This window comes from Hemitrygon akajei, chromosome 18 (genome assembly GCF_048418815.1).
Source record: "Hemitrygon akajei chromosome 18, sHemAka1.3, whole genome shotgun sequence".
Classification (NCBI taxonomy): domain Eukaryota; kingdom Metazoa; phylum Chordata; class Chondrichthyes; order Myliobatiformes; family Dasyatidae; genus Hemitrygon; species Hemitrygon akajei.
In genome coordinates, this window is record NC_133141.1 from 35,623,917 (window position 1) to 35,831,079 (window position 207,163).

Consider the following 207,163-nt stretch of genomic DNA (forward strand, 5'->3'; position numbering starts at 1 on the left):
CGCCTGCGCGGAAAGTGGGTCGCCACACTATATCCCTCTGCAAACTCTCCACATCCTCTATACAATTTGCTTTTCCACTCAGTTTAGTGTCATCAGTAAATTTTGCTATGCTACACTCAGTCCCCTCTTCCAAATCATCAATGTAAATGGTAAACAGCTGCGGGCCCAACACCGACCCTGCGGCACCCCACTCACCACAGACTGCCAACCGGAGAAACACCCATTTATGCCAACTCTCTGCCTTCTATTGGTTAACCAATCCACTATCCATGCCAATACACTTCCTCCGAATCCATGCATCCATATCTTATTTATAAGTCTCTTGTGCGGCACCTTATCGAACGCCTTTTGGAAATCCAAGTATATGACATGCACCTGTTCCCCTCTATCCACTGCACTCATTATGTCCTCAAAGAACTCCAGTAAGTTTGTCAAATAGGACCTGCCCTTTCTGAATCCATGCTGTGTTTGTCTAATGGAACCACTCCTTTCTAAATGTCTTACTTGCTGCAAAGACAGCATAGTGGCTAGAATTTGGATGCCATTTTATTGATGCAATTTGTATATGTTTTTAATTTGTTGAAGTTCAGCCCAAGTCTTTGAGCTTCCTTAGTTAGGAACTAAAATTTCTTAGGACCATGTGTCAATTTTTTTATGATTCTGGTAGTTGATGGAAAACCTCCTGTCTCCATTCATAATCTCTATCTTTATTCTTGTGTGTGTTTCACTCCCATAGCTCCTTTTGGAGGGGCAAGTAATGACATGGCTGCTCGACCCATCACACTGTCCTCATCACATGGTCTCTGTTGATCCATTTTGCAATTCCTTGGAGTTCCCGAGGGGGCGCTGTTTTGGGGGCTATTCACTGAGTGACATCACGGTAACACCATCAACTAGGTTGGCAGAACTGCCCACCAAAGGTCCCTTGCTGTACACAACGGCTTTGACCCACTTTACCCTGCAACTCTGGATAATGCCTCTCACTACAGATTTACTTTTCATGCTGTTTTCTCACTCACTCATTTAACATGGAGATTTGTTCATCATACCCTTTACTGCCTCTATCATACTGTTCTTTAAGCATATTGCATCTTTATTCCTTTTCCCCCAATTGATTAGTTAAATTATTTACTTACTCAGTCATTAAATTAATTATCTACTTGATATAGTTCACACACTTAGGCTTATCTTTGTGGACTGAACAGAGGTCTTCCGCAAAATGGTCACTTGTGCTGGAATGCAGCCAACAGTGAATACTTCCCTGAGATAAGCAGTGTGCCCATTAAAAGATACATGTGCACAGTCACAGCACGTGTCACGTCCCAATGAAGAATGGAATGGGGGTAAACTGTTATGTAGCTGCAATACCGCTTTGCCTCCAGTAGGTGGAGACAAACACCACCGATTGTGAAAATATACCAGTTAAAATGTTAGTAACTACAATTTTAGTCTTGCTATAAACCTTATTAATTCAACTAATACCTTATTAAAAGCAAAAAAAAGCAACTGCCTCCAATAGGTCCTAGACTCCACCACTATAGGAAACATTCTCACTAGGTCGATTCCATCTAGGCCTTTTAATATTTGATAGCTTTCGGTGAGATCCCCCCTCCCCCAGATAGCAGTGAGGTTGCTCTAATTTTCACTGACGGTTCCATTCTTGAACCTGCAGGTGCTGATTTACTTCAACTCTCGCGTGACGACATCATCCAGATCTGCGGCCCAGCAGATGGCATCAGGCTCTACAACGCACTCCGTCTGAGGTAAAACAGCCACCCTTGAGCCAGGAGCTCTCGATGAACCCTCACTTCTGTACATCACCACCAAATTGGTCTTAGGTGCGCTGGAACAGGCCGGGAGCAAGGGTGTGGTGGAAATGTTTCTCAAGTGGAGGAGGCCAGAACTAGAAACAATAGATAACTGTTCAATTTGGGAATGAGATATTCAACTTGGGAACAAAAAGTGTGACTGACATGTGAAACGCTCCCACGGGGGTGATTGGGGTAAATTTCTTTAGGAGTACTTCCAGCAGAACCTGGAGATGGGCGGCACAGAAGCACAGTGAGTAGAGCAGCTAACCCGGGCTGTCTGTGGCATTTTCCCGTTCACTCTGAGAGCACATAGGTTTCCTCTGGGTGTTCCTATTTCCTCCCACATCCCAGACACAGGCGGGTTGGTAAGTTAATCTGCTGCTGTAAGTGAGTGAGTGGGTGAATCCTGGGCAAGTTTACTGGAAGGTAAAAAGAATAAAAGTAAATGAAGGATTGGTGTAAATGGGGGATTGCTGGTCAGCACAGACTCATTGGGCTGAAGGGCCTGTTTCTGTGTTCAATGACTGAACAGACTGATGGGCTGATATAAGGAGGGGGTGAGGAGACATGTTGAATATAAACAATAGCCCTGTCCCGTACTGTTTGTGGACAGCACTGTGGTGAAGTTTCTGGATTAGCATCGATGATGTCTGGGACACTGATGAGTTCAAATCCCACCACAGGAACTGGGAATCGAATAAATCTGAACGTAAAAGGGAGCATCAATAGATATGACCATGATTATTTTAGGAAGGATGTGGAAGCTTTAGAGAGGGAGCAGAAGAGATTTACTAGGATGATGCCTGGATAGGAGAGCATGTCTTCTGAGGATATTATGATTGTGTTAGGGTGGCATAGTGGTTGGCATAAACACTTTACAGCACCAGTGATCCGAAGATCAAGATTCAAGTCCCACCACTGTCTGAGGAGTTTGTACATTCTCTCCGTGACTTCTTGGGTTTCCTCCGGCTGCTCCAGTTTCCTCCCACTTTCCAAAGATGTACAAGTTAGGGTTAGTAAGCTGTAGGCATGCTATTGAACATAGAAATCTACAGCACATTACAGGCCCTTCAGCCCACAAAGTTGTGCCAACCCTGTAACCTACTCTACGTGTAGAGTTTCCCTACCACATGGTATGTTGGTGCTGGAAGCGGGCACTTGCGAGCTTCTCCCAGCACAACTGTCCTGACTGTTGACACGAGCAATGCTTTCCACTCTATATTTTGATGTACATATGACAAATAAAGCTCATCTTTAATCTATCTTCAGGATAGGTTGAGCGAGCTAGGGCTCTTTGGAACAAAGCAGGATGAGAGGTGACTTGATAGAGGTGTACAAGAGACATAGATAGAAAGCCAGAGGCTTTCCCAGGGGGGAAATGACTAATTGTAAGGTGTTTGCAGGAAAGTACAGGGTGGATATCAGAGTTAGGTTACATAGAGAGTGATAGAATGGACTGTCAGGGGTGGCGGTAGAGACAGATACATTAGGAACATTTAGGAGACTCTTAGATAGACACATGGATGAGTGAAAAATGGAGGGCTATGTGGGTTAGAAGAATGGCACCACATTGTGGGCCAAAAGGCCTGTACTATGATGTAATGTTCTATGTTTTTTTTATTGCTTGAGATACAGCATTGAACAGGTCCTTCCAAGCCTTCAAGCTGTGCCACCCAGTAACCCTCGATTTAACCCATGCCTAATTATGGGACAATTTACAATGACCAATTATTTATCGTATGTGACAATTGATCCACCAATTGTTGAAACTTAAACCGTAGGCCAAAAATAAATGATAAATTCTGGCTTTACAACTGAAACACACATTATATTGATGAATAAACGTGTAAAATTTCTACTGAAGAGTCAAAGGCAGTTAACATCTATATCATGGAATATCGGTGGTCCGTAGCTGGTGACAGTAGGTGAAGACATGAATCTTTCAAACGCTACGCCGTCAATTATTCCATGCTGTTAACAAGTATAACAGGTATCATGTTCAGTGTAGGCGTTGAATTGCAGAGGGCTCCTTGCCTCAACAGCACTGACACGCAGAGGAATTCAAGGGAAAGGTGGGAAGTTTGAAAAACAGCCAGCCGTTGCTGGTTTCCCATCCTTTTGAGCTGCAGTCAGTGTTGTAGGAAAGCATTTAATATGTGCATACAAAGATCTCACAAACTGAAAATTTGTAACAGACAGACTTTTTTTTCTTTTAAGTGACATGGACTGTGAGATTGGTTTTGGCTAGACAATTCTGCGAGAGTTTCACTCAATTATTCTAGGGTATCTTGCCCTTAAACACTCAAAGGAAAGAGGAATTAAAGCAGATTTCTATGCATGATTATCAGATATTAACTGAATAAAATCTGAATAAACTGTTTCAGTGATTTAAAACAATATTCCAGTGCTCAGGACTGAACAGTTGATTATGAATATTTGGATAGAGGATGCCATCTGGTGGCGAAACTATTCATTGCTGAAGCTGCTTTCTCCCCAACTCTAGGTTGGCAACCATTTTCTTTTAGCAATTAGTTTTCTTTATTGATTGGATTAAAACACGCAAAACAGTCAACATTTGTAATGCCATTTCGGTCCCTTAAACTGGACACAAATCTTGATGTTCGGTTTAGCCCTTTAAAACCATTTTAGAACATGAAATCTGTGTAGCAGTTAGTGTGATACTATTACAACCCGGGCGTCGTAGTTCAGAGTTCAATTCCAGTGTCCTCTGTTCTTCCTGTGTGCTAGTAGGTTTCCTCTGGGTACTCCAGTTTTCTCCCACAGTCTAAAGACGTGTTAGTTAGTAGGTTAATTGGTGCTGTGATTAGGCTAGGGTTAAATGTGTGCAATTTGGCCGAAAGGTCCTGCTCCGCACTGCGTCAATCAGTGAAGAAATAAATAGATAGATAGATCGATAAATAAATGCTTAGAGGCAGGCCATTTATTGTTAAATTGGGAAATTGGTTTATTATTTTCACAAGGTACAGTGAAATATCTTGTTCTGCATTGTATCCATGCAGATCACTTCAGCGCATCAGGGAAAAGCAATAATAGAATAAAAAAACAAAGTGCAGTAGTGAAACAATGTTCATGGCCTCGTGAATCATCTTCCCCTCTGCCATAGGCTTCTGAATGATTCATGAACCCATGGACACTACCTTATTATTCCTTTATTTGTTTATTCTTGTAAATTATTGTTTTTTTGTCTTTGCACTGTACTGCTGCTACAAAACAACAATTTTCATGTCATATCTCAATGATAATAAACCCGATTCTGAGTGTTACAGTTACAGAGAAACATAGAACAGTACAGGAACAGGCCCTTCAGCCCACAATATTGTGCTGAACCAATTAAATTAGTATTCAAATAGCCAACTAAACTAGTTCCTTCTGCCCACACAATGTCCATATCCTTCCATTTCCCTCACATTGATGTGTCCATTTAAACGTCCCTTACAAGTTCTTAATGTTTCTGCCTCTACCCACCATCCCAGACAGCACATTCCAGGCACCCGCCACCCTCAGTGTCACATCTCCTTTGAACTTACCCCCTCACCTTAAATGAATGTGCAAAGCAGACTCGTAATGAGGAACAAGGTTCAGAGGTAGATTTTGAGATCTGTTCAATAGTCTTATAACAGCGGGATAGGAGTCAGGTGGTATGTGCTTTCAGGCTTTTGTATCATGTCCAATGGGAAAGAGGGAGAAGGGAGAGTGTCGGGTGTGGGCGGGATCTTTGATTACGCGGGTTGGTTTACCGAGGGAGGAAGAAGTGCAGACAGAATCCACAAAGTGGAGTTAGTTTTCATGATGTGTTGAGCTGTGTCCTCACCCCTCTGCAGTCTCCTGCACACTCAACAATCCCCTTCTGCCACTAGCTTCCTCATTAACTATCTTCTCCCAGTCCCTATAAGTTTTCCATCCCATCTGCACTAGGGCAATTTTACAGTGGCCATCTCACCTACTAACTTGGACATCTTTGAGACATGGGAGGAGACCAGAGCACCCAGAAGAACCAGAGAGAATGTGCGAACTTCACCCAGACATTGCCGGAGTTTAGGATTGAACCTGGGGCACTGGAGCTGCAAGACAGCAGGTCAACCAGCTGCCCCACCATTAACTCCGGAGATTGCTATTCCAGCAATGATGTGAAAGGCAAAGGATAGAATGAAACAGTGTCTTTAAGTTAATAAGATATTTTGCATTGATTCAACTGATTCCAAGCAGAAGTTTAAAGAAGGTGAAAGGAAGAGACAAGGGGGGTTATATTTGGTGATTTCAATACTGCAGAATGTCCCAACTCTGCAGTAAATGAAGAGCTTCCAATCCCCTAATGGCCATAAGACACAGGAGCGGGATTAAACCATTCAGCCCAGTGTCTGCTCTGCTATTCCATCATGTCTGATTTATTATCCCTCTCAACCCCATTCTCCTTCTTTCAGCACCCTTACTAATCAAGAAGCTATCTATCAACACCACTTTAAATACGGCCTGGCCTCCACAGCCGTCTGTGGCGATGAATTCCACAGATTCACCACCCTCTGGCTGAAGAAATTCCTCCTCATCTCTGTTCTAAACATCCTTGTACTCTGAGGTTGAGCCCTCTAGTCCTAGACTCCCCCACTACCCACATCCAGTCTATCTAGGCCTTTCAATATTTGATAAGTTTCATAAGACCATAAGGCATTCAAGATTCAAGTGCATTTATTATCAAAGTATGTATAAATTATACAGCCTTGAGATTTATCTGCTTACAGGCAGTCACAAAGCAAGAATCCTGAAAGAACCCAATTTAAAAAAAAGACCAACTCCTAATGTTCACAGAGAAAGAGGAAAAAAACCAAAACAACTCATGCAAACAATAGAAGTGAGCAATAACAACAGCAATCCGAACTAAATTGAGTCCTGAGATCCACATCGCTGGAGCAGTCCGGAGTAGGCCCAAAGCCTTGGTCGCAGTTTATCAAATCTGTGGGGCAAACTGCTGCGAAGCTTGCAGACGTGAAGCACAGCAGCCAGGGCAGTCTTACAGCCTCAGTGCTGCAGAGCAGAATTAGGCCATTCAATCCATCGAGTCTGCTCCGCCATTCAATCATGGCTGATTTATTACCAATGAGACGCACCCTTCATTCTTCTAAACTCCAGCGAGTACAGACCCAGAGCCATCGAGTGCTTCCCATGGGTTAACCCTTCGTTCCCAGGATCATTCTCCTGAACCTCCACTGGACCCTCTCCAATGCCAGCACATCCTTTCTTAGATATGGGGCCCGAAACAGCTCACAATACTACAGATATGGTCTGCCCAATGGCTTATAAAGCCTCAACTCTGTAATGTAGGACTCAGAACAACCAACTTGAACCAAATAGTAATGTCATATCGATCAGGTAATCTGCTTGTTAAAGGTTTAATAGTCTGGCGGATGAAAACCTATTCTCTAGTTAGTACAATGGAATCATCTACACCCAGCCCAAGAGGGCAGATGTATTTCGATTTAATGTCATATCCAGCAGTACCACTCCCTTGGTACTGGAGTCTTGGTTTAAATTATGAACATGAGTCTCTGAAATGGGACTTGGACCCTGGCCTCTGACAGACAGGCCAGATTGGAAAGATTTGCTGAGGGGCTTCTTGTCAGTAGCAGAGGGGACAACCCGTGGCAAGACCAGAAAACAATCCCATGATCCTACTGCTTGTGTCCACAGGTCCGTTCGACCACGGCTCACCATTTATATGTGTCAGGAACCACAGCAAGGGAAAGAGCAGGAGAATTCCCAAGACTCTCCCAATGCTTCTGTGTGTGGTATGTAGCTGCTCCAGTACCAGAAGAGCATGGTCAGGGACATAGCAGTACGGTCAGTAAGTGGCTGATTGTGAGGGTGAGAGTGAGCGGTGGGGCAGGAATGCAAGATCTGTCACAGACCAACACAATCTTACCTTTATTCAACTTATTGCAACCTCCAAGTTTGCCACAGAACTCCAGGGATTTCCCTGTCACTGTAGCCCAGGAGAAATTAACTTGCCTAACAAAATCAAAATCCTACAGATGCTGGCAATTTGAAACAAAAAAAAACAATAAATGCTGAAAATACTCAGCAGGTCAAGCAGCATCTGTGGAGAGGAGAACAGACTTAATATCCCAGGGAAATGAAAGCTAATCAGCCTGAATCTTCAAAGTCCGTTTTTGAACTCTGTTTCTGTCTTCAAAGACAGCTCCTGATTTACTCAGCATTTCCAGACATTTCTCTTTTTATTGGCTGATTGGCAAACCTATTGTGAAGTTCTTGGAGATCAGAGAAAAGGCCTCCTAATGGTCAGAAATTATCCAGCCAGATAATTCCTTCAACCGACTGAATGGATAAGTTGGGCAGCTAAGGGTGGATGAGCCAGAGGGAAAACTTCCACTGTAATGCTCAATTATCACTTGCCCACATTGAGAGGGCACAATTACAGGGTCAAAGTTCAAAGTAAATTTATGATCAAAGTACATATATGTTACCATATACTACCTTGAGATTCATTTTCTTGCCAGCATTTACAGGAAAAACTAAAGAAATACAATAGAATTTACAAAAAATATATATAAGCAACAAGCAATTAACATACACAAAAAAGACAAACTGCAAACAAAACAAAATACTGAGAACATGAGTTGTAAAGAGTCCTTGAAAATGATTCTGTAGGTCATGGAATCAGTTCAATGTTCTGGTGACAGGAGCCTATGGATGTAGGGTAACAACTTGCTGAACCTGGTAGTGTGGGGCCTCCTTCCTGGTGGCAGCAGCAAGAAGAGAGCATGGCCTGGATGGTGGGGTCCCTGATGATGGATGCTGCTTTCTGTGGCAGTGTTCCTTGTAAATGTACTCAATGGTGGTAGGGCTTTGCCTGTGATGGACTGGACTGTGTCCACCACTTTCTGTAGGCATTAGTGTTTCCATACCAGGCTGTGATGCAGCCAGTCAGGATGCTCTCCACTGTACGTCTGTAAATGGTGCATGAAATAAAAATTGAATATTATCAGCTTAAACTCTCTCAGTCGCAAAAAGGCTGAGACTCCACCATTCACATATTGAGCCCACTTACATGAAATTGGTCACAGTGAGTGTGAGGTGAATTGTGAAGAAAAACAGAAAGTGAGGAGGAGTCTGTACCCCTGTAAGTGGTAGAAAACAGACTCCAGTCTACAGACACAAGATATTCTTCAGATGCTAGAAATCTTGGGTAACACACATAAAATGCTGGAGGAACTCAGCAGGTCGGGCAGCATCTACGGAGAGGAAGCTTGAATAAGAAGGAGGGGGAGGGGTAGTACAGGCCAGCAGGCGATAGGAGAGACCAGGTGAGGGGGAGAGAGGGTGGGGTAGGGGAGGGATGATGAACTGAGAAGCTGGGAAGTGATAGGTGGAAAATGTACAGGGTTGATACCTTCCCTTTCCCTATCTTCTTATTCTAGGTTTTTTCCCCTTCCTTTCCAGTCCTGATGAAGAGTCTCGGCCTGAAACATCAGCTGTTTATTTCTCTCCATAGCTGTTATCTGACTGGCTGAGTTCTTCCAGCATTTTGTGTGTGTAATTCAAGTCCAGTAGATTTATGTTTATGTCCGTTGCTAGGCTCGTGGCATTCTTCTGATGGATTCACTCACTCTGTCTTCTTCCCTCCTGGCAGCATACAAGGAAATCTACCTGGAGGACTTAACAAAAGCTGAACTAACTAACAAGCTGGCAGCCCTGTTCAGCATCTCCCCCAACGAGATCCTGCAGATCTACCGACAGGGAGTTGCCGGAATCCACATCCTGGTCGGGGACCAGGTGAGTTGTTGAACACTGACTGAGGAGGAACGAGACATTGTCTCACAAATAAGTCATGGATGCCCATAACCAGACACATAATTCCATTCATTTATAGGGCTTTTTTGGGATACATTTTGAGATATTGGCATTGCTGACAAAGTCAGTATTCATTGCCAATCCCTGACTGCTCCTGAGGGGGTTGTATGAAATGTCACATTGAACCATATGACCATAAAATTTGGGAGCAGGATTAAGCCACTCTGCCCATCAAGTCTGTTCCGCCACTCAATCACAGTAGATTAGCCACTGCAGTCTCTGTAGAACAGGCTGTTATTTCACAGAGTACTACAGTACAGAAATATACCATTCGACTCATCTTGCTCGTGGTAACCCGATACTGGTACGGGAACTGCACCAACCTTGATCGGTGGGCACTGCAGAGAGTGGTACGGACAGCCCAGCACATCTGTGGATGTGAACTTCCCTCCACTGAGGACATTTACAGCAGCAGGTGCAGAAGGAAGACCTGGAAGTTCATCGGGGACACCAGTCACCCACCCAACCATAGAGCGTTTCAGTTGCCTCCTCTGGCAAACGGTACTGCCAGGACCAACAGCCTACTGGACTGCTTCTTTCTACAAGCTATTAGACTTTTAAATTCACATGTCTGTACATTGCAACAGAGTCATAACACAAAGATTTTTACTCCCTCATGTTCTGGGATGGATGTTAGATTTAAATAAATTCTAATTCTAATTCTACTGCCCTGTCCCATCTACCTGCACCTGGAACATATTCTTCCAAAACATTTTCAAGTACCTATCCAAACATTTCTTAACTGTTACGAATGAACCCACATCCACCGCTTCTCCTGGTAGCTCATTCCACACTCTGAGTGAAGAAGTTTGCCCTTAAATATTTCACCTTTCCCCCTTGGCCAATGACCTCTAATTCTTGACTTACCCTACCTGAGGGGGAAAAGTCTGCATGCATTCACCCTAGCTATAGCCTTCATCATTTTGTATACCTCTATAAGATCTCCCCTCATTCTCCAGGGAATAAAATCTTAGCCTATTCAACCTTTCCCTACAACTCAAGTTGTCAAGTCCGGCAACGTCCTTGTAGTTTTTATGTATACTCTTTCGAGCTTATTGATACCGCTCCAGCAGGCTGGTGACCAGAACTGCTCACAATACTCTAAATTCAGCCTCACCATCTTATACAACTTCAATACAACATCCCAAATCCTGTACTCAGTGTCCTAATTAATGAAGGCCAGTGTGCCAGAAGCTCTCTTTATGACCCTATCAACACTTCCACAGAATTACGGATCTGTATTTCCAGATCCCTTTGTTCAACCGCACTCCTCAAAGTAAATTTATATCAATCTGTATAAACTCAGTGGCCTCTTTATTAGGTATCTCCTGTACTCATTAATGCAAATATCTAGTCAGCCAATCATGTGGCAGCAACTCTATGCATAAAAGCATGCTGACATGGTCAAGAGGTTTAATTGTTGTTCAGACCAAAGTTCAAAGTATGTATATGTCACCATATACAACCCTGAGATACATTTTCCTGTGGGCATTCTCAGCAAATCTATAGAAAAATAACTATAACAGGATCAATGAAAGATCCACCAGAGTGCAGAAAACAACAGACTGTGCAAATGCAAAGATAAATAAATAGCAATAAATAATGAAAACATGAGATAACAAGATGAAAAATCAGTAAACTGAGATCATTGATTGTGGGAACATCTCAGTGGATAGGCAAGTAAGTGAGTGTAATTATCCCCTTTTGTTCAAGAGCCTTATGGTTGTGGGGTAATAACTGTTATTGAACTTGGTGGTGTGAGTCCTGCGGAGACCAAACATCAGATTGGGGACGAAATGTGATCTAAGTGACTTTGACTGTGGAATGAAGGTTGGTGCCAGACAGGGTGGTTTCAGGATCTCAGAAACTGGGATTTTCGTGCACAACAGCCTCTAGTGTTTACAGAGAATGGTGTGAAAAACAAAAAAAACATCCAGTGAGGGGCAGTTCTGTGGGTGAAAATGCCTTGTTAATGAGAGAGATCAGAGGAGAATGGCCAGACTGATTCAAGCTGACAGGAAGGCGACAGTAACTGAAATAACCACGTTTAACAAGAGCATCTTGTTAAGAAGAGCCTCTCTGAATGCACAGTACATCAAACCTTGAAATGGATGGGTTACAGGAGCAGAAGACGACTAACATACACTCAGTGGCTACTTTATTAGGTACAGGAGGTACTTAATAAAGTGACCACTGAATGTATGTCACTAGATACTACCTTGAGATTCATTTTCTTGCATGCATTTACAATAGAATTTATGAAAAATTATACTCAGTGCCCTACCAATCACTGTGCAAGTTTTATCCTGGTTTTTCCTTCCAAAATGCAACCCCTCGCATTTGTCTACGTTAAGTAGGGTTTTTTCAGGATTTAGGCCCCACAACAATAAAGGAACAGAGATGACCTTCCATAATGATGTTATGCACGAAATGGGAGGTGAGGACCTGGATAAAATCAATGCCACTAAAGAGATAGTGATGAGCAAACTAGAGGGCCTGAAGGTAGATAAGTTCCTTGGTCCTGATGGGATGCATCCCAGGGTGCTGAGAGATTTGGCGGAGGTTATAGTAGTCGTGTTGGTAATCATTTACCAAAATTCTCTAGACTCTGGGCAGGTCCTGGCAGATTAGAAGACAGCAAATGTCACACCACTTTTTAAAAAAGGATGTAGGCAAAAGACGGGCAACTATAGGCCAGTTAGCTTAACATCTGTAGTCAGGAAAATGCTTGAAGCTGTCATTAAGGAAGAAATAGCAAAACATTTAGAAAGGAGTGGTTCCATTAGACAGATGCAACATGTATTCTGAAAGGGCAGGTCCTGTTTGACAAACTTACTGGAGTTCTTTGAGGACATAATGAGTGCAGTGGCTAGAGGGGAACAGGTGGATGTCATATACTTGGATGTCAATAAGGTGCTGCACAAGAGACTTATAAATAAGATACGGATGCATCAAGTCGGAGGAAGTGTATTGGCATGGATAGTGGATTGGTTAACCAATAGAAGGCAGAGTTGGTATAAGTGGGTGTTTCTCAGGTTGGCAGTCTGTGGTGAGTGAGGTGCCGCAGGGGTCGGTGCTGGGCCCACAGCTGTTGGAAGAGGGGACTGAGTGTAGCGTAGCAAAATTTGCTGATGACACTAAACTGAGTGGAAAAGCAAATTGTACAGAGGATGTGGAGAGTCTGCAGAGGGATATAGATAGGTTAAGTGAGTGGTCCAAGGTCTGGCAGATGTTGGTAAATGTGAGATCATCCACTTTGGAAGGAATAATAGAAGAGCAGATTATTATTTAAATGATGAAGAAATTCAGCATGCTGTTGTGCAGAGGGTCTTGGGAGTGCTTGTTCATGAATCGCAAAAAGTTGGCTTGCAGGTACAATGGGTTATTAAGGCAAACGAAATGTTGGCCTTCATTGCTAGAGGGATTGAATTCAAGAGCAGGGAGGTCATGCTGCAACTATACACGGTACTGGTGGGGCCACACCTGGAGTACTGTGTGCAGTTCTGGTCTCCACACTTGAGGAAGGATATACTGGCTTTAGAGGCAGTGCAGAGGAGGTTCACCAGGTTGATTCCAGAGATGAGGGGGTTAACCTATGAGGAGAGATTGAGTCGCCTGGGACTATACTCTCTAGAATTCAGAAGAATGAGAGGGGAACTTATAGAAACATACAAAATTTTGAAAGGGATAGATAAGATAGATGTAGGAAAGTTGTTTCCATTGGTAGGTGAGACTAGAACTAGGGGACATTGCCTCAAGATTCAGGGGAGAAGATTTAGGACGGAGATGAGGAGAAACTGTTTTTCCCAGAGAGTGGTGAATCTGTGGAATTCTCTGCCCAGGGAAGCAGTTGAGGCTTCTTCACTAAATATATTTAAGAAACAGTTAGATAGATTTTTACATAGTAAGGGAATTAAGGGTTATGGGGAAAAGGCAGGTAGATGGAGATGACTCCATGGTCAGATCAGCCGTGATCTTATTGAATGGCGGAGCAGGCTCGATGGGCCGGATGGCCGACTCCTGCTCCTGTTTCTTATCTTCTTATGTTGATATGATGTCTGATGTGGAAGGGAACCTGCAAGTGAAACGATTCCCTTAGACCTGATGCCTTGTCTAATGTGACCAGAGAACAACATGTGGGGATTTTTTCACATTTTACTTCTCTTTTACAGATGATTCAGAACCTCCCAGATGAATCCAGCTTCATAATTAACTCATTGAAAGGTAAATGATTCAAGGCCTACATTAGATAGATAGATAGATACTTTATTCATCCCCATGGGGAAATTCAACTTTTTTTCCAATGTCCCATACACTTGTTGTAGCAAAACTAATTACATACAATACTTAACTCAGTAAAAAAATATGATATGCATCTAAATCACTATCTCAAAAAGCATTAATAATAGCTTTTAAAAAGTTCTTAAGTCCTGGCGGTTGAATTGTAAAGCCGAATGGCATTGGGGAGTATTGACCTCTTCATCCTGTCTGAGGAGCATTGCATCGATAGTAACCTGTCGCTGAAACTGCTTCTCTGTCTCTGGATGGTGCTATGTAGAGGATGTTCAGAGTTTTCCATAATTGACCGTAGCCTACTCAGCGCCCTTCGCTCAGCTACCGATGTTAAACTCTCCAGTACTTTGCCCACGACAGAGCCCGCCTTTCTTACCAGCTTATTAAGACGTGAGGCGTCCCTCTTCTTAATGCTTCCTCCCCAACACGCCACCACAAAGAAGAGGGCGCTCTCCACAACTGACCTATAGAACATCTTCAGCATCTCACTACAGACATTGAATGACGCCAACCTTCTAAGGAAGTACAGTCGACTCTGTGCCTTCCTGCACAAGGCATCTGTGTTGGCAGTCCAGTCTAGCTTCTCGTCTAACTGTACTCCCAGATACTTGTAGGTCTTAACCTGCTCCACACATTCTCCATTAATGATCACTGGCTCCATATGAGGCCTAGATCTCCTAGATCATTACATTAGTGAGATCAGCTCCCTCAGCCAGAGTACATGAACAAGGTTGTATCCCATAATACTCGAAGTGTGTACTTGAAGGCCTACAATTGCACAGCGGTCAAGTTAATGGATAAGTATTCTCCAGTTTGAGAAGGGAGGGCAAGAGAAGGAAACCAGATTCAGATTTATTCATCACATGTCTATCAAAACATAGAGTGAACTGCGTCGTTAACTACCAGCATAAGCTAAGGATGTATCCCCACACATTCCAGCACCAACATAGCATGACCAGTGTTCAACACAACAACAGAATAAAACAAGGCAACAACAGTAACACAAACCCCCTTCCCACCCACTTACACACACACACGCATGCACACACACACACACACCTCAATCCTAGGACAGGCTGCCTCCAGGCCTCTAGTCCTTGGGCCTGGACTCACAGATATTGGGCCTCAAACCTCCAACCTCTGTCCCTGACTCCTAGATGTGCAAACATCAAGCCGCCAATCTAAAGTCCCTGACCCAGACTCACAGATATCATCTTTGGGCCACTACCTCCAGACTCGCCGACTTCGATCTTCATTTACAATCCTCTAATATACAGTAGAAAGCAAGCTAACATAACCCAGTGGAGTCACAAGGGGCTGCAGATGTTGGAAGGTGGAGCAAGAAACAATCAGCTGGAGGAAGTCAGCGGGTCAAGCAACATCTGCTGGAGGAAACAAATTGTCAACGTTTCAGGTCAGCACCCTGAATCAGGATGAACATCGACAATTTCTTATCCCACAGATGCTGCTCGGCCTGCTGAGTTCCTCTAGGAGATTGTTTCTTGCTCCAGAATAACCCAGTCTCCATGGGGTCATTCTAACTCTCTGAGAGCTTTTTTGTTTCCCTTACAGTGGACAGCCTGGGTGGATACTACATGGTATTAAAATAGGAGCTTTGCCTCTGAAAATGGAACCAATGGAGTGAACATATGGAGCAGCGAACAATTCTTTGAAACTCATAGCACAATCCAATATTGTAAACCAGTGCCTCCTCCTGAACAGAACACTGATTAGTACGGAATGGCTCACCTCAAACAATATTTGGGATACAAGTCTGTGCCTGATGACACCTTGGGTTCTTGCAAAATGCATTTTTAAACCCTTCACTGAATACAAGACCAAACATTTAGATTAACTTCTTAAGATGACTGGCTTTCCTCCAGCTATATTTGTCTATCTTTGTTTCCATGCATTGAGGACATTCTCATGAGTCCTTCCTCTAGATGTTGGAACAAAACATCTCAGCACTCGTGACCCCTTCATTCCTCACTAGATTCCATCCATCCTTTGCCCTTATACCTACATCTGTGATCTGAGTTTAGCAAGACACTAGTAATGAGGCTCAATAATGATGCAAACTTCTTTGAAGGTGGGGAACAAACCCAACAATGCCAAAACGAAAAATAATTAAATAAGAAGATTAGCATCATTGGCCTTGAATACATGCTGGATATAGGTTAAAAGGGTGTGGGAACCAACATTGCTACTGATATCCTCCCATAGGTTTTCCTGTTACACAGGAACTGTGCAAGATCTCAGCTAGTTTCCAACATTAACATCAATGTAGTCCCTTGCAGATATTTCTCTTTTAAGCATTGTATAATGTTTTATACAAGCAATGTGAAATGGCAGGTTTTTATACATGTGCTCAAAAATATGAATAAAGATAGTCCATGTCAAGTGTTCTGAATTTTTGACAACTGGGGTTACTGAGTCTGCACCAGGTTGTTCAGTGTAAAAAAATGCTGAGAGACTCTCATTATGTTTCACTCAGCACACACAAAATGCTGGAGGAACTCAGCAGGTCAGGCAGCATCTATACAGAGGAATAAACAGTCGACTTTTCAGGCCGAGACCCTTCTACAGGACTGGAAAGGCGGGGGAGAAGAAGACAGAACTTTTTTCTGTTCGTTTGTTTTTTGTGTTTATGATTTGCTGTTCCATTGTGTTGTTTCTTCAAGTTATAGCTACTCTGAAGAAGTTTAAAGCTTCCCTTTGATGGCATTTCAGTGAGACCCATTCTAACTGCTTCCCCTAGGATCTTTGCTGCTGTTCTGGCTTCTCCCTTCTTTCTTTCTGGTCTTGATAAAGGATCTTGGCTCAAAACATTGACTTAATTCCTCCCCATAGATGCTGCCTGACTTACTGAGTTCTTACAGTGTTTTGTGTGTGTTAATCTAGATTTACAGCATGTTTATTCTTTGAAATGTAGAAAATTGAGTGGAGATTTGATAGAGGCATACAAAATCATGAGGGGTATAGATAACGTGAATACATGCAGGCTTTTTCCACTGAAGTTGGATGAGACTCCAACTAGCAGTATGTGTAAGGGGTGAAAGGTGAAGTATTTAAGGGGAACATGAGGGGGAACTTCTTCAATCAGAGGAAGTGATAGTTGCAGATTTGATTTCAACATTTCAGAGAAGTTTTGTTAGGTACATGGATGGGAGGGGCATGGAAGGCTATGGTCCCACTGCAGGTCGATGGGACAAGGCAGATTAATAGTTCGGCATGGACTAAATGGGCCAAAAGGCCTGTTTCTGTATTTTAGTGCCCTTTGAATCTATGACTCTACTTTCAGAATGTCTTGTGTTTATCACTTGGGTGTGTTTGTTTTTTCTGTAGTCCACCTCCCTCACTTACCTTCAACTGCCCTTCCTGTTGAACATCTTTATGAAAGAAGACCAGTGTGTAGTGGAACTGTATAAAACTATGGTTAGGCTACATCTAGTGTATTGCATCCATTCCTGGTCACCACACTTTAAGAAGGATGCAAAGATTCTTGCGAGGAATCTCAAGATTTACTTCTGTGCTGTAGTGTTCTACCACTCTAGCAAGCTTACGAGCATTGTCCCAGAGACTTTAACAACACGGTTAGGTTGGAGAAACACACACAAAATGCTGGAGGAACTCAGCAGGCCAGGCAGCATCTATGGAAAAGTGTAAACAGTCGACGTTTTGGGCCGAAACGGATGTCCTGCCGAAGGGTTTTGGCATGAAACGTCGACCGTACTCTTTTCCATAGATGGTGCCTGGCCTGCTGAGTTCCTCCAGCATTTTGTGTGTTGCTCTGGATTTACAGCATCTACAGATTTTCTCTTGTTTCTGATTAGGTTGGAGAAGCTGGGCATGTCCTCCTTACAGTGAAGGCTGAGGAGAAATTTGTTTAAATCCACAAAAAGTTTTACTCATACAGTGGTGGGTGCCTGGAATGCACTGCCTGGGGTGGTGGTACAGATTAGATACATTAGAGATTTTAAAAAATCATTTAGATAGGCAGATGAATGTGAGGGAAATGGAAGCTTATCAACATTGTGTAGGCAGAAGGGAATAGTTAGTTGGCAAACTGAATCAAAATCAGATTTAATATCATAGGCATATGTCATGAAATTTGTTCATTTGTGGCAGCACAATATTGCAATACATAATAAAATTACTGTAAATTAATAACTGTAAATTACAATAAGAAATATACAGTGTGTGTGTTTTATTGTAAAAAGAGAGCAAAAATTTTAGAAAACTAAAATAGCGAGGTAGCATTCCTGGGTTCATTGTCTGTTCAGAAATCTGATGGTGGAGGGGAAGAAGCTGTTCTTGAAAGGTTGAGTGTGTGTCATCAGGCTCCTGTACCTCCTCCTTGATGGTAGCAATGAGAGGAGGGCACGTCCTGGGTGACGGGAGTCCTCGATGCTGCCTTCTTGAAGCATTGCTTTTTGAAGATGTCCTTGATGCTGGGGAGACTGGTGCTCATGATGGAGTTGACTGTTCGCAACTTTCTGCAGCCTTTTCCAACCTTGTGCAGTGGCCCCTCCATACCAGATGGTGATGCAACCAGTTAGAATACTCTCCACAGTTCATCTGTGGGAATTTGCGAGAATCTTTGATGACATACCAAATCTCCTCAAACTCCTAATGAAATATAGCCACTATTGTGCCTTCTTTGTAATTGCATCAATACGTTGGACCCAGGATAGAAATCCAATTGACTCTGATAATATATTTTACTTTGAACTTTGGAAGTTGATGAAAAGAAGCAGTCCCAACACCAAACCCTGTGCAATACTTTTAGTTACCGGCAGCCAATCAGAAAAGACCCTTTATTCCCACCCCTTTTTTTATATTATTGGCCAACTTACCTTCATGTTTAATCTTCTCTCTCCTTGTGGCTTTTTAGTTGCTTTTTGTTGGTCTTTATAAGCTTCCTAATCCTCTAACTTCCCACTAATTTTTGCTATATTACACGCCGTCTCTTTTGCTGTTTTTAACTTCCCTTGTTAACCATGGTTGCATCATCCTCCCTTTAGAATATTTCTTTATTTTTGGGATGTGTCTATCCTGTACCTTCCAAATAGCTTCCAAAAACAAGAGCCATTGCTGTTCTGCCATCATCTCTGTTAGTGTCTCCTTCCAATCAACTTCGGCCAGTTTCTCTCTCATTTCTCTGTAATTACCTTTACTTCACTATAATACTGATATATTTTACTTTAGCTTCTCCCTCTCAAACTGCAGGGCGAATTCTATCATATTATAATCACTGTCTCCTAAGGGTTCCTCTACCATAAGCTTCCTAATCAAATCTGGCTCATTACACAACACTCAATCCAGAGCTGCTTTTCCCCTTATGGGCTCAACCACAAGCTGCTCTAAAAGTCATCTCATAGGCATTCTACAAAGTCCTTCTCTTAGGATCCAGCACCAACCCGATTTTCCCAGTCTACCTGCATATTGAAATCCCCCATGACTAGAAAGATGACCAAAAATTGATCAAAGAAAAACCCCTGAAGAATACAGTAGGAGGTAGCTGTGAAGCACAGCAGTCAACTAATCAACAATTAAAGTTGGAGAGATATAAGAGGCCAGAATTGGAAGAGTCACTGAATTCAAAGATGCCTAGGAGGAAGGAGCTTTCAGATCCAGGGAGGGCCAATAACATGAATGATTTAGGGAATAAAGTTTAAAATTTTAAAAGAAGGCTTAGTTGTATCAGCGCCATGATCGGTGAACATGAGCATGGTTGATGGCCCCCATTCTCTGTGAGGTGGGATATCAGCAGAGTTTAGAACTAAATTATTACAGAGCAGAACACTGCAAATTAGAGATCTGAAATAAAAGCAGAAATATTCAGCCAGTCTGGCAGCTTCTTTAGAAGAGGACACAGGTTTAAGGTGCTTGGAAGTAGTTACAGAGGAGATGTCAGGGGTAGGTTTTTTACTCAGAGAGTGGTGAGTGTGTGGAATGGGCTGCCGGCGACGGTGGTGGAGGCGGATACGATAAGGGTCTTCCAAGAGGCTCCTGGACAGGTTCATGGAGCTCAGAAAAATAGAGGTAATTTCTAAATTAAGTACATGTTCAGCACAGCATTAGAAACTTAGAAAACCTACAGCACAATACAGGCCCTTTGGCCCACAAAACTGTGCCAAACATGCCCTTACCTTAGAAATTACCTAGGGTTACCCATAGCCCTCTATTCTTCTAAGCTCCATGTACCTGTCCAGGAATCTCTTAAAAGACATTATCGTATCTGCCTCCACCACCATCGCTGCCAACCCATTCCACACACTCACCACTCTGCGTAAAAAACTTATCCCTGACATCTCCTCTGTACCTACTTCCAAGCACCATCAAAACTGTGCCCTCTTGTGCTAGCCATTTCAGCCCTGGGAAAAAAGCCTCTGACTATCTACACAATCAATGCCTCTCATCATCTTGTACACCTCTATCAGGTCACCTCTCATCCTCCTTCACTCCAAGGAAAAAATGCTGAGCTCACTCAACCTATTCTCATAAGGCATGCTCCCCAATCCAGGCAACATCCTTGTAAATCTCCTCTGCACCCTTTCTATGGTTTCCACATCCTTCCTGTAGTGAGGCGACCAGAACTGAGCACAGTACTCCAAGTGGGGTCTGACCAGGGTCCTGTATAGGTGTAACATTACCTCTGGGCTCCTAAACTCAATCCCACAATTGATGAATGCCAATGCACTGTATGCTTTCTCAGCCGCAAAGTCAACCTGATGCTCCACACTGCCAAGAGTCTTACCATTAATACTATATTCTGTCATCATATTTGACCTACCAAAATGAACCACCTCACACTTATCTGGGTTGAACTCCATCTGTCACTTCTCAGCCCAGTTTTGCATCCTATCAGTGTCCCGCTGTAACCTCTGACAGCCCTCCACACTATCCACAGCACCTCCAACCTTTGTGTCATCAGCAAATTTACTAATCCATCCCTCCACTTCCTCATCCAGGTCATTTATAAAAATCACAAAGAGTAGGGGTCCCAGAACAGATCCCTGAGGCACACTACTGGTCACTGACCTCCATGCAGAATATGATCCATCTACAACCCAACTTTGTCTTCTGTGGGCAAGACAGGTCTGGATCCACAAAGCAATGTCTCCTTGGATCCCAGGCCTCCTTACTTTCTCAATAAGGATCTACCTTCATCAATGTGTATAGTCACATCCTCAAAAATTTCAATCACACTCGTAAGGCATGACCTGCCTTTCACAAAGCTATGCTGACTATTCCTAATCATATTATGCCTCTCCAAATGTTCATAAATCCTGCCTCTCAGGATCTTTTCCATCAACTTACCAACCACTGAAGTAAGACTCACTGGTCTATAATTTCCTGGGCTATCTCTACTCCCTTTCTTGAATAATGGAACAACATCCGCAACCCTCCAATCCTCGGGAACCTCTTCCGTCCCCATTGATGATGCAAAGCTCATCACCAGAGGCTCAGCAATCTCCTCCCTTGCCTCCCACAGTAGCCTGGGGTATATCTCGCACAGTCCTGGTGATTTATCCAACTTGATGTATTCCAAAAGCTCCTGCACATCCTCTTTCTTAATCTCTATATGCTCAAGCTTTTCAATCCACCATACATCATCCCTACAATCACCAAGATCCTTTTCCATAGTGAATACTGAGGCAAAGTACTCATTAGGTATCTCTGCTATCTCCTCTGGTTCCATACACACTTTTCCACTATCACACTTGATTGGTCCTATTCTCTCACGTCTTATCCTCTTGCTCTTCACATACTTGTAGAATACCTTGGGGTTTTCCTTAATCCTGTCTGCCAAGGCCTTCTCATGGCCCCTTCTGGCTCTTCTAATTTCTTTCTTAAGCTCCTTCCTGCTAGCCTTATAATCTACTAGATCTCTATTGTTACCTCTTTTGAACCTTTCGTAAGCTCTTCTTTTCTTCTTGACTAGATTTACAACAGCCTTTGTACACCATGGTTCCTGTACCCTACCATCCTTTCCCTGTCTCATTGGAACCTACCTATGCAGAACTCCATGCAAATATCCCCTGAACATTTGCCACATTTCTTCTGTACATTTCCCTGGGAATATTTGTTCCCAATTTATGCTTCCCAGTTCCTGCCTGATAGCCTCAAATTTCCCCTTACTCCAATTAAACACCTTTCTAACTTGTCTGTTTCTGTCCCTCTCCAATGCTATGGTAAAGGAGATAGAATTGTGATCACTATCTCCAAAATGCTCTCCCACTGAGAGACCTGACACCTGACCAGGTTCATTTCCCAATACCAGATTGAGTACAGCCTCTCCTCTTGTCGGCTTATCTACATATTGTGTCAAGGAACCTTCCTGAACACACCTAACAAACTCCACCCCATCTAAACCCCTTGCTGTAGGGACTTGCCAATCGATATTTGGGAAATTAAATTCTCCCACCATGACATAGCATTGTGGGCCGAAGGGCCTGTATTGTGCTATAGGTTTTCTATATTTCTATAAAATTAAGGGTTTGGGTCAATAACTCCCATCAGAACTAGGAAATATTAGATCATAGACAGGTTTTAAGCAACAGAGGAGGTGGGGAGAGCAAAAGGTGATCAGGAGGCAGGGAATGCTGCTGGCTGTGTGAATGCTGAGAATGCGTGAACGCATAAGTGAATGGAAATCCCAGGTACAGACTTCCAGATGTAAAAGGAATCAGGGGACATGGGGAAGGTGCAGGAAGACATTGAGGTAGGTCTGCTACGATCTTGTTCACAAGATGAAGTGAAGCTCACTCATAAGCTGGGCGAGGTGAAGACCACAGTGTCCTTTCCTTAAAAATAGACATTAGTGCACAAAGTAGCTTCTGTACAAGAATACCTCTCTCCCGCATTCAGACGCACAGCAGCGTGGCAAAGGCAGAAAATCTGCAAAAGGACAGGATGGGAGAATGGGCAAAATGTCAGATGGAATGCAGTGTAGGGAAATATAGGGTTATGTATTCTGTTAGGAAGAATAAAATTCAAAGTAAATTTATTTACAAAGTACATATATGTCTTACTGTATGTCACCATATACAATCCTGAGATTCGTTTTCTTGTGGGCATTCACAGTAAATCCAATAACAATAATAGAATGAATGAAAGTCAGGGCAGACAACCAGTGTGGAAAAAAAAACAAGAAACTGCAAATACAGAAGAAAAAAAAAGTACAAATAAATAAATAAATATCAAGAACATGAGATGAAGAGTGCTTGAAAGTGAGTCCACAGATAAGGGAATAGCTCAGTGATGGGGCAAGTGAAGTTTTTCCCTTCTATTCAAGAGCCTGATGGTTGAGGGGTAATAACTGCTCCTGAACCTGGTGGTGTGAGTCCTGAGGCTCCTGTCCCTTTTTCCTGATGGCAGCAGCAAGAAGAGAGCATGACCTGGGTGGTGGGGGTCCCTGATAATGGATGTTGCTTTCCTGTGACGACCCTCTATGTAGATGTGCTCAGTGGCTGGGAGAGCCTTACCCATGATGGACTGGGTTGTATCCACTACTTTTTGTCAGTTTTTCCATTCAAAGTCATTGGTGTTTCTATATCAGGCTGTGATACAGCCAGACAATATCTTTTCCACCACACATCTATAGAAGTCTGTCAAAGTTTTAGATGCCATGCTGAATCTTTGCAAGCTTCTAAGGAAGTACAAGCGCTGCTGAGCTTTCTTCATAATTGCACTTACGTGCTGGGCTCAGGACAAGTCCTCTGAAATGAAAACACTAAGGAACTTTAAGTTACTGACCCACTTCACCTCTAATTCCCCTGTGAAGACTGGCTCATGGATTTCCGGTTTCCTCCTCCTGCAGTCAATAATCAGCTCTTCGGTCTTCTTGACGTTGAGTAAGAGGTCGTTGTTATGGCACCACTCAGCCAGATTTTCAATCTCCTTCCTATATACTGATTCATCACCACCTTTGATTCAGCCATCGACAGTGGTATCATCAGCAAACTTGAATATGGCTTTGGAGCTGTGCTTACCCATAGTCATGAGTGTAAAGCAAGTAGAGCAGGGGTGGTGCACCTGTGCTGATGGAGATTGTGGAGGAGATGTTGTTGCCAATTCAAAATAACTGGGATCTGCAAGTGAGGAAATTGAGGATCCAATTGCATAAGGAAGTATTGAGGTCAAGGTCTTGGAGCTTATTGATTAGTCTTGAGGGGATGATAGTATTGAAAGCTGAACTGTAGTCAATAAACAGCATCCTGATGCATGCATCTTTGCTGTCTAGATGTTCCAGGGTTGAGTGAAAAGGTGTACACTATTTTCTAAAAGGGGTGAGAATTCAGAAATCTGTGCAATCCCCTCAAGGTTAGCTTTCAGGTTGAGTTGGTAGTAAGCAAAGTATTCATCCCAAGAGGTCTAGAATACAAAGCAATGGTGTATTGGTGAGGCTTTAGTCTTTCCGCATTTGGAATATTGTAAGCAATTTTGAACCCTCAAGAGGTCCACAACAATGATCCCAGGAATGAAAGGAGAGTTTGATGGCTTTGGGCTGGTACTTGATGGGAGTTCAGAAGGATGATCTCATAAAACCTATCGAATATTGAAAGGACTGGAATAGAGTGGATCCTAGGATCTGAGAGCACAGCTTCAGAATAATGGGACATTCCTTTAGAACTGAGATGAGGAGGAATTTCTTTACCCAGAGGGTGGTGAATTGGTGGAATTTGTTGCCACAGATTACTGTGGAGGTCAAATATTTGCAATTTGTTTTTAAAGACAGAGATTGATAGGTTCTTGATAGGTATGGGGTTAAGGGTTATAGGGTGAAAGAATGGAGTGATTGAATGGTAAAGCAGATTTGATGGGCTGAATGGCCTAATTTTGCTCCTATATCTTATAATCAATCATCTACCATAAAAAACAGGAATTAATGATTCCAATGGTTTTGTCTTCCCTACTTAAAAATATAAGTTGATCATATTTGTTAAGGAAGGCATACGGTGCATTGGCCTTCATCAATCGTGGAATTGAGTTTAAGAGCCGAGAGGTAATGTTGCAGCTATATAGGACCCTGGTCAGACCCCACTTGGAGTACTGTGCTCAGTTCTGGTCGCCTCACTACAGGAAGGACGTGGAAACCATAGAAAGGGTGCAGAGGAGATTTACAAGGATGTTGCCTGGATTGGGGAGCATGCCTTATGAGAATAGGTTGAGTGAACTTGGCCTTTTCTCCTTGGAGTGACAGAGGATGAGAGGTGACCTGATAGAGGTGTACAAGATAATGAGAGGCATTGATCATGTGGAGAGTCAGAGGCCTTTCCCCAGGGCTGAAATGGCTAGCACGAGAGGACATAGTTTTAAGGTGCTTGGAAGTAGATACAGAGGAGATGTCAGGGGTAAGTTGTTTTTTTTTAATGCAGAGAGTGGTGAGTTCGTGGAATGGGCTGCCGGCGGCGGCAGTGGAGGCGAAAACGATAGGGTTTTTTAAGAGACTCCTGGACAGGTACATGGAAAAACAGAGGGCTATAGGTAACCCTAGGTAATTTCTCAGGTAAGGACATGTTTGGCACAGCTTTGTGGGCTGAAGAGCCTGCATTGTGCTGTATGTTTTCTATGTTTCTATGTTAACCTATGGTTATAAGATCCTAAGCTAGTTTATGCAGGTATTTCAAAACCCCAGCCCGTGCAGATTGATGACATTATTTACATTTCCAGCAAGTTAATTGTCTGTGAGTTCTGTCATTCCTAGTTAAGCAAAACCCTTGAATCCAAGGAACATCCTGGTGAATCTCCTCTGTACTCTCTCCAATACAATCTTATATTGTGGCAACCAGAACTTCACACAATGCTGTGTGGTCTAACCATTGTTTTGTCAAGTTACAACATAACCTCACAACTTTTATATTCCTGTCCTCAGACTTATAAAGGCAAGCATATCATATGCCTTCTTCAACACCCTATCAGTGTTACCACTCTGAGTACAATTAATGTGAACTCAAGGTCCTTCCATTCATTAACATTTCTTTGCACCCTTCCACTAAGTATATACCCTAACTGCATTATGCATTACCTTGCACTTGTTGGGATTAAGTTTCATCTTCCAATGCATCACCTAGCTTTCCTTCTTATCTACATCCTCCGCAGCCTTCAGCAACCTTCCTCACTATCCACATCATCATCTTTCATGGCAAAGTTACTAACCACACCTGCCACTCTTATGTCCAAGTCATTCCATGTGGACATCCATCTAACTTGCTTTCTGTATCTCCGTTCTGATGAAAGGTCTTCAGCCCTAAACACCATCGCTGTTTCTGTTTCCACAGATCTTTCCCAACCCACAGCACGTTTCCAGCAATCTCTAATTTTGGATTTGGGGCATCTACATAGAATATTACAACACAGTACAGGTCCTTCAGTTCATTATGTTGTACTAACCTTTTAACTTACTCTGAAGATCAATCTAACTCTTCCCTCCTACATTTTTCTATCACCCATATGCCTACTAATTTCTTAAATGCCCCTAATAGATCTGCCTCTACCACACCACCCCTGGCAGCACGTTCCACAAACCACCACTCTGTAAAAAAAACTTAACTCTGACATCCCCTCTTTTACTTACTGCCAATCATTTTAAAATGATACCCCTTTGTATTAGCCATTTCTACCCCGGGAAAAAGGGACTCTAGCTATCCAGTCAATCTATGCCTCATCATCTTGTAGACCTCTATAAAGTCAGCTTTCACCTTCCTTTGCAGTAAAGAGAAAAACCCAGCACTCTCAACCTATCCTCATAAGACATGCTCGCTAATCCAGGCAGCATCCTGCTAAATCTCCTCAGAAACCTCTCTAAAGCTTCCACATCCTTCCTATAATGAGTTTTTACAGTTTTTTTCCTGCCAAACAATCCCACAAGTTGATACGTGCTAGGAACGAGATGTAAAAGATTAAATATAGGCTAAGAGCTGTGAAAAACATTTGACTTTTTGGAGAAGAGCTGAAGAGGCGACCCTCCTGAAGATAGAGGGGGAAGGAAACCAATGGAGAGAATAGACATTATGGAGGACACGGAATGTTACAATTGTAAGCAAAACTATTGAAAGAGCCACTTAATCTATTTCCTGTCTGTCTGTATTGTATTTTGTGTTCCCTGGTTATTACGGGTAATTTGTCACATGGGTTGGGGTGTGGTAGAGGCGAATGAGTATAGTTATGTATTCATGCTTTGTCTTTAGGCAGTTTAGTCTGGTTAGAGCCAGAAAGGCAGCCAGAATGATATTTTATTGACCACTAATGCTTAGACCTTTATATTGTTATTAGACTGCTTATTTTGTTATATCGCTAGTTTTAGTTCCGTTAGTTTTTAAATCGCTATAAGATTATTTGTCTTTGCTGGTTTCTTGATAAAGGATTGAAAGCATTATTTTGAATTTTGCTATTGTGGATAGTGCTTCATACGGTGTCAATCCTATGCTTAGTCTCTGAGCAGTTTTGACTACAACTGTTAACTACGGCTTCGGACCCAACAGAGATTAGTAAACGCATCTACAAATCACTCAAATTCACCCTGGTTTCCAGTCTCTTTTATGGTGAAGAATACCATAAAAGATACAGTATATTCTTCTCAGCAACACACTCAGAATGCTGGAGGAACTCAGCAGGCTAGAGATGCTGCCTGGCCTGCTGAGTTCTTTCAGCATTTTGTGTATGTTGCCTGGATTTCCAGGATCTGCTTGTTTGTGATATTCTTCCCAGCTTTGTTATTCAACATCAAGGCAATCAATGCCAATTTTTTTCCCATACCAATAGTTCCAAAAGCATCCTGTTATTTTCGTCTATACCACATCCCTATCAGGAACTGTGTTAAAATCATCACAGGTCAGAGCACAGAAAGTCCACTAACTGACCCTTACAACAATGGGAATAGTTAGAATTCTAAATAGAGCTCGCCTCTCTTTAGGCTCTTCATAAAGTCCAAAGGGGTTGAAAGAGAACCAAATAGATCTGAACATAATGAAATAATTGTATCAAGGTTATGTATTTTTCCAGGTCCCTGTATTCTCTGTAACACACACAAACTCAGTGGGTCAGGCAGTGTCTATGGAAGGGAATAAAGAGTCAACATTTCAGGCTGAGACCCAGTCCTGATGAAGGTTCTCGGTCCTAAAAGTTGGTTCGTTATTCCTTTCTATATGTTCTGTCTGACCTGCTGAGTTCCTCTGGGTGTCAGGTGTAGGGTGTGTCGCTGTGCCTGTGTGTGGATTTCTAGCATCTGCCGAATCTCTTAAGTATTCTCTGCTTCAATATTTCATATGTTGTTCAGGATCGTTGTTGTAAGTTTTAAAATACTTTATCTTCAAGCTCTGCAAACTACCAATATCTAGATTGGAAAACCCAATTCTTTAAAGTCAAAGAATTAATTATGCTATATCAAAATTTTCCCCTGAAAAAGAAACAAAGACACAGTGAAGGAAATACTTCACTATTTAATACATTGGCATTATATTATGAACACTCAGTGTTTGAGAATATTAGCACAGATTACAATATAATTGGAATACAGTATGTACAACACAGGTTTATATATAATATATATAGGGATTTAACAAGATTTAAACCTATTTACCAAATGTAACATTTAAATGTAACACATTTTTTGTTTTAAAGCTGAAACACAAATTATCAGATTATTTCTCATTGGTAAGGCCTGAATAGACTCTACTATAGTGACCCAATCCCTCTTGGTATTAAGAAATGAAACAGATAGCTATCTGCCTTGGTTTCACTTTAGTGGTTGAAATTTGATGAAATACAAAAAGACAAAATAAATGCAAAGGGGAATAAAAATTCAAATCCGCTGTTCAAAAAATTACACATGGAAATGATCAGATTTCAAAATTAGCAGACTTTAAATCACCAGTTTACTTTGGCTGCCAGGCACATCCTCACCAACCACACAAAAGTAAAGGCCTTATTATCCCACTCAGCTTAGCATTAGGAAATGACCTTTCAATATCATGTTGCTACAGGCCCCAGTTTAAGCCTGTGCTGGAACTGGTTTTTCTGCGGCTTGTTCAACGTTCATTTCATTGAGGAACAAACACATTAAAACAATTGTGGAGAAAGATAGTTTTACACATTTACATATACTCCAACCACTGACGTCACTGAAGTGCAGCATCCCCTCCTCAAGACAGTGGTACTGGGACTAAAACACATCGGGAATCACATTCTCAATAACTAATGACTTCAATCTCTCACATACTGTAATGTATGAACAGAAAAATCTTGATGACTGACAATTTAAGGCCGCACATCACCCTATAGATATTTTTGGGATTTTTCTTCCTTTTTACAAAATATGTACATTCTTAAAATGATTTTTTTTCAAGTAGCTTTAACCTTGCATAAATAAAATGAACTGCACTGTTTCATTAAACATATTAAAACAATCAATGCTTTAGCTCCTTAGATTATGCTGGAGCTTCAAAAGCATAATGATTTTTCTTCTGATCAAATTAACACTTTCATCCCCTTTGCATCATCAAATTTGCTTGGTACTGCACTCAATACCTCTTGCTAAGGTTGTACCAGAGCTGAGGTTTGCCTATATCTGCATGTCTACTAACACACCTTGCTTAAATTTATAATCTTAAATTTGACTTACATTTGTTCATGCACCCCACCCACCCTGCCTAAAGGTTCAAGTCCTGTTGGATTACCAAGTGGCCAAAACTCTGAAGTTTTGCAGTGATCTCTCACGATCAAAACCAATTCTTTTATGTAACGTAGTTTTGTTTTTTTTGTTATTTATGATGGGGGAGGAAGTAAATGAGTACTGGAGAACAAAACTAGCTTATTCCTCTGAACACAAGGATTGGAAATTAAAGCAACCAAGAACCTAGACAGGGATCACTCATACCTTTAAAATCACAAGCTAAAAAGATTTTTACATGGTTGCGGCATTGACTGCTTATGCACATGATGGCCCAAGTCTACATTACCGTGCCTTTCTTATTATTAATCCTGTTTTAATTTCATTTGCAAACTGAGATGCTTTTGTAACAATTTGTTCACTTCAAATGGCCCAACTGCAAAAATTTGAAGTGGAATTTAAAAAAATCAGCAAATATTTACATCTTCCACTATCTAAAAATATCTTCATTTAAAATCTGCGTACGCGGTTGCAGAGATCATGCAGAATACATTAATACTTCAAGAACTTGCTTTAAGTAGGGTCCAAAACAAATGTACTGGTTATTTGAAAAATGAAAGTGAATTATACTGCATTTTGTGAAGTGGGTTACACTCTCAAATCAGGTCAATCATCTTCCCACTTCCAAACTAAAATGGTCCGATCCTAAAATGTCTACCCCTTAAAATGCTGTAAAGATGAACACCAAGCTATCACCCCAAAGAATACAAGGTATACTGGACAACTGAAATTTAACACAAACATTCAGCTGATTGAAGGCCAGGACTAAAATAAACCCTGGACTAATTTAAGTAAATTCAACAGTGAGCAAATGTGTATTCTGCATAAAGTGCAGTACAGGCAAATCACAATTAAGAATTCCTCCTACATTAACTTATGTTAACTATATGTTATCAGTCCTACCAGCAGACTACTCTGCGGTATAAATGCAACGCTGCAAATTACATTCTGATATAGTGATAATCAGAAAGTTGTCAAATTAACACTGAACTGATCATTCTTTTAAATTGTACTTCAAGTCTTGCAAAGTGTGCAATTCATAATGTTTACACAACTTTGCAAAAAAAAAAGCTTTTATCAGGTGAGAGGGTACATGGAAGCCATTCCATAATACTTTGTAACCCACCACTAGGCTACTTTATCCCAAACTCTCCTGTTCTGAAACTATTTTTACCAACACAACAAAACAAACTGGTACAAAACCTTAGGTTGCCATTTTACAAGAATTCCACTCAATTGTTCACCTTTTCTTTGTTTACCATTGGCTTGTTCTTAAACAAGAGCAGCAGCTCACAATGCCAAAGCCACATTACCACTGGAGGCTAGAAACTTCCTTTACAAGAATGTGGCAGACTATAGGACATTTTAATTAAAAGGTTATACAGAATGCCACTTCACATGTGGAGATATAGGGATGACAAGATAGTGGTCAGGTTTCTACATTAGTAATGCAGAGGTATTGAGAGGAATTCAAATCTCTCACCACAGCAGCTAGGAGATCGAAACCCTGTAGAAGCTGTTGGTAGTGATTGTCATAAAGTTCCAGCTTGGTTAGAAAACAAACGACCCTGCTTGTGACTCCATGACCACACAATGCAGTTGATTCTTAGCTACTTCTGCAATGTCTGAAACAGCCCCACGTGGTGAAATTCAGGGTGATCAATCAATACTGGTCTTTCCAGCACTACCCACATCCCATGTAGATACAGAAACTGGAAATGTCACATCCTAAGGAGCACAGAAATAAAATAACCTTCTTGAATCAAGATCCACTACAGTCTATCAGAGAACACAACTGCACCAATGGGCATGATACTGTTCACAAACACACATCTAAGCCAGGTATTCACAGTTCAGGCTCTGCACTGTATTATATTAATATGCAACTGCATATTAATATGCAACTGGTTTTAAATTGCTAATATCAAAGTCTTTTTTCCGGTCTATTTCACTTTTAAGCCCCGTGTCTGACATATGGAACCATCAACGTCTCTCGTCTTTGGTCCCTTTTTGTGCTGCCTCTTCACAATTATGTTCTGTGCTTCCAGCCAACCTCAGAGAGGTTTTACATACTGAAATGAAGAAAGGAATTCTGTGCTGTTGGTGGCCAGGAGATCTCTGCCACTAATTTTTCAAATACTTTTCTGCTATCTTTGTGGATGTCTTAACTATCTGTTAGAAAGCCAGACTCCACCCCTAGAGATGTATGACAGACCCAAGAGGAAAGACAGAAGGGTTATGTAGGTCAAAAGAGCAACATCATTTCAGTATTGGCCAGTGCCAATTGACTTTCGGGCTGCAGTATTATGGTTTGCTGACCAAGTAGATGGTACATAATAAGCTATTTTTAATATCATAGGATTCTGATGCACTACTAGGCAAGCACTATATGAACCTTTTGCAAAAATAGGAAAAATTAAAGAGAATATATTTTGTTTTCAATTGAAGCTAGATTGGTTCAAGGATGCATTTTCTCTGCTTTAAATATACCGTGCCCAATTCATTAAATATAACGGCCACATTTAAAATCTATCAGACGCCACTAAATTTACCACTGTTATGCCATTTCTCTGGCAGGCTGCTGTTATCTTAGCTAATTATGGGGTAATAGATTTAATTAAGATGTATAAAATTGAGCTTTGCATTGTTAATAGGAAGAGCCTTTTCCTCACAGTTAAGAGGCTAACAGAGAACACAGAATTAAAGCAATAGGTAGATTGAAAGAATTAGAAGGAAGCTGAGGAAAGAAATTTCCATCTAATGAGCAAGGATCTCAAACTTATTGAGTCTGAAACCCCCATCAGAAAAAATCTAGATAAACATTTCATATGCACTAAAGGGTAGAGTTGGAGAAGGATTTAATCTCAATGACATTTTCCAGACAGCACGGACTTGGACACAAGGATCTCTGTCCATGTCATATTGTTCTATGCATCGCCTTTCAGCTCTGAGCCTCCATCTAGAAATAATCTAAATCTGTCTCCCTTTCTCCAGCTAGGTTATTGAGTCAAGACCAAAACAGACCACAGCAAGAAAGCTACAGGGAACACCTATAGCAAAGAGGGCAACAAAACCAATCACAAGATGTCAAAGACAAGGCCATTGAGAAAGACGGAGCACACAGACTCACCAGTGCTAGTTCAGTGACAACAGCCATTGCAAGCTATGGATATCTGCAAATCTGCCTGGCATTTGCCCTTGGATATTACTCAGAAGGCACAAGCAAGCCAACTACTTTAGATGCATGGGCAGAAAAGCTATGGGCTGTGGATATGTGCTGAGATAACAAGGGACGTACAGGATGCATTCACATAGCTCCTTTAGTGCAGCATCCAAAGGCACTGACAAAATATGGACAATTGAATAGACTAAGAAATCAGGTTCCAATAAATCACTGAACAGATCAAGCGAAACTCCAAACCCTGCCTTGTACTCGTACCTTACTCCCATCAAAATTGAAGTCACCAGCCTGAAATACTGAGCATTTCTCCCTCTGCATATGCTGCCCAACCTAAGTACTTCCAGCATTCTCTCCTTTCATTTTCAATTCTGTCTGTAGAAAGTTCTTATATTGGTTACAAAAGTCATGTTTATTTTAAACTAGGTGTTGAGCGATTCTCCTGTACTTATCCACTGGAGGATTGTTGATTAACTGGATGAAAGAGTTGATAACAAGTTGTTGCAAGATGAATCAGACAGACATTTAACATTTTCTGCTGGTATGTTATGAATGTGGCATGCAAGTCAGCTGTTCTTGCAAATCAGCTGTCAATACAAATAGCAGTTGCTTAATAGTCAGCTGAAAGGTATTTGCAATAGGCAATATCCAGAAAAGGGAAGAATAAAGAGGAACTAATACTTTAAGCAGACGAAGAAATCTGGTTGCAAAGGAAGCTGCAAAAAACCCAAAAATAAGTCAAAAAAATTACAAGGAAGCGGTCTATGGTAGAGAAAATGCAGAGCCAGTTGTTATATTAAAAAACTGTACTGCCAGAATTTCCTGACTGCTTCCCTCAATCAGCTGCTATTTCTTTGGTGGATGATTTCAACCTTGTTTTCTTGCCAAAGTTATGGCAGCCAATTGGGTACAGCCTTGAGCAAATTTCCATTGCATTTTTCTTTTAAATAATCAGTGTTAATGAATGGAAAGGACACAAAGGTAATTAGTTTTTTTTAATGAATTTGCTATTAAAAAATGACTAAATAGCAAAATAAGAAAGAAATAAATTAAAAGGGAACCCGTACATCAATAATAACAGACAAGTCAGAAGAAAAACTGATTTTTTTTATCTTCATTTTATCATTACTCCCATCGGGTACATACAACTGTTGGGATATATACAATAATAAATAAGTTAATGACTCAGTTACTAACTTTTTTCTGTATTTGATTTGCAAAATGTTTTTAAGAAAGAGGGACCGGGTTCAATAACTTCCTCACATTCCATGGCATGTCCTAATCCCTAATGTATAGACAATGGGAGAGAGATTCTTCATAAATTGCATGCACCAAACATGCAGTTTTAAATGGTGGTCCTGCATTGTATTCAGTTTCTAAATTTATTTCATTGGCTTCAATGAAAATTAATTCTTGAAGAAGAATCCAACATGCACTCTCTACAAATTGCAAGTTCAGCATGTGACCGGGGCAGATTACCACCCTTTGTCCTTTGCATTCAGAAGCAACTTGAATAAACATGAAAATGATTACAGAGCCACCTGATACAACTGCAGAGCCATAAATACAAAGAAGGCTCCAACATTTAAACCTCCAAAGGCCGGCCCAAATCTCATTTCCTTGTATAACCTCATCTCAAATCAAAATGATCCCTGCAGGTTAAAATATTTATAGATTCAATGGCAAGAGATCAAACTTTAAAAAGATGTTAAGTGCTAAAAATTCATTTATCGGTGAATGTTTTCAAGAATTGTTCAAGAATACTAAGTCAGGAATGCAAAACTGATCTCAGAACTTTAAGCAAGTTCCTACAAGCTCAGTTTAAAATATAAAGAATGAATACATGGATACAATGACAAAACTTGCTTTCGTCCTTATTCCTTCTCACCTCTGAAATGAAAACATTTTTAAAACATTCAAATTAAAAGGGAGACTTTTACAGTTGTTACATTTTAATTTTTAACATTTATCTCCAACCCTCCAACATCTGACATGTTTTAGATCTGAAAACAGAACTTACACACATTGGTAGGTTTGTAGTGTTTTAACTGAAACAAAATTGGGACTGTTTAACACTGCGTTATATAGAATAAGGGAGGCAGATGAGAGAAATGCTACAATTTCATATCAGAATTACTTGGAACTGCAGAAACCAATAACCACTTCTGATAATCTGAACCAAGTGAAGAACTGACACACCAAAACACACAGGGTTAAGATGCATCATCAACTGACTGTATTGCACAATAAGTTAACAGGGCTTAAACAAATATCCACCCATTCTTGTAAACAAGCAAACAGAAAACCCATCAGTTCTCCAATGGTTCAAGCAAGTTTATCCAATAAAGTATGATTCCTCATCTGTACCAAATCTATCAATGCTAGCCAGGGATTATATTATTAGCTTCAGTTAAACAATCATTGAAGGGAATTTCAACTTGGGCTCCTGCTCTACATTTCTATCCATCAGTTCCATCTAACTGTGACAACCGAAGATGGAACTGGGACAGAATGCACCATATTGCACTGCACCCACCCCAATCCTAATCATACTCAAAGCAGTAATGACAACAAACTCACAGCTCACACAGCAACACTGGACAACAGTGCATGGTACTGAAGGCATCTATTACTGCAAGGAACCATACTCTATGTGTTCAGGTAGAGAGACAATTAACCCAAACATTTCACAAGAAACAAAATATTCAAAATATTTCAAGACATGAATAAATCACCTTGTCACTATAGAAACCATGCTACAGTGCAGGACAGTAGCACAGGAGAAGCTGTGCAAGGCTGAAGAAATGGTGAGCTGCAGAACCTAAAACACAATCTGACAGCCTCTTTTCCATGGAAGGAATGACCAATATGCTGTGGTTTTGGACCAATAATAAACTTTCGTGCAAAACTTTTATAGGCCAAAGGAGCCAAGAATTCCATGTTATAATTCCCTTCCTTTTCCATGTAGAGACTAGTGGGAAAAGTTTAATGTGGTTATGTCTCATGGTACTTGTGTGCTGGTGGGTGGCAATCCATCTTTCAGAAATGGGTATGTGGAAATCTTTCCCCACTGAAATGAATGGAATCTAATTTTTTTTTAAATTCAAAAAAATAAATTATCCATGATCTTGGGAAAATCTGAATTGAATCATACAGTGACAAAACTAATATATATCTGCACCAACGGACATGGGCATCACAGGTGCTGCCTGGTAACCATGTGATCGGTCATAGCCACAGTGATTGGACAGCCCTTACTGTACAGTCTCACAATGCACCAGGATTCACCACTGACGACGTGTTCAATCGCCCCCATTGCAATGCTATTTAAATAGATCTGAGCAAAACAAAGTTGGTGTCATAGGACGATGCAGCACTTGCAGAAACGCTGGCGACCACCGCTCACTGATGCAGGAGGTGTCACTGGAGCGAAGTAGGCATGGACTTTGATGTTGGGTAAATGTGTCTGCAATTAAAAAGGAAAGGGACAGATCAAAATTGTGCTGAAATCAGACAAGAACACAATTAGCTGCAGCCTTCTTGCACAACTATCCTTTAACATTCAATGTCTCCAGTTAATTTGGACATAGTGTGTACATTCTCTTCTCATTGCTACCATCAAGTAGGTGGTACAGGAGCCTGAAGACAAACACTAAATGCTTTAGGAACAGCATCTTCCCTTTTGCCATCAGATTTCTGAATCAAGAATGAACCCATGAACACTACCTCACTATCTTGCAAAGAAAAAGGCATCCATCATTAAGGAGCCTCACCATCCAGGCCATGCCCTCTTGTCATTCATTCAGACGGAGGAGCTTCTTCTCCTCCACCATCAGATTTCTGAATGAACAATGAACCAACCCATGAACACTAACCTGCTGAGTTCCACCAACATTTTGTGTGTGTTACTCTAGATTTCCAGCACCTGCAGACTCTACCTAGCCATTTTTTATAATGCACACAAAGTGAGAAAGGCAGCATCTATGTAAAGGAATAAAGAATGTAAAGAATAAGGAATAAACATTTCGGACAGAAACCCTTCATCGGGACCCTTCTTTTTTGCTTTCTTTTTGCACTACTTATTTAATATTTTATATATATTTCCTATTATAATTTATAGGAATTTTTATGTATTGCACTGTTCTGCTGCCACAAGACAACAAATTTTACCACAAATTTCAGATAATAAACCTGATTTTGATTCATTTACATGCTTGCCGTTGCTGTATTGTTAACACTTGCTAACAATAAGGTAGATAGCTTCTTTACTGAATTACTGAGCTCAGAACCAATTTGACAAGCAGTCTTGTAAAAGGGTTGCTAGATTATGGATTTAAAACCCCACTCTAGAAATAAGAGCGCAAAACCCACGCTGATGCTCCAGTGCAGAACTGAGGAAGATTGAGGCAATATCTTACTAGAGAAAAAACTGTTCACTCTCAGGTAGATATAAAATGTCCCATTTTGAAGTTCAAAGTTGATCTTGATTTCCAGGCAAAAATTATTCTTCCCCAAGATCATCAAACATAGATTTGGTCACTTATTACAATGACATTTTTGAAAGTTCGGTGGATCTAAGTTGGCTCCTCTGTTTCACTTATAGTGGTCACTACGAAAAAAATATTTTGGCAGCCAAAGCAAATTTTGTTGGGCTAAAGTCAAGAAATATGATGTAGCAATACACAATTGTTTCTTTCCCTTGCTTTCTATTATCAACATTCGCACATCAATGCTCAAGACACAACTCTACTGTAAATACTAAACCTACTTTTCTTAGTCCCTCCTACAAAATCCATTCCTTTGCCACAGGAATTACCCAAAGCTAAACCAAACTGTTTGCAAACCTGGTAATACATTTGACCGCAAGAGCAGCTTTGGATCACACATTCATCCCATCACTGTGACTATTAATACCTCTGTAACACTGACCAACTTATCTCCCTTCCTTGCTCTTCTGCTGATGAAACCCTCAACACATCTTTGTACTCTTCGGGCTTTCTCATTCTAAAATACTTGAAGCTGGCCTCGCACACTGCATCACCGGTAAATTTGATTAACAGAAACTTTGGTGCCTATGTCTTAATTCATGCTCAGTCCCATTGACTTCTTGGCCTCTACTGTCTACCACTAATGGAATTCTTAAGTTTTCAAATTACTATTGCCAAATATCTTTTGTGTCTCTGCACGTGTATATTTACCAAAATCTTCAGCCCACCTGGTCTATGCTGACCTGGTTTTCTGCCTAGTCCCATCTACCTGCATCTGGACCATAGCCCTCCAAATACTCCTCATCCATGTATCTATTTAAACTTCTCCTAAATATAACAATGAACCCCCACAACTATTATTTCTGCTAGCAGCTCATTCCCTACTTGCAGCACCGAGTGAAGAAGCCTCATGTTCCCCTTAAATATTTCACGTTTCACCTTAAATCTAGTCTCACTCAATCTCAATGGAAAAAGCCTATCTTTATTCTTCATAATTTTGCACACATCTATAAGATCTCGCCTCATTCTCCTGTGCTCCAGTGAATAAAGTCTGAGTCACTGAATATATAGCTAAGGTGCCGATAGGTCTCCAGGTACAAAATGGGATGAGCATAGAAATATGGTAAATTAGAGGATCAGTTACAATTACTTTCAATGGCAAAGCAGGCTTAAAGACTGAATGAGCTACTTTTCATAATTCTATATCTTCCTTAAGAAGCTTTTTAAACCATCCCTGACCAGTCCTGATTTCCATAAAACTCAATATTAAAGGTGTTAATATTATGTCCTAGGGTTAGAGACATGCCCTAGAGACAGCTTTACCCTGCTGTTATAAGACAGCAGGTTCCCTAGTGCATTTAACTAGACATCACCATCTACCTCATTATGATCTTGCACCTTATTGTTTACCTTCACTACACGGTGTAAAGATCTGATCTGTATGAACAGCATGCAAGACAAACTTTGCACTGTATCTTGGTACATATACAATAATAAACCAATTCCAATAAGGTGTTTTGCAATGCTAAAGGTGCTACGTAATTGCAAGCATTTTTTTAAAAATTAAAATACAGTATAATCCCTCTTTCTTGGCTTGCTGCACTACCATCTGGTGTTGGTGATAGGCAACATTTACTTCTATTTAGTTTTGATCAGATGATATATAACAACACCATAATACAAAGGAGGAGAATTAGATCATTTGGCCCATAGAGTCTGCTTCACCATTTGAGCATGGCTGACTTATTATCCCTCTCAACCCCATTCACCTGCCTTCTCCCTGTACCCTTTGACACCCTTCCTAATCAAGAACCCATCAACCTCTGTTTAAATATACCCAATGACTTGGCCTCCAGAGCCATCCATGACAATGAATTCCATAGATTCACCGCCCTCTGGCTGAGAAAACAATCTTCCTGATATCTGTTGTAAAGGGACATTATTATATTCTGATGCTGTACCCTCTAGTGCTGAACTCTCCCACTAAAGGACACATCCACTCCAAGTCCACTTTCAATATTCAATAGGCCTTCCAATACATTTCAATAAGATTCTCCCGTCAATTCTCATCTCTCACCATTTTGCCCTATCCCTTTCATTAACACAGTCAAACAGAAAAGCGATAAAACCTATGCATGAAAAATTATCTGGAGCCACTATACCTGCAGCTTAAGTAACAGCTGTAGACTGGATTGGGATCCATAATGTAATACGGAAATTAGTACAAGTCAAATGCCTTGGAGAGAACAACACACTTACTCGGAGTCTCTTGATCCCAGCACGTGTTATCTGTTGACAATCATATAACTCTATCCTCTCCAGACTGTGACAGTTCTTTAGATGTTCGAGTGAGGCATCTGTGATCAGTGGGCAGTTGTCCAACTCTATCACTTCCAATCGGTCATGAGCACAGGCCCCATTCCCAAGGTGGCGGATACCATCATCAGTGATCAATTCACAGTGAGACAAACTCTGCAAAGGAGAGAATTGCACTGTGAACATTCAGTGCTTTCAACATAAAGTAGTTGTGGCAAACAAAGGAAAGGAGAAAATAGTTTAGACGAGGGACTAAAAGTAAGCTTAGTCAAAAACAGTTGAGAAGAAGAACTGGGGAATAGTGGAGAGGCAGAAGAGATTAAGGAAGGGATTCTGAAGAGTAGGGATAAGGCAGCAAGTGATGGGGTAAGGTACACAGAAATCTACATTCCAGTAGATACGAGCTAGTCTAGAAATCTGGGATGGATGCGAACAGGCATGGCAAGGGAAGGGTCAAATATTTAGGATTTAAATTTGCTTCTGAATCTTATTCCCAACACACAAGTTCCTTTAATGCACAAATAATAATAATACTTTTTTGTTAAAATCTGGAATTTGGTTTTCTACCAAATAGAGGCTTCCTGCAAAGGATGTTTAGTCACTCTCCAAATATTCCATAATGCTTTGCCTTCTGGCCGTCCATGGGAAAGGAGAAAAAGTACATCAAGCAGACAGCATATCCTAAAACCCAGTAGCATAGAAAATCAGGGGCTATTACAGTAGACACCGCCTTGGAAAGGCACATAATTAGGAAGACAGATCATAAGAATGGCAGTAAACAGTGCACTTGACTATCAGAAATACAAGAACAAAACCTAACTGACAAACAAAGCAAAATTAGAGGTTCAGCAAAAATAAAAGCTGAATTACTGATTTTATTTTTAATCACTGAACCCTCAGCTACTGTGAATTTCTCTCCATTTAACCACAGATTTTGGGGGAAGAATTGGAGATGAAGTTTCTGCTGATAGCACACTTCACTAAATGGGACACTAAAGACAGACTTGGTAATTCTCCAGAGTACTTCAATGTATTTGGCTAGCCAGCATAAAACATCAAAGGAATGGGAGGTTAGGCTTGCAAGACAGCAGCCCAATCGGTAGTGTGGTTTTGCCTTGATGAGCAGCTAGAAGCTTCTCATTATTGTCTCCCAAACAGCTACAAGGTAAATTAGCTATCAGGGTGGGAGAACATAGGCAGAGGAAAGGATAAAAGATGAAGAAATAAAACAGAGCTAAACATCGCAAAGTTCTGTCAATATGCAAATAGGAAATAAGACATTATTTTTTCAGAATTATCAAAGGTTTGATAATTCAAAACAAAGAACTTTAAGAACCTAAGAATTCAATTCATTAAAAGATGTTTGGCCTGAGTAAGTGACAACAGATTTCAGAATTCAGAATGCAGAAATTTGCTGGTCAACACCAAATTCACCTCTGATGATTAAAGGAGTTGGATAGCTATTCAGCCCCCTCAGCTATCTTCACATTTTACTGATTCATTTTCTAAATTTAAATTATATTGAAGTAGGATTTTTGAGCTTATCTACAAAACATTCTACATAATGTCAAATCAAAAGAAGAAAGTCCAAAACCTGTCAACAATTTACTAAAAATTAAAACCAAAACTGTGAAGCTGAAAACATATCTATCCCCTTTGTAATTACTACGCTAACATTCCTCAGGTGCGATACTGTATATTAACTTACCAACTCACCCAATTTGTTGATGTAGAAAATTGGAGGATCACCTGTTTTCAATGAATTCATAAGTATAAATAACCCCCCCTCTCTCTCTGCAAGGTTCAACAGTACCAGACCAAGATGAAGACAAAAAAAACCATTCTAGACAAGTCAGTGAAATGATAATAGAGAAGCACTTATCTGGGGAAGGGTACAAGACCGTCTCAAAGGCACTGAACATACCTTAGACTCAGTGCAGTCTATCATGAAAAAATAGAAAAAATATGAAACCACAGCCACATTGCCTAGGTCAGGCAACCCCTCTAAACTTAAGTCACTGGAGTACTTGCAAGAGAGGCTACTGTGATGCCATCAGTCACTCTGAGTGAGCTGCAGAAGTCAGCGGCTGCAACTGTCTCTTAAGGCTTTGCACAAAAAGGGTATTTATGGAAGAGCGGCAAAGCAGCAGTCCTTGCCCATAAAGACTATGCAGAGTGTCACCTAGAAGGTACTGTAAAGACATGAAATAAGATCTTGCGGTCAGATGAGACTAAAGTGGAACGTTTTGGCCTCAGCACTAAGCAGTATGTGCGGTGTAAATCTAATACTGCTCATCAGCCAGGTAACACCATTCCTACTGTAAAGTATGGTGGAGGTAGCATCATACTACGGTGATATTTTTCAGTAGCAGGGACTAGGAATCTGATCAGATTTGATGGGAAAATTAATGCTGCTATATACAGACAGATCCTAGATTAAAACCTGCTTACCTCTGCCAGAAAGCTTAAACCGGGGAGGAAGTTTATCTTTCAGCAAGACAACAGAGGCAGAGCAAAGTTAAGGTGGCGCTAAACAGTGACTCCTTTGCTTGCATCTTCGGAAACAGCTCTATTTCCACCTTTAATATCTTTATTTTTCCCTTTCAGGGTTCATTTGAAGACCCTGACCAGGAGTTATACCCTGACTTCAGTTCTTTGCAGGAATGGGACCCATTCTCGGGATTTTAGGACTGGCCGTTGTTCAGCACGCCAAGGGTTCGGCCTGAGAGTCTGGCTCAAATTTGGAAGCCTAAGATCTTGGGGCTCTGGAGATGGGTGGAACGAGGGGCGGTGTCACAGCAGGAGACCCGTGCGTCATCGGCGGAGTTGGAAAATCTACTGCTGTGTGCCCAAAGACCCGGGATCTTTGAGATCTTTGGGACCAGAGCTCAGAAAAAATGACGTAATGGACTTTTAACATCATAAACCAGCGAGTTTTTTGGCATATCTCCTCGCTCATTGGGAAAAATGGAGACACCTCCTTCTCCCTTATTAGGGAGCGAGAAAGAGAGAGACAAAGAGAGAGAGAGCGCAAGAGAGCCTGTGGTATGTGGAAGGCGGGGTGAAACGTAAAGTCTTTGGGGTAACTGCAAGTCTGTATCTTTGCTATTGCTTTGTTCACACTTGAGTGCTTGGTGGTGGGTGCTGATGCTTTCTTTTTGCTGGTGGGGGAGGGGGATTGTAGCTCGCTGCCACTTACACGTGGGAGGGAGGGGAGCTGGGGGGGGACTTTGGGGTTCTTACGTTTAACTGTCATTCATTCTTTGGGGCACTCCTCTGTTTTCGTGGATATTTGCGAAGAAAAAGTGTTTCAGGATGTATATTGTACACACTTCACTGGCATTAAATTGGATCGTTGAACCTTTGAACAACAACCCAAAGCACACTGCCACAGCAACCATGCAGGGGCTTTAAATGAAGAAAATTGATGTCCTTGAGTGGCCCAGTCAGAGTCCCGACCTTAACCTGATCGAACATCTCTGGCAAGACCTCAAGTTTGCTGCCCACTGCTGCTCCCCAACTAACCTGGCACAGCTTGACCAATCTTGCAAGGAGGAATGGGCAAATTTTACTCCATGTTGTGCAAAGCTAAGAGACTTACCCAAAAAGACTACTGATTGTAATAGCTGTGAGAGGTGGTTCAACTAAGTACTGAACAAAGAGGTGATGAATACTTTTGAAATACTGAAATTTCAGTTTTTGAATTTTTAGTTTTTCATGCTTTACATTTTCCCTATTTTTTGGGGGGGGGGGGCTCTACTGTGAAATAAGGAGCATGTGAAACACAAATAAAAATTCTCAGTTAAATTGATCAAAATCCCTGGTTATAATACTCATCTATGCCAACAGAGGGTTAGGGCTGAATACTTTTATAAGGCACTGTTGGGTAGGTGGTAACTATCTCTTACAACAGGGAACTTAGAACAGAATATAAAATTGGAAGTAGGCTCATTAGGAGTGATGTCAGAAATGTTTTCGTTCAGGATTAATAGAAACATGGAACTCGCCATTTTGCTAAACACCATGAATCCTGGATTCAATTCAAAAGTTCCAAAACAGAGACAAAGCTGTCTGTTAAGTAAGGATATTAACGGTTATTGAACTCTTGTGGACATATGGAACCACAACCTCATCGGTGACTAGACTTGGCAGAGTGAATACTTGTTCTGTTCCTACTCACCAGCACTTGGAGCCGTGGACAGTAAATAGAAAGCTGAATTAGAGTATTGTCTGTAATCTGTCAGAGAGAGAGAAAAAAAAGTAATGACTCAACATGGGTTACTGAGGTCGACTGTATCTGCTGCAGATAACATCAGCTTTTGTAATTGTTAGCTGCTACACCGTGAGGTGCAAAGATTAGGGTTTCTTTTGAAATAATTTGGTTACTATAACCTAGTACATCTATATACTTTCATGCCTCAATGTCATGATAGAAAAATGTTCAATCATTACCTAAAAAGGAATATATAGTATAACTTGCAGATGTATCTGCTTCTAATTGGCATCCATTATTTCAATGGTGTCCGCTTCTTGGCTCCAATTTTCCAACTACTAGGGCCACACTAAACAATAGTTTAGTCTTGATGCCTCAAACAGATGATAAATTAGGCTCCCAAAAAGAGTAATTTGAGTCACAGATCAAAGACATGAACCGAAGTGAGAATGTAGCCAAGAGTCACCATCTTCAGGAAGGGGAAGAATGAAGAAAAGAAACTAATCATTCCGGGGCACACATGAAAAGCTGTAACTTCAGTTAAAGCTTTATCACTCAAATGTATTAAGGGTACAGCTCTCATCACCATTAAGAACAAAAGAGACAATATCCCAGGTGACATCTATATCAAGGATCCTCACCATCTGGGCATGCCCTCTTCTCATTACTGCCATCAGACAGGAGGTACTGAAGCCTGAACACCCACACCTCAAGGTTCAACATCTGCTTCTGCCACTGAATTTTTGAACTGACCTGTAAAACAGACACACCTCTTTTTCCCTTATTAGGGAGAGAGGGGGGCCTGAAGTATGTCGAATTACCCAGTAAACGAGTAGCCTTTGGGGCACTGCAAGTCTGTGTCTTTATTGATGCTTTGCTGCACGCTTGAGTGCTCGGTGGAGGGCTCTGATTTTTTTTGCTGATGGGGATGGGGGGTGGGGGGTCGTTGGCTTTGCTGCTGCTTGTGTGTGGGTGGGGGGAGCTGGAGGGGGCTTTGGGGTGCTAACATTTAACTGTCATTCACTCTTTGGGGCACTCCTCTGTTTTCGCGGATGGTTGCGAAGAAAAAGAATTTCAGGATGTATATATATACATATTTCTCTGACATTAAATATACCTATTGAAACCTTAATTCTACCTCGGACTATACTTCTCACAATTTGTACTAATGTTATGTTTATTTTTGTTTCTTCTGTTGTGTACCTTAAGTATAATATAGGTTAATTTAAGATTATATAATTTATGTTATGTTTGTAATGTACTGTACTGTGCTGCTGCTGCAAAAGCTAATTTTCATAGCATTTGTACCCTGGGTATGAATGCCTATGACAATAAACTTGGAAAAAAATTATTAAGTCTACAGAGTATTCTGTAGTTTTCATTTAAGCATTTTCCACTGATCTACTAGTTAGCCATTTATGCACCTTCCAAGACAATACATTTCACAAACCACTTAATCACCAAAATGTAAAATAAATTCTAAAAGTCAAATTTGTCTGCCTTTCTATGGTAGTTGTATCAAAAATGAACAATATTTTTGTTTGAAAGAGTATCACGCTACAAAATTATACCGAGTTTTGTTTTCAAAAGGCAATAGGTACTGAGTCTATAAACAAATGCTGCATTTAATTATCGCTGGAAATTGAACACAGTAGGCTTGAGAAAATGTGCTTGACCTTGGAACAAAAAAAAGCTGTCCAATTTTCCTTGGATTCATTAGCCACTGTCAGAAAGAACAAATATATCAATACTAATAATTGCCTGAACTGCAAAATAGAAATAATCAGAGAGTGAAAATTCTGTTATGTACAAAATTAAAGAAAGACCACAGCAGTTTAATTCAGCTCTCTACAATCCTCCATTTGGGGCGGGGTGGGTGAGGTCACAATTTTTAGATAGGGTAGACATGATAGTGTAACACAGAAAGGGCTACGTGTTAGCAGGATCAACATACATACAAACCATATCATCAGACCTTGAAGACACTCCGTACTTCTGCACTGTGGCTGATTCTTAGTGTACATGCCAGCCAAAAATGGCTGATTTGCAATGTAACTAGCAACCAATAATGGCTGATACATAGTGTAACCATCAGCCAGTGCCATCAAACATCTAATACACTCTGTATCCCTGCACTGTGGCTGGTTCACAATTCTCAGTGTAACCACCAGCTAGTGCCATCAGCCATCTAGGGCGCTCTGTACTTCTGCACTGTGGCTGATTTTCAATGTACACACAAACCAATAATAACTGCTTCTCAGTGTAACCACCAGCCAATAATAAGTGCACTCTAGCCCACTATCTGTGTTTTTTGGGATATGCTTCATGGTGTCACGGTATCTGATAATAGTATTTGTGTTTAGTTTCCACTTGAAGTTCTGTGGTTAGAATTACAACATCACAACCTCAATTATGTAAGTTGGATCATATACATTGCAATCCCAGTTGAACAGAAACTGAACACGGCTGCTTCTAGTCATAGAACATGAAACAAATTAAAGGACAGGCAGGAAGAACTACTATTGTTTGGTGGAGTACCAAAGGAAAGAGAGCAATGACTTGGCATGAGTTTTGCTAGAGGCCTCTTGGGACAATGAAAAAAAACACTAGCCTTTATTCTTTCATCATGGTAATACCAGATTTATTCCTGATCCTGGAGTTAAAAATCAGCTTGGACTCCAAGTAAACTTGGCTCCAAACAAACAGAAATATCAGTTTCAAGAATATTGGTTCATAGGTCCATCAGAAGAACAAGGCCTTGAATTTGCTCAGCCACTCAATAAGAGTGTTGGTGTTCCAGGTCAAATTCTGTCATGGCCACCTCGTCTTCTTTGGAACCGGCCTGACCTTCTAAAATGGTTGATAAGTACTTCTCGAAGTAAAACTATTTTTTCCCAACTCAGACTTTACTTGAATAATTCAGTCATTATCTATTGAAACTCTAAGGGCTGTAGTCAATCTCTCCCTGGACTTGGTGCGTTTTTTCTAAATAGATAATTTAAGTTTAATGTTTCCCTGTGAACTTTTAGATTTTACCTATTTTATTTTTGCATAACCTTATCTATAGACAACTACAATTGTCTTTAACTTGTTTTGGAGGTTTGGAGTTTTTATTGAAGGCCTCCCTGTTGGTTGATTCATAGTTTAAGTTTTGCTTTTTTTTTTCTGTAAATGGTTGATAAGGACTCTCTTTGAATTTTATAATTTCCCCCTTTTCTCCCTCCTTTTTTTTTCTTTTAATCTTTTATAATTTTTCGCGGGTAGGTTAGTTTTAGTTTTCTTCTGATTTTCTTTGTATTAAGTTTTATACTTCTGTTGAAGTTGTTCCTATTTATAATTCTGTTTTCTAGTGCATAAATTAGTTATTATTTGCTATATTATTTATACGGAACTTTTGTTAACGACACAGAACTGGAAGTCATACTTGGGTTAATTTTTTTGGTAGAGCTAGCTGCTTTTTTAGGTAGCCGTCTAATTTCGGGTTGCGAGGCGGAGGTGGGTTCTCCAGTTCCAACACTACTCACTGTTTCTTTTGTTTTCCTTTGTTATTCAGGACATGTCTCTGTTTTGATTCTACGGATCTATGTCTACATTTTTGCTCCCAGACTGTTATTGTACTGCTTGATTTTTTATATGCCTGCTACCTTCTATGCACTAACAATTGATAATGGTTAATTCACTTAAATTTGTGAGCTGGAATGTAAAGGGATTGAATCATCCTGTTAAAAGAAGGAAGGTCTTCTTGCATATTAAACAACTCAAAGCTGACATTGCTTTCCTTCAAGAAACTCATATTCGTAGTTTTGATAATTCACGGCTTCTGTCAAAGTGGGCGGGTCAGCATTTTCATTCATCCTTTGCTGCCAAAGCTAGGGGGGGGTCTCCATCCTTATTAATTCAAATATTCCTTTTGAACTCCATAATAAGATATCTGATACAAATGACCATTTTATTATTGTTTCTGGTAAATTATACAATACTAAAGTTGTACTAGCAAACCTGTATGCTCCCAATTTTGATGATGTTAATTTTTTTGAACGTTTTTTCTCCTTGCTACCAGATTTAAACGCATACTCTCTTATACTGGGTGGCGATTTCAATTGTTGGTTAGATCTTAATTTGGATCGATCGTCCTCTGTTACTAGACTACTTACTAAATCTGCCTTAGCTATTCACTCTTTTCTCTCTAATTATGGTATCTCTGATATATGGCGTTTCCTTCATCCCACTGAGAGAGACTATTCTTTTTTTTTCACATGTTCACCATACCTTTACTAGAATTGACTACTTTTTACTCGATAATCAACTTATTCCATTTGTCTATTCTTGTGACTATCAGAGTATACTGATTTCTGACCATGCCCCAATTACTTTGTCTTTAAATTTTCCTGGTCTCCCTCAGAGGAATAAACACTGGCGTTTTGACTCAACTTTATTATCGGATGATTTTCTAAAATTTGTTAAGGATCAGATAACCTTTTATTTTAACACCAATACATCATCTGAAATGTCATCCCAGATTGTCTGGGATGCCATGAAAGCATATTTGAGGGGTCAAATAATCTCCTATAAAGCAAATCTTAATAGAAAGTCCTCTGCAGATCGATTAGACCTCATTAATCAGATTAAAGAATTGTATCAACTGTATGCTCAAACTAAGAATCCTGAATTATACAAGAAGCGTGTAGAACTTCAAACTAAATTTAATCTTCTGTCTACTCAACCTGTTGAACGCCAACTTCTTGAAAGTAAGAGTCGCTTCTATATTCATGGTGACAAATCTGGTAAATTTCTAGCCAATCAGCTGAGACGTTCCAAAGCCAAACAACATATTACAAAGATCCGGAAGGAGAATGGAGACTTTACATCAGATCACTTAGAAATCAATGACGCATTTAAAAATTTCTATTCTCGACTTTATTCCTCTGAATCTTTGAATGACAATATCTCTGTTGATCACTTTTTAAATAATCTGAATATTCCTTCGCTTTCATCTGATTTCAAAGCCAAACTTAATGCGCCTATTTCATCAGAAGAAATATCTTTTGCAATTTCTGCATTGTCTTCAGGGAAATCTCCTGGACCTGATGGGTTCCCTGTAGAATTTTATAAATCATTCTCTTCACTTCTTTCCCCTCAGTTATTCTCAGTATTATCTGACTCGTTTAATTACGGTAAATTGCCACCCTCTTTTAATGAGGCATCTATTATTCTTTTATTAAAAAAGGGTAAAGACCCAACAGAGTGTTCCTCGTATAGGCCGATTTCTTTGCTCAATGTTGATGTTAAAATCTTGGCCAAAGTTTTGGCTTATAGATTAGAAACTGTTATTCCCTCTATTATTTCTGATGATCAAACTGGTTTTATTAAAAACCATCTTCCTTTTTTTAACATTCGGCATTTATTTAACATTTTATATTCACCTCCAACTGGGATTCCTGAATGTGTTATTTCCCTCGATGCAGAGAAAGCATTTGATCGTATAGAATGGAACTACCTTTTTGCAGTTTTAGAAAAATTTAACTTCGGTCAAAGTTTTATCTCTTGGATCAAATTGCTGTATTTGTGTCCTACTGCCTCTGTTTTGACCAATTTTCAGAAATCCCAGTTATTTAACTTCAAACGCCAGGGATGCCCTTTAAGTCCCTTTCTCTTTGATTTGGCTATAGAACCTTTGGCGATAGCATTTCGAAATTGTCCTGAATTAACCGGGATTTGGAGAGGGGGTGTTGAGCATAGAGTTTCTCTTTATGCTGATGACTTATTACTTTTTCTTTCAAATCCGTCTACATCCTTACCTCCAATGTTTTCACTTCTTGATCAGTTTAGCCAGTTCTCTGGCTATAAACTTAACTTACATAAGAGCGAACATTTCCCAATTAATAAAGAAGCACAAGAATTAACATTTCGTGATCTCCCTTTTAAAGTAGTTCATAATCAATTTACTTATCTTGGGATTACAGTCACAAGCAAGTTTAAAGATCTCTTTCGTGAAAATTTTGCCAATCTTTCATATACTATAAAACAGAGTCTGTTACAATGGTCACCTCTATCTATGTCTTTGGTAGGTCGTATCAATGTTGTTAAAATGTATGTTCTCCCTAACCTTTTATATTTATTTCAATCAATCCCAATTTTTATTCCCAAATTTTTTTTTGATTCCTTAGACTCTATTATTTTGTCATATCTGTGGAAGAATAAACGCTCTAGAATTAATAAAGTTTATCTCCAAAAATCTAAAGATGGTGGCATGGCTTTACCTAACTTTCGTTTATATTATTGGGCAGCCAATATACGTTGTGCTACCTTTTGGTCTTTTTTCCATGGCCAACCCGAGTGCCCTAATTGGGTGGCAATGGAGTTGAGTTCCACTAAAGATTTATCTATCTCTGCACTTCTTGGCTCTGTACTCCCTAGTAGTTTGTCCAGATTAATTGTTAATCCTCTTGTTAGACACACTTTACGTATATGGGCTCAGTTTAGGAAGTTTTATGGTTTCCATGGTTTTTCCTTTTCTAGCCCTATCTTACATAATCACCTTTTTTTACCTACTACGTATGATTTAGCATTCCATGATTGGTATAGGAAGGACATTAGACATTTTGAAGATCTTTTTATTGATAATCGCTTCGCATCTTTTCAACAGCTCTCTGCCAAGTTCAACCTGCCCAATGCTCATTTTTTTTTAGATATCTCCAAATTAGACACTTTATTAATCCTTTAATTCCTAACTTCCCTGAAATGCCTGAGAAAAATGTTATGGATTTATTTCTTTCTATTAATCCACTAGGTAAAGGTTTAATATCATTTATTCATGATAAATTAGCATCCTTACGGCTTGCCCCTGTGGATAAAATTAGAATGGCTTGGGAGCATGATTTAAATATCTCCTTATCTGATGAGACTTGGGATTCGATTCTCAAATTGGTTAATTCAACCTCTCTTTGTGCTCGCCATTGCCTTTTACAGTTTAAGATTGTTCATAGAGCCCATATGTCTAAATCTAAACTATCTCGATTTTACCCTAACATTAGTCCTCTCTGTGATAAATGCAAAAGGGGCGAGGCCTCTCTCATTCATATGTACTGGTTTTGTCCTAGCTTGGAGAAATTTTGGAAAGACGTCTTCATAACGTTATCTTGTATTCTGAATCACCACCTAGAACCTAACCCTTTAATTGCTTTGTTCGGTTTTTTGGGTGAGACAGATTTACGTCTGAGTTCGACTAAGTGTCGAATATTATCTTTTGCTTCTCTCCTGGCTAGACGTTTAATCCTCCTTAGATGGAGGGATGCTGCCCTGCCCACGCATGCTCAATGGCTTAATGATATTATGTCCTGCTTAGACCTTGAAAAAATTCATCATTCAGTTCTTAATTCGGATACAAAGTTCCATAAGGTCTGGGGACCTTTTATTGAGTATTTTCATAACCTTCCTCTTAACTAAGGTTTTTTTTTCGGTCCCTTGCTTTCAGCTCCTTTGTTGTTGGTAGTAGGCATTAATATCTTCTGTTGCTAAGTGTATTTACAGTTTTGGGGGTTTGAATGTCCTGATGTATACTCTCTAGATTGTGTTGTGGTTGGTCTGGAGTTCTTTTTTGTTGCGGGGCTTGGGGAGGATACTAATTTTACATATCTTCAATTTGGGTGCTTTCTCAATTATCTTCTTTTGTATTATATTATTATTGTATGTTTATTTTTGCACTGTATTAATGTTCTTCATTTCGATCTGGGTTTTTTTTATCTGTAGCAATGTAGAAAATGTATAAAAATTCTGCCATGGACAGTCCCAAGTCTGGCTGCAAAAGGAGAAGGGTCGGGCATGGGGCTAGACACCAACAGAAGCTCTGAAGACCTCATCCCTGGGAGAAGAAGGCAACACCAAGAAGATGGGCTACACCTGGACACAATGCAAAAGACCAGCCTAGGACAGAGGACTCTGGTGAACTAATGTTGGCGGCCTATACCCCAGTAGGGTAGATGTGGCTTAAGTAAGTGTTCCAGATCACTTTCAGCCTCGTCACATAACACTTGATTCACTTCCTGTCTAAAAATCTATCCTTCTCAATGCTGAAAATGTTCAAGACATAAGTTTTCATCTCAAGCCTTAAATGAGTACTTTGTTACTGAAATATCCTCTGACTCTAACTCTCCCCAATGAGGAGAAACATTTACAGTATTTACCCCATCAACCCTCCTAAGAATCATAAGTGTTTCATCAACAGATTTTCATTCTTCTTAACTCTGATGAGTACAAAGCCAACTTGTTCAACCTTTCCTCAAGACAATCCTTCCATATCCAGGATCACATTTGTCAATCTTATCTGAACCACCTACAGATGAGGCCCTTCCATAAATGTGGGTGTTAAAATTATACACAGTATTCCAGATGTTCCAGACTCACCAGTGCCTTGCCCAGTTGTAGCAAGACTTCCTTACTTTTATACACCAAACCTCGTGAAATCAAAGTAATCCATTAGCTTTCCTTAGACCTGCTGCACCTGTATGTTAGATCTGTGTTCCATGCACAAGCACCCCTAAATCCCACTGCAATCTTTCTCAATACAGATAAGAACTGATCTCATTCTTCTCTTATTTTTCCTTCCAAAGTGAACCATTTCATATGCTTCCCTTTAACCAGTCACTTAACATTAATAGTCTATGATCTCCCCTTTGAAAGAGTTTCAGGGATCCGGTCTGATTTTCTATACAAGATGAAAACCTACAATGTATGCTCAGAGTCTAGTCCAGATACCTGGATAAAGGGGCAAGTTTCCTGGTTAGCAGAGAATGAGATTAACTGCCTCATTTCCAATTTGATTATAATTATAACTCAAAACCAGTTTCACTACTCTACTTCCTATGAATACCATGTGGAAAAATCTTGCATTGACGCAACAAAGGTAGAGATATCACATTTGACCTGCTGAGCTATTTTTAGCTGCACATATTCAGTTCCATTCCTGTAGAACGCAGTTAGTATCCTTCCCACAAGGGCTCACCCCAATACCCTACTGAAATCCCTACTGCTTCCGCTGTTCTCACAGACACTGAACTCATTTCCTTACACTTACCCTGTAATTTTTGTTCTTCTCTTTAAATGTTAGTATCTTTAGGTGTTAATATTGAAGTAGTAAAATGGATTCAACAGTAGCTGGATGGGAGATGCCAGAGAATAGTGGTGGATAACTGTTTGTCAGGTTGGAGGCCGGTGACTAGTGGTGTGCCTCAGGGATCTGTACTGGGTCCAATATTGTTTGTCATATACATTAATGAGCTGGATGATGAGGTGGTAAATTGGATTAGTAAGTATGCAGATGATACGAAGATAGGTGGCGTTGTGTATAATGAAGTAGGTTTTCAAAGCTTGCAGAGAGATTTAGGCCAGTTAGAAGAGTGGGCTGAAAGATGGCAGATGGAGTTTAATGCTGATAAGTGTGAGGTGTTACATTTTGGTAGGAATAATCAAAATAGGACATACAGGGTAAATGGTAGGGCATTGAGGAGTGCAGTAGACAGAGTGATCTAGGAATAATGGTGCATAGTTCCCTGAAGGTGAAATCTCATGTGGATAGGGTGCTGAAGAAAGCTTTTGGTATGCTGGCCTTTATAAATCAGAGCATTGAGTATAGGAATTGAGATGTAATGTTAAAATTGTACAAGGCATTGGTAAGGCCAAATTTGGAGTATTGTGTACAGTTCTGGTCACCGAATCATAGGAAAGATATCAACAAAATAGAGAGAGTACAGAGGAGAATTACTAGAATGTTACCTGGGTTTCAGCACCTAAGTTACAGAGAAAGGTTGAATGAGTTAGGTCTTTATTCTTTGGAGTGTAGAAGGTTGAGGGGGGATTTGATAGAGGTATTTAAAATAATGAGGGGGATAGATAGAGTTGATGTTGATAGGCTTTTTCCATTGAGAGTAGGGGAGATTCAAACAAGAGGACATGAGTTGAGAGTTAGGGGGGCAAAAGTTTAGGGGTAACACGAGGGGAACTTCTTCAGAGAGTGGTAGCTGTGTGGAATGAGCTTCCAGTAGAAGTGGTAGAGGCAGGTTTGATATTGTCATTTAAAGTAAAATTGGATGGGTATATGGACAGGAAAGGAATGGAGGGTTATGGGCTGAGTGCGGGTCAGTGGGACTAGGTGAGAGTAAGTGTTCGGCACGGACTAGGAGGGCCGAGATGGCCTGTTTCCGTGCTGTAATTGTTATATGGTTATATACAAATCCATAGCCAATGGTCATTGACAGAAGGTACTTACAAGCTCACTTTATAAACAGTTTTAATAGACGAATAGAGTTGGCTATTAGTAACACTTCTGGTTACACTCAGCTTCCTTTCATGCTAGCAAACTTCAGTTCAGATTTTAAATCATCTTCACATTGGAACTTGGCAAAGAATCGTCAGCACCAAAATTGCTCTAAGTAGAAGGTTCATAACTGAATGTTTTTTTTTAAAAAACTCTGCTCCTCTGTCCATACCACAGATGTTGCCCAACTATTGAGTGCTTCTTGTGAGTTTTTTTTAAATCACAATCACTACAGGAAAAATTAATAAAAACAGTAAAAGCAGTCACCTGAACACATTCTTCCAGGTCCATCTTCTCAAGCTCATGGCAATTCTACAAATGAAAACAAGATGTATTTACATTAAAGAGGTGTACAAGTGGTCTTTTTTCCCTTGATGCTTGTTTTTATAGCAATCTACAGGATCTTTTGTGGATTTTGCATCTGAGTGTTGAATGATTTTTAACAAAACAGAACTTCAGCAAAAATCTAACCTGCAGTTAAGCTTTAGATAAGCTGCAGGATCAGTATCCTGAATTGATTGACATCTTTTCCTCATTCCTCCCTGGAAAAAGTTTGACGCAAACTGTCATCCACAATACCTCACCACAAGACTGATTGATTTCAACAGTAGTCTTGTTATAAACACTTCAAAACAAAAAGTCTCTGTGACCTAAGTTGACTTGATATACTCTACTGGACTGTGTACATCTCATGTGATAGACAATTACCCTCTAGGCTTATAAAATATCAATTCAATGCACAAGGTTACTCTCAGGTTATTGGTGCACTTACCCGGGCTAATGTGGTAAATCCCACATCAGTTAACTGTGAACATCTAGCAATCTCTAATATTCTGAAAAATAATTTCAAAATTTATTAAGGGAGGAAAATTTTTCAATGTTACCATTTTATATAGGCCAGTTTGCATATCATGGTGTCCATTTCTACAAAAAATATTTCATTAGCTATAAAGTTTATCAAATTGTTTATTGAATGCAAGTATTTTTCATTATTTTGACTTTAACTTAACCCATGATAGTTCAAGAAATTATATTTAAATTAATAACAGTAATGCATCCTTTCTCCATCTGTCAGATACAAATCAAACATGCTTATTTCTAGGACTTCCTTTTTCTTGGAATTTGCACTTTAAAACATGAAACTATCACATGGTGCAAGTTCAATCAGGAAAAACAAAGATCCAACTCTCTAAATTCTGTTTTTATAATGCAAGTCATGTTCAATGTATAGAGTTGACAAAGTCAATCACTCACCAGTGAAAATGGTTGCCAGAGAATTAAGGCACAGTATCCAAGAAAGTGTAATATATTATCAATATACAACTCAGCTACATAGACACAGATGTGGTCATCGCTTCTTGCCTACCTAAGTCGAATGCAGTTCTGTCCCAACGCATTCAAAATAGCATCAGTGATGTTACTGCAGCCAGAGACACAGAGTGACTGCAGTTTATGACATCCTCTGCAAATCGTTATCAGCCCCTCATCTGTGATCTGCTGCAAGGGAAAAATCACAACAAAAGTAAAATTTTACAGGGATGTTTGAGGTGGTCACATGACACTGTGCTGTGCCACAGGTGGGTGGGATGCTCTGTTCACCAGCTTCCTGATCATCACTAGGAGCAGCAGCAGGTGTACAAGGCCATTTTCCTTCACTTTTTGTTTGCTGCATTTTACTACAACAGCAGATTTCCAAAGGGGAAAAAAAAAATCACTCTCTCTTGCTCTCTGCCAGTACACGGTGCACAATGTTGACAGTGGGTGAAAAGAGATTCAAAAAGTAGGCTGAACAGAAGGGAGAAGAATCATGGAGCTGTAGAAAAATATTAAATAGACTGCAGGCCCCACTCTTAAAACCACATTTTTAAAGATTTAAGTACGAATGACTTAATTGAAGTTACAGGCTTCCAGGAAAAGGATGAAAGAGAATGGAGGGAAGGGCGTGAAGTGGGTAAAAAATTACAAATAACTACTTGCAAATGTGCAAGGAGGAACAGGTTTTTATTACTCTAAAGAGCTCTGATCTTCCTATGGTAATAAAAACTAAAATATTATGATATCATACAATGACGTTCAGTAATACCAATTACACTGGAGGACTGCTCGCAGAGTAAACTGCAATTATGCATTTATACAACTGAAGAAAAGATTAAACATCAAGATGGGTGTCACAGACCAAGAAACTTAAGAATGCAATGATTCAACATGAAAAGTAGAAGTGGATTTGAAATGATTCAACTTGTGTTTCCTCTGTGAAAAAGTGTCAGAAAGACAGATCTCCCCAACATTCTCAGAGAAAATACAAGAAGCATCCAAAGTTAATAAAGAAGCAAAGGACTGAACTCTGAGAACAACGGTAACTGGTGGCTTGACAAGGAGAAGAGAATGGAGTTTTCTTTCAGAAAAAATGTTGTGGAGAACAAATTGTAGATTGTTCTACTGTAGATTAAGAGTGTGGCATTTGCAACTTTTCAAAAGAAGATTGGGTGATAAAAGAAGGTGATAATAATGTCACAAACAATCTAATGGTAATTGTTAGACTGGATAGTTTTACAGTTCAATAGCACCACTGTTTAAAGCATCTGCGTAATTCTTTAAATAAATCTGTAAGGGCTGTGCTAACTTTTTTATGAAAGATTGTGTACACTGTATCTGCTTTTTTGATGGTGGTAGAATAAAACTAAGCTTGTTAAAAAGACTAATTGAAGCATGTTTATGTCTCAGATGACAGGAATGTACAGAGGAGCCAAAGATCAGATCAGCCGTGATCTTAATGAAATAAAGAAGAGACTTGAGGGGCTGTATGATTTACACTATTTGCAATGTTGTTGAAGCAGAGTAGTTATGATTTGGAACTCACGGCTTATAGAAGTTGTCAAAATGGAGATAATTGGGACTTTCAAAAAGGTACCAGGTAAGCCCCGAGGAAAGATATTTTGCAGGTCTATAGGGAAAAAGCAACGTTTCAGGATTGACCTATTAAAGAACAAATCAAGGGTGGTTTGCGCTGGTGAAACCTGTCACCCCTTTTATGTAACAGCAAATGCCTCAAACCACGCTGGCATTGGAGAGGGTCCGGAGGAGGCGCACGAGAATGACCCCGGCAGTGAAAGAATTAATGTATGAGGAGTGTTTAATGGCTCTGGGCCTGTACTCACTGGAGTTTAGAAGAATGAGGGGGATCTCATTGAAACCTATCGAATATTGAAAGGCCTGGATATGTGGACGTGAAGAAAATGCTTCCTATAGTTGGGATTGGGGGGGGGGAGGAGTCCAGGACCAGAGGGCACAGCCTCAGAATACAAGGATGTCCCTTGAGAACAGAGATAAGGAGGAATTATTTAGCTCGAGGTAGTTGATCTATGGAATTCATTCATAGACGGCTGTGGAGGACAAATCTTTGGGTGTCCTTAAAGCGGAGCTTGATATGTCTTGATAGTAAGGTTATGGTGAGAAGACAGAAGAATGGGGTCGAGAAGGATAATAAATCAGCAATGACAGAATGGTGGAGCAGACTCGATGGGCTGAATGGCCTAATTTTACTCCTATCCCTTATGGTCTTAAACTGAGGTGAGGGAAGGGAGAAAAACAATGAACTGCTTCTGACTGAAATAGCAAGACCCTACTACAGCTGAACAATCATTAAGGTAATTAAAAATATTAAGGTAAATATTGCAGATTTGGCTGGAATTCTGAACAAAATTTTGTGACACAATGTAACCTTTTCATCAGCAAACTAACATTGCTTGCATTTTTGCAAAATATGCTTTGCTCTTCTGCAAACCACGGGGGGGGGGGGAGATGGGTGAGAGGGTTAGCAATGTTTAGCCTCATTTTGGTTTTATTTGTGTTTTATAAGCAAAAAGTTTTTCCTCTTTTTTCATCAGATGCACTTACAGAGCAAGTCTGTAGGTTCAGGGTGACCAACTCAGGACAGTGAGCACCAATATATTTCAAAGCTTCATCTTCAAGCTGCGTAGAAAAGAAGAACAAGAAGTTATTTTAAGATGTACAAGTTACTGACTCAAAAGGTAACAAGGATCAACTATAAATCATTACATAAATAGAACTAATAATTCAGTCATTCCTGGATCCAACCTTCAATGCAATATACCACTGTCCCAACTTCTATTTTATTTTATAGCATGTAAACAGGCCTTTCTGGCCCAATGATTCCATGCTGCCCAATTACACCCATGTGACCAATCAACCTACTAGCCCATACATCGCTGGAACGCGACAGGAAACTGAAGCAATGGGAAGAATGTACTTACAGACAGCAGTGGGAATTGAACCTGGGTCGCTGGCACTGTAATAGCATTACACTAACGGCTACACTACCCTGCCTGCCCACTTTATTTGGAAACGACAGAACACTAAGCATAATTTTGAGATTCCAAGTAAGAACAGCCAGCGTGATGGCACAATGGCAGAGCTATCAGAGATGCTGCCACATAGCTCCAGTGAAATGGGCACAGGGTAGAATTTGCATTTTCTTTTTATGTCATGAGGGTTCCCCTGGGGGGGGGGGTTCCAGTTTCCTCCCACATCCCAAAGACTTGCAGTGTGGTAGGTTAATTAGCCATTGTAAGTTGTCCCAAGTATGTATGTGAGTGGTAGAATTGGGGGGCAATTAATGGGAAAATGAAATGGGATTCAGCATAGGATTAGCTTGATGGTTGGCATGGGTTCAGTGGCTTAAGGACTTATTTCCATGCTGTCTGACTATAATAGGTTTCAGGCAAAATAATTCTGATGAGTCATCAGCCTGAAACAACAACTCTGGTTCTCCCTCTATAAATGAGACCTGGCCCAAATATGTCTGCTAGAATGTTTATTCCTAATATTGGAACTGCAATGTTGTTGGTTTTGATTTTTTAAAAAGGCAACATTTTAAAAAAAGGCAACTCTCAAGATGCATCTATAGCAGGGGTTCCCAACCATCTTTATGCTATGAAGCCTTACCATTAACTAAGTTCTCTGTGCACCACAGGCTGGGGAACCCTGCATCTCTAGCATCTTCTTTCTTTGACTATCTCTCACAATCAAGAACTACTTGCTTTATGAGGCTAATAGGTCAAGAGACACCCGATGAATCAGGTAGGTTGGTAATTGGAGGTGATAGGCTCCTGCCATTTACACTGGACTTTTCTGCATTCTTATTGGCTGAACTCCATATTCTCACGGCCATCCAAAATGTTGCTTCAGCAGTTTGGTGAAACAATCTTAATCTCTTACTGTAAAATTCAAGTCAGATGTCACATCTGTAAAGAACATGGTTTAGCCACAGTAACTGAATGAGTTCAACTGCAGGTGTTAGCAAATAAGAGTGAGATGGTATTGGTTCAGTTATCCTTCCAGTGAATTTGGAAGATTCTGCAGTCACTGCATTAATGGTATCACTCCAGAATCTTAAAAGCATTTGCTGTCGGTAGTACAGCACTCAGGAACTGCACTGCCTACAGTAGGGCAGCCTGATAGCGTAACAGTTAGTCTAACATTTTCCAGTGCCAGCGTTTCAGGTTCAATTCCGCTACTGTCTGTAAGTGAACTCTCCTGTGAACGCATGGGTTTCCGCCTGGTGTCCTGCTTTCCTTCCACATTCCAAGACACATGGGCTAGTAGGTTGATCGGTCACATAGGTATAATCGGGCAATGTGGGCCTGAAAGACCTGTTACCATGTTGCATCTCTAAACAAATAAGCATATAAAAGGACAAGAATTACTGCTGCCCAGTAAGCCAACATCTCTGAGCTCCACTTGATGCCTGTAGCTTTAAATAGCCTTTTCCTCAAACAAGGCGGCCATGCTAGGATAAAGATTGTGGTGAATTTCATCATTGTTGAGGGCCCCTCCCCACCAGATATACAAAGTGTTACATATTTTCCAGGTCTTGCCAAGAATCGTTAGTGTAGGATGTCAGTGTGGTACAGTAGGAAGTCAGTAGGGGACCTCTGCAGGTGTTGAGCACAAGGCCCATCTTCTCACAGGCAAAATGAATAACCTGGAACTCAGTCCCCAATGTTCGGGGTGTCCTTGGCTCTGGAATGGAGGCAATGTGAATTAAGTAGTTTCTCATTAGTTCTGCAGATTTGTACCATTCCAGCAGTGAGATTGTTGAGGTGAGGACCAACTGGCACAACGCCATTTCAGCAGTATATCAACAACAAACATTAAAAACAAGTGTAAACTTGACCTGATTCTAAGGCAAATTAGAAGGCTTTTTTAGCTTGAGGGAGTCATACTTCACTACACTCTAGTGTCAAGGTGGCCATGACCATGGATTAAGTTGCTTACATCTTTCAGTAGTTATTCAGTGCAAAGTAAAACGTTGCACCAATACTGGCAAAACAGAAATTCAACTCAACGATCAATAAACACCTGAGCCAATACCTTAACTACTGGGACAACTGAGGAAACAGGCTTCAATAAGTGACAATAGTAGTCAATGCATAGGTCCATATTTTGCATAAATGACAACTTTAAAAGGCAACATAAGCCATTAAGCCTTAAGCCAGTCTATTTGCCCATCTAGTTATATCAAGCCAGCCTCTACGTTGAGTCAGTTCCATTTGGTTCAATAATCCTCCTGACATCACCACGATGGACTGACTACTGTCAGAGCATGAGGACGGTTAAGTTAAAGATTATAAAAGAACAAAATGTTGACTGGATTCTTTTTAGGATAATGTTAGCTGTGTCCCAAATTATAGCAGTGACAACACCTACCACCTTCAACATTCTTTAAAATTTTTTAACACTATCTACTGTTGAATTGCTTTTAAAAGCTGTTCAATTCAATCATTGTGTTACTATAAATCACAGCAAGCACAATAGCAACAAAGAAAAAGATGAAACCTGAAGGCTGAAGAGCAATTATCCATTATTGTCAGTCTAAATAAAATTTTGCAGTGGTTTTGCCTGGCAGACATACGATGGATCAGTGTGCTGACCTGTGTGCATCCTTTAAGGAACAGAGCCTTCAGACCACCACAACCTCTCACCAGGGCTTGGATTCCGTCCTTCGTCACCTGGTCACACCAGGATATATTCAGCTGTTCCAGAAGTGGACACCCCTCACTGGAAACAAACAATTCTTCAAAAATAACTGCAGACATGTAATAGTGGTGGAAAATAAAATCATATTTGTAACAAATTATACAAGGACAGATTCATGTTGATGAGCACCTAAGCAAGCAACATCATTCACTGGCAGAATGGATTGGCAATTGAATTATAATATATACTCTTATTAGAGCTTCAACTGAATGAGGCTCCTGCTCAAAGTAGATGATCACAATAAACCCTAAATGAGAAAAGCTGACAAGAGTGAAAAATAATTACTTCCCAAAAACATGACTTACTTTGCAACTTTAACAAAGGCAATCAAATAGATGTTGGACATTACATACACCTGTTAGGGTGCATTCTCCAGATACCTTATGAGGTAGCCGTAGCCTTCAGCCAGGAGCAGATGTCATCAGGTGGTTCCCAACCTTCACCGAGTGTTTCGACCCTTAACCACGACACTCTCCAGCTGGCGGGCCAGCAGTGATGGCCAGATCACTGCCCATCTGCTCCTGACTTCCAGCTTCCCTCCTCTCGCCTACTCCAAATCCAACAAGAGGCTCGTTCTGCCTCTTACCCCATCCTACGAGCTGCTTGTTTTTTGCTCCTTTTGTCCAGGCCCAGAGCTGATGACAACCGCCATGTTGATTTGGCTGGGAAACCTCTGCAGCCAATCTCCACGGGGAACAACCATGACTGCCATCCCTTGATAAGTATTGCAAGGTCGTACCACTAGGAGAACTAAGCTCAAATGCTTCAATCACAACTACAGAATATCATCCTAAAATATTACAAACCAAATGCAGTGTCACATTGATTCCTTTCCCCACCAGTATAAAACAGATGCAATTTGACAAGGAAAATCACTATTATTTTATTAATGGATTTACTGAACCAGAAATTAGAGAATATTTGTCAGTACATCGCCCAGCTTGTTCCAGTTATGCAAGCTAGCCATAGATTAAATCTGAGGAACTGTACCATGTAGGCTGCTAGAGATTTTTCCTCTCTAAACTTATTTTCCCCAAATCTTACAGCAGCTTTTAACTTAAGGGTCTAAAACTTCAAGTGCCACTCAGCTGCTCACAATCATCAGTAAGGTGCATTTAACTTGTGCACTCACCCGATTTGCAGAGACTGAACTTTGTGAAAGATTAATCCAGATACAAAAAGTCAAGGTTCTGGAAAGCAGCAGGATCTAGTGTATTCAAACTCTGTCACACAGATAGGTCAGAACAAGCCGCACCAATCAGTTATTTAACTGACAAAACTCAAGACAGGCTGTAAAAACCCAGCTATGCTAGCCATCAAAAATGTTAAAGGTTTCTGTATTTTTCCCCCTGAAATTTTATTAAAGGATTTACATTCAGAGTTGTGATATTAAAGCAAACACAAAATTAATTAAAATGCATTCTATTTTTCTTTCCATTCTTCCTTAGAGTCCCTGTCCATTAAAATAAAAGGGCTTGTGGATCCTCTGCTAGCTCTGTTGGCCCTTTTCCCCAGACTAGGCACTGGGAAATTCTGCAAACCGACACTTCATCACCTGGCTTCTAGCATCAAAGCAAACCTAGGAGCTCACTAGTAGAACTCAAGAGTTTGAGAATTTTGTATTTGCATAAGAATTCCAAACTTTGTTAACAAATTCCACCCCAATGTAATGATCAACTTAACCAAGGAATAGCACTAGAAGTAAAGGCAGAGCAAGTTTAATTTTCCTTGTGGCCCAGTCATGCAAGTATATTACTTTACTAATTGCATTGCTTTGAAATGAGATGGTCTTTTACATTGCATTATTTTAAAAATTCATAATATTTCCTTGATAAAATCTTTGCAAATGACTCTCTAATGACAAAACTACCAAAGAAAGGGACAACACTCTCCAGAGAGAACTGCAATAACCAGAAATTGGCACTTTTCAAATTATGGGAAGACGAAGAAATTTCAGTGAAATACTATAATCAATGCACAGAATCAAAGTAGTGCCCAGTGGAGTATTTAATCTAACCACAGCGTTTGTTTATATGGATACTTCCAAGGCTGTTTACACAGTTCATGGAAGGATATTAAATCCTGCCATTGTGGACTGTCAGCAACAACATCCCTCATTCCTTCAAGTGGGTGTTGTGAGGCTGCATTCATTTTGCACTGCCGTGCTTAGCAGAAGGGCTTACAGGGCCAATTCACATGGAAGTCAAGCTACACTATGGTTAAAACAAGCAACAGTTAATGAGCAACAAAGAACCTTTTTTGTTTTAAAATGGCACTTGAGTAGCTTTATAACTACTTCAAACTGAATTCTCAAAAATGCCAAGACTTGAACAGACGTGACAGGATTTGAACTCTGAGCTCACATATTATCCAGGAAAATATCCATTAAGGTATCACACCTACTATGTTAGGTTTTTGTTGTGCTTTTAGTTGTTGGGAGGTATTTAACCTACAAAACTATTACCATTATGTAACTAATTGTCTTGGGATTCTACATTGCATTAGAGGCAAGCATTGTAAATCTTCTAGTTCAGGAAAACTGGAGATATAAGGTGATTTCTATAGTTCATGTGCTAAGCCTTCCCTTTATACCTTATCTCAATTCTGTATTTCAGCAGAAACCAAAGGTTCTTTAACTTTTAAATCTCTTTTAGACATTTCTTTCTAAATGGACATCAATTCTTTCATACATTTCAGAGCCTGGATGACAAAATGACTGTATCTCTGCATTATGGATTTTATCATCTTCCAGACTTAATTTCTAATCAAACACTACTCATTCCTCCCTACACCCACTTGGTGATATTGATTACATCATTGCAGTTTATATTGTCTCCTGATGCATCATGTTTCTTTTGCTCTATTTTATACTATTATCTGGTGTAATTTTATCTACCCTGCTTGCTATCCTATCACTGACATTTCCTTCTTGCCACCGCTTAACTACCTCAATACTTATTTTTGCATCTATTTTTTCCCCACTGGTGTTGGATAATCTGCTGAGAATTTCCAATGCTTTTTTTCTTGTATTTTGAAAATAAACAACTTTATTATTTCAATTAAAGGCAAATTCCACTATGTGCTTGCAGTCTTAATGTTGACTCCCAACACAAAATCACATTCATGAGATTTTTAATGCCTTATTTGGGTCCTTGTTGGCTATTTTATGATGTTGTGGTAATAGAATTTCTGTTAAATTACTTCTCTTCAGAATAGTTTATCCACTTCACACTAGTACTTTCATTATCCAAATACCATCAGATTATTCAACTGATTACTATTCATTAACTCAGTGGAATGTCTAACTTTGCATTAATTTACTGATTGGCAATGCAAAATGCAAGTACAAACATGGAATTAAAAATCACAACCACTTGAAAATGTTTAATAAAACGAAAATGACCCTGATAACAAAACGGTCTATCATCGAAACTCACCTCAGAGCCTTCAAAGAAAGATTTGTGATAGATGTGCATGAAGCTAAGTCTAAACTTCTTAGCTTGGAACAAAATTTACTGAGACTAGTACAGGTTCTGTAAAACAAGAACAGAAAAAGTGATGAAGAATCCATTTTAACTGTTCAATGTCAATTTTCGCACAAGACTGTCAAAAGGATTACATCCTCCTCTGTTCACTGCTGCTGAGTATTTCAATTGTTTTCTGCTTTTGTCCCTTTTCTCCAATAATAGCAACAACACACTGGGGGGAAAAAAAATCATTGCACAGTTTTGCCTGACTGAAAAATTTACTAAAACTTCACTTGTCAATATAAATTAATACACTGTTTGAAGTGCAAGGTCATTGGAAGGAAAATAAACTTTTTTGCAGTTTTGTTTAGAAGAGTGATCGTAACAGACAACCAGGGTTAGGCAATATGCAGCATCAAAATGCCACGGGGAATAAAATTAACATCACTTAACCACAACTACATTTAATTCAGCATTTTTAGCATAGCAGGCAATTTCCAATGTGAATACTAATTTATCACAATGGCAGCATGGGACGAGATAACTAGTTTGCAAACAAAAAGACCTCTCTACATTATTTAAGGATGCAAGACTGAAAACAGTAACTACAGGCTTGTAATTGCAGATTTGACATCTCGAGGTGGGAGATTACAAGAATCAGTCATTAGAAACAGATGTCTAAGCATTTGGACACATTTGAACTGATTAAAGTCCGGTCTCTGATTGCTAAGTAAAAAGAAAATCAATTAAATCAGTCTGACATGTGGTAAATGGCAGTGTCGATAGACATTGTCATATGACTTCTAGAAGTACATTCCAACAAAGTTCATTAGACTTTAATTGAAACCTCTCTGAATGTCTAGGCTGTTTCAGCCTATATGTGTCCTAGCCCCTCTCATCATCTTCTGTTGGACATGATGGAAACTGCTGTCTGCTCCTTTCTTGGTTTTGTTGCACAGCTCTTCCCCACCCAGAAATTTGTGATTCAAAGGTAGTTGCTAGTCAGGTTGAAGCATGCCATGCAGTAGAGATTTAAGATGAGAGGTGAAAGATCTAAAATGAACTTGAGGGGCAACTTCTTCACACACATATGGAACAAACTACAAGAGGAAGTGGTTGAGGCAAGTACAAAAATACCATTTAGAGTCAGAGTTACTCAGCAGGAAAAAAGGCCCTTCAGCCCAACTGATCTAAGCCAAGCAAGATGTCCTATCCAAGCTAGTCCCATTTACTTGTATTTGGCCCACATCTTTTATACCTTTCCAATCCATGCAATGTTCCATCTGTATTGTAAAACTTGTTATTGTATCTGCCTCAGCCACTTCCTTCAGCAGCTCATTCCACATACAGTACATACCACCTTTTGTTTAAAAAAGGTTGCCCCTCAAGTTCCTATTAAACCTCTCCCCTCTCACATTAAACCTATGACCTCTAGTTCTCATTTCCTCAACCCTGGGAAAAAGAATGAATCCATTCAGCTTATGCCCCTCATGATTTTATACACCTGTATAAGATCACGTCTCAATGTCCTACACACTAAAGAATAATGTGCTAGCTAGTCTACTTCTCCCTATGACTCAGTCTCTTAAGTTTTGGCAACACCCTTGTCAATCTTTTCTGCACTCTTTCCAGTTTAATAACACCTTTCCTATAGCAGGACAACCAAACCTGAATATAATACCCCAAGTGCAGCCTCACTAGCTTCCTGTACAACCACACCATGACCTCCCAACTTTTATACTCAATGCCTTGACTTATGAAGGCCAGTGTGCCAGAAGCTTCCTTCACTACCATCTACCTGTGACTCCACTATCACTGAATCATGTACTTGTACGTTAAGATCTCTCTGTTCTACAACGCTCCCCAGAGCCCAGCTATTCATTGTGAAAGTCTGACCTGGATTTCTTTCCAAACTTCAACACCTCACATTTATCTGAATTAAACTCCATTCCTCTCCTACCTACTAAACTGATCAAGATTCCCCTGTAATGTTTGATAACTTTCTCCTTTTTCCAATATACTACCTTCTTTAGTGTAATTTGCAAACTTACTAACCATGCTTTGTGCATTCTTATCCAAATCATTAGTATAAATGGCAAGTAACAACAGGCCCAGCACTGACACTAGTCACAGGCCTCCAGTCCGAGAAACAACCTTTCACCATCGCCCTCTACTTCAAGTCTTTTCTACTATCAAGCCAATTGCATATCCAATTTGTTAGCTTTCCCCGGATTCTATCTAATCTAATCTTCTGGAGCAGCCTACCACTTAAAAGACATTAGGACAGATACGTGGATTGGAAAGGTTTAGAGCAGGATTTCTCAACCTGGGGTCCACTGACCCCTCGGTTAATGGTTGGGGTCCATGGCATAAAGAAGATTGGGAACCCCTGGCTTAGAGGGATATGGGCCAAATGCAAGCAATAGATGGAAGCTTAGATGGACATCTAGAAGGCATGAACAAGTTGGGCTGAAGGACCCACTTCTGTGCTGTATGATTATTCACTGGCTTAGTGTGGATACCACTGTGACCTTAGCAATGACATCACCTTTTTATTGCTAAAGGAGCATGGAGGAAGAAGTTCGTATAGATTTCTTTGCACTCTATGAACCCACTGTAGACAGGTAACACCAGGTTCCTGGCACTGCCAAGCATCTTTTTTTAAAAATATGATTTAGGGAGCATACATACACATGAATGATTGGACTGCAGGATCAACAGCACCAGTAGACTGAGGAGCAGATGAAAGTATACAGTTAAACTAAAGTATTTTTTTAAATTAAGTATTTGTTCAGGATAAGTGCTTTTAAGGAAAGGGCATTTGCTAACAGCAGCTTCATACGCTATGAAATAGATGTCATTGTAATTTTAGTATGCAGTATATTATGGCTAGAACAGGAGAATGGGATTGAGGAGAAAAATAAATCAACCATGATGGAACAGTGGAGCAGACTTGATTGGCCAAATAGCCTAATTCTGCTACTATGTCTAATGGTGTTATTGACTTATACAACACTGTAAATAGCTGAATTTTTCACCATTTTACTTATTTCTTAAGATCATATTGGAGAAAGCAGCAAATGTCTGAGTAGGACAAGGAAATTACCAACAGTAACTTTTGGATTCCATGGAGTACCTCAGAAGTTTGTATTAATTATGGTTTTGTCTAAAGTATTGCAACTATAAAACCCAAGCTACAAGGACAACTATTTGTGGAGGCAATGCTAAAAACAATGTATTTTTGGTAACAATAGAAACTAGCTTGTAATTCACTGTGTTCATGAATTCATGATCCAGAGTTTTTACAGTAACTTGCCAGAAATTCACACCTCATCAGTTATATTGGTAGACACTGGATTTGGAAAACAAACATAAAAAGCTGCCTTTTTGAAAGTTAGCAGCACATCATTGCATCAAAGGAAGTAGGTTATTTACTGATAGGTACATCATTTCTACTACTCTTTCCAGCTTTGGTCACAGCTTGCACTGTAACCTTTACCATTCATCCAGGCCCACATTAGAAAACAAAGGCTACAAGCTTGTTATTGTAAAATGCTTTACTCACGCATCTGTGATTTTTGTGCATCCATTCAGATTTAACTGTTCGATATTCCTGCAATTCTGAGCAAAGGTTCTGGAACAATAAAATAGAGATGTTACAAAGTGTACTTGCACTTTAAATGTATTGCAAAGTTAGAAACAAAAACTTTCCACCAAATAGATTACACTAGCATTGAATCACTACCACGCTCTGTCCTGAAAAACAATGGCATGCATTCACATAAGTACTATCATATACAATACAATGACCTGTCTGGAATCTTTCACATTTTCACCTTAGAACAAGACTGCACCTGAAAGCTACACTTCTAGTTTCATTTGGTGGCTCTGAAAGCAACTAAGAAATAGAAGTAGAGGTAGTTTGCAAAGACTTGGTATGTCATCTAAAACTCTGACAAACTTCTATAGATGCATAGTGGAGAGTATACTGACTGGTTACCTCATCGCCTGGTTTGGAAATACTAAAGCCTGTGAACAGAAAAACCAACAAACAGTTGTGGATAAGCCCACACCATCACAGGTAAAGTCCTCCACACCATTGAGCACATTTACAAAGAATGCTGTCGCAGGAAAGCAACATCCATCATCAAGGACCCCTACCATACAGACCATGCTGTTCTCATGCTGCTGCCATCAGGAAGGAGGTACAGGAGCTTTAGGTCCCACACCACCAGGTTCAGGAACAGCTATTGCCCCTCAACAATCAGGCTCCTAAAACAGAGAGGGTAACTTCACTTGCCCAACACTGAACTGATTCCACAACATATGGACTCATTTTCAAGGACTCTTTAACTCATATTCTCGGTATTTATTACTTGTTTATTTATTAGTATTAGTTTTTCTTTCTGCATTTGCACAATGTTGTCTTTTGCACACCTTTGTGTGCAGTTTGACTGTGAATGCCCTCAAGAAAATAAATCTCAAGGAAGTATACAGTGACATACATGTACTTTGATAATTAAATTTACTTTGAACTTTGAAATTGACCACTTGGTCCCTCATTGAGCAGCAGAGCAGATAAAATCACAGATGACATTTGCTCTCAGTGCTATATGGCTTGATGATCGCCATATACACCGATTTCCTTAACATCAAAATCTATGCTGAGTGACACGGAAAGAGAATTTCAAAGATTCATCACGTGCTGGACAAAGGAATTACTCTTTGTTAAACAACTGACCTTTTTTTAAAAAAAAATAATCCTTTAATTCTAGACATCCTAGCCAAAGAAAACAAATCTGTATCTGCTTTGTCAAAACCCATTAGAATTTTATACATTTCACCAAGATACTTTGCATTTTTTCCCAATTTAAGAGCATAGCAGCAGTATGTCTAATCCCGTCATATGACAAACCCATCATCCCCTAATGCAGAGACCAAGCCTCCATATTACCCCTAATGCAGAGACCAAGCTGGCATAAAATTCTAGATGTCTCAATAGACCCCGATATAATCGAATAGGGCATAGAGCCTTAGAGCACTACCGCATGGGAAAAGGCCCTTCAGCCCATCTAGTCTGTGCCAATTATTCTGCCAAATCCCATTGACTGGCACATTGAATATAGCCTTTGATACCCTCCCATGCACATACTTATCCAAACTTCTCTTAAATGTTGAAATCGAACCCATATTCACTTCTGCCGACAGCTCATTTCACAATCTCACCACCCTCTGAGTAAAGAAGTTCTCCCTCATGTTTCCCTTTCTACCCAACTCCCGATATTCCTTCTTCAGGACCTCCTCCATTTTCTTGTCTATGTCGCCTGTACCAATACGAATGCTGTTTAATTTCTCTTCCAGTTCTTTAATCCATAATATAACTTCTCTAATCTCTGTCTGCACAGACCTAATCCTTCAGCTACTTCTTTCCTTTCTAAATACTTGTAGAATCTCAGGACCTGTTTTACATTTTTCCCAGATTCTCATTCTGTTCTCCTAATCCTTATCAATGTCTTGGACTCTACTTAATTCTGAAAAACTCCTAAAAGTTCAGTCTTACTCTCTTTCTTGGCAACATTTTCATTTGATCTAATACTATCTTCAACTTCTTCATGGCCACTGCTGGACCACTTTTCCCGGGTTTTAACTTGACCTTAAAATGGGACATATTATTAACTATAAATGAATTCTTCAAATGCTTAATTACTCTCCTACCTTTTGATACTTATCAGATCTACCAAAGCAATTTTATGCTTTATTCAGAATTGAGATTTTAATTTCTTAAACACAAGTCTTTTCAGATTTTGAACATCATCCCTAAAGCTCCAGATCAATTAATCCGCTCATTATGCAACACTGCATTTAAAATATCTAGTACCTTCATTGATTCCCCAATCAACTGATCTACAAAACATTCTACATGAATTCATCCTCTAAATTATTACTTCTAATTTACTTTGTCCTGTCTTATTATAGATTAGAATCTCATTATATTATCCTTGATACGTGCACCTCTAATTTCTCAATCAATTTGCAAGGACATTAATCCAGATAGTTTCAAGTCAATCTTAGTCCAATGGAACAGCTCTCTCTTTCTCAAGGCTTGTCAGCCCAAAGAATTGAAACCCACTTAGAACAAAGAACAGTACATCATGGTACAGGACTTCAGCCCATGATATTATGCTGACCTATATAAAGCTACTCTGTGGTTAATTGACAGTTGAAACTCTTCATCAGGAATGTAAAGAAAGAGAGAAGCCAGCCTTTTATACTGCTGTCCATAGATGCTGCCTGACTTCCTGAGCTCCTCCAGTATTTTGTGTGCCAACCCTATTGATGCTAGACTTACTACAGTGTTCATAATTGGCCTATGGATATATTTTCCCAGTACCAGTACTTTTGAGTCATTGGTCCCCACCATTTACTCCACTACCTTAAATCTTTTAGGCTACTTGCTTTCCACATTACAACACTGCAATTTAAAACTGCAAGGAAAGAGAATTTAACTGTGAAACTAATAATTTATTGAATCAACTGGAGGCCCAGAGGCCTGACCTGGATTTGGAGTTTGGTCTGGTGTGTGTGGGAGGTAGGAAAGGGGCTTGTTTTGCTGCTATTACTTTGTTACTTATTATGTTCTGTTTTGTTGTGACCTGTATTGTTCTGCCGAGATTGTGAGCATCCAACGTTGGTGCCTAAATTTGTGGCAACACTTGTGGGCTGCCCCCAGCACATATTTAAGTTGTGTTGGTTGTTAATGCAAAAGACACATTTCACTGTATGTTTCCATGTAAATGTGATAAATAAATTAATCTGAATCTGAAACCAGCAAGACATCATTTGGACATTTGCCTAGCAGACAACTATGCAAAGCTGCAATAATGAAATAGACAAGGTCTTTCACTAAATCGGAAAATGTATCCATCACAAACATGATCAAGCTGCAAAGATCTTTCACCTTAATGAAAGGAAGAAAATATGTATGGCCAGAAACCAACCTCCTGTTCAATCTAGGGTTAAATATGATCAAGCTGAATGTGTATTGTGGACTGAAAGTAATAATTAGCCCTGACTGGCTGGCTTTCATTTCCCTAATTAAGCAGTATTTTTCTGAATTTACCATGAACAGTTGTTAATATTCTATGATCAAAGTCAGCAGTGGTCTTTGGATCTCTGTTCCATTACAATTACACAGTAATTTCTCATTTCACTACTTTTAATTTTGGCAGATTTATACTTTTTTTTAAAAATCAAGATTGTTGAATTATACTTGTAAATTGTGAGTGATAATGCCAGATGTAAAAATCCTTCTCCCTCAAGAGAGCACTTTTGCTATATGTAGGTTGTGAACTTTAGTCCAAAGTTCAAAGAACACAGCACAGCATTAATCACAGAGTATCAGATGGTTGAAGTATTTTCTATTTCCAATTTTCTTTTGATTTAAATTCTCAAAATGGTTTCTAAATTATGAAGTTACAGAACACCAAATTTATGGAGCTTGTAGATAAAGTACATTGATAAATTCATGCTTCTTGACAAGGCTACTCATCCAAAAGAAATAATTATTTGTTAATACAGTTTCATTGTTCCTGGTTTCGGAAGATCAGTGATATTAGCATCTGGGGTGGGAGAACAGAAAGAGGAGAAAATTGCCTTCCAAAATTCACATTTATCAAGCACATTTAGTAGATCATTAGGAAGCAATCTGAAATTTATCAGGAGGCCAGATGTCAATGGGTCTGCATGTCCAGTGGAGGATGAAGACCTGGGAGGCGGCCTGTCCTGGGGTTGGAGGACATCTGTGTGACTGGGTGGGTAAGTGGTAGGAAGGAAAAAGGCTTCTTTGCTGTTGCTCTGATGAACACTCTAGTCTATGTTGGCACTGAAATGTATGGTGACACTTGCGGACTGTCCTCAGCACATCCTTCGGTTGTGCTGGCGTTAACACAAATGATGCATTTCACTGTATGTTTCCATGTATATGTGTTAAATATTTGAATCTGAATTTAATCAACATTTAGTTAACCTCCCAAACATCAAACAGGACTGCCAGGAATTTCACATCCAAAAATCTCACATCCAATTTCCATGCTGAGCTCACTCCTCTCATCCTTAGAAGGCATCAATGAAGATTAAGTATTACAAGCCTCTCAGTCTGAAGTGGGTCTGACAATCTGAGCCATTTCCCCCAGTCTATTATAGGGCAATTTAAAATTCTAGAATGGATTCACAAATTAAGGTAACTGTTTTATGAATGCAGTATAATGTCCTTTAACCTCCAAGTTCATAAATTTCATCTTGAATCGATGAAGGATGCTTGACAGATGTGGCAGGGCTTGAATGCTATCATTACCTCTTACAAAATTAAATCAAGAGACACAGGTGACAAAGCTTTGCTTCCAGATGAGCTCAATGCTATCTATGCTTATTTTGACTGTCAAAACATTGAGGAATCATCACGAACTCCCACAGCTATCACAAAAAAGCAGCATCCATCATCAGGACCCCCACCACCCAGGTAATGCTCTCCTCTCACTGCTGCTATCAGGAAGGTGGTACAGGAGCCTCAGGACTCACACCACCACCAGGTTCAATAGTTATTACCCCTCAACCATCAGGCACTTGAACCAGAGGAGATAACCTTATTCAACTTCATTTGCTATCACTGAAATGCACTAGATTAAACTAGAACTGCTGGGTGGTGGACACCAAACTGAAGAGACGGAGGAAGAGGTGGTTGGCTCACAGATAGAGAAAGCTTGCAGACAGTGCGAGAGGGAAGATAGGCAGATGATAGAGAAGGGATGCACTCAGACCAATGGTTTGAGATGTGTCTATTTTAATGCAAGAAGCATCATGAACAAAGCGGATTAGTACTTGGAGTTATGATGTTGTGGCTATTACAGAGACTTGGATGGTGCAGGGGCAGGAATGGCTACTTCAAGTGCCAGGCTTAAGATGTTTCAGAAAGTTCAGGAAGGGAGGCAAAAGAGGTGGGGGCGTGGCACTGCTGATCAGAGATCGTGTCACGGCTGCAGAAAAGGAGGAAGTCATGGACGGATTGTCTACTAAGTCTCTGTGGGTGGAAGTAAGAAACAGGAAGGGGGTCAATAACTCTACTGGATTTTTTTAATATATAGACCATCCAATAGTAACAAGGACATTGAGGAGCAGATAGGGAGACAGATTCTGGAAAGGTGTAATAATAACAGGGTGGTCGTGATGGGAGATTTTAATCTCCCAAATATTGGATTGGCAGCTCTCTACAGCGAGGGGGTTCAGATGGGGTGGAGTTTGTTAGGTGTGTTCAGGAAGGTTTCCTGACACAATATGTATATAAGCCTACAAGAGGAGAGGCTGTACGTGATCTGGTATTGGGAAATGAACTTGGTCAGCTGTCAGGTCTCTCAGTAGGAGAGCATTTTGGAGATAGTGATCACAATACTATCTCCTTTACCATAACATTGGAGAGGGATAGGAACAGACAAGTTAGAAAAGCATTTATTTGGAATAAAGGGAAATATGAAGCCATCAGGCAGGAACTTGGAAGCATAAATTGGGAACAGATGCTCTCAGGGAAATGTACAGTAGAAGTGTAGGAAATGTTCAGGGGATATTTACGTGGCGTTCTGCATAGGTAGATACCAGTGGGACAGGGAAATGATGGTGGGGTATAGGAACCATGGTGTACAAAGGCTGTTGAAGATCTAGTCAAGAAGAAAAGCTTACAAAAGGTTTAAAAAATAGGGAATGAAAGAGATCTAGAAAATTATAAGGCTAGCAGGAAGGAGCTCAAGAATGAAATTATGAGAGCCAGAAGGGGCCATGAAATGACCTTAGCGAGCAGAATTAAAGAAAACTCCAAGGCATTCTACAAGTATGTGAAGAGTAAGAGGATAAGACGTGAAAGAATAGGACCAATCAAGTGTGACAATGGAAACGTGTATGGAACTGGAGGAGATAGAAGAGGTACTTAATAAATACTTTGCTTCAGTATTCACTATGGAAAAGGATCTTGGTGATTGTAGGGATGACTTACAGTGGATTGGAAAGCTTGAGCATGTAGACATTAAGAAAGAGAATGTGCTGGAGCTTTTGGAAAACATCAAGTTGGATAAGTCTCTGGGACCGGACAAGATGTATCCTAGGCTGGGAGATGAGGGAGGAGATTGCTGAACCTCTGGCAATGATCTTTGCATCATCAATGGGGACAGTGATTCCGGAGGATTGGAGGGCTGCGGATATTGTTTCCTTATTCAAGAAAGGGAGTAGAGATAGCCCAGGAAATTGTAGACCAGTGAGTCTTACTTCAGTGGTTGGTAAGTTGATGGAGAAGATCCTGAGAGGCAAGATTTATAAACATTTGGAGAGGCATAATATGATTAAAAATAGTCAGCATGGCTTTGCCGAAGGCAGGTCGTGCCTTACGAGCCTGATTGAATTTGAGGATGTGACTAAACATGTTGATGAAGGTAGAGCAGTAGATGCAGTGTATATGGATTTCAGTAAGGCATTTGATAAGGCAACCCATGCAAAGCTTATTGAGAAAGTAAGGAGGCATAGGATGCAAGGGGACCTTACTTTGTGGATCCAGAATTGGCTTGCCCACAGAAGGCAAAGAGTGGCTGTAAACGGGTCACATTCTGCATGGAGGTTGGTGACCAGTGGTGTGCCTCAGGGATCTGTTCTGGGACCCCTTCTCTTTGTGATTTTTATAAATGACCTGGATGAGGAAGTGGAGGGATGGGTTAGTAAATTTGCTAATGACTCAAAGGTTGGGGGTGTTGTGGATAGTGCGGAGGGCTATCAGAGGTTACAGCGGGACAGTGATAGGATGCAAAACTGGGTGAGAAGTGGCAGATGGAGTTCAACCCAGATAAGTGTGAGGTGGTTCATTTTGGTCGGTCAAGTATGATGACAGAATATAGTACTAATGGTAAAACTCTTGGCAGTGTGGAGGATCAGAGGGATCTTTGGGTCTGAGTCCGAGTCCATAGGACACTCAAAGCTGCTGCGCAGGTTGATTCTGTGGTTAAGAAAGCATACAGTGCATTAGCCTTCATCAATCGTGGGATTGAGTTTAAGAGCCGAGAGGTAATGTTGCAATTATATAGGACCCTGGTCATACCCCACTCGGAGTACTGTGCTCAGTTCTGGTCACCTCACTACAGGATGTGGAAACTATAGAATGGGTGCAGAGGAGATTTACAAGGATGTTGCTTGGATTGGGGAGCATGCCTTTGAGAATAGGTTGAGGAACTTTTCTCTTTGGAACGATGGAGGATGAGAGGTGACCTGATAGAGGTGGACAAGATAATGAGAGTCATTGATCATGTGGATGGTCAGAGGCTTTTCCCAGGGCTGAAATGGCTAACATGAGAGGGCTTGGAAGTCGGTACAGAGGAGATGTCAGGGGTAAGTTTTTTACTCAGAGAGTGGTGAGTGCGTGGAATGGGCTGCCAGCGGCGGTGGTGGAGGTGCATACAATAGGGTCTTTTAAGAGACTCTTGGATAGGTACATGGAGCTTAGAAAAATAGAGGGCTATGGGTAAGCCTACGTGATTTCTAAAGTACGTGTTCAGCACAGCACTGTGGGCTGAAGGGCCTGTATTGTGCTGTAGGTTTTCTATGTTTCTATATACTCACAACCAATGGACTCACTTTCAAACACTCGTCATCTCATGTTCTCCATTTATTGCTAATTTGTTTATTTTTACTTTGTGTTTTTTTCTTTTTGTATTTGTTCAGTTTGTTGTGTTATGTACCCCTAGGGTTCATATTTTCTGTGGACAACCACTTTAAAATGTCGGGAGAATGAGACTGGCTTTTGGACACTGTTTGTGCTGCTAATGAGAGAGAGAGAAGAGGAGGGGTGGAGGCATCTTACACAGATGAGAGACACACACATAATTTAGTATCATGGCTTCTTCACTGATTATTTACCTTTGCTACAAGGACACTCTTTTTTGCTCGTTAACATTCTTGCTGAACAGCAAGGAGTGGCCCAGTTTGATGGACATGGTCAGTTGATGGATGGCTGGTACCCCGGCAGGGGAGATGAAAGACGAGTCTGCTGAGACACAGGCAGACACGCCACAGGACACTGAAAGAACGTTGTGCACCCACGGGAAGGTGGGGGTTTGGAGGATCAATTCGGGGGAATCCATCAGAGGCTCACAGTGTGTGAAGGCAGACCAGTGGGGGCTTGTGTGTGTGTCCATCCTTGCCTGGGTGACAGGCTCACCACTGAAGAACGGTCTGGCCGGGAACAGAGGGGGTCACAGTCGGTGACCACAACAGCACAACAGGACAAAAAGATAACGGAAGGTTTGCCTGCTGCAACTGCTCACCTCTCACTCGCTCTCTCTCTCTCTCCAATGGTACCACAGCAACTACCTCGACTTAAACTGAACTGAACTCTGCATCATCTTAAGACTATTCATTTACCCCTAGACTTAGATAGAGCTTGGTTTTGATTTATATTTCCACACTTCTGTATATATCATTGCTAACCTGTTTTTATATGTATATTTGCATTTTATTGTACTGTATTACTTAGTTTACTAATAAACACTTTTAGTTACAGCACCACCAGACTCCAACGTATTATCCCATTTCTGCTGGTTTGGTAATCCAGTCACGGGGTATGTGACAGTTGTCTTTTCCACCCTGTTGGTGCAGTCTTTCATTGATTCTATTATGGTTATTGGACTTATTGAGTATGCATGCAAGAAGATGAATCTCAAAGTTGTATATGGTGACATATATGTTTGCTTATTATGTGTCATGTCTATAACATGGGCGATCATGGTCTTTCCATGACGACGATTGTTCTTAGCAAATTTTTCTACAGAAGTGGTTTGCCATTCTTGGCGGTATGTTTACAAGACAGGTGACCCAGCCATTATCAATACTCTTCAGAGACTGTCTGCCTAGCATCAGTAATCGCATAACCGGGACTTGAGACATGCACCACATGTCTGTATGACCATCCACCACCTGGTCTCGTGGCTTCACATGACTCTGATCGGGGGTGGGGGGTGGAGAATGGCTATGCAGGCATTATACCTTGCCCAAGGGTGACCTGCAGGCTACTAGAGGGAAGGAATGCCTTACACCTCCTTTGGTAGACGTGAATCTCCACCCCACCACCCAAGGCATGCACTTTGATAACAAATTTACTTTGAACTTTGAAGCTAACTCCGCCTTGCCTGAACATTACCTTCCAATAATCCTTTCCCAGTCACTGAACATCCCTTGGAGTACAATAAAGTCAACAATCAAGAAATGGAAAGAATATGGCACAGCTATAAATCTACCCAGAGCAGGATGTCCTCAAAAACAGAGTGACCATGTAAGAAGGGGACTAGTGAGGGAGGTCTCCAAGACACCTGTGACAACTCTGGAAGAGACTGCACATATAACTGTTGCCTGGGTGCTTCACCAGTCACCCAGTGACAAATGGAAAGCCACTGTTTAAAAAAAAACTCACATGGAATCTCAGCTAGAGTTTGGAGTGGGCATGTGGGAGACCCTGAAGTCAGCTGGAAGAAGATTCTATGGTCTGATGAAATAAAAATTGAGATATTTGGCCATCAGACTAAACATTATGTTTGGTATAAGCCAAACACCACAGATCATCAAAAACACACCATCCCTACTGTGAAGTATGGTGGTGGCTGCATCATGCTGTGGGGATGCTTCAGTGCAATTAATTTAGATCACTTTGTAGCAATCCGTTTCACTTTGACATGAAAGAGTCTTTTTCTGTTTAACAGTGTAATAATAAAGTCAAATTAAATCCACTGTGATTCAATGTTGTAAAACAATAAAACATGTAAACTTCCGGGTGGGGGGGGGGGGGGAAATACTTTTTATAGGTATTGTATTTCTTATTATAATTTATAGTATTTTATATGTATCCTCCTTTACTGTTGCTGCATAGCAACAAATTTCACGACATACTGCACGTCAGCGATAATAAATGTGGTTCAGACCAAGAACATGAAGGCAGAAAATTTGAAGAGCTAAAATCAGGAAGCATAAAGAGGAACGGAAACATATACTTTTAGGCACAAAAATTCATGAGATGCTGGGCAAGTTGCAATTGAAGTGGGTAGATGTTTTTTCTTTGGTAAATGATTAAGTGACAATAAAGGTCTTGATGCACCTTGATTACAAAGTAAAATGGCCCCCTCCTATTACTGAAAGATTGATCCTGCAAGCATGCAGCTCCCTTCATGTAATTGTGTTGCCATGTTCAAAATTCTGAACATTGAGGGGTGATTGATAAGTTAGTTGAAGGAGTCAATTTTAGAAAACCTAGCACATTTATTTTTCAACATAGTCCCCTCCTACATTTACACACTTAGTCCAGCGGTTGTGGAGCATACGGATCTTGGACCTCCAGAAAGTGTCCACAGATGGGTTCGTGGCCTAAGGTAGAAGGAGATGAGTTATACAGCTCTCGTTACATGCACATGCAGCTCAACTCTTTGAGTGATTATGCAGAAAGTTTGAAGTTAATAACTCATCTCCTTCTACCTTAGGCCAAGAATTTATCAATCACCCCGATGAGTTATTAACTCCAAACTTTCTGCATAATCACTCAAAGAGTTGAGCTGCATGTGCATGTAACGAGAGCTGTATAACTCATCTCCTTCTACCTTAGGCCACGAACCCATCTGTGGACACTTTCTGGAGGTCCAAGATCCGTATGCTCCACGACCGCTGGACTAAGTGTGTAAATGTAGGAGGGGACTATGTTGAAAAATAAATGTGCTAGGTTTTCTAAAATTGACTCCTTCTGTCTTAGGCCATAAACTTATCAATCACCCCTCATATTTGTCTGGGAAGCCTCAAAGATCATTAAATGTATTGGAAAAAACAAGTGCTATGTTTGCTGGACAGGCACATCTGGAAAAGAATTCATTCTATCAAACAAATGTACAATAAAAACTAATCCCAATTGTGGTGCATATTCACCTTTACATGTTGCTTGCTTCTTTGGTCTTTCAAAATCTTCCACTGCATCACCGTTCAACAAAGACAGTTGTACACTACTTGTAATAGCTTTAAAGTACAAGTTTACCTTAAAGAGTTGTCTCCCACTCCAAGGCATCCTCGCAAACTAAGCTTCCGTAAAAAGCCGCCACATCTTTTGGAAATATTCTCTACTACTCGGCCCTGTGTAACACAATATAAAAGAATATAGGTGATAAATTAAATAGTTTCAAAACCCAAATGAAAATATTCCATTCCTCAAATCAAAATATGAAAGTGTCAATATTTTAACTGGGCAGTTAATTGTATAAAAATAAGATGAAGACAGATGTAGAAATTTACAGGAATTGAGAAATGCTGGAGTGCCACATAACATTCAGAAAATGAAAAGGTAAGTTAACATTTTGGAGATAGGCCCTTATCTAAATTATATTCCCTGCACTCAGGCTAAGCCCCCTACTTTAGCAGACAAAATGGAGAAACATATACTGTTATCAGGTTGTAATAATCAAAGTTCAGAGAAGGACAATTTAAAAATTCCTATACTTTGCCTTTAAAAGGTGAAATTAGTGTTAGAGACATCATCAAAATGCCATGATTCTACATAGCCAATTATATTTTTTGCATTAAACCACCAAACTTTCTCAACATGCAAGTGCACCAGATGATAAGAGTTAGAGCTTGCATAATAAAAACACGAAGATTATGTTCTTGGGCAACCAGGATATCAAAAGAAGTGTTTTACAAATTAAAATATTTGTTCCACAAAGGGTGCTAATGTCTTAAAAAGTTAAGCACCCAGTGGAATGACAGGTATGCGTATACAATTGCCAATTTGAATATTATGGGTGGTTCAAGTTGTCAGGGAGATGACCAATTGCAAATGCCTAGTAGTATAGACTAATCTGAAGACAGAAAATGTTGGTTCATCAGCATCTGGAAAGATTTTTTAAGATTTCAGAACCAGACTGGCAGGGCTGCAAAGTGTCAGCAAAACCCCTAATAATGTGGAGGGAGACCAAGTTGATGGCATTTTGCATCATCTTTTCTCATTATTGAAGAACTCATTATTGAAGGATCAATTTAGCATGAGCTGTCTCAATAAACCAGCAAACATAATCAAAGACCTCACCCACCCTGGACATTCTCTCTTCTCCCCACCCTTCTCGTCAGGCAGAAAACACAAAAAAGATGAAGTATATATTACCAGGCTCAAGGGCAGCTTCTTTCCCTCTGTTATAAACTAACGAACCTAGATGAATTCTTGCCCTCACAATTTGCCTTGCTATTTGCGCGTTATTGTCTAACTACATTGCAATCTCTGTAACGCTTGATTGCGCATTCTGTTATTGTTTTGCCTTGTATCTCAATACAATATTATAATGAAATGATCTGTATGGACTGTACACTATATATCAGTACATGTGACAATAACAAATCAATTTACCAACTTGCTTACAGTTCTGAAGAATTTACAAAACACATGATATAATGAACAAATTCAGCTTTGGCGGTCACACTATGCAGACAATAATTGCGTGTAATATTCATTGTACATAGAGCCAATGTTATGTTCCATTCAGATCTATACCACAAAATGAATGTCAGGTGCAGTACATAATGGGTTCATTATACAATATCGCCTAATTAACCAACTATTAGCCCAAAAATGTATGTGCTATTAAACATAATTGCATAATGCTCCTATTCTTATGCTGTCCTTACAGTAAAAGTACCACATTCTGTTCAGATTGTCCATAACAAATTTATTCCACCAGATTTCTGAACAGTCCATGACCACTACCTCACTATTTTGCTCTTTCCTTGCACTTAGTATTTCGTACTGTAGCCTACGGTATTTTTGCACTATTCTGCTGTCACAGAACAAATGTTACAATATAGATCAGTGATAATATATCTGATTCTAACAAGTACTACACTGAAACAAAACACACTTTCACTCCTCTCTGTCACTTCATGCATTGTCTCCACTTCCTTGGTGTTTTTTTTAAACAAAACTATTGTTCGCTGCACTTCAGTAAGAGAAATCAAGCCAGGTCATCTAAATGGAGAGAAAATGCAAAGTACAAAGAGTTCTAGGTGCTCTAGTGCACTACTCACAATAATTAAGAAGGCAAACAACATTTTGGTCTGGAGTTTAAAAATAGGGAGATATTGTTGCAGTTGTTGGCAAAGCTTCACATGGAATACTACTTTGTTTTGGCTCCTTACCTACAAAACCAGATATTGATAGGAGGCAGTACCAAGGAGATTCACCAGATTATTCCTGGGATGAGAGGGGTGTCCTATGAAGGAAAACTAAAAGTAATTCGGACCTATATTCCTTGGATTTAGAAGGAGGGATGACTCTATTCAAACATATAAGACACTATGAGGGTTTGATAAAACAGATATTGAGATGCTTTCACTAATGGGAGAGTCTCAACAAGGGGGCATAACTACAAGTGTTCATGGTCATGTAAAAAATGAGGTATTGTATGTAGAAATTTCACAGATGGGGAATCTTTAGAATTCTCTGCCCTAGCAGAGAAGTGGAAGCTGGATCATTAGAAATATTTAAAGTGGAACTGGATACATTTTTAACAAAATTAAACTTTATTCATAATAAAAACATTTACAAGAATATACAAGCTGTGGCAACCCACTTCCCAGCGCACTCGAACCGGCTCACAAAGCGGCGCACGCCGGCATTGAGGCCAGTCCCAAAAAGGGCGCCAAGTCTGCTTCCCCAGCAAGGGAAAAAGCCCACGCGCGGGACGGGACTGTGAATACGCGCCCCCTACAGCATTCCCGCCCGGGGAGGGTGGGATCAGGAAGGCTTTAAAGCGAGGCCGCGAAGTTCGAATAAATCTCTTTTGCAACTGCAGCTCATCGACTACGTGTCGTTATTTCAGCGCTGCGTGTAGCACACCGCTACAATTGGTGACCCCGACGGCCCAAACGATATTTGAGCCGAAGATGAACGACGCCACATCTGTTCATGCAGTTTCGTTAAAACTGCCAAGCTTCTGGACACTGCGACCTCACCTATGGTTCCAGCAAGCAGAAGCCCAATTCCACATTCGGCAGATAACCTCGGAGGACACACGTTACTACTACATGATGAGCTCCCTCGACCAGGAAACAGCGGCCCAGGTTGAGGAGTTCATACAGTCTCCCCCAGCTGACGGCAAATACACAGAATTCAAAGCCCTGCTCATAAGGACTTTCGGACTCTCACGGCGCAAGCGAGCTGCCCGCTTACTGCACCTGGATGGTTTGGGAGACAGGCCGTCATCGGCTTTGATGAACGAGATGCTGTCCCTGGCCGGAGGTCACAAGCCCTGCCTCATGTTTGAGCAGGCATTCCTGGAGCAGCTGCCCGAGGACATAAGCCTGCTGCTGTCCGACGCGGATTTCAGCGACCCCCGGAAGGTGGCAGCCCGGGCGGACTTGCTGTGGAACGCCAAGAAGGAGAGTGGGGCGTCCGTCGCACAGATCACCAGGCCACGCTCCCAGCAGCAGACCAGACCAGGCCCGGCAGCAGAGCCCGCTAACCCCAGAGGCAGGGGTGAGGAGACCAACAAACAATGGTGTTTCTACCACCAGTGGTGGGGCGCAGAAGCCCGCACTGCAAGTTCCCGGGAAACGCCAGGGCCAGCCGCCACTGATGGCTACAGTGGCTGGCCATCGGGATAGCCTCCTGTATGTGTGGGACAAGCGGTCGGGACGCCGTTTTTTGGTCGACACCGGAGCCGAGATCAGCGTCTTACCTCCGACGAGTTACCACACTCACAACAGGGCACCAGGTCCCACCCTGAGGGCAGCACAGTAAGGACCTACGGCACCCGTACAGTGCGGCTACAGTTCGGCTCCAGCCAGTTCACGTGGGACTTCACACTGGTCGCCGTAGCCCAACCGCTCCTGGGCGTGGATTTTTTGCGGGCTCACAGCCTACTGGTCGACCTGCCAAGGAAGAGACTGGTCCATGCCGAGACCTTTCAAACGTTCTCCCTGGGTGAAGCCCAGTTGCCAGCTCCACACCTAGACTCCATCACCCTGTCCGACAATGACTTCACCAGAGTCCTGGCGGATTTCCCATCGGTTCTGGCACCGCAGATCACGGCAGCCATGCCCAGACACGGCGTACAGCACCACATCCCGACACAGGGACCACCCCTCCACGCCCATGCTCGAAGGCTTCCCCCGGACAAGCTCCGACTGGCGGAGGAGGAGTTCAAGAGGATGGAGGAATTGGGGATCATACGGCGGTCCGACAGCCCATGGGCCTCCCCCCTGCACATGGTGCCCAAAGCATCAGGGGGCTGGAGACCATGCGGCGACTACCGCAGGCTAAACGAGGCTACAACACCGGACCGCTACCCTGTGCTGCACATACAGGATTTTGCAAACCTGCACGGCGCACGGATCTTCTCCAAGGTGGACCTCGTCCGGGGATACCATCAAATCCCGATGCATCCGGACGACGTCCCCAAAACGGCACTCATCACCCCTTTCAGCCTTTTTGAGTTCCTCCGCATGCCGTTCGGCCTAAAGAATGCCGCACAGACGTTTCAGCGGTTAATGGACGCGGTGGGACGCGACCTGGACTTCGCTTTCATCTATTTGGACGACATCCTCATAGCCAGCAGCAGTCGTCAGGAGCATCTGTCCCACCTCCGTCAACTCTATGCCCGACTGAGTGAATACGGCCTGACAATCAACCCAGCCAAATGCCAGTTCGGGCTCGACACCATCGACTTCCTGGGCCACAGGATTACTAAAGACGGGGCAACCCCTCTGCCTGCTAAGGTAGACGCAGTCCGCCATTTCCCCCGACCCAACACAATCAAAGGCCTTCAGGAATTTGTGGGTATGGTAAATTTCTACCACCGCTTCCTCCCTTCAGCTGCCCGAATCATGCGCCCCCTGTTCGCCCTGATGTCGGGTAAGGGCAAGGACATTACCTGGGACGAGGAGTTCGCCGCCGCTTTCATTAAAACGAAAGAAGCCTTGGCAAACGCTGCAATGCTAGTGCACCCCAGAATGGACGTCCCTACCGCCCTCACAGTGGACGCATCTAACACGGCAGTCGGTGGGGTGCTGGAACAACTCATCGTGGGTCGCTGGCAACCCCTGGCATTATTCAGCAAACACCTGCGACCACCCGAGCTCCAATACAGTGCTTTCGACCGGGAACTGTTGGCGCTATACCTGGCAATCCAGCATTTCAGGTACTTCTTAGAAGGTAGGCCCTTCACCGCGTTCACGGACCACAAACCTCTTACCTTTGCGTTCACGAAGGTGTCCGATCCCTGGTCGTCCCGCCAGCAGCGACATCTGTCCTACATTTCTGAATACACGACGGATGTCCAGCATGTCTCGAGAAAGGACAATGTCGTGGCGGACGTTCTCTCTTGCCGTACCATTCACGCCCTGTCCCAAGGGGTAGACTATGAAGCATTGGCGGAGGCGCAGCAGGCAGACGAGGAGTTCCCAAGTTACAGAACCGCAGTCTCCAGTTTGCAGCTCCAGGACCTCCCCGTAGGCCCAGGTGAGAGGACCCTACTCTGTGACGTCACCACCAGCCAACCCCGTCCCGTCGTCCCGGCAGCCTGGCGGCGGCGCATTTTCAATTCCATTCATAACTTAGCGCACCCCTCCATCAGGACAACCGTCCGGATGGTCTCCAACAGGTTCATTTGGCACGAACTCCGCAAGCAGGTCAGTGAATGGGCCAAAATGTGCATGCACTGCCAAACAGCCAAGGTGCAGCGGCACACCAAAGCCCTGCCGCAGCAGTTCCACCCCACCCGCCGGCGTTTCGACCACGTTCATGTGGATATCGTGGGCCCCCTGCCAGTGTCACGAGGAGCACGGCACCTCCTGACTATCGTGGACTGGTTCACAAGATGGCCTGAAGTGGTCCCGCTCACCAACACCACCTCCGAATCTTGCGCCCAGGCACTGATCACCACCTGGGTATCTCGCTTTGGTGTACCGGCCCACATTACCTCCGACAGAGGTGCCCAGTTCACCTCCAGCCTGTGGTCAGCTATGGCCAGCCTTTTGGGGACACAGCTGCACCACACAACTGCTTACAACCCACAGTCGAATGGACTACTGGAGCGTTTCCACCGTCACCTGAAGTCAGCTCTCATGGCCCGCCTGAGAGGACCTAACTGGGTGGACGAGCTTCCCTGGGTCCTGCTCGGAAGCCACGTGGTGCCCAAAGAAGATCTGCACACCTCGTCGGCCGAGTTGGTGTACGGCGCACCCCTGGTCGTCCCAGGGGAGTTCATACCAGCACCAAGGGGGCAAGAGGAAGAACCCGTAGCAGTCCTGGGCAGACTACGCGAGAGGCTCAGTAACCTGGCCCCCATACCCACTTCACAGCATGGGCAGAACCCGACCTGCGTACCCAAAGACCTGCTAAACTGTAAGCTCGTTTTTGTACGACGGGGCGGACATCGGGCACCGCTACAGTGGCCCTACGAGGGGCCGTTTACGGTGATCAGAAACAACGGGTCCACATTCATGCTGGACATTGGGGGGGGGAGAGAGGAGGTTTTCACGGTGGACTGACTCAAACTGGCCCATGTGGACGTGGCGCAGCCGGTCGAGATTCCGGCACCGCGGTGCAGAGGCAGACCTCTCAAACAGAGTCCGGCCCAGACTGTGGACATTGAGGGGTGTATTGCCGGTTCTGGGGGGGGGGGGTTATGTGGCGACCCACTTCCCAGCGCACTCGAACCGGCTCATAGATTGGCGCGCGCCGGCATTGAGGCCAGTCCCAAAAAGGGCGCCAAGTCTGCTTCACCAGCAAGGGGAAAAACCCACGCGCAGGACGGGACTGTGAATACACGCCCCCTACAGCATTCCCACCCGGGGAGGGCGGGATCAGGAAGGCTTTAAAGCGAGGCCGCGAAGTTCGAATAAATCTCGTTTGCAACTGCAGCTGATCGACTACGTGTCGTTATTTCAGCGCTGCGTGTAGCACACCACTACAAAGCCTTCATTCTTTACATACATGGTCAATGCTTTCCATAGTGTTCATATACATTAACAGCACTGGGTGCCACTTACTGTATATGGCATTCTGAGCTGGTATTTTAACGACTACAATAATTGAAGGACTTCCTCCCCCCACCAACTGGCCCCTCCCTTTCCAGCAGGAGAACCCTACAGCATGCTCCATCCCTATCAAGCCTTTGTGGTGGCTGCACCAAGCTTTAGTGCATCTCTCAGCACATAATCCTGCAGCCTGGAATGTGTCAGTCGGCAGCACTCTTCCACAGACATCTCACTGTGCTGGTAGACAAAGTTTCGGGCAGACCAAAGAGCATCTTTCACCAAGTTGATGAATTGCCAGCAGCACTTTATGTTTGTTTATGTGTGCTTCCCTGGGAACCGCCTGTAGATCAGAGTCTTCTGTCACGCAGCGACTCCGGGATGAAATGTGACACATGCCCTTTAATGTATCTCCAGACCATCTTTGCACAACAACAGTATGTGAAGAGAAGAGCTACAGTCACTTCCCACTATAGTCATCCCATAGGCAATGGGCTCTCACTGCTAGATGGTGTGGACAGTCTGCTTGACAAACCAGCCCACAGTATCCATAGAGTCCTTCTCTTGCAATGTCTGCGGACGTTTCATGCTGTCAACTGCCAGATAGCCTGTGGTCAAAGGTGCTGGTCTGGAAGAACTTTTCCACAAAGGACAGGCAACAGGGCCAGACCCATCCTTCACAGCACCAGGGACCGATATAACTTCGGCACTTGGTGGTACTTGATGCCCACGTATTTAGGTTCCACACACAGCCTGATGCTGCCACACACAAAGGTGGTCCCTATGGTGACTGCGACATTGGGTACACTTTTCCCTCGTTGTGCAGTGACTTGTGCATTGTGATCTGTCTGACCTGCTCCGTCGTGAATCCCCAGATGAATCTAAAGACAGCTTGGGTGATTCCCAAGCTGGAGAAGTGGGAGATGAACCACACCCGCACCAAGTACAGCAGCTCTGAGAGCACCTCACACCTGATGACCAGGTTCTTCCCGGTTATTGATAGGAAGCGTCATCTCCACAGTCCCAATTTCTGTTTTACCTTCCCAGTCTGCTCCAGCCAATTCTTGTTAAACACCACTACCCCTCCGAACCAGATCATACCTGATGGTGAAGGGGAAACTGGATTGGTCGAACCAGTTGTCAAAAGAGCATGGCCTTGCTCTTCATGCAGTTAACCCCGGTCTCTGATGCCAACTCAAACTTGTCTCAGATGCTGATCAATCTGCAAGCTGACTTGGGTCTCAGTAGAAGACAGTGATGCCATCCATGTACAGGGAGGAGTTTACTTGGGTCCCCCCACTGCCTGACTGCATCACCACTCTTATGCTATCATCCTTCTTGAGTGCTTTGACAAACAATTTATACAGCACACTATCAAGACAGGAGAGAGTGGGCAACCCTGCCTGACTCCAGACTTGATGGGGAACCTATCGGTTTCCCACAAATTGACTTGTACTACTTTACAAATGCCTGTGTAGAGCAGTTGGATCCAATTCCTGATTCCCATCCCAAATCTCATTTTGAAGAGTACGTCCACCACATACGCATGTGATATCCTGTCAAAGGCTTTCTCCTGGTCCAAGCTGACTGGGCAGGTGCCCGTCTTGCACATAGGCAATGGTGTCATTCAGCAGCACGAGGCAGTCAAAGATCTTCTTGCCAGGTGCAGCATAGGTTTGGTCCCAGAACAGACTTGACCCTGTTGGTGATGGCCTTGGACAGGATTTTACAGTCTACATTCAAGAGCGAAATGGGTCTACAATTCTTGATGTCATCCTTTTCCCCCTTTTGCTTGTAGATGAGAGCAATGATGGCCTTCCTTATGGAGCATGACATGCTGCTAGATAGAAACATAACATTGTACACTTGCAGCAGGTTTGGGCCTATCCAGTCCCACAGAGCCAAATACAACTCAACCGTCACTTCCAGTAGTTTTATTCGAGTCAAAGGAATGGATGGAGCCAGTAAATTCCTTCAGGGTCAGTGGCTGGTCCAGACTCTCCTGCTTGCTGTCGACAAACAGCTCCATGATAGACAACAGAAAGCTTTTGGCAGCTGTGGTCTCTGTGGCCTTTCTGTAATATGGGCATAGAAGGATCTACGGATCCTCAAATTTTCCATCTGTGAGGATACTACTTAGCCGCCTTCTTTCTTGAGGCTGTGGATCACAGAGATCCCCATATAGACCTTTTGGAAGAAGAAACATGAAAAACATGGACCCTGGATCAGATAATCTTGGAGGATTTGGTGGTAAAGTGCTGGGTTTGCTGGCTTTTCATCTCTTGTAACTCCTCCCTCACATTCACCTCCTTCGACTGCAGAACGCGAAGTTGCTGCAACGCTGTATGGAGTTTATACAGTTCCCTCTGACTCTGCCTTGCCTTCTGAACTCCTCTGCAGATGAAGAACCTCTTAATGTTCTCCTTAGTCGCTTCCCACCAGTGAACAGGGGAATCAAAAATTGATTTCAAGGTTCTCCAACCTGCATATTCCCTCTCTAGTTCCTTAATGTTCTCTGGAGTCAGCAGCTTAATGTTCAGCTTCCACGTCCCCCTGCCTGTTTCCTGGTCCTCCCGTTGGTAACAGGAGACTCGAGAAGGCAGCAGTCAGAGAAGAACACCAGCGTAACATTGGGGGATCTGCCCGTGATGGGCTCTGGTTTGAAGAGGATGTTGATCCAGGAGTGAGCTGAACCATCCAATTGTGACCAGGTGGAGAGACAGAGGTATAGACAACTATGCACCAACAGTGCTGAAGAGGAGGGGGAGGCCAGTGTAGATCAACCATGATTACATTATTAAAAAAAGTCAGTTTTCATGAGTCTGATGGCCAACTTATGCTTCTATTTTCTTCTGTTTTTGTACTCTGTGCAATTTACAGGCACTGTGTCTACTCCTTTGTCCTTTCCCACTCATTATCATCTAAAATCACACTGCATTATGATGAAAATGCATTGATCCTCTTGTTCCATACATTAACACTCCAGCAACCTAATATCTAGGGATGCTTCAGAGCATTGGTCAAGTTGTTTCTAGTGAGGCAAAATGTGGACAATGTGGTCTAACTCCCATATCTAGAAGGTAATTCCTGACTGGCATTATCTAAGATCAAGGATCTTTTGGAACCACGTGTGGATTTGACTGGTGTAGGGAAGAAATTTAGGAGAGAACACCTGCTTGACATTTCTGATCAAACAACTGCCCAGAGGCCATGCAGGTTAATTTATCAGAAATTAATTTATCAAATTTTTCTCACAGAACAACAGCAAAACAATAAAAAAGCAGTTGCTATAATGACAAATCAAGGGAATTAACTTGCAGCCAGTCTCAACCGCAGCAAGCTTACTGATAGGACAAAATTAGAATTGGGTGCTGTGTAATGCATGGACCACTACATGCAACATTTTTTTAAGCAAGATGACTCTAGATTCAGATTTATTTGTCATATGTGCAGTACTGTGACAAAGTCTTAGGCACATATATATAGCTGGGGAGCCTAAGACATTAATGTATTGCACCGTACTGCTGCCACAAAACAAAACAAATTTCATGACATACATGAGTAATGATAAACCTGATTCTGATACAGGACATTATTGTGGACTGAGCATAGGAAGAGGGCAGGGAGAGGGGAATCATAGATGGGAAAAGGGAAAAAGAGAGGGAAGCACCAGAGACACATTCTGTAATGATCAATAAACTAATTGTTTGGAATCAAATGACCAAGCCTGGCATCTCAGGTCAGAGTGTGTCTGCACCCGCAGCCACCTCCTCTCCCCACCCCCCGCCCCTAGCAGTCCTCTGCCGCCTGTCTCACTCCCCTCACATGGTGCTCCACCCTTGCCATTCCCAACATGCTTTGCTCCCACCAGATTTACTAATTCACTCTCTGCTCCATGTTTACAAACACGCTGCAGAAGTCTTAGGTACCCTATAGAGATAGATATATATATATATATATATATATATATATATATATATATATATATATATATATATTTATATTTAAAATCTATGGTACCCAAGATAGATAGATACATGTCTAATACTTTTGCACAGTACTGTACATCAAAACATACAATGAAATGTGCCATTTGCATTAACAAACAACACATCCAAGGATGTGCTAGAGGCAGCCCACAAGTTTCAGCGCATTCTGGTGCCAATATAGCATGCCCCCCAGCAGAACACAAGCAGCAACAACAATCTATGCATGTGTATGCTTGAAGCCCTCAACAACACAAGAAAGGAAGATGGACAGACTACAATCATAGATTTCACTTTTGCATTAAGATATCTACAACATAAAACCTACGACACTCCAGATGAATTAAGTAGAATTAACTTTCTACAAGCATTTTTTTCCGGTTGCTTTATCCCTATGAAAAAGAACTCAAACTGTTAAAAAAATTTATTTAAGTAAACAGGAAACCTTTGCCAAGTACCTCAATAAGGGTAAAATGTACGCCTACACACCCCACCAAATACTTTGGTCATTGGTCCTCAAGTTCATTCAAATTTTCCCACACTGACTAACCAAGAGTTCAGGCCTGTTGTGATGATATAACGCTTCTATTTTAATCTCCAATGCAGCTTGTATTTTCTCTTTTTCTATTCCTGCACTCTAATAGATGATGTGAAAGACAATTTTAGTAAGCTGACACAGCAATACACCTCCCAGTTGTAAAATGCCACAATGACCTTTCAATGAAAGCTAAACTTGCTTAGTTTACACTAACGTTAGAATACAGCTGAACACAGTGTTCTTTACTGAAAGACAGTTCTTCCGTTATCCCCGGATACATCATGGGAGAAAATTCCAACATCCCCAACTCAACAGAGAATACATGACACGTTCATTATTTATTTCTTGGCTTATTTGATTTGACAAATATATTAATAGGGTGGGGTTGGAGAGAAAATTTTGGTAAATAAGCATTAATTTGAAATAATACTCCTCTTAGAAGTGCAAAGTTTTTTTTCAATGAACTGTTTGCTTCCTATTGTTAGTTTTTCTATCAGATCAGAATGAAACTGTTATAAGCAAATTCCTTAGCTCAAGTTCAAGTTCAGTTGACTGTTTTCAACTATACACACATATACCACCAAATGAAACAACCTTCCTCTGGACCAAGGTGCAAAACACAGTAAATATAACTCATACACACAACACATAAAAGTTGTGTTATTACCACAAATAAATTAACAAATAATAAGGTGCATTTACGACACAAGCTAAAAAGTAAACAGTATAACGCTACTGCTACTTCATAAGAGATACAGCCTGGGTGATGGCAGGGAGTTCGGTAGTCTTACCACCTGAGGGAAGAAGTTGTTTCCCTTCCGAACTGTTCTTGTCCTAATGCTAAGACACCTCCTGGCTGATGGTAGAGGGTCAAAGAGATTGTTGGATGGACGGGAGGAATCATTAATTCTAAGGGCCCTGCAAACACAGCACTCCAGACAATTATCTCTGATGGGTGGAAGGGAGATCCTGATGATCCTCTCAGCAGTCCTTGCAATCATTTGTAGGATCTAGCCATACCAGACAGTGATGCAGTTGGTCAGGACACCCTTGATGGTGCTTCTGTAATGATTAGTTAGAATGAGAGGGAAGCCTTGCTCGCCTCAATCTCCTCAGGAGGTGGAGATGCAGTTGTGCTTTCTTGTCCAAAGAAGTGGTGTTGGGGGACCTGGTGAGATCATCCATTATGTACTCCCAACACTTGGTGCTCCTAATTCTCACCACAGAGGAGACATTTATGTTCAGTGAGGAGTGGTCAGCTTGCATCTTCCTAAAGTCCATAATCATCTCTTTGGTCTTGTTTACACTGAAACTCAAGTTGCTGCGCTTGTACCATTCTACCAGCCTCTCTACCTCCTTTCTGTATGCCATCTCGTTGTCATTGTTGATGAGGCTAATAACTGTTGTATAATCAAGTTTGCTGATGATTTGGTTTGAACTGGATCTAGCAGTGCAGTCATGCATCAGCAGAATGATCAGCAGTGGGCTGAGCATGCAATGCTGGGGGCTGTCACTGCTCAGCATGATGGAGCTAGAGATGCTTCTGCCAACACAGACTGACTGTAGCCTTTCTGTCAAGTAGTCCAAGATCCAGTTATAGCAAGAGGTATTAAGACCCACCAAGGACAGTTTACCCTCCAGCTTCTGAGGGACAATCGTATTAAACACTGAGCTGAAGTCAACAAACAGCATCCTGACAGTTGAGGCATCACATTCCAGGTGGGACATGATAGAGTGGAGGACAGAGGCTATGGCATCATCTGTGCACCAATTTGAGCGATAAGTGAACAGGAAAGGGTCCAATGTGGCAGGAAGATAATACTTGATGTGATCCATAGCCAACTGTTCAAAGCACTTTATTATTGTTGAGGTCAGTGCAACTGGACAGTAGTTGTTGAGGCAGGTTAGTGGTCACCCTATTGGGTGACCAGGATGATGGTGGCCATCTTGAAGTCTGCGGGGACAATGGACTGTTCCAGAGAGATGTTGAAGATGTCAGTTAGAACTTCTGTTCTAAACAATATACTAATTAATGCAAACAAAAAGAGAGCTAGCATTATTAACAGTTATTGTGGTACCCAGCTAAGATTCAATCACAAACATCTACAATTCCATGGTTGAAAATTAGCTCAAAGGAATAGAATTTGAAAAATGTTATAATCAACACAAAGACATCAATTAATCAACCGCAGCGTAAGCTCATATTTATCACCAACAATTCATCAATTTTTGATCTAAGCAACAAATTTGAGTTCAGTGCTTTTGTGCATCTGAAGTCCCAAAGTTTTTCACAACTATTGAATTCATTTGTAGTAAAGTAACTATTGGGAATGTGACATAGATATACAAAATTCACTGTTTTATTCCAAAACAAAATGTAGGCTCAAGTAATGGGGGTTGATTGATAGAACTGGGTGGAAAAAGAGCAGGAACTGCTTCTCCTTTTTTGAACCATACATAATGAGATAAGCCACTGGAAAGGGTCATCTGAGCCTTTGAACACTGTCTCATTTCAACAAGAACTGCTCCAACATATAAAAAGTATGCTTCAAGACTAGGAACAGTCCTTGAATTCACAAACTCATGATTATAAAAGGACCACTATCAACCACATCAGACTGAAGTAGTCAAGAAGGAAATTGCTTTTCATTACTAATCAAGTGTAATGCATTTGTAATTAATCAAATGTTTCACTATTTTGTTCCATGGTTCAACCTTTGCTGGTTGTTCACCCAGAACCTTCATGATGATCTAAGTACAGTACAATTATACTTTTCTAGGAGATTGCGGTCAACCTAATAGAAGATAATTTCAATTTTTGTAGCAATATTCAATTTTTCCATTGTAATTGTTCAGGAGGTCTTTTACATTGTACCTCTATATCTCTTTGGAAGTCAAACAGGTCGATCCGTTGCCAGTTACTACCATCCAGTGCCAGGACATTCCAATACTGAAAACACAAAATAATTCAGTTAATCTGAGAAAATTTGAATAAACAGACTGAGGTGAAGAAATGGATTTATAAAGAAGGATGCTACTAACAAAAGTTGAATAACATTTCCCTTTTGAGATTGTGTCTAATAAAACAATTTCCTAAGTAAATAGAATAAATTTTGTCCCAGTTCTAACCTAGGTTTCTACCATGATCAATGGCCTGAGAGTTGCATCATCCCATAAGATCATGGCCATGAATTTGAATCAACTAGGTAGTTAGAGACTTCAAACCCTTTTCGAAAAACTTGGGAGTTCTTCTGTTCATTCAATCAGAATACAGGTCAGTAATTACAATCATTAGTACATGGAGATCGGTTTGAAGTGTTTGTCTGAATTTCTATTTTGCCTTCTACCTTCAGATGTTATTGTGCAATGACAATATTAGCGCATAGACTAACATCTCAAAAGTCCAAAATGCAAACATATAAGCAACCAATCCTGATTCTTACTTTCTCTACAGCATAATGAATTGCGCAAACTAAGGTACAGGATGAGTTTACAACAATGTTGGAATGGGATATTGGAACACCAGCAGCATTTTTCACTATTTTATTTTCAGTCCATCAGCTGCTTTAATATGATTTCCCTACCCTCACACAAAGCATTGATGGACAATAAAATTCTGCTATAGATACTCATCCATTTTTGAGCAGACCTACAATCTTATTGATTAGGAATTATATTATCAACTGAAGAAATGCATCAACATTTCAGCCTGTATTAGATAATTTGCTACATAGAATTTTACTATAGTCAGTGTCAATTCAGTTCCGATTTTCTACCATCTGGTAGCTCTGTAGAGCTAGGGAGTTAATGAGGATGCCATAATAAATACATCAACTCACATTTCATTTACAGCAAAATATTCCTAAGGGGCCAAGTTTTTAATGTTATTTAATTTATTCTTTGTGAGCTTGGGAGTCTTATGCTTAACAACCAGATTTTATCTGTTTTGTTATAAAAGTGTTACAATCAACTTGTAAAAGAACAACCAGCTTTCCAACTTGGTCTGTAAGGAAGTTCACCAACTTGGTCTGTAAGGAAGTTCAAGACATTGTGAATACGCCCAGTGGGAACACAATTGCAGGAAGCATAATAGCAACGTGACAGTTAGTAACAGCTAAAATTACACATAGGTGGAGAAATGAACTTCTTTCATATTTATTTGAAAGGGCAAAATGGCCTGCTATAATTAAAATGTTGTGCATGCTTCCATAGTGGACTACACTTAAATCTGAAACAACCATTAATGCTGCATCTGTCCCTCTTCTCAAATGAGAAAGGCAATAGCACTAACCTCATAAGGCTTGATATCACTTCTCAAGCCAAAGGCACTGCTTTTATAACCTGGGGTACATGTGCTTCAACAAGCAACCTTTGGTTTCAAAATACACATCAGAAGAACTCCTGATGCAAGGTCCTGGGGCTGAGATATGTGGCTTCCAATAACCTTGTTTATCTTCAGTGTGAAGTATGACTCCAGCATAGTGCAGTTTTCCTCCTGTTTTTCACTGACCTCAGCTTTATAAGGTCATATAAAGTCATACCCAAAGAAAACTGTACAGCACAGAAAGGAGCCCTTTGGTCCACCATGTCCATGCCAACTTTTTTATCATCTACAATATTTGCTCACATTAGGCCCATATCTTTCTACGCCTTGCCTATTTAAGTGCCTGTGTAAATCTCACTGAAAACACTGCAATTGTATCAAACTTCACCACCTCTTCTGGCAGTGGGTTCCCGATATCAACTATTTCTGTATAGTACTTCCTCTCAAAACTTAATCCTCTCACTTTAAATTTATGCCCACTTGTTTTTGATGCCCCTCATGTAGGAAAAAAAAATCTGTCTACCCTTCTATGCCTCTTATAATTACATACCTCCATCATGTCACCCCTTCAGACTTCTTCACTACATTGTAAGCAAACCATGCCTATCCAATCGCCATAACTGAATTCCTAGAATCCAAATAACACCTTGATAAATTTCATCTGCATTCTCCCTGGCACAACTACACCCTTCCAATAATGTGGCAACCACAACAGCACACATATTCCAAGTGCAGTCCAAGTAGTGTTTTGTGAAGTTAAAACACAGCCTCCAAACTTTTATATTTTACGTCCAGACAAACATGAGGCAACCATGCCAATACGGCTTCTTCAAAACCCTATCTACCTGTGTTGCCACTTCTGGGAAACTAAGGACTTGAATGCCAAGGTTCTTCTGCTCATCAGCACCATATATATCTTATCTCCATTTCACTTCCCACAATACATCACCTTGCACTTGTCAGGATTAAATTCCAACTGCTAACATCCACCCCAACTTTCCATGTGATCTACAACATATTGTGGCCTTAGACAACTTTTCTTGCTATCCATAATACCAACTATTATGTCATTCACAAATTTCCTAATACCTCCTATATTCACATCCAAGTTTATCATATACATTAGAAAAAGGGTCCAAGCACTGTCCTCCGCCCATCATCAAACCAATTTTGGATCCAATTAGTCAGCTTGCCTTGGATCCCATGTGTCTTAATATTCTGAACCAACCTGCTATGCAGAAACCCATCAAATGTGTTAATAAAACAAGTCCATACATGCAAAAGCCACCCCTGCCTTCATCAATCTTCTCAGTTACCCACCTCAAAAAAAACTCAAATCAGAGATGGGATTCCCCTGCACAAAGTCATGCTATCCCTGATCAGCTCTATCTTTTGAAATGTACTTTCTCCTATACCTTAGGATTTCTCCAGTATTTCTGACCACTGACACATGACGCAGTTTCTGTAGTTATCTGGCTAATTTCTGCTATCTTCTTCAATAAACAAAATCATTAGCTATCATTCTGTTTTCCAATATCTCACCTGTGCCTAACATATACAGAAGTCCTTGGCCCACCAAGTCTGTATTCACCATTTACACCAATCCTATTTATTCTCCCCACCTTCCTAACAACCTCCCCAAGATTCTAGTACTCAGATACACGGGGCAATTTTGCAATGGTCAACAACTTGTCTTTGAGATCCGAAGGGAGTCAGAGAATCTAGAACAGGAGTCGGCAACCTTTTTGCCTCTGTGGGTCAGATTGCATATTAATGAGTGGACGGTGGGTCAGATAAATGCCATAAAAAACTTGAAATATGGGAATTATCCATTTAAATACATCTAGTTATGTATTGCCTCAAATTAATGAATAACGCATGCTAGAAAATCATTTGTGTTTAAGATTGCCTACCCCTGATCTAGAAGAATACCCACATAGTCACAGTGTGAATGTGCAAAGTCCACTGACAGCACCAGAGTCACTAGATGTGAGGGAGTACCTCTACTAGCTGTTTTTCTGCTTCCCTAATTTAGTGCCCTTAAGTTGAATGCTGCTCAATATCAAGAACTCTCAGAGCCACCTCTCAACTAGAAATCTGCTCATCTTTCCACACTTTGGCCAAATGGTCCTGGTAGGGCTGAGTGAGCTAGGGCTTTCTCTTTAGAGCACTTAGAGTGAAGGAGGATGAGAGCTGACTTGACAGAAGTGTGCAAGATGATAAGAGATATTGATAGAGTGGACAGACAGTGCCTTTCTCCCAGGGTAGAAATGGCTAATATGAGGAAGTGTAATTTTAAAGTGATTGAAGGAGAGTGTATGGGGGATGCATTAGATTGATCTTTAAGTTAAAAAGGCAGTACATCATTGTGGCCTGAAGGTCTGTACTGTTCTGTGTTCTAAGACCAAGTGCTACCTTAAAACACAGCTGATGAGTTCTCCCTTGGATAACATTTAACAGTCCCTTAAGGGCCAATTCTGGTAGCTTTTCTACATTTTAATTTAAAATGTGAAACAAGGCAAACACAACAAAGTAAGCATGTCACAAAGGCTGTTGTTTTTTTTGCTGGGTCCATTGAAAACCCCCAAATGACCACCTCTTTACAACGACTAAAATTGTAATGTTAACATCATATAAGACTCCCAATCCCATGGAGTCTAGCCACTCTCTCCACTGATGGACTTAGCATTAAAATACTAGTGTGGTGTGCTATGTCATTTGTGCCAGCCTAGCCCAAACACATCCCTCACATACCAATCTTGGAATCCAATTACCCAACTCTTTCCTAGGCTCAAACTCAATGCCCTTACACCGGAGTGTTCTGCATTTTGCCATCTATTCTTAGTACCCAGTGCCTACCTTTCATCTATTAGCTGTCAATTCATTACACCGTGCATCCATTCATCAGGGGCAAAAAAATACAAATTGCAAAAGCAAAAATATATGTGATTCAACAGAACATAGGAAGTGGCAGAAGGGGAAAATCAAACAAAAAGCTAGACTGGACAAGAATCAGAAGCAATGGTCAGAACAGGGTGGAGGGAGGTTAAAAGAAAAATTATAAATGTAATTACATGGGCTGAGTAACACAACAGAATGTGTAAACACCAAGTCTTAAAAAAAGTTTCCATTATGAAAAATGTTTCACTTTTTTTACATCCAAATCTGGGGGGAAAACTTTTGAGCTATACTTAACCATTTTGAATAGTAAATTTGAAAGATAATAAAAATCTGAAACTCAGAATTCACTGCAAAACTCTTCTACCATGAGACACACTAAATGATTGAGTGTGGGTAAACCAATCATGCAAATAGTTTCTCAAGATCTTGTACCCAAGTAGCATTTTTTTAAATTGCAGATTGTCGGTGGAAGTCCAATAAAATCGTTAGGTATCAATACTTTTTCAAATTATAGAACATTAAAAGCCACTCTAGTATTTTATCAGTCTAATGTAATAATAAGATTTATCTCTAATATAACTTGGGAGATTTTTTTAAAAATGAGTACGTTGTTCACTAACCAATGGTTTAAGTAAGATCAATGTTACATTTTCTTCAACTTAAATCAAAGATTATTCAATCTTAACTGAGCACAAAAGAGTTTTGAATAACATTTTGCAAAAACATTTCTTCCTATCAGCTATTTCTAATGAAATTATGGACTGTTTTATCGACTTGTAGAACAAGTATTTCATACTTTTACATAAATCTTCACTACCATTTATAAATATTTCAATACTAATTGACTAATCCTCAAATATTACTAGATTAGATTTCTAGATTTTAAGTCAAATTGTGTGCAGTCTTTCAAGGAACTTACAATAAGTTTTGCCAAACTGCAAGTGACAATGGTCGCAGCTCACCCATTTTAATGGCCAAGGAAGGTTCTACAGTTTCAACTCCTCAATCAAAAACTTAAATGGTTTCAGAAATAATTTCCTAACATTGATCTTAGATTTTATCTTTAACCAGTTATATCAATCTTGTTTGACTGTTATTAAGTGTGACAATTGCAGAGGAAAATAATATCCAGAAGACTTCATAATGTACTACTTAATCATCTTGGAGCAGAAAAGTTTGGTCTTCACTCTTGCTTTGTAGCTCGGGCAGCTGACAGATATACTAAAATATATTTTGTGTTATTACAATTATCATTCAAGGTGCTTTGGGAATCTGACCACAGCATTACTCAATCTGAATGGTGTTTCCTCCCACCACACCTCCTCCCCCCAAAGTAAAGCTACAATATGTTTTATTGATTGCTGTTCAGCAGTGATTAGACATATTTAGGAGACTCATAGTTCAAAACTCCTCTTTTCAATTTTATCCTCAATACCTTTCAAAACCCTTAATGGAACTAAATAAGCTATTCAAACACAGTAGATTCTGCAAATGCTGTAAATATAGGGTAACACACAAAATGCTGGATGAACTCAGCAGGTCAGGCAGCATCCATAGAGAGGAATAAACATTTGACATTTCAGGTTAAGGCTTTTCTTTAGGACTAATGAAGGGTCTTGGTCCAAAACGTCAACTGTCTATTTCTCTCCATAGAGTTTGTCTAGCATTTAATGTGTGTTACTCTAAAATAAGCCACTATTATCTTTATGTGGCACTCCCAAATTTGACTTCATTAAATATCATTTGGATTTACAACTATTCCATCCAATTCATTTGAAGTTTGAGTTGCTTCCTGTAGATTAGATCCAGATTATTCTGGGTTGAACTCACTTATGAATTTAATCACTTTGTAAAGATGTTGAATCATGAAATGTAACAGAATGGGCCCAAACCCAAATTTTTGGCAGCTCACTCAGCACTTCAAAATAACTTGCATAACAAGCATGTGATAATTCGTACCCTTCGGCTTCCTTTCCTTGAGAATGTAAATATCGCAATTTCTGCATTAGTAATAGTTATTTAAACTAACATGATCCTGTGCAAACTGGAATAGTAAAGTGCTGAAGTTACATGAGCGAAAGCAAGACTACAAAGTTTTGCAGTTAGATCTGTTCACAAATCTGAAACAAACAGTACCTGAATACACCAGAGAAGGTATGCAGTAACAAAACCTCATCAAGTATAAAATGATCAGCTAAGAACAAATAAAAAATGAACATAACATTTAAAAGTAAACTGATGGGGGAAAAGAAGGAAGGAAGAAGTGGGAAAACCATATTACACAAAGTATTTAAATGGTTATAAGACATGGTTAGGTCTAGAATAATAGAATGAAATAATGCAGAAAACTGATCAACTCATGCTTATATGCACACTTTTCTGCACTGTATTTCATCTGCACTGTACTTATGCACCTCAAAGTCCTCCTGAAATCTGTACACATTATTGTTTGACCAATTTCTTATTCCATCAGCTGAAATTTTCATCTGTTATGGAAAAAGATTAAAAAGCAGTCCAAAAACTAATTCTGAGGGGACACTGTGCATACTACCCTCCAGCACTAATCAGCAAAATACTGAAGGTCCTGAAAAAAAAAACAAAAAAAACGTTCTAAATGTTCATGAAGTTAGGAATTGGTGTTGTTTTTTCAGTTTTCTCTCCATGGTAGCTACCCAAACATGAATATTTATATTCACCAATACTCTCTGCATTTTATCCATTATCTAATTGCACATTTATACTGCCAGTGTCCCATTTAATCATGGAAACTTCATTATTAAACCAGAAATGCAACACTATAGCATAAACAAATTGTAGATTGGCAATGCTGAATGGGTTTATTCAGTAGTACCAAATGCTTGAAATTAATTTGCAACAGGGCGAAAAAGGAATGTGAAGATTGATCAAAATACTACCAGATACTGATTTGGAACATCCAGGTCATGAGAGGTGGGCAAAATGATCTTACCTTTCCTTCCAGCACTTATAACATGCAACTTTATTTTTATCTTGCTTTCTTCTTTTACATCCATGACAAAAGAACAACACAAATTCAACGGCATAAAAAAAGTTGCAAGGAAAGACCAGCTTTTTCATTAAGGCCCCATCCAATAAACTGGGTCAAATGCAAAAACCTGTAAATGTTTAGCAGATTTCTCACAATTTAATCAGATTCTTCATGCACGCACGCATGCAACCCATAACTGGCTGATCTTCAAAGTCAAATGTCTCAAGTTATTCAAGGATAAAATGCGACCACAACTTTCACAAAATCAACTGGAGATTCAAACTATTTTTACTCTGACCAGCTGCTTACTATAATCTTACAGGGCCAGAAGTCAGGTAATGTCTAATCACACACATAATAGATTCCCCTCTCAGCATTAGTCATTTGACAAGAATCAAACAAACATGGGGAATACATAGTTTTCAGGGCAATGGGAATGGAATTTGCGCCATTATTCATGATTTTTAAACTTGGATCACAGCTTAAAGTTGATGGAAAATCTTCAAAATATTACTTCAGGTTATCTTGGAGATTTGGATCAGAACTTCTTTCAATCTTTTTCTCAGAAAGAAGATTAGCTATCACAGTCTGGTGCCCAAAAAGGAATTTTTCACTGAATCTTCATCATAGCATTAAGTACCCTATTAAATTTAAATTATCCACAATTCTGGCCTTCTCAATGATGTGCACATAATTTAAAAGTAAAAGGTTTAGATATTCTGAAGATCTCGCACTGCACGATGGTTAACAAAACAAAATTTATAAGTTAAAACATTTTTAGTTGGCTAAAGGAGTTAATTTTCCACAACTAGCAAGATCACTACTATTTTGCCAATATAGAAACTAGCCTCCTATAGGAGTATAGCTTATATAGCTCTATTAAGTAGTATTAGAATACATTGTAAGGTTCTACACAGGCCCACTCTCAGTGTGCAACTAAACTGTTTGGAATCAAACAAACACACACAAAATGCTGGAGGAACTCAGCAAGCCAAGCAGCATCTATGGAAAAGAGTACAGTCAAGCTTTCGGGCCGAGACCCTTCACCCAGTCCTGATGAAGGGTCTCTGCCCAAAACGCCAACTGTACTCTTTTCCATAGATGCTGCCTGGCCTGCTGAGTTCCTCCAGCATTTTGTATGGTGCTTGGATTTCCAGCATCTGCAGATTTTCTCTTGTTTGGGATTAGAATCAACCAATACAAGGTGTAGTCTCTAAACTGTGTTAATCTACTGATCAGTGGAGTCTGTAATGGGTTTTGACAGTTGGGCTGATGTTCTTGAACAGGAACACAAGCTGGGTTACCATCCATCAATATGAATGCTAACCAGCAGTTTTTGCTGGAGCCTACATTCAAGTTAGTTGTGCATAATATTCAGCTCACACATTCCAGTGGCCACACAAACCCCACAGAGCTAAACCCAGCAACATACAATTAATTTCAATTTGGAAAAGTAAAGCACAAACCAAAAACAGATAGTTCATTCACGAGGAAATCTGAGGATGCTGGAAATTCAAACAGCACACACAAAATGCTGGTGGAACACAGCAGGCCAGGCAGCATCTATAAGGAGAAGTCCTGACGAAGGGTCTTGGCCCAAAACGTCGACAGTGCTTCTCCTTATAGATGCTGCCTGGCCTGCTGTGTTCCACCAGCATTTTGTGTGTGTTGTACAGATAGTTCATTGTAAAGTATCATACCAACTAGGTTGCCCAAGTAACATTAGGTCATCAACAGCATAGTTGGCATTATGTTATAATGAATGAATCTTTGTATATTTCCTCTATTGCTTTCATATTGATGTTCTAATTGCCTCTCCACCCTTTGTTAATGTTCGCCTCCCTTGTACCTCAACAATACATGCATTTCCAAAACAAATGGTAAGTTACTGTAATTCTTGCCAATTCTTGGTAGTGAATCAGTTGATTTCACCAGGGGCAAAAACTAGATCTTTATCAGTCTACATTATATACTTCTTCAATTAGCTTAACCATTGGGAACAGACTGGATCAGAGTTTCAAAAAAAACAGAAGGATACTTAAACCTTACCCTGGAGACTTGAGCAGAGCGACACAAGGTGACTACATCTAGAAAGGAGAATATCCTGTGGAAAGAGACAGAAAATGAAACAGAGTTGGATGGAAATAAAAACAAATAAACCAGCAATTTCACATGCATGCAGGTGGACTGGCCATTGCAAATATTGTAACTCTCACCATTAATAGTTTGCAAAACAGGTTCTAGTGGTTACTGTAATGGATTCCCTAGGCTATAGAATCATCACACAAGGACAAGTGGCAATCCATATTTTTTATTCTATGGTTAAGGGATCTCATGGGTTCCGATTTTGAGCAGTGAACCCAGAACAACTAGAAAATAAAGACAGGCACTGTTATCTTTGTTTACTCACATTACTGATCAAATTCCATCATCAGTGTGTTAAACCATACAAAAAAAGTTTCAATTATTGGTGAGATAACTTGACAGTTGAGGCAATAAATTTGAGCTCAATGTGCTTGAGCAAGACTAGCCTCCCCTTTATTATTATAGAGGCAGTGCTTCTGTCTCTATTATTATATTGTTATATATATATATTATATTGTTATTATATTGTTCTGGTGCTGTCTTAATTACTTTGCAATGCTGATTCGCTAGTTATATAGAAGAATCATACAAAACATAGAACAAAGAAATAGGCAGATGTGTACATACTGTATGTTTAATACTTGAAAATAAAACCAGTTACTACTTTCAGATTCTCAGCTGAAAAGTACTTCAGACACTGTATATCTGAATCATGTAGAGCATTTCATGACAAACATGAAATAATGCTGAGCCATTTCCAAAATCCTTTAAAGCATTTGATCTAAATTTTGCAGTGAAATGACAGGCATAATTTATTGGCTGAACCCTTTCTCCATTCATTTTCAGAAGACTTTTGTGAGCCACCTCTTGCAGAGTTTGCCTAATGCCTTATAAATGCAAGATTAAAGGATGTGCTCCAAGTCTTGAGAAAAGGCAATGCCCTGGTCCACAAGAACATAAAAAGTAGAAGGGAAGAATTCAGGGTGGCACTGAGAGCTGCAAGTTCATAAATCAGAACCCAGAGTAAATGGTGGAAAAAGCATTATCACCTCACAAACTAATCACTTGACTACCCCATCAGACATCTCCTGCTCTAAAAGAGGTAAAATCCAGACCCAACATTAACCTAATCACCAAGCAAAGAACTCATTAATCACAATGCACTACCCAAGAAGACACAAAACAGTTTGTTTCACTGGTTCTGGTTCTGCAAATGGTAGTAGCACACAAATCAATAGCTGTTGTTGCAGAGTAGATTCAATGAGCTGAGTGGCTTAATTCTGCTCCTATATCTTATGGTCTAAGCATTTCCTCCAGGTTTCAAAATAGTGAAACAACAATCAAGGACATTTATTCAATAATAAATCAACCTGCTCACTCAAGAAATATCTGATAATGGAATATCAGAGCTGATAGTTTGATCATTATTTGACACTTTCCCTGCACATAAACGTATTTGAAATCTTTTGTATTGCATTTACCTAACACCTTTAACACATCTAGATATACCAGAATACTTCAAGGGACAAGTTGCTAAACTTCTGTGCCCAGCCACAAAGTGAAATTTGGACAAATGGCTAAGTTTAGTTAAAAATGTTGGTGTTGGAGCTTTAGAGCAAAAAACCTGGAGAGCATCTTCAGAATAGGAAAGATTTCATAATGAGGGGAAAAATTCCAATTCAAGAGTCCATACAGTAGCAGCGTCAACCACAAGGGTGTATCAACTAAATGTGGGGTTAATTAAGAGGTCAGAAAAAAGTCCCAACATCTGAGGTTTAAGGCTGGAGAAAACTAATTACTACTTTCAGATTCTCAGTTAAAATGTTTTTTTAAGTACTTCAGACATTATACCTGAATCACAGCTAAGTAGGAAGTGGTTGAGAACTTGAAAGAAAGTTAGTAGGTATCTACTTAAAGTATTACATTTGATTAACTTTTATACTATTCAGAAATACCAACAGTTTAGCTCATCAGGTGATAATGGAACCACATGAGCTTAAAGGAAGCTCCAGGTCTTGGCCTCATATCTTCAATTTCTCATGCTTCCTTGAAACTTAAAGCTTTGTTTCCTGTGCTTTCTTGATAGGTTCACTGGAAAATCAGACTATGTAGCTTAAGAACAAAATTAAAAGCGCATTGGAGTATTAATGGAATAACAATTTATAGTGGGGTGTCACAGTAGCATAGCAGTTAGCGCAGCACTCACTATTACAGCTCACTGTGTTCGAGTTTGAAGTTCAATTCCGGTATCTTCAGTAAGAAAGTTTATCTGTTCTTCCCGTATGCATGTGGGTTTTCTCTGGGTGCTCTGGTTTCCATCCACAGTCCAAAGATGTACCAGTTAGTAGATTAATTGGTCATTGGTGTTTACCTTAATAACTAACCGCTCAACTTTCTCCCCAACACGGATCACCAATTCAAAAGCCTTAGCCCTTCCTGCTCTGAATAACTTATGACCTCCATAGCTGAAGGAGAAAAGGACATAGCCACAGCAAGAGAGATCAGTGCTGAAGGAACAGAATACTCAGAACTGTTAAGGTGGTAAAAGTGAGAATCAGGTTTAATATCACTGGCATATTTCGTGAAATTTGTTGTTGTGCAGCAGCAATACATAATAAAAAACTATAAATTGCAGATTTTTTTTACATTCTCTCTCTCTCCCCCCCCCCCCCCCCCCCGAGTTACGAGCGTCCGACTTACGGACTACTCGTACTTAACGAACCAAGCAAGGAGAATGCCGACCGCCATTTTAAGTCCTTGCCGTTGACACTGTGTTGACTGTGTAACTTTGTATTTTGGCTTAAATTTTTCTTAGCAAGATTCACCCTGACCCCGCCCCACCCGTTCCGGCTAGTGGCGCAGTGAGATCAGCGCCAGGCTGGAGAACGGAGGTTCCCAAGTTCGATCCAGTGACAGACCGCTCCCGTGCCGGGTTGATTTCGATCCAGTGACTCCTGTACCATCTGTGCCGGGTTGATGTCGAGCTCGCAACTCGACCTCGTAAAAAAATACACTGCCACCTCCAGTTTAAATTCCCACACGGAATATTGTGGAGGATCAAATACCCAAACCCACTTGTCCCATTTAACCTGTCTCAGTGCAATGGACTTTCGGACCCGGGGAATTCAGTGTGGTGGTCCTTAAGACCCAGCGGACCTCGGGAGCCGGCGCAGCTCAGGACCGGCCACCCGCAGTGTTTCTGTTCCATTGATGGGAAGCAATCGCGATTGAAAATAAAGTGGAAATAATAAAGCAATCAGAAAGAGGTGAAATGCCATTGGTCATTAGAAAAGCGTTAGGCTACAGTTGGTCAATGATCAGAACAATTTTAAAGGATAAAGTGAGAATAATGGAGCATGTGAAAGGCCCTGCCCCGATGAAAGCTACAATTATTACTAAGCAACGCAGTGGTTTAATTATTGGAATACATACGTTTCTTAAGTGTTTTATATGCATAGAAAGGTAAAATATATACTATATATTAAGACAAACATTTGACTAACTGATGCTAAATAATACTGGATGTACTTGTTCCAACTTACGTACAAATCCGACTTAAAGACTGACTCAGGAACCAAACTCGTTCATAGCCTGGGGACTTCCTGTATATACACATACATACATACACACTGAACAAATAAATTAAATTAACTTGTGTAAAACAAGAACAAAAAAAAGTGGTTATGTATATGGATTCATTGCCCATTCAGAAATCTGATGGCAGTGGGGCAGAACCTAATCCTTAAATTTTGAGTGTCTCTCTTCTGGCTCCTGTACCTTTGCCTTGATGATAGAAATGAGAAGAAGGCATGTCCTGGATGATGGGGGTCCTTAATGATAGATGTCGCCTTTTTGAGGTATCACCTTTTGAAGATGTCCTCGATGCTGGGGAGGTGAATACAGCTTTTTACCGATCCTGTACAGTGGCCCCTCCATACCAGATGGTGATACAAACAGTCAAAATGATCTCCATGGTACTTCTGTAGAAATTTGCTAGTCTTTAGTGACATAACAAATTTCTTCAAACTCCTAATGAAAGTCTGTGTGGCACAGTTGCCAAGAAGACATTGGATTGCATGGCGGGAGAAAGAGTAGTGAGCAGGGATAGTCAGGACATTCAGAGTAATGCTGTGCTGTTCCTCTCTACAACAGGTATACCTCTCTGGATATTGATGGTGGGGGGGGAGGGGGGGTGTGATGGAGAAGGAAGAATGACCAGGCACAGTGGTCAGGTCTCTGGCACTGAGCCTGGCTCTCTGGCTCAAAGGGGAAGAGGGGAAAAGAGGCAAGTGAGAGGGGACTCAATGGTTAGGGTACAGACAGGAGCTTCTGTGGACAAGAGAGAGATTTCCATATGTTATGTTGCCTCCCAGTTGCCAGGGTCAAGGACATCTCCGATCACTTCCACAGTAAGTGGGAGGATGGTCAGCCAGAGGTTATGGCCACTGTCAATACCAATGACATGGGTAGGAAGGGTGATGAGGTTCTGCATAGCCAGTTCAGGGAGTTTAGTGCTAAGTTAAAGGACAGAACCTCTAGGGTTTTGACCTGAGGATTGCTACCTGTGCCACATGCAAGTTAGGCCAGAAATACAAAGATCATACAGTTTTACATGTAGCTAAGATGATGGAGCAGGAGGGAGGGCTTCAGATTTCTGGATTATTGAGCTCTCTATAAGGGAAGACTTGTAGAGAAGGGAGGGTTTACACCTGACGTGCTTGTAGGAAGGTTTGCCAGTGCTGCACAGATGGGTTTAAACTAGAGTTGCAGGAGGATGGGAACCAGAGTATTAGAACAGATACTGGAGTGTTGTGAGGAAAGATGTTAAGCCTACATACAAAGTTGGTAATCGAAAGGTTGAGCATGGTGGGACTAATGTTCTCAGCTGCATATATTTCAATGCAAGGAGTATTGTAGGAAAGGCAGGTGAGCTCAGGGCATGGATCAGCACATGCAATTATAACTGTAGCCATTAGTGAGACTTGGTTGCAGGAGTGGCGACTCAATGTTTCAGGAATCTGTTGTTTTAGATGTGACAGAGCAGGAAGGATTAAAGGGGGACGGTGGCATTACAACAGTACTCAGATAGGGCAGATTGGAGAGCTCGTCTACTGAGGCTATTTGGGTGGAACTAAGGAGTAAGAAAGGGTGACCATTTTAATGGGATTATATTATATACCAACCAACAGATCGGGGGATTTAGAGGAGCAAATTTGTATGGAGATTGCAGACTGTTGTAAAAAAAATATGACTGTGATAGTAGGCGATTTTAACTTTCCACATATTTACTGGGATTTCCACACTGTAAAATGGCTGGACAGGATAGACTTCGTCAAATGAGTTCAGGAGAGTTTCCTTTATCAGCAGATAGATGTCCCAATGAGAGAGAATGAGATACTAGATCACCTATTAGGGAATAAGAAAGGGCAGGTGACAGATATTTGTGCAGGGAGATACTTTGCATCTAGTAATCATAATGCCAAAAGTTTCAAGATAATTATGGAAAAGGATAGGTCTGGTCCTCAAGTTGAGATTCTGAATTGGAGAAAGACCAATTTTGATGGTATCAGAAAGGATCTGGCAAGTGTGGACTGAGATAGGAAAGACATCAATAAGACTGAAAGAGTACACAGAAAATTGACAAAACTGTTGCCAACACTTGAGGAAAGGTTGAATAAGTTAGGACTTTAGAGAATAAAGTGTAGAAGATTGACAGAAGAATTGAGAGAGAGTTCTACAAAATGGATGCAAGCAGGCTTTTTCCACTATGGTTGAGTAAAACTAAAATTAGAGACCATAGGTTAAGGGTGAAAGATTAAATGTTTAAAGGGAACTTTTTCACTCAGAGGGCGGTGAGCGTGTGGAACGAGCTGCCAACAGAAATGGTGGATGTGGGTTTGATATCAACATTTATGAGAAATTTGTATAGGTGCATGGATAGAAGAGGTATGGAGAACTACATTCCAGGTGCAGGTCAATGGGACTAGGCAGATTAATAGTCTGGCATGAACTAAATGGACCTGTACCTGTGCTATAGTGGTCTATGATGCTATGCCTCTGTTACAAGCTCGGTTGTCAGGAAGAACCACAAAAAAGTCAGGGCACTACAGGAATTACAAACAAAAGTTATTTATTAAATTAAAGTTAAGGTAAAGGGAAAAAGTGTGGTGTGGTGTTGTAGTGCTGGCTGCAGAATGGGGGAGGGAGTGGAAGTGGCCTTGTTTGAAAGCAATCCCCAGCAGGTGTTGGCAGTGGAAGGGTAATTGCAGGGGTCCCAGGGAACAGCAACACAGGTTAAAGAGGAAACACAGGCCAGGAAGTGTACAGGACATAACACCCTCACCCTTAAAAAGGTTGCTACCCAATAGCAGGGACAGGACGTAGATGAGTAACAGATATCTTTTGATTAGGCTTACCAACAACTTGACACACTTGGCACCAGAAGAAATGCCTAAACACATAGTTAAGAGTTTTCCCAGTGCCTAAATGACTAGCAAGCCAATGATTGTGAGTCAAACACAATAGTCAGACTGGTAAACATCAGGAAAAACAATTTGATAAATACTACCCCAATTATCCTGAATGGACATTTTTTGGAGGAGTTCCACCTTCCTCACTAACACCCCATTGCTAATAAAATAGCCACAGGTGGCCTGTACAATTGCTTCCTCTGAGACCACCTCTTCAAACCAAGGAGACAGAGAAGGGTCTCTTTTCTGTTCAAGCACTAGCTGTTCACAAGAGGGGAAAAATACTTGGCCAAACCCTGTTAGATCTACATCACCTTTGGCCTTAAAGGTGTTAGAGATAGATTTGTCAGAGCTCTAGCCTTTGCTTTAATCTTCTTAGACATTACATGAGTAGTAACACAAACAGGAAAGTTGTCTGGGAAAGTCAGTTCAAGCTCATCTGGGCCCTCTTGCACCACAGGATTAACTTCAGGAGTAGGGAGCACTCTACCACTCGCCAAATCACTCCCTAAGATGAAAGACACATCTTCAAATGGGAACAGAAGGTAACAACAAATTCACCAGAAACCAAACCTGATTGAAGACCAAACGCTATGCAAATGCATGGACAAAAAAAAACCTACACCAAACCCTTTACAAGTGCCTCTGAACCCAAAATAGACTCATTGGAGAATGGCAAAACATCCCATAGAATCACAGACTAAAAAGCTCCTGTGTCCCTCCAGATCTTGATGGTTTGCTTTGACTCAGGATCAGAGGCAAAAGAAACAAAACCATCCATCAGGAAGGAAGAAGAGCCAGACAACTTGTATTTCTTGCTTGAGATATCACTATCTGGAGTGAGAGGGATTTGCTACAGTTTTCACAAAAGCTAAAGGCTTCACAGATTTCTGCTTCTTATTAAGCACTGAGCATTCAGCAATTAGATGACCAGGCTTCTTCCAGTAGAAACATACTGTTGCATTCTCAGATGTAAAATTCATAGCTAAGAGTGAGGCATGGGGTACTGGTTTTAAAAATCATGCCCAATGGGATAGGCTTTTACCCCTGTACTCAACTTGCTGTTTAATGCCAAAACTGACTTTATGGGTTAAGACATACTCATCTGTCAATACAGCAGCTTGCACAAGAGTTGATGCCTTTTGCTCATTTAAATAAACAGATACAACATCAGGCAGGCAGCTCTTAAATCCCTCAAGCAAGACGAGTTGACTAAGTTGTTCTTTAGTTTCTATTTGTTGAGCTAAACCTCAGCGGTAAAACATATTCTTCTCTCTGGCAAACTCAACATATGTTTGCTGGTCAAGCTTACTATAGCTCTTAAAGTATTGGCGATAAGGCTCAGGAGGCAACTTCTAAGATTTCAAGATAGCCGCTTTGACCTAATCATAATCTGAGCTCTTTTCAATGCTCAGAGCAGGGTAGGCTTCCTGAGCCCTTTCAAAATGCTCTGCAAAAGCAGAGTCCAGTAGTCCACCTGTTCAAAAAGAGAGAAGTACATCTCGACATCCTTCTCTGCAAATGGTGGAACTAACTTAATATGGCTACCTACATCAAATTCAGAAGGATCAGACTTATGAGCCACCTTAAACTCTAACTCCTGAAGGAAATGTTCATATTCTAAGTGCAGTTGGAGTTCCATTAACAATCATTCCTTGTGCCTGTCCTCTAACTGTTTCTCTTGCAGTGCTATCTCCTTTAGCTTCAGCCTCTGACAAAGTAGGTTAGGGCACAGGGGCTGTTTGAACTACGGTAATCTCAAGAACACCAGTGTATTCAACACTTCCCTGATGAAGATTTTTACACTCCCTTTTAACTATTTTTCAGTGCTGGTAAGCTCAATTTTGTAATGAGAAGCCAGCTGTAAAAATTGATCTCTTGTAAACAGCCCCCCCAGCGGTCAAACATGCCTAAAATTTAGTCACTTTAAGTCATCCAACTTAATTAATTCACTAAATGCTTTCACCCCCACACCCCACCACCACTGCAAAGTGAGTATGGCGATTGAATGCTAATCTAAACAACACACAATAAGTGCAGATTTAAACAAACATACAAATGAGCAACCGTCCCTCCTCAGATAAAAGCCCTAGCCTTGACTCTATCCTACCCACATTCTGAGGTGTACAGGGCAAGAGGCGACTTTAAAAGCGAAACTTCAGGAAGCACAGACCATCAGGCTAATGGTCATGTAGTACTGAAACGCTTACCCCCACCAGAGAACAAGTTTCTACCCAGGATAACCTTGAAAACAATAAAAGAAAAATAATAAAGGCGTGAACCATATGACAAACTGATTACTCAGTCCAGCTGGAACACTCCCCTATCTAACCAGGGTACTCATGCACTAATTAATGCACTCAAACAACCATACTCAACCAGCAGCAGTTATACCAAAAGGGAGATAAATGGAAAAGCAACAACACACCACAAAACAAAATAACAAACAAAAGGCCTCCACACAACAAAGAAATCTAAGAGCAAACTCAATTTAGGCCCATCCTTTCAAAATAAAAAAATTGGATGAGCCCTCATTAAGTAACAACCTCAGCTCTCCGGAAGTAACACAAAAGAGTCAGGCCACAACAGGAATTACAAAAGGTATTTATTAAAGTTAAGGTAAAGGGGGAAAAAAGGGTGACATATGGTGTGGTAGTGCTGGGAGAGAGAAAGAGAGAGTGGGAGTGGCCTTGCAGGTGTCCCAGGGAACAGCAACACAGGTTAAAGAGGAAACATAGGCCAGGAAATGTTCAGGACATAACAGACTAAATATAGTCGCTATCATCCCTTCTTTGTAATTGCATCAATATGTTGTTGGGCGTAGGATAGATGTTCAGAGATGTTGAAACCTAGCAACTTGCAACTGCTCACCCTTTTCACTGCTGATCCCTCCATGAGGACTGGTGTGTGTTCCCTCAGCTTCCCCATCCTGAAGCTCACAATCAATTCAACCATCTGACCTATCTTGCTCTTGTACGCCTCCTCATCACCATCTAAAATTCTGCCAACAATAGTTGTTTCATCTGCACATTTGTAGACGGTGTTTGAGCTGTGCTTAGCAACACAGTTACGAGTGTTGAGAGAGCAGAGCAGTAGGCTGTGCATGCATCCTTGATTGTCAGTGAGGAGTGATGTTATTTCCAATCCACACTGACAGTGATTGCCCGATGAGGAAGGCAAGGATCCAGTTGCAGAGGGAGGCCTGGGTTTTGGAGCTTGTTGATTAGTACTGAGGGTATGATGGTGTTGAACGCTGAGCTCTAATCAACAAACAGCAGTCTGACATCGGTATTGCTATTGTCCAGGTGATCCAAGTCTGAGTGGAGAGCCAGTGAGATTGCATTCACTGCAAACCTATTGTAGCGATAGGCAAATTGCAGTGGGTCCCAATCCTTGCATTTCATCACAGCAGATGTGAGTGCAAGTGGGCAATGGTCATTGAAGCAGCTCACCCTACTTTTCTTGGGCACTTCTGAAGCAGGTGATAACCACTGCCGACAGCAGTGAGAGGTTGAAGATGTCCTTGAATACTCCCACCAGTTGGTTGGTACAGGTTTACGGTGCGCTACCAGGTACACCATCAGGGCCTGGGATCCTATGAGGTTTCTTGAAAGATAGCTGACATCAGTCTCCACGACAGAGAACAGTGGATGCTGCAGGAATTCGTACAGATGTAGTACTATTCTCCCTTTTAAAGCATGCGTAAAGGCATTGAGCTCATCTGGGAGTGAAACATTACTGCCATTCACGGTTAGGTTTTCTTTGTAGGAAGTAATGCCTTGCAAACCCTGCCAGAGCTGACTTGCATCTGATTTCATCTCTAACTTCAATCGGAATTGTTTTATCACTCTTGAAAGTGCCTTCCGTAGGTCGTATCTGGACTTCTTGTATAGTTCTGGTTCACTGGTCTTGAACACCACAGACCTAGCCCTCAACAGACCATGAAAGACCATGGCTTTTGATTTGTATGTTCTTAAAGGCACATATTTACCACACAGGCCTTGAAATTGGTGACAACTGTGGCATATTCATTCAGATTCAAAGATGAATTCTTGAATATTGTCCAGTCCATCAATTCAGAGTAGTCCTATAAGCGCTCCTCTGTCTCCCTCGACCAAACCTTTGTGGCCACCTCATGGTTCCAGTGCCCCCAATTCAATCCTGATCCCTGGAGCTGCGTGAAGTTTATAGCTTCTCTCTGTGGGTGCTTCAGCTTCCTTCCCCCATCCCAAAAAGATGTTCAGATTGGCAGGTTCACTGATCAGTACACACTTCCCTTATGCACAGTGGTGCTAAAAAGTTTGTGAACCCTGTAGAATTTTCTCTATTTCTGCATAAATATGACCTATGGGATCAGATCTTTATGCAAAAGCCCTAAAACTAAATAAAGAGAACCTAATTAAATAACACAAAAACATTATACTTGCTCATTTACTTCTTAAGAAAAACTATTCAATATTACATGTATTTGTTGGAAAAAGTACGTGAAACTCTGGGGTAATGCCTTCTACAAAAGCTATTTGGAGTCAGGTGTTCCAATCAATTAGGTGAGATTAGAGGTGTGGGTTGTCGAGGTGCCCTGTCCTATAAAAAAGACGCACAAAGTCAGGATACTGACAGAGCCTGCTCTTCTCAAGAAAGATCTGTTTATCAGCACCATGCCTTGATCAAAACAACTTTCAGAGGACCTTAGAAGAACTATAGAGATGCATTAAGCAGAAAAGGGCTACAAAAGCATTTCTGAATACCTGAGTGTTCATCAGTCCACAGTAAGAGCAATTGTCTACAACTGGAGGAGTCCTGCAAAAGGGTCTTGGCCCGAAACATCAATTGTAGTTTCTTCCCCCATAGGTGCTACCTGGCCTGTTGGGTTCCTCTGGCATTTTGTGTGCATTACTTGGAATTCCAGCACCTATAGATTTTCTCTTGTTTCTTACATGTAATATTGGATTATTTTTCTCAATAAGTGTAATTTTTTGCATTATTTATTTAATTGGGTTCTTTATCTAGTTTTAGGACTTGTGTGAAGATCTGATCATACTTTAAGTCATATTTATGCAGAAATGGAGAAACTTCTACAGGGTTCACAAACTTTCTAGCACCACTGTATGTGAATGACAGAACTTTCAAATGGAAGTTGATGAAAATTAATGGAAAAAGATTAAGTTAATTTCTGAAGGAATATGATTGGTTTGTACCCTCGTGAGATGTGCTAAAAATGGCAAAGATATATTTACAAATACACAAACTGCACCCAGTACACTTCTTGAAACACTAGAGTGAGGGGGCTTGATAGAGTAAACACGTAGAAATTGTTCCCCTTTAAGAATTTAGAATTGGGTGGTATAGTCTCAAGATAAAGATGCCCATATTAATGAAGGGGATTGTCTTCTATCAAAGGTTTGTGAAACTTGGAAATGCCCTACCCTAGAGCACTGGGTGTATGAGATCATTAAATATATTCAAGTAGTCCCTAGATTATGATGGAGTTCTGCCCCGGAGAACTATCTGTAATCCAAACTGTTCATGAGACAAAAATAGATAAAAACAGCTGTGATGGGAGAGTGGACTGGCACAGGAACAGCATCCATCAGCCAGCCTCACTGATTCAATGAGCCTGCGAGTGAGTGAGTCTGCTCAGCGTTCCCAACTCTGCTAGGCTCGACCGAACCTCCAATTGTTGCAGCAGTGGGATGGGGGAGGGGAAACGGTTTGGGGAGAGTAGGCATGTGAAAATGCCTCATGCCCACCCAGCAACAGATGCCTGCAGGAGCCAGCAAATCCATACCCATTCATCCTGCTGGCCTCCCAAAAGCTCCCTCGTATGTACAGGCTGTCTAAAGTTGAAATTGTATTTCCTCCCTAAACTACTTGGACATGGAAAAGTTTAGAGGGGAAGTAAAATTCATGGAGCTCAGGCAACAAATTAGAATTGAAGCCCCAATCAGATCAGCTACAGAACAGACTGAGGGGACACAATGTCCAAATTTGTGGTGACACTTGCAAGCTGTCCTCACAGTAGCACTCACATCAACAGTGATGAAATGCTGTTTTCAATGATGAAAAACAGTGATGGGAGACATTGTCCAAGATGGCATGCAACTTGGACAGCATCCTCTTTTCAGGCACCACCGTCAGAGAGTCCAGTTCCACCCCCACAACATCACTGGCCTTATAAATGAGTTTGTTGATTCTGTTGGTGTCTGCTACCCTCAGCCTGCTGCCCAGCACACAACAGCAAACATGACAGCACTGGCCACCACAGACTCGTAGAACATCCTCAGCCAGATGTTAAAGGACCTCAGTCTCCTCAGGAAGTAGAGACAGCTCTGACCCTTCTTGTAGACAGCCTCAGTGTTCTTTGACCAGTCCAGTTTATTGTCAATTCGTATCCCCAGGTATTTGTAATCCTCCACCATGTCCACACTGACCCCTTGGATGGAAACAGGGGTCACCGGTGCCTTAGCCCTCCTCAGGTCCACCACCAGCTCCTTAGTCTTTTTCACATTAAGCTGCAGATGATTCTGCTCGCACCATGTGACAAAGTTTCCCACCGTAGCCCTGTACTCCGCCTCATCTCCCTTGCTGATGCATCCAACTATGGCAGAGTCATCAGAAAACTTCTGAAGATGGCAAGACTCTGTGTTGTAGTTGGAGTCCAAGGTGTAGATGGTGAAGAGAAAGGGAGACAGGACAGTCCCCTGTGGAGCCCCAGTGCTGCTGACCACTCTGTCTGACACACAGTGTTGCAAGCACACGTACTGTGGTCTGCCAGTCAGGTAATCAATAATCCATGACACCAGGGAAGCATCCACCTGCATCACTGTCAGCTTCTCACCCAGCAAAGCAGGGCGGATGGTGTTGAACGCACTGGAGAAGTCGAAAAACATGACCCTCACAGTGCTCGCCGGCTTATCCAGGCGGGCATAGACACGGTTCAGCAGGTAGACAATGGCATCCTCAACTCCTAGTCGGGGCTGGCAGGCGGTCTGGAGGGGGTGAACATTCCGTGGAGAACATTCTGACAAGCTGTATCACTGGTAATGGGGGGGGGGGGGGGGGGGTAGTGTAGTACTGTGGAGAGCATTCTGATAGGCTGCATCACTGTCTGGTATGGAGGGGCTACTGTACAGGGCCGAAAGAAGCTGCAGAGGGTTGTAAATTTAGTCCGCTCCATCTTGGGTAGTAGACTACAAAGTACCCAGGACATCCTCAAGGAGCGGTGTCTCAGAAAGGCAGCGTCCATTAATAAGGACCTCCAGCACCCAGGGCATGCCCTTTTCTCACTGTTACCATCAGGTAGGAGGTACAGAAGCCTGAAGGCACACACTCAGCGATTCAGGAACAGCTTCTTCCCCTCTGCCATCCGATTCCTAAATGTACATTGAACTCATAAACACTACCTCACTTTTTTAATACATATTATTTCTGTTTTTGCACAATTTTTAATCTATTCAATATACATAGACTGTAAATGATTGATTTATTTTTTTTCTTCTTCTTCCATATTAGGTATTGCATTGAACTGCTGCTGCTAAGTTAACAAACTTCACAACACATGACAGTGGTAATAAACCTGATTCTGATTTAATTTTATTTAATTTAATGCAAATAACATATTTCACTGTATGTTTCAATGTACATATGACAAAAAGCTGATCTTAAACACAAGAGATTCTGCAAATGCTGGAAAGCTAATCTTTACCTTTAAACTATTTCTTAAATTATATTCTAGCTGGAAGTTGGATGCCTGATCAGGAGAGCACTGAAACAGAACCTCACTGTGCAAGTTGAAATAGGTAACCAGAGCAATAGTTCTGGTCATTCAAATGCTCTCTGAGATAAAACCATCTCACCCAATTCTACATTTCTGAATAAGCGCCAAGAGAAAGAGTGCAGAGGTAGAATCAGGTGTCACCATGTTGATGGCAAGATTGAGTTTTCAGATTACCGTAGATTCCGGATTTTAAGCCGCTACTTTTTTCCCACATTTTGAACAGCTTTGAACTTTGCGGCCTATAATCCGGAGCGGCTAATGCATGATTTTTTTTCATGCCGCCTCGTAAACATTTTGCCTCATAACAGTAGACCAATAAAATTGATGAGTAGTTCACAGAGGTCCAATGAAATTGTACGATAAATCAAGCGCACTTTCACAATTAAATTATTGTAAATCAGTCATTTGTACTCACCCTCATCAACATGGAAAACACTCGAAGCATTGTGCTGCCTTATGGCATACTTAGTTTATAATATTTTCGCTTAGTAATTCATTTTCTAGTTAAAGTTAGAAGAGTTTTAACTATTTGTTTTCTGTACTACATCGCGGGATGCTATGACGTCACACCCAGTTTCGCGGTGTCTTGTGGGAAAATGCCGGTTTGCGATAAACGGAAAGGAGGGGGGGAGCGCATTACGCTAGCGGCTTTGGATCTGAGCGAACGCTGCTTTTAAATGCTGTTTGCGATAAACGGAAAGGAGGGGGGAGCGCATTACGCGAGCGGCTTTGGATCTGAGCGAACGCTGCTTTTAAATGCCGTTTGCGATAAATGGAAAGGAGGGGGGGGAGCGCATTACGCGAGCGGCTTTGGATCTGAGCGAACGCTGCTTTTAAGTTAAAGGTGATCAATAACTTTTCCTGGTAGGCTGTAGTATATATATTTTTTACCAGTCGTTAGGAGATATTGGAATGTTGTTCAGTAAAGAAGTATACGCAACGTATATTTAAAAGTAGCCGCGTTACGGGCACGGTTCGAAAAAAAGCATTTGCAATATGTATTTGTTTTTGTTACCATATGGATTTAATTAAAAGTTAAAAAATCCTCACGTGTAATATCTTTCTGTGTAAATATCTCATATTACAACGTGGGACACCTGCGGCCGAAAATCCGGTGCGGCCTAAAATCCGGTGCGGCCTTTACAATTAAAAAATTGATTTTATTTCTAAAATTAGAGCCAGCGGCTTTTAATCAGGTGCGCTCTGTAGTCCGGAATCTACGGTATGTTACTGTGGAACATTACACCAATCTGCTTGGTACAGTGGATTCCGGTTAATTGGGCCATCAGTTAATCGGGGCAGTAACTTTTTTGTGACAACTCTTAAAGAGCAAAACTAATCAAGAAAATAGCTGGGATTCCCTTCATTTATTTGGGACACTATCCTGCTTAATTGGGACCAGAGGTCATTGCCGATTTTCTAATTAGTATCAGTCGTATGCACTTGTGTGGCTGTTAAACACTACACTGTGCTTAGAGCGTAACAGTTTTTAAATAGCGTCAGTTGCCTGTGTTTGTTTTCAAAAAGCAGTCATTTTTGTTACTGATAGATAGATGTCAAGAAATAAGCAGTATGACAATTTAGAACTGTCTTAGTCACTGGGGTTTTAAGCATTCATGCTTGGAGTTGCAAGAAACGGCTGGAAGTGTAAAGGAAACAACTTCATTACTTGAAGTTAAGAACTATAAAGAATTTTAAGGTATTGGCAATCATCTTGAGAGTTATAATGAAAATAAAGATTTGGAAGATGCAATCATCGAAAGCATTGTATGAAGGTGCTTCATTATCTGCACTAGGTGTCTATGCTGATTTTGTTGAATTGAAGTCATTCAAAAGAACATGGCAGTGTACAGTGGTCAAATTCCTCCGTCAATAACTGTTAAGAATATACAGTTTTATAGTACTGTAGAAGTATTAGTGGAGTTCTAATTTGTTCTGTATTTTATTTAAATACACAATTTGTTACTCAGTTAAATGGTAGTTGGTCTTTTTTAAAAATACCTTTTTAACTATTTCCATGAAACTTCGGCTAATTGGGGCAGCCGCTTAATTGGGCCAAAATATACTGGTCCTGATGTGTCCTAATTAACTGGAATCCACTGTATTTGTTTTAAATTATAGCCAGTGCTGGAAATCTAGACAATGTTTTTATTTTAAGTCTTGGTAAAGTAGGTGGCTGAAAAAATAGCTCAGCCAAAAATTAGAATTGGGCCAGGTAAAGCAATGTACAATGCTTTGCGTGCAGGTACTGTATACACGCTCGCACCTAGTCTCTCAATCTATGAGCACTGTGCTTAATGGTGAGAAAGTTTCGGACTTCATCCTAAATTTGTACAGAATCAACTAATCTTTGTGCAATGAAGGATGTAGATAAGCTGAAATTAAGAAAATTAGTGTAATAAATTTAACAATTAACAACTATTTGTTTGATTAGTCTTAATTGTGTAATGGCTTTGTGACCCAAACAAATGTTTCTTTTAAGTAGGATGTTTACTTCACTAACATTAGGATGTTTTTCTTGGGGGTGGGGTGGGGGGATGGCAGGGAGAGAAAAGGGATTTGGTGGGAATGGGTAAAGGAAAGCAAGGACAAGTTATTCTGCTCATCCCATTACTACAGGGAAAACTATTTAAAAACCGATCTTATTCTTTTAAAGGAATTATTCAAGAATTCCCAGGAACAATTATCTAAACTTGGGCGCTGGCAGCAAAAGAAGCTGCCAATTTCCTCCAAGATAAATTATAGCAAACTAGATTTTCAAATTTTCACTGATTCTATGCAATTACAGTGGTAAAACTCAAGACCCATAATGTTAAGAATATCAGAAAATTATAGTTTATGACTTCTTCAATCTACATTGCCATTCAATAAAATCAGATTTTCAACCACAACTTAATTTTAATTATGACTTCACTACTGTTCATAGATCTACCTGATCTCAACTTCAAGTAGTCACACTGAGTTAAAAGAAGTCTCAAATAACCAGAATAGGAACAAGTCACCCTCAATTGCCCAAGACCATGATGATAATTCCCTCCCTGGGACTATGTGTCCTATCATCACAGTACCTGGAAATGATAGTTGCCATTATGCAGGGAAACCAAGACTCAGTTGAAGATCTATCACCTACAAGTAGCTACAATGGGCTTTGGGGTTCTGATGTTTCTATCGTTCATTCTTTGGAGAATTTGATGTCCATACCAAGGGGATTGAATGTTATACCAAGGGGTATGAACATCGAATTCTCCAACTTCCGGTAATTCCCTCCCTCTCCCTTTCCCCATCCCACTTTCACTCTGCCTCCTCTTCTAGCTACCTATCACCTCTCTCATGATTCTGCCTTCTTCTACTACCCATAGTGCTTTCCCCTTATATTCCTTCTACACCTCTCCGGCCTATTCCCTCCCTGCTTCCCCTCCCCCACCTCTTGATCTTTCCTCTGATTGGTTTTTCACCTGCACCTTCCCCCTCCCCCCACCTTCTTTATGGGGCCCCTGCCCCCTTCTCCTTCAGTCCTGACGAAGGGTCTCGGCCAGAAACGTTGACTGTTCATTTCAACGGATGCTGCCCAACCTGCTGAGTTCATCCAGCTTGTTTGTACATGTTGATTTGACCACAGCATCTACAGTGTCCTTTGTGCTCTCACATAGAGCAAAAGCATGGGCCAATTGGCCTCCTTCTATGTAGTGATCTTTGATTTTGTACAATGAAAGTAATTCCAATATAGACAATGCTGCCACTAATCTTACTGTCCCATATGTATAATACACAGAAACAGAGGTATAGCTATGAAGCTGCCAGTCCACAGTAAACCAGAGACCATATTTCAAATCCATCTATTGCAGCTGTTAAACACAAATTCAATTAATCTGCAATTCAGAAACTTATTCTTAGTAATTATAAAACTAGTGGATTATCATTAAAATTAATGTATATTAGGAAAGAAAATCTGCCAACTTTAGAGTCAGGTCAATGTGCAACCCCAGACCCACAGCAATATGATTGACTCTTAAATAACCTCCAAAGAGGCCTAGGTAGTGCTTCTATACAGATAATAGTGAAAAACTTAATTAAAAACTCACTGAACAGTGATTAGTAAGAATGAATCCACTCCTTGAACCAACCAGAAGAGAGTCAGAAAAGACTGCAGTTTCTGGAATCTAAGCAAAAACAAACTGCTAGGGGAAAAGTGCAGGTCAGGCAGCATCAGTGGAGGGAAGTGGCTAGTCAATATTTTGTGTTGAGATCCTTCATTTGGACTGAAAAAGTAGAAGGTAGATAGCCAGCATAAAGAGGTAAGGGGTATGAGTGGAGCAAGAGCTGGCAAAGGATAGGTGGATCCAGGTGAGGAGGAGTGATAGGCAGATGAAGGAGGGAATAGTAGAAGCTGGAATAGATGGCGATAATAAATGATTGCCGATGATGGGTTTTTGACAGGAAAGGAGGGCAGAGCATGGAAACAAATAAGGGTGGTGAGATGGGCAGATGGGAACAATAGTGATAGGGATGTAGTGAGAAGGTGATGGGCAGATCAAGTGCCTGAAGAGGGAAGGAACAGGTCGAAAGGGATGGAGGTATAATCATATAACAATCACAGCACGGGAACAGGCCAACTCGGCCCTCCTAGTCCGTGCCGAACTCTTAATCTCACCTAGTCCCACCTACCCGCACTCAGCCCATAACCCTCCACTCCTTTCCTGTCCATATACCTATCCAATTTTACCTTAAATGACACAACTGAACTGGCCTCTACTACTTCTACAGGAAACTCATTCCACACAGCTATCACTCTCTGAGTAAAGAAATACCCCCTCGTGTTTCCCTTAAACTTTTGCCCCCTAACTCTCAAATCATGTCCTCTTGTTTGAATCTCTCCTACTCTCAATGGAAACAGCCTATTCACGTCAACTCTATCTATCCCTCTCAAAATTTTAAATACCTCAATCAAATCCCCACTCAACCTTCTACGCTCCAATGAATAGAGACCTAACTTGTTCAACCTTTCTCTGTAACTTAAGTGCTGAAACCCAGGTAACATCCTAGTAAATCGTCTCTGCGCTCTCTCTAATTTATTGATATCTTTCCTATAATTCGGTGACCAGAACTGTACACAATATTCCAAATTTGGCCTTACCAATGCCTTGTACAATTTTAACATTACATCCCAACTTCTGTACTCAATGCTCTGATTTATAAAGGCCATCATTCCAAAAGCCTTCTTCACCACCCTATCTACATGAGACTCCACCTTCAGGGAACTATGCACTGTTATTCCTAGATCTCTCTGTTCCACTGCATTCCTCAATGCCCTACCATTTACCCTGTATGTTCTATTTGGATTATTCCTGCCAAAATGTAGAACCTCACACTTCTCAGCATTAATCTCCATCTGCCAACGTTCAGCCCATTCTTCTAACCGGCATAAATCTCCCTGCAAGCTTTGAAAACCCACCTCATTATCCACAACACCTCCTACCTTAGTATCATCGGCATACTTACTAATCCAATTTACCACCCCATCACCCAGATCATTTATGTATATTACAAACAACATTGGGCCCAAAAGAGGAATAAGAGGAATGAGTAGATCAGGAGAGTGAGCAAGCACAAGACACAGAAGAGTGGTAGCCTATAAATTAAAGATTACCCAAGCAGGATATGAGGTATTGTTCCTTCAGGCCAGAGGTTCCCAACCTGGGCTCCATGGACAACTTGTTTAAATGGTATTGGTCCATGGCATAAAAAGTCTGGGAGCCCCTGCTTTAGACAATGCTCGGTGTTTCAGCATCTCAACCCAACTCAGGCATTCTCTGTTCCAAAGAAAACAAGGCCAGCTAGCCAATATGTGTTCAGAGCTGAAATGCTCCATCCCTGGCAACGTTCAGGTGAATCGTCTTTGAAACATCAACTTGCACCTTTTGCCTCCACAGATGCTGCTTGACTTGCTGAGTACCTGCAGTATTTGTTCCAGATTCTAGCATCTGTAGCCTCTTTTGTCTTCATCCACCCCACTGCCTACCCACCCCCCACATACACACACACACACAAAATAACCCCTCCCTCTCTTTCACTCCTGGAGAGAAAATGATTCACTTCTGAAACTACCCAAGCTAAACCATCCAATTCAGAGCTGACTTTGGACTTAATTCCTGCTCATCTGCGTGGTTAGGCTGTGCAATCTATTTTGGTTTGGTGGAAGTTTTCGTTCATTTTATTCGAACTACTATTTCAAGATCTTGCCATGTAACTATCTTTGGTAATAGTGGTTTTAAAATTGTCCAGTGGTTTCACTTTCATATTTATAAATCACCTTAATTGCAATTGCGACTCTTGAAACATCTAGTTCAACAGACTTTTTTTCAGCACTTTACTCATAGCCATCTATGCCTTGGCACTTGAAGTAATAATCTAAACACCTATTTAAACATTGCAAGTATCTCTATCATCCACCACCCAGGGAATGTATTCTACAATCTGGGCAAAATAAAACCCTCCTACTCCTTACCTTTGAGTTATGCCCTCTAGTCACAAATACCACATTGAAAAAGGGCATTTCTTACCAGCTGTTTCCCTCAGAATTTTGTAATCTTCACTCATTACTTACAAGGAATTTTCTGCTCCAAAGAAAATAAAGGCAGCTATTCATAAGACACTAGAGCAGAATTAGGCCAATGGGCTCATCGAGTCTGCTCCGCCATTCCATCATGGCTGATTTTTTAATCCCTCTCAACCCCATTCTCTTGCATCCCCCCATAACTTTGACACCCCAAGAACTATCAACCTCTGTTTTAAATAGACCCAATGTCTTGGCCTCCAGAGCTGTCTATGGTAATGAAATCCACAAATTCACTACCTTCTGGCCACCTTTTCAACCCCATACTGCAATCTGAAGGAATCTGTGAACATGTACATCTAGGTCTTTCAGTGGCTCAGTACTTCCTAGGATCCTGCCACTAATTGTGCATATCCCAGCCTTCCAAGTCCGCCAAACCATATAACCTAATTTTTCAGGATTAAATTCCATCTGCCAGTTCTCTGCCCTTACCAAATGAAGACTACCCTCCTCACTATCAGTACCACCAATAATCTTGTGTCATCTGCAAACTTACTAAATCATACCTCTTACTCTATCTAGTTTCTGTACAAGCTAAACAGTATTTGACACGTTTTAAGTAAATCCCTCAACATGGAACCACCACAAAAAGTGGGCAACCTGATTATTCAATTTACATTTGTTAATTTGCCCAAAACATGCACCAGATTTATTTAAATAACAGCTGTACTTCATTATCTACTATATATTTTGAGGAAAGGATATGACAGGTTTATGCAATGTCTTAAGAACATTAAAAGACTAAAAGCAGAATTTTAAGTTTGTCACCCAAACACTGACAAGAGGACAATCTTTTTTTGTATGTTCTTAAGACTTAAAATGTTGGCAATACTTAGCAAGCTGATTGCACATCTTGAATAAATGGTAAATAAATCAAATCCTTTTCTGTCAAAGAATTCTGCATACAAATGAGCAAATTAAAAGCTGGTCCAATCCAGAAAGCTGCGGGTTTATATTTGCAGCAACAATTAAGTTTAATGTAAACTTTAACAAGCCAATGTAACTACAAACAAAACGTTAAAGTAGTCCATCCAGATATGCAGATACAGCTTTTAAAATAAATAATTTATAGTTATTGACAAAACAAAAAATAAAGAGTATAATTCTATTCTTATTCTCTCCATAATGTTCTCCTGGTCACACTGGAGAAAGGGTGGTCTGCTATACCATTGTTCTTACTCTACACTAGTCATCAGTGCTTCTGAACACATGAAACCTACAAAGCACCTCTCAGTCAACAACACTGCCAAATGTAAATAAACGGCGTTGTCTCCAGGACAGCACTGTAGGATTCAGAATTCCCCAGCTGCCTGCACTATGCTATGTTAATTCACCGCTAAGAAAACAGCTTAGGTCTCAAAATTCAAAATGACAAACTAAATATCCCAAATGCTATGCATCTAATGAAATAGTCACCTTGGTGATTTAGGAAATGTGGCAAGCAATTCATTTCAGGAAGCTCCCACAAATGGTTGTTCAGAATTGGGGGACAAATTCTGGGAGAAAGCTCCTGAATTCTCCTAACAATATCTTGAACTATCTACCTAAGGAGGGAGACAGGCTCATGCAAGCTACAAAAACTATTCCCAAAAAGGCTCCAAAGTAGTTTTAAATTGATTTTTTATTTGTTCAGGAAGATTTGCTTTTTCATTCAGTAACATCCTAGGAGGTATTGCAAATATTTTTAAGTTCCATCTACATTTTTTCGGACCTCTGAAGTTCACAACCATTTTATTCCCATTTTTTACTTCTAGATTTCTGCATGCAAACTCAATACTTAAATAAAAGCACTAGGGTGTAATTAAATCAAATAATTTGAAATACCATATTTAATACAAAAAAGTTCTTCTTCCTGTTGGGATTTAACATTTTGCAAGAAGCCTTTTAGAATGTGAGTGTAGTCATCTTTTAAAAAGAACATAGGTTTTCCTTTCTGGTAGAGTCAGAGGAGAGTGCATTACATTGTACACATATTCAATTCCCCAAAGGAAACTGCATATATTGATGATTTGTTTATATAAAACAATTTTTAAAAAACTTCAAGCATCCTCACTTTTAATCTGCATTTGTACAGTAAATGATCCATCAACCGCCTAACCCAACCTCTGCTCCCACCTAGCCTTAGGACCAGAAAACATTGAAGAGGCTGCATTACCAAAAAGTCTTACTGCACAGAAACGAGCCCTTTGGCCTATCTCATGGCCAATCTGTTTGTCCACATTAGGACTTGCATCCTGCTATGCCTGTTTATCTAAATGCCTCTTAAACATGGGAATTGTATCTGTTCCGGCCAACACTACTGGCAGCACATTTCAGAAATTAACACTATCTATAAACAGTAGATTCCGGTGTTTGGGGCTATCGGCTAATAGGGGCAGCTCTTTATTTGGGACAACTCGTAAAGAACCACCCCTTCAAAATACTTAAAAGCACCTTATATACCAACAACTTTACAAGAAAATCTGTTTCATGTAAAAATATTCATATTTGATCCCTGGAACTCTGCTCAGCTCCAAAATTCATTTCACTCAGCATCTTAGAAACTTATAAATCACCTCTCAATCTTTTCTTCAGGATAAAATTCCAGTGCAGTAAATTGGACACCTTCTTGAAACTCTGTAGTCTGCACAAGGAAGCTACTTCTAAAATGATTAGTGATGTGCCAGAGGGACTGGGATCTTTGCTGCTTCTGGTATATATTAATGATTCAATTGTGAATTGCGAGGTATGATTAAGTTTGCAAATGGCACAAAAATTGGTGGTGCTTGAGAATAGCAGGATATAAAGCAGATGAAATTTAATCCTGCCAAGTGGTGATCAATTTTGGCAAGTGAAACGGGGGTAGAGCATGTACAGTAAATGGTATGGCACTAAGGAAAGTTGTTGAACAGAAGGTGCTGGGGGTCCATGTCCATAGTTTCCTGAAAGTGACTGCATAAGGGATTAACCAGGATGTTGCTTAAGTTGGAGTTTTATAACTATAGAGACAGATTGGATAAGCTGGGCTTGGTTTCCCTGGACCAAGGGAGACTGAGGGGTGGGGTGACCTGACAGAAGAAGAATCAGACAAGATGGGAGATGGTCAAAATCTCCCCTCTTCCCTACCCCCCCATGGAAACATATCAAAAAATGAGAGGGCATAGATTTAAACTGAGCAGTTTAAAACAGCTCCAAGGGGTCATTTGGTTGTTTTTTTCTTATATACAGTGGATTCCAATTAACTAGGACACATTGGCTGCCCCAAGTAGCCAAAGTTTCATAGAAAGAGTTAAAAAGTTATACAAAGGACCATTTAACTGAATAACAATGAAACACTTGAGTGTCAAATTGTTGATTAAGACTCTCCTCCTTTTAAATACTCTAGTACAAAGAAATATCCACCCTTTTAGGAACTTTGGACACTTCAATGAGATTGTTTATCATTCTTCTATACCCTGTAGAATACGGGGTCAGCCATCATTCTCCATATCAGCGTGGTGAGCCATTGTTGCGCTTCTTGAGTATATCCTTTCTTAGGTTGGGAGACCAGACTTCTCTGCAATATTTTAGGTGCAGTCTGACCAGGCCTCTTACTGGCGTTAAAGTAATCTGCAAGTCTTAAGCACATGTAAGAAAATTCTGTAAAGAGCAGATGCTTTCAAAAATAATGAAATGAAAGGTTTCTAAATATCAGAAAATTACTATAAAGAACAGTAAACAAAAAATAAATCAAATCAATATTTGGTGTGACCTTACTTTGCCTCTAAAACTGCATCACTTCTCTTAGGTACAGTGCCATGCAGATTTAAAAGAAAATCAGCTGGTAGGTTGTTCCAAGCATCTTGGAGAACTTGCCACAATTCTTCTGCAGACTTTGGCTGCCTCACTTGCTTCCGTCTCTCCAGGTAATCTCAGACAGCCTGGATGATGTTGATATCAGGGCTCGGTGGAGGCCACACCATCTGATGCAGAACTCCTTGTTTGTCTTTTCACTTTATGAACTTGGCCACGTGTTTGGGGTCATTGCAGTGCTGCAGAATAAAGTTGGGACTGATCAGACACTTCCCTGATGGCATCGCATGATGGATGAGAATCTGCTTGTACTTTGTATAGCATTGAGGATTCCATTAACTCTGACCAGACCACCATCTCCATTTGCAGAAATGCAGCCCCAAACCTGCAGGGAATTTCCGCCGTGCTTCGCTGTTGGCTGCAGACACTCATTCATGTAGCACTTTCCAGCCCTTCTACGGACAGACTGCCTCCTGTTTGAGGCAAAAGTTTCAAATTTTGACTTGTCAGTCCAGAGCACTTGCTGTTATTGTTCAGCAGCCCAGTCCTTGTGTTTTTGTGCATAGGTGGGTCTCTTGGCTTTGTTTCCATTTAGGAGGAATGGCTTTTTAACAACAACTCTTCAATGAGGACCAGTTTTGAGAAGACTTCTCCTGACTGTAGAGGGGTCTACTTGGGTTCCAGTGGTTTCTGCGAGTTCAGAGCTGATAGCAATGCTGGACTTCCTCCCACATAAAAGTGACATTAGTTTGATGTATCTCTCATCTGTTGCACTCAGTTTCCATGGCTGACCGCACATCTTGAAACTCCTGGCAACACACACACAAAATGCTGAAGGAACTCAACAGGCCAGGCAGCATCCACGGAAAAGAGTACAGTTGATGTTTTGGGCCAAGACCGTTGACTGTACTCTTTTCCATAGATGTTACCTGGCCTGCTGAGTTCCTCCAGCATTTTGTGTGTTGCTTGGATTTCCAGCATCTGCAAATTTTCTCTCGTTTAACCTTGAAATTCCTGTCTGCCACAAAATTTCTGCTTTGGAGAGACCTTACTGATGCAGGATGACCACTGTGCACACTCTTGCCATGGTGTAAGAATTGATGATTTGATGGTTAAACAGTCATATCTGCCACACCCTCACCTTTTAGTCTGGTTGTCCTTCACCCAGTTTCATTCCTTTTAGACCCATTTCTGTTTCAGTTAATCAGTTCAGTTCATTCAACTCATAACGTCATTGATCTGCTTATCTTTGTTAAATCATGCACTGGACTATACACTAATAAAGTAATCAAGTTTTTATTTGAAAAGTGGTCTATTAATTAACAAGTTACTTTCTTTAATGAAATACAAAAAATTCTCTAACATTTAATTTTTTGGAAAGTGAATGTTTGGAAATCTAAAATTTGTTCTTTTCTACTGACACACTAATGCAGAAGACAAAAAAACATCTGAAACAAAATTATGGGAAAAATTCTAGGGCATACAGTATTGTATATTATCTTGTAGTTTATTCCTCTTGTAGTAAAGGCCACCATACATTTTGCCTTTCTAATTGTTTGCTCTTCATGCATGTTAACTTTGACTGATCTGTTTACAAGGTAACCCAGGTCCCACTCTCTCGCCACCTAAAATAAATATTCGACCTTTCTACAAAGCTGGACGATGTCATGATGTTTCACATTTTACTCTATGCCATGTTCTCACCAGTTAATCATCTCTGTAATGTTATTGGGACTCTCATTGCACACGCCACCACCTCCCCCCCCCCCAGCTTTGTGGTATCAACAAACAGAGTTGGTGCACTTACCCCCCAATACAAATTGTCAATATTGACAAAAAAAAATGATCTATCCACTAGACACTCAACCTGAAAATAGCCCATTTATTTCTGCTGTTTTCTCCGTCAACCAGTCCTCAATCCACAGCATTTTCATGCCAGGTCATGGATCTTGATCTTCAGACACGCTATTGCTCAATCGACTGAAACTGTGTTAATATATGCAAAGTCATGGTGAATCAATTATGTCTGTCTTCACTGGGAAGTGGCTCCCATGATATGACAAGTGGCCCAAATTTTTCAGGGTTTCATTGTGAACCTTCAGTGCTGAAAGGCAATGTAGTGCAGTGGGGGTATGTTGGTAGAGAACTTTTGCTTTAAGGATGTTGAGTGCAAGCTCCATCCTCTCTAATACTGGCAAACAACTGGCATCAATAACCCAACACCGCTTAATTTTTTTTGCTGTAAAGTTGCAGCAACCGTCCCATAGGAATGTTTGGAACTAATGGGAACTCATTCCAACAGTGACTGTAATGCAAAAGAAAGGTCAACTAAACATTTGTCTTGGAGCTGAAGTGTGTGCAGACCACACGTGCATTTGGATGCTAAGCTCCAAGTATCAAGTTACAGGTTCTCTAATGGCAGGTCTGAGCTCAATTATTTCTCTGATGACTGCACCACTTCACTGAAAGATGACAGGAAAATTCCTGATGGATGCAAAGCTCTTATTTTTGAAAAAATAAAACCCGACGCAGATTGGGAGACTGTTTCGCTGAACACCTATGCTCTGTCCACCAGAGAAAGCAGGATCTTCCAGTGGCCACACATTTTAATTCCACATCCCATTCTGATACATCTATCCATGGCCTCCTCTACTGTCAAGATGAAGCCACACTCAGATTGGAGGAACAACACCTTATATACCGGCTGGGTAGCCTCCAACCTGTTGGCATGAATATTGATTTCTCTAACTTCTGTTAATGCCCCTCCTCCCCTTCTTACCCATTCCCTTATTGATTTATTACCCCCCTTTCTGCCCATCACTCTTTGCCAGTTCTCCATCTCCCTCTGGTGCTCCCCTCCCCCTTTCTTTCTCCCTAGGCCTCCCATCCCATGATCCTTGCCCTTCTCTAGCTCTGTATCCCTTTTGCCAATCATCTTTCCAGCTCTTAGCTTCACCCCTATCACCCCTTCTCCTATCATTTCACATTTCCCCTCCCCCTCCTACTTTCAAATCTCTTACTATCTTTTCTTTTATTTAGTCCTGACGAAGGGTCTCAGCCCGAAACGGCAACAGTGCTTCTTCCTATAGATGCTGCCTGGCCTGCTGCATTCCACCAGCATTTTGTGTGTTGCTTGAATTTCCAGCATCTGCAGATTACCTTGCATTTGCGCCTTTAAATTTAATAATCACTAGAATTCAGACTTGATTTCCCTCTGATTATTCATCAATCAACCCATTGCAGCAACCAGAATTTAGTTCTTAAAAGAATTGTTTTCTAAATACAAATACCGTAGATTTCGCACTACAGAGCGCACCTGATTAAAAGCCGCTGGCTCTAATTTTAGAAAGAAAATCAATTTTGTACTTGTACAGGCCGCACTGGATTTTAGGCCGCAGGTGTCCCATGTTGTAATATGAGATATTTACACAGAAAGATATTACACGTGAGGATTTTTTAACTTTTAATTAAATCCATATGGTAACAAACAAATACATATTGCAAATGCTTTTTTTTCGAACCGTGCCTGTAATACGGCTACTTTTAAATATACATACGTATCGGTAACACACAAATTACGTTGCATATATATTCCAATATCTCCTAGCGACTGGTAAAAATATATATACTGCAGCCTACCAGGAAAAGTTATTGATCGCCTTTAACTTAAAAGCAGCGTTTTGGCTCCGCCGCTCCCCCCCCCCCCCACCTTCCCGTTTATCGCAAACCGGTATTTCCCACAAGACGCGGCAAAACCGGATGTAACGTCTAGCATTCCGGGCTGTAGTACAGAAAACATACTAACAAATGAATTACTAAGCGAAAATATTATAAACTAAATAACTGCCATAAAGGCAGCACAATGCTTTTCTTTGAGTGTTTTCCATGTTGATGAGGGTGAGTACAAATGACTGATTTACAATAATTTAATTGTGAAAGTGCGCTTGATTTATCATACAATTTCATTGGACCTCTGTGAACTACTCATCAATTTTATTGGTCTACTGTTACGAGGCAAAATGTTTTTGGCGGCATGAAAAAATATCATGCATTAGCCGCACCGTAGTAAAGGCCGCAGTGTTCAAAGCTGATCAAAATGTGGGAAAAAAGTAGCGGCTTAAAATCCGGAATCTACGGTACTTCATTTTGAATCAATACTTCAGATTCAAATAATCACTCTCCTATTCCCTGCTGTACATATCTACAATGACTTTGAATTTTGTTGAAGTGAATTTTGTGATATTGGCTCATTTCAAAGATAAAAGTCTGTACAAATTGCATGGAAATATATAACAGTGCATATTTGAAAGGAATAATTCACCCCAAGGAATCACCATTTAGATAGTCAAGGCCTGATCAGGAATATTCAGCCTGGTTTTGTACATGACAAGTCATGTCTAATGAATCTTCTGAGGTTTTCTGAAGAGGCAAGTTGGCTAGTGTTGTTCAGGTGGGTTTAAAGTAATTTGGCAGGGGAATAGGAACTGGAGTAATAGTACTAAAGATGAGGTAGTTGGTTAACAAACAGAAGCAATGTGTGGGGAGACTCCTAGCAAGGAGAGACCGTTGATACAGCAAAATTGCATTCAATAGGAGTTACAACGTAAAAGGTGAACAAAAATTGAAAAAGGTGAATACAAGACTAAAGGTGTTTTCTGAATGCACACAATATACGGAATAGGTTCGAAGAACTTGTAGCAGTTACAGATCGGCAAGTACAGTATGCAGTTGTAGGCATCACTGAATCATGGTTGGAAGAAGGTTATAGCTGGAACATTCATGTCCAAGGATACACATTGTATCAAAAGGACAGGTAGGAAGACAGAGGGGGAGGCATGGTTCTGTTGGTTAAAAAATTAAATCATTACAAAGAGGTGACATAGGGTAGGAAGATGTTGAATTGTGGATAAAGCTAAGGTTCTGCAAGGGTAAAAAGACCCTGATGGGAGTTGTATACAGATCCCCAAACAGTAGTAAGGATGTGGTTGACAAATTACAACGGGAGACAGAAAAATGCATGTCAAAAGGGTAATGTTACAATAGTGATGGGGATTTCAATATGCAGGTAGATTGAGAAAATCAGGTTAGTGCAGGATTCTAAGAGAGGTAATTTCTAGAATGCCTATGAGATGGCTTTTTAAGAGCAGTTCATGGTTAAGCCCACTAAGGGTTCAGTTATTCCGGACTAGGTGTTGTGCATAAACCATAATTGGATAGAGAGCTGAAGGTAAAAGAACCCTTCCAATCAAGTGATCATAATATAATCAAGTTCACCCTGAAATTTGAGGAGAAGCTAAAGTCAGATGTATCAGTATTACGGTGGAGTAAAGGAAATTACAGAGGCACGAGAGAGGAGTTGGCCAGAATTGATTGGAAAAGAATACTGGCAGGGGTGATGGCAGAGTGGCAATGGCTGAAATTTCTAGAAGCAATTCGGAAAGCACAGGATATATACATCCCAAAGAGGAAGAAGTATTCTAAAGGCAAGATGACACAACTATGGCTAATGAGAAGTCAAAGCCAACATAAAAGCCAAAGAGAAGACATGTAATAGAGCAAAAATTAGTGGGAATTTCGGGGACTGGAAAGCTTTTAAATACCAACAGAAGGCAACTAAAAAAGTAATTAAGGTAAAGATGGAATAAAAAAGTAAGCTTGCCAATAATATTAAAGAGGATACTGAAAGTTTCTTCAGATACACAAACTGTAAAAGAGAGACAATAGTGGATATTGGACCGCTGGAAAACAATGCTAGTTGGCTGCCAGTGATTAGTGGTGTTCCACAGGGGGTTTGTGTTTGGACCAATTCTTTTTATATTATTTGTCAATGATTTGGATGATAGAATTGATTACTTTGTTGCCAAGTTTGCAGACGATACGAAGATAGGTGGAGGGGCAAGTAGTTTTGAGAAAACAGGGAGGCTACAGAAGGATTTAGACTGATTAGGAGAATAGGCAAAGAAGTGGCAGGTGGAATTCAATGTCGGGAAGTGTACAGTCATGCAGTTTGGTCAAAGAAATGAAAGGGTTGACAATTTTCTAAATGAAGAAAATATACAACAGTCTGAGGTGCAGAAAGGATTTGAGAGTCCTTGTGCAGGATTCCCAAAAGGTCAATGTGCAGGTTGAGTCTGTGGTGAGGAAGGTAAATGCAATGTTAGCATTCGATTTAAGAGGATTAGAACATAAAAGCAAGGATGCAATGTTGAGACTTTATGGAGCACTGATGAGGTCTCATGGAGTATGGTGAGCAGTTTTGAGCACCATATCTTAGAATGGATATCCTGAAACTGGAGAGGGTTCAAAGGACATTCATGAAAATGATTCCAAGATTAAATGGCTTGTCATATGAAGACCATTTGATAGTTCTGGGTCTGTATTCACTGGAACTTAGAAGAATGAGGAATGACCCAATTGAAACCTATTGAATGGCGAAAGGCCTGAAAGAATAATATGTAGAGGAGGTCTCCTATGGTGAGAGTGTCTAAAACCAGAGGACACAGCCTTAGAATAGAGGGGGGTCCTATTAGAGCTGAGATGAGGAGAAATTTCTTTAGCCAGAGAGTGGTGAATCTGTGGAATTTGTTGCCACAGGCAGCTATGGAGGCCAAGTCTTTATGTACATTTAAGGCAGAGGCTGATCGATTCTTGATTGGTCAGGACATGAAGGGACAGCGGGGGGTGGCGGGGAAGGCAGGAGATTGGGACGGAAAGGGAAAATGGATCAGCCATGATGAAATGACCTAATTCTGCTCCTATATCTTACGGTATTATAACTAAGAGGATAAATGAAAGTAGGGAATGGATGTTGTCTATATGGATTTTAGTAAGGCCTTTGACAAAGTCCCGCATGGCATTCTGATCTGGAAAATTATGCTGCATCAGCTTCAGAGGGAGCTAACAAGGTGGATTCAACGATAGGAAGCAGAAGGTGATGGTTGAACCTGAACCAGCATAGATAATTTCACTCAGCACTGACTGATTCCACAACCTACAGCCTTATTTTCAAAGACTCTACAACTCATGTTCTCAGTATCATTTCTTTATGTATTTTTGTTTTTTTGTATTTGCACAGTTTGTCTTTTGCAAATTGATTGCCAATAGTTTGTAGTTTTTCATTGATTCTGCTCTGTTACTTTGATCTACTGTGAATGCCTGCAAGAAAATTAATCACAGGGTAGCATTTGGTGACATACATGCACTTTGATAAATTTACTTTGAAGTTTGAAGGTCAATTCTCTACATGGAGGCCTATGAAGTGGAGTGCCCCAAGGGTCAGTGTTGCAACCTTTGCTGTTCATTTTTTATGTAAATAATTCGGATGAGAACATACATGGCCTGATTAGCAAGTTTGCCGATGCCAAGTTCGAGGGCCTTTTTGAAGTGAAGGTTACCATGAATTACAGAGATCTTGATCAGTTAGGGAGATGGGCTGAGGAATACCAAATAGATTTCAAAGTAGATAAGAGACAGGTGATTCATTTTGGACATTCAAACCAGGGAAGGGCTTATACAATGAATAGCAGAGAATTGACAAGTGTCATGGAACAGTGGGACCTGGGAATACAAGTGCACAGTTCACTGAAAGTGGCCACGCAAGTAGACTGGTGTTTGGCATGCTGGCCTTCATTGGTAACATGCCATCAGGGCCATTATGTTGCAATTATTTAAGTCAATGTTAAGACCACACTTGGAATATTATGTACAGCTTTGGTCACCCTGTTATAGGAAAGACATTGTCAAGCTGGATAGAGTACTGAAGAGATTTACAAGGATGCTGCCTGGACTAGAAGGCCTGAGTTATAGGGAGAGGTTGGCCATGCTGGATCTCTATTTCTTGGAGCGTAAGAGAATCAGAGGTGACCTCAAAGAAAGAGAGTCCAAACAAGAGGGCACAAATACAAGAGGGGAGAGATTTTAAAGAGACCAGAGAACAACTTCTTTACATAGAGCACAGAGTGTACCTGGAGTGAGCTGCTGAAGGAAGTTGTTGAGGCGGGTATATGTGCAGCATTTAAGTAGTATTTCAATGGGTACATGGAGGGAAAGGCCTCGGAGGGACATGGACTGAACCCAGGCATCTGGGACTACCAGCAGAACACTGTGGTCAATTTGGAACAGCTGGGCCAAAGGGCCCATTTTTGTGCTGTATTACTATGACTCTACAATGGTATGTCTTATTGATACGTTGTATCAGAGGTTCAGTGTATGACCTTCATAATAATAATAATAGGTGCTGACGACTTAAAATATTCAGTTCAGTCCAGGTCATCACTCTGGAACTCTTGTGCTTATACATCTCACTTTTTGGCTTTTAAAACTGTCCAACAGCCACTCCAGTAAACTCTTATGTAAAGGCTTTGCCTGTGCTTTTGTAGTAGAAATTGGGATGCTTTATATTGAAAGCTGCTCTACTTTTATGTAGCTTTTTTTTAAATTAGTTTGTTTCAGAACTATACAAAAGAGTTGAGGACAAGGGTTTAAATTGATTTAAGCTTTTGAAGATGCTGATGAGAACAGATTTTTTTCCCCCCAAATAAACTTCAATTCAAACAATGTATAGCTTGGTGATTTTGGCCATTTATCTTGTGCTCGTTGCTAGGTTAGACCTTTGCATGATTCTTATTATGGAATCCAATTATTTAGTTAAAAGGGTGGAATTGCTCAAAAATTGCTCAAATTGATTAAAGTAAATCTAAAATTTCTAAACAATTTGGATCAGCAAACAAGTAGTTGGCTTGGTTTAAATCTGCCCACTCTCATGACTAAATCTGAATAGTTCAGAGATTGTATTTGTTAGAAGTAGGCATCAGTTGAGCCCATTGGTTAGAGTTGTGTTCTGTAGTGTGCTGTCCATGGTTTTTAAAAAAAGACATTAATTGCCATAAATGGGGTCATTTAAATTATTGCCATAATTTTATCTCATGACTGCAGATAAAATATTTTTTTTCATTAAGTGCAATTTTTTGGGTAACTGGGTGGATATAGCACCCAAAGACCTTGTTCTTTCAAAATCTGTGTAATGCTTAGAGTTATTATTGTTAAAGAAATTGAATTTGATTGCAAATTGATTTGTGATTTATTGATTCATCAGTAAAAGTTGGTATACAATATCAAGTCAACTCCTATGACTATTGAAATGAAGTTAAATGTTTTCTGATGGTTCTGTTTAATTTGGAAATTTAAATAAGGGGTTAAAATAGGTGCAGATTTAGGAAATACAAAAATATTTCATGACAACAGATTGGCCAGTGGTTTTATTGGCTCATAATTTTTATTTTGGTTGTGCATAAGGAAAATCAAAAATAATGCAGACTTGGTAGATCTGAGCTGAGCCACAATTCAAATGCCTCCAACTTTAGACTTCATCCCAGGATGTTGATTACATGTTCAGGCCTCAAAATCCAAACACATGGCTCAAGACTTCTTTGGTCTCTATCTTCACTCTTCAACCTTCGCCCTTTAGATAGGTGTGACTTTGGGCCTCAACTTCCAAGCCCATATTGGGGGAGGGAGTCACGTGTTTGGACCCTTTCTCCTTGCTCCTCATACATTAACCCTTTCATTCCTGGAATCATTCTCCTGAAACTCCTCTTGACCCTCTCCAATGCCAGCACATCCTTTCTTAATTGCTAGTAATATTTCTTGCTTTTATAATTTAGTACTCTCAAAATGAATGCCAACACTGCATTTTCCTTCCTTTCCACCAACTCAGCCTGCCAGTTAATCTCCAAGAAATCATGCACAAGGGCTCCCAAGTCTCTTTGCACCTGATTTTTGAATTTTTCCTCCCCATTTAGAAAATAGTCGACATCTTTATTCCATCTACAAAGTACCTGACCATTCACTACCCCACACTATATTCTATCTGCCACTTTGCCCATTCTCCTAATCTGTCCAAATCTTTCTGCAGATATCATGTTTTCTCTCAACACTACCTGCCCCTCCACCTATCTTTGTATCATCAAGTCATCAATTCTGTCATCCAAATCATTGACATAACGTGAGAAGAAGCAGTCCCAACATCAATCCCTCTGGAACACCTTTAGTCACTGGCAGCCAACCAGAAAAGGCCCCCTTTATTCCCACTCTTTGTTTCCTGTCAAGTCAGCCAACGTTCTATCTATGCTAGTATCTTTCCTGTAATATTATGGGCTCTTACCTGGTTTAGCAGCCTCAAGTAAAGCACCTTATCAAAGACCTTATGAAAATTCAAGTAAACAACACCCACTGACTCCTTTGTCTGACCTATCCGTTATTTCCGAAGTATTCCAACAGATTTGTCAGGCAAGATTTCCTGAGGGAAAGCATGCTGACTTCAGCCTATATTATCAAGTGCCTTCAAGTACCCCGATAACTCATCCTTAACAATAGACTCCAGCATCTTCCCAACCACAGAAGTCACACTAACTGGCCTATAATTTCCTGTTTTTTTGCCTCCCTTGCTTCAATAAAGAATTTACAAGGCAAGAGAGGAGATTGTTGGTGCCTCAATTGCAACAGGTGAGGTTCCAGAGAACAGGACAGGTGCCAATCATGTTCTTCTGTTCAAAAGGAAAAAATGAAATGCGGATAATCCAGGAAATTATAGGCCAGTGAGCCTCTCATCATTGGTAGAGAAGCCATTGGAGAGGATTCTTAGGGATAGGATTTAAGCACATTTGGAAAACCATGGTCGGATTACTGACAAAGACATACAAGATTCTACAGATGCCTGATATCTAGAGGTACATGCAAGATGCTGGAGGAGCTCAGCAACTCAAGCAGCATTTAGAGAATAAAGAGTGGACATTTTGGGCCAAGGTCCTTCATCAGGTCTCTTCATCGAGACCCTAATGAAAGGTGTTAATGGAAGATGTTGCCTTTGCCAATATCCAACAGAGATCACAGCTGTGAACTTAGACAAATCATGAGCTTGCTGCACAACAGATGAATCTGGTTGCATCAACAGTTATGGCCTGATTTATTTATAATGGTATGTTTACGATCAAAGCTTTCACAACAGCACAATGTACATTCCTAACTGCCCACTTGATTACACAAATACTTGCTGTTTTTCAACCAACTGCTAAAGAGTATTTTAATTACATTTTGCTTAATTCAATTCTGCTTCCTTCCTAAATAATTTTTGGGAATGCAAAGAATAAAGAATTTTTTAAGATGACTACTACAAAAACAGATTGGATAGTGTTCCTTTAAATTCTGAAGCTCTGGGCCATGACTTAGACTCAAAACGCCATTAACACCAAGTTGATATCCTCAGCTTCTTTCAAAAGAATTAAAGGAGACAAGTGTCACCAATTCATATTGCACCTTCAACCACATTTTTTCAAACCAACTTCTCTATCAAAAATTAAAGTTAATAAATTAATAGAGTGATGATCTAGTTGGATGAATATTGGAATAACTTCCCACTATCTTTTAGCTAGCCTTGAGGAACTTGTTTTTTTTTTAAAAAGAGCAAGGGAAATGGAACCTCAGTGTGGCTCAAAGATTGACAGGAAGACTGGTGAAACCCAACACTCGAGAGTGAGCCAAGTTACATCAAATACAAAGTGAATTTGCAACATTACCACCCAGGCAATAACAACGCCAAGTGCTCAAAGCTCAGGAGTCAAAAAGTAGTACAAAAATAATTTCTTATAAATCTCAGATCAATACTTTGCACTAAATCTTTGCTAAAGAACTTCCAGTTCATCTAAAGATTTGTACTAAGGAGATGCCAAAGTTTAGATAGGGCAGAATTAATTGGGTGTATCCAACGATTCCTGACTGTGTGGATAGGTTGACTGCAGAAGGCGGTGTATAGGCCATACTAGACCTTAGGACTAGACAATGAACCTGGGAATAGATCTCTCAATTGGTGAGCATTTCGGAGACAGTGATCACAACTCCCCGATCTTTTGCATAACTTTGGACAAGGATAAGAACAGATAGAATGGGGAAGTATTTAATTGAAAGGCTAATTATGATGTCATTGAACAGGAACTTGGCAGCATAGACTGAACAGATATTCACAGGGAAATGCACGATGGAAATATTGAAGTTGTTTAGGAAGATAGATAGATAGATAGATACTTTATTCATCCCCATGGGGAAATTCAACTTTTTTTCCAATGTCCCATACACTTGTTGTAGCAAAACTAATAACATACAATACTTAACTCAGTAAAAAAATATGATATGCATCTAAATCACTATCTCAAAAAGCATTAATAATAGCTTTTAAAAAGTTCTTAAGTCCTGGCGGTTGAATTGTAAAGCCTAATGGCATTGGGGAGTATTGACCTCTTCATCCTGTCTGAGGAGCATTGCATCGATAGTAACCTGTCGCTGAAACTGCTTCTCTGTCTCTGGATGGTGCTATGTAGAGGATGTTCAGAGTTTTCCATAATTGACCGTAGCCTACTCAGCGCCCTTCGCTCAGCTACCGATGAGCACTTCCATGGGGTTCATGATAGTTAGTCCCATTGAGACAGAAAAAGAATGATAGGGTGAAGGAACTATGGTTGACAAGAAAAGTGGAATATTTAGTCAAGAGGAAGTAGTAAGCATGTTTAAAGTTTCAGTCGCAAAGATCAGACAGGACTCTGAAGAGTTATAAAGTAGCCAGTAAGAAACTTGAGAGATTTAGAGCTAGAAGGGGACAGAAGAGGAATTGGCAAATAGTATTAAGGAAAACCCTCAGGTGTTCTATGTGTACATGAAGAGAAGGATGACAAGTGAGGGTAGGGACAATCAGAAATAAAAGAGGAACTATGTGCCTAGAGTCAGAGGTAGGGGACGTCCTGAAAAATATTATTTCTGCATTCACCAGAGAGAGGGAACTTGACAAATTCAAGGTCAGCATAAAACAGGCTAATGTGCTGGAACATATTGAAGAAATAGGATGTGCTGCAACTTTTGAAAAAAATATTGAGATAGGCAAGTCCACAGGGCCCAATGGGATATATCCAAGGTTACTCCAAGAAGCAAGTGAGAGATTGCTGTGCCAATGCCTGCATTCTGCATCCTCACCAGCCACAAGAGTATTACAAAATTAGAGGGTGGCAATTTTTTTTAAAAAAAAGTAATAAGGATCACCTTGGGAATTATAGATCAGCAAGTCTTACATCACTGGTGGGCAAATTATTGGGGAGGATTCTTAGAGACAGGACTATGAGCATTTGGAAAAGCAGAGTCTGATTAGGGATGGCCTGCACAGCATTTAAGGGCAGGTCATGCCTCAAGAGCCCAATTGACTTTTGAGGAAGTGACAAAACAAAATGTGGATGTGGTGCATCTGAACTTTAGTAAGGCATTAAACTAGGTTCCCCGTGGTAGCCTCATTCGGAAAGTCAGGAGGCATGCAATACTAATATGTATTACTGGCAGCTCACCCTCCCCTCTTAGAACGCCATGGACCCAATTCAAGACATCCCTGAACCTAATCCCTCAAATCTGGCTGTGAAAGTTGTTTGGGTGGTTGAGAATCAACAAATATTCCCATTTACTATAGCTGAAATCCACAGGCACAACCATGGGTACTTCAGTAAGCAGTATTGTTTTAAGACGTTTTTTTAAAAATATATCAGCACTCAAAAATCGATAAACCCCAGACTGCAGACTCGGGTCACAAGTGCAGTTGCTCCTTAAGTGCAGAAGCTGAGGCGGTCTACAGATACGATTGAAACGCCAAGGCATCAGACCCCTTCCCCCCCACTCGACTATCATGCTGGCGAATGTATAGTCTTTGAAAAATAAAACTGAAGACCTCAAAAGGAACATGAGGAACTGCTTAAATGGAAACTCGGCTATCTTCCGCCATTTCAGATGGCTTTACCATTCTCTGCAAATACAGGACAGTTTAGTCTTTTAAAGGTACAGGAGGTGGAGTATGCTTTATGATTAACACATTGTGGTGCAGCGACATGGTAATTCTGTCTGAGTCCTGCTCATCCAACCTGGAATATCTAGCAGTTAAATGTCGTCCATTATATTTGCCAAGGGTGTTTTTCACCATCCTGATAGTGGTGTACATTCCACCTCAGGCCAACATCAGGCAGGAGTTCAGCACTGTAATCAGCAGGCACGAAACAGTGCACCCAAATGCCTTCCCTATCATTAACAGGGGATTTCAATCAGGCCATCTTGAAGTCTCTGAACTACTGCACCAACACATCACCTGTGGAAACAGAGGAGCCAACTGCTATACAATCATAAGAATGCTTACTTTGCCATCCCACACCCACACTTAGGAAGTTCTGATCACCTGGCTGTATTTCTACTCTGAGCAATCAGGCAAAGACCAAGACTGCAACACCAGTGGTGAGGGCCAAGAAGGCACAGTGAAGAGAGCACTTAAAGGATTGCTTTGAGTCAATGGACTGGACAATTCATTTATGAATATGCCACAGTTGTCACCTATTTCATCAAGACCTTGTAGAAGAGCGCGCACCTTCAAGAACATACCGGACAAACCCAAACCAAAAGCCACAGATGAACCAAGAGATTAGTAGTCTGCAAGGGCTAGATCTGTGGCATTTAAGACTGTGATCCAGAACTACACAAGTAGTCCAGGTACAACCTGCAGAATGCTATTTTAAGAGCGAAGAAAACTATTGCAACTGAGGTCAGAGATGGAATCGGATACACGCAGCTCAGGTAAGGTTGGCAGGCCATTACTTTCAACAAATTGAAGTTTAATATCATGAATGGCTGTGATACTCTCAGTGCCTTTTTAGTGCATGCTTTGAAAGGGAAAATAAAACTACACCTGTGCGAATCCATGCAGCATCTGATGATCTGTCTCGGAGGCTGACGTCAGAACATCTTTCAAGAGGGTGAACTCTCACAAGGCATCAGGCCCTGATAGTGTACCTGGCAGGAGTGTTCAAGGATATCTATCATCTCCCTGACAGAGTTAGAGGTTCCCACCTGTTACAAAACAACAATCATGCCAATGCCCAAGAGCAAGGTGAGCTGCCTCAACAATCATCACCCAGTGGCACTCACATCTCCTCTAATGAAATGTTTCAAGAGGTTGGTCATGGCTAGAACAAAGTCTTGCATAAGCAGGGACCTGGACGTGCTGCAATTTGCCTATCGTCACTATAGATCTACAGCAGATGCAATTTCACTGACTCCCCACTCAGTCTTCAATCACATGGACAATAGTAATCCTAGGACAGCCTGCTCTTTATTGATTACAGCTCAGTGTTCAACACAAATCATAACCTCAGCATTAATCAACAAGCTCCAAAACTTGGGCCTCAGTACCTCCCTCAACTTGCACACCGGGAGACCACAGACCATGCGGAATGGTAGTAACATCTCCCCGCTGGCAATCAACACTGGCACTTCAAGGATGCGTGCTTAGCCCACTGCTCTACTCTCTCTAAACCCACAACTGTGTGGCTAGGCGCAGCTTAAATGTCATCTAGAAATTTGCCAATAACACAGCTATTGTTTGCAGAATTGCAGGTGGAGACAAGGCATACACGAGTGAGATAGCTCAGCTAGTTGAATGGTGTCACAACAACAACCTTGCACTCCACATCTGTTAAAACTAAGGAAATGATTGTGGAGTTCAGGAAGGCGAAGGCTGAGGGAGAACACAGACACCAACAATGAAACGGGTGAACAGTTTCAAGTTCCTGGGTGTCAACATCTCTGCAATTGCATCAGCATGTTGGGCCCAGGATAGATCTCCAAAGAAGGCACAACAGCAGCTGTATTTCATTAGGCATTTGAGGAGACTTGTATGTCACTAAAGACACTCAAATTTCTATAGATGTACCATAGAGGGCATTCTAACTGGTTGCATAACTGACTCGTATGGAGGAGCCACTGTAGCAGATTGGAAAAAGCTGCAGAAAGTTGTAAACTCAGCCAGCTCCATCATGAGCTCCAGCCTTTGCAGCATCTAGCACACCTTCAAAAGGAAATGCTTCCAAAAAAAAAGCATCCATCATTAAGGAACCCTATCGCCAAGGCTCTTTTCGCACGTATGTGTATACACACACACACAACCCACACAGCAATTTAGGTTTTTTTTTTTAAAAAAATGTTTCACAATGTACTGTTGCCACAAAAAAAATCATGACATATGCCAGTAATATTAAACCTGCTTCTGATTCAAGGTAATGCTGCAGCTCTATAAATCTCTGGACCACACTTAAGTATTGGGTTCAGTTCTGGTCCCCTCATAGGATGGATGTGGAAGCTTTAAAGGGTGCACAGGAGATGATTCTGCCTGGATTAGAGAGTATGTCTTATGAGGAAAGGTTGAGCGACCCTGGCTTTTCTTTTGGAAAGTGGAGGATGTGAAGTGATTGACAGCTGTAGAAGATTATAAAAGACAGGACAGCCAGCATAATTTTAAGGCACACAGATGAAAGAAAAATGAAAGGATATGTAGAAAGGTAGGTTTAAATTGATCTTAAAGTAGAGTTCAGTTGCAGCATCCTCTGTAAGGAATATTGAATACACCTTTGGTTTCCTCCCACAATGCAAAGATGTACCAGGTAGGTTAATTCGTCATCGTAACTTGTCCTGTGATTAGGTTAGGGTTAAATCAGGGTTGCTGGGTAGTGCAACTCAAAAGGCCAGAAGGGCCTGCTCATCAAAAAAATCTCTAAACAAAATAAATAAAAAGGTCAGCACATAGGAGGCCAAAGGGCCTGTACTGCTCTATACTCTATAAGAGTATCACTTACATTACACAGAATTATGGAAAATGCTCAGAAATTAAGATACTCTTCAAAATTTGTTTTGAACTATACTATGAAAAACGCTGCTAGGTTTCATCTCCAGGCATGAGAATCTTAGTAACAACTCAATTTGGGGTGCCATGGCTCAGCCAACCTTGAGCAGGCTTGGTCAACTTTGATTTCAAAGTTACCTGCATTTCAAGGGTTAAAAAGAATAAATTTTGTTACAGACCCAGCACCATAATGCCAGAAAGCAGCTGTTCATTAAACACTCACAATACAACATCTATGTGAAATGAATTGCAACAAATTCCATTGCAGAGATTGAATGGAGCATGTGTGCAATGCCATTTCACCAAATGTCACAGTGGGAGGAACCCAACTAACATTTCCAGGTAACAGAAGCCACTTTGTGCCAGGACCCACTACTAAATTACCATGGAAGGAACTTTAGTATAGCAGTAAAGTTATTGGACTAGTAATACAGAGGAACAGACATGCACTCAAATTCTGTTTTGTCAGCTGGTGAATTTAAATTCAGTTATTTGGTCATTAGTTTAGACTTGCTTGAAGAAACCTTTGCCCAATCATCATCAGCATAAAACCTACAGCACCAGGGGACCCAACATGTGAGAAAACTGCTGTACTACAATAAGGAACCTCTCCTGCTCCATGCCCAGACCATATTTCAGGAAATCTGATCACTTGGTTGTGCTTCTCCTACCTACATACAGGCATAAGCTCAAGGACAAGGCTCCAGAGACAAGGTCAACAAAGAGGTGGTCACATGAGGCAGAGGAACAACTATGGGGTTGCTTTGAGTTGGCTTACTGGACGGTGTTCAAGGACTCAGGCTCTGAATGAATGCACCACAGTTGTCACGGACTTTATATAAACAGTCATAAATGAGTCGGTCCCCACAAAATCATTCAAAGTCTTCTAACCAGGAGCCAGGATGAACAATGAGATCCACAGTCTGCTGAGAGCCAGAGTCCGTGGCATTGAAGTCTGGTGACCAAGATACAAAAAGTTCAGGTACAATTTCCAGCAAGCCATCTCGCATATGAAGTGGCAATTCCTGACCAAATAGGAATCACTGAAGTTTGTTCGACAGATGTGGAAGGGCTTGAATGCCATTACCTCTTACAAAGTGAAATCAAGAGACATAAGTGACAATAAGCCTTCGCTCCCAGGTGAGCTCCATGCCTTCAGTGCTCAATTTGACCATTAAAACAAAGTAACATTTGCAAATTCCTACAGCCTCAATGACCCTGTGATTTCAGTCTGAGGTTGATGTGCCAGCATCCTTCAGGAGGGCGAACCCATGAAAAGCATCCAGACCAGATGTGGTACCTGACTGAGTACTAAAGACCTGAGCTGATCAACTGGCAAGATCTTTAATCCCTGACTTCAGCAGTCCGAGGTACCCACCTGCTTCAAACAGGGTTCAATTATAAGAATGTGGTAACTCGCTGCAATGACTATTATCCAGTACCACTTGCATTCACTGTGATGAAGTGTTTTGAGACGTGATAAGACCTATCAACTGCTGCCCGAGAAGTGACTTGGATCCACTCCAAGTTGCCTACCAGCACAGCAGGTCAACATCAGATGCCATTTCATTGGCTCTTCATCCAATTCTGAAACACTAGGATGTTCTTCATCAACTACAGCTCAACATTCAATACTATCATCCCCTCAAGCTTCAAGACCTTGGCCTTAATACCTCCTTGTGCAACTGGATCCTCGATTTCCTCACTTGCAGACCTCAATCAGTTCAGATCAACTCCATAATCTCCATCTGCACAGGTCCCCCACAAGCCCCCCCACTCTGCTTGTTTTATACTTATGACTGCAGTAAGCACAGCTCCAATGCCACATTTAAGTTTGCTAATGACACCGTCATTGGCTGAATAAAGGTGGTGATAAATCAGCATGTAGGAGGGAGAATGAAAATCTGGCTGAGTGGTGCCACAACAACCCCTCTCCCTACCCCTTAATGTCAGCAAGACCAAGAACCAGATTATTGACTTCATGAGGAGAAAACCAGGAGGTCCATGAGCCAGTCCTCAAGTTTAAGTCCTCATTCTTAAGTTTAATGCATTTAGTGGCATTTGTACTTAACTCAGTCTAATAATACAATTTACTTCTAAACCAGAGGCAATATTGGCATTGCTAATCAGAGGTCTAGAAGAATTTTTGTTAGCTTTTGTTCAAGGTTTCAAACAATATTAAGTTTCAAACAATAACTTTTCAGTAGCTTCTTACAGCTTGAATACTTTGATGAAATTTACCAAAAACATCAAGATCAACTTCAAGAGACAAAGTGGGATAACTAATGCTTAATAAAAGGCCTCTAGTGTTTAGCTAAAAACTAAATACATGTATATGTTCAATTTTTTAAGCTACAACAGAAAATCAGGTAATTTCAAATTGTGATCTTTTCATATTTTAGCTTTCACACAGCAGTTTTTGTTGCTCGTCAACCACAATTCAACAATAATGATTTGTAGATGTAACAATTCAGCATTTTAAAATCCTTTCTGATAAATGTCTTCTACATGGTAGCAGAAAGAGGCTTGTGTTTTCCTTACCGGAGTAACAGTTCCTTTGGGAGTTTCTTGTTTATCACAGCTTCATCGTTATTCGAGAACATCTAGAAAACAGAGGGTTATAGTGTTAGAACGTGTCAATGGCAAACCAAAATTTGTACAAATAATAATAGAAATTGATCTGGAGTCTCCATTCTCAATTCACCACCATATAAAGGTGAAAAACTGGGGAAGGGAACAAAGAAGTGATTACAACTATTAAAAGAGGGGTCATTCAGTGGTCCAGTAAGGTATCAAAACCAGCAGTTCGATGTTGGCACTATGTAAAATGGAGAAATGGCATCATTACCTCATCCACCCTTGAAGGTTAAAGGAGAAAATTATCAGAGAAAAATACATTCAGCTGTTGCACACAAAAAAAGCTCATCAATTCAAAGTGGAGCAGGTTGAAGCTTAGGAATAATCCTGGCTTTCTGTCCGTCAAGATCTCATCTGACAATTGAAAAAAAAAACATTTAAAAGTATTTATTTAGATCCAAAGTGTTCAACTGAGAAGCATACATATATTTGCAAATGCATGAATGGGGGCAACGTATAAAGCACAGAATTTAAAAAAATAAGATCAGTAACTGCAATACCAAAGCACAGCAGGACTCAATCCTCTTCCCAATTTGTGAATAGTACATCACAACTGTCAACCTATTTGTATAGGATACACATTCGGAAAGACCAGCTAAAAATACATGGCTCTGATATATTTCTGATCCGCTTTAAATAAGTAAAAATTTATGTATTTAAGTGATGTACAGACAAATTAGAACACTATCAATACCTCTGCAGTACTATAAAACTATGTATTAGTTATCAGAGGAATTGTTGCCACCACTTTCTTTTGACTGACTGCAAATGAACAAAATCAGCACAGATACCTAGTGAAGATACCTTCATACAATGCTTTTGCCAATTGCCACCTCCAAATCTCAATTTTCATTGTAACATTCAAGATGATGCTATTATCTTAAAATTATTTGAAGTTCCTAACTTGTGAAATAGTTTCATTTTCACTCCCATCCGTACCTAGCATCTCCAAGCCTTCGTGCCCAAAACTAGTGAGCAAAACAGTTCTGAATTGTCTTACCGCTTATATCTTGCCAAAATTTCTGCTTTTTGAACTAACACATGCAACTGACACAATTGAAAAACTGTGTGCTCTAAGTATAGTGTAGTGTCCCAACTGTCACACAAGTGCACATGACACGCTAGTTAAAAACGGTTCAGCAACTCTCTCACGTCCCAATGAAGCAGTATGGTGTCCCAAATAAGTGAAGGGAACCCTGGCCATTTTCTCAATTAGTTTTTGTTCTTTAAGAGTGGTTAACCTAAATAACTGGTTACCCAATTAACCAGAATTCACCATATTTACTTTTGTTCAAGTCCTGAAAATAGCCTGACCACTGACTTCCAAATGGTGGAATTTGTCACCCCTGCAGTGAAAGTGGTTTCAATTATAAAGATTAGTAATGCAGCTTAGATTTAGAGCTCTAATCAATTATTACAAATTACAATAGTCAGGCATACGCAACACATTCACTTGAAATCCTGTAAGGACAGTCATTTGCATCTCAGTTCATACATGTAGAAAATCCCTTCCAGCTTCATGTGGGATAATTCTTTGAAAATAGGTTACAGTTCCTAATGTAGCCCTTCATCCAGCACTGATGAAAGGTCTCTGCCCAAAAAGTCAACTGCTCATTTCCCTCCATAGATGCTGCCTGACTTGCTGAGTTCAAAGTATATTTTATCATCAATGTATAAATTATACAACCTTAGGTTCACCCGCTTATAGGCAGCCACAAAACAAGAAATCCAAAAAAAATGCAATTTTAAAAAAAAGACCAACACCCAAATCAAAAAAAAAAATCAAATACCGTAGATTTCGCACCTGATTAAAAGCACAGAGCGCACCTGATTAAAAGCCGCTGGCTCTAATTTTAGAAATAAAATCAATTTTGTACTTGTACAAGCCGCACCGGATTTTCGGCCGCACCGGATTTTCTGCCGCAGGTGTCCCACGTTGTAATATGAGATATTTACACAGAAAGATATTACACGTGAGGATTTTTTAAACTTTTAATTAAATCCATATGGTAACATAAATAAATACATATTGCAAATGCTTTTTTTCGAACCGTGCCTGTAACGCGGCTACTTTTAAATATACGTTGCGTATACTTTTTTACTGAACAACATTCCAATATCTCCTAACGACTGGTAAAAAATATATATACTGCAGCCTACCAGGAAAAGTTATTGATCGCCTTTAACTTAAAAGCAGCGTTTTGGCTCCGCTGCTCCGCCGCTCGCCCCCCCGCCTTCCCGTTTATCGCAAACCTGTATTTCCCACAAGACGCGGCAAAACCGGGTGTGACGTCATAGCATCCCAGGATGTAGTACAGAAAACAAATATAGTTAAAACACTTCTCTCTCTCTTTCAATCTTTTTATTAATATTTAAAATATTATGAATGAGATACAATTCAAATAATGGTAAGGGATTACAAATATATAGACTCCCATTATACATAAAGTATTACATAAACAATGAATAGAGCATAAGTAAGTTTCCCAAAACATAAACCGTATAGTATATATATGAACAAGGTAAGTTTAAATATTTCATAATATATAATGTAAAAAAGAGAAAAAAAAATCTATCTAAGGAAGTTAGCTAATCTACTAATCTAGTATCAAGAAAAAGAAAAAAAAACCAAAAAGAAAAAAAAATAAAAAATCTTTTAAAAAGAGAAAAAAAAAAGGGCTGTTCATAGTATCTCACGAGTATACATAAACATCAATGACGTCAACTCCGATCCTCTCAACATACATACGATTAAGGCTGAAAAAAAAACCAATAAGCCCGGCACAGGGCCATTACATCATATGAAAATATTGAATAAATGGTCTCCATATCTTTTCAAATTTAATAGAAGTATCAAATACAGCACTTCTAATTTTTTCTAAATTTAAACATAACATAGTTTGAGAAAGCCAATGAAATACCGTGGGAGGATTAATTTCCTTCCAATTCAACAGAATAGATCTTCTAGCCATCAAAGTGAGAAAAGCAATCATTCGACAGGCGGACGGAGATAAGTGAAGTAAGTCCATCATCGGTAAACCAAAAATTGCGGTAATAGGATGGGGTTGTAAATCAATGTTCAATACCGCCGAAATAATATCAAAAATATCTTTCCAATATTTTCTCAAAAGTGGACATGACCAAAACATATGAGTTAAAGAAGCGATTTCTAAATGACATCTGTCACAAATAGGGTTTATATGAGAATAAAAATGAGCTAATTTATCCTTGGACATATGGGCCCTATGTACAACCTTAAATTGTAATAATGAATGTTTGGCACATATAGATGAAGTATTAACTAATTTAAGAATTCTATCCCAATTCTCAATAGGAATAATAAGATTAAGTTCTCTTTCCCAATCATTTTTGGTCTTATCAAAGGGCACTGAACGTATCTTCATAATTATATTATAAAGTTTTGATATAAGCCCTTTTTGAAAAGGGTTTAGTTCAAACAAACTTTCCAAAGTATCTGAAGACAGAGAATTTGGGAACGAAGGAAGTACCGTACTTAAAAAATGCCTAACCTGTAAGTATCTAAAAAAATGAGATCTAGGCAAATTATATTTATTAGCTAGTTGCTCAAAGGACATAAAACAGTTGTCCAAAAATAAGTCGGAAAATCTTAATAATCCCTTAGTTTTCCAAGCCAAAAAAGCATGATCTATAATTGAGGGATGGAAAAAACAATTAGATACAATAGGACTATTTAACATGAATTGAGTCAACCCGAAAAATTTCCGAAATTGAAACCATATACGTAAGGTATATTTAACTATCGGGTTGTCAATTCGCTTCGGCAATTTAGAAAGAGCAAAAGGGAGAGATGTCCCTAAGATAGAACCCAAAGCATAAGCAGAAACCGATTTGGTTTCCAAACTCACCCAATGAGGGCCAAAAGGACCATCCCATTCTTTCAACCAACATATCAAATATCTAATATTAACTGCCCAATAATAAAATCTGAAATTGGGTAATGCCAACCCACCATCCTTCTTTGTCTTCTGTAAGTATATTTTACCTAACCTGGGATTTTTATTCTGCCATATATATGAAGAAATTTTTGAATCAACCTTAGTAAAAAAGGATTTCGGAATAAAAATTGGTACCGCTTGAAAAACATATAAAAATTTAGGTAAAATAACCATCTTAATAGCATTAATCCTACCTATCAGAGATAAAGATAATGGTGACCACTTAGTAAACAAACCTTTAATCTGATCAATTAAGGGTAAAAAATTAAACCGAAATAATTCTTTATGGTTTTTGGTAATTTTAATCCCTAAATAAGTGAAAGAATCGTTAGCTAATTTAAAAGGTAAAATACCATAATTTGGGACCTGTTTATTCAAAGGAAACAATTCACTCTTATTAAGATTTAACTTATACCCAGAAAACTCACTAAATTGAGCCAACAATGATAAGACTGCTGGAATAGATTTTTCAGGATTAGAGATGAATAATAATAAATCGTCTGCATATAAAGATACCTTATGAATATCTGTTCCACGATTAATACCCAAAATATCATGTGATTCTCTGATGGCAATTGCCAAAGGTTCTAAGGCGATGTTAAATAGTAATGGACTAAGAGGACAACCTTGTCTAGTGCCCCGAAATAAACGAAAAAATGGAGATCTTTGATTATTAGTAAACACCGAGGCTACTGGAGTTTGATATATCAGTTTAATCCAAGAAATGAAGGTCGTACTAAAATTAAACTTCTCCAACACATAAAATAAGTAGGGCCATTCAACTCTATCAAATGCTTTTTCCGCATCTAATGATATAACACATTCTGAAGTATTATGTGAAGGAGTATAAACAATATTCAATAATCTCCTAACATTGAAAAAAGAATAGCGATTTTTAATAAAACCGGTTTGATCTTCCGAAATAATTTGGGGTAATACCTTCTCCAACCTAGAAGCCAGCAACTTGGAAAAAATCTTAGAATCCACATTCAATAAAGATATTGGTCTGTAGGATGCACAATCAGTAGGGTCTTTATCTTTCTTCAGTATTAAAGAAATGGAAGCTCTATAAAAAGATTGTGGCAACTTCCCCAATCTAATTGCTTCTTCAAACACCTTGCATATCCAAGGAGATAGAGTATCAGAAAAACATTTAAAAAATTCTACTGTAAACCCATCTGGACCTGGTGCTTTCCCAGAGTTCATTGAGGAAATAACCCCTTTAATTTCCGCATCTGTAAACGGAGTATCTATTACTGAAATATCATCAGATGATAGTTTTGGAAAATTCAATTTCCCGAGAAAATCACACATGGTATTATGATCCTGAGGGAATTCAGATTTATACAGGGAGGTATAAAAGTCTTGAAAAGACTTATTTATGTCATCATGGTTAACTGTCAAATCCCCATTCTGCTGTCGAACCTTAGTAATCTGGCGTTTAACTGAAACATTCTTCAGCTGACTAGCTAACAGTTTTCCTGATTTATCACTATGTATATAGAAATCAGATTTGGTTTTCATTAATTGATTTTCTATCGGAGATGTAAGTAATAAACTATGTTCCATTTGAAGTTCAACCCTTTGTTTATAAAGTTCCATGCTAGGAGTAGTCGAATATTTCTTGTCAATCTCTTTAATTTTATCAACCAGTAAAAGAGTTTCCTTCTTAATACGTTTTCTCAGACCAGCAGAATACGAGATAATCTGTCCACGTATATACGCTTTTAAAGTGTCCCAAAGTGTTCCGCATGTGATATCCTCCGTGGAATTAGTTGAAAAGAAGAAATCAATCTGTTCCTTCATAAATTTAATAAAGTCCGGTTCTTGCAATAAGGTAGAGTCAAATCGCCATTGTCTAGCATTTAAAGCTGTATCCGTAAAATTAATAGAAAGTTTTAAAGGAGCATGGTCAGAAATAGCTATAATATCATAATTACAACCAATTACCGATGGAATAAAACAAGAGTCAATAAAAAAATAATCAATTCTCGAATAGGAGTGATAAACATGTGAGAAAAAAGAAAACTCTTTGTCATTAGGATGACGAAATCTCCAAATATCAAAAACTCCATTATCAGTCAAAAAGGAGTTAATACAAGTGGCCGACTTATTGGGTAAAGTCTGAATAGTTGTAGATTTGTCCATCAAAGGAATTAAACAACAATTAAAGTCACCACCCATTATTAATTTATATTCATTTAAATTAGGTAAAGAAGTAAATAAGGACTTAAAAAAGTCAGGACAATCCGCATTTGGGGCATAAACATTAACCATAGCAACCTTTATATTACCGAGTAAACCCGTAATTAACAAAAATCTACCATTCGGATCCGAAAGAATATCGTGTTGAACAAATGTAATAGAGGAGTCAATAAAAATTGAAACTCCCTTAACTTTGGCATTCGAATTCGAATGATATTGTTGACCCCGCCAAGACCTAAAAAAGCGATATTTGTCCTCCTTCCTCACATGAGTTTCTTGTACAAAAATAATATGAGCATTAAGTCTTTGGAATACTTTGAAAATCTTCTTTCGTTTAATCGGATGGTTTAATCCATTAGTATTCCAAGACACAAAGTTAATGGTTTGAACCATGTTTCCAAAGTCATCCCTTTGGTATATAAAGGGTTAACCATGTTATAAACTCATGCATCCGGAAGAGGGACAAAAATAAAGAGCGGACCCGGAAGTGACGACATCGTAGACATATTTGTAGTTCATGAACAGCCCAAGTAAAAAAACTAAAACAAATTGATAAGAAAGAAATTAAAAAAGAGAACAGACCAACCCCCACCCCCATATGAAAAGGAAAAAAAGCCAAAATGTGGCTAGAAAAAAGAAAAAATGAAACTAACTCTAACCCCATATCAGCGGCAGATCACTCCGTGATTAACGGGTATATATAAAAAACCACCCGAACTTTAAGAATTATGATCACAGTACTAAAAACTACGCTTCTTAATATGCTGAGTTGTAAAGAAAAAGGGAATAAAATCATTAAAAGTTTATAAATCGGGTTATAACCCAAACAAATCAAGAAGTATTTAAACAATGATAAGCGATGCATTATAGGAAGAAGACGAAAAAAGAAGCAATAACGCCATCTTAAACTAATCCAATACTTTACAAAAAACCATTATCTTGATATTAAACAAAAAATTCACTTCGAAAGGTTAAAAATATACCTTCAAGGGAACAAAAATAGTAGACAAAAATATAGTATAGTAGTTAAAGTGTATAAGACAGAGCGATTAATATAACGAAAACACACTTTAACTTAAATATGAAGTATAGGATAAACCTACACCAATAACCAGAGACTAACCCTGATTTAAAAAATCAAAAACCATCTTTCACGATCAGAATCACTCATTTACTGGAGAGTAGTAACTGTATCAGTAGGGAAGTTCTCTTCCAAATACTTTTTCGCTTCAAAGGTAGACAAAAATACTTTACGCGGAGCATTCGGGGGGGAGATCCTGAGCTTCGCCGGGTATAAGAGCGCAGGTTTTAGATTTTTCTCATAACATTCAGACATCAGAGGTTTAAAAAGCAGCCTTTTTCTCATGATTTCTGGACTAAAATCCTGGACCAAGCGAAAACAATAATCACGAAATTTAATCATCCCAGCCCTTCGAGCTTCACGAATGAGTTGTTCTTTATCGTGTACGTAATGAAATCGAACGATTACCACCGGGGGCTTATCTGAAACCGTCGGTGATCGACTCCAAATTCTATGTGCTCGGTCAAGTAGCGGAGGGTTTACTGGAAAAACCGACGGAAACGCATCTTTTAAAAATTGAGCAAAGTATTTCGAAGGATCGCCTTGTTCTATGCCGTCTGGGAGACCAAGTATGCGTAGGTTCTGTCTTCTGGACCGATTCTCCAAATCGACACTCTTGGCTTTAAGTGTCTCCACCAATTTAATAGTCGAAATTAAATCCTGTTGCAATTTTTCAATTGTCGAATCTCGTTTCCGCGCTTCCTCTTGCAGCAATGAGATAAGCGCTTGCTGCTGGTTAATTACTGAATCCGTCTTAACCATATAATCTTGAAAAACCTTTATGTCTCGTTGAAGAGCCTGACGTTGTTCCTCAAATTTTTTATCCAAAAGCTCCATAAGCAGTTCATAAGTTAACTCAGTGCGTTGAGGTTGAGCTGACTTCTTTCCATTACCGTTCGGGTTTCGCCCCGGTTCTCGTCCTTTGGATCTAAGAGCCATTTCTGTTTGCATATCTTCCAAAATTCACGATAAAATCTTAACAATAAGCCCGAGAAAGTAGCAAAAGTCTTTTGGTGTAGGTAACAATAAGTTGAATAAGGGTGATCAAAGGTTACAATAAGTAAAGATTATGGAGCGGATCTGAAACAGTACTCACTCCATGAGCGTCTCCCGCTGAGTGATGAAAACACTTCTAACTTTAACTAACAAATGAATTACTAAGCGAAAATATTATAAACTAAATAACTGCCATAAAGGCAGCACAATGCTTTTCTTCGAGTGTTTTCCATGTTGATGAGGGTGAGTACAAATGACTGATTTACAATAATTTAATTGTGAAAGTGCGCTTGATTTATCGTACAATTTCATTGGACCTCTGTGAACTACTCATCAATTTTATTGGTCTACTGTTATGAGGCAAAATGTTTTTGGCGGCATGAAAAAAAATCATGCATTAGCCGCACCGTAGTAAAGGCCGCAGTGTTCAAAGCTGTTCAAAATGTGGGAAAAAAGAAGCGGCTTATAATCCGACATCTACGGTAATGCAAACAATTAAGCATCAGCATTCAGGACAAAATTAAGACCATAAAACCGAAGCCAGGAATTGCTGGAGTAGGTCCATAATCTCAGTCCATCATACAGAAGCAAATTGTCACTAAGCTCACAGACACCAAGGCCGGAGCAGATCGGGCACGACACAGAGCAAAGTAGAACGTCACGGAGCAAAACCAGCTCAACCCTCACCTCCGGTCCTGACACCTTGACTTTTCAGTCCATCTGGCCCAGTGGCTAAATTGCCCAAGCACCGATCGCCACTTGAACTCTGCACTTAGATGGATCAAACCTCATTCCTGGTTTAGGTGAATGGGCTCCGAAACAGCTGTGCTTCAGCTTTTCTCCACGCCACTCACTCCAACTACCTCTCCAACTTCATCTTCCCCTGGAACCTGCCTCTGCCTTGCTTTGACTGTCTCCCACCCGCACGCCTCGACCTTCGATTCAGCCGCACCTTCATTGTCTGTGGTGATCATTCGCTACACCTTTCCATACAAGCAGTTTTATAAAGAGTATTTCATTGATTTTCTTGCTTTGAGAGGCAGCAGTAAGCTATTGCCCACGTTCAGATGCGCCATCTTAAACTAACATTTTGTGTTACTCAAGTATGCCTACTTTTGCCTCTTTCCCCATAGAAACCCTCCCCACCAAGTTACATCAACATACTACCTTCATATTTTACCTTCTGGCTCTCCCTCCCCCATACATTTCTGGATCTATCTGCCTTTCATCTCTCCTCAAATGGACCTATCATCAGATTCCAACACTGGTAGACTGTTTCTGCTTCTCACTCCCAGCTGTCTCCATCTTCGACCACCTATTCTAAACCCTTCCCTCCCCCCCCCCCCCCCAAACTCCACCAGCTTCATCTGCCTCTTTTTGGGTTGCTTTCATCTATCATCCACCTGCCCATCTCTTGCCTCCACATTTTGTTCACAACCACTCCCTCCCCACCCTTTTCTTGGTCTATGCTCTGCCCTTGTATCACACTTCTCTCTAATCTCTCCTCTCCACTGTCTTGGTGCAGATCTTCAACCCAAAATGTCAACAATTCCCTCCCTTACTCACCTTCCCTTCACTCCTCCCCTCCATGTACAAGACACAGAATTAAGCCATTTGCCCATCAAGTCTGCTCTACCATTCCATCATGGCTGATTTATTATTCCTCAACCCCATTCTCCAACCTTCTCCCTGTAACCTTTGACAAACCTTACTAATCAAGAACCCAACATCTGCTTTAAATATACCCACTAACTTGGCCTCCACAGCCAATGAATACCACAGCTTCACCACCCTCTGGCGGAAGAAATTCCTCATCACCTGTTCTAAAGCAATGTCCTTGTATCTTGTAACACGAGATTCTGCATATGCTGGAAAGCTGGAGTAACACGCTGCTCAAACCATTTAGTTCCTCCAGCTATCGCTCCAGATTCAAACACTTGCAGTTTGTAATTTCTAGAACTGTACAACTTTGACAGTAACAACTACATGCATTCAAGAAGGCAATTCCTTGGTCTTTTCATAGAGAAATTTTCTGAAATTATCTTTTCATAAAAAAGCCAATTTTTGTTTTATTTAGGTTGATGGCAGGTCAAACTGTGATGGTAAGAGCACTTGTCTAAAAGTCCTGCTGATCACAAGTTGAATCTATCGCCAGGGCTCTTATCCAATAAGCAGCACGAGTTTAAGACTATGATATTGGTATCAAGTTATCAGATAGATGAGTCAGGTCAAAAACAACTCAACCTTATTGAAAAGCAGAGGTCTGAGATTTACTTGAGAGATAACATGGTCAACAACATAATTACTTTTACAATACCAGTAAGATAGAATTGTTTCATGAGAAAACTTAAGTACACTACCAAGATTTGGAGCCTGTCATTTACAGGATAGCAAAGAGCAAATTCAGCAATCGCATTGTTAACCATGAGCAAAAAAAAAATCAGACAATATACTGTATATTTGCTCAAGAGTATGGGTCTAATTAAAGTGTGGGAGCTTTTCACAACTGATCAGAGTAGCAACTGCACAACAATTTACTTTAGGAACTCAGCAAGTCAAGCAGCAGCTATGGGGGGGGGGGGGAGAGAAGAGAGAAAGGAAGGCTAAAGAGGAGAAAGAGTTGCTGGTGGTGAGTAGAAACCTGATAAAGGATTTTGACAATTCCTCGCCCCCCCCTCCCCCCCAGATGCTGACTGACCCATTCCAAGTTCCTTCAGAAGGCAGCGTAGGTTCTGAAATCTGGAGTAACTATCTTGTGACTTGCTAGCTATTGTGCAGCTTACATTAGCTACACTAGCTACACTGACACATTAAACTTCTAGTTAGCTGTTCACACACACAAAAGTGTATCAAGTTAAACATCCAGTGTTTGCGAGTTGTACAGCAAACAAATGTGGTGGGAAAGTCCAAACTGACAGTTTAATTAGACTATGGTGGGAGGCGGGGTGCTGCAAGGAATGGTATTTTGGCAAACTTAATGTGTAGTATGACCTTGCATTTCTCCATAGTGTTTCTCTTTGATCTCCACCAGTTACTGATCTTGTAGTTTTTTTTAAAAAACTGTTTATAGCATCCTATTAAGGTCAGACTTGCTGAAATCCAATTTATCACTCACTTAATTAAGCCAATAAATATCTTCCAAATGCTGGCAACTTTAACATGACCCCATACGGAAATGGACATTCAGGGAATGAAGCCAATTCAAGCAGAGGCATCAAGTTATGAATGTCTGTCAGAATATCTCCCAACTACGACACTTCTACTTTTGCCATAATCAGACCCTTGTTCGGAAGAACAATAAAGTTTCATGAATGCAAAGAGAACACATCGCATTAATGAATTTTAATATGTACACACAGAATGCAGAGGTGCTCATCTGGGCAAACTGACCATTCAATCTGCATTTATGGATTAGACTGCTGAGCCTAGCTTAAAGTACAGGTCATTGTATAAACAAGGAATTAGCTTCCAAGCTCCGAATTAATAGTAATGTACAAGCTGTTTTGTATTGAGGACATACGTCACTGAATGGTACCAATGCTAGTGACCCCTCCATTTGCCAACTACACTAATAATATTTACATGTCACAAAATTACTGCTGCTTAGAGACATTACTGGGTATTGTTTAAAAAGGTAAAATTAATTCACAATAATGTTTTATTTAACATAATTATATTTTACCCTTTGTTTTATATTACATACATTCAATATTCTGCTGCCAAGACTCAGCTGTGATTAATCCACCCTGTTACTTTTAGAACTTAATGTCTAATTACAGTAAATCCTGAAGTCAATGCCACTGTAAGCTGGTGAATAGTGACAACCTTTAGCTCAAGAACATGCAAACAAACTCAGGTGAAGTTGAGCCAATCAACCCCTCGACCAAGCTATTGTTCAGCTAAATATCAGTATCTGGAGGACAAATACCCATAATTAAAAATGTACTTATAATTACATCATTACTGTACATGACTGCCATGTATCTCGATTTTTACCTTTTAAAAAAGGAAGCAAATATTACCAGCAATATTTACAATTTAAACCTAATACACAAAACTAAATGAAACAATCCATTAATGCTGCCTTAATACAATTTCAATTTAATACAATTTCAATACTTTACAGGGCATTTTAGCTTTCCAGCTCAGCATGCTAATTACAGGTTTTCCAATCCATTCAAAATTATTTGCTGGCACAGACATCGCACTGCAAAGCTATCTGAAATTTGGCATCCTTCAAAGCTGGAAACTAGTCTGACAGATGAAATTCTTAACTAAAGAATTGTTAAACTGTATTTACTTAATTAACTTTTTCACCTACAAAGCAGCATCATTATAGTGCGAGTTCTAGTCGTTTAGATCATTTGAACAACCAAAAGACCCAACAACTAACCACAGCCACCACTTACTCTTGCCCACACTGTACCAGAAGGTGGAACCTGGATCAGCCTCTACAGCCCCCGAGGACCCACCAACAGACAAACCCTTGGAGAACATCTTACTCAACTTGAGTGATTGCACTACTAGACCATAAACCAATACCTTGTGTATTATGTAGTGCATTATTCCTGCCTGTGGACCAATTGCAAGCTCAGATTGTTGGGTTCACCTAGCAATGGAGAAGATACATCTTCAGGAAATTCAATCAGGCATTCAGAAGAAACTTCTCTACCAAGTGAGTAGTAACAATGTGAAACTGATTACTATTGAGAATTAATGCAATGAATAGTATAGATACATTTTAAAAGGAGGCTTTTGTACTGGCAGATTCAGGCTACTATCCTCCTGAGCACCTTTTGCCCCACCCATGACCATAAGACTACAAGACATAGGAGCAGAATTAAGCCATTTGGCCCATCAAGTCTGATCCTTGATTTGGATCAAGTCTGATCATTTGGCCCATTCAATAATGGCTGATCCTTCCCCTCGCCACACCGATCTTCTCCCCGTAACCTTTGATGCCATGTCCAATCAAGAACCTATCAATCTCTGCCTTAAATACATCCACCAATCTGGTCTCAACAGCTGCCTGTGATAACAAATTCCATAAATTAGCCACCCTCTGGCTAAAGAAATTTTTTCCATGTTTTAAATGGACACCCCTCTGTTGGCTCTCACGCAGTAGAACTTAAAACTAAAAAAAAACAAATACTGGAGCGTACTGCGACAACCGACGGAGTTCAATGACAGATTGATCTGGCTGACGACAAACATTGAAAAACTGACCAACTCTGCTACATTAATAAAGCACCTTGTTAAATGTACAAAACACGTCTGCGTCAGTGTTATCTTGTATTTCCATACAATGATACATTAGGCTGTTACACATCTATTGTCAGAGAAGTACTTGCATAAATAGGTAAACCACCTTCATACGAGCAAGGACAGAAAACGGCAAAGTTCTTGTTCCTAAAATCTTTTTCTTGTATGCAACTTATGAACGCCAGTCATTAAGACAAATCAAAATCTGTTAACTGCAACTAACTTGAATCATTTCAAATTTCCAGCACCAGTTGCATTTTTCTTTTAACTTAGAATGAAGCCAAATCATGAAGTAGAGATAATGTCACCTCTCAGCAAAGATATTCCAGGGATTGCTGTGCAAGCAAAGTTTGCTCCAACCATTTGAAAAATATTTGCATCAAACATTACAAAAATAGCTTTCAGCCCCCATCATTAACTAAAGGTCATTTTCATAAACTTAAGCCCAAACAGTGACCATCTATACTCAAAATGAATTACATCAGTAAATACAATGATCATGAAGTCACTACCTCGTTAGAATCCACTTATTTTTTTAAAAATCTATTCAAGTCACAATCTTTTAGAGTATTTGCTGCATCAACGTCTTATTCCTCATTTACACTTCTGCATAAACAGGCAATAGCTTGCATTTACACTATACATTAAACAATGGGGAGAAAAGGTCCCCAAATATTTTTGAGAACATTTAAAGGAGCAACAGATATTGAACCGAAGGAGAAGAACCAGTGATAAGACAAAGGGTGTAAAGAATCAGAAGAGAGCACCAAGGAAAAGGCTACAGACTGGAGGATTTATACAGAGCAAGAAGAGCAAGGTTTAAATTAAAAAAAACATTAAAAATGACAGCTACAGAGATTTCTGCTGGAATTACTACAAACACACTCTTCCTCAAACAATGAAAAGTTGTGCTGGTGCACCCAAGATGATGAATTTCAAAACATCTTCCATCGTTGAGATGGCTCCCAAAAATGAGTATGACCTTGGAGCTGAGAATAATTCACTTCCACGCTAGTTCTATTGGCTCTGAAGTGTGGATAAGACCAACTCTGCCACAAAGTGGGCAGACGGGTAATTCAAAACAAATCTCCAAGTTAAAAGTTTGTCATTCAACCATATACACATACTGCCAAACGAAACAACATTCCTCTGGACCAAGGTGACCAAGACAATACACATAACTCTCACACAACATACAGAGCAATATTTCAAATAAATTAAATTTATAAAATATATTCCAGAAGATGGACATTTAGCACGATGCATTTACGACACAAGCTTAAAAAGTAAACCGTATAACGCAATTGGCACTATTTAATACTTCAGTAATTTAAGTTGTAAATATATTGTTTGATTAAGCATTTTGGGTTACATGCATAAATATGAGAACTACATAGGTCATCATGCTACAATGTGATACTTGCTCGCCTCACTTCAAGTAAACACTAAGTTAGACTCTCATGTCTTCCTAGGAATTAGTTTAGTGTTTTGAAGTTACAAAACATAAGTGGGGATGAAGTATTTTAAATCAACTTGAGACAGCTAATGACCTATTGACACATAGTGAGGAACGACAAGCAAAAAGAAAGTGCACCACATGCAGATAAAGTAGTGTTTTTTTAAAAAAAAAGCAGTGCAGCACATGTTCTTCAGAAGGGACAACAATTTTTTTTAAAAAAATAGAAAATGGAAGAATTCATGGATTCATAAAGAGTACCAGGTGATAATAATCATAAATAAAAGCAGAAATGGCTGGCAACATTGTAAAAATTGACACATTCAATTGCTCAATGGGTAACTGGTTCATGTATACCAAAGCTAACTGAACAATATTTTGAAGCCAGTGATAAGAGTGACAATTTTGGGAGTGCATTGTGTTTAAAAGCACAGTTTTCTTCAAAGTTTAAATACTCCAACTAAACCAGCAGAAATAAACTTTGCTGATATTGTGAAAGTAATGCAGGAATATTTAGAACCAAAGCCATCGTTGATTGCAGAATGGTGTAAATTTCATAAGTGGTATCAAAAGGAAGAGGAGTCCATTTCAGTGTACGTGGCTGCATTGAAGAGATTGTCTAAGCATTAGCAGTTCAATGATGGGCTTAATAATGCACTGAGAGATTGATAGTTTGTGGAGTCTTACAAAACAGAATTCAAGAACAGCTCCTAACTGAAGCACAAATTACATTTAAAAGTAGTTGAAATTGCTGTACCAATGCAAACAGTAGACAAATGCAATTGAGTTGCAGTGAGGAATGAAAGTGAGTGAACAAAATTATTACTATTGTGGAAGGGGCTCACATACACCAGATCAATACAGATTTAACGACAAAATTTGCATAAATTGAAACAAAGTAGGACACACTCAAAGAACCCATCTGGCAGGGAAAAATAAATGGACTGCACAAGCAAGAGAAAAAGATAAAAAGTCAAATTGCAGTTTCATGGAGCACTAATCTGCATGCTGTTGATGAAATGTCTGATAATGATGACAGTGACACAGGACTCGGTAGCCTTGAGAGTCATAAAGTGAAAACAAACAGACAAGCAATATGGTTTATGCCAGAAGTGAACAGCAAATTAATTAAAATGGAGTCGGACGTTGGTTCAGCTGTTTTAGCCATTCCACAAAATGAATTTGAACAGCATTTCAAAGACACTGAACTGAAGCCTGGATATATCCAACCAAGAACTTATAATGGAGAAAAGATAACTCCTGTTGGAAAGACATTCTTAACAGTGAAATGCAATAACCAACGAGCCACACAGAGCTTCTAGGTGGACCAGCACTGTGGAGACAAGATTGTCTGAGACAACTACAACTTGATTTGAGATCCATCCGCAATTTACATGCCGTATCCCCTGCAATGAAGCCAACTAGAAGCAAATGAAAATACTGGATGATGCCACAGCTGTCTCCATGCTGTACACCAGTAACCATTGCCCAAGAGAACAAACAGATGTTGGTGTCAACATCTGTGCCTCTGGATGGAAAACATATTGGACCAAGGAAAGGCCATGCTACTCATAGGAATCATAAAAGGGACAAAAGCAGTGGTCCAACATCTTTTTGTAGGCAATATCTGAGAAAACTTCTGATATGCTAATCAGGCAGTTACTTGCGAAATGTGGCTTGGTTTTAAACTGGAAGAGAGCTCAAGGAGCTTCAGAAAAGTTACAAGCATTCGGCTTTTGTACATGCATTATGGTTATTGCATGAACTTCAAGTGGGACGTGAAAAGCTCCTTGTAAAACAGATCCAGAGACCAAAGCCCAGCTGGATAAATGGAAGGCCAAAAAGGAGTCGATGAAGATTTGAAAACAGAATTTGTCAGATTATGTTGTGGATGAAGAAACCAAGAGGAGAGATCAGATCATAAAGGGAACAATAGGACAAGAGAATACTCCAGTGAACTAAATGCACCTTCCCAAGATGCACAAACTAGAAGAAAAAGGAAGAAAGGTGGCTACCACTGTCAGAACTACTCCCTACAGTCTCGGCATCAACTCCTACACCCACCACAGAGGCAGCCCCTTGCTTCACAGTTACAAGTCTCACCTACCAAGCAGAGTGATTCCCCCTTTTCATGAATGATGTTATCCCACAAGAGCAAAGCATCCATAACGATTAAATCTTTAGGCCTGAATAAGACAATTTAAAATTTACTGTGCTGTGGATGTCTGTACATAGTAGTTGTATTATACAGAATTCTGTGTATATACACGTGACATGCATCCTCTCTTGAGCTGGAGTTTATAACCAAGCAGAGAGGACTGTTGTGTATGTAATATTTAATCAATCTTGTAAATTTGTTTAATTAAGCATTCTTTATATAATACATCATGCATTATATGTACAAATATGTGAATTGCACATGTCACTCTACCACATGACATGTGCAGACCTCGCTTAAAGTAGGCAAAATTAGACTCACATTTTGGACTTCCTATGAATTCATTTAATGGTTTGAAGTTACAAAACATAACAGCACTTCATACTCAAGATGAGACCTGGCAGGTGACAGGAAGTTCAGTAGTCTCATGCCTTAGGGAAAGAAGTTGTTTTGCATTCTAACAATCCTGATCCTAATACCTCCTGCCTAATGGTAGGATGGGTGGTGGGGGGGGGGGGGGGGGGGGGAGAGAAAGAAAGAGGGCCCCAAAGAGACTATGGGAAAGATAGGAGGATCCTTGACAATGCTAAAGGCCCTGCATACACAGCACCCCAGATAAATATCCTGGATGAGTACATCAAGCACAAAGATATGATTTTGAAAAACCAAACCCAGTGGCCACACATTTTAATTCCATGTCCCATTCTAATACATCTATCCATGGCCTCCTCTACTGTCAAGATGAATCCACACTCAGGTTGGAGGAACAACACCTTATATACCGGCTGGGTAGCCTCCAACCTGATGGCATGAACATTGACTTCTCTAACTTCCCCTCCTCCCCTTCTTACCCCATCTCTGACATATTTAGTTGTTCGTTTTTTTTTTCTCTCTCTCTGCCCATCACCCTGCCTGTTCTCCATCTCCCTCTGGTGCTCCCCCCCCCCCTTTCTTTCTCCCGAGGCCTCCTGTCCCATGATCCTTTCCCTTCTCCAGCTCTGTATCACTTTCGCCAATCACCTTTCCAGCTCTTAGCTTCACCCCACCCCTCCGGTCTTCTATCATTTCGCATTTCCCCCTCCCCCCACTACTTTCAAATCTCTTACTATCTCTCCTTTCAGTTAGTCCTGACAAAGGGTCACGGCCCGAAACATCGACAGTGCTCTTCCCTATAGATGCTGCCTGGCCTGCTGTGTTCCACCAGCATTTTGTGTGTGTTGTCTGAATACTCCTCCTCCATTTTGTACAGTCATAGAAAAAGGAGTCAGTAGCATCTCAAACACTTTCCTGTGTTGATCTGGTAATCTCTTCCCATAAGTGGTCTAATTAGTGTGCTGTTTTTGAAGCCTAGTGTCATGCATGCCTGCCCAACAGAGCCCAGCCAATGTTAGTTAAAGCCTTGACATTTTGTCAGAGAGAAAACTAAGTTTACATGCTTAATCACCCCAGTGGATTTGAATGGTTTTTGGAGAAAGTGGCATGTTTCTACTGCTTTGAGCTAGTGAATGAAGGTAGCTCTCATCGCAGAAGCATACCAGGGATCATAGTTACCTAATAGACTGCAAGCATCCAGGATATAGCACAAATACCAACCATGTGGATGACATTCTCAGGAGCTTTAGATGTCTCTTACTTTCATAAGAAGCGGAACCCAGTGTGTGTGAGGGGAGGCTTGACGTTCAGTACCAATATAAAAACCAGGTCTTCAAAGAGATACAATAGGAAAACCAGCACCAGTCAAGGAAACTGCACTGCAGCGGCTCTACAACAGGTAGTCAAAACTGTCCAACGCATCACCAGCACAAACCTACCCACCATCAAAGACATATACAGAAAGATGCTGGAAAAAGGCTAGTAACATCAAGGAGGATCCCACCCACCCTGCTCATGGACTGTTTGTCCCACTCCCATCAAAAAGGAGACTATTTTATTTATCATGCTTTTTTATTGTGTCATTTACCTTAATTTGTGTGTTGCATCAGATCTGGAGTAACAATTATTTCATTCTACTTTACATTTGTGTACTGGAATTGACATTAAACAATCATGAATCTTGAGATCCAAGGCCCCTCTGGTTATGAATTACTTCCATTAAATTTAGCTACTTCATGCTAGCATTTTGGTATAACTTGAAAAGCAGTTTGCCCAATGTCAAAAGAGATCATCAGCTCTATCTCTCTCCCCACAGATTCTGCCTGATCTGCTATTCAGCATTTTCAATTTTATTTCAGGATTTCCAACACTCACAGAATACTCCATTTCCTCTGACTTTTTGGACGTTTCTATCAGCCACTAATTTTTATCAATGCAGCGCAAAGCATCCTTTTCTGTATGCATAAGCACACCTCCAGGGCTTAAGGACAGCTTTTAACCCACTGTTGTAAGACTATTGAATGGTTCCCTAGTATGGCAAGATGGACCTCACCATGGACCTTACCATCTACCTCATTATGATATGGCACCTTATTGTTTACCTGAACTGCACTCTGTAGCTGTTACACTTAATTCTGCATTATTATTTTATGCTGTTCTATCTCAATACACTATGTGAATGAACTGACCTGTATGAACAGTATGTAAAACAAGCTTTTCACTGCATCTCAGCACATGTAACAGTAAATCAATTTCAATTTTACCATGTTTCTGAATTATTCCATCTTGCTGATGTTTTGTCAACTGTTACTACTTGGCTTTTTCTACACTCAAATTTGCTCGATTTCAACTTTCTACAAGACTGGAACCTGTTAAACATTGAGGCTTTGGCTCAAGAGCTTCAGAGGGGCAAAGGTCATTTTTGGAGCCACCATTATACGAGTGGGCCAGAGTCTAACACTTTGGCTGAAGAGGCTTTGGTTAGGAGCATGGCTGAGTGTCAGGCAAGGTGTGTGTGTGTGTGTATGTATGTATATTATATATAAAATTACATTTGTGAATGTGACTCATTAATAAGGGCATACAGCAGAGGCATCAGTATGTCACTTGGACTGGAAAAGTGCAGCTGGATGGTAGCGAAGAGAGGCAAAACTCATCGAGACTGCAGGAGTTGCATTACTTGAAGGCCACAAGCCAGATGCACAGGACAGCTACAAATACCTGGGGATCCTGCAGGCACATGGAAGCCATGATGAGGACACAAGGAAGGCTGCAGCATCTAAATACCACCAAAGGGTGAGACAGGTCCTAAAAGCCAGCTGAATGGGAAGAACAAGATCAGAGGCATCAACACTTTCACCCTACCTGTCATCAGATACCCAGCTGTAATAGTGTGATGGCTGAGGAACAAACTGGAAGCTGCTGACATCAAGACCCGGGAACTACTAACAATACATTGAGGATTCCACCCAAAGCCTAAAGGACTTTACACCCACTGGAATAGAGGACGACAGGGACTTGGAAATGTCAAGGGCACAGTCCTGAAAGAAATGTGAAACATCCACAAATGTCAGGAAGATGGCCCCCAAGGATGACCTGCTAGGAGAAGGTAACAATAGGTTGGTTTACAGGTGCAGCAGGCTATCAAGGCGGCAAATGGGATATTGGCCTTCATTGCTAGAAGAATTGAATTTAAGAGCAGGGAGGTTATGCTGCAACTGTACGGGGTACTGGTGAGAATGTACCTGGAGTACCACGTGCAGTTTTGGTCTCCATACTTGAGGAAGGATACAAATACACACACACACACACACAACCTATAAGGGGTGAGGAAAGTCAGGGGAATAGATACCATCCTGTCTCTGACAGTTACGTTGTCTGTTAGTGCCCAGGTTCAGGACATCTCATTTGATCTGAGGAATTTTGAGGGGAGGGGAAAGATCCAGTTAGTGTGGTCAATGTGGGTACCAGCAATGTAGAAAAAACAGAGGTTCTGCTGAGGGAATTTAAGTAGCTAAGGACTAAATTAAAATGCAGAACTAGAAATGTAATAAACTCTGGATTACTACCTGAACCAAATGCAAAATGGCACAAATAAGATCAGAATGCTAAATGTGTGGCTCAAAGAAGTGGGCTTCATTTTGTGAGATATTGGTACCAGTAGCGGGGAAGGGGGGAGCTGCTAGGTGGGACAGATTCCAAGTGAACTATGCTGGGACAAAGATCCTGGTGAAATGCTTAACGAGGATTGTGGATAGGGCTTTAAACCAAATAGTAGTGGGAGTAAGGGGTAGTGTTAAAGCAAGAATAAAGTAAATGGGGAAATAGTATAAGAGGGGTTACAGAAGCCTCCAATATAAAGAATATGACAAAAAGTTTAGAAAGGGATAAGGATTTATCTTCAGGTAACATGGAGACAAAATTGAAAAAAGGGGTAGTGAATACAGGACTGAAAGTGTTATATTTAAATGCACACAGTATACAAAATAAGGTAGATGATCTTGTAGCATTGTTAGAAACTGGCAGGTATGATATTGTGGGCATCAGAATAATGGTTGAAAGATCATGCTGTGGAGGGGAATCCAAGGAAGAATAATTACACCAAGAGGATGGCTGGAATCACTGCAGATTCATACAAAGGGGCCAACAGTGTTAAGGAAATAGGGTGCCTTGGACAGATTAGGAGAATGGGCAAAGAAGTGTGGATGAAATATAGTGTAGAGAAGTGTATGGTCTTGCACTTTGTTAGAAGAAATAAAGACACAGACTATTTTCTAAATGGGGTGCTAATTCAGAAATCAGGCGCAAAGCAACTTTGAGTCCTAGTGCAGGATTTCCCAAAAATTAACTTGCAGGTTGAGTCAGTAATAAATTAAGGCAAATTTCATTTCAAGAGGACTAGAATATAAAAGGATGTAGTATCGAGGCATTGGTCAGACCACACCTGGATTACTGCGAGCATTTTTGGGCCCCATTTCTCAAAGGATGTGCTGGCATTGAAGAAGGCCCAGAAGAGGTTTCAAAGAATGACCCTGGGAACTAAGAGGGCCAAGTATGAGGAGCATTGGTGGCTTTGGGCCTGTACTTGGAGTTTAGATGGATGGGGGATCTCAATGAAACCCGAGATGAGAAGGAATTCCTTTATCCATAGGGAGGCGAATCTGCGGAGGAAAAGTCATTGGTTATATTTACAGAGGTGGTATATAGGCACTTAATTAGTGAGGGTGTCAAAGGTTATGAGAAGACAGGCAAATGGGCTTGAAAGAAAAAAATAAATCACCCATGATCAAATGGTACAGCAGACTTGATGGGCTGAATAGCTCAATTCTGTTCCAATGTATTACGGCCTTATTCACAAGGGCCTTTTAAGCAACATGAAAAAGTGAACATGGTCCATTTTTGAAAACATTCTTCTATTTAACAAAAAAAGTGAAAACCTACATCCAAAGTTAGTCTTGAATGATTTAAATGTTTTTGAGGATGGCAGTGACATCAGCGCCAGAATCCAGAGTGAAGGTTCCCAAGTTCAAACCCAGTCAGGCCGCTCCCAGGCACGCTTTCCATCCGTGCTGGGTTGAGTGTCGAGTTTGCAACTCGGCCTTGTTAAAAAAAAAACAACTGCACTGTGAGAAGGATGTGGGGGACCACTCACAGAATCTTTCCTCCAAGACAACCACTTGGAAAAAAAAGTCATCACCAAGGCTCTGCCAGAGTATGGCACACACAAAAAAAAATGAAAGTGGGAAGTTTCAGGATGCCAGTTTTGCTGTCTCCACATGAGTCAAGGTCTCAGATCTTCAATATCTAGATGAGTCAGCAGTGGACTGCTGAGCAACAATAGAAGATAGAATTAAATAAGACCATTATCAACTCATCCAAAATGAGTTACCTAGTTACCCAACACACCTTTAATAGGCATTTTAACTTCATTGTTTTCCCCAAGTGTCTATTTCAAGGATCAATTTACCCTTTGCTTGAAGCAATTTTTCCAGACAGTCATCCTGCAGTCACTCAAAGAATTGGTCAGATTGGACCAAATTAAACATTGATTTCAAATTGCTGTTTCAGCATGTTGATCTGTAAATTAGGGTTTTGATTGTTGATTCCTGTTACAAAAAAAATTACTTCATTAGCCCAAACTAGTCATTTAACATTTATGACCTAAAAGGACTCCAGTTTTGTTCCACAGGCAATGTATTTGAGCAACCAATCTACACAAGAGTCAATGTATTCATTCCAAAGTGGCTTAAATAAAGCAGCTTTAAACAGGTCAGTTAAATCATCTGTAACAGATCAAAAGAATTACATTCACCCCACCATCATTTCAACTGGCAATTGTTGAAGGATTTCAGTATTGAAATAACTGGACCTATGGGATTAGTGAGATACAAAGCATTCATACAAATTTATGACACGCTATTAGGCCATTCAAATCAACTGATCTAAACCTACCTCAAAGTTCAAAGTACATACATGTCACCATATACAATGCTGAGGTTCATTTTAAGCCAAGTGATTAAACTCACATGACACTATTCATGGATTGGCGCATTACTGTTCCAAAACAAAGTCTTAATGTGCCATTTACATTTCATTTTAAAAAGTAAATGCACATCTAGTTACAATTCAGTAAGAGCAGTTTCAAGTCTTCAAACTACATATCACAATACATATTCAAGAGCAACTCTAAAAACAAAGGCCACAGAGTTTTTGTGGTTTCAAGAACAAAACCAACTCATTAAACATTAAGCTTCGTATATCGATGCATTGCATTGTATATGGTTGCACTCAAGTTTTGTAAATGTTCATTTTGTAGCGGTGTGCTACACACAGCGCTGAAATAACGACATGTAGTCAGTGAGCTGCAGTTGCAAAAGAGGTTTATTCAAGCTTTGCGGCCTCACTTTAAAGCCTTCCTGTGTAAGGGGCACATATTCACAGTCCCGTCCCGCGCGCGAGCTTTTCCCCTTGCTGGTGAAGCAGGCTTGGCGCCCTTTTTGGGACCTGCCTCAATGCGGGCGCGCACCACTTTGTAAGCCGGTTCGAGTGCGCTGGGAAGTGGGTCGCCACATAACCCCCCTCAGAACCGGCGATACACCCCCCAATGTCCACAGTCTGGGCCGGACTCTGTTTGGGAGGTCTGCCTCTGCGCCGCGGTGCCTGAATCTCGACCGGCTGCGCCAAGTCCACATGGGCCGGTTTGAGTCGGTTCACTGTGAAAACCTCCTCTTCCCCGCCCAATGTCCAGCACGAACGTGGACCTGTTGTTTCTGATCACTGTAAACGGCCCCTCGTAGGGCCGCTGTAGCAGTGCCCGATGTCCGCCCCGTCGTACAAAAACGAACTTACAGTTTTGCAGGTCTTTGGGTACGCAGGTCGGGTTCTGCCCATGCTGTGAAGTGGGTATGGAGGCCAGGTTACCGAGCCTCTCGCATAGTCTGTCCAGGACTGCTGTGGGTTCTTCCTCTTGCCCCCTTGGGGCTGGTATGAACTCTCCTGGGACAGCCAGGGGTGCGCCGTACACCAACTCGGCTGACGAGGTGTGCAGATCCTCTTTGGGCACCGTGCGGATTCCGAGCAGGACTCAGGGAAGCTCATCCACCCAGTTAGGCCCTTTGAGGCGGGCCATGAGAACCGACTTCAGGTGACGGTGGAAACGCTCCACTAGTCCGTTGGACTGCAGGTGGTAGGCAGTTGTGTGGTGCAGCTGTGTCCCCAAAAGGCTGGCCATAGCTGACCACAGGCTGGAGGTGAACTGGGCACCTCTGTCGGAGGTAATGTGGGCCGGTACACCAAAGTGAGATACCCAGGTGGCAATCAGTGCCCGGGCGCAAGATTCGGAGATGGTGTCGGTGAGTGGGACTGCCTCTGGCCATCTTGTGAACCGGTCCACAATAGTCAGGAGGTGCCGCGCTCCTCGCGACACTGGCAGGGGCCCACGATATCCACATGAACGTGGTCGAAACGCCGGCGGGTGGGGTGGAACTGCTGTGGCAGGGCTTTGGTGTGCCGCTGCACCTTGGCTGTTTGGCAGTGCATGCACGTTTTGGCCCGTTCACTGACCTGCTTGCGGGGTCCGTGCCAAACAAACCTGTGGGCTACCATCCGGACGGTTGACCTGATGGAGGGGTGCGCTAATTTCTGAATGGAGTCGAAAACGCACCGCCGTCAGGCTACCAGGATGATGGGGCGGGGTTGGCCGGTGGTGACGTCACAGAGTAGGGTCCTCTCACCTGGGCCTACAGGGAGGTCCCTGAAGCTGCAAACCGGAGACTGCGGTTCTGTAACTAGGGATCTCCTCGTCTGTCTGCTGCGCCTCTGCCAGCGCTTCATAGTCTACCCCCTGGGACAGGGCTTGGATGTTAGGTCTGGAGAGAGTGTCCGCCACGACATTGTCCTTTCCCCGAGACACGCCGGACATCCTTCGTGTATTCGGAGATGTAGGACAGATGTCACTGCTGGCGGGACGACCAGGGGTCAGATGCTTTCGTGAACGCAAAGGTAAGAGGTTTGTGGTCCGTGAACACGGTGAAGGGCCTACCTTCTAAGAAGTACCTGAAATGCCAGATTGCCAGTTATAGCGCCAACAGTTCCCGGTCGAAAGCACTGTATTTGAGCTCGGGTGGTCGAACACCAGGGGTTGCCAGCGACCCTCGATGAGTTGTTCCAGCACTCCACCAACTGCCGTGTTAGATGCGTCCACTGTGAGGGTGGTAGGGACGTCCATTCTGGGGTCCACTAGCATCGCGGTGTTTGCCAAGGCTTCTTTGGTTTTAATGAAAGTGGCGGCGGACTCCTCGTGCCAGGTAATGTCCTTGCCCTTACCCGACATCAGGGCGAACAGGGGGCACATGATTCGGGCAGCTGAAGGGAGGAAGTGGTGGTAGAAATTCACCATACCCACAAATTCCTGAAGGCCTTTGATTGTGTTGGGTCGGGGGAAATGGCGGACAGCATCTACCTTGCCGGGCAGAGGATTTGCCCCGTCTTTAGTAATCCTGTGGCCCAGGAAGTCAATGGTGCAGAACCCGAACTGGCATTTGGCCAGGTTGATTGTTAGGCCGTATTCACTCAGTCGGGCGTAGAGTTGACAGAGGTGGGACAGATGCTCCTGACGACTACTGCTGGCTATGAGGATGTCGTCCAAATAGATGAAAGCGAAGTCCATGTCGCGTCCCACCGCGTCCATTAACCGCTGAAACGTCTGTGTGGCATTCTTTAGGCCGAACGGCATGCGGAGGAACTCGAAAAGGCCGAAAGGGGTGATGAGTGCCGTTTTGGGGACGTTGTCCGGATGCATCGGGATTTGATGGTATCCCTGGACGAGGTCTACCTTGGAGAAGATCCATGCAGGTTTGCTGCAAAGTCCTGAATGGGCGGCACAGGGTAGCGGTCCGGTGTTGTAGCCTCGTTCAGCCTGCGGTAATCGCCGCATGGCCTCCAGCCCCCTGTTGCCTTGGGCACCATGTCCAGGGGGGAGGCCCAAGGGCTGTCGGACCGCCGTATGATCCCCAATTCCTCCATCCTCTTGAACTCCTCCTTCGTCAGTCGGAGCTTGTCCGGGGGAAGCCTTCAAGCATGGGCGTGGTGGGGTGGTCCTTGTGTCGGGATGTGGTACTGTATGCCATGTCTGGGCATGGCTGCCATGAACTGCCGTGCCAGAATCGATGGGAAATCCGCCAGGACTCTGGTGAAGTTGTTGCCGGACAGCCTGATGGAGTCTAGGTGTGGGGCTGGCAACTGGGCTTCACCCAGGGAGAATGTTTGAAAGGTCTCGGCATGGACCAGTCTCTTCCTTGGCAGGTTGACCAGTAAGTAGGCTGTGAGCTCACAAAAAATCCGCTCCCAGGAGCGGTTGGGCTACGGCGGCTAGTGTCAAGTCCCACGTGAACCGGCTGGAGCCAAACTGTAGCCGCATCATACGGGTGCCGTAGGTCCTTACTGTGCTGCCGTTCGCGGCCCTCAGGGTGGGACCCGGTTCTCTGTTGCGGGTGTCGTAACTCAGAGGTAAGATGCTGATCTCGGCTACGGTGTCGACCAAAAAGCGTCGTCCCAACTGCTTGTTCCAGACATACAGGAGGTTATCCCAATGGCCAGCCGCCGTAGCCATCAGCGGCAGCTGGCCCTGGCGTTTCCCTGGAACTTGCAGGGCGGGCTACAGCGGCGGGCTTCTGCGCCCCACTGCTGGTGGTAGAAGCACCATTGTTCGTTGGTCTCCTCACCCCTGCCTCTGAGGTTAGTGGGCTCTGTGGCTGGGCCTGGTCTGGTCTGCTGCTGGGAGTGTGGCCTGGTGATCTGTGCGACAGAAGCCCCACTCTCCTTCTTGGCTTTCCACAGCACCTCTGCCCGGGACGCCACCTTCCAGGGGTCGCTGAAATCCACGTCAGCGGCAGCAGGCCTATGTCCTCGGGCAGCTGCTCTCGGAATGCCTGCTCAAACAGGAGGCAGGGCTTGTGACCTCCGGCCATGGACTGCATCTCATTCATCAAAGCCGACGGTGGCCTGTCTCCCAAACCATCCAGGTGCAGTAAGCGGGCAGCTCGCTTGCGCCGTGAGAGTCCAAGTCCTTATGAGCAGGGCTTTGAATTCTGTGTATTTGCCGTCCGCTGGGGGCGACTGTATGAACTCTTCAAGCTAGGCGGCTGTCTCCTGGTCGAGGGAGCTCACCACGTAGTAGTAACGCGTGGCATCTGTGGTTATCTGCCGAATGTGGAATTGGGCTTCTGCTTGCTGGAACCATAGGTGAGGTCGCAGTGTCCAGAAGCTTGGCAGTTTTAACAAAACTGCATGAACAGATGCGGTGTCGTTCATCTCCGGTCCAAATATCGTTTGGCCCGTCGGGGTCACCAATTGTAGGAGGTGTGCTACACGCAGCACTGAAATAACGACACGTAGTCGGTGAGCTGCAGTTGCAAAAGAGGTTTATTTAAACTTCGCGGCCTTGCTTTAAAGCCTTCCTGTTCCCGTCCTCCCCGGGCAGGAATGCTGTAGGGGGTGCATATTCACAGTCCCGTCCCGTGCGCGGGCTTTTCCCCTTGCTGGTGAAACAGGCTTGGCACCCTTTTTGGGACCGGCCTCAATGCCGGCGCGCGCCACTTTGTGAGCCAGTTCGAGTGCGCTGGGAAGTGGGTCGCCACAATTTCATTATTTGTCATTTCTCAATAGCTTGGGCAATGTATTGATTTGTTATGATTATTTATAACATATTTGTAATGTTTCCAGGAATACTGGGGATTTACTTTAACCCACAAGTGAAAAAATTGAATAATTTGCAAATAAAATACAATACTACAGCTTACGCTGGGCAACACAAAATTCTGGAGGAACTGAGCAAGCCAGGCAGCATCTGGTTGGGGGGGGGGGGGAGAGAGAGAGGGGGGGAGGAGAGGGGGGGGAGGAGAGGGGGGGGGGAGGAGAGGGGGGGGGAGGAGAGGGGGGGGGAGGAGAGGGGGGGGGAGGAGAGGGGGGGGGAGGAGAGGGGGGGGGAGGAGAGGGGGGGGGAGGAGAGGGGGGGGGGAGGAGAGGGGGGGGGAGGAGAGGGGGGGGGAGGAGAGGGGGGGGGAGGAGAGGGGGGGGGAGGAGAGGGGGGGGGGAGGAGAGGGGGGGGGGAGGAGAGGGGGGGGGGAGGAGAGGGGGGGGGAGGAGAGGGGGGGAGGAGAGGGGGGGGAGAGGGGGGGGAGAGGGGGGGGAGAGGGGGGGGAGAGGGGGGGGGAGAGGGGGGGGGGAGAGGGGGGGGGAGAGGGGGGGGGAGAGGGGGGGGAGAGGGGGGGGGGAGAGGGGGGGGAGAGCACAGTCGACATTTCAGGCCTCAGCCCTTCATCAGGACTGGAGAAGTAAAGATGAGTGAGAAGGTGGGCTTATGCCAGGATCTATTCCATAGGAGAGAGCAGAAACTAGTATCCATTACATAGTTACTTTGGGTGGGGGGAGCTTTAACTCCTCTCCATAATTATCAGGCATCAGCAGACATTTCAGGGACTGGTGTAATTTAATGTTATACCGCATCTGAGATTCTCACTTAACGTGAATATGCAAAAACTTTGTCAAACTTATATAAATGGGTGGTGGAAAGTATATTGACTGGTTGCAGCACAACCTGGTATGGAAACACCAGTTCACCTGAATGAAAAGCCTACAAAAAGTAGTGGATTCGGCCCAGTCCATCATGGGTAAAGCTCTCCCTACCATTGAGCACATCTACATGGAGCACTGTTGAAGGAAAGCAGCATCCATCATCAGGGACTCCCACCACCCAGTCCACGCTCTCTTCTTGCTACTGGCATCACAAAGATGGTCCCAAGTTCAGGAAGTTATTACCCCATCAACCATCATGCTCTTCAACCTAAGGGAATAGCTTCACTCAACTTCACTGGCCCTATCACTGAAATATTCCCACAACCTATGGTCTCACTTTCAAAGAGTCTTCATCTCATGTTCTTGATTTTTTTTTGTATTTGCACTATTTGTCACCTTTTGCACACTGGCTGACCACCCAAGTTGGTGCGGTCTTTCGCTGATTCTATTATGAATATTATTTTATCATGGATTTATTGACTATGTCCATAAGAAAATGAATCTCAGGGTTATATCTAGTGACATATGTTCTTTAATAATAAATTTACTTTGAACTTTTGGTGGTCAAAGCAAGCATAAAATGCATTGAGCTCATCTGGGAGTGAAGCACTGATATCACCTACAATTGCAAGAAAACATTTGTGACTCCTTTGCTTTCTGCATTACTCACTCAAAATGTGATCTGATCTTCATCCAAGTCACAATAATAGACAAACAATCTGCCAAAACTAATAACACAAACTTGTAATCAGTAATTGATGAGAAGCACACTATTTAAATGATCACAGTCTGGGTTCAAATAAAAGTATGCGAACCTCTGGTGTAATGTCTTCTACAAAAGCTATTTGGAGTCATTTGTTCCAATCAATGAGATGAGATTGGATGCGAGTTGTAGAGGTGCCCTGCACTATTTAAGAAAAAAAGACACACAAAATCAGGTTACTGACACAGTCTGCTCTTCTCAAGAAAGATCTGTTTATGTGCACCATGCCTCAATCAAAACAACTTTAAGGACCTTAGAAGAATTGTAGAGACGCATGAAGCTGGAAAAGGCTACAAAAGCATTTCTGAAGACCTGAATGTTCATCAGTCCACAGTAAGAGAAACTGTCTACAAATGGAGGAAACTCAGTACTGTTGCTACTCTCCCTAGGAGTGGGTATCCTGCAAAGATCACACCAAGAGCACAACATGCAATGCTGAAGGATTTGAAAAAGAACCCAAGAGTAACAGAAAAAGACCTGCAGAAAGTCTCTATTCATGTGTCCACTACAAAACACTGAACAAGAATGGTTCATGGAAGGACACCACAGAGGCAATCCACTGCTGTCAAAAAGTTACTGCACATCTCATGTTTTCAGGTTTGCAAAAGACCACCTGGATGCTCAACAATGCTTCTGGGACAATGTTCTGTGGACAGATGAGCAAAAATTTAACTTCTGACAGAAATGCGCACACCACTATGTTTGGAGGCACACCAACGTCAAAACCTCATCCCAACTATGAAGCATGGTGAAGGGAGCAACATGGGCCTGGACAGCTTGCAACTGTTGAGGGAAAAATGAATTCAAAATTGTTTCAAGACATTTTACAGGAGATTGTCAGGGTAGCAGTCTGTCACCTGAAGCTTAATAGCAGTTGGATGATGTAACAAGACAATGATCTAAGACAATAGTAAATCAACAACAATGATTTAAAAAGAAGAAAATCTGTGCTCTGTAATGGCCAAGTCAGAGTCCAGACCTTAACCCAATTCAGATGCTCTGGCATGAACTGAAGAGGGCTGCTCATGCAAAATATCCAAGAAATATTGAACGGAAACACTTTTGTATGAAGGAATGGTCTGAAATTCCTCCACACCATTGTCCAAGTCTGATCAGCAGCTACAGGAAGCGTTTGGTGGAAGTCATTGCTGCTGAAGAAGATTCTACCAGTTATTAAATACAAGGGTTCACATACTTTTTCCAGCTTGGACTGTGAATGATTAAACAATGTTCAATAAAGACACAAAAAGTAAAATTGTATGTTATTAGTTCAGGCATATTGTGCTTATCTATTATTGTGACTTTGAGGAAGATCAGACCACATAGAAAACCAGGTAATTGCAAAGAGGTCACAAACATTTTCTTGCAACTGTATGTCACAAGATTTCACTTTGTTGGAGGTAATAGCATTTAAACTCTGCCACAGCTGTCGAGAATCCTTCAGTGATTCAAGTTTGGTCTGGAATTACCACTTCAATGCAAGATGACTTCTTGGAGATTGTACCCAGACCTCTTGTATTTAAACTTGGTTGCCAGACCTGAATGCCACTGATCTCATGGTTCATGCACAAATTTGGTTAGGGAAGACTGAATGATTTTGTGGAAGAACACTCATCTATGATTTGTTATAAAGTCAGTGATAACTGTGGTGTATAATTCATATCCACTGATGAGTATGTGAACAAAGCCCAGGCTACAGACTGAGCAATTCCATAGCTGCTCCTTAGCCTCTTGTTTGTCCTTATCCCTGTAGCCTTTACCTTTAGACTTTCCCTGTATGCAGGTAAGAGGAGGACAGCTAAGCAATCAGGTTTCCCAAAATGCAGTCTGGGCATGGAACTGTAAGCATTCCTCATCATAGTGTAACAGAGGTCAAGTGTGTTGGGACTCCTGGTGATACGCTGATGATAATTGGGCAGAGTTTTCTTCAAACAAGTCCCCAACAATAATCTGAAGTGGTCAGGGTCAGCTGTTTCTTGTTTGCTAATTGCAACATTCAATACATCAAGTGCCTGTTTAACATGTGCTTTTGGCGGTCTATAAACTGCAGTCAGGATTATGAAGGAGAACTCTCTTGGCAAGTAGAGCAGTCAGCACTTAATCATCAGTTATTCCAGTTCAGGCAAACAAGAGTGCGATAAGATTGCTGCATCCAAGCAGTTTATTGTGAATCACAGACCCCCACCTTTTCCCTTCTCCGAATCAGCAGTCCTGTCCATCTGGTGAATCGAAAAGTCCTCAGGTCTTACTGAAGAATTCAGCGAGTCCAGAGTGAGCCATGTCTCCATGAAACACAGAACACAGCACCCAAAGACCCTTAGGTCCTTAATCTTGTTCTCCAGAGACTGTACATTTGCAAACAAGATGCTGGATAAGGGAGGGGGTTTCATTCCTCAGCATTTCAGTCTTGCTTGGAGTCCTCCCCTCCTCTTCCAGCTGTGGTGATGCACTTTGTTTAAAGGTGACATACCTGCATGGGAGAGTCAAGTCTGCCAAGTTCTTCAGAAGACAGTCAAATCGCTTGTTCACTAAGATAATCCAAAAGTATGCTACTTAAAAAGAAATTAAAGGCTGCAAATGCAGACAGTAATTACAAGGTACATTTGGAACTTTAAGCTGTTCGTAACATTTTGCTGTGATTCACAGCGCCATCTTGGTCCACCCAAATACTTACTTTCAAATACTTTATCTGCTCAATTTTGAATAGTGAAACAAACTGCCTACCATCACAACCCAAATGCATTCCAGTTAACTACTTACAGTTCAAGTTTTTCATTTCACTTTTGGTTCTTTTGCCATCCACCATTTTACACTCACTATTTCTTGCACTTTCTGCCAATGGGATGGCTCGTTGCATCTCTAATTTTTATAATTTAGGACTACCAGACTCCCAATGAAAGAGACATTTTGCTTAGAAACACACCCTCCAGCTCACCGTGACAATACTGACCCATCTACATTAATCCCAGTTAACAGTACTTGAGTCAGTCTTGCATGCCTTGTAAATTCCAGGCTTAAAATGCTGTTGCTGTGCACACTTCCACTGTGCACTCAGTCAATTTCACAACCACCCTCTGGTCGTTGTGTTATCTTGCTAACAGCAAGACCATGGGACATGTCCAGCAGGGTAGGCTGAGAGTTATACAGTCATAAACACAAGAGATTCTGTAGATGCTGGGAATCTTGAGCAACAAACAAAATACTGGAGGAACACAGCAGGTCAAGCAGCATCTATGGAGGGGAATAAACACTTTAGACTGTGAGCAACACACACAAAACGGGACGAAGGGTCTCGGCCCGAAACGTCGACAGCATTTCTCCCTAGAGATGCTGCCTGACCTGCTGTGTTCCACCAGCATTTTGTGTGTGTTGTTTGAATTTCCAGCATCTGCAGATTTCCTCATGTTTGCATTTTAGGCCGTGACCTTTCATCAGGACTGGACTCCAGTTCAAATGGGAAAGCTTGGGAAATGGTCAACAGAACTGCAAGACAGGGAATTTAATGCTGGCCAGTCTCATGGACACTGCATGACACCCAAAATCTGTGACTTGCTCTGTAGAGATTCTCACCTGCAAAGGTCATAAATATTTTTGTACATATTAACAGCAACTTTACCAAAAATGTATCAGCTTAATTTTATTTCCAAGAACTACAAAGGGGCATATTTTGCAAAAACTCGATGGTTAATTTGATTTTGGATTGCTTCCAGCCATGTGGCCATCTTCCAAACTATTGCATCTTCTGTTAGTATAAAGACTGCACTGGGCTGTGTGGACAACCACTGCTAATTCAAATTACCTTAGAACAACCAAAAACTGCATGCACATACCTGGCCAATGCAAGGAAGTTTGTTTTAAGACCCTTATTTCAGAACGTAGAAATAGGAGATAAAATGGAATCCAATATAGAACATGGCCGACTAGTGGTGTGGTGGCATCCGCAACGGACTTTGAGGTGAGTGTTCCTAGCTCTGAAACCAGCTGGATCCTTAGATGCTTTCCATTGCTGCTGGGTTGAGCATCAAGCTAGCAATTCAGCCTCGTTAAAAAAAGACAAATGCTAAAGAAACAGCAAGGTTACTGCCAGATGCATCACAAAGCAGAGAGGAACAAAAATATAAAACAGGAGCTATCAAACTAATTGATGCCACTGCATTAGAGAATTATTGGCAAAAAGAACTTTAACCCTACAACATCTATTACAATGTTGCTAAAGGCCAGTAAAAAGGCGAACAAATCTCAAGGTTGTATGTAGCATACATATTTTGATAAAAATGTACTTTGAAATAAGCATACAAATCACACCCGCAACACCCATCCCTGGAACTGCATGTGCTCACACGTATCATGCTGCTACTCCACACTCTCATCAAAGCTATCTTGAACCATCCAGTTAGTTACCTTTGACAAAATGGGATAGGACTTGTAAATACTCCACATTGAATATTCAAGAGAATTAAATTTATGCATCTTGGCACACTGCTTGTACTCTTGCAGACTCAGTGGAAGGCTACACTATTGACTGCTCTTCATGTTACTAAACAGCATTAAAATGCTAGGTGATTAATGTCAAATGGAAAAATTATCCCAGAGGTGAAGTGCCCAAAATCACAAATATTTTTTTTTGTTTCACTTATATTGCAACTGGCAATCACCAAATGCCAGACTCCTCTAAATCAGTCCACTGCTTTATGCTATAACACAGATTGGAACACAGCTTTCAACTTGCAGTTCAGAGTCAAGGATAGTCACTTTAATTTATTGGCATTTACCATTCCAAATGTTAGTTTGATCTTCCTTAAATCTGGTGTTAATGTCAGGGGAAAAAAAATCAAAAGCTTTGCACACATACATGCATGTCTTCACAATCCCATGGTATCACAAAATCTATTCACAGGAAAATAATTGTGTCTAGGACCTCACAAATGCAATGCAAGAGTAGCCAGATGTTGTAATAGCTAGATTATGGTGGCAAAAGAATATGAATATATATAGGCCAGAGCACTGAAGAGACAACCCTTTGGTGAAAAATAATTGAATGTTTTAAACATTGAGATGTAGATTCAACAGTGCAGGTGATAGATAAATACATTCTTAGTCAAGTTTGAATCTTGAAATGGCACATTTCACGGTAACACACCACTAACCACAAAAGTAAAAATGTTGACTATGCCCTTGTAAACCAAGTGATCATAAGTCTCCAGGAAGTCTTTTATGAATCTAGTTTTATTTTCAAAGATCTCAAAATCAAAGATGTAAAATGAGACATTACTTTGCTCAAATTTATTTGGAACCATCGCAGAAAGCTAAATGCCAACCCAATGTCTAATCTCCAGCCAAGGACTCAATACCAGTATATCAAGTTCAACTTTTGCTAAGTAACTTCATAGACAGCTTTCACAATACATAATGCATTGTTAAGGCTGCTTTTTTATGAAGGAGTTTATTTTATAAAGAACTAGTTGAATCCTTATACAATTACACACAGTACATTTGTCTAAAAATACAGCAACTTATAGAACTGTATCAATTTCTGATGTTCAGGAGTATAATGGCCAAGACCTGCAGCATTTGTGCAACCCAGGGCCAGAACTAAACATCTGCATTTCCACTCCTGATCGGTTGGTACGATATACAAGGGTGTGCATGGCTGCAAGGCTTGACTGCAACACAAGCTCATATCATTCTGGCTGACAATTTTGTCCAAGGAACCATGCATACAAGTTCAAAGTAAAAGTACATATGTCACCATATACATCCTGGAGATTCATTTTCTTGCTAATATACTCAAATCCAATAATAGAATTGACAAAATTGCTTCAACAGAGCAGACAACCAATGTGCAAAAACAAACTGTGAAAATTCAAAATAATAAAAGGAAAATAATAACAAGCAATAGAGAACATGAGGTGAAGAGTCCTTGAAAGTGGTTGCTGGCCATTTTATTGAGTACACTTGCTCACAAATGCCGATATCTAATCAGCCAATCATGTAACAGCAACTCAATGCATAAAAGCACACATAGTCAAGAGGTTCAGTTGTCTTTCAGACCAAACACTTTAAAGATGTTTAAACAGACACTTAAAAAAGCAAAGAATACAGATCTAGCATATTTAAATGGAATAGGTGTAAATGGGCCAAAAGATAGGACTGGGCTTAAAGTTAGGACACATTTTATGCTGTACAACTACAACTTTATGGTTAACTATTTACTTGTAGCAGTTCATACCACTGGATTCCTCAAATCTATGATGCTATGACCCAAAATCACTTATAGTTAATCTAGGAAAATATGTCTAAAGAGACATTAACTACAGAAATTGCTTCCAAACAAAGACCTACTCTAATCCTTATTAACAGTGGTAGAACAAGTCCAGAAGTAACAGCACAGCATATCAACCCGCCCCCTCCCCCCCCGCAAAGGGATACACAATATTTAAGCACAAGCACATTCCTTACATAAAATTTGTCAGTCATTGCTTACTACTTTTGTTCTAAAGATGTTAAGAGAAAAACACTAAGTGGCAGAAATCAACAGAAAGAAAAATTAATCATCTTGACAAGGCCACCCTCCTTAGTTGGAATATTCAGTTGCAGGTTGTAGACAGAAGATGTATTGCACTGGAGAGGGCATACAGGAGATTCGTTAGGATGATGCTCGAGATGGAATGCTTCAATTACAAGATACTGGCTAGACTGCATTCTTCTTAAAGCAGAGGTTTCAGAGGGAATAATTGACATACAAAATTATGAGGGGCACAGATAGGGTAGACAGCAAATTTTTCTTAGACAAGACGCACCAACAAAATGTTACTCACCAGTAACTCCTAAACCAACCTCATGTCCAATTTTAATCAACATAATTCTGTAATGGTAGCTCCAGGATGTGGTAGACTGACAAACGGAAGCTATGTCTGAAGTACATGCAAAGGTATATAAAAAAATCTTTAAGACGCAAAGAAAATCTCTGCAGTTCCTAAAGAATTAACACCTTCAACATTTCCCACTCCCCAGTTTCCATGTGTTTCTCCACACCCCCCCCCCCCCCCACCGTGACAAGAGTTTCTTTTGGGTACTCTAGTTTCCACCCATATTGCACAAGGCTTGATCTGTTGAATGACCACTTCAAACTGGTAGGGGGAGGCAGAAGGTGTAGTTAACAGGAACACAAGGAGAATAAAATGGGGTTAGTGCCAATGGGAGCTGATGGTTGTAAGAGACTCCATGGATGAACATAGAATACAGCACAGGAACAGCCCACAATGTTGTGCCAAGCCAATGAAATTAGTAATCAAATGTCCAACTGAACAAATCCCTTCTGCCTACAAAATGGCCTTCAATTTGCCTCATTTACATGCCTATCTAAACTTCTAAGAATTCTTAATGGTATCAGACATTTCAATCCTGAGGAGAAAGGTGGTACCTGTCTACCTATATCTCTCAATCTTATAAATCTTCCCTCAGCCTCTGCCAATCCAGAGGAAACAACCCAAGCATGTCCAAACTCTCATGCCCGCTTATCCACAATACCATAAGGTATAGGAGCAGATTTAGGCCACTGGCTCATCGAAGCAACATCCTGATAAACCTCCTCTGCACCCTTCCCAAAGTCTTGACATCCCTCCTATACTGGGGTGACCAGAACTGTATGCAAAGCTCCAAATCCATCAAACTTTACAACTCCTCCCTCAGAGGGCCAGACACCCTGAGCCAATAGGCTGGTCCTGGACTTATTTCCACTTGGAATAATTTACTTATTATTATTAAATTATTTATGGCTTTATATTGCTGTATCTCTACACTATTCTTAGTTGGTGCGACTGTAACGAAACCCAACTTCCCTCAGGATCAATAAAGTATGTCTGTCTGTCAAATGTGGCCTAACTATTGTGTTATAAAGCTACAACACAACTTCATGACTTTTCAACCCAAGTAGCCACTATTAGCAAGCTATGAACTTGGACCCCAAGATCCTCATCATCGCTGTTAAGGGTCTTATTCTTAACTGTTTACTATATCTTTACATTTGATCTACCAAGCTGCAATACTTTGTATTTAGCCAGGTTAAACTCCACCTGCCATTTCTCTGCCCAAATCTGCAACTGATCTATATCCCACTGTATTCTTTGCCAATCTTCTACGCCATCGACAATACCATCAGTCTTTGTATCACTTGCAAACTTACTAACCCTCCCATCTACATTTTCATCCAAGTGGAAAGGCCTGTTTTAATGCTCCGTGATTCCATTTAAAGAAAACAGGATTCTGGGAGTGGGTCACAATAGACAATCATTGCTTTAGCCCTGAGTTCTGTACCACAGACACTGATAATTCTGCCAAATAATCCAATCAGAACATTGTACTATCCATATGAGGCTTTACACCCATAGTCAAACATACCTTGGATCTTTGATTTGTGTGGAGCCCTTGTATTCCCAAACAAAAGCAAAAGTGAAAAATGGGCATTTTACAAGTTGCTGAATAACTATTTGTGAAAATTATTAAATGAGCTCATTTCCCTACCCCATTCCCCCGAGACTGATTTCATATTGTACACACTGTAGGGACTCATTAATTTTATTAGGCAGAATTCACCCAGACTGTTAAAGGGCAAGATCACCATGTTATGCTGTATGTTATTGTCCCCAGGATATATAAATCCTGCCCCCAAAATGTAATAACATACAATGTAACATACACAACAATCTAACCCTTGTACACACAACATTGCCATTTGTTTGCGGTTGGAATAAAGTGCATGTTAGAAGCAATTAAACTCATGTCGATTTTTGTCGACACTTCTACAACACTGTGCAATCTATGGCCAGCAGGGCAATGTAAGCAAGCATGAATTTTTAAAAAGACCAATTAACTTCTGCAGTCACAAATATGCATCTAATACCACAGATAAACAAGGACCCAAACCATCTTAGTGAGTTATGAAAAAAAAGCTTTATTCATTTTAAGCCATTTTTAAATTCCTTCACAGTTGAATGGTAAATTATTTGGTCCTTGCCTGAAGATTTGATTTGGAATTTGTGCTATATCTCAAAGGTCCAAAATAAACCAAGCAATCCCAAAATGCAAGATGAAGAGAGAAGCTCTCTTCTCACTTCTGCCATCAGTGAGGTGGTACAGGAGCCTTGGGTCTTACGCCAAGTTGCAAATGGAAATGAACATTGTGCAACCAAACATCCCCACTTAGCACATTATGATGGAAGGAAGTTTACAGATGAAGCTGCTGAAAATAATTCAGTCCAGAACATGGCCCAGAGTACTCCTCTAGGATCATGTGCTCTCAACATTCACATCCTTTTTGCAACATATGACTTCAACTCCTGGAGGGTTTTCCCCTCTGACTTCAGCTTCTGATGTAGTAGGTAATCACCCTCCCTTGACCTCTTGAATTTAGCTCTTGGACAAAAGCTATGTGAGGTCTGGCACCAAGTAGTCCAAACAAGGTTCTGACTGGGAATTAGTAAGCCGGTATTGGCAAGTGCATGGTTCATCACAGATCTGCCAAACGTGTAATGAATTTTATACATGCCTGGGTAATTTTTTTTTTTTAAATATTGTCAGACTGACGCCAGCTCTGCAAGTATGTCATAGAACACTACAGCACTATGACCAACTATCAGAACATATTGGCTTAGAGCTGCAACTAGTTCTGAAGCACAGCTTACATGCAACAACCTTGAATTTATTTTTATTTTCTTCTCAATTACATTTAAGTAGTAGACACCTCAGACAACTCAATACTGTCACCAAAACTTCAAAGTACCCTTGGTCACTATGAGAAAGACAGTTCTATAATTCCTGATAGTATCAGCACAGAACCTAAAGATGGTGGATAATCATTCCCATTTCATCTGTGGAAATGGCAAAATTCTATAAGAAAGGTTCATTTCCATTTTACCAAGGCTGGAGGTAGAGGCGATTATAGTTATTGGTAGACAATACAACTGAACAGTAATGTCTTAAGTAACATTCCACCGTAAAAGTCTCAAGCATGACTCCCAATCTCTGATGAGTTAGCATGGCAATTGAAGTTTTACAATTAGCCTCAATACCCCATAGCTAGGTATATAGAAAAGGAAACTGACTACACATTTGCTCCCTATTAGAAAGCAGTAGTCGAGTTTTGCAGGATCATCAAATGTGGACATGAAACCAAAATCAGGCTGGATGTTACTGAATGACTCACCAATATACTGCCACCTCCCACTGCACAAACTTAAATACACAGCCGCCTGCACCCATAGGACTCTACAATCAGCATCTTAATGCGTGGGAGAAAAGAAAACAGCCACTTGGGTTTTTTCACTCAGCATCACACTGTCCCATGGGTGAACACATTATATGGCACGAGTTAGAGGCTAGGAAAATGACTGAATGATTCCTCCTTCTGCCAACTCCCTTAACAAAAGGTCACCTGTATCTAGTGAGCAAGGGAAGTCACTAATACATGGATTTCCAATCAACACAAATACTCAAATCCAGTAAAACTTCTCTTCCTCATTCACTCATCCAATTAACTTTCAGCAGCTGGCTGTTACATTATGGTGTTTTAATGCAAGTTAACGGCCCTCAAATAGACTCTAGAGGCTAGCTAACTGTTCCTTCAGAGTGACTGCTCATTGTGAACAGGCAGCTTCTAGTGGTTCAAAGACCTGATAGCAAGCAAGCTTCAAACTCATTGATGGTTGAATGAAGGTTGACTTGGTTTTAAACCTTCTGGACAAATGTCAAGAATTCATGCATAATCTTGTGCACTTGGTCTGTCCAGGTATCCAGTGCCCAACAAGGACATAGTTAGTCTCCCAGAAATGAACCAGCAGAATTAAGTAACCACCAGCTAGCAACTGGAACTTGTTCAGAAGAAGCAAGCTACTGCAGAGCATTCACCTGAAACAACCAGCTATCCAAAAGCAGCCTGGGCCCTGCCAAGCTGAGAGGGTCCCAAAGATTGGCAGAAAGTGGATTGAAGTTACAACTTTCCAGACATTACTGAAGTATTGGGCTCAGAGCTGGAAGTGACTATATGATGACTGGGGGTAGGGGGTGGGATGGAAGGACTCTCAACACCCACATCAATTCACGTGCTAATGCAAATTATTGTGCGCTGTCTCGTATGACTGGGTGATCATGATCTTCCATCTGTCCTTAATCTGATCGTTGCCTGTGGGGAAGACCTCCTTCACATTGTTCTTATTCGTTTCTCTATCCATGAGCAGGATTGTTTTTGGCAAATTATTCTAAAGAAGTGGTTGGCCATTGCCTTCTTCTGGGCAGTAACTTTAAAAGCCATTATCAATACTCTTCAAAGCCTGGCGTCAGTCATCACATAACCAGGACTTGTGATATGTGTCAGCTGCTCATATGACCATCACCAGCTGGTCCCATGGCTTCAAGCAACCTTGATGGGGGGGGGGGGGGGCAAAAGAGCTAAGCAGGTGCTACACCTTACCCAAGGGTGACTTGCAGGCTAGCAAACGGATGGAGCATCTTACACCTCATTGGTAGAGAGGCATCTCCATTCCTCCCCCACCCAAACAAAAGAATTAATACTTGCATATCAATTTTAAGATAATGTTCCACTGGATAAATGGCACGAGGAACAAGTCTAAACTCTTCTCTAGCTCACATTCATGGATTCACACAACAGACAAAGAGCCTTTCAGCTATGACTATACACTGACCATGAACCAAACCATATGCTACTTCATTCTCTCAAAATTCATGTCAAATTCCTATAACATTCAGTCACCTTTACAAAGTGTTTAAGATACCCAGAACAAACTCAGTTAGAGGGAACATGCAAGCTCCGCACAGACAGTATTGTATGACAAGATTTTACGACTGACGCTGTAAAGCATAAACTTATAACTGTGCAACAATACAGGTTTCAAGTAAAATTAATGGAATTGCTGAGAGCCATCAGATTTGCTCAATCGAAATGGTCTCCTTCAACATCAAGGAAATAGAATCAGTCTTAGAATTATGCAGCATGAAAAGAGGCCTTTCATCCTGTTCATGGTGACTAAATTGCCTAACTGAGCTAGTCCATATTCCCAACTACTCAAATACCTTATAAACATGATTGCACCCACCTCCACTGCCACTTCCACTGGCAGCTCTTTCTATATACTCACCCTCATCACCACCAGGTTCAGGAAAAGTTATTACCCTTCAACCATCAGACACCTGAATCAGTGTGGATAACTTCACTCATAACTCTGAACTGATTCCACAACTTATGGACTCACTTTTAAGGACTCAACAACTCATTTTCAGTATTTTTTTTCCAATTTGCATCTTGTCTTTTGTACATTGGTACTTTGTCAGTCTTTGTGTAGTTTCAGTCATTCTATTATTTCTGCTCTATGAATGCCTGCAAGAAAATGAATCACAAGGTAGCATATTGTGATATACACTACAGGCAGTCCCCGGGTTACGTATGAGTTCCGTTCCTGAGTCCATCTTTAAGTCAGATTTGTACGCAAGTTGGAACAAGTACATCTGGTATTATTTAGCGTCAGTCAAACGTTTGTCTTGTATATATTTTACCTTTCTATGCATATAAAACACTTAAGAAACTTATGTATTCCAATAATTAAACCACTGCATTGCTTAGTAATAATTGCAGCTTTCATCGGGGCAGGGCCTTTCACATGCTCCATTATTCTCACCTCATCCTTTAAAATTGTTCCAATCATTGACTGACTGTAGCCTGACGCTTTTCCAATGACGTTTCACCTCTTTCCAAACGCTTTATTATTTCCACTTTATTTTCAATCGCGATCACTTCCCGTCAATGGAACAGAAACACTGCGGGTGGTGGGTCCCGAGCGCCGCCTGCTCCCGAGGTCCACTGGGTCCTAAGGACCACCACACTGAATTCCCCGGGTCCTAAACTCCACCGCACTGAGCCAGGCTAAATGGGACAAGTGGGGGCTGTATTTGATCCTCCACAATATTCCGCGTGGGAATTTAAACTGGAGGTGGCAGTATTTTTTTTTACGAGGTCGAGTTGCGAGCTCGACATCAACCTGGCACGGATGGTACGGGAGTCACTGGATCGGCATCAACCCGGCACAGGAGCGGTCTGTCACTAAATCGAACTCGGGAACCTCTGTTCTCCAGCCCGGCGCTGATCTCACTGCGCCACCAGCCGACCAGAACCGGGGGGGGGGGGGGGGGGTCAGGGTGAATCTTGCTAAGAAAAATTTAAGCCAAATACAAAGCTAAACACTCACAGTGTCAAAGGCAACGACTTAAAATGGCGGACGGCGTTCTCCATCCGCGGTTCGTAAGTACGAGTTGTCGGTAAGTCGGACATTCGTAACTCGGGGACTACCTGTACGTACTTCATTAATAAATTTACTTTGAACTATCTGTGTGGAAAAAGTTGCCATCTGATCCCTTTTGAATCTTTCCTCTCTCACTTTAAACCTGTGTCCTCTAGTTTTAGACTCCACAATCCTGGGAGAGAGTCGCTAGTCACCTCATCTATGTTCCCATGATTTTATACACCTCTACAAGATCACCCCCACCCCCCTACACTCAAAGGAAAAAATGTCCCAGCTTATTATAAACCCTCCAGTCACACAAACATCCTTCTAAATCATTTCTAAACCCTCTCCAGTTTAATGATATACATATAAACTATTACAGGATGACCAGAAGTCACAGTACTCTAAATGTGGCTTTACCAAAGGTCTTGTACAAATGTAACATAGAAATGTGGTATATAGATATTAGCTGATATAGTTGAAGCAAGAGGCAAGACCATTAATAACTGCAAAATGCAGCAGATTTAAAAGCAAAAGGGAACTAATGTGGATAAGGAGACCAAACAAACAGAACAATAACAAAAAGTGACCGCTGCTCATCTAATATATAGGATATTCAATGCACAGGCATACAATGCCCTCCAAAACATGCCTGAGTATCAGATCTCAGTGTTAATAGTCTAGTGGGAAAAACAAGGCTTTATTTTTGAGTGACAAAAGGTACAAAGGGAATTCCATTACCTGTTCAATCAACAAATTCCTCCCTATAAAGATCCTTCTGGCCTTTTTAGTGTGCATTAATAGCAGCTGGTCAAGAACAGCTGCAGATATTCTCAGTCTAGTTGGGCAAGGAATTCTCAACATTTCCAAATCAGGATGGGGAGTAGCTTGGAAAAAAATCTGCTCATGGTGCTCTAATGAGCTTGCTCCTGTTATTTTCACTGGATGTAAAAGTTATGGCCTTGGAAGGTAATGGGCTAGGCAAGGAGTCCATTTTGTGGATGGCTTACACCATAGCCAATGCACATCAATAGTACGGACAATACATAAATAAAGTTGCTGACCTGGATAGCATCCAGCTTCAAAAGCTGCCGAAGTTGCACCCCATCTGGAACTGCCTTGTAAATGAAAGTGCACTGGAACATCAGGGGTCAAGTTTCGCCACAGGATACCTGTTCTAATGTGCTCGTGGCCACAGTATGGCTGGTTCAGTCAATTTTCTGATTACCACTGACTCCTTTCCATCCAACTGATGCTGGTCTAGCCAAGATCAGACCATTGGAAAGGAAACAGTCTGGTCCAGGATACTTTAAAAAGAATTGGGGGGTGGGGAGGGAGGAGAAGGGAATTGCTTGGCTAGAATTGCAAGTTAGCATGAAGCTCTTTAGATTAATGGAACTGCATCATCACTCCCAAAGGTATACCAAACTTGCTTGGGCAATGACTCAAAAGGCTTTTCTTTGCCTGGCAGTAATAGTGGCAAAAGTTGTAATAACACTATTACCAACATATTAAACATTCCTATTATGTGTTTAATTTTAAATCCTTGACATTATGGATCTTGCCATCCAACACACACGCAAAAAAACCAAGTATGGTGCAAAATGAATTGATTCATCTAATGCAAGTTCTTTCCATTCTGAACTATAGCCATTTAATGTTCAATAAGTAACAGCAGTAAAAATCATTTTTTAAAAAACACCTCCCCCCCATATCACTGGTTCTGTCACATGAAAGAATTCAAAAGTCTCAGCATAACTTTTGAATGTACTAACGAGTTACAACAATCTGTTTTAAGAACTAAGGTCATTTAGCCCAGCAAATCTATTCAGACACATTAACTTGGCCTTTGTGTCAATCCTTTGTCTCTTTAGGAATCCATCTAAACTTCCACCCAATTAAGAAAACTTGCAATACTGTGCAGAAACCCACACAATCTGAAAGCATTACCAACACTGCTAAATTACAGGACCAGAAAATGAACATGTTATTGTAACTTTAGTATAAATTAGTATTAAACTCAAGTATAAAAATTATTAAATTCCCCATGTGTAATGCATTGTTGTGAACCTGTTTAGTCAGAATACATTCAGTAAACCTTTGCATCGAAAATAAAATACACAGGTGGGCATTTACACACAAATAAGGAGTTGCTCATTAAATGAATTTAAAATTCTCAAACTTTCATAGTGGCATTTGAAGTCAGTGTCCAGATCAGCAGTCTAGCTAGGTCTCTGGATTAACAATTTACCACCAGAACCACTAATTACTCTAACACTTCTGTCACCAACATGAAGTCTCAACACTTTCATGTACAGCGATTGTTTGGGACATGTTTCATCAACCAGCTGGTCCTTTTCCAGTCCCATACTTATGAGGATTATTTTCCTCGTTTAGTTCACTACCTCACCATAATAATATGTACACACATTCCCGGCAAGATAAAATGTTAACCACAAGACCAGAGGGAGCCCAAGAAAACTTACAAACATGGAAAAGAACAGGTGGCTGTACCTGAATTTTAAAAATAAACCTTGAATTTCCTGAACTGCAAATTTTGCACCTTTCAGAGTGACATTATAACAGAAACAATCAATTATACTATTAATTACATACTAAAAGGCTGTCTACTTTGCCGAATGCAAAAAAAAATCATCCTCGCAGTGCAAAGTCATTATACCCCACCATCCAATTCAAGCAAGACCAACAATTCTATACTAGTAACCACAGACCAAACCCACTGGTATTGCGCTGTAGCAATCCATGAAGGAGATTATCACCAATTATCACAGACAGAATTACTTACATGCTCAACAAGTCAATATTTCAACTCCTCCACCTTTCAGTTAAACAAACCATTATATTCCTTGATGGCCAAAATTTAAAACTTTATATGATCTGCTAACCTAGAACCAGTAAATGAAATGGCTAAGGTTTCAAAACAATTAACAGAAAAAAGGCTCTTTAATGTATCATGCATATGATACCACCAGAACTATTATATGTATTTTAAATGTATACATATACACACACGATACCTGCACATAAAGATACACAATTAGCTAAATAAAAATATGCATTTTCATTTAAATCTGCACTAAACTTAGAGGAAACGAAGCATCTAAAATAAAGCTGAATCTATTACCTCAAACAAAGAATCAGAAGGAAAACGCACAGAAGAAAAACACAAGAATAACTCCGGGAGGGGGGGGGGGGGAGGAAGAAGGCTAGCAAACACTTATCAGCTGTTGCATATCACACAAAGGAATAGATTGGTGTAAGCAGGGGGAGCGGCAGTGCGGGGCGGTGGTTGGTGTGGAAGGAGCCGGGGTGCGGGGCCGGGCCCGACCCCACTCCCGGGGGCCGTTGCCAGAGGTGGCCTAGTGGGGGGCACAGAAGCCTAACTCCCAGCCTCACTCACCTCGAACCTGCTCTTGGTGACTCCATTCATCCTGCCGCCGGCTCCGGCCCCCCTGCCCCACTTGTCGTCACTCGGTTCGCCGCAGGTGGAAGGGTTATTTCTTGCTGGGGAGGGGGGGTGCTGATTTCTTTTATTCTCTCGCGGCTTCAACTTTTCAACAAAAACATTAAAACAAAAACACACAGGACTCTCCACCCACCTGCCAGCATCCTCGCACCTGATTGGACTGCACGCGCCGCCCGGTTCACCGCAGCTTAATCTACCGTTCCCGTTTGAACCGACCCCCACTGTGGATACTAGCACCACCGCCCTGCTCCCTGCCCCCCTCCCGGTTTAGTATCCCCCGTTGACAAAGTCAGGAGTTAAAGAAATCATCCCAAACTCCCGCTTCCGCCTCGGGCCACCAGCTGACCGAGACACCCAATCAGTGGCGGCCTTACGGAGCCGCTCCGGGGAAAAGAGGCGGGGATCCAGAGGCCGGACGTCACTTTTGCGGAAAAAAAACAATCGTGGCATGAGCGCCCTTTAACATTCTGGCACCACCCACTCGCTGTGACTGACATGTAGGTCCTGGCAAACGCCTGTGATTGACAGGCTGATCCAGATAAGACGTGCCTACTACCTGTAACTAACGGAATGACTTTAGCAAAGACCCGCCCACCCCCTGTGACTGACAGGCTGACCCCGAAAAAAGATGTTCTCCCAGTCTGGGAGAATTAACATTTTATAAATAATATTTTGTAGAAATCTTTAAAATCTCATATAATACATACAAAATGTAAGTACAGATAAAATTAATTACTTTGCTGTAATTAAAACAAAGGAAATTATAGACCTGAAAAATAAAACATTTGAATTTGTTAAAGACTTAAAAATATAAAGTTTTAATTTTTGATATGCATTTAAAAATATATTGTGAAAATTTTAATCACAAGTGACTCTGCAGATGCAAAATACTAGAGGCAAAATGGACACAAAATTTTGGAGGAACTCTGCAGGTCAGGCAGCAATTATGGAAATAAAAAAACAGTCAACGTTTCAGCCAAGACATTTTTTCAGGACAATTATGCAAATGTTACCCTCTTGGGGGAAAAATGCCCTACTCTTAGGTACATTGGACACTGCCTACCTATAATCATACCCCATTCCCAATAACAAGAGAATAATGACTAAATTTAATGAGTGGTTTGCTCTATTACACTGAAGTGCCACACGTGGATCTCCAAAAGCTGGCTTCTTCTAAGTATTGACACATGCTGGAAAAGCGCCAATTTACAGAATGAAAGATGACCCGATGAAGGATCATGGCCCAAAACATCAACAGTTTCTTCCCCTCCATAGGTGCTGTCTGATCTGCTGAGTTCCTCCAGCATTTTGTGAGTGTTGCTCACAGTTTCCAGCTTCTGCAAACTTGTGTTTATAACAAGATATTGTATTTTTTTTTCACTTTAGAGATACAGCACAGTGACAGGCCCTTCTGGCCCAATGAGCACGCCCACCCAATTACACCCATGTGACCAATTAACTTACTAACCTGTACGTCTTTGGAATGTAGGAGGAAACCAGAACTCCCGGAGGAAACCCACACTGTCATGGGGAGATTGTACAATCTCCTCACAGGACGGGGCAGGAAGTGAACACGAGTCACTGTTCGCTGCAATAGAGTTATGCTAATCACTACACTACCTTGATAGTTGGAACATTGACTTTACTTACTCCCTATCTTTTGCTGTTTTTGCACTACTTGTTTAATTTTTTATATACACTCAGTGGCCACTTCATTAGGTACACCTGTGCAGCTGTTTGTTAATGCAAATATCTACTCAGTCCAACATGCAGCAGCAATTCAATGCATAAAAGCATGCAGACATGGTTCAGCCCAAACATCAAAATGGGAAACAAATATGGTAAGTACGGCAGTTCTGTGGGTGAAAATGCCTTGTTAATGACAGGAAGGCAGCAGTAACTCATATAACCACGTGTTACAACAGTGGTGTGCAGAAGAACATCTGTGAATGCACGACATGTCAAACCTCGAAGTGGATGGGCTACAGCAGCAGCAGACCGCACACACACACTCAGTGGCCACTGTATTAGGCACCGAATAAAGTGTCCACTGAGTGCATAAACATCTGAAGATTGGTGAGTAAATTGGGAAATCTGACTGTGGGACAGGTCAAACAACTACGTGATGTAGTTGCACTCACAGAATCATATGTGAAAGTGTATGTAGCAGATGACTCCATCACAATGCCTGGGCACGCCTTGTCCCTCTGAGAAGACAGACTTCTAGATGCAAGATTGTTCATACTTCAGTACATAAGTGTAAGAAATTATTATTACTCTGCATCCGATTCAACATAATAAAAACACAATAACCACAATGTACTGATTGTACGTACATAAAGTGACACTAGGTGATGTGGATGTAGCGGTGGTCGGGTGGAAATGGGTGGAAGTGTGAATCAGCCTGGGAGCTTGGGTGAAGTAACTGTTTTTGAGTCTGGTGGTCCTAGAATGGATGCTACGTAGCCTCCTCCCCGATCGGAGTGGGACAGACAGTCCGTGAGCAGGGTGTGTGGATCCTTCATGACATTGCTGACCTTTTATCGGCAGCTTTCTGTATACATGTCCTTGATGGCAGGTAGGGTGGTGCCGGTGATGCATTGGGGAGTTTTCACTACCTGTTGTAGAGCCTTCCTGCCCACCACACTACAGTTTCCATACCATGCAGTGATACAGCTTGTTAGGATGCTCTCTACTGCACATCTGGAGAAGGTCTGGAGTACAGATGTGCATAGTCCAGCTCTCTTCAGCCTCCTCAGAAAGTAGAGGTACTGGTGAGCTTTCCTGACTGTGAAGGTTGTGTTCTGGGACTTAACAGAGGAGATGGCATGGGCAGAAATGTGTAGCCCTCAAAGTCCTCAACGTAAATTCCACACCCTAGAGAGTCTTGTGGCAATGGGCCATACATAAGCAAGGAGGCCTCCAAGCAACACACACAAAATGCTGGAGGAACTCAACAGGCCAGGCAGCATCTATGGAAAAGAGTACAGTTGACGTCTCAGGCTGAGACCCTTCAGCAGGACTGGAGAAAAAAAAGATGAGGAGATGTTTAACAATAACCATACAGCCTCAGGTGATAAATCAGTTGAACAATACTTAGAAGCAGTGCTGGAGGTAAGAGACACCAAATGTAATCTGGATAGGGAACTCAACATATATCATCAAGTGTATCTTAGCAGAACCACCACAGACTGAGCTGGCAAATCTTGAAGAGCAGTGCCCGGACATTGAACAGCAATGAAACAAGCCATTTGGCTCACAATGTCTGTACCTTGAACCAACCATGTCTGCCTGTATATGGGCCATATTGTGCCATTCCCCACCTGTTCACATGCCTATCTAAATGCCCCTTAAATCACTATCATATTGGCTACCACCACCACCCCGACAGCATATTCCTAGCTCCTACCACTCTCTATGTCAAAAAATTGCCTCACAAATCTCCTTTAAATGTTCCCACTCTCCCATAGTAGTAGCAGTATTATCACTCGAGTCGATTACGATGTTCTCCTAAGGTGTTGTCTATTGGTGGGCCCTCAAGTGGCTGTAGAGGCTGATCCAGGATGCACATAACCAAGATGTTAGGACACAGTCTCTTAGTGCAGAGTGACAGAGCGTGACTTTGTTTAATGTGGAGAGGCTGATGCACGGGCAGCCTCCGCGTGGTCCTTGACAGATCAAGGTCAGGGTCCAATGGCATGGAGTTCAAGGCAACTGGGGACCCCTCTCTGCTGCAGCCTTCCTCCACCTTCACTGTTGTTGCGCTGCGTCATTATTTTCCACCAGCTCCACCATTGGGGGCTTGGTTTGATAACTCTTTGTCTGGAACCTCCCTTTGACCTTACCAGCATGGGTGACCCTACCAGGAGCTAAGTGCCAGATGGCTAAACTCCAGGCATCATCACTCTTGGGATCTCAGGAACTCACTATCCTCTCATCCAGAACAAGGTGATGATCCTCAGAGAAGACATTGAACATAGAACAGTACAACATAGTACAGGCCTTTTGGCCCACAATGTTGTGCCAACATACTCCAAGATCAATCTAACCCTTTCCTCCCACATAAACTGTTCAGTTTTCTTTCTTCCATGTGACTCTCTAAGAGTCTCTTACTCTATATGTCTCTAATGTATCTGCATCAGTATCTGCAAGGATGGCACCCAATGCTCCCTCAGCACCAAAGCCTCCCCTCTTCACTCCTTCCACCTCCAGTTCAACACATGGATGAACAACACAGGCTACCACTGTCTACATCCCCTCCTTGTCCTGTACCTACCACTCACATCTCCACATACCGACTGCTATCATCCTGGTCCTCACCTCCACCACCTTCCCAGTCATCATGGATTCACCTTCACTACTGAGCAGATGAGAAGATCTCTGGGGAAATCTTTAGGACCGTATGGTGGGAACCCCGGGGTCCTGAAGGAGTGTGCTGAGCAGCTGTGTGGAGTTCTCCAGCACATTTTCAATCTGAGTCTCAGCCTGGAAAGGGTTCCGACTGTGTGGGAAACATCATGTGGTCTCAGTACCCAAGAAGGGGCCAACCCAAAGTCTTGAATAACTACCGTCCAGTGGCCCTGACCTCACTCATCATGAAGACCCCAGAGAGGTTGGTCCTGGCTCATCTCTGACCCCTGGTCAGATCAGCAGCAGTTTGCCTACCAGGAGCACATTGGAGTCGACGATGCTGTCATCTACCTGTGGAACAGAGCCTGCTCCCATTTGGATCAGCAGGGCAGCACTGTGAGGAACATGGTTTTTCATTTCTCAAGTGTCTTCAATACCATACAGGCCTCATTGCTGGGGGAAAAGCTCCGTTTAATGCAGACTGGCACTTCCATTGTATCCTGGATAATGGACTACCTGACTGTCAGACCACAGTTTGTGCAGCTTCAGAGCTGTGTGTCAGACATGGCGATAAGCAGCACTGGGGCCCCACAGGGGACTGTATTGGCTCCCTTCCTGTTTACCCTGTATACCTCAGACTTTAGATACAACACTGAGTCATGTCATCTGCAGAAATTCTCTGATGACTCAGCAATAGCTGGGTGTTTAAAGGGAGGAGGAGAAGCCAGTCTGAAAAACTCACTAAGCAACTACCATCAACAGATCACTTGCAATACTAGAGGAAACAACACACAGGACCATTGCTACACCACCATCAAGAACGCCTACTGTGCTACTCCACGCCCTCACTTAGGGAAGTCTGATCACCTGGCTGTACTTCTACTCCCTGAGTATAGGCAGAGACTGAAGACTGCAGCACCAGTAGTGAGGACCAAGAAGGTTTGGACAAGGGAAGCACAGGAACACCTACAGGACTGCTTTGAATCGGTGGACTGGACTGTATTCAGGGATTCATCTTGAATCTGGATGAGTATGCTGCAGTTGTTACCAACTTCATTAAAACCTGTGTGGATGAGTGTGTGCCTACAAAGACTTACTGTACATTCCCAAACGAAAAGCCGTGGATGAACCAGGAGGTACGTCATCTGCTGAAGGTTAGATCTGTGGCATTCAACTCTGGCAACTCAGGTCTGTACTAGAAATCCAGGTGTGATTTGCGGAGGGATATTTCAAGGGCGAAGAGACAATTTCGAACGAGGTTGGAGGTGACATCGGATGCACGGCAACTCTGGCAGTGTCTGCAAGACATTACTTCCTACAAAGCAAAACCGAACAGCATGAATAGCAGCGATGCTTCACTATCAGATGAACTCAACACCTTCTATGCCCGCTTTGAAAGGGAGGACACAACTACAGCTGTGAAGATCCCTGCTGCACCTGATGACCCTGTGATCTCCATCTCAAAGGGCAATGTTAGGCTGTCTTTAAAGAGAGTGAACCCTCTCAAGGCGGAATGTCCCAATGGAGTACCTGGTAAGGCTCTGAAAACCTGTGCCAACCAACTAGCGGGAGTATTCAAGGACATTTTCAATCTCTCACTGCTAAGGGTGGAAATTCCCACTTGCTTCAAAAAGGCAACCAGTGCTTAAGAGGAATAATGCGGGCTGCCTTAATGACTATCGCCCGGTAGCACTCACATTGACAGTGATGAAATGCTTTGAGAGGTTGGTCATGACTAGACTGAACTCCTGGACCCATTGCAATTTTCCTATCGCCACAATAGGTCAATGGCAGATGCGATCTCAATGGCTCTCCACACGGCTTTAGACCACCTGGATAACACAAACACCTACGTCAGGGATGCTGTTCATCGACTATAGCTCAGCATTTAATACCATCATTCCCACAATCCTGATTGAGATGTTGCAGAACCTGGGCCTCTGTTCCTCCCTCTGCAATTGGATCCTCGACTTCCTAACCGGAAGACCACAGTCTGTGCGAATGGGTGATAACATATCCTCCTCGCTGACAATCAACACTGGTGCACCTCAGGGGTGTGTGCTTAGCCCACTGCTCTACTCTCTATATACACATGACTGTGTGGCTAGGCATGGCTCAAATACCATCTATAAATTTGCTGACAATACAACCATTGTTGGTAGAATCTCAGGTGGTGACGAGAGGGCGTACAGGAGTGAAATATGCCAACTAGTGGAGTGGTGTCGCAGCAACAACCTGGCACTCAGTGTCAGTAAGATGAAAGAGCTGATTGTGGACTTCAGGAAGGGTAAGACGAAGGAACACATACCAATCCTCATAGAGGGATCAGACGTGGAGAGAGTGAGCAGCTTCAATTTCTGGGTGTCAAGATCTCTGAGGATCTAACCTGGTCCCAACATATCGATGTAGTTATAAAGAAGGCAAGACAGCGGCTATACTTTATTACGAGTTTGAAGAGATTTGGCATGTCAACAAATACACTCAAAAACTTCTATAGTTGTACTGTGGAGAGCATTCTGATAGGCTGCATCACTGTCTGGTATGGAGGGGCTACTGCACAGGACCGAAAGAAGCTGCAGAAGGTTGTAAATCTAGTCAGCTCCATCTTGGGTACTAGCCTACAAAGTACCCAGGACATCTTTAGGGAGCGGTGTCTCAGAAAGGCAGCGTCTATTATTAAGGACCTCCAGCACCCAGGGCATGCCCTTTTCTCACTGTTAGCATCAGGTAGGAGATACAGAAGCCTGAAGGCACACACTCAGCGATTCAGGAACAGCTTCTTCCCCTCTGCCATCCAATTCCTAAATGGACATTGAATCTTTGGGCACTACCTCACTTTCTTTTAATTTTGCAAGATTTTAAAAAATCTATTCAATATACATAATTGATTTACTTGTTTATTTATTATTATTTTTTATTTTGTTTATTTTTTTCTCTCTCTGCTAGATTATGTATTGCATTGAACTGCTGCTGCTAAGTTAACAAATTTCACGTCTCCTGATTCTGATTCTGATTTTGATTCTGAAGTCCAGGACAAAGTAAGTAAATAAGTAACATAAGTAGAAGCTGGAATGGCCAAAATTTCTCACGCAGTGCAACAGCTACTTTCAGAGCAGCAAGCTCACTCCCATCTGAAAGAACAGTGATGGTCCAGCAACTCACCGCCGACGGCCAAAATCAGGTGACAGCCACTACCACTATCGCTTCTGCAATTCAGCAGCCTTTTGCCATGTCATGACCACTCCCAGTATCTCCTAGATCATCCTTTTCCATAGCCTCATCAACCTCGGCCACTAATGCCCTGACTCCTGTAACAGCATCTGGGCCAGAACTGAGTATTCCTCCACCAGGCAGATACTCCGGTGATCCTGAGTTTTATTACCTAGTGTGAGGTGACTTTCCAAGCCCAGCCTGATTGGTTCGGTGGTGGTGCATGTAGTCTGCTGTGCTTGGTGAACTTAGATGGACCATCACTCGCGGTTCAATGCTCTACTGGAACAGGGTTCCCCTGCAGCCAAGTCATTTTGGCAATTTGTTGTTGAGTTCAAGAGAGTTTTTGATCTTCTTGTACAGGGTCAGGAGGCTGTCCACCGACTCCTGGACCATGCCAAGGTAGAGGGGCGGTGAGGGACTACGCAGTAAAGTACCACCCACTTGTGGTGGAGACGGAATGGAACAAGAGAACCCCATCACTGTCTTCCAGTGGAAGCTTAGCACAGGGGCCCAGCTAAACATCACGGTGCGTGATGGGCAGGACGGCCTGGATGATCTGATTAATCTGGCCATTCAAATTGACAACCAGACAACTGAGTGATGCAGAGAAAAAAAAACGCCCTGAGCTACATAATCCTTAGATCACCATTTGCCTGTACCCTCTCCCCCATCACCCAGTTCACAATCTGCAGGGGAGGCCCATGCACTTACCTCAGGAGGAACAAGACCAGCGCAGGAGAACAGGTTCCTGCCTCTTTTGTGGTGATCCAGACACGTTCAAGCTTCATGTCCCAAGCCCCCAGTAAAAAAGGATTCCGGTCAGCAGGAAGGGGAGTTCTGACAGGTTGGTTCTCCCCGCAAGCATATTCCCCACCAACATTATAAGAGATTCTGCAGTTGCTTGAAATCCAGAGCACCACAAAGAAAATGCTGGAGGAACTCAGCTGGTCAGACAGCATCCTTGGAAATGAATAACCAGTCGATGTTTTGGGCCAAAGCCCTTCTTCAGGACTGGAAAGGATAGGGGAAAGATGCCAGAATAAAAAGGTGGGTGGGGAGGAATAGCTAGAAGGTGATAGGTGATGCCAGGTGGGTGGGAAAGGTACAGAGCTGAAGGAAAAGGAAATTCTGATCGGAGAAGGGAAGAAAGAGGGGCACCAGGGGAAGGTGACAGGCAAGTGAGAAGAACAGGTAAGAGGAGAGAGTGGGGGAACAGAAAAAGAGAGAAGGGGGGAGGGAAAAAATTATCCAAAGGAAAAATTGATGTTCATACCGCCAGGTTGGAGGTTACCTAGTCAGAATATGAGGTGTTGCTTCTCCACCCTGAGAGTGGGTTCATCATGGCAAAAGAGAAGGCCATGGACTGGCGTGTTGGAACAGGAATGGGAATAGGAATTAAAATGGTTGGCCACTGTAAAATTCTGCTTTTGGCAGATGGAACGGTGGTACTCATCAAAGCACTCCCCCAACTTACGACGGGTCTCACCAGTGTAGAAGAGGCCGTATCGGGAGCACCAGGGACAATAGGCAGCCCCAGCAGATTCATAGGTTAAGTGGTGCTTCACCTGGAAGGACGGCTGGGGGCCTGAATGGAAGTGATGGAGGTAATGTGTGGGCATGTGTAGTATTTCTGTCATGGGAGTGATATGTGCCGGGAGGGAGATGAGTGTGGAGGGATGAATGAACAAAGGAATCACGGAGGGAGTGATCCCTGAGGAAAGTGGAGAGTGGGGAGGGAGGAGGTAAAGATCTGTTAGGATTACATTGAGGATGGTGGATGTTCTGGAGAATGATGTGTTGGATGCAGAGATTCATGGGGTGGTAGGTGAGGACAAGAGGAACTCTATCCCTGTTGAGGCGGTAAGAAGATGGAGTGAGCGCAGATGTCAGGAAATGGAGGAGATGCAGGTAAGGGCACTATCAATGGTGGAGGAAGGGAAACCCTGTTCATTGAAGAAGGAAGACATCTCTGATGTCCTGGAAAGGAAAGCCTCATCGTGGGAACAGATGCAGCAGAGACGAAGGAACTGAGAAAGGGGAATGACATTTTTACAGGAGACAGGGTGGGAAGAGGTATAGCCGAGATTGGCATGGGAATTGATAGGGTTTATAAAAGATGTCGATAGACAGATGTGGAGAAAGAGAGATTGTGAAAGGAGAGAGAGGTGTCAGAAATGCACCAAGTGAATTTAAGGGCAGGGTGGAAGTTGGAGGCAAAGTTGATTAAATTGATGAGCTCAACATGAGTACATGAAGCAGCACCAATGGATTCATCAATATACCGCAGGAAGAGTTGGGGAGAGTAACTTCTCCCCTAATCCTGTAAAGCTCCCAGCTTCCTTGTTGTGTGGGTCTCAGACCCATGAGATTCAGGCACTTATTGACTCTGGGGCAGCCAGCAACCTCGTGGATATCTCTCTGGATCAAAGATGGACAGTTCCAACTCAGCAATTGAGAGAAAATATTGACATCAAGGCCCTGAATGGCTGGCCTCTGGGCACCAGCAAGATGCACCTTTCCACAGAACTCCTCCAACTTTTGCTAGAAGGCAACCATAGGGAACATCTCTCCTTCTGTCTTCTTGATTCACCTCAACAGCAACTGGTGTTTGGCCTACCTTGACACTACCCATGGATCGACTAGTCCCTAAAGGTGCTCCAAGAGCGAGGACAGGCATGCCTGTCTGGATCCAACTCAAGCCCCTGTTCGTGAATCCCCTCCCATGTCAACTGCCAGTGTGGACCTGCCTGGCATTACAGTTTAATAAACTGAGCGTCTTGAGGTCTTCAGTAAAAAGATAGCCATCTCTCTGCCTCCACACTGGCCATTTGACTGTGCCATTGACCTCTTACCTGGAACTAGTCCTCCCCAGGGCTGGATCTTTTCTCTCTCTCATCTTGAAGCGATGTCCATGGAAGAGTACACCGAGGAGGCAGTGGCCTTAGGATTTATCCACCCATCAACCTTGCCAGTAGGGGTGGGTTTCTTTTGTGAAGTTGAAGGATGGCAAACTCTGTCCCTGTATTGATTATCAGCCCTTAAACAATATCACCGTGAAGAACCGCTACCCTGCTTGCTTCTGCATTCAAACATCTCCAGAGAGCAGCTGTTCTTTCTAAGCTAATGCTTATAATGTGGTTCATATCTGAGAAGGAGATGAGTGGAATCCAGCATTTTATACCTCCGCTGGCCAACATGAGTACCTTGTGATGCCCTATGGTCTGGCAAATAACAGCCGCTGTTTTCAGGCCTTAGCCAACAGTGTTGAATCAGTCTGTTTTTGTGTATTTGGATGATGTTCTGATATATTCCCTCTCTCACCAGGAACACACCCAGCATGTCCGGAGGGTTTTCAGATGGCTCCTCGAGAATAACCTGTACGCCAAGCCAGAGAAGTGTGAGTTCCAAAAAGAGCAGGTGTCGTTTCTGGGCTATATACTCACTCCTTCCAGAGTTCCAATAGACCCTGGTAAAGTTCAGACAGTTTCGGCATGGCCCAAACCATTTATGGTCAAATAGGTGCAGTACTTCATAGGGCCTGCGAACTTTCATCGCTGCTTCATCTGTAATTTCAGCTCTATCCAATTTTGTCACTAACCTCAATTGCAATAGTTTATCCGCCCTTAAAATAGCCTTCCACAGGTTGTACCTGGACTACTTGTATAGTTCCAGACCACCTGCCACAGATCTAGCCCTCAGCAGACTACTAGTCTCTTGGTGGCTTTTGGTTTGTCCAGTATGTTCTCGAAGGCACACTCTCATCCACACAGGTCTTGATGAAGTAGGTGACAACTGTGGCGTATTCATTCAGATTCAAAGATGAGTTCCTGATTATTGTCCTGTCCGCTGATTCAATGAAGTCCTGTAATCCCTCCTACACCTCCTTTAACCATAGCTTCTTGATCCTCACCACTTTGGACTTTCCAAAGTGTGGGCATAGGATGGCATGTAAACTTTCTTGATAGTGGGATAACAGTGGTCAAATGTGTTGGCTCCTCTGCTTCCACTGTAGGTTTTTGCAAATAAAAATGGCGGAGGCATTTTATGTTTAAGAAAAACTGTAATGACTCATTTGTTGTACTCCAAACACTGAACACAAAGCACAGTAAAAATACTTTATGTAATTATAGCATTCCTCGTGCAATGTACACCGCTACCAGGATGACAGTCCTTGGTATATAAACAGGACTCCCTCGGTAGATAAACAGGTTGGGTGAGCAGGACTGAGACCGAACTGCCATGTCTCTGCACCATGATGAGTTGATCATAAAACATATTCCACCTCCTCTACTTTTAAAACACTGAATTGTCCTGTCTTTGCAGAGGATGATGACACTGTCGGGCTGCAGCACTACATTGGAAATTATGCTGGGGAGCCATGTTTCCGTGAAGCAAAGTACATCGTAGTCACGGATGGCCCTGTGGTACCGCAATCTTGCTCTGACATCTTCAGTTTTATTTTCCAGAGACTGTGTGTTGGCCAGCAGGGTAATTGGGAACGGGGTCTATGTCCTCTGTGTTTCAACTGTACCTATAAACCAGTACACCATCCCTGCTTCCGTTTTCTTAAAGGGGAACTGCACTTGTGACCTGAGTCTGCTGTTCAGTGTTCACCGAGTTCACTAGATTTGAGTAGCAATAGACATTTTAAATGTCGTTAACCGATGTGTCCATGGCTGTGACTGGGGATTTCACCTGTAGTAGTCCAAAATGGGATTATTTGATGATTCCCATCGAGCTGTACGCAAAGGGTCGCCACTTTTTGGTGCCATCTTAATGAGGCATCACCTTTTGAAGATGTCGTCCTCGATGCTGGGGAAGCTAGTGCCCACGATGGAGCTGGTTAAGTTTACAACTTTCTGCAGCCTCTTCCAAACCTGTGCAGTGGCCCCCTCCATACCAGGTAGAGATGTAACCAGTCAGAATGCCCTCCACGGTATATCTGTAGAAATTTGCTAGTTTTTGGTAACATACCAAAGTCTCCTCAAACTCCGAATGTTTGAGGAGAATATAGCCTCTGCTGTGTCCTCTTTGTAATCAAGAGTTTAACTTCCAAGTGGATGGGGGAGAATCTGAATCATACTTCCAAGGCCTCCAGACAGTAGTCCACCTGGGAGTGAACCCTTCCACTCTATCACAAACCAAACTGTTCAAGTTTATTGTCATTCAACTATACACATGTATACAGCTATATGAAACATCATTCCCCTGGGCCCAAGTTGTAAAACACAGTACATACAGTCACACACAGCACATATAGTTACAACCTAGCACATACAGTCTCAAGATTATATTAGCACAAGTCCCTGAGTGTCATGGCCTGAAGTTTGATGGTGAATAGGATGTTGTCCCGG

At 41.3% G+C, this 207,163-nt stretch overlaps 2 protein-coding genes across 6 annotated transcripts in view; one reads left to right on the forward strand and one right to left on the reverse strand.

Annotated features, from left to right (window-relative positions):
- Window positions 1-16,592, forward strand: part of LOC140741312 (transcription factor CP2-like protein 1) — a 78,421-nt gene extending 61,829 nt beyond the window's left edge. For both annotated transcript variants that reach the window (XM_073071386.1, XM_073071387.1), the window contains exons 11-15: window positions 1,673-1,763; window positions 7,515-7,612; window positions 9,475-9,617; window positions 13,868-13,919; window positions 15,561-16,592. In XM_073071386.1, the coding sequence (XP_072927487.1) occupies window positions 1,673-1,763; window positions 7,515-7,612; window positions 9,475-9,617; window positions 13,868-13,919; window positions 15,561-15,598 (422 nt within the window). In that variant the 3' untranslated portion in view covers window positions 15,599-16,592. The remainder of the gene's footprint in view (window positions 1-1,672; window positions 1,764-7,514; window positions 7,613-9,474; window positions 9,618-13,867; window positions 13,920-15,560) is intronic.
- An 11,828-nt stretch (window positions 16,593-28,420) lies between these two features.
- On the reverse strand, window positions 28,421-194,591 carry LOC140741313 (F-box/LRR-repeat protein 20). Of its 4 annotated transcripts, none has more exons than XM_073071389.1 (15): window positions 194,181-194,591; window positions 147,528-147,589; window positions 103,576-103,630; window positions 94,170-94,244; window positions 79,788-79,882; window positions 68,262-68,330; window positions 64,667-64,762; window positions 61,124-61,250; window positions 58,068-58,142; window positions 55,537-55,664; window positions 54,943-55,003; window positions 54,438-54,482; window positions 43,826-43,882; window positions 39,589-39,801; window positions 28,421-36,308 (listed from the first exon to the last, which is right to left on the reverse strand). In XM_073071389.1, the coding sequence occupies exons 1-15, from the start codon at window positions 194,208-194,210 to the stop codon at window positions 36,201-36,203; spliced, it is 1,296 nt and encodes a 431-aa protein (XP_072927490.1). In that variant the 5' UTR covers window positions 194,211-194,591; the 3' UTR covers window positions 28,421-36,200. The 4 variants fall into 4 exon arrangements, with proteins under 4 accessions (XP_072927490.1, XP_072927491.1, XP_072927489.1 ...); XM_073071390.1 differs by having other exon boundaries at window positions 55,537-55,667; window positions 194,380-194,589; XM_073071388.1 differs by having other exon boundaries at window positions 55,537-55,667; window positions 194,181-194,589.
- Window positions 194,592-207,163: the final 12,572 nt, after the last annotated feature.

Coding starts and splice junctions, on each gene's coding strand:
- LOC140741313 (XM_073071388.1), bottom strand. CDS start 194,210: ATGAATGGAGTCACCAAGAGCAGGTTCGAG. Junction 64,763..68,261: donor TGCACAAAAATCACAGATGC/GTGAGTAAAGCA, acceptor CTTGTTTTACAG/AACCTGTACTAGTCTCAGTA. Junction 55,004..55,536: donor CAGAACTGCATTCGACTTAG/GTAGGCAAGAAG, acceptor ATTATTTTTCAG/AATATTAGAGATTGCTAGAT.